General features: G+C 48.4%; 2 protein-coding genes and 1 long non-coding RNA gene across 7 annotated transcripts; all 3 read right to left on the bottom strand.

Moving 5' to 3' along the window:
- Positions 1–21,723: 21,723 nt before the first annotated feature.
- On the bottom strand, positions 21,724–79,646 carry LOC122891994. 2 transcript variants are annotated; one of them, XR_006381346.1, is made up of 6 exons: positions 79,536–79,646; positions 71,821–71,883; positions 68,073–68,198; positions 67,686–67,785; positions 22,774–22,847; positions 21,724–22,267 (listed from the first exon to the last, which is right to left on the bottom strand). It is a non-coding gene; the product is annotated as an uncharacterized LOC122891994 (long non-coding RNA). The 2 variants fall into 2 exon arrangements; XR_006381347.1 differs by lacking the exons at positions 21,724–22,267; positions 22,774–22,847 and adding an exon at positions 59,778–60,711.
- Positions 79,647–82,907: 3,261 nt separating this feature from the next.
- On the bottom strand, positions 82,908–156,763 carry PFKFB3 (6-phosphofructo-2-kinase/fructose-2,6-biphosphatase 3). 4 transcript variants are annotated; one of them, XM_044228437.1, is made up of 17 exons: positions 156,670–156,763; positions 101,109–101,234; positions 100,088–100,184; positions 99,668–99,734; positions 99,270–99,344; positions 98,867–98,923; positions 96,739–96,863; positions 95,875–96,082; positions 95,482–95,628; positions 95,185–95,289; positions 93,739–93,868; positions 93,014–93,076; positions 92,824–92,888; positions 90,865–91,038; positions 89,494–89,516; positions 87,070–87,122; positions 82,908–85,628 (listed from the first exon to the last, which is right to left on the bottom strand). In XM_044228437.1, the coding sequence occupies exons 1-16, from the start codon at positions 156,683–156,685 to the stop codon at positions 87,080–87,082; spliced, it is 1,521 nt and encodes a 506-aa protein (XP_044084372.1). In that variant the 5' UTR covers positions 156,686–156,763; the 3' UTR covers positions 82,908–85,628; positions 87,070–87,079. The 4 variants fall into 4 exon arrangements, with proteins under 4 accessions (XP_044084372.1, XP_044084369.1, XP_044084371.1 ...); XM_044228434.1 differs by lacking the exon at positions 156,670–156,763 and adding an exon at positions 107,518–107,942; XM_044228436.1 differs by lacking the exons at positions 87,070–87,122; positions 156,670–156,763 and adding an exon at positions 107,518–107,942.
- A 25,635-nt stretch (positions 156,764–182,398) lies between these two features.
- On the bottom strand, positions 182,399–208,567 carry RBM17 (RNA binding motif protein 17). Its single transcript, XM_044226630.1, has 12 exons — positions 208,454–208,567; positions 201,892–202,029; positions 197,830–197,946; positions 194,733–194,899; positions 192,894–192,991; positions 189,852–189,908; positions 188,334–188,475; positions 186,326–186,477; positions 185,183–185,256; positions 184,283–184,381; positions 183,133–183,205; positions 182,399–183,006 (listed from the first exon to the last, which is right to left on the bottom strand). Exons 2-12 carry the CDS (start codon positions 202,012–202,014, stop codon positions 182,903–182,905), a joined length of 1,206 nt encoding a protein of 401 aa, XP_044082565.1. The 5' UTR covers positions 202,015–202,029; positions 208,454–208,567; the 3' UTR covers positions 182,399–182,902.
- Positions 208,568–249,076: the final 40,509 nt, after the last annotated feature.

The following is a 249,076-nucleotide window of genomic DNA, read 5'->3' on the forward strand; positions in this document are numbered from 1 at the left end:
GCAAAACCACTGGTGACACAGCAATATCAGCTAATTCGACAGACCAGATCCCAAACTGACCTGGTACAGGACCAGAGCGAATGGATATAAGATTCTATCCATGATAAAGAAAAAGGGGGGAATGAAAGACTCCGCATATAGACACCCCCCCCAGCCATTGATTAACTAACTGCTTCTTGGCTTTTCTGTAATCGCTCGCCCTTCCCCTGTTAGACCCCTCCCCCAGTTAATTGTTTAACCACTCCCTTGCCTTTCTGTAACCACTTGGCTTTTAGGGGGTGATACTGGTCTCCTGTTTCAACAGGATACTTTATGCGCATAGTCACATAGGCAAGGGGGTCGCCTAGGTACGTGGGCCTAGTCACGTAGGCAGGATGTTTCTCTGCTGAGTAATAAGGTCCAACTCCCCCTCCTCACTCCCCCTCCCCACCTTTCTCTTCGCTCGCTGGGGTCCTTCGAAGCCAATCTACAAACACCGAGTATGCCTTACATTCAAACCAGCCAATAAGAACCTTGTAACTATGTTTCTGCTTCTGTACGTATGCTTTTGCTTCCCCAAACCCCATAAAAAGGCCCTGAACAAAGGGCTGGTGCGCGAGTCTTCCTAAGACTTGACCGCCCGCAGGTACCTGTGTCAACTCAATAAACCTCGTGCTGTTTGCATCTGATCAGTGGACTCGGCTTGGTTTTTGGGTCCGGGGGTCTCCTCCTGAGAAGGGGTCCATTCCGGGGTGCTTGGAGCCCCGGGGGATCTTTCATCCCTAATTCCTAAACTCAGATCTAGCCACCGTCTGTGCATCTCCTTATAGACATTAACACAATATACACCCATACCTGGTCATTTTAATATACACGATACCTTCTGGTTTTGTGGACTGCTTTTATTTGGTTTGCTTTTATATGGGAAACAATTCCCCATGACATATAATAACCTTCAAAAATGATTTGTGTAATGATTGCATGACAGTTCGTCCTTTATTTATCCATTCCTCTATTGGTGGACACGAATGTTATCTCGAAGGGTTTGTTATAATCACTCTAAGATGAACATTCTGCTCCTAGAATGTAAGCATTTTGAAGGGAGGGAGTTCGGATCACAGTACCCTCAGCCCCCAGAGTGACCAGCACATAGTAGAAGCTCAGTATGGATGGATGGATGGACAGACAGATGGACAGATGGATGGGCAGATTTAGATGGATGAATAGATATGGATGGATGATTGAAATGGTTGGATTTGCATGCGTCTCTGATAACTTCTCAAAACGTTTAGTTTGAGCACTAACAGATATTCTGGTTAAGTAGCCACGTAAAAAAATAGGGCATCAATTTATTTGAAAAGATCTACTGTCCCATATATTAAAAACCTATTCATTCTTCAACTGACATTTAAATGAGATTATTTATTTACCCGAAATTCAAATTTAACTTGGCATGCCATAGTTAGATTTGCGAATGATAAACCCAATTCTTGATGTACTACCTTCCTAGCACAGGCTGTCCAGAACACCCACACTGATCTCTGAAAACTTAGACCTCTTAAGGAGTCTGAACCCACTGGCCTGTGGCAACCCAACAGTGAATGCTATCAACAGCCATGATCTTTTTGATGGCTGACCTTCTTCAGGAGTCAAGACAAATGAGAAAAACAATAGCAAAGAGAACACCCCACAGTGGTGATGAACCCCGCCACAGCAGGATCTTTTCAAACACAAATGAAAGCACAGGAGTGTCTTCCCCGCAGGGCTTTCTCCTCTTTGCCCACCTCTCCTCTCCTGCCTCTGATGTGAGTCACTCCTGTGCCTCCCGACTGCTCCCGTCCTGGCCTGCAAGGAACTGCATGGTCTGCCCCCTGCCTAGATAGGCGTGTTCAACCCTGTGCCTCTCCCTCCCCTCACGCTGTGCACCACAGACTCCCTGGCCTCTTTCGTCCCTCCCATCTGCTGGGCTCCTTCCTGCTGCAAGGTCTTCACACACACGCTCCTGCTTCTGCCTGGAAAGCCCTCCCTTTCTCCCGTTATTTAGTTCAGCTTACTCATTCTACATCTACGCGCTCTACATCTCACTTCCTCCAGAAGCTGTCCCTCACTCCTTTTGCTGACAAGGTCACGTTCCTTTGGTCTAAGATGTTAAAAGCCCTGAATACTCTTCCTTTCCTGTATTTATGGTCGTTGACATTTTGATTTTGTTTTTGTTGAATATGTATACCCACAAGAATCCAATTTCTAGGAGGGCTTGAACAGCATGTCCCTTTTTGTAATCAGTCTGTTTCCAGGACCTAGCAGAGGTTCTGCCAAAATGAAAACAACTGGACACTCAAATATCTGTTGAGCAGGGAAGAGAAGCCGGCAAGTTTGCTACCATCTTCCCCCTTCCCATCGCAGAGAAGTAGCCACTCCTGACTTGAAAGATGACTCATTCCAGGTGGGCAAAGGAAGGAGATCAAAACCCAACTCCTTTTTTGACTAAACATCTACAGAACTATATATAATCCCCATGTTACACACATGACATATGACCACAAACAATTACAATGTGTGGTACAATGTGATATTTTCAGAGGCACACAGGGGTATAATTTAGGAAATGAAGGCAAATATGGAGGGAAAATTAAGATCTCTGTCCTATCATTCAAGCTAACTTTTCTTCCAGCTAAAAATTCCCAAATTTACAGGTCCAAGGGGATTTTTACTCCTCCACAGGCTTCCAGAGCACAATTTTATCCTTTTATATATCCCATTTATTCTTAGCTTATCCCCTACATGGGATCCTCTATCAGATCTGGGTCTCTTTCCTCCTCAGTCTAAAATTATTAGAGAGATGTTCAAACATATGCAAAAGTAAAAGACCAACAGTACTCATCATGCAGCTAAAACAAATATCAATATATGGCCACTTCTGTTTCATTTTATAACCCACCCACTTTATTATTTTGAAGCAATTATTTTATTTTATTTTATTTATATTTTTTATTATTTTACTTATTATTTTGAAGCAAATCCCAAATATCTAATTATTTCATCTATCAATATTTCAGTACATATCGATATTTCAGTATGTATTCAGTATGTATCGATATTTCGGTATGAAAGTTAAAGACTTCCACAAATGTCATAAATTTTTACCAATAACTGGATTGTTCAAATTAAGATCCAAATAAGAGCTACACATCAGTTCGATTGTTGTGTCTCTTAAATCCCTAATCTATAGGTTCATTCTCCCTATTCCCCTTGCATTTTATGTATTGAAGTAACAGGGTTACTTGCTCTATAGAGTTTCCCAAACCCTAGAGTTTATGAATTACATCCCCCATGGTGTCGTTCACCATGTTCCCCTGCCCTCTGCAGTTTCTTTCAGTAAACGGGCAGACCTAAAAGCAGAATAAATGCTTGATCTTTTCTCCTTTATCTGGCTAGTTTTCAGAATAATCACAGGTGACACACTTCTCCAGAAGAAACAAATGAATTGCTTGTTGTTTTGAAGATCACTATGAATTCATGGATTCATACCTACTTGTGTCTTTTAATCCCTTGTAGTCATAGTTTATGGAGCTCAGACGGTGCTGTCTTCGGCCAACGGCATCTTCTGTGCCCTCCCTTTTGATCTGACCCCAGTCTTCTCTAACGGTTTCCATGCTGATTTGCTAAGATGCTCTTGGCTCCTCTTCTACAGTTCCCGACCCAAATCTGGATCAGCTCTTTCTCCAAGGATGTTCGGTCACTTGTACACTGTAATTCACCTACAGTTTCAGTTTTCCCATTCAGTGATCAGAAAAATTCCTATTAAAGTGTTCAGAATAAAAACAGCTGAAAAGTTATTTTGAGCTAAGGCAACTGAATTCCTGAAATGTCTTGTCTAAACACTGAACCTCCTAAAAGAAGGCATAGACCTCCTGGCATAAACTTCCTCCTTGAGAACAACTGTAACCTTCCTTAGAGACAATTCAGCGCCATGCTCAGACACTGTCACAAAATTGTCTTATTTCCCTTCCACTTCCTATGGGACCATTTGTCCTTCCAAAGAGAAAGAAAACCATTTTATGTTTAAATGTTTAAACTGTTTTCCCATCCCCTTCACCTAATGAGATAGTATACAAGTCCCAAATTTGAGCTGCCCTTTGAGCCACCTGTCTTTATAAACTCCTATATGTACAAGTATGATTAAAGTCTGTCCTTTCTCTTGCTAAACTGTCAGTCTGAATTTAATTTGCAGGCCTCCAAACAAGCACCTAAGAGTGGAGAAGAAAAACTTTTCCTCTTCAGCACTATTTTGACTTTCCTCCTGTTCTAAGATGTACCTACTCAACAGGTGACTGGACAATGACCTCTCCACATCCCCTAAACACATCTCAAATTCAACTGTTCAGCTACGACCCCATCCCCTTTCCCTCACACCTACCCTTTATGAGGGCCTATTTCGGTACTTGGTTATCTGGGTTTGGAGTCAGAGCAGAGCAGGACTCTGTTAGAAACCTAGATTCCGCCCACACCCTCATGAAGCAGCCCTCTGCGGCCGTTCTGGCGGGACCGGACGTCTAACGGTACACCTGATGCTGGCCTTTGCAACATGCAGGAGGCTCTGCAACATGTCGAAGACTCCGGCCTGCCATGTCCCTCACTCTGTAGGAGGGACTTTGAGGAAGGCTGGCTGCCTGAGCAGGCCAGTGTAGAAGATGGACAGACCAGCTCTTACCGCATGAAGCTGTGTCTGATCTTACTTTGACCCCATGCTGGCAAAAGGAGGCGGAGGTCTAAACGCTGGGTCAGCTCTCCAGAGCCCCTCCGAAGCAGCTGGTGTAGAAAGGGGGAAACACTGGAAGGTACAGGGCTTTCCAGGTGGGCTTCCCACGGACGCCGTGGGAACGGAGGTGACCTGGGGGCGGGAAGGGGCTACAGGAAGAGGCCCGAAGCTACGGGCAACAGAGCAGAAGGACAGCAACAGCTCTGACTGGACAGACAAAGCAAAGGGGTGACCGAAGGCCAGGCGGAGGGGTTCCGGGAACAGACTGGACACAGTGCCAACCAGACCTCGGGGCACTGGGGCTGCAGTGAACGTAGACTTGTCCCAGTCTTGACTGAGTCTGGGACAAAGTAGGCTCACAAGGGGACATTCCCTCATGGCCAAGCCAAAGCCGCTGCCTCAGCACCTCCCCTCCCAGACCCGTGGTCCCTGCAGGAGCCAGCTCCTCTGACTCTAGTCCCCTCCTCTGGACCAGAGGGCTTCCTCACTTATCAGTCTCCTCCTGGACCCCTGCCCGCTTCCAGCAGCTCCTTGGCCCCCAGCCCCCTCCCCTGCAGGTCCTCCCCGCTACCGCCAGGCAAGCCCTCCATGTCTTCATTTTGCCCTGCCAAAACATAAAGTGCATGCCCCCCAAACATGTTTATATTTATGCACAAACCGAAAATGCCCCATTGAGCCAAAATTGAGGCATAAGAGAGAAATTAAAAGAGAATCGGAAACATAAACAGATACATGTGACGGGCCTTTCTTCCATTTGCCCCGATTCATGGTCTGACCGACCTCACTGCAAACTCCTGCCACGTTACTGAAGGAGTCTGGGGCTGGATACGCAGCTGATGGCTTGTTTAGACTGGACAGGATGCATGAACCCTGAAAGTGTGTCTTCAAGATCTAAAAAGAGACTGTGTTTTGAGCTGAAGGGGACAGGAAAGGGGCAAATTAAGGAATCTGCCCAAGTCCACGCCTTTGACAGCAGAGACAGCAGATAAATAAATCCAGTTCCCGGTCCCACTGCCACTAAATTCCGTCGGTTTAATACACTCTTTGCCCGCAGCCTGAACTACATCTTTCTGGCTGGACTTAAGCTTCTTACCTGGTCCTGGAACAAAACAAAACATACAAGTGGTGGACACATAGTCACCGAGCGCGGCTTAGGAAGGGGGTCTTCAAATCAAACACGGGTATTAGAAGTACAAAAGCAAAGAACAGAGGTACTTCTCCTCCTGACGGGAACCCTGCAGCCTGGCCGTGGACCCACAGAGCACAGCTGTTAAAAGGCAAAGATGGTTCTTGCAAGATCAAAACCAATGGAGGTGAGTTCATGTCCGACCCTAAAATAAATTCGTAGGCATCCTGTAAGACTTAGACTCGCTTTTCCTGTTTTCCCACTGAAGCAAATGAGTCTAAAAATAATAATAATAATAGCATTCCAAATGACCTAAGGTTAGGAAAATTGGCCTGCAACTGTTTTTGAATTGTCACCCCTGATTTCGTTCTCGACGGAGTACGGCTCATCAGAGAGGATATTGGCGTGGGGACTGACAGCTTCAACGTCAAAACAGGATGTGCCCCCACCAAGGCTCCTGCTTTGCCGCAATCTACCGGAATTAATTGGTCTTGGGGTTTTTTTTGGTGGTGGTGGTGACGGTGGTTTTCTTCTCTTTCTTTCTTTTTTACTTAAGAGCCTCAGATGGGCAGACATGGAAACAGCTTCTCATTTGCATAGAGCCTGGCCCCGCAAGGGTGAGCTGAGGACACGCCGAGTTGCCTTCTTGGCAAAGGCAGGAAGTCAGCTGCAATAAGCTACCACTTTTCAACCCTGGGTGGCTTTTCCTTTTCTCTTTCTCTGCCATTCATTTTGGAAGAAAACATACATTTAATTTCCAACAGAGCACAAGAACTTGGAAGGGGAGGGGAAAACGGTGGCCAAATGCTCCAGGCTGGCCCAGTAACTCCTGTCCCCACATTTTCCTTACTTAATTAAAGGTGCCACGCCAGCAAACTGAAAGGGGCTCGTGGTCCCCGGCCATGCCAGAGGATGGCTGCTGGTGACTCACATGGCAGTGTCCCGAGCGCCCCTGGCCACATGGTGGGGAGCTGATACCAAGGGGCACAGCACCCTCTCCAGCCACCTGGGCAAGCACAGACCTGAGCTTATCATTCCCCCCAAGAGAAGCCCCAGTTCAATGAACACGTCTGCACGAATGGGGGAGAGACTGTAGCAGAACAAGCCGACACGGAGCGCAACGGCTGCATCATTTCAAAGCAAACTGCTCCCTTCTTGCCCATTTCCCGATGCATTTCAATTCGCCCCGATGCTGTTCGCTTGATTTGCATCTCGTTCTCCGATAACTGCTTTCCGGTACTTGAGCTCCATCTAGGATGTGCCCATGGACACAAAGGAGCAACCTTGCTCTGACATCGTGGCCAAAATGCAGGCAGGCACATTCCAAAGGAAACTATATATGAGATACTGTTTTTCTATCCCACGTAAAGACACTGATTAGGCGAGCAGCGGAAACCAGCTCACACCACCCTCCCTGTCCTGGGCCTGACAAATGCCTTTGGGAGTTTGTAGCACTGCCTGGCTTCTAAGGTCCCTTCCAGAGACGGCAAGTTATGCGGACGGGAATGCTCAGCTATTCGGCACCGGGCAACCCGCAATCCTCCGGCCCTGTGGACAGATGCAGAGCCTCTGCATCCAGCCTCAAGGCCATCTCCAAGGACACGTGTTCTTAACATTCCTGGACTCTCAACCCCTGATCATACAAGGAAGTGTCTCCAGATTGAAAGGAAACTGTATTTCTGTGGGTAGCATCTGGTCACGATTCACGTCCCGTCTGTCAGGTAAAACAATGAATTCTGCCCCGACAGAAGCAGCATAATAAAGTGTGTATGTTGGTTTGTTACAAGGAACAAAAAAAAAACAGTAGGAAACTAAATGCGGTAATAAGGTACAGGTAATATTCACACTTGCACATAAATTTCACTTTCATGAGTGTTTCACCAGTTTTATAATGATCCTGAATTAGCTCGGTCCCCTGTCAGAGGGCAACAAACCTAATAAACTAATAAAGAATGCATTTCCAGACCTTTAGAGAACTCCAAATTATTATTATTTTTTAAAGATTTTATTTATTTATTTAAGACTGAGAGAGACAGAGCATAAGGCAGGGGAAGGTCAGAGGGAGAAGCAGACTCCCTGCTAAGCAGGGAGCCCCATGTGGGGCTGGATTCAAGGACCCTGCGATCATAATCTGAGCCAAAGGCAGATGCTTAAACGGCTGAGCCTCCCACGCTCCCCAGAGAACTCCCAATTATTGAACTGAATGTTTCTACAGGTTCCTGGCATTCTGGAGTCATGTGCTCACCAAGTCACAGTTCTAGAAATATCCTCATCCCACAAGTTGTCTTTTCAACTTGCATTAATATTTTCTTTCATACCAAATTACTAGAAATCCATATTTCTAACAAGAAAGGGGTGTTTTGTCACCTGAAAAGCTTTACAGGGCTTGCTAGTCCCCACACCCCTCACAGACTGTGTGATCCCACATATCAGTCGGACAGAGCATGTCCCATCTCACGAAGTGGGTAAAACTACACCTTTACTTGGGTAAATGGGAAGGGGAGGTGAACCATGAGAGACTATGGACTCTGAAAAACAATCTGAGGGGTTTGAAGTGGCGGGGGGGTGGGAGGTTGGGGTACCAGGTGGTGGGTATTATAGAGGGCACGGCTTGCATGGAGCACTGGGTGTGGTGCAAAAATAATGAATACTGTTTTTCTGAAAATAAATAAATTGGAAAAAAAACTACACCTTTACAAAATTAAAATAACTATGTATTAGGGACTGTTGGGGCTGGTTTGGAGATCAACACCGAAAGACTATGTCCTTTGAAGGGCCAAAAGAGTACATGCTAAGCTATGAAATAGAACAAATTTTAAATTCAGATATCTAGCAAAAAAAAAAAATAAATGACATTTAAGACCAGGATTTGCCTGACTTTCTTCTCCGTGGCTGTATCTGAGGAGGGCATGATATGAAAGGAGCACATATTTGAATTGATGGACTAAGTCATAACCTAGCAGGGCTCTTCCCTGTTGGCCAGGCAGATTGGCATTCCGCCAGTCTTTGCTGTTAAAATGATTCTCTCTTATCCAACTCATCTGATGACTTTAAAAAAAAAAAAAAAATATATATATATATATATATATATGTAGGTATATATTTGAGGAATGGGGAGCATAGTAGGGAGGGAAGAGGGGCAGAGGGAGAGAGAGAGAGAGAATCTCAGGCAGATCCTCCCTCACTGAGCACAGAGGCCAACACAGGCTCAATCACATGACCTCAAGATCCTGACCTGAACCGAAATTAAAAGTTAGATGCTTCACTGACTGAGCCACCCAGATGCTCCACCTGAGGACTTTTAATATCACACCTTTTTACTGGGCTTCTTAAGGAAGATTTTGGAGCGCAGGGTAAACAAGGATAGGCTGTGCGCAGCGTCCGGTATCCCAGACCATCAAACGATCTGCCGAGGCCTATGGGGGCAAATTCAGCTAGAAAAGCGGTGCAGGCGGTAGAGCTGAGAACCAGACACGTCCCAAACATTCTGCCTTTCAGCTCTTGAACCTTAAGCAAATTACCTCTTTTAATATTTTAAACTTCATTTCCTAACGTACCTCACGGGGTTCTTACGGGTACTGTGTGTGTATAACGTGTTTAGCAGAGTGCCTCAAATGCTTGATAGGTCGGTAGAAAGATATTCACATATTTTAGAGGAAAATGGGAGTTTTTTTCTCAGAAACTCTTCCCGGGACAAATGATCCAACTACCCCAAAAATAAAAGAAGTGGTCCTCGAGGTGTTAGACTGTGAAGTGTTACTACCTTCAGGCCCAACCCCAAATCTCTATTTCTTTTTAGGAATTCCACTCATACATTTCCGTCATGATTCTTGATCTTATCCTCCCCTGTCCACAATTCAGCTCTGTTTGGGGAAATAGCCCTCAAAGGAGGGAGCAGGAGGGCCTAAATGATAGTCTTCTCTGCCGGCCAACCTCCCGGCCGGATCACACATGCGCAGCTAACCCGACACAGTCACTATCTGGGAAGAAGGCATTATTTTCCTAATTCGTGGGGGCTGTGGTAGAGAGCAATTAGATCACTTTTGCACAGAGCTGTTGGTTCCTTAAAACGAAAAATATTTATTTGACAGAGAAAGAGCAAAAGCAGGGGGAGGAACAGAAAGAGAGGAAGAAGCAGACGCCACCCTGAGCTGAGAACCTGATGTGGGACTCCATCCCAGGCCCCCAGGATCATGACCTGAACTGCAGACAGATGCTTAACCATCTGAGCCGCCCAGGCACTCAGAGAAGAAGAGGAACCATTAGAGACTCTTTAACTATAAGAAACAAGCTGAGGGGGGCGCCTGGGTGGCTCAGCAGGTTAAAGCCTCTGCCTTCGGCTCGGGTCATGGTCCTAGGGTCCTGGGATCGAGCCCCACATCAGGCTCTCTGCTCAGTGGGGAGCCTGCTTCCCTCTCTCTCTCTGCCTACTTGTGATCTTTCTCTGCCAAATAAATAAATAAAATCTTTAAAAAAAAAAAAAAAGAAAGAAAAGAAACAAGCTGAGGGTTGCTGGAGGGAAGGTATGGGGTGGAGAGGTTTGGGGTAAGTGGGTGATGAGCCTTAAGGGGGGCGCTTGGGAACCAGCACTGGATAATTATACACAACTAATGAATCCCTAAGCTTTATCTCTGAAACTAATAGTCTATTATATGTTAATTAATTGATTTTAAACAAATTTTTAAAAAGAAAAGAATACAATCACTTTCTGGCCTTCTTATCAACGACCCCTCACAGCACTGTCCGCTGTACTGGTCCACCCTCTCTCCCCTCCCCCGCCCCCAACCCTCCCTTGCGCCTGTCGGTAAACCAAACTCACCGGGGTGCGCTTTCATGGGCATCAGCGATCCCCCCACACACCCCACCCCACGCCACCCCCCCAACCCCCGGGGGATGCTAAATGATCTGGGGCAAATCTGTTGATCTCCTGCCACTTTCCAAGGGTCCTACAGCGACGAATAAGACCACCAGGGGAGCGGGGGCAAAAGAAAGTAGGTGACTTGGTTAAGGTCACTTTCAACGCCCTGATTCTGAGATAAGGACGGATCCGGAATAAGCGGGCAATGGTCTCAGACAGGGTTCCTCCCCCAGAACTCTTAGGGGTTGGGTCTCCAGGCGCCGGCATCCCTGCTCACCGCCACTTCTCTCTCCTTCCTCCTCGGGGCTGCGGGGCCTTCTAGCTCCCCGGGGGCAGCTTCGAGCAAACTTCCCTTCCCAACCCTGACTTCGGATTCGGCCAAGCTCTGCTCGACCCGAGAGGGGCATCCGCGGGAACCTCTCCAACTTCTCGCCACTCGCACGGGGACAAACGCACGGGGCGGGAACCGGGGCAAGGAAAAGCAGAAAGACGGTCTTAGAGCTCGCTCTCAGCCTGGCATTTCTACCGCTGAATTTTAACCCAAACAGACTTCTGGTAGCAATTCCCTTTCCGTAGACCGACCTCGGAGCACGGCGTGCCCTTCCTGCCTGCTTTATCGTTAGCAAGCAAAGACCAGTACGAGCCTGCATGAGCCTGCATGAGCCGCCCCCGCTCAGAAGGCCCCTGCCCCGAGAGCGGGTGAGAGGGGCAGAGCGAGCGAGAGCACACACCGGCCGGGCCGCAGGGAGACCCCCCAACCCGGGGCTCCTCCCCGCCAGCGCCTGGGGCGCCCACAGCCCTGCCAGGCTGCCACGTGCGCTCCACGTGTGCACGGTGCGTTCGCCCTACCTGGGGCTGCGGTCACGTCCCCCGAGCCCTCTCCGCGGAGGCAGAGTCCCATCATGAGACAAGCACCCCGGCCCCGACCCACCTCCTGCTCGCTCCGGCCTCCGGGTGAATCCGCGCCGCGCGAAGACCAGCGTCTCGCCAGGCAACGAGCGCGCACGCATGTCCGCGGGGCAGCTCGTGCGCGAACGCAGGTGCACAGGCTTTGCTCTGCCCGCGGGCCCCGGGCATCCGTGCGCTGTTTAGGTCTTCGGCTCAGGATCTTGCCCTCTGGCTCTGAGCCACCGCCCTGCGCAAGCGGAAGGGATGGGGCCAGCATCAGGACAGCCTGCTTCCTCCCCGCTTCTGCACCCAGGAGGCCCCCAGGATGCGGTACCCCAGCATCGGACACCTCCCTCCAACACTGGCCTCCAGCCCCCCCCCCGCCCCCCGCTACCTCCAGAGACCTACACACCGCGGAGTGGACCCACCGCCCGCACCTGTCCGCCGCTCCCCCGCACTCCCAGTCTTCTTTCTCCTGCTCCGTTCTTTTAGACTTGGCGTCCTAGGACTTCTCGGCCCTCCAGCCTGCCCTGGAACCCCAAATACCAAAGCCTGGTCTGAATCCCTGAGTTACCCAGTCGGTCTGTCCTGCCCACACCTGCCGCCGCGTTCCTTCCAGACCCCGCGTCCAGGTCTCCATCACTCACACCTGCAGACGCTCCCTCTTCAGTGCGGACGCCGGCTCGGGTTATTTCTAGCCGCCAGCCCAATCCAGGTTTGTTCGTGGCAAACTCTCCCCAGCTGAAATGCCACTTTTTTTTTTTTTTTTTTTTAGATTTTATTTATTTATTTGACAGAGAGAGATCACAAGTAGGCAGAGAGGCAGGCAGAGAGAGAGGGAGAAGCAGGCTCCCTTGCCGAGCAGAGAGCCCAATGCGGGGCTTGATCCCAGGATCCTGAGATCATGACCTGGGCCGAAGGCAGAGGCCTAACCCACTGAGCCACCCAGGCGCCCCTGAAATGCCACTTTTTAGTGGCATTTGCTCCTAGGGAGTTCTTACATACTCAGAAAAATCATGAGTGTTCCCAAAGGAGGTCCTCACTGACAGTCTCTCCTGGGCCCACTGGAGAATGTCCAGGAAATACAAACTTGTAAACTCCAAAATAAGCCTCCGGTAAGAGGGGAAGAGGAGGAGGCATTCCCATTAAATCATGTGCACAGGAAAGGAGCTGACATTTTTATGACCATTATGATAGGACAGCGGCATTACATCTCACTTAAAGATGAGAATGCTCGCGGCCCGTGTTAATTCACTCTCTTGCCTGCTGAGATCAAAGCTTCGGTCGGACTAGCTGAAGGAAAGGCGAGGGGGGACCATCAAACACAAGTAGATTGGAACGGAAAAAGCCTTCTTTCTTTGAGGCAGATTGTGAAGATAGCTAGTCCACACCACTCTCCGCAGCCGCCATGCTTAGCCTCCTCTCTGTTCAGCCTCCTCAAGCAGAGAGGGGCTGCTCGGGCTGGCTTCGGAAGAAATGATACTCGGAGACCCCCTGGGCTCATGCTCCAACCCCTTCTCTCACTGGAGCAGCCAGTGGTCTCCATCTTGCGCTTGGGAGAGTCAGGGTGACTGGCAGGCACTACCAGGCTTCAAGGTCCGCCCTGGGACTTGATTTCCGGGCATATTTTTAATATCTAGACACTGGTAATTCTCATTCAAGTGCTCATGTCTCTGGTTTAAAGAGAAAAACAAGCGGGCTCCCTGGGTCTTAACGTCAACCTGTCAGACCTGGGCTCACAGCGCTAAGACTGCATTTTTCACTCCTTGGTCTGCACTCTTTGTTTACACAGTCTTCTCCGATGCTGCAGTTTGTCCCTTCTGTCACTTCCCAGTTCCTACCCTACTGAGCCCCTGGTCTGTTGCTGGCTGCAGTTGGATCCTTCAGGGACCTATGTGTCACAGTGTATCCAAAACGGAGCATTGGAACCCAACTCCCAACCTCCCTCCACTTCCAGTATGTTCTCTTCCAGGGTTTGCCGTGTCCGTAAGAGGTGTTTTTAGTCTCTCGTTGCTTGTGTAAGAAATACAAGCAATGGGGGGGATGACCACTGTCTCCGACCCCTCCCTTCCTGACATTCACCCCCATCTCCTTCACCACCGCCCCCAGGGGTCCGCACTAGCCCATCACAGTCCACCTCGGAAGTGAGCTGAGAATCCATCCCCTTCTCCCCTCCACCTGCCCAATCCTGCTCTCTTACCGGGGCTACAAAAGAGCCTGTGGGTTGTTCTCTCCATTTTGCTTCCCACCCCCATCTCCCCACACAGCAACTATAGCAAAGTTGTTTGTAGTGTGCTGAAATAGACGCAATATTTACCATTTTAACCATTTTTGAGTGTATAATTCAGTGCCATAAGCACATATGTGCAAACATCACCACCGTCCACCCCCAGCACTTTCTCGTCTTCTGCAGCAGTACCTATTACACTATTCCACACCTATTACACTGTACCTAGTAATCACGCCCATTCTCTCCACCCATCCACCACCCGGGCCGCGATAACCACCGCTCCAACTTCTGTCTGTGAATTTGACGCTTCCAGGTACTCAGAACCATGGCATCTGCAGGATTTGTCCCTTTGTATCTGGCTGACTTCTTTAGCGTAATGTTTCCAAGGTTGATCCGTGTGGGAGCAGGTGTCTGAATTTCCTTCCTTGTTAGGTCTGAACAGTACCCCACTGTGTGTGTGTGTGTGTGATGCCATGTTTTGTTGATCCTCCTTTTGTTTTCCACCTTTAGGCTATTCAGAATCATGGTGCCAAGAGCGTGCGTGGACAAACATCTGTTTTGAGCCCTACTGTCCGTTCTTCAGGGAGGAAGTCCCAGGAGTAGAACTGCGGGATCAAATAGTAATTCTACATTTAAGTTCTTGAAGAACCATAACAAAATTTAAAAAAAACACACATTAGATTATGTCTTTCCTCTCCTTGAAGTCCTTTGACAACTTCCTTTGCACCTGGGTCAGCAAGGAAACATGTCCCAGTTTTGCGTGATCTGCCCTGACCTTTCCCACCTTACCCATTTGCTCGGCCCCTTCTGTGACTTGTTCTAGCCTCCCTGGTCTTCGTCCTGTCACTCAGGGGCACAAAGCCCTTCTCTGCCGCCCACCCTCATGCAGACTGTCCCTGCGCCTGGAATCTCCTTTCCTCTGCTCTTCTGCTCTCCTGCGTTTGAAACATCACGTACTCGGGAAACTCCCAGAGCGAGTCCTAGACCTCCCCACCGTCTAGACCTGATGTTCCCGTGGAACCCCTGACCTAACCGCCTGCTGACTGGTGGAGGGACCCTGAGGTCAGGCGTCCTGACTCTCCCCTCCCCACTCCTATTCATGGCACCCGATCACGTGGTCGAATGAATGGAGACCCCGTTACATTATGGGGTTTTGTGGTTGTAGTCATTTTCCTTGCTGTTTTCTGGAAGCTACCAGGCCATCTGTTATGGACGGAATTTTGTGGCCCCACTGAAATTCACTTGTTGAAGCCCTCATCCTCCCTGGGATGGTATTTGGAGGAGGTGGTCCTTTGGGAGCTGCTTCAATCAAGAGGGCTGAGCCCTGGTCTGATGGGATTAGTGCCCTTAGACGAAGAGACAGCAGAGAGGGTGATCTCTCTCCCTCCCTCCCCCCGCCATCCCTCCTTGCCCCCCTCCCTGCGCTAAGGAAAGGCCATGTGAGGACACAGCCAGAAGCAGCCTTCTACCAAGGAGGAAGAGGGCTCTCACCAGAAACCCGACCATGCCGGCTCCGGATCTCAGACTTCCAGCCTCCCGAACTATGAGAAGGCACTGTCTGTTGCTGGAGCCTCCAGACTACAGCACCAGTCATGGCAACTGGGGCAGACGGAGGCCCCGTCCCCTCAGAGCCAGCCTGTGACAGGTGACCGCTGTGACTCCCGCTTGTTACTACGCCCGCTTCCCTTCCGCACTGCTGCCTTCCCATCTCATGATACCGTGAGCCTTTCTACCACCAACCTGAACTCCTTGGGGTACGAACCACATGGGACATACTTTGTTGATCTCACCTGTCCTTAACCCAACCCAGAGCCATCCCCTCGGCCGGCGAGCTTGTTCAAGTTGGCAGAAACCATTCGGGGGCTTACATATGCCTCCAGAACGTTTGTAGCTTATGAACGCTTCCTCTTTCCAGAAACAGTTTCAACTTGGTTTCTCAAGTGTTAGATAATTGTTAAACATTTAAACTGCTATCGAGCCATATTGCGATTAGAGGAAACCTATGATGCCTCAGGTACGCTAAAGAAGGAGGGATCTACACGAGTACGTTTCTCTCTGTGAGTGTTTTATCAGCATTCAGACTGTGCACGTAAGTTATTTAATGCCTCTACTTGTATGCATGTGAATGTTAATAATGGCAACGCTTTCTTGAGCACTTACATCTTATAAACCCCAGTGTTGGGCTCGGACACTATGCTAAGTGCTTTCCATATGCCTTATAATTTAATCTTCATATAATCCTGGAATGTGGGCATGTCTATGCCAGGTTTACGGAAAGGAGAACGGACTCTCGCAAAGTTGCTGAAGTCCCTAAGTCTATGCAGCTGAAGAATGGTAGTACCAGGATTGGAACTCGGCACGGTCTGATTCCAAATCCTACGCCCTCATATTTTCTGTGAGTTGCTCTCTCTTCACTGAAGTTCCAGCAAAGCTCTGTTCTTCCTTTGATGTATCCTCAGTGCAATGGAGAGCAACCATACCCTTGAGTCAGCCTTATTTCTCAAGCAAGGAAGGCCTTCCTGCGAACGGAAGTCACGGTGTAGGGAAATATCAAGTCACGGAACAGTTGAGACAGAGTTGGTCCTGCTGCAAGAAGAAACAACTCAAAATCCCAAAGACCGATGACAACCAACCATATATTTCCACCTGACAGTGCGCCCACTGCGGGTTAGTTAAAGCTCCGCTCCAAGTCTAGAACCAAAGCCAGGGGCAATCTCTGTCTGAAACGCTGCTTATCTTCAGATGGGAGGCAAGAGCGGACAGGGAAAACCCACAATGATGTTGTTGGCCAAAGACACTTGGCCAAGCCTCATCTCTTGGGGTCGGAATTATAATCCTTGCCCAGAAAGGAGCAGTTACTACTTTTGACAATATTGTAGGCTATCATAAAACTCTTTTTCACTGTGGAAGGAACAGATTATTTCAATCTGGCAAGAATATTTTTGTTCTTTATTCTACAAATCCACAGCACTGTGCTCTTTTTGCCAGAACTCTATGGTAATTACTTTTTTTCTTTTTAATTTAAAAAGGCAACATTTCATCTAAGAATTTAGAATCCAGAGCATACATATTTTAAATAAACACAACCACATGAGTATAATAAAACTAATTTTCCAAAATCCAAATACAGACCCTTTTATATACATGTGTGTATATCAGATTTTCTGAATAATAAGTCACTGGTTCAAAACTTGGAAATATTTTCACCACTAAATTTTGGTCTCGTGTCTTCACTATAACTCTCTAATTGAGTTTTGGAGTTTTGTCTTTTTTTTTTTTCCTCATGGTTCTGGAGGGTTGAAGTCCAGGATGAGGATACCAGTAGACTGTGTCTGGTGAGGGCCACTTTCTGGCTCAACTGGCAGAAGGATAGAGGGAGCTCTCTTGGGTCTCTTTTATGAGGGCGCTAATCCCGTTCATGAGGGTTCCACTTCCATGACCTCATCACCTCCCAAAGGCCCCGCCTCCTCCTAATACCATGATTCCGGGCATTAGCTTTCAACATATGAACCTCGGTGGGGGACACACATATTCGGCGCTAGCACTGTAGGAGATTCACATGTGAGTTGACAGGCGGAGTGAAGCAGATCACTCGTCCTCCCCAGTGCGGGTGGGTTTCATCCAGTCCGCGGCAAGCCTGGCTGCCTTCAGGCTGAGATGTGGATCTTCTCCTGCCTTCCGACTCAGTCAGATCGGAACGACAACATCGGCCCTTGGGGGTCCAGGGCAGCCTTGCCAGCTGCAGAGCTCAAGACTTCTCAGCCTCCGTAACTGACATGAGCCAATTCCTTATCACTTAGATAAATAATATTCTTCATGTCAATAGATAAATATAAATATATTCCCTTATAATTAGTAGGTATATTCCTTATAATTTATATTTATATATGTATGTATATATATACATATATATGTGTATATATAGTATATATATACATTTATTTATTTACTTACTTATCCTATTGGTTCTTCTCTAGAGAACCATGATTAATACAAATGGATCAGAAAATCTTCCTTCTATACAGACGGGAAAACTGGTTTAAGGAAATTGGACTTTTCTTGGGTCATACCACAGGCGAGTTTTCTGGATTCCAGACTCTAAATTCCCAGTTTGGACCAAGCCAGAAGGGGGGCAGAAGGACTAAAATTGGTCAGCACCCTCTTCCAACTCCAAGGCCAGGGTGGCGCAGACCAGTGTGTGCTCTGCTGCTCATGGTTGCTTCCATGAACCTGGCGCCAGGAAATCTCTCAGAGGCCTGCCTTGCCCACACCAAGCACAGGGGAGAGGCTCTGTCTTCTTCCAGTTAGGCTGCGGCGAGCTGGAGGCATTGAGCTTTCAGATGGTTTGGCTCCTAGTTGGGGATTTTCAAGGACAAGGTCACAGATTAGTCGGGTTGGCTCTTCTTGTGCCAGCCAAAATATTCTTAACTATAATTAAGACCAAAATGAAAAGTGCCAAATAAAATGTGCAATGGCCAAGCGTTCCATTCCTTAAAACTGATAACCAGTTTTCAGACCAAGGAATCAGACAAGGTCAACAGAATTAGTTTGTTCAGCTGAAGTGACCCGCACAACTCTTCTCCATGGAGGGTGTCTCATCTAGGCAGAGGCGTATGGTAAATCTCTCCATTCCCCTCAACACAGGGGCTGTACCTGAAGCTACCCTGCAGTTAAATAGGCTTAGCATGGCATACAAATGGCCATCAGGCACATGAAAAGGTGTCCAGCATCACGAGTCACCAGGAAAATGCAAATCAAAACCATTATGGTTGGTCGTTGAAGAATTTACATGTCCACATACACCTTGTAGACCATTTAAATTTGTTTCCGAAAGCATTGTATACAGCAAATGTATATGACTTATTTATGTAAATTTGTCATTAAAAACTATGTAATAAGATATAAGATATGACCTCACTGGTTAGGATGACTCTCGTCAAAAAGACGAGCGAGAACAAGAACTGGTGAGGATGCGGGGGGAGGGAACCTTACGCACAGTCGGTGGGAATGCAAACTGGCACAGTATAGAGGTTCCTCAAAAAACTTTAAGTGAAGCTATCTTATGATCCAGAAATCCCATGTCTGGGTATTCATGCAAAGGAAATGAAATCAGTATCTTGATGAGATATCTGAACTCACAGGTTCACTCAGCATTTTTCACAATAGTCAAGACATGGAAGCCACCAAAGTGTCCATGGACAGAAGAATGGGTGAAGAAAACATAACACACACACACACACACACACACACACACGCACACACACACAGAGAAATATTCTTCAACCATAAAGAAGGAGGATATCCTACCATTTGAACAACACAGATGAATCTGGAGGGCATCTGCTCATTGGAATAAGGCAGACACATGCAAATAAGCTAGACAAATACCGCATGATCTCACTTATACATGAAATCTAAAAATTCAAACTCACAGAAGCAGAAAGTAAGCATGCTGGTGGTTGCCAGGGGCTGAGGAAAGGGGCAAATGGGGGAGGGGTTGGTCAGAGGACATGAAGTTATGCAGAATAGAAAATTCTGGAGATCTAGCCTAGAGCATGGTGACAATAACGGACAATACCTTACTGGATACTGGAAACCTACTGAGAGAGTAGATCTTAACTGTTCTCACCAAAAAAAAACAAAAAACAAAGAAAAAAAGATTAAGATAACTATGTGAGGTGACAGACATATTAATGAGCTTGATTTTGGTAACAATAGATGCATATATCAAAACATCACATGATACACATTAAATATATAAATGTCCATTTGCCGATCATACCTCGATAAGCTGGGTAAGGCAAAACAAACACAGAGAACAAGCTTAGCGTGAGATCCCTGGCTTCAGGATTTACAATCTTGAATGAATAACTCACTGTCCTAGCCCTGGGAGTCCTTCTTGTAACGTCCAATTCATGGAGTCATTACCAAGATCAAATGAGATCCTATGTATCAGCATTTTCAACCTCGACCTTATAGACATTTAGTCCAGATAATCCTGTTTGTGGGGCTGTCCTGTGTCTACAGGATATTTAGCAGCAACCCTGGCCTCTAGCTATTGGAGTCACATTCTCACCAGCTGGGACAACCAAGAATGTCTCCAGACAATGCAAATGTTCCCTTGAGGGATGGAGGGAGGCCACGCCTGGTTGAGAACACCTGCTTGACATGAAGGTCTTTTGTAGAAACATAAAGCATTGCCCAGTGAGTGATTATTATTAATATGCAATGATTTTAAACTAGCCACTTTAAAATCCTGACTGGTTATATTACTGTGTACAGAAAAGCAGTGGCAGCAAAACTGGAAAAGCCACTGAGATTCCCTATTGAAATGTTCAATGGTTACTGTGTAGTAAGCTGAAGTCCTGGTTGTTTTCTATTTCTAATAAAGTTTGAGCATGGGGCAACTGTTGGAAGAGGAAGCCGTCTCATGGTCCCCGAGCATGTGAGCAGCAGGGGAGAGCCCGTGATCAAGCCCATGGAGCTCCCTTGCATCTTTGGCTGTGTAGCCCCCAGACTGTGTCCCCTTCAAGTATCATAGCTTCCTTTGCAAAGTCAGCATCTACCTTAGTCCATTAGGGCTGTTATACCAAAAATACCACAGACTGGGGGATTTAAACAAGAGATGCTTAATTCTCTCAGCTCTGGAGGCTGGATGTCCAAGATGAAGATGTTGGAAGATCCAGGGTCTGGTGAGAGCCCTTGTCCTGGTCTGTAGATGACATTCATCTCACTGTCCCCCAACATGGTGGAGAACAGAGAAAGCAAGCTCTCTGGTGTTGCTTAGTCTAGTGCCATTCCTGATGGCACTTATCCCATCAGGAGGGCTCTTCCCTTAAGGGGAATCCTCCTGCACTGTTAGTGGGAATGCAAACTGGTGTGGCCACTCTGGAAAACAGTATGGAGGGTCCTCAAAAAGTTAAAAATAGAGCTACATTATGATTCAGCAACTGCCCTACTAGGTATTTACCCAAAGGATCCAAGAATACTGATTTGAAGGGGCACATGCATCCTGGTGTTTATAGCAGCATTATCAACATAGCCAAATTATGGAAAGAACCCAAATGTCCATGGACTGAACATGGTTAAAGATGTGGTGTATATGTACAATGAACCATTACTCACCCATCAAAAAGAATGAAATCTTGCTATTTGCAGTGAAGTGGATAAAGCTAGAGAGTATTGTGCTAAGAAAAATTAATCAGTCAAGAAAGACAAATACCATATGATTTCACTCATATGTAGAATTTAAGAAACAAAACAGATGGACATAGGGATAGGGAAATAAACGAGAGAGGGGGAAACCATAAGAGACTCTTAACTATAGGGAACACACCACAGTTGCTGGAGGGGAGGGGAGTGGGGGATGGGCTAGATGAGAGATGGGTACAAGGAGGACACTTGCAATGAGCCCTAGGTGCTATAAGTAAGTGATGAAAAGTTTTACTCCTGAAATTAATATTATACTACATATAAATGAACTAGAATTTAAATAAAAACTTGAAAAGGGAACAAAAAAAATGTCCTCCCTCATGACCCCATCATCTCCCACAGCCCCCACCTCCAAATAGGATCACACTGGGGTTGGGTTTTCAACATATAAATTTGGGGGTAGGGAGACACAAACCTTCAGTCTGTGATAGCATCTGATATACTGCCTGACATATTAAATCATGAATTTACATTGCATGGTTCTCAACCTGGTTGGCATCCTGGAATTCACCTGGACATCTTAAAACATATACTGATCCATGGTCCTGACCCCCAAAGACTCTGGCATGGGGAATGGTCTGGACATTTGAAGTGCCACTGATGATTTTAATATGTGATCAAGGTGAGAATCACCAGCATAGAAAGAACATCACAGAGCTGGTGCCCTTTGCTCTACAGGTGAGGAGAATGCACGAAGGATTCCCATCCAGGCACCTGCTTTGCACTTGTCCAGTGTCCAAGCCATCTGTGGTACATTCCAACCAGTCTCATCCAACCATCTCCCAGGAGACGGTCTCCGGGGCACACTCTTCTCTTCTGCTCTAAAGTCTCCTGAATGCATTTCTGTGTCTTTGGCTAACTCTCAAGAGTCAGAGGCCACTCAGCCTCACATCAAATGTACTTTCTGGAGAAGTTCCAGAACCCTCACATAAAGATTACATAACAGAGAGGAAAGGGAAGCCGATGTGCGGGCAATGAGGGTGAGGGAGGAGGCAGCTCAGCTCAGAGGCTTGGACAAAGGTAGATGATCCAGTAACCCACCAGCGTCTCCATCCCCGTAAACAGCTGTACGTGTGAGTCTTCTGGAGAACAGAGCTGCAGAAGTTTCAATCAATTCAGCAGAAGGGGATTTTGTCTTGGAGAATTTTCTCGTAGCCTCCAGAGCACTCCAGTGATCAGCTTTCCCCTCCGCCTGTGTGCACAGCTCTAACTGTGCTGGGGGGAAAGAAGGATTAGGGAAAGGAAATAGATGGTTTCATCCCCCCCCACACCCTGTCCCCATTTGGTCCTGTTGTGATACAACGTATCAGGATGCACAGCAGGAGGAGGAAGCTGGCAGTGGGGCCCTTGGTCCTAGACCTGCACTTAGCCCGGCATTTTGGGCAGTCAGTACTTCCAGAGTATGCAGACCCAGCACCCAGGCTGGCTTGTGATTTTGAAGGTGCTGGTTTTGTTTGCTTTCCCGGAACGGAGCCCAGATAAAGGCAATTCGCCGTGGCAGTGCCCGTAAAGAAAAGTTGAAAGTGAAACTGAGATTTTGCCAGTTTCCTATATGCTACTTCAGAGACGAGGGGCAACATATTAATGCTCTTAATTTTTTGAAAGCTCTCGGCACATAGAAGTTTACATGCTTTGATAAAATGAATCAAGTTTTTTAAACTTCAGATGATTTCGTTATTATTTAACCTTGGATGGTGACCTGAACAGATACATTCACTTACACTTTTCACATAGGTAGATAGATGTAGGACCTGCTCCACATGCCTCTATCCGAATTAGCGCATTCCAGAAAAAGCTAGAGGTAAAACAGACGTAATTTAATAACACGATGTCAAAGTCATTTTTCAATTTACTTTGGGGAAGGATTTTTTCATCCCTTGGTTTCAGCCAAGTACAAGAAAAGCAGGCGTGTGTGAATGGGTCTGTAAAAGTTTTACCCAGCATGGAGATCTTTGTTTAACCCATTGGCAAGATAGCGATCAGACACCACATTCTTGGTGAAAAGCCTCTTTCACAGAGAGAGTGCATTCAAGAAGAAAATAAAACTTGAATTGCTATTTATAAAGCAGTGTTTGAAAGACAGATGGAAGGAGCAGGTTCCATGGGAAAGGAAAGAGGGAAAGAAAGGGAAACACTGACTTGCCAAAGTAAAGCTGGCCGTGGCTTCGAGTTCTTTCCAAAATGCTCGGAACCTCGGGAAGCAAACAGTCCTCTCCTGGGAGGAGACCCAGGGCAAAATGGCAGTTCGGTAACTGCGAATGCACTTCTCCAAGGCAGAGCCCCACTTGGAAAGCGTCAAAAGAGTTCACAAAAGGCTTTCTCTGCTCTAGCGAATCAACTGCGGAATCAGTAAGAGTACACGGAAACCCCTGGGGTCAAGGGGGGCTTCACATGGTCTCTGAACCTCTGGAGGTTTTGTGAATGAGCTCTAGGGGTCCATGAAAACCCCAAAATGTAGGTAACAGCTGAGTTGAGGCAGAGTGCAGAAGAAGAGGTCGAGGCCAGCCAGATGGGGCGTATTCAGAAGACATTTTCCTATTACAAGCATTGTTCTGAGTGTGCATTTATTCAGTTGGCCACAAGTAACTGTTTGAGACAGCTCATGTTTCTTGATGTTCTAAACTTCCTGAGCAGAACTTGTTCATGGGGCAGGGGCGGTGGTGGAGGGACAGAAATTAGTTCAGGGAAGGGATTACACAGATGTGTTTTTATTTCCATCTTGATGGACCACTGCTGAGTGTGTGCACCTCGGGGTTGGGCCGTATGAAGACACATTTCAAGAAGTCAACGGAAACCTAAATTTTTGCTACTGTTTTAACCCATCGATCTGATCAATGCCTTAGAAGCATTGTACTTACTATGTTCTAATGCTTTATAGTTCGCTTTAAAATGTTTATTTTTCCGATTGAGTTGGTGCGGTGTATTTTTGGTTATGGCAATACTCCCGGCTTTTCCTGGGCTGGTACTCCTCTTTCTGGGATGCCTGCCCCCAAGGTACCCCTTCTAGTCACTATGTTAAACTTACACCATGTTTTCTTCCCTTCTCTGGCAAATGTCAGAACTCTCCCTGGATTTTCCGGAAGGATTTATGATCCTGCAGGTCACAGGGTAACTGGAAAACTTATTTAACAGTTCTAAGAAGAGTGACCTTCCAGTGACCGAGGTTGCTGGTGTCACTCCCTAAAGTGACACTTTCTGTCTCAGTCTCTCTAACACACACACACACCCACACACTTCCATGACTGCTCTCTGCTAAATAGTCATGATGTATGAAAAAGCATGATACATACTATGTGACCTTAACTCCAGAACAATATGGCGGGCAACTAAGAAGGTCAAGGTCAAATGTAAAGTGTTTGTGATTACGGATGATTTCTGTGTTCTTGTGATTATGGATGATTTCTGTTTTCTTTGCTCTTTGTGTTTTACATTTTCAATAATGCACACATTATACACTTTTAAATGTTTTAAAACAATAAGTTCTATTTTTAAAATTAGATGCTAAAGCTTGTATGGATATGTACATGTGCATATTTGTAGAAAGAGGATTTGTTTGTTTGTTTGTTTGTTTGTTTTAAAGATTTTATTTATTTATTTGACAGAGAGAAATCACAAGTAGATGGAGAGGCAGGCAGAGAGAGAGAGAGAGGGAAGCAGGCTCCCTGCTGAGCAGATAGCCCGACATGGGACTCGATCCCAGGACCCTGAGATCATGACCTGAGCCGAAGGCAGCGGCTTAACCCACTGAGCCACCCAGGCGCCCGAAAGAGGATTTGTTTTGATAGACTCCAAGAAGCTGTAAACTCCCAAAATTAAGGGCAACTGTGCCTTCACAATGTTGCCCCCCCCTTTCTTTTTTGTGGCAAAATACATATAACATAAAATTTGCCATGTTGACCATTTTGAAGTGCATAATTGAGAGGCACTAAGTACACTCTGTGGGGCGGCCATCCCCACCACCCATCTCTAGAACTTTTTCATTTTCCTTCACGAAACTGTGCCCATTCAACCCTAAAGCCCCCGCGCCACCCTCAGCCCAGCCCCTACGCTACTTCCTGTCCTCACATGTGACTGGGTGTCTAATGGAAGTAGAATCCTGCATTTGTCCATCTGTGGGCTTGCTGGCCTCGGTAGGGTGTGCTCTAGGCTCAGCCATGCTGGACCAGCTGTCAGAGCTCCATGCTGAACAATATCCCATTGTACGAGTGGACCACATTGTGTTTATCCATTCTTCTGTGGACGGATACTTCAGTTGTTTTGGCCTTTTAGCTATTGTGAACAATGCTGCTATGAACTTGGGTGTGCAAACAATCCATTTGAATCTCAGCTTTTTTTAGGGTATACACCCAAAAGTGAGATTTGGGGGCAATTTTATGTTTAATTTTTTTGAGGAAACACCATACTCTTTTCCACAGCACCTTCGCCATTTTACTTTCTCACCAGCAAATGCACGAGGTTTCCAACTTGTCCACATCTTCTTCCCCCACCCACTTGTTGTTAGATGTAGGAACATATATGTATTGTATGTGTGTATACGTATATATGTGTATATGTGCATTTATGTATATATGTATGTATGTTTTTCACATATGTATGTCTATGTGTGTGTGCATGTACACACATATACACATACATACACATGCATGTACACACATATACACACGTGTATATATAATAGCCATCCAAATGTGTGTGAAGTGGCACCCGTGCCCTTTTAATTGCCTTGCCAAGTCATGGAGTTAGCAATCCTGGCCTCAGACCCTCACCTGTCCTAATGCTCAACTTGAAGCCAGTTTCTTTCTCTCTAGTTAAAGTTGTTTCCTCATTTCTAAAATAAGAAGACTAAATTATTTGTATTGCAAACACATATGTGTGCAAAACATTGGGCTGGGTCTTGCAGGGTGAGAGCTGGGGGAAAGGATGTAGGAGGAACAATCTGGAAGTCCCCTGCTTTCAAAGAGTTTGCCGTAGGCTGAGGACACCAGCCTGAGGTCGAGTGGGATGAGGAGGGGAGGAGGGAAGGAGGAAGCAAGTCCCCTCAGGGACTTGCGATCCAAATTCCAAACTGGAGCGTCATGGTGGCATTCTGAACACCAGTGCGGTGGATGTCAGGAAGCTTTGTCCAGACCAGGCCGAGAACAAACACCCTGCCCATCAGTGTGGAAAGACATCTACACTGGCCTGACTTCCCCTCTCCCACTCAGGACCCTGCATAATCCCTTCCTTTGGCCTCATGAGCTATGTACATATCGCAGTTGGATTTCCGTTCTAGAAGAGAATATAAAGAAACTGGCCTGCTGGTGTCCCAACAAGGCATCAGAAGAGCTTCAGATGGCTCCTGAAAGATGACTTTACTGCACCAGTCACTATCAATGGAAGCGTTAAGGAAGTTCATTTAACCCTTCAGAGGAGTCGAGATTGAGAGGTTGATAGTGCCTGATCATTAGGTGTAAGAGAGTAGATGTGAAGAAGTCATAATACCAAGTGATTTTGTCAATTTACCTTTCTCTATTATTTCAGAAGACGTCGCTATGAGAAAACTCTGATTCCAGAACAAATCATTTCAGTCATGGTGCCACCTGCACCTTCCGTCACTCATGGAATTAATTCCCCCTCCTTCCCTCCTTTCCTTTTTTTCCTTTCTTCTCATTAATGACTAAGCTTAGATGTATTCAAAAACATAACCTTGAAAAAAAAAAAAAAACATAACCTTGTATAGTCCTCACAGCAATAAAATATAAGTAATATTGTAATTATTTTTTACAGCTTGGGAAACTGAGTCTCAGAAACATTAAATAACTTGCCCAGAGTCACACTGCAGAGCCAAAATTAAAACCCAGGACTGAAAGACTCCAAGATCCATGATCAGTCCATTTTATCAGTTTGTTTCTGGTTTTTTAAAAAAAGAAATTCATTGTTGAGTAATCCTAGAATTTGCAGAGAACTGCAAAAGACCTCAAATAGCCAAAGCAATTTTAAGAAAGAGGAACAAAGCCAGAAGTATCACAACTCCAGATATCAAAATTCACTACAAAGCTAAATTAATCAAAACAAAATGGTACTGGCACAAAAACAGACACATAGATCAATGGAATAGTATAGATAGTCCAGAAACAAACCCATGCTTATATGATTAATTTTTTAAGTTTTTATTTCTTTGAAAGATATTTGCAAATAGTGTATCTTAAAAGGGGTTAATATCCAAACTGTGTAGAGAATTCATATAACTCAACACCCAAAATAAAAAGAATCCAATTAAAAATGGGCAGAAGACCTGAATAGACATTTTTCTGAAGAAAACATACAAATGGCCAATGGACACATGAAAAGAAGCTCAACATCACTGATCACCAGGAAATACAAATCAAAACCACAGTGAGCTACTACCTCACACCTGTCAGAATGACTTAAGTCAAAAACACAAGAAACAACAGGGCTGGCGAGGATGTTGAGAAAGGGAACCCTCTTGCACTGTTGGTGGGAATGCAAAATGGTGCAGCCCCTGTGGGAAAACAGTACAGAAGGTTTTTGAAAAGTTAAAAACGGAAAAACCTGATCCAATAATTCCACTACGGGGTATCTACTCAAAAAATACAGAAACTCTAATCTGAAAAAGTACGTGCACCCCTATGTTCACTACAGTATTATTCAGTCGCCAAGATGTGAGCGCACCTCAGTGTGCATGGATAGATGAACGGATAAGGAAGATGTGGCTTCCTGTACGCGGTGAGTCTTACTCAGCCCCAGGAGAGAATGAGCTCTGGTCATTTTCAATGACATGGATTCTCCTTGAGGGTATTATGCTAAGTGAAATAAGTCAGACAGGAAAGACAAATATGATTTCGCTTATACGTGGAGTCTAAACAACTAAAACAAACAAAAAACAAAACCAGATTCATATATACAGAGAATAAACTGGGTGTTGCCAGAGAGGAGAGGGATTGGGGGCTGGGCAAGATAAGTGAAGGGGATTAACAGGTACTCACTTCTAGTTACAAAATAATTAAGTCACAAAGATGAGAAGTACCGCATAGGGAATATGTCAGTAACATTGTAACAATGTTGCACGGTGACAGATGGAAACTATCCTTAGGTGATAAGCTGTGCATGATGTAGGCAATTGTCAAACCATTGTGTCAAACACCTGAGACTAATGTAACATCGCATCTCAACTGTACTTCAGTAACAAAAAGTTTTTTAAAAGTCGTTGTTTAAAAAAAAAAGTAAACTTAAAAAAAAAACAGTAAAGACTTTTGGGGGTTATTAAAAGTTAATTTTAGGGATGCCTGGGTGGCTCAGTCAGTTAAGCGTCTGCCTTCAGCTCAGGTCGTGATCCCAGAGTCCTGAGATCGAGTCCTGCATTGGGCTCCCTGCTCAGTGGGAAGCCTGCTTCTCCCTCGGCCTGCTGCTCACCCTGCTCTGACAAATAAATAAAATCTTTTTTTAAAAAAAGTTAATTTTAAAGCTAATGTTAAGGAAGAAAAAACTGGAAAAACATAAGATAAATTGAGAAGACAGCATGTTTTTATAGCCTTAAGCAAAACACAGACTAGAAGGAAATAGACTTGAACAAGATTAAATGTTAGTGTCTCTAAGACTCTTCTTGATGCCTTATTAAAATTGCTCACATGTGCTTAAAAACCATAATATAATTATCTGGGGGTGGGAGGAATTCAGGAACAAAATGGGAAGGAGAAAGGTGTAGACACGTCAGACGGTGCAAAACCTGATAGAGAAAGCAAAATTGAATTTCCGTGTGGATTTGAGCTTTCACTTAAGGGCAGGGTATGAGATTCTCCAACACTATTCAGTAGTTCAGTTCAAGTACAAAGGAAGTAGATCATTAAGTTCAACCGGGGTTGGAATTTTGCCAGGTGAGTGCAAAGAAGAGAAGATGGGTTCTCAATATATGCTTATTGACCTGCATGATTTTTTTCTTTCAGGGAAAAGAAAGCCAAATACATCGATGTAAATCCAGAAAGATTCTAGAATCCACCCAGGAGGAAGAAAATATTTCGCTTATCAGGGATCATCAGAACGAGTAATTCTTGTCAAATTTGTTGACCACTGAATCCCCAGCATCTAGAACATATAAGGGACTCAATAAATACTTGTTGAAAGGTTTCCTCTCGGCTCTCCTCTCGGGCTCTGTGCCAGGCACCATGCTAGGATGTGGGAACATGCAGGTCTCCAAGAGCAAAAGGCCACACGGGGTGCCTGGGTGGCTCAGTGGGTTAAAGCCTCTGCCTTCGGCTCAGGTCATGATCCCAGTGTCCTGGGATCAAGCCCCGCGTCAGGCTCTCTGCTCCGCAGGGAACCTGCTTTCTCCTCTCTCTGCCTGCCTCTCTGCCTACTTGTGATTTCTCTCTGTCAAATAAATAAATAAAATCTTAAAAAAAAAAAAATAAAAAAGAGCAAAAGGCCACACTATGGAGCAGGACCGTAGAAGCATGAGGATCAAGCACATGGATAAAGGCAGCCTTGGAAAATCTCCCTTGGCCTCCAAACCTTTGCCAAGCCTCCTGATGCTGGTGCACGACACATTCCCATTTCACCGCAAAGCTGGAGCTCCACGCCGTGGCCTGAGTCCACAGCCCCATGGATGGATCGCCGGCTGGGAATAATATTTTCCCCCTTTACACAAATTGTCAGTGGCCTCCCACACGCTTCCCTTCAGGCCCTTGATCTGTGAGGCTCCTGGGATTTTTCCACAGTGAAGTAAGTGACATCAATCACTACAAAGCCACAGCAGACAAATCATAGTGGTCGGGTGTAAACATGGAATGAGCATCTGTTTCAAGTCAAAACATCTCAGGGATTGTTGCAGGAATGTGGCCAGCCGCAGTATGCTGGCAGAAACAGAAGCACAGCTCTGGAGATGGGCAGGAGGCCTCACATCCTTCAGACTTTCCACCCACGTCTGAGCTCCCAAGAGATAAAGCTGTCAGCCACTTGGGTTGTCCTCAAACCTCAAGGCCACCGTTGTACCACTCCCCAAAAAAGAAAGCAGGTGACGTGCCTCAAAACTCCCCACTCTGCCAGTATGGTCTCCATCAAAGAGGAGTCATTCAGGGCGCTGCAAGACACACCCGCCCCCCAGGGCCAGTCTCCGGAAGGGGCAGGTGGCCCACTGAGAACACTGGGTGGGGTTCCCCAGTCACCCTCTGTCTTCCCCTTTGCAGGAGACCTGCACCCATCCCTTCCCCCAGAATGAGGAGCACATAGAAGTTCCAGAAGAACATGTTCCTGCCAACAGTAGCTATCTCCTGGGAAGTGCATTTAGGATAGAGAGACCCAGTGCAGTGAAAAGGGACTTTCATGCTTTTATTTTATATAGGTCTATTATTTGAATTGTTACCATGAGTACACATGGCTTCTATCATAATTAATTTTTAAAACATCCTTGGTCACGCTGGGAATAACTGAGATGCTTCCAAAGATTCTATACCTATCACACAAACGAAAGCCACTGGCTCCTGAGAACAAGCAGTCTGCTCAGTTTCCCCTCTCTGAAGCACCCCTTCCCTGATCTGCCCCCTCCTGCACAGCCCACCCCCAAACTTCTTCATGGTTTTTCAGCCATTCCTACCCTCTCCATCCTCCAAATTAGACACATTTTACTAAGCGCTCAGAAATGCATTTCATCTTGGGGTGCCGGGGTGGCTCAGTCGTTAATTGTCTGCCTTCGGCTCAGGTCATGATCCCAGGGTCCTGGGACTGAGTCCGCATTGGGCTCTCTGCTCAGCAGGAAGCCTGCTTCTCCCGCTCTCCCTCCCCCTGCAGCTCCCCCCGCTTGTGTCCCCTGTCTCACTGTCTCTCTCTTTCTGTCAAATAAATAAATAAAATCTTTTTAAAAATGCATTTCATCTTGTATCTGCTATCATCACTCTTTACGGAAGAAGGTAAGATAGAAAGCAACGTAAATGAGGTATCTAATTTGCTGAATCCTAGACCTCAGGGTTTTGAAGTACTTTATTTTCCTGCTACAATGTCACCATCCAGCTCTCTTTTACTCCACAGTCCTGAGAACACAGCACCAACGCTCCATACATGCATACTCTATTAATAAACATGATGACTTTCCAGACCCCCTACCATCTCCCTTGCCCTAGTCGGGTTGGACAATCTAGGAAGGATCTGGAAATGGACTTTTTCCTGAACCTTAAGCTTAAGATACCAGCTTTCCCAGATTCCGATATCTCCCACCCTACTTCTCTGGAGCCAAATACAGAAATCCCACTGGATACCAAAAGGTCTTGAAACAATCTGTTAACCTCCTCATCACAAAGGCTCCCTACCAAAACTCAGAGAGACGGGAAAGGGAGAGGACGCCTGCCACCCATGGACTTCCGTCACTCAACAGCCTCTCAAGGCTTTCCTGCCCATATTGCAGCCATTCTTCCCCCATTAGATTTTGTGCTCTTGAAAGTACCCTAAGCATATCCCTGATGAGGCACCAATGGCAGGTGGGGAGTCAAATCCCAAGGTTTTTTAAGGTGGTCTATGAGCCTGAGGAATCCAGGAATAACCTGAATTCAGAATTTGGGGTTTGTAGGCTAGTTGGAATTTTTCTGGGCAAATGAGCCATAATTTTAATTCAATTTCCAGACACGTCTGTGTGAAAGTTGAGTCCCCCAGGAAGCAGACGCTGAGGTAAGAGTTCAGAGTACCAAAAGCTGACTGGGGAGTAATACCTTTGAAAGAAAACTAGACAAGGAGAGTTGTCATGCTCTAATGCAAACCCGATAAAGTGTCTCCCCACCCAATGGGAGCTCCAGAGCAGAGGCTGCCTACACGTAGGAGGTAAAAGGCGGGGAGATATCTTGCTATGACCCTAGAATAAGACAAAGCTTGAATGAATTTTAAAATCGTAACAATTCCTGAACCCAGTATGTCTCGTGATGGGCAGGCTCTTGTGCCACTGCCTTTCTAAGTCATTGGTCAACACGTCCACCCTGAGGAAAACATGCCCTGGGTGACCACCACGTTGCTCAGTCATTGACTGAGGATTCACCAGGAGTGTGGCTTGGGAACCACCGAGGTGGATCCTGAAGGAGCTAACAGAGACTGCTGGTCAACCACAGTCCTCATAGTTGCGGGCGAATCCTTTCCGAAAGGGGGATTGAAAGGTCGAGAGATCTACCACAGGCTCCCTCTTGCTCCTCACACGTCCACTCCTTCCTACTCATTTCAGGATCAGCCCCCAAGGTTTCGGTGGGCCGCTCTTCCTAAGGGCAAATTTACCTCCAAAGAGGGAGGTTAAGTGGGAAGAAATAAAGTTCTCATCACTGCTGCTAATCTTCGCACGATGACCCGTTCCTCATTGCCTCGGCCTCCACCACCTACTCTCAATTCTTCTTGCTCTCAGCTACTACCTCTGAAAGCCTTGGGAACTTTCCTGGTGATGTGACACGAATCTTTATTCCCAAGGATTTAAGCCCCTGGTAACCGTACCTTTCCCTGGCAGTGTTGCTGCCCTTGTCCATTCAGTCACTAGGGGCACCCAAGTAGGTGACCTAAGGTGCACACAGCTCTTCCCTTCCCACACAGTATGACAACAACCCTTCCTCCTCCTGCTGATTAGGGTCAACCACCCCTGCCAAGATGGTGGCTCCTTTCCTTGCCTGCAGGTCTCTGGACACCGGGAGCCCACAGTGCCTGGTCAGTATCCGTGGACTCTAATTTAGTGGGACCCTTACTTATTTGCTGGTGAGAGAACACTCCTTTTACAGAGCTCAGAGTCGTGGGGACAGAAAACACAAAGTTTCTTAGTGGGTCACTGGGACTAATGATAAGTGGGGCCATTCTGGCTTCTATTCTGTCCTCAGCTACTTACCATGAAATTTTTCAAACTTCATACTTGCCTTGTCTCCAAATGTGTAGGATAGTCAACGTACGCGACTCTTCCTTCCTAAGTACTTTACATATATCTCCTATTGACACTGTCTTACATAATTACAAAACCATCATGTCATCCAAACAATTAAGAATTCTTCAGTATCTTGGGGCACCTGGGTGGCTCAGGGAGGGGAATGTTTGACTCTTGATACCAGCTCAGGTCCTGATCTCAGGGTCATGAGATTGAGGCCCAGGGCTGGCTCCCCACAGAGTGTGGAAGCTGCTTAAGATTCTCTTTCTCTCTCTGCCCCTACTCCCGCTCACACTCTCTGTCTCTCACAAAAACAAAACAAAACAAGTTCAGTATCTTGGAAGATGCAGCCCATATTCAAAACTCCCTCTCGTTCCCCAGATATTTGCCTCCTTCGTCGGGGAACCGGATATGGTTCTGGCAACCTGTGTCAAGCCCCGGATACTTGTCGTGTTTGAAGTAAATCAGTCAGGGTGATTTCGCCCCCTTTTACCACCGACTGGCCTAGAGACAGGCAGGCGAGCCAGGTCTAGCTACTGTGATGCAAGAGAAAGTCTCTTGGGAGCTTCTAGGTCAGCTTTTCCTCCTTAACATCAGAGGGGACAATGTAAGGGAAAGTTCCCTGCCCTGGGCCCTTCCCTTCCTGCTTGGGTTCTGCCGTGTGAGTACACAATGCTTTGAGCTGTGGCATCTGTCATTACCCGTGACAGGAGACATTACCAACACACAAAGAATGACAGCATCGAAGGAAGGGAGAGCCTGGTCCTTGATGGCTTCGTTGGGGCAGGAACTGACCTTGGAATCCCCCACCTCCAACCTAGGCGTCTTTTTATAGGACAGTAGCAAACCCATGTGAACCCTTTGCATCTGTTACCTGGAGTTTATCAACTCGTAACCTTTGATCAAGCAGCTCTGCTTCCAGGAATTTACCTGAGGGTCTGATGAAGCATTTCCTTAAGGATTCATCTATAATCATAAACGGCTTAGGTGTTGTTCTCAAGCAGTAAAGATAAGTTTAAAACAAACTCAAATATCCATTAACGGAATGTGGGTTAAATAAATTATGACATAATTGTACAGAGAAATACTAGTCAGCCATTAAATAAAATACTGTAAAGAGTATGTAATACCGCGGAAGGATGTTGATGATACAGTCTCCAAGGCAAGCCTAGCTTAATAGCTACCAAGAACCACATCATTCTCCTTCCCCTTCCTTCTATCCTTCACTCCAAGAGTCATCATTTGGCACCTATTGTATGCCGGGATTAGGCTCAGAACTGAGGATATTAAGATGAATGAACGACAATTCCTGCTCCTAACTAATTCACCATCTAGTAGCAGAGAAATTTACAAACAAATCTTTAAAATTCAGGATTTTCAATGCAAGAAGAAACTAGTGTACAAAGAATAGTAAAGGAAAAAAAAAAAGAGGGAGTGATTGATCATTTGGGGGCGACCGAATCAGAAAAATTTCACAGAAAGGTGAGGTGAGAACTGGGTCTGGAGTTGCAAGACTGGAAGAACCTTCCATGCAAGGAGTAGCAGAGACGCGAGAGGGCCAGAGGCACTGGGGAGTCACAAATTGTGGTGGGTCTGGCATATTTGCTACCTGGAGCAGGACATTTAAAACACCCCACCCCTACTCTATAAACCTATTCTTAGGGATAATCATGAAATTAAATGAATAATAATAAAGGCCAGGGTAGAAATACAGAGGATGACATTTTTCTTATATAGAAATTTCTGTCTATAATTATCCAGTTATAAAAACAATTGGTAAATTTTTTTTAAAGATTTTATTTATTTATTTGACAGACAGAGATCACAAATAGGCAGAGGCAGGCAGAGAGAGAAGGGGGAGCAGGCTCCCCGCCAAGCAGAGAGCCCAATGTGGGGCTCGATCCCAGGACCCTGAGGCCATGACCTGAGTCAAAGGCAGAGGCACAGCCCACTGAGCCACCCAGATGCCCCAAAATTGGTAAATTCTAATAAAATCAAAATATTGCACAAGATATGATGTGGACAAGGGGAGTTAGAGAGGAGAAGGGAGTTGGGGGGAATTGGAAGGGGAGGTGAACCATGAGAGACTATGGACTCTGAAAAACAATCTGAGGGTTTTGAAGGGGTGGAGGGTGGGAGGTCGGGGTACCAGGTGGTGGGTACTAGAGAGGGCACGGATTGCATGGAGCACTGGGTGTGATGCAAAAACAATGAATACTGTTATGCTGAAAATAAATAATTTTTTTTAAAAAAGATATGATGTGGGCAACTACTAGGTTATATCACTAACACTTAACCTCTTGATTCATTCTTTAGTTCTAAAAGAAATAATGAACAATTAAAATGAATGTTTTGTGTTAAGGATATTACCAAGTTCAGGAAAATATTTTACACCCAAGCTAAAATTAGCTCTCGCAAAGCAAAAATAATGTATCTACCAGCTCACACAGTTTTACTGATTTCAGTTTTAAACACTAATGAATAATTCCAGGTGGTCACAGACAACAGTGAAATAATGTGAGTTCTGTTTCTCTACCTTTCCAATCACTGGCTGTCCCTGTTTATTTGAACCTATTTAAATATAAGACTGTAGTGAGACAGTTGCCAGAGACTGCAACTGTGTCCAAAATGTGCCAAAATGGTGCTGGACTCTTCCAAACTTCTTCCTGAAACAAAGGTGGGTAGCCATGTCCATGTATGTTGGAGGCTGACTGTAAAACTGGGAGTTCTCTGCACTAATAGTCACGTGGAAAACAATATTTATGAACAAAGAAGTAATAAAAATCTGCTAACTTATACACTATGGAGTATTATGCCTCCATCAGAAAGGATGAATACCCAACTTTTGTAGCAACATGGACGGGACTGGAAGAGATTATGCTGAGTGAAATAAGTCAAGCAGAGAGAGTCAATTATCATATGGTTTCACTTATTTGTGGAGCATAACAAATAGCATGGAGGACAAGGGGCGTTAGAGAGGAGTAGGGAATTTGGGTAAATTGGAAGGGGAGGTGAACCATGAGAGACTATGGACTCTGAAAAACAATCTGAGGGGTTTGAAGTGGCGGGGGGGGGGTGGGAGGTTGGGGTACCAGGTGGTGGGTATTATAGAGGGCACGGCTTGCATGGAGCACTGGATGTGGTGAAAAAATAATGAATACTGTTTTTCTGAAAATAAATAAATTGGAAAAAAAAATCTGCTAACTTGAAATTTACATGACTAAAACCCAGCATGGCCATGGCAACCATTTAGAACTTATATCAACAAAAGACTTTTTTTTTTCTGGGAGGTATAGTCTATCCCTGACATTTTTAAAGAGTTTTAGGGAGATGTGTGTTGAGAAGGCTATATGTGAAGCCGGTAACATCCAAAACAAATAGTGATGCTGTCTCCTCAGTAGTTTCCTTTCTTTCTTTCTTTTTTTAGTGGCATGTATTTCTTTTTTATCTCTTTTCAGCATAACAGTATTCATTATTTTTTCACCACACCCAGTGCTCCATGCAATCCGTGCCCTCTATAATACCCACCACCTGGTACCCCAACCTCCCCCCCCCGCCACTTCAAACCCCTCAGACTGTTTTTCAGAGTCCATAGTCTCTCATGGTTCACCTCCCCTTCCAATTTACCCAAATTCCCTACTCCTCTCTAACGCCCCTTGTCCTCCATGCTATTGGTTATGCTCCACAAATAAGTGAAACCATATGATAATTGACTCTCTCTGCTTGACTTATTTCACTCAGCAGAATCTCTTCCAGTCCCGTCCATGTTGCTACAAAAGTTGGGTATTCATCCTTTCTGATGGAGGCATAATACTCCATAGTGTATATGGACCACATCTTCCTTATCCATTCAGCTGTTGAAGGGCATCTTGGTTCTTTCCACAGTTTGGCGACCATGGCCGTTGCTGCTATAAACATTGGGGTACAGATGGCCCTTCTTTTCACTACATCTGTATCTTTGGGGTAAATACCCAGGAGTGCAATTGCAGGATCATAGGGAAGCTCTATTTTTAATTTCTTGAGGAATCTCCACACTGTTCTCCAAAGAGGCTGCACCAACTTGCATTCCCACCAACAGTGTAAGAGGGTTCCCCTTTCTCCACATCCCCTCCAACACATGTTGTTTCCTCAGTAGTTTTCCACTGAAAAGCTATAGTAAAATTTACATCACCTGTTGGGCCTTCGCACCAGACGGTGGGCTCTCAGACTCCCAATCTGGATCATCCTATTTCTGCCATGACCAAGGAGGTGCAAGATGTAATGGCAGAAGGAAGGAAGGGAAAAAAGAAGTCAGGGAAAGAGGAAGCAGGGAGGGAATAGCCTGAATGTTAATATCTCCCCAAAATTCATCCACTGAACCCTGACACCCCAAGATGATGATGTTAGTAGATGGAGGACATTTGGCTTGATGGTATCATGAAGCAGAGCTTTCATAAATGGATTAGTGTTCTTAAACAGAGTCTTCAGAGAGTTCTCTTGCCCCATGTGAAGAGAGAGCAGGAAGATGGTGGCCTATGAACCAGAAAGCAGGTCTCACCAGACATCAAATCTGCTGGCACCTTGATTTTGGACTTCCTGATTTCCAGAAATGTGAGAAATAAATTTCTGTTATTTATAAGCCACCCAGTAAATGGCATTTTTGTTATAACAGATCAAATAATTTAGGGAAGGAGGGAGGGAGGGAAGGAAGGAAGGAAGGAAGGAAGGAAGGAAGGAAGAAAGGAAAGGAAAACTTCACTTCTGTAGCCATTCCAGGGGCTACAACTCACTACAATCACTTATTGCTCATGTTCTAGATTTCTATCTTTTAATCGAGAATAAATAAATCTCTTTTAGCATTTATTGACCTCATGAGCTTTTGTGTTAGACCCATCTATGTGATATTTACGCTTATAAAACTTTTTATATTAAAACTGGGTGATGGGCATTATGGAGGGCATGTGATATGAGGAGCACGGGGTGTTATATGCAACTGATGAATTATTGGACAGCACATCGGATACTAATGATGTGCTGTGTGTTGGCTAACTGAATTTAAATTAAAAATTAAATATCAATCAATCAATCATAAGTGCTTTCTTTAACAGCAAACCATCATTGTATGGTGGCATATTGCTATCTTGTACCATTTGCTCATATTTTTGTTTCCTCTACAAAGGAAACCAGTCTCTTCTTACGTCCCTTTTCCTCCTCCTTCTAGTTCTCTGTATTAAATTTCTTCTAGCTTCTGTAAACTAATCAATGTGTTGCCTACACAATATATGACATATTTGTTACCTTTGTAAGATTATAGTGCTCCATAAAATCCTTAAAGACATTAAGCTGGATTTTTTTAAGAGTTAATGAGTAAATAATTGTATGCTTTACAAGGCCTCTAGATGCTTGTTTTTTTCAGCATGTGCCAGAGCAGCCGTTAGAGGAACAATTTGAGTCTCTGCCCCGTCCCACTCTTGCTGGGGCACGTCACAATGCCACATCGCCAGCAGCTTCATTTTTATCGATATAAAGGGTACTGGGTAGATGGGATATCCAAAACTTCTTCCAATAGCTCAGCGTTTTTTCTGAATCCCACAGATAACTTCTTCCGTTCAGAAGTTCAGAAAGATCACTTTAAAACTAAGATCATTTTTCCCTTCTTTGCTTTGGTTTCCTACCCAAAAGGAAGGCGGGTATAGAAAAATCACAAATATGTTCACTTTGTATAATTAATAAAATCAGCACACTTCTCTGTCCCTGTCACTTCAGGAGGGAGCGGAGACAGCAAAGTGACACTCCCATCACTGAACAGGACTCAGGAGGCACCTGTCAGGTTGATCAGTCATTAATCATTTACCTGAGCGGCTAACACAGCAGGTGGCCCTCCTCCCAGCTTTCTGCATAGAGATAGTGTGAGCTCTCATTTCCCGGAATTTAATCATAACAGGAATGATTGGCAGTGTGTCTTCCCTTATCAGAATGGAGAGTTGATGATTAGCTAGAACCCCATTTCCGCTGTGGCTTGCCCCCATTAGGACAATTCCCACACAAGAACTTCGAGCAGGGCTGCTATTTAAGGCAGACTTGTTGCCCAACTAAGCCAAGCTGTCACTCAGTTACATCAACAAGTGCCTTTCAACAAGTGTGGGGGAGAGCTTTCTTCACTCTATTTATCATGTTAACAATCTGAAAACCCAGATTAGTGCAATTCTGTTTAAACAAGGACTCTTCACTTTAAGAAATGATGTGCTTCCCTAGTGTAATTAGAACAAGTTCATTTCCAAAGAAACTCTGGATCAACACTCATTATTTTTTAAAGGTGTATCTCAAACAATCAGAGGCTATGCATGACAATTACCTACAGTCAGAGCAAAGGAAAATAATCTTTATCAACTCCCTTAAACATCCAGGAACTGTTAGATGTCTTACATATGTGCTTGGAATAAGTCTTAGTCCTGCGATCAAGATATGCATGACTTATCACATGACTTTATTTCCTTAAATCAAAGTCAGTTCCAAGTCACTGAGAGAGTACAAAGTCCAACTGTGGAGGCTTCTTTCCATTCAACACCTTCTCCAAGGTTAGAAAGACACACACACAGCAAAACGTTCATCTCCTGTTCATACTCACATGGCCCACCGGAGTTGGGTAGCCTGTGGTATTCATGCCAACCTTGGGCAGAGGAATCTGCAACAAGATGGTAACTTCAGTTGCTAGGGTTCAGCCTGGGGGACCACATGGCCATTCCCTTCAGTGGGCTTCCCACCTTTCCAGATGTTGCCAGACAGAGAAGAGCAGAAGCCCCCTCTTCATGGGACCCACAGATTCCTGTTCATTTCCAAATCTTGAAATTACCCTTCTCTCAAAGTCAACAGCTTCTGTTTACTACCTATGGCTTAATGCCCTCAAGAAGCCCAGGCTTCCAGAACTCAAATCCAGGAAGAAATCAAATCCCATTGTACACAACTCCTGACTTCCATTCTGCATCACAAAGACTAGCACTGCTGAAACAGTTAATAAGAAAACAGCCTGGGGCTCAGTGGGTTAAGCATCCAACTCTTGATTTTGGCTCAGGTCAGGATCTCAGGGTTGCTGGATCAAGCCTGTGATGGGCTCCACAGTGAGTGGGGAATCTGCTTAAGATTCTCGGTCAGCTTGTGCTCTCTCCACCAAAACCTTTTTTAAAAAACAAATAAATAAAATGGCTTAACAGTGGGAAAAAAAAAAAGGAGCAAGAGATTCTCTGTCAGGACAGCAGATAACCTGACCTTCTCAGAAGGGAAGACTAACGTGACTCACACTCTTGAGTTATTTTTGCCGGATCTAAACCCCTTTGAACATTCAGATACTGGACCAAATGGAGCCAGAGGACTGAGGATGCCGGCTTTGAGCGGGTCTCAGTCACCTTAAGATGACTTGCCCCAGCTCCATGCTTTGCCCCCCTTGTGTAAGCCCCTTTATGACACCCACCAACAGGCAGATCCAGATGCAGATCCAGATCCAGTTTTCAAAAGTGCCACAATCAAAACATTTTCATGATGGGAATGCAAAATGGTACAGCCACTGTGGAAGAGTGTGTGGAGGTCCCTCAAATAATTGAAATGGAACTACCTTTGGATCCAGTAGTCCCACTTCTGGATACATATCCAAAAGAACAGAAAGCAGGATCTCAAAGATATTTGCACACCCATGTTCATTACAGTATTATTTATAACAGCCAAGATAAAAAAGCAGCCTAAATGTCTATCAAAGAATGAACAAATAAAGGAAATGCGGCATGAGATCTATCCACACGACGGAATATTATTCAGCCTTAAAAAAGGGAAATCCTGTCACATGCAAGAATGTGAAAAAACCTTGAAGATGTTATGCTGAGTGAAATCAGCCAGTCACAAGAAAACACATGCTGCATGATCCTAGTTATTTAGGTAGGTAGAGTAGTCAAATTCACAGAGACAGAAGGGAGGATGGTGGTTTCAGGGGCTGTGGAGAGGGGAGCAGGTGAGCTGTTGCTATTCAGTGGAGATAATATTTCAGCGTCAGAAGATGAAAAAGTCCTAGAGATATGTTTTACTACAACATGCATATAGTTAGTATTACTGTACACTTAAAATTGTTGGGGGGGCGCCTGGGTGGCTCAGTGGGTTAAGCCGCTGCCTTCAGCTCAGGTCATAATTTGGGTCCTGGGATCGAGTCCCACATCGGGCTCTCTGCTCAGCAGGGAGCCTGCTTCCCTCTATCTCCCTCTCTGCCTGCCTCTCCATCTGCTTGTGATCTCTCTCTGTCAAATAAATAAATAAAATCTTTTAAAAAAATAAAAAAAAATTGTTAGGGGGGTAAATTGTGTTGTACATTTTTTACTACCATTCATTTTAAAACATATTTTCAGGCTTTAGCCTTGCTCAGGAATCAAAGTTTTTAGGAAAAAAGGTGCTGTCTCTGCCAAGCCTCTGTAAAGGTTGGTAGGGGAAACAAGGTTGGGGAGAAAGAGTTCTAAGCCAAGGAAACATACAGAGCCTATAAGACGGGAATTTCTTGGGAAGACAAGATTGGGTGATTCCTGTTTGAGGAGCACAAGTAGTGATATCAGAGAAGAGAGGTAAAGTACTATTCTTTATCTGCCCTAACGGAGGGAATAATTGCCTGTGAATGATCAGTGCCAGGAAGGGACTCGAGTCCATGTCCAACAGCCCTTGACCCACTGCACGTGATTCAGCTACACCATCTCCACAAATGCACATTAGCCGCCTGACATGACCCCACGCATTCCAGGGACTCTCTCTCTGTCCCAACCATGGAAACACCACCCTCTGTGGTCAGCCGACTCACACCTGACCATACATCCTAGTCAGGGAGAAAGGGGTAGAACGTAGACACACAAGTATAAATCCTATCTGTCTCTGAATAAAGATGAAAGCAAGAGTGGGTTCTTTATAGCACAACACAGTCATCGCTGAAAGCACATACCATTCCTGAAAAATATAGGCAGAAGGCATCCCTATGGGTTATCAACTGATGTGTTTCCCTGGTGGGTGAGCTGATCTGTCTCCCCTAGTGTGGGCGCAAGGCCTTCAAAGAAAGCACTGGGGAAAACAGAATTTAAAAGTCATGTATCAAGCAAGGAGTCAACAGCTATAATTTGGGTTCCTTTGCTTTATCAGGGAAGGAAATGAAATGAGCATGTGTCAGCATGGGTTTGGGGCAATACAGTAAATACAGACACGGAAGACACACATCTTCAAGGAGCTCAGAGTCCGGCAGAGAAGATAAGACCTTTCACACATCCGAACCATGGCTGGTACCCCGTAATAAGTTCTTGAAATGACCAGCATCATTCACAGCCACAGAATGCCAGGTTCTTTCAGACACCAGCAGATTTGGGAGGCCTTTCGGGTGTATTCATTTGCACAACAGAGATCCATCTGGAAGACCCTTAATCTTTCAGGACCATTCACAGCTAGCCGGCGGCCGAGCAGCTTTCTGGGCCTGAGAATGCCTCTGAGGATGAAGGGCGACCCGAGCAACGAATAAATGGACATGGTTCCTCTGTTCTCCTGCCTCCTCTCTCAGTCCAGCTTCCGTGGGCATCACCCAAGGACATGTTGTAATGGTTACCCTGGGAGGCGCAGATCTCATGGAGCTGAAACGTGGCTCTGGGTTTGGCTCGACTTACACCTACAAGTCCCCAGGCTGGGTCACAGCATGGGCCTCATCTTTTCTTTTGGCTTTTACTCAGATTGATTTGCAAGACGAGCAGACTGCCAGCCAAGAAGTCTCTTTCTTTTCCTCTTCTTTTTGTAGGGACAAGTTCCTTCACTAAATGGAATATAGTGACTTACGGTACCAGCCCAACTATTAAGAGCCACTTTCGTTTAAAAATGCAATTTGTATTTTTTCATCTGCATTCTTGACAGATGAACAAACTGATGCCCTTAGGAAGTTGTCAGCAGAGGGAGGAAAGCCTGGTCTTTGGAGACACCTCTGACTCAGCTGTTAAACAAAAATGAAGGTATGGCTATTAGAACCAGAATGCCTACATATATGAAAGAGGCCCCACCTGTGATAGAGTGAGAAGGAAAGCTTTCCCAACTCAAAAGTATTCTCCACCTCACATACCCATCATCAAGAGAACGCCCACCCACACAACAAGCCTCCTGCTCAATGCAAATGACCTGAAACCAGTCCCCGCACTCGGAAACAGCTCTGCTTGTATTCTGTCCTTCATGACCCCTCACGGTGGCATCTTGCCAGAGCTCCTACAGCAGAAAATGTTTTTCTTCCTCCAAACAGTATCACCACACCACACCCAACTGTGTTGCATCCATAAAATGTCTGCAAAGACTAGGAAGGACACCTCACTGACAACCTAGTCCTGATTCTGAACTTCATTTTGTCATCTGAGCCCTACAGGTGCCCTGTTCCTGTTCTTGATGCCCACACATGCAGTCTTTTTACCCTTTACCTACTGTCTCCTTGGAAGTCAGACATCATCCCTGTGTCCTACCTTGGGAACAAGTGGTATATTCCATTTTCTCCCAGAAATCGGCACAAATAATTTCTCCTGTATTCTTCCTCCATGCATGTCAACCACTGCAAATGCATAGCAGGCAGGGGGATGCTGGGCCATCATCTAGCACTCAGCCTAACTTTCACTCTCAGATTATGCTCTAGTGGAACACAAAAGGATGTCCTCAGACACCCCCCTTCCAAAAACTCCCAATTTGCCCAAGGAAGCCTGGTCAGTGATAGGAGACCCAAATTTCATCTCGAGATTGTGTTGTTATCTTCCTTACATCTTTATCAGGTACAGGTGAGGTCCAGTCCAATCATCCCTCTGCCTTAGGTCCCTATGAACTGGTATGGGGGTCCCTTTTATGATGTGAATGGCTACCGGGGAGTTTCTGACAATACCTGCAGACATTAGTCTATAGCAGGTAATCTCAGTCCCCAAACTAAGCTATACTGAAAAAGGCTAATTTCTTGTTTCCAGTCCAACATGTAAAGAGGTTAGAAGTCATCACTACCATCCAAAAAGGCTGAGCAAACTAGCAATCAGCAAGTCTTGTTAGAGTCAGAAAATTGAGGTTACAAGACAAACAGCTGTCCCCAAAACTTGAGAGACAGAGAGGCAAATAGAAAAAGAAACCACAGCTCACCCAGAGCAGAAGCCCAAAAGCAGAAGTCTAGAGCTGGAGCCAATATTTGCAGGAACACATTTAGCTATAATTGACTATTGCTAGAGGTTCAGGGTAGATGAGCTTAAGAATCAGAAACTCTAATGGGACCCAATCTTAGGGGTTTCCTCATGCTTTTATGAATTTTACCTCCAAGAATCCTGCCAAATTCTCACTGTGAAGATTTGAGAAAAAAAAAATCCCCTATTGCTTCTAACAGGAGGAAGGGAAAACATTCTATTCTCATTAACAAGGCCTGCCCTCAAGGGGAATTATTTACCAGAGTCTCACCAACTGGGACTTTACCAAAGCCAAGGAGGGAAAGAAAATTCCAGCTCAGACTCAGGGAAAGAACGAGACCTCATCAAAGGACTACACAATGTTTATTATCCCTCACATATTGCCACCACATCAGTAAAGCTCCTGTATAATAACAGCTGATTACAGAAGAAATTGAAGGAAAGAAAAAAGAAAGAAAGAAAGAAAGGGAGAGAAAGGGAAAAGGAGAAGAAGGAAAAGAAAAAGCAAACTTCTTAAAGCAAACCTTTAAGAAGTCTTTAGGAAAATCCAAGACAGCAGGGGACACAAAAACAGGAACATTAGAGGAAATTTTAGCCTCTGACACCACAGCTAAAGAGTAAACACAGCCTAACTTCTAGACAACTAGACCTAAAACTCACATCAAAGGCCTACCCACCTCAGTTTCTTTCACCTGATGCATCATATCTGACTTCCAACAAAAAATTACAAGGAAGCTAAAAGGCAAAAAGTACAATCTGAAGAGACAAAGCAAGAATCATAACCAGACTCAGATATGTCAGAAATCTTGGGATTATGAGACTGCGATTTTAAAAGAACTATGATTCATATGTTAAGTGCCCTAATGGAAAATGTAGATAATATGCAAGAACCCATGAGTAATGTAAGCAGAGAGATGGAAATATCTAAAAAAGAATCAAAAGAAAATGCTTGAAATTGAAACCACTGTAAGAGAAATGAAGAATGCCTTTGATGCATTCATCAGTAGACTGGACATGGCCAAAGAAGAACCAGTAAGCTTGAAGAGTGTCAATAGTAACTTTCAAAATGAAAAGGCAAAGGAAAAAATAATTTAAAAGGCAGAGCATAATATCTAAGTACTGTGGAAAATTATAAACTATGTAACATACACATAGTGAGACTATCAGAAAGAAAAGAAAGAGAGTAAGGGAACAGAACAATATTTGAGGTAATAATGGGTGAGAATTTCCTTAAAATGACATATCTCAAACCACATATGCTCAGAGAAACTCAGAGAACACCAACCAGAATATTTCTAAAAACCTATATCTAGGTATATCATGTTCAAACTGAAGAAAATCAAAGAAAAAGAAGAAATCTTGAAAGAAGCTGGGGGAGAGGGAACACTTTACCTATAGACAAACTAGAATAAGAATTACATCAGACTTCTCTTCAAAAACCATGCCAGCAAGATGAAAGTGGAATGAAATATGTAAAGTGTTGGAAGAAAAGCAATCAACCTAGAATTCTGTATCTAATAAAATTATCATTCAAAAGTAAGAAAAGAATAAAGATGTTTAGAGAAAAACAAATAATGAGGAAATTTGTTATTAGTAGAACTGTCTCATAAGAAATAATTTTTAAAAATCTTCAGAGAGAAGAAAAATGATATAGGTTAAAAATAAATAAAACCTCAAATGTGCAAAAGAAAGGAAGAGCACTAGAGAAGTAATAAGTGAAGTTAAAATTAAATCTTCTTAACTGATCTAATAGATAACAGTTTGTTCAAAATAATGGTAGCAACAATGAATCTGGTGATTAAGCTTAAAGATAAGTGAAATGAATGACAACAACATTATAAAGGACAGGCGGGAAGAATTGGGAGTATCCTGTTATAAGCTTATTTGCACAACAGTGAAGCAGCACTGTTGTTTGAAATTGGACTTGAATTAGTTGTAAATGTAGATTGCATACTCTAGGACAACCACTAAAAGAAGTTAAAAAAAAAGTATAACTGACATACTAAGAGAGGAGAAAAAATAAAATCATACAAAGTGTTCAATTAAAACCAGAGACAGCATTCAAAAAGATAAGTGCATCCTTGTGTTCCTTGCACCGTTATTTACAGTAGCCAAGATGTAAAAGCAACCTAAGTATCCATCAACAGATTCATGTATAAATAAAATGTGGTGCATGTGACGGAATATTACTCAGCCATAAAAAAGAGTGAGATCTTGCTATTTGTGACAACATAGATGGACCTAAAGGGTATTATGCTAAGCGAAGTAAGTCAGACAGAGAAAGAGAAATACCATTTGATTTCAATCATAAGTACAATCTAAAAGACAAACAAACAAAACAAAACAGAAACAGACTATTAATACAGAGAACAAATTGGCAACTGGCAAAGGAGAGAAGCAGAACATGGGTGAAACAGGTGAAAGGGATTAAGAAGTACAAACTTCCAGTTATAAAAGATGTAACTGGGGAATATAAAGTACAATATAGGGAATTCAGTCAATAATATTGTAGCAACATTGTATGGTGATAGATGGTAACTAGACGTGTGGTCTTTTCATAATATATATAAATGTTGAATCACTATTTTGTATACCTGAACTAACATAATATTGCATCTCAATTATACTTCAATTCAAAAAAATAAAACAGAGATGGCAGAAGAAGGGTAGGCATGGGAAAAAGGAAACAAAGAACTAAGGGCAAAGAAGCAATGAATAGAAAACAGTAACAAACATGGTAAAGACTAAACCAACTCTCACAATAATCACAATAATCACTTTAAATGTGAATGGTCTAAATGTTTCAATTAAAAGACAGAGACTATCAGGGTGAATAAAAGAACCAAAACCCACCCAATTATAAGAAACCCACTTGAAATATAGCAGCACAGACAGATTAAAAGTAAACAGAGAAGAAATTGGAACCCTTATGTACTTCTGGTAGAAATGCAAACTAGGGGTGCCTGGGTGCTCAGTCACATGTTGGACTCTTGATGTCAGCTCAGGTCACGATCTCAGGGTCGTGGGATCGAGCCCCATGTTGGGCTCTGTGTCAGTGGGGAGTCTGCTAGAAATTCTCTCTCTCCCACTCTTCTGCCCTGTCCCTTTGCCCTCTACCTCTGCTCCTCCCCACCTGCTCTCTCTCTCTCTCAAATAAATAAATATTAAAAGAAAAAGAAAAGCAAACTAATCCAGCTGCTGTAGGCAGTTCCTAAAAACTTAGGTATAAAATTACTGTATGACCCAGCAAGTCCACTTCAAGGTTTATACCCAAAAGAATTGAAAACAGAGACCCAAACAGATACTCGCATATCCATGTTCATAGAAGCATTATTCACAAGAGCCAAAATATAGAAACAACCCAGAGGTTTACTAATGGATAAACGGATAAACAGAATGTGGTATATGCATACAATGAAATATATTTCCGCCTTAAAATGGAATGGAATTCTGATATGTTACAATATGGATAAAATTTGAAAATGTTATAAATTTTAAACAGTCAGAGACAAAAGAAGAAACATTGAACAATTCCACTTATATGAGGTACTCAGAATAGGTAAATTCATATAGACAGAAAGTAGAAGAGAGGCCACCAGCTGCTGGGGGAGATTTATTGTTAAATGGTTAAATCTTTTGTTTCCAAGTTCTGAAAATGAATATCCATGATAGTTACACAATATTGTGAAAGTACTTAATGCCATTGAATTGCATAGAAATGGTTAAAATGGTAAAATTTGTGTTATATAGATTTTTTTCACCACAGGAAAAAAATTAAGAAAAGAGAGAAACACATTTCATGCTATCACTTATCAAAAGAACACTGGAGTAGCTATATTAATTTCAGACTTGAGAGCAAGAAAAATCATCAGAGATAAAGAGGAGCATTATGTAATGATAACTGGTCTTAATATGTATATGCCTAATATGAAGCATCAAAATACATAAAATCTGATGGAAACACAAAGTGAAACAGAAACACCCATCATTACAGGAGGGGTGCAACACCCCTCCATCCGAAACAGTCAGTCCACAGGCAGAAAGTCAGTAAAGACAGGGTGAACGGAACAGTGATGTCAGTCAACTGGATGTAACTAACATCTGTGGTCTGCTTCACCCGACAGCAGCAGGTACACAGCCTTCTCAAGGTCTCATGGAACCTACACCAGGAGACCACATTCTGGGTCAAGAAACTGTATCTTTAAAAAAGTGCTCTCAGACCACAGTGGAATCAAACTAAAGATCAACAGCAGAAAGACAGTTGGAAAAAAACCACAGAATAATTGGGGATTAAACAACACACTGTTAAATAATGCATGAGTCAAAGAAGAAGACTAAGGAAACATTTTTAAATGTTTTGAAGAAAATGAAAATACAACCCACCAAAATCTGGAGGAACAGAGCAGTGCTTAGAGGGAAATGTTTATCATGGAATGCATACATTAAACACACACACACACACACACACACATGAATTAGTGAAGACTACATCTGAAACTAATGATGTCAGTAAGTTGGCTAATTGAATTTAAATAATATCTAAAAATATATATGAAATCAGTGATCTAAGCTTCTACCTTAGGCAAATAAAAAGGTAGAGCAAATTAAATCCAAAGTAAGCAGAAAAAAATAAATAAGAAAAATTAGAGCAGAAATCAATGAAATTGGAAACAGGAAAACAATAGATAAAATCGAACCACAAGGTAGTTCTTTTTTTTTTTAATTTATTTATTTTCAGAAAAACATTATTCATTATTTTTTCACCACACCCAGTGCTCCATGCAAGCCGTGCCCTCTATAATACCCACCACCTGGTACCCCAACCTCCCACCCCACCCCCCGCCACTTCAAACCCCTTAGATTGTTTGAAACATCAATAAAACTGGGAAACCTGGGGTGCCTGGGTGGTTCAGTGGGTTAAGCCTCTGCCTTTGGTTTGGGTCATGATCTCAGGGTCCTGGGATCAAGCCCTGCCTTGGGCTCTCTGCTCGGCAGGGAGCCGGCTTCCCTCTCTCTCTCTGCCTGCTGCTCTGCTTACTTGTGATCTCTCTCTGTGTCAAATAAATTTTAAAACATCTTTAAATTAAAAATAATAATAATAATAATAAATTTTAAAAACCTGGGAAACCCCTAGTCATGCTAACCAAGAATAAAAGAGATAAGACACGAATCACTAATATAAGAAATGAAAGTACAGACATCATCACCAAAGGTCCCACGGACATTAAAAAGATAATAAAGGAATATTATGGATTACTCTATACCCACAAATGTGATAATTTTGATGACATGGACTCATTCCTTCAAAGACAGAGTCTACCACAACTCCCACAAGAAGAAGCAATCAGAGTAGGCTTCTATTTATTAAAGAGACTGACTCCGTAATTAATAATCTTCCCAGATGGAAAGCACCAGGCCTGGATAGTTCCGCTGGTGAATTTTACTAAACTTTAAAGGAGCAAATCATATTCATTTTCTACCATCTGTTCCAGAAAACAGGAGAGGGAACACTTCCTAACGACTCTATGAACATTCCCCGCACACCAAAACCAAAGATACCAAAAGGAAACGACAGACGGTTCTCTCTCATGAACACAGATGCAAAAATGCTCAACAGAAAATTAGCAAATGTGACTCCAACAATGTATGAACAAAGAACTATACATCACAGCCAACAGAATTGGTGCCAGAGAGGCAAAGCTGTGGTTCAACATTCAAAAATCAATTAATATATCCCATCTCATCCATAGGCTAAGGATAGAGTTTTGTGATATATATTATAGCTTTTATGATTAATTATATAGACATAATAAGGGATCCTCACTACAGAGGGAAAAAAACCCAACTTATTCTGTCTTGTAGAGGTAAGGAAGGCTTCATAAAGGAAGTGACACTGGTAGTAGGTCTTGAGAGATGAGTAGAATCTCTCCAGGGAAGGGTGGTTGAGGGAGAGGCACCTGAGCAGGAAGGTGACTCGTCAGATGTGGCTGGTGTGTGCTGTGCACAGTGCAGAAAAGCTCCGGGGTCCCCTGCCTCTCGTATCTGGCTACTCCACCCGCCTGCAAATCCCAGATTCCTCCAAGAGGTACATCTTAACACCCCTTCTTACACACACTGCATCCTGCCAGGGTCAAGCACGATGAGAAAGTAATCTTTATAAACCCAACACTGCCTCTCACACAAGGACCTTGACATGTCAAAGCTAATTGACTCTAGCTCCATTTATGCAATGGTAAATATCACTGGTCTTTATTTGTCCAATGGCTGGAAATTTTCCTCACCTCCTCCTGCCCCTGGAGCTAGTTAATGGTTAGTTTCTAATTGTCGCCTCATGTTGTCTGGCGGGAGATTCTGTATGACTCATGGCTTTACTGAGTATGACATTCCAGGAGGTCACTGGAGAGACACTCCCCCTGAACGTGACCCCAAGCACACAGGCTGTGACCCCAAGCAGACAACAGGAGATAGCCTCTCCTCTCTAAGTGTTCAGACAGCCGTGAAATTTATGAAAAAGAAAAGGAAAAAAAGGAACCAAGACACTTGCCACTTACAGTACAATGGAAAGGGAGAAATAAAATCTGTTCAGCCCACTTTCATAAGACCAGATGCCATTTCTCAAGGCTGATAGGAACCCTGAACAGCTCCACAGAAAAGAATATTCCCATCCTTCCAAATGTCTAAAATATGCATATGCATGTTAGATATCTGACTATGAATGAAAACATTCATAACTATGCATGTTAGATATCTGACTATTAATGTTTGTAACACTAGACATTACAAGGTTAAGAGCTGTCACTTCAAAGACACAAGATATTGTAAATGTTCATGTATACGTAATTTTTTTTTTAGATTTTATTGAGAGAGAGCACAACAAGCAGAGGCGAGGGGCAGAGGGAGAAGGAGAAGCAGGCTCCTCACTGAGCAGGGAGCCCGATGTGGGGCTCGATCCCAGCACCCTTGGATCATGACCTGAGCTGAAGGCAGATGCTTAATGAACTGAGCCACCCAGGTCCCAACATAAACATAATTTAAATTTATCTAAATATCACATATATGATGGTGCATCTTCATTCAAACGTTAAAGTATTTCAGAATAAAAGTAATTAGAAGTTATGGCTAATGCATTATTATGATCTTACTTAGATCCATGATCTGCTTAGGGATAGTTAGTAACAACAGCTGAAAATGATCAAGCACTTACAGATTAACAGACTGCTCAGAGGTTCATGCGCATCTTTACGACACCCTGACAACAGCAGTCCTGGAATTCTCCCATTTTGCAGATGAGGAACAGAGGTCTGCACTAAATCAGCCAGGAGAGGACAGTCAGGCCCCAAATTCTAGTCTGGATCTAAATCTTTGATTTGAAGCACCCCCCTACGGTCTCCTTGAAATGGCCGCTTCGTTTCTATCCCGTCACTAAGCATTTAATGAGCATGCGTAGAGAACACTACACCAAGCACATAAAAAATGTATATACGACGCAATCTGCCCTCAGCAAAACGGTTAAGTCTAGTAGGCAGTATCAATTTTACCTTTCAAATCACTAGGCAGAAAGCAGCTTTATTCGCAAGAGAAAAAAAATAAGAAATAAATTTCCTTCAGTGGATAAATGGTTAAATAAACCCTGGTACACCCACATCGTGAAATATTACTCAGCACTAAAAAGGAATGAATTATTCACACATGCAACATTGTGGAGGATCAAAGGAACTGTGCCAAGTGAAAAAAGTCAGCCAAAAGGTTAAACACTGTAGGATTCCATTGATGCAACGTTCTTGAAATGACACAATTACAGAGAAGGAGAGCAGGTTAGTAGTTGCCTGGGGTTAGGGATGGGAGGTGGGTGTAGCTCAAGGAAGATTTATGTTGATGGCTCCATGTTGATGGACTCTGGTGAGTTACAGGAATCTACACATGTGATAATATTGCATAGAACTATTCACACACACACAAACACACACACACTCACTCACGAATGCACATAAAACATGGGCAATCTGGATAAGCTATGGGGACAGATGGCGATACCCTGGTGATGACATCGTATTGCAGTCATGGAGGACGTTGCCATCGGGGAAGCTGGGTGAAGAGCAAAAGGACCTCCCTGTGCCTTTTGTCTTGCAACTCCCTTGAACCTACAAGGATTTCATAGTTTTTAAAAGAAATTTAACTGTTATGCAAATAATTCTCCTTTTTTGAAGACCATTGAACTCCACCAGGGGCTGCTACACCTCTGTCGTTGCCCACAGGCCATTGCCCTGAAAAGCCAAAAGTTTTGTTGGTCCTTGGCAGAACTCAAATTCATGTTATTAGAGTCAAGAGTTAAGTAAAGTCAGCTGTTAACATGCAACTAACCTACCAGGAGTTAAATGACAATTCCATATATAGAGATGTTTGGTTTTTGCTGAAGCATAATCTTTTTGTTAAAGGGATCCACAAACACGCATTTGGTACTTTGATACATTTTTTAAAGGATGATCTAAAACACATTATAACTCATCCACACAAATAAATAGCAACTCTTTCCATTCCCACCTCACGCTTCTTTTTGAAGAATTATCCTGTTTGTTATCTATGTATAAAATAAGCTACCCATGAACCTGATTCAGAGGCCAAAAATCCCAAAATTAAGGTAACATTTGGCTAACTACTCTAAGCAACTGAAGTCTTCTTTTGGGTGGACAGAAGTGTCGGTCCTTTTCACCAAAATCTTCTACTTCCCAAACCGACTGTTTATGCACCCAATATTGTCAAATACAAAATGCCAGGAATTGTAAGGAACATCCTGATTTCAGAGATATCCAAGCATGAAGGAGGTGCATCTTAACATCAGTGGAACACCGAGGCGCCTGGGTCCTTCAGTCGGCTAAGTATTCAACCCTTGATTTTGGCTCAAGTCATGATCTCAGGGTCTTGAGACTGAAGCCCCCCATCAGGCTCCACATTGGGTATGAAGTCTGTCTAAGACTCTCTCTCGGGGCACCTGGATCACTCAGCTGGTTAAGCATTTGCCGTCGACGGGTCAAGATCCCAGGATCCTGGGATAGAACCCTGGAGCTCTCTGCTCAGTGAGGAGCCTGCTTCTCCCTCTCCCTCTTCCTCCCCTGGTCTGTCAAATAAATCAATAAAATCTTAAAAAAAAAAAATTCTCTCTCCCACTACCCCCACTTCATGCTTACACATTTGTTCATAAATAAATAAACAAATACAAGAATCAGTGGACCGCTGTAATGTTCCATCCAAACACCTCCAAAATTCTGCCCAGATACCTCCAGAGGTGACCTCTATGTTTATTTGAAGACCAGGATCCTTCCTGACACCATAAAGAAAATGTTTCTATTTATGGTGATGTAATCCCTCCACTTAAAGGACAAGGTCCAAACAAAGGTTTCCTTTTTGCGTGATAAGAACCTGTCCGGGGAAGGCCGGAGTGTGTGGTTATTTGCATTAATGAGATGAGCTCATGTGAAAATTCCCAGAGGGACCAGGGCCTGGGGTCCGCCGTGTGCGAGCAGAGACCAGCTGACCGGAGGCCCGTGACTCATCGATCACTGGCTCCATCACAAGGCAAGGAGGCATTCCCTGGGATAGATAATCAGCTACTTCCTGCCTGTGGGGGACCCCAGCAAGGCTCAGCTGAGTCACACAGCGATGACTAGGGTGACTGGGCTGAGTCACAAGTCAGCTATGCAGAGAAGTCTTCCCCAGTAAGCAGTCTGGTGTTTGCACCGGAGATGGGGGCCACGTCCAGGAAGCAAATGGGCCCTGCCACCAGGACAACAGAAAGGGGGAGGGTGTGACGTGACCACCAGCCGCTGGAACCAAGTCCCCACGGCCCAGCTGGAGGATTCGTGGGACCAGGCAAGAAGCCACAGACGTTAGCCTCCAAGAGAAATCAGAGTCCCCTAATCACAAGAGAGATCTCAAGACCTCCGCCGTCATCCAGTCCAGGAACACGTACACCTGGTTGAAAAATTTTAAAAAATCCTTGCTCCGCTAACCAACCACGGATATTTAGCGTTTTAACCATGAAGGAAGGCATCAGACCCATCAGCGGTGTCTGTGCCTGCGACCAATAAAAACCCTATGTTCACGTCACTTTCTGGTTGTTGCCAATATCTTCAAATATCCTTGGCCCTTCCCCTCTCCTTAGAGCTCACGGTTGTGTTAGACTTGCACATATCTTGCCTTTTAATCTGCTATTCAAGCAGCACCTGTGTTACTCTTCACAAATGTTTGGTATTTTGAAACTGCTTTCAATAAACACGCTTAGTCATTTGGTGTCATATTTTTTACATGGAGGCATTATTCTGAGAAAGGGTCCGGAGTCAACCTTCCTTCACCAAAAGGGTCGGTGGCAGGAAAAAGCATAAAGATGTCGTATTAGCCAGCTAGGGTTGCCGGAGCAAAGCAGAACAGGCTGGTGATTGCAACAGAAATTGGTCTCGTGCTTCCAAAGGTTGCAAGCCCAGATCAAGGGGTCGGCAGAATGGGTTCCCTCTGAGGCCTCTCTCCTTGGCTTGTGGGCAACGGGTTTTCCTTTTGTCAGTTCACATCGTCCTCCTTCTCAGTGGGTCCCTGTGTCCAAATCTTCTGTCTCTCCGGCCACCAGTCACGTTGAATGAGAGCGCTCCCTACCAACAAACCGCATTTTAACCTCATCACCTCTGCAGAGACCCTGTCTCCGAGTAAGGCCACATTGGAGGGTACTGGGGGTTGGGACTCTAACATATGGTTTTTTTGGGGGGACATAATCCAACCCACAACAGACACATCCTTTCGTTCAATCTCCCTGCTCTCTTCATGGGGGGTCTCGGGCCCCGGGAGTGGAGCCACCGAGAAAATCGCTGGCAGAGCAAGGCTGCCGAATGCCTGGCTCAGGACTGAGCGCTGCGGAAACTGCAAAGCGCTGCTCGGATGTGGGCCAACGGGAGCCTCCCTCCTGCAACGCTCTCAGAAGCCTGAGACGCCCGATCAGAATGCAAAACCTTTCCCCTACCAGACAGCCAGTACTCCGACCCCAGACGAGGAGCGGGCACCACGCGTGAGACGGTTTCTTTACTTTCGGCCTCGTCTGTGATTGTAGCAGTGGTTCAGACCACCTGTAGCACAGCATACAGGGTGGCGAGCAACGGCACGCAGGCAGTCGCCTTACGGTCCCCAAGAAAATGCCTGCGACCCTGACGGCACTTACCATGCAGATGATGTTTGAACTTCATAGGAAATTGAGAATGTTTTCTCGCTCTTTCTGTTCTGTCGGGGACCCTCTCTGATCAGTCTCCACCTCGGGCCTACTGACGCGACCTGAAATCCTGCCTCCCCTGTCTGGTCCTGTTCCCAAGAAAGCTGAAATGGGGCGCCTGGGTGGCACAGTTGTTAGCGTCTGCCTTCGGCCTAGGTCATGATCCTGGGGTCCGGGATTGAGGAAACCTGCTTCTTCCTCGCCCACTCTCCCCGCTTGTGTTCCCTCTCTCGCTGTGTCTCTCCCTCTGTCAAATGAATAAATAAAATCTTTAAAGAAAAAAGAAGACAGAGAGAGCTGAAAGGGACTCTTTCCACGCAGCTGAGGGCTTGCACAAACCCAGGATGAGGAACGAGTCCGATGGAAACCAGTCAAAGCAGAGAGCTTCTGGGATCCAGGAAGACCTAGTTCAGTGCATGGGCCAGAATCCATACACCTGAGTGTCAACTCAGGGTCTAATTAAGAAACCAGCACCCCCGTGTCTTACTGGGGCAACCAGAAGGATCACCTTTAGGCAGCCTGAAGTCACGGCAGGGAACTGGGGAGACACTTGCCTACGTGTCCTAAAGTGACGTCTGGGACACTTGTCAGCTCTGGAGCAGTGCCCCCATCAGCCCTTTATCAGAGTGTACCAGCCTGGGGACAGCCCCTGCATGGCGTGAACTTGGGGCAGTCTGCACTTCACCATGTACTCAACGCATTCACAACGGTTGTGAAGCCCGGGACTGCGGCATCCGCGTCTTCCCTGCTCGATCAGAAGCACTAGGAGGGGGGTGCCTGGGTGGCTCAGTGGGTTAAAGCCTCTGGCTTCAGCTCAGGTCATGATCTCAGGGTCCTGGGATCGAGTCCCACATCGGGCTTTCTGCTCAGTAGGGAGCCTGCTTCCCCCTCTCTCTCTACCTGCCTCTCTGCCTACTTGTGCTCTTTTAAAAAAAAAAAAAGAAGAAGAAGAAGAAGAAGAAGCACTAGGAGGACAGGGGCCACTGCGTGCCTTTCCCAGCAGCGCACCTCAGTGCTAAGCACAGATTCCCACACAGGGCCAACCCCGATCAATATTTGCTCAGCAAATACATGAATGGCTCCCCGACTCCACACCCACCTCTCTGAAAGCCTGTGCCCTTTTGGAGCACTTTCTCCCTTTCAAGTTTACCCAAGTTCATTTAAATTTAGCTTTAAAAATATGCCCAGAGAACGGGAGCCAAAAAGCCCACCACAACCTGCTTTACAGACCCACCTCTCGGACATGGTGCTGTGGCTTTCAGGTCCCCAAAGCCCTTTAATGCTTTCTACCAAGCAGGCACACTGCCCCGTTTGTTCTACACAGTGACTTCCTGTTAGAGACCCATGGCTAAGGGCTGACCATCTCACACAAGGTCACACAGCGAGAGCGTAATCAGGGCATGATAGGAAATCTATTTGGTGTTTGTCCCCTGCTTCTGGGGCAGAGTTCCGAAAACCCTAGGGATTTTCCGAGTAACGGGAGTGTTGTTTGTTATTCATAAGGCATTCCTTCTGAGCACACCCAAATTTTTGCTCACGAGGTGACCCGGGTGGGGATTTCAGGACCCTGGACCCCTCAGGAGGGCAGTGGGGCCTGCAGGTGGGCTCTCCGAACATTCTAGAACGAGGAGATGAGCTTCCTGGCTGGGGAGTGTGGAGAGGTGCTGGGAGGGGGGCCCAGCAGAGAGATCACGGGAGCTGCACTCCTGTCTGGGTGGGTGTTCCTGCGTCTCCTCCTTTATAACAAACCCGTAAGGGCAAGTCAGCTGCCCCCGGAGCTCTGGAGCCGTTTGAGCAAATCCTCAGACCTCAAGGGGCCGACTTTCCCGGCGTTCACAGAAACAACCTAACCCTTGCGATGGGTCTCAGGAGGCGGGGGGACAGTCCTGTGGGACTGAGCCCGTCCCCTGAGAGGTCTGCGCTAACCCCAGCAGACAGTGCCAGCATTTCACTGAATCAGGAGACACCCAGGGGGTGAGAGAGAACAGGTTGTTACTGGGGAAAGCCCACGTCTCGGCTCGGAAGTGTTCTGTTTAATCAGTGCGGAGCTTCCCAGCCCACCTCTGAGCACCGGACCACGAGGTTCATCCCGCCACCCCAAGCCAAGTCTACACTTTGACTCGCTGCCACTCGGCTCCCAGGCTCCCAGCAGGCTCCCTTGAGAGCCCGTCAGTGACTAGGGGACTTCCCGGACTGTCCCGCAGGCACCAGGAAGTCAACTAAAGAGGACACTTTTTTTTAGTTCTCAGCCCTGTCTTATCTGAGTGTGGCACACAGCACTGACGCCTAGAACCCTCCGTACCAGACACACAGCAATCACGACCAGTCCCTCTGTTCCCTCTGATGATGACCAAACAGCGGGCAATGTCTCCCCACCTCCTGAAAATACCAAGGTCCCTCCCCTGACCCTGGGAGGTCCTCATTACGATGCCTGCAGTTAAAAAAAAAAAAAAAAAAAAGTGAATGTATAAAGAACAGATTTTTCATCCGCACAGCCTCCTCGGATAGATCTTAGCAAATTGCATTACACGGGTGTTTCCAGGAGAATCTGTTTAAATTCTACACACATTTTCTCTTGGCACTTGAAACCAGGTTCCAGACAGCGGAAGTGGCTGAATACTAATCACTTGTAGCCGAGGACATTTAAAGACCCATCTTTCACTTTTTTTTCACAACTTGAATCATCTGTTCCTCATGCTTCTTGCCCAACCCGCTTTTCAGAAAAGTTCGTAAACCAGCAAAATCCATACTTGGGATGAGATCAATGAAATTAACAAGCTTGCTCTCCTTCCTTCATTGATTTGACAAACATTTATTGGGTATTTCCTATCCCCAGGCAGAGGACTGAACGCTGTGGGGGAGGGAGTGATGAATGAACACCGGCTCGGGGCCTACCCCCAGGGGCCAGAGTCTAGTAAGAGAACAGGCAGGAAGGAAAGAATCACACCAATGAGTGTAAGACAGCGACTCTGGGGGCCGGAGGGCAGAGAGGCTAGGCCTGTGGTCTAAGGAGTGCATTTCACAGGGATTCAAGCTGAGCGAGTTCCAGACTGGGAAGACTGCCCTCCCCACTTGACACTAGGTGTGTCAGAAGCTAACTGGGCAGGAGGGATGGGGGACACTTACTAGGCAGATGCCCCCCAGCAAGTGCAAGGTCCTTCCAAGGGAAGGGCGCATAACCAGGTCAAGGGAACTTCAGAAAGTCTGTATGACTGCAGGAGTAAATGGTCTAAAATGAGGCCGGGGGAGTGGACAAGGGCCGGGCCACCAGGCAGGCGGCGAGCTGTGCTAAGCACGTTTGTCCCAAAGCCCAAAGAGCAACGGGACTCCCTGAAGGACTCTGGCCACACGGGGCTGACACAATCAAAGCATTACCCGAAAACATGACTTTCACAGTAGCATAATGGGTAAAATCATTCCTATTGTACTTGTCATCCGAAATAGCAAAACGATACGGATTATTATCTCCTCTAGAGATGACAGTAATGACACGTTGCAACTTGGAGGGTCACAACACTCTTGTCGCCTGTTCCCAAGCCTCTGGACATCAGTTTTTAAAGAGTAGATTGAAAATTTGCCCATTTTCACACTGGGTGACCCTCTCAGCTTATGTACTCGATACGCCCACTGACTTCTGAAGTGTGGGTATACGGGACTCAGCCGGGGGTCAGAAATGCAAGCCGCTTGATGTCTACTGCTACGAACCATGAGGCCTTGCTCCCTGTTCTCTCTGCACGCTGGCCTATTTCTCCTCCCTTTCTCGGCTCTCAGTCACCCCAACTTCTTAACTGCTGCGTTCCTCTCTCAGGCAAGTCTAAGTCATCCTAGACCACTGAAATGTAAACAGTGGGAAAAAGACTCAGGGCTCCAAAGAACAACAGGAAGTGTGAAATGTTTCATACACTCAAGGAGTTAAAATACAAGACTAAAAATTACAGCAGAGAAGTGGAAATTATTTCTTTTAAAAAGAGACAGTGGGGGAGGGGGTGCCTTGATGGCTCAGTGGGTGAAAGACTCTGCCCTCAGCTTGGGTCATGATCTCAGGGTCCTGGCATCGAGCCCCCATCGGGCTTTCTGCTCAGCAGGGAACCTGCTTCCCCACCTCTCTCTGCTGCCTCTCTGCCTACTTGTGATCTCTCTCTCTGTCAAATAAATAAGTAAAATCTTAAAAAATAAAATAAAAAATAAAAATAAAAGGCATCTACAAAAAAATTATTGGTAGAAAAATTACACGCTTTCCCTCTGAGATCAGGAATGAGCCGAGAATGCCCACTATTACCACTTGTATTCAATGCTGTACCAGAGGGCTGAACGGCAAGATAAATCAAGATAAATGGGGAAAGGATTGAATTGGAAAGAAAAAATAAAACTGTCATCATTCTCTAACTACATAATTGGTTTATGTAAAAAAGTAAAAAAAAAATTACAGATGAATTATTAAGAGCCAGTATGTGAATTTAACAAGGATAATTTCTTAAAAAGCAATTATTTCTACATTACATACATAATTAGAATCATACATAATTAGAAAATGAAATCTTTAATATACCTTTAATCTCTTTATGTTTGATCTTTGTGAATGTGTTACCCAGTCCAAAAAAAGATTAAACAGTCTTTAGTTGTGGAAAAAGAAAATTTCTAACAATAGCATCAAACACACACACATACACACACCCTAATCTGTAGGATAACAGCAGCCACTTGAGTTTAAAACTCTCCACACCACCTCCCCCAGACGGCCCAAGATCACCAAGGAGTGAAAATAAACCACACACGCCTTCGGCATTACCAGAATCAGAAAGAACTTCAAGTTATGCAGAGAAATGTGCACTTAAGCACAACAAAGCTGTCTTGGGAGCTTTGCGGGGGTTCAAGACCTTGGGAGTAAAGAGTGGGGAGAGGAGTCTTAGGAAATTCTTGAAAAAGAAGTCCTGTACGTGTTGCCGTCACACTGAGCTCTGTGCTCAGGACACTGCACTTGGTTTAAAGCTCTGTTGTCACTCTCCTGAAATTCTTCACAATTTCGTCTTCGAACCAATGCCATCACGCATGGGAACTCAGGGAGGCTCAAAGCGAGTGCAAAGAAAGTGTGTAATGCCCGCAATCAGGTAGGTGAGAAGAGAGCCCCAGAAGACCGCTGTGTTTGACCCTGAACTTGTTTTGACTGCACACAGAAGGCAGTGTGTCTGTGCTAGGAAAGGCTAACGACCAAGCATCATCTTCCTTCTCTCCGTTCACTGACCACATACACTGAAAATTATGCCACGAAGGGAGGGGGAGAGATAGACAACCCAGAGTGCCTTTTCTTCTCAGTCCTTCGTCATGCCTCAGTAACCCAAAGGTAGCAAGTGTTGTTAGAATGTGAGCATATCTAGAAGTGAAACAGAAACACTGGGGTTAGTTTTGTACGACCATCCCAACTTCTTCCTATGAAAAAGTACATATGCACATCCAAACTAGGAAATAGTCACCATATGATTTTGGGGGGTTCCACTCCGAAGTCAAAGGCACTTATATTTGCATTTAAAATTGCCATTGTGATATAAAGAGGAAGAGTAGAATTCATGCTAACGTTCAAATTTAATTTTTTCTTTACTTAAACGAGATTAAATAGCAGATAAAAAATACCATGGCAAATCAGGAGATGGCAAAAGAAGAGAGCGTGCTTCATATGTAGTGTCCTTCATGACATTTTTGCCCTTTTTGACCAAAGCGTTGGGCATCTTCATTTTGCATATGGTTCCCAAACGATGGAGAAAGCGTGTTGCTATTGCCCTTGGGCATTCTCACAATGGAAAAAGGGAAACACAAACATGGAATGAGGAAGACAGAGCCTACTTTGCATGTGTGAGACACAGGCACTCACACAGACCTTGTGAAAAGAGCCCCTTGCTCGGTTCAGGGCTCTATGGAGCTGAAATTCTGGATAAGTTTTGAACAAAGGACCCCACATTTCATCTTGCACTGGACTCCCCGAATTATGTAGACAATCCTGCATGATGGCAAGGTAATGGGTCCAGTTGGAATTGGAGACATCAATGTAAACTTTTGTGTCTAACAATTCTATACATGCAGATATGTTATAATCAGTGTATAGTTTTATTTACACACACATACACACATGCACACACATTTATCATAGGCCTGGCCATTGAAAAAGCAAGGAATTATCCTCCATCCAGATCCGGGAACAAGGGTTTATTGGAAACATGGCTTGTTCCAACGCTGAGACGGCTAAAGCACAGAGGAGCATGGACTCTTAGGTCAGAAAGTAAGGAATTACTCAAAAAAAGAGAGGGAAACATGTCAAAGACAAAGGAACCAGCTCAACTACCCCAAGTTTGGGACAATTTGAGTATCAGGAAAGAAAGAGAAAAAGAGAGAGAGAGAGAGGGGAAGGAAGGAAAGAAGGAAGGAAGAAAGAGAGGGAGGGCGGGGACCGGAGGGGAGGATGGAAGGAAGACAGTAATGGATTATAATTCATGGACTATAATAGGAATCTGTGAGTCCATAAAATAAAAAGCAGAGAAGTAAATGAAGAAATAAATGAGGGGGAAAGGAGGGCTCTTCCTGACAGTCAGATATGAGACGCAGGTAGGTATCATGTGCCCTCAGATGGAATATCCTGAGAGAGACACGCACCAGAAAAGCATCAGTATCATTATAAGAAAACATTAAAAACCAAAATAAGAGAAAGAATACACCATATTCATGGATTGAAAAAACCCAGTACTGTAAATATGTCAACTTTCCCCAAGTTCTCTATAGAGTCAATGCAATCTAAAATAAACATCCCAGCAACATATTTATGACAACTGAGAAACTTATTCTAGAATCAGATGGAAATCAGATGGGCCAAGACTAGCCAAGACAATCTTAAATAAGAACCAAGTGAGAGGATTTACTCTATCCAAAAACAAATCTTATTTTAAAGCCACATTGATTAAGGTGATATTGTGCAAGTTTAGATAAATAAATCAATGGAATATAATAGAGAATCTAGAAATGGACCCTCTGGATTTATAAGAACATGGCCCTGGAGAGCAATCTGGAAAAGACAATCTTCTAATTAAGTGATACTAAGTCAATTAGAAGTGGAGGTCATGAGGCAAGACTCCTACGGGTCACAAAAATCAATTCCAGGAGGACTGAAGGTCAATGTGAAAGGCAAATGATAAAACTTCTAGAAGATTACTGTCCCAGCTACCAAGCTCTGTCTCTCAGCTCCAGACCCCCTCTTCTGTGCTTGGTGATTCAGGGGCTGGGACTCTACATTTCTCCTTTGCCAGTTGGTTTCCTGCTAGATTCTGCATGAGGAGCTGCAAGAGGAAGACGGGGAGATGGGAGATACCGAGGAGAGGCTTCCTCCTTCCGGCTCCACGTGCTGTTCGGCACGGGTCCCTCCAGCTGTAGCCATCACGCCCACCGCAGCTGGCTCCAGCCTCCAGCTCAGCCCATCCCACTGCTCCCTCGAGGGAGCTCGGAGAAGCAGCTGGACAGCACCTGAGCCTGCCTCCCTTCTCTGACTTCAAGGTTCCACTAACACCCACTCTTCCCTTTGTTCCCTGGCCTTAGGGGCATGACCTGTTTTCGGAAGCGGTTATCTCCATGTTGCTAAAAGCTTCCTTTTTTGTCTTCAGGCTGTGAGATCCGTGGAACCATTTCTCCTTATCAAATTATCTCTGTTGGACACGGTGTCTTTTCTGTTTCTTAACTCTGCCACGACTGATACAATAACAGGCAAGAAGATTCTCATGACCTCGGGGTAAGGAGAGATTTCCTGTGCAGGACACGAAAAGTGCTAACTATAAAGGAAAAGCTAGGTGAGTTAAATTACTTTGAAAATATCAAAAGACAGCGCTAAAAGGATTAAAAGGCAATTGGACCTCAATAAAGCTGATAAAAAGGGCCAAGACTTCAAAATGTACTTCACAAAAGGTAAGAGACAAATGTCCAAAAAATGCGTAAAAAGGCATTCAACCTAATTTGTCACGAAAGGAATGCAAATTAAAATCAAGAGGAGCTATCACCACAAACGATCAGAAAAACTGGAATTAGAAAGACAGGCTGCAGCGTCACAAACATACCAGTGCACGGTGGGTGCAAGGGTCAGTTAGTACAACAGTTAGGAAAGCTGTATAGCATTACCTACCAAAATTCACCGCATGCCCATCGCCAAGCAATTTCACTCCTATTTGCGAATCAGACTGAAATGCAGGCTCTTTTCACTGAAAGTCATGTGCGAGAACGTTCACAGAAGTATTTTTAGTAATTGCCAAAAACCGGAAAACCACTCATGTCCCAAAACAGTAGATGGAAAAATAAACGAAGTTATATTCATGTAATAAAATACACACGGGAAAGAGAACTCACTTATGTACGCCACCTACTCTCAAATTATATAGAAAACAAAAAAAATAATATATTCTATGTATGCAACCAAATGTATGAATATGTATGAATGAAGGTATGTATGAATCTTAAAAATTTAAAGTTGTATGCAAAGTATGTATGAATCCTAACAATTTAATGTTGAGGGGGAAAAACAAAATCACTACAGAAAACATACAATATGATTTATGTTTAACAAAATCAGCAGGACCAAACCATCGCGTTTAAGGACACATGCTTATATGGTAAAACTACTTTTTTTTTTTTTTTTTTTTAAGTAGAGGTCGTTATCAGGATGGTGACTTCTAGAAGATACGGAGTGGGTGGCACGGAAGGAGGGGAACACAGGTGCTGGCAATGTTCTCTTTTTCACCTCCATGTATACAACTTTGCTTTTCAATAAACCATAGAGTCATACTGTATTTGGGAGAGCACCGTTTTGTGTGTGTTGTATTTCACAATAAAGAGGATGGAAATGTTGTAGCCCACACTTCTGAGGATCACTTAAGGATTACATGAGATTAGGTGGGCGCACAGAGAGCTTTGCAAAGTATCTGACAGGTGATGAACATTCAGGACATGGTTGTGACCCAGTGCAGTACGACTGAGAGACAGAAGTAACTCGAACCCAGAGCTAGGAGAAAGCAAACCCTCATGAGAAGCTGTCAGAGGACCAGAAATGGTTTCCAATAGATGATAAAGGCTGTGGGTAAAAGAGGGAGGTGAGTTTTAAGTATGTTTGCAACGGATAAATGCCAAAGACTAGGAATCATTCCTACCATGTTGCCTGGCTCACGAGAGTCTCCCAATAACTATTAGAAATACGGACAGGCAGATGGAATGATGGATGGACGGATGGACGGGTTGGTGGCTGGAAGGAAGGAAGGATGGACAGATGGGTAGATGAGCAGGAGGCTGAGTGGACGCACAGGTGTGTGGGAAAGTCGGTGGGTGTGTGGATGAGCGCATCCGTGAGGCGATCGGTGGGGGTGGGGGGGGTGCATGGAGGGACCGGACGACGGGTGGGAAAACGAGACAAGAGTTGGTCTGACGCAAACCTTGCCGCTCCAGGGTGAAGAGACTTTCTCCGCGCAGTCCTCTTTGCCCAGAGCTTAGCACAAGACCATAGCAAGCTTTTCTTTCGGGCTTTGTGATTACAGGGATGCGGGTGACCACTTCCGCAGACCTTCTCATGGTTCTTCTTGGTTGTTTACTGGCCAGAGGAAGGGCTGATATCAACCTGGACCTCTAATACCTACCATTACGGGGAAGAGAGCTGGTTTTACCTACAAATTAAGTGTCTGGCAGGGCTACCAATTCAGGCAGAAGGCAGAATATTAGAGTGGTTTTTCCACCCAGACAGACCCCCCATGGGGAGGAAAGGCTCAACTAATGAACAGCCAATGGACAGGGACGCAAGCATGAAGAGGAGGCACCAAGCTAAAAACATGTTTTGCTAAGACAGCCTCAAATGACAAGCAGGCATCCGGAATGGAGACCACCAAAGCCACAATTTCCAGTCCAGTATCATATGTAATTGCAGACTTCAAAGTTTTGTTCATTGCAGGGAAACATCCCTACATGCACCAAGCAATCACTATGTGCCTTTCACTAAGACTGTCTGGTTCTCAGAACTGCAGACGCCCACGGACTTCAGAGGCACATGCTATTGTGACAAGACACAGGTCTTGTACATTGCTTCATTTTTTTCCTATTATAAAGCATAACATTCTTTTTTTTTTTAAACATTTTATTTATTTGATAGACAGAGATCACAAGTAGGCATAGAGGCAGGTAGAGAGAGAGGAGGAAGCAGGCTCCCCGCTGAGCAGAGAGCCTGATGTGGGGCTCGATCCCAGCACGGTGGGATCATGACCTGAGCCGAAGGCAGAGGCTTAACCCACTGAGCCACCCAGGCGCCCCTAAAGCATAACATTCTTTTTTTTTTTTTTTAAGATTTTATTTATTTATTTGACAGAGAGAAATCACAAGTAGACAGAAAGGCAGGCAGAGAGAGAGAGGGAAGCAGGCTCCCCGATGAGCAGAGAGCCAGATGCGGGACTCGATCCCAGGACCCCGAGATCACGACCTGAGCCGAAGGCAGCAGCTTAACCCACTGAGCCATCCAGGCGCCCCAAGCATAACATTCTTGTTCGTAAATCTGAACATCTCCTCCTGCCTCTCTACCCGCCCTTCCCAGTCCCTCATGTTGGATCTATTTCCTTCCAGACTTTTTTCTTTACATGTACACAGACACATTTTTTTTATTTAAAAAAATGATGTCAAAATATACACGTATAGTATAATAAACAATCTAGTTGGTCTTTATCCCCAGTTCCTAGAACAGAACTCTAAACCGGTAGAATTTCCTGAGCAACTGGAGTGCCTCATTTTGCATAAGGTGCCCATTTTGATCACACTTGAGTTTATGCAAATGAGGTGACACAGGTAGCGCCCCTGGATATCTTCGGGATGGGGCTGGTCCCCAGTGATTAGAGGACTAGAACTTTCAGCTCCACCCACCAACCTTGGGGAAGGGGAGAGGAGGTGGAGCTCTATTAAAAACTCTCGCGTGAGATCAGATGAGCTTCCGGGTCCGTGAGCTCGTGGAGGTGCCGGGAGGGTGATGCCCCCGGAGAGGGCACTGGGGACTCTTGTCCCTTCATACGTCCCTTGTCCTACACATTTCCTCCATTTTCCTGCTCCTGAGCTGTACCCTTTATAATAAACTGGTAAATATTGGTGAAAGGGTCTTCCTGAGCTCTGTGAGCCATTCTAGCAAGTTCTTGAACTTGAGGAGGGGGTCCTGGGAGCCCCAGTCTGCAGCCAGTCAGCCAGAAGGACAGCTCACATCCTGGGACTGCTGGGGGGGGGGATCCTGTGGGACTGAGCCCTTTCACTTTCGTAACTGGACACTCCCTCCAGAAGTGAACTGAATCACCGGATACCCATCTGGTTGGTGCCTACGATACATTCCTTCTCACTTTTTCGCAGTGTTTACTCTAAATAACGTCCAGTGGAAGGACTGCACACTTCATTCTCTTCAATCGTTTAAGAGTAAAGCAGACACTAACGAGACCCTCCAATCCCGTCACCGTTTCAGTGTGTGTCGGTCCCCGGGCTTGTGTGCGCTTCTCTTTAACTATAAAGCATCCGCAGCTCCTTTCTGGGTCCTGCCCTTGACCTTCTGGAGCCATTTGGCCTGTTAACACTGAGAACTAGGAGGGGCTGTAAGACTCTAAAAGCCCAGCCCCTTCCCTCTAGTCCTACAAGGGATACTCCGGATACTCCAGAGCTCCCCCACAGGGATCAGGTGAGTGCTGGATTTAGTCTGAAGTCACTCCCTCATTTGATTTCTTTCCCTTTCCCATTCCTGCCTCCCTTAGCCTATGTTCCGTAATAAATCCTAACCAACCCAATGCAGGGTATATTCCGGGAAGAGGACCCCTGACACACAATAATCCACAGCTCACAACAAGCCATCATCTACCAAATTAATCTCCTGTTGACGGACTTTCATGTTATTTCTGAATTTCGCTACCCCAGACCACGCTGCACCCACATCGGCGCACGGCTCCTCCGATGGCATCGTCCGCGGCCGCCCACCTGCCTCCTCTTACCGGTTGCTTTGGTGGACAAGTCAGCTGTCCCGCCTCCTACCGTCATAGTTTAAAAATAAGAAGGTAAACACCCCGGCAAGCAACCCACTACCTTATTAGCAACCCCAAAGATACATGACTCAGTGCGCCTGTTTATTTTTCCCGGAGTTAAGTTAGGATCAAAGAGCTCAGCCCACGCTGCTTCCCGAAACGCCCTACTCCCAGATTCCCGAGTAATCAATGGTTATTATTGCACAGCCTCGCTGCAGGCCGGTGTAGATGTATTTTCAGATCAGTGACTCGGAAAGAGTCCTTTGTCTGAGAAAGTACCGGGTCTCACGTCTCAGTGTCTCACCTTTTTCCAGCTCCGTGGACGGTCCCAAATACAAGCGACGAGGTCAGGAGTGTGGAGAGACTGCCTTGATTGATGCTACTGGGAGATCCTGTAGGACTTCCTGGAAGGAAAGCACTCCAAGTGGGTGAATATTCCTTTTTGAACCAAACGGCTAGGACGTATGGAAACCTGTTTGAAACTCTCGTTTAGGAAACCTTTAAAAATGAGCTAAACTATCTTACTCTCCAGGGAATCCCCAGAGTCGGGACTTCCTCCACGTCCTTCTCTCTTGGCACAGAACCCAAGGCATCGGTGATGTCATCCGTTCCCTTTTCTCTCCTCGTGGGTGAATTGGATCTGACAGTGTCTGAAAGTCCCCTTCATCCCGGCCTAGGGATTTCCACTCACCGAACAGTTGCAGACGAAATTTCAGGATGCCAAGTCTCCATCAGCTTCAACGGGCCTGAGCGTGGGCGCGGCTCCCTGGGGCGGCCTCCAGGCTGACTAAGGAAGTCAGTCCACTTACAACACAGCCTGCGAGCGAAAGAAGAGGTGTGTGGATCGCACCTCCCAGCTGCCTCCCGGCTTAGCCTCCTCGTGGAAAAGGAGAGAACACAGCCCACGTACTCCCAACACCCAAACCTGGCACCAGCTGGGTACAGTACACAGCCACCTCCCCTGAGTGTTAGCGCTCACATCCTAGCAAAGACACTATCTTATTTTTTTTTTTCCATCAGGGATGACCAACTTAAAACAGGCTGAGTCACCTTCACCTCCCAGTCTCCTACTGACCCACCTCTTCCTGTCCTGGGGGGGAAAAATATCCTCAATTAGTCCCAGGCAATTCCTTCCTCTGGTTGGGCTGGATGCTGGGCCAAACCATCCAAGAAGGGGAGAATGAAATCTTCAGAAAATCCTCTCGGGCCCGATGCTCAGAGCAAAAGACAAAGTAAGTGCGGAGGGCACAGACCCTAAAATCTCAGTGGTGGAAGGGAACCCCCGCCATCAGACTGTGCAGGCATGGGGTGCGGAATATAAGTTTTCAGAGTTTGAGTAGTTTACCCAAAGCCGACCATTAAGCGGCAAATCAGAGGTTGCTGCCTACTTTCTCTCCTAGCTCCTGGCCTGCAGCTCTGTCGGCTACAGTACATTGTTAATGTTATTAGAAACACCAGGAACACAAGAAAGGGCTAGAATACATTGTTAATGTTATTAGAAATACCAGGAACACAAGCAAGAAGGTAGCTGACTGGCAAGGCCCCTCTGACCACCTGCCAACACTTTCTTTTTATTATGATTACTATTACTGGTATTATCATCATCATCATTATTATTATTATTAAATGCTGGTGTCCCTTTTTTTTTTTTTCACACTTAGCTAAGCTGAAGGTCCTGAAGGGGAAGCACCAGCACGTCCTTTTCCACGGCTTCAGCATCACGCCGGCCCAAGCTGCCCTTCTGGGCAAGAACCTAGGGTGCTGCCAGCCAGAGAGATGTCGTTCAAAATGGGGTCTTCACCCCCATGAAATCCACACATCCAGCTAGCTCTGGCCTCCAGCAAAGCCTCCCCACTGTTTGTCCGACCTCGCAGAGCTCTGCACACTAACCAAAGCAACACCAAAAAATTAGTCTTTATTTCTCTCAAGTTTGCACTATCGTAAGGAGAGACACCTGTTGAAAGAAAAACATAGATCCTGCATTTTTGCATTGAAATTCATTGATTTTTTTAAAAAAAGAGGTTGATTAAATTTTATTTCATTTAATGGGGGTCAGAAATGCAAATAGATGGAAATCCTCTCCCATGACGCTGTTAATGGGACTCAAGAAAACTAATGGCAAAAATGCCAGGTTAAGAGAAAACAACCATGTCTGATTGGTCTGCACAAAAAACACACTTGCTTTTTGCACAACTAATTCTGATCTGAGAACGTGCCAACTGGCCACAGAACCAGGAAACCCTGTCTCTGAGGCTCATCTCTGTCCCAGGTGAACGTGGGCTCTCTCAGCCAGGTGTCATCGGAGAACCAGAGAGGGGCAGACACAGTGTAAGACCAGTGTGGTCCCCAGGCTGCTGGCGTGAGTGTCACCTCCCGCTGTCTACGCACGGCCCACCAGCCACGGGCTGGAGCCATGAGCCAGGGTCCCTGCAGGAATTTCATTCTGCTACTCCTGCATGGGAAGGAGCACACTGTGGATGATCAGCTTGAGTTTATCATTAGAAGGGGATAAAGAGGAAAGTACATGCATTACGAGACCAACTATTTTTGGTCCCAAGTGAGACTTGCTACTTTTCACGAAAAGCTGCCCTGAGATTTTGCTCCTTCCCTGGTCTTGGCGGAGCACCGGCGGCTCTCCCTGCCCTCCCGTACCAGCCCCCCCCCCCCCACCAGGCTACAGCCCCAGCTTTGCTTTCTCTTCTCTACACCAGCGACCCAGGTAGAAGAATGGAGGAACAAAGCCCGGGAGTGCCCTTGCTGAGCTAACAACTCACGTCACCAAACACACCCCACCGCTGCCTATTTGGTGACGACGTCCTGTCTCCCTCCCCTGGAGCAAATCTGTCTGCATCAGGGGACCACATCCTGCGCCCCACGGATAGCACATCCAACACACCTGTGTGCAACCTCCCCAGGTAGCCCCCTCACCTCAAGCCAATTACCCAATTCGTTTAATTTTATGAAAACACTTTAGATTTCTAGAAGGTAACTTGTTTTTTATCTTACAATAAGCAGCCAAGCTCCAAGAGGAGATACATAGGTAGAAAATCTAAGATTTTTAAGAATTTGTTTTATTTATTTGAGAGAGCAGGCAATAGAGAGAGAGCATGAGCAGGGGGAGGGGCAGAAGGAGAGGGAGAAGCAGACTCCCCACTGAGCAGGGAGCCCGATTCAGGACTCAGTCCCAGGACTCCAAGATCATCAGCTGAGCCGAAAGCAGACTGAGCCACCCAGGCACCCCAAGACTTTACTATTCTTAATTGTATATGTAATGGAAGTAATCGTTCTCCTTGTAAGAGATCCAAATATAGAAGTTTCTAGAGTAAAACACAAAGGTCCTGCTTTATCATCTCCACCCACTTTATCTCCAAAACTAACTTACCTGAATTAACAGTTTGATGCATATCGTTCTATATGTATAAGGTTTTTTTCTATGTATTAGAATATAATATATATTAATAGCATATATAGGACATAAATGACACCATACAATACAATAATATGTATTAGAGATCTTTTCGAATCTGAACATGTATGTTTATCTCATTATTTTTAATTGTTGCTGCTTTCCATTTTGTGACCATATCATAGTTCTGCAGTCAACTCCATACTGATGGCCACTTAGTTGTTTCAGGTATTCTTACGGTCATATGCACATGATTTTACGTATATGTATATTGTCTATATCATTCCTTAATGTAAGGCATTTCAATCATTTCTAAATTTTCCATATTATAAATAACTTATAAATAAATCTTTGACTGCATTTATGTCTAGACATAAATCTAGACAGATTCCTAGGAACTGAATCACTGAATTGGAAGGACAAACTTTTTAAAATCAAAGTTTTACATGCTTACTTATCCAATTACCAATCAGAAAGCAGACACTACTGTTAATCACAAACAATACCAAAAAAGTCACCAAGGAAACTTTTATAGAGCATATCCTGGGTATCTGTTACCAATTATACCATGCGTTTTGGCACAAGTTTTCTGAACTATATCATTCTTTCTCAGATAAATACTTTCATTCATTCATACTCATTCCTTCTCAGATATAACAAAGCCCAATGTAGGAATCCCAAGAGCCAAAAGTATGTTCACAAATACCCCCGAATAAGAGCTGAGGCCAAACAGCATTATTTCTATATTTGCCAGTCAGCGGGGACAGCAGCTTCCTGTGGCCGATTACGCAAAGGATAGAGACTAAAGAGTTCAGGCATTGGAGTTACACATGAATTTGAATCTGCCCCTACAACTGGAAGCTTCTTCTCTCATGACACCTCTCTCATTCATCAACTTCCGTCCCGTTCTTACAACATCCTCCGTCCTGCCCATATCCTGGCTCTCCTAAATTTAACTCATCCTGCCTTTGCCCCCAGATGAACCTTCCCATACGGCACTTTGCATGCCTCCCTTTACAGGGCCTCCCAGTACCTAAGAGAACTCCACTTCCTAGGGCAATGTGGAAGACACCATCACGATCACCCGCCCCAGCACCTGGAAGAGAGGAAAAGGAAAAGAAAACTGAATAAACTCACAAACGCATATTTGTGAAAAAGCTGTTGGGAGCTTGGGATTCAAAGTAGTCTACCAACTAGACTGTAGAGGGGGCAAACGTCTCCTCCCTGTGAACGCAGAGGGAGGAGATGGGGACGGGTGGGTGGTTGGCTGGGTCTGCCGTGGACTGATGGAAAGCGATGAAAAATCCCTGTGTAGAGTCACTGAGAGGAGATATTTAATTTGGTGGTTTCATCCAAGGTTTCTTCACATCAGTTTAGATGCGTGCACTCTGAGAGTTGGAAAAGATAGTTTGGTTTAGCTCAATGGTTCTCAACCTTGGCTGCGTGTTAGAATCACCTAGGAAACTTGAAAGAACCACCATGGGGAGGCGGGGGAAAGGGGGCATCCAGACCAATTACAACCAAACCTCTGTGGGTAAGGCCCAGACCTCAGCCCTTGGTAAAGTTCACATGGTGATGCTGGTGTACTGCCAAAATTAAGCAGCACAGGCTTAGTCAACTGCTCATATGATCCCCTGTGGTTTAGGTCAGGCTCTAATGTGTTCGACTATTTTATCTCCTTCACGCTACTGAGGGCTCAGGTGATGTACAGATCATCTTTGTATCTCTCCCATTCAACATAGTGCCTTACCTAAAGCCAGCAGGAAAAGGCAATAATAAAAATTAGAGCAGAGATAAATGAAATAGAGATTTCAAACAAACAAGCAACAGAAGAGATCAATGAAACCAGGCACTCATTCTTTGAAAAAAGCAATAGAATTCTGTCAGCCAGACTCATTAAAAAAAAAAAAAAAAAGGACCCAAATAAATAAAATCAGAAACAAAGGAGAAATTAGTACCAACACCACAGCAATACAAAGGATTATAATTCTATATTATATATAAATTAGTATACACATTTATTAAATTATATGCCAAGGAATTAGACAACCTAGAAGAAATGGATAAATTCCTACAAACATATAACCTTCCAAAACCGAATCAGAATGAAATTGAAAAATCTGAAGTAACAAGTGTTGGCAAGGATGTGGAGGAAAAGAAACCTTCATGCACTGTTGGTGGGAAGGCACATTGGTGCAGCCACTGTGGTTCCTCAAAAAATTAAAAATAGAATTATCCTATGATCCCATAATTCTGCTACTGGCTATTTACCCAAGGAAAATGAAAACACTAGATCGAAAAGATAGGCACTTCTGTGTTTATGGCAGTGTTATTTACAACAGCCAAGATGTGGAAACAGCCCAAGTGCCCATCAGTAGCTGAAGGGATGAAAAACACACGGTATATATGCCCAAGAGAATATGACTCCGCCATAAAAAAGAATGAACTCTTGCCTTTGCAACAACATGGATGGAGCTAGAGAGTATATACTGCTAAGTGGAGTCACTCAGAGAAAGACAAACACCGTATGATTTCCTTCGCAAAAAAAACGCATAAAGAAAGATGAAGACACAAACGAAAAAGACTGGAGGACAAACTGGGGGCTGCCAGAAGGGAGGTGGGTGGGGGGATGGGTGAAACAGATGAAGGGGATTAACGGCGAGCACTTGACGAGCACCGAGGAATGTGCAGAATTGTTGAATCTTTATACTGTACACCTGAAACTAAGATAACAATGGGTGAATGATACTCAAATTTTTAAAAACTGTTAAAGCAGTAAATAAATAAATAAATACAGAGCTTTACATGTAGTAGGGATTCAATAAAAGTTCTTTTTTTTTTTTTAAGATTTTATTTATTTATTTGACAGAGAGAAATCACAAGTAGGCAGAGAGGCAGGCAGAGAGAGAGAGAGGAGGAAGCAGGCTCCCTGCTGAGCAGAGAGCCCGATGCGGGGCTAGATCCCAGGACCCTGAGATCATGACCTGAGCCGAAGGCAGCGGCTTAACCCACTGAGCCACCCAGGCGCCCCTCAATAAAAGTTCTTGAGGTGACTGATTAAACACACTCCCAAGAGTCATGGTCTCGGAATTCAACACCAGGAACAAAAATCCATTTTTTAAAAAATATTACAAATATAACACCTCAAATAAAAGGAAGAAAATGGCATTTCCAAGCCAAAAAAATTCATACCTTACACCCCTGGCCCAGGAAAATGGAAGTGGCTACATTTCCAGGGAAATCACATGAACAGAAATGAAAGAAAAGGTCCATTCTCTCATCTCACAAGACTGTTCCCACAGGGCTTCTCCTCTTTCTGCAAACTCCCTGACATTTCTCTAACCAAGTCGGAGCCAGCAAAACAACAAGGACATTAGCTTTATGGCCACCTGGTAACCGTGGTTACCTGGTATGACAGTCTGCACCTTCTAGGGCAAATTATTCAACCTCTCGAATGATTCAACCTTTGGGCCAAACCTTTTTCATGTAGGTTTTTAAAAGATAAACTAAGGTCTATTATAATTTTGGGGAGAGTTTGAACAAAACTCCACTCAAATAGAACAGTGTCCGATCTAGAAAACAGACCGGAACTCCAAGTTGCTGTGAAAAATGACTTTTACAAGCAGAAGGGAGTGGGAACAAGAAGGTTAAACTAGGCAAAAAACCATGTTGTTTATTGCTAGGTCACTTTCCTCAGAAGATGGCAGGGGTCCATCAGGCAGATGACTGACTAAGTTAAGATCCCATTTCTGGGAGAGTCCCAACTGTTTCTAAGTTAAGTCTTGGTTTGGTGACATGGGCTTAGCACAAGTGACTCCATTTGGAGTCTTCTGTCTTGTTTTTAACAATATAAAATGGAGAAAAGAACATAGAACTAGTTCATAGAGCGGTGGAGAAGATTGAGGGCAATGTTCTAAGATTATACATCTAGCTCATAGCAGACATTCAAAGAGGACTTCTGTTTGTTCTTTGGGACCATTTATTTTCTATATTTTCTGGTAAGAAAATCAAGATCTTGCTTCTAGTGATTCCCAGAACTATCTGGGCACCCAGATCGACCATGGAAGAGATATAAGATATGAGATATGAGATACCCCTAGAAAGGTTCAATTAGGAAAGGTTTCGAAGAGAAAACATCACAGCAGCGGAATGGGGACAGAGCACTGGACTGGCCAGGAAGAGAGATGGCTTTTTCTCCGAATGGAGAGCTGAACTCTTGAACCGACTCAATGTGTTTTCCTTTGTTTTGCCTTCGCCTGGACTAGCCCAGAGCAGTGGGCGGATGGATGTCATTGCCTATTTCCTCCCCGTTGTTTTTATAGACCTACATTTTGAGAGGGCTAATTGTTGGAGTCCTATTCCTTCTTCCCCACAAAGAAGAGAGCTTTGTTCAGCAATTAAATCAGGCTGTCTAAGATGGAAAGCCTTCCATTTTAGAGCACGGTTTGGCCCCCAAAGTCAAAGAAACGTTGCCTCTTTTTTAAGGAGCGGACCATGGTTTCTCCCTCCGAGACCGAACTGGACGTTTCTGCCCCTCAGAAACACTGGTCCCTCCATGACCTTATATGGGGAGTAAGACCCGCTGCCAGCCCCGCGGGGCACGACGATGGCTATTCAGACTTCTTGTTTCAACTTCCAGCGAATGAACACAAGCAGGTTGCCTCTGGTTTATCCATATAACAGCCTCGGACCTCTCTGTTCCCTTGTTTGGGACTTCTCGAATTTCAGATTCATAGCAAGGTAACCTCACCAGCCACTGGGCTCCCATCTCACGAGGTCTTTTTGACACCCAGCTTTGCAGAACAGACGTATTTTTCTCCAGCCTTCTAGAGCCCCTGAGAAAGGCTCATTGCTGTTCTTTTAAGTGATTGTCTGCTCCGAGATTAAAGGGTTTTGTTCTGTGGTTTTAATCCGAGCGTAAACCCCTTCAGTCCTTTCTTTGGGAAATACTGGCCAAGCTCCGTGGTGCAAGTCCTGTGGCAAATCCACCCTTTCAGCTGGAGACTCGGGAGCTTGGGTCTGGCAGGGTGGACAGCCAGCCCCACGAAGCACCCAAGGAGAATGCCAGGGCTGACGGCGGGAGGCAGGAGGCTGCAGGATCTCGAGGAGAATCTTCGAGAAGAACCAGAGGAGTCAGCCTTCAGGAGGGGAAGGAAACTGTCTTCTCAGCAGCAGCAGCAGCTGAGAGCTCTTCCCTGAAAGCCCCACGGAGCTCTGACCCCTCCCGTGGCACTGTTTTCTCTCTCTTTCTGGGGAGGTGACTCTCACTGAAAAAAAGACCTAGATCGGGGGTGGGGGGGGGCAAGCTGGTTTGGTCCCAGCTGCTACCATGCCGGAAACGACCACCGCCCTGCGGACCTCCGTTTCTACATCTGTTAAGTGGTGGAGTTGACCGAGAGGCCCAGGAGCCCTCAGGGAATCTAAGCTTCTAAGACGAGAAAAGCTCATATTACAACATGTTTACCCTTCTCTCTGATAAGAACTAATTCTTTCTCCTGCATCTCCTATAGAAGTTCCTCCTTGCACGTAGCACAGTGTTGGACCGTAACAGGAACTCCATGAATTCTGACAGAGTTAATGAATGAATGAATGAATGAACAGACGAATGAACCCGATTTAACCCTGCTCTTGGCGCTTCCGATTAGTGCCACCCTGGGGAGCCGGGGCCCCAGACAGTAGTGTAGCCTGCCTTTGTCCTTAACTGCCCTTTGCAGCTTCTCATTCCTAATCCCTTGTGAGCTGTGGATTTAAAAGACTAAGAATTACTTGTCCACATATAATCTGCTTGTCATTCTTGTGTAAGAAAGCCCAGATTCTTGACTGGGGCTAGCGTGCATTTTGGGTCCAACTGACCCAGACTGCCCGTTGAGGGCAGCTTTTCCCGGGGAGTGTGTCTTTCTGAAACTGAGTAGCAAGCAGGTTGCTCCAAGGAGACCATAGTGTCTCTAGAAATTCCCTTCCCCTTTGACCAAACCCGTCCTCCGGGGGCCTCTGGTGGGCCTGATACCCTGGAGAACAGAGTTTGGTGGTCATTAAATGTGCTTCGTCTCCCTGTGTCTGGTGCTTTGTTAGTCCCAGTAAGGGATCTAGTGTCACGTCACACTCTGTGTGTGGTCTCTGAGGCCCAGAGAGGCCCAAACAGCTGAGCTGAGGTCACACTGTCCCCTGATGAGCAGAGGAAAGAAAGAGCCAGCACTTTAACTCCCAGGCCCTGCAGTTATAAAATGACGAATAACAATGTATGTCACAGCTTGTCCCCCACTCCGTGTGAAGAGATGCAAAGTGAATTAGAAAGAGAGAATAAGGCAGGAGACAAGAACAGACACTTCTCCAATGAAGGCATGCAAACGGCTAACAGACACATAAAAAATGTTCATCATCACTAGCCCTCAGGGAGATTCAAATCAAAACCACACTGAGATATCACCTTACACCAGTTAGAATGGCCAAAATTAACAAGACAGGAAACAACGTGTGTTGGAGAGGATGTGGAGAAAGGGGAACCTTCTCACACTGGGAATGCAAGTTGGTGCAGCCTCTTTAGAAAACAGTGTGGAGATTCCTCAAGAAATTAAAAAGTAGTTTAAATTATAAAAACCATACTGAGAATCTCTGAAAATGCAGTGAGCTCTCACTATGGAAAATGATGGACAGTATTTGTTAGAAATTTCAAGTTTTCAAATAAAAATTAGAACTGTAGAAAACACATCTATCATTTCAAGACTGATGGTTTTTCAATGCTTTACGGATTTTCTGACGGGATCAGAGGGCTATTAATCAATGTGATTTTTTAATAATACATTTTGAAACGTGTCAACATTTATATCTCCATAACTCAGTAAACCAATATTTCCCAAATGACCTATATTGAATGTTACATAATCATGAGTGGATGAAAAATCAATTCAAAGAGCAAGGTCAATCAAATGAATTTTAACGTAACAAGGTATGAAAAGTTCACTGGTCCATATCCGATCTAATGCCCCAAGAAAACTTTAAAAAACTACCATGTGTCCACTTTGGGTATAGGATCAAAGAAGAATACTCATGCTTTTCTGAAAAGGGTATTGATATACTCTGCCATTTCCATCTATATATCTGTGTGAGGCTAGAGCGTCATTATATCCTTCAACACAAGCAATAAAAGTGTCACAACAGATGCAGCACCAAACCAGATACGAGGATTTTCCTTCAAGGATTGTTATGAAAACTATAAATGCCATTTTTCTCACCATATATGTTCTATTTTGAAACTCAGTTGTTTTGCAGAATACATTATTTATCACCTGTAATGAGTTTATTTTAAAATAAATTATTAAATACATGTACTTTTTAAAAATTTCATGGTTTTCCTTTCAAATATACTATATATGGGTAGAAGTGACCCATACAAACAAGGGCTCTTTAGGAGTGTGAAGGAGTCTGAGATCAGAAAGTTGGGGATTGGCTACTCTAACTTATAGTACTTTGCTAGTCCTCAATTCTGAACATTCCAGTTGTAGCCGAGCTCAACCTTCAATAGAGAGCCAGGGCAGAAAAGAAATCCCTGGGGGCTCACAGTGCCACGTTAATCATTAAAGGAGGCTTCCCTCTGCTGGGTGCCCTGGAGGTGTTTCTACCCTGGGGCAATGCACTGTAGGAACTGTTTTGGGGATGGGGTAAAGGGTTTGCCTTCTGTTCTCGAAGCAGAGAAACAGGCTGCAATTGCGAAGGTCAGCAAACTTCTCAGGCTGTTTTACAAAGACCGAATATAGAAGTTGAGGATCCGGAACCCTCTTCCCCTAAAACTATCTCAGCAGGTGTACCCCTGGGAAAGTCCTCATGGACACCCAGGAACAGAGTATCCCCAAAGATGCTCGTCTATAGGCCTTGTTTGGAAGAGGTGGGACAGGGAAAAGGCAGAACCTGGGACACTGAACCTCCCGTCTTCAAGGCTCTGCAAGCATCCTGAATCACAGCCCTTTGAAGAAAATGGGCCCTTCATTTGGATGCCGACAGACCTTTCCACAGCCCCAGGACACAAAAGCCTGCTTGCTGATTAACATGAGACTCAGTCCCAGACCTGTGGTTGGTGATTCATCTGGCAGGGCCTGGTCAGCTGTGTGGTTCTTAGGCTGCGTGACCTGGCATTCTGACGGACCCAGGTTTACCCCGGGTTGTGCCTGGGCAAAACCAAGAGGGACCATAGAGTTCTCCTGGCCTTAGTTCCACATCCGTAAAGTGGGAATAACAATATCTACTTTGCATCGGAAGTATTAGATTGAAAGCTACCACTCTAGAGTTTACTCTGTGCTGGGATCAGTCAAGGTCCGTCTTCATTTATACGATTTGATCCTCACAAAAAGCCGGAAAAGTAATTATGGCATTTCTTCACTTCTAAGGAGAAATTTTGTCTACATTTAACACATCCAAAAATTGAATTTTGTCTTGTGTTGGGTGTGCATATGGTTTGTTCTACTTCGCATTTAAAGTTTAAAAAATCTACGGTGAATCTTATAATAAAAAATGCAGCATGAACTTCTCTACTTTATGAGTGGGAAACAAGTTAAATTACCTGTCCAAGGCCACACACATCTGGAACGCGGTGGGACGGAGATGGCCCCAAGGCCATCTGTCTCCAAAGCCTGGGGTTGCCTGGTCAGTTCATCCCACCGGGGGACCTGCCTCCCCTCGCCTCACGCAGCCAGGACTTGGAAATGAACTGAGTCGCAGCCAGGCCCTAAGTGTCCCCTCTGCCTCGTTACTCACCAAAGGTAGTCACCAGATTATCCAGGTGAGGTATCCTTTGTTCAGTTTATCCAACGGGTGGGAGGTAGAGTCGCTCCGGTGCCTGCAGCTTAGTTAAGGCCTCAAAGAACTGAAAAGGGACCGCTCCCCCGCACCCCCCACCCGCCCACAGCATCGAGGAGCCCCTGGTAATGCAATGTCGTGAAGCATGTTGTATATGGGGACGCCTCTCCACTGAGCCCACCCCCCCCACCACCGTTAGTTTCTTTCTTACAGTCCCCCCCACCCAGCCCACCCCAATCTGCACTTCCCCCTGTGCGCTGAATCTTACGGGGCTGATGATCCCTGCACACGACAGACAGGAGGCTTCCGCGATCGGCATGCGAGCCATGGAAGATCGCCAGACTTCTGTCCGGAGTGTGCAAGCAACCCTCTTTAGTCCTAAGTAGCAGAAGTCCCACACTTTGGTGTGCTTCTGTTGTCTTGACGGGGGTTCTCTTTTAGTATATGGTCTTAGGAGTACGTCAGAACCTACAGGTTGAAGCCAGTGCCTTTATAAAGATTACCTGAACCATCGGTGCCTTGTGAAGACCTGCTCACCTGCCAAGAAAATCTTGATCTAAAGCCACTCACGCTGTGTGGGAAAATGAGAGCTTGAGAGGAAGTTAGTAAGACAACCTTCAGAACCCGCCCCGCCAGTCTTCGGTTGCTCCATGTTTAGCTTAAAAGAGGACAGCAAGGGGCACCTGGGTGGCTCCGTGGGTTAAGCCACTGCCTTCGGCTCGGGTCATGATCTCAGGGTCCTGGGGTCGAGCCCCGCCTCGGGCTCTCTGCGGAGCCGGGAGCCTGCTTCCCTCTCCCTCTCTCTCTCTGCCTGTCTGTCTGCCTGCTTGTGATCTCTGTCTGTCAAATAAATAAATAAAATCTTAAAAAAAAAAAAGACGGCAGCGGTGTGTGGTAGAGGGGAAGTAAAAGCCTCTGGGAATCTAGAAGAGTCTCTGTGTTTTTCGTATGGCTCTGGACGTGTTTCCAATCCGTCTGCTAGGATAACTGCAGGGGTGGGGGTCAGATCTGTGGCAAAGTTTCTCAGCATGTTGCTTTCGTTTTCCTCACAATGGTTGTTAATGACTTGGAAGGTAAAGTATTTATGTTGTGGAAACTCATTACTTCCTTTGTGGTTTCTTCTACTGCTTTTAAGTTTGATTTTCGTCCACCCAATATTTTCTTCTCCTTTTCAACAGTCTGATATTTGTTAACACTTCGGTCAAATGGATGGCGCAATGCTACAGTCTAATTAACTGCCTCTTTTCAAACAGTGGGCTATTTTTCCCAGTTCTGCTTAGTAAATAATTCCAAATTAAAATATTCCCAACAATGCTGGTGAGAAAAACGTTCAATGAGTCATGAGCAAAGTGTGCCTCGCGTGTCAGACCGGCTGGCGGCTCCCGGCGGCAGGTCCCCACCACTCAGCCCCAGCAAGAGAGAGTCCCACAGCTCTGTTTACTCAGATGCAAACCCCTCCTAAGGCCCCACTTGCCCGCTCCCCAGCCCTCCTGGCCTCCCACCTTCGACGGCACAGTGCCACCTGCTGCTTCTTGGAAGTGCCGGGAAAATTCTTGGAACTCCTGCCCAGATAGGTTTTGGATATTACCTGGGGATTTCCAAAATCCGGGCCAGGACTCCCCTGTACTCCTGCTGGGCTGCTGCCGACCTCCCTAAAGACCCTGACCACCTGAGCACCTGCTGAGCGCCACAGGGAGCGTGACGGAAGGGACAGCCCACGCTTCCCAGCCCCACGGGCGTAACGCTGAGCGGACCCCTCACCTGCTCCCCTGCTAACTGACGTTACTGTGGGGAGACCACATTCACCCCCAGTTAAAGCCACACACTTTAGAGTCCCAGCTACCTGGATTTGAATCACCAAAATCTGCTTGTCAAGGCAAAGGCAAAGTTACTGTCATTGAGTCTAAAATTCTGCGTCCGTAAAACGGGCAACAGGCTCACCCCGTGGGGCACCCCGAGGAGGACCCCAAAGACGGTTAACTAAATCTTTACTACCGCGGCGGTGAGTGATGGCCTAATGGCTTCATGTGCTACCGGGGAATTCCTAGTGTGGTCTTCCCGGTACAAAGAGCCACAGCGAGTCTGGCTCCTATTTCGGACCTCGGGAATGGATCCGTTTCCTCTGGCGTTCACCTTCCTGCAGCTTTCTGCCCCTTTCTCCGCCCCCCGCCCCACCTACCCATTCACCACTTCGCCCATATTTATGCAGTCATTATAGCCCTGGCCCAAGGTCGCACACAGACATACCACGGACGTGCCCAAAAGGTCATGGCACTGACCTTTTGTCAGTATCACGTGTGGGTCAGGCCCGGCCCACAGTGGACGTTCGCGCTCCGGGCACCAGGCGAGGCCCGTCACCCCGACGCTCTGCCCCGCCGTGCCGGGGACAGATCGCCTCGGACGTCACTTCAACACGGAGGTGCCGGGCTGCTGCCTCCTCGTCTCCTCACAGCAGGGCCAGGAAAGTGGGAGGGAGGCAGGAAGACTAATTTGGGAGCCAGGCCTATTTCTGGAGCGTAACCGTGGGGGCCACGGAAGGAGCGTCACACCCCGTGAGGGCACCGTGGGTCACCCAGCCGCCGCCTGAAGGACACGCTCGGGGCTGCCTTCGGCCGCACGCGGCCCCCAGCCCTGCCCCAAGAGGAGGGTCCTCGTCTGTGCAGAGGACGGCGCGGACGTCCAACAGCCGGCCTCAGGCACGCCACGGTGGCCCGAGCAGCTCGCCCCCCGCCATAGAAACTGGAAAGGGGCAACAAGGGGGTTGGTGGGGGGAGGTCAGGGACATGAAAGGAGCCCAGACGCGAACCCACTGGCTTCCTGGAATTCTGCCCGGGACGGTCCCCAGCGGCCAGGCTCGTGTGGGGGAGCGCGCGTCTGCGCAAGGGGCTGTGCGGCCGGGGGCTACGAACGCGGGGCGTTGCGTGTGCTGGAGGCACATCCCTATCGCCGTGGATCAGCGTCGGCAGCGGGTGCCCACACGTCCGCTCTGAAGGACGATGACGTTGGGCGCCTGGGTGGCTCAGTGGGTCAAGTGACCGCCTTCGGCTCAGGTCGTGATCCTGGAGTCCCGGGATCGAGTCCCACATCGGGCTCCCTGCTCAGCGGGGAGGCTGTTTCTCCCTCTGACCCTCTCCCCTCTCATGCTCTCTCTGAAATAAATAAATAAAATCTTAAAAAAATAAATTTAAAAAATAAATTAAAAAATAAAGGACGATGACAAGAGCCCGGCGGAGGCCACTCGGTGTACGGACCACAGGGGTTGACTGAAGACTCTTCTCTGCCCTCCCCCGCCGGCTCCCCCCAAGAAAAGGATCAGCGGCACCTCATCAGTGAATTTCAACCAGGTGTTTTATTGTTCTGGCAACTGCAAAATATACAAATTTCTGAAAAGCGTCCCCCGTTTGAAAGCTGGCACAGCCTCACCCCAGGTCATTAATTCCGACAGTGGACAGAACACAGAGGAGTCGTGAGTCACACGTAAAAGGCCCCCAAACCAACCCATGCACAACGAGACCCGATCTATACAGCTTTCTCTGTTCAGGCTCCCTTATACATATTAAATAAATAAATAGCACATCTGCTATCAAAATAATAAAAAAATAAATTTCAAGTATTACAAACGAAAACATCATTGGTGTGGTTGTTTCTCTTCTCCCCATGGAGGACGAGCTTCACCCGCGGTCTCAGGACAGAATAAGGACAGGGAGGTGAGCCCACCCCAAAACAATGATGCCAAGTTAACAAAATTGGTCCCAGATATTTTTCGGGGGGGTAGGGGGTGAGAGGCGATAGTCAGAGCAGCCAGAGCCCCCCATGACCACAGATCAAACACGCCCTCTGTCCAGCGCCTCGAGTCAGAGAGCGGCTTTCCGCCGGGAAGCACTGCGCTCTCTCTGGGGTCTCTCTCCTCATCTGGGCGGACGTCCTCTGGCCCCATCGGGCCTGCACGAACGAATGTTCGGGATGCTCGCTTCCGTAGCTAAGGACCTCGGCAGTGGAGGCTGGGGAGGGCACCCGCACACAGCCCCAGGGGACTGGTGGGAAGGGTCAAAACTCAGAGTCGGCTCTGGTGGCCAGTGTGACAGGGAGGCCAGAAAGAGGGACTCTAGAAAGCTGTGCGCCGCAGGCCCTTCTTTCTGTCTAAAAAAACGACCCACCTACCAGCACACGCTTGGGCGCACACTCTTGCCATCTACCGAGACTCAAGGTGGCAAGAAAGGGACAATAACCCATCTTCGGTCACACAGGAACACAGACGTCAGACATCATCTCGGGCAAAGTGCCCGACTGGGGAAGAAGGGGGAGATCTGAAAGTTTCGGTGTGAAATCTGTGAACTTGATTGCACGGGATCAGCAGCACGTCCCAGTGCCCCACTGAACCGCAAGCAGAGAAACATGCGCTGTCTGACCCCCGCTCTGGATGTCGCAGCCCCCCCACCCCCAACCGACCTGACCCCCAGTACCTCTCTCGTCAGCTCAAAGGGGAAAGACTGTCAAGCTTGAAAGCAGAGGGTGGGCCAGGGAAGTGACCTTTGGCACCAGCTTTTGGAGATTCTTCAAAGGGTCATTTGGACAAATTCTACCACAGAGTCTCAACATCGTTTCTTCTGGGGCCTCTGGACGCCCTGACATCCCCAGTCCACGGGGACAGCAAGGAGACACCAGGAGGCAGAAGCTACAGGTATTCAAGACCACAGGTCCCACAGCCTGCTCTGAACCGCCCCCAAAAAGGCCACAGGAGCCATGAAGGCAAGCGAGGACGCGCCCTTCTTCGGAAACCCAAGCAGTCCAGCCCCGGGCCGGGTGTATAGCAGACGCTCCACGAAGACAGGCAGGAGGAGCTCAGGCCTGCCCGGAGCCCAGAGAGTCTCTTGGAGGAAGCAGCTGCAGGTGTGTGTGGGGGTGTCCCGGCTGGGCCACCAGACCTACCCGGGAAGCACAGGGTGACAGCGAACATCCTGACGGAAGGAGACCAGACCCTTCCTCATCTCTGCTCTGCCTCCGGGTCAGTCGGGCATGGATCCGAACCACCTGCTGCCCGGCTGGTTGACTGGGGTGCCTCTGAGCTCCCCGTCTCATGCACACGCCCTTCCCCACGTGCTTTCCGAGCTCCGACACCCAAGGGCACGAACCCCAAACATGGAAGTTCCGGAAGAAAAGGTGGAACTTTCCTGTCCGCCTCCTGCCAGCTAAAAAAGTGCCCAAGCAAGCAGGTCCCGGAGAGCCGTCTCGCCCGTGCCTCGGGTGCAGGCAGGAGCGCCGAGACGGCAGAGCGGCCTGGGCAGGCGAGGCCCTGAGGCTCTCCCGGTGCCATCGTTCCTGTTGCTGACGCAGCCAGACTGTCCTTGAGCATCTCCAGAAGCAGAATGCGGACCCAGGAGGGAAGGTGTGGCCCGCGGCAGGGTGACCGGCCCATCGGACACACGGGTCCGGCCCAGAGCCTTCTGTCTCTGCCTCCGGCCCAGCCCGGGCGCGGCCTGAATCCTCCCTCCACGAGGCAGCGAGGGTCCGGGCCACGATGCACAGAAGAGCCTTGTGAACGTTCTCACCATCCCTTTCTTCTTCAGCAACTGGGATCGAGGCCCCCCTTTTAATTTTAGGATTCTGGAGCCGAGCGTCTTCTCCCCGCGCTGGGAACATACCAGGTCAGGATCACAGAAACGAAACGAAACCAAACAGCATGAAGGCCGACCTCCTTGGGGCCTTCTCCCAGTTCCTCTTCCGTGGCTCAACGTCCTTCCCCGGCCAGGTGGCGGGTCCGCGGGACCAGGGATGGCGTGCGATGAGGGCAGCCACGGCGCAGACCCCACGCACGCACGCGGGAGAGGCCTCGTGGGGTCTCGGCGGCCCCGCCACGGTCGGGGGCCCAGTTCTCTCCGACCAGCAGGCCCCTCTTCCGTACCACCCACCCCACTCCAGAAGTCCTTGGGATCCCGGCCGCGGGCAGACGGCAAAAGCACTACGTAAGCTGCGGGAATGGAACTGGATGGAGCCGCCGGGTCGGCCTCAGTGTGTCCTCGCGTCGATGCCGCTCTGGGCGCCTTTCACGTTCTGTTTCCAGGAGAAGAGAGGGCGAGGAAGAGGGATCATTACTTCTTGTCCACGAGGCTTCGAAAGCCAAAGACTAAAGCCATGCAGCTGAGATGACCCCCTCCGTCACACACAGAGCACAACCCGGAAGAGCACTGTCGCCAGACAGGTGGAAGAAAGCCCAGGTGGGCTCCAGGACCACAGTGAAGTCACGCCCAGCATCACCCGGAGAAGGGCCCAGGCGAGGGCCCCTGGGGCAGAGGCCTGACATCTGCCTCTAGGAGGCGGGGAAGAAGAGGCAGCCCTCGTGGGTGGGAGCCCCGGGCAACAGCCACCGAGCGCCAGGAGCCCTCCTGCTCACTGAGAGCCTTGAAACCGCCTGCCCCCAGGGAACTCCAGCCGCTCTGCAGCCAGGCAGGAGATGCGCCGGGAGCCCTCCAGTGAGGCAGGAGGCTCTTCCCCCAAGGAGATCGTGCACTCCGGCCCTTGGACGCCAGATTCTATCTAGGAGCATGGGCTCGGCAGCCAGATCATGGGTGCCGCTGGCTGCCGGGAGGGCACGGGGAGGACCCACCCAAGCAAGCCAGGCATTGCCACCGAGCTCTCTTCCTGTTCTAACAAAAGCAATCCTTGCTGGAAGTCCCACCTCTACAAAGCTGACCAGGATCAAATCCCCTTAAGAAGAGTTTTCGGCCAGCTGGGGACAGATGGCGGCCACCACTGCATGGCCCAACCTTCACCCACCCCGCCAAGAAAGGGAACACGGGTTTTTCAAAGTGTTCTCTCCCATCCTATCTCTGCTGAGACCGTCTGCGGGGGGGAGGGGGGTGGAGTGAAGGGGAGAGCGGAACCCAGGCACACGGGGTGCAGGGGCCTGGCAGCCCCCTCCGCCCCGGGCTCCCGGGCAGAACCAAGGGCCTGCGGTGGGGACGCCTGGAGAAGAGCGAGGGCTCAGCCCAGGCCTCCTCCGCCTCCTGTCGCGGGTTCAGGAGGTGGTGTCTGTTGGGTGGGGGTCTCCCTAGGAGGACCTCTAAGCCTTGCAGCCTGCCACTGATGGGAGGGAGCTCCAGGAGCTGCCCAGGCCCCCGCGGCAGCTGGCTCCCCCCGGCCCTCAGACCTCTCAGGCCCACGGCTCCGAGCGCCCGCGAATGAGGACAGATGCAACAAGGACACTGGGGCGTGCAGGCACGGGGCACGTCACATCACTCACGCATGGTGCCCTGGCTCAGGCCATATGGAGGGAAATGAGGGAGAAAGAGAGAGAGAGAGAGAGAGAGAGAGAGGGAGGACCTTGAGACAATGGTGCTGCTTTGAAACAACACGAGTTCTCGGGCATGGGGTGCATGAGTCACAGACTTGACAATGGCCAGGCCTCACACAGACAGACGCCCCGACAGGCTGAGATGCCATGACCCAGGGAGAGGTGGAGGGGACAGAGAGGGGCATGCACCGAGCCATTTACCTTGCCAAGGTTAGTAAGGAGAAAACTTTGAGAAAATGTGACAAACAGTTCGTCTTTCAAGCATAGTGAGGGGAAGGGAAGCACATGTCGGGAAAGAACAGAACAAAACATCTTTAGTAGCAACTCCTTTGTCGCGTGTGCACTTGCAAGTTAAAAATCAAGGTCGCGTGAGGTCCTGCCGCCCGAGGGGGAGGACGGCAGGTGCGGCACCTGACCAGGCTGGCGGGCCGGTTTCACCAGGAAACTACGGCGGCCGGTGTCCTCGGGCCACCTCCCGGGGGCTCCCAGGGGTTGTCCCCAGCCCCCCGTCTCTCGCTGCTCCTGCTGCTCGTAAGAAACCCCCTGGCCTGTGCAGAAGGAGCGGGGGCGGGAGGGGGGGTGTCCAAATGCAGAAGGAGCACAAACGCAGTGCCTCGGGCATCCCAGCGGAGCCCGGGGCACCGTCTCTGCCGCGGTAACGGCTGGTGTCCGGCCGGGCACGGACAGGGCACTGCCGGCCACCCTGCTAAGCGCCACATCCGTATTCTCATGTCCGAAACACCACATACCGTTCCTGCATCCACGTTACAGATGAGGAAGTAGAAGTGCCAGAGCTGCCCAGAATTCCAAAGATGGAGGGTGGTAAAACTAAGACCCAGACCAGGCTCGGCTGGACTTGAGCACTGAGAAGTGTTTACCTGCCACCTCGGACGTGGGCTCACGCTCCCAGGCAGGGCCGGACATGGGGACCCCAGAGTGGAATGCAAGTGGACGGGTGCAGAGGACATGCTTTTGCTGAACTGGAGGGATTCCAGCCGAAGGCACTATGAGACGGGCAAGTTTCACCTTAGGAGGTGGGGGGATGCGTCCGAGGGGCACCCGGCAGCAGGAAGGTTTCTTCCCTGGTCACACCAGGCCACGGCTCAAAAGGAGCAAGACATGCACGGGATGCAGAAGCAGAAGGCTCCAGATCCGAAGGCCAGTTTCAGCAGAACGCCTGCTCTAGAAGACCTCGGTTACAGTGCCTGGCTGCCGGGAGGTACCAGACAGGGGACAGATCATCTTTAAGACAGAACTCCCCCCAGTAAGGAAACACCCTAGCTGCAGAGGGCTGCTGCAGGGGAGAGCCTTCTAAACTGAAAAGGACATCCAAGCAGCTCTGAGCAGTGCCCCAGGGGCCTCAAACGTCAGGTGCCCGGGCCAGGGGTAGGTGAACAGAACCTGAGTGTTCCCATAAGCCAGCAGGGAGAAGGCGGTCAGCCTTCGGGAGAGGGAGACGACCCATTCATGTCCCAGCTCTGCTACCGACCAGCTGGACGGCCTTGTTCATCTGGTAAAAAGGGATGAAACTACCCTATGGACCTCCTGGAGTTATTTTAAGGCCCAAAGACATGGAACACAGGCAAGCAGGCCCGCTTTCCATGAGCCATAAAGGATCGCAAAACAGATTTCGCCGCCGTTGGGGTGACCTAATCTAAGCACGATGTTAAACACCTATTGTCCAAGAACGAGCCACACTTCCAAGCTTGCAGGCCGAGCTCCTCAGCCAGTTCCATTCCTGCTCCCACGACTCCGGTGACCCAACCAGCAAAAGGGAGGATGGGCAGGAGTGGGACCTGAAGGGCTGGGAAGGGGACAGATCATGGCGCCTGTTAATGGAACTCCAAGACAGAAGGCCTCGGCTCCTTCTGTGGCGGGGACCACTGCAGCAGTGGAGACTCTGAATTCTCTAGCAGCTGCTTGGTCCAGTGGACACCTAGCCGGTTCCGGGAGAATTCCGGCGAAGGACAGGGGAAACCAATGGGTCTGAGTTGAGTGGTGCACCCACTTCCAGCCATGACCCTTCAGGCTAAGCAGATGCTGGTACAGCACAACCAGGCAATGGTTCCCAAACCGACCTCCAGAGTGCCAGGGTCCTGGGGCGCCCAGAGGAGCGGGTCTCTGCTCGGACAGAAGGGAGAGCCTACGGGGTTGCAGGCGCACCACAGTCCCCCCCACCAGAGTCTGTCCTCTGTTTTGCAGACGAGGCTCTGGGTTACTTTTCCTTTCAACATGAAAGGCCTCTCCTAGGGCAGGTACAAGACTTAAAAGACGACGCATCAGGCATAAGATCTAGCCCGGTGCCCAAATCAGAAAAAAGCAGATTTCTGTCAAGCCGGGACCACTGCAAGCACCAACAGTAACCAGGAGCCCGAGGGACACACAGGAATCTGGCTGTGGCCGATGGCGGCAGCAGGACGCCCTGGAGAGAGCTGGGCCCGGCGGCTTCTTGCCTCTCTTTCTAAAAACTCATGAATCCCCCTCCGCCTCCCCCAAGGCCATTTTTCTCTGTCACAGAGGGCAAACACTGCCATAGTCCTGCACATTTTATCAGGCAGGAGGCCAAACTGGCAAGCAAGGACAAAGAGGTGTGAGTAGCAAAATTATCCAGAGAAAAATACTTACAAACAGGCCTTCCCTAGCAAAGGCTGCAGAGAGAAAAAGTGGAGAGAGAGAGAGAGAGGTCAGTAGAGGGACAGCGTAGAGGCCCCGAGTCATCTGAAACCAGGACGTTCTCTGCTGGGTTGAACCCGTGCGGACCCTCCTGCTGGGCCCCGCGCGACGGCTGCCAGACTCCGAGGATTCTGAATCTCGAAGGACTGTCCTGTCAAAGTCGGGGGAGTCCCCTGTGACCCTGCAGCACGGCCCCAGGTGCCACCCAACACCGGCCTGGGCCAGTCCCCCCCAAGTACGTGTGGCAGCGGCCTCCTGACTTCCAATCGTGACCCCACAATTCACACCAAAACCGAACGTCACCCAGAAACCACTTCAGTTCTCAGTTTTCATAAAAAGACCTGGTAACGTCTTACAGGCGGGCGCAGAGACGGACACCAGCGTGCGAGAGGATCAGCACGGAGGACCCCGTCTGAACCGCCTTCTGCAGTACGTGCTCTTTTCCCCATTCCACAGATGGGAAAACTGAGGCCTGAAGAGGTTCGGTGGCCTGCCTGAGGCGGCCCGGCACTCCCCACCCCGCCGCGCGGCGCCGAGGGCAGACACCACGAGGTTTCAAGGAGCCTCAGCCTGCGACTCTTTGGCGGCGACCTCGAGGCGGCCCTCAAATCCACGCCGGGGGCACTGCCAGGTCTCCCGTATTGGCAGAGTCCTGGCTGCCACAGAACAAGACTGCTCTTCTGAAAACCAATCTTAATGCCCAAGAGCCAACCTCTGTCAGCTTTGCCTTTTCCCAGCAAAGCCAACAAGTGAAAGCTGGCTGGGTTTTTGCTTTCGGGTGTCTTTACGACCTGGTACCCCGTGACACCCGTGTTGTGTGAGAAGGTGGCCCTCCCCGGGCCACCCCGCGCGTGTGGCCGCCCAGGCTCTACCCCGGCTCTGGAGAAGAACGTGCTTCTCTACAACGGAGCCCAAGAGGGGGCATGTAAGGAAGCTCCTCGACTATCGGCCTAGGACTGAAAAGGCGTCCTCGGGCCACGTGTGGGCCGTGACCCAGAGCTGAAGGACACTCCCGAACTAGGCCTGCGCCTTCCATTCTGAGGAAAAAAGGATTCAGAAATGTGTGCGGGACACAGACACTTGGCCATTTCTTCTACTGTGCCCAGCTCTGCCCCGTGAAGAACGGCTCCTCAGAAAGGAGGCACGCGTGCGCAGCCGTGGTCGGCGAGGAAGGACCCCAGGGTGCCACGCACCTTGTGGGCGGCGGGTGTCCGCGTGTTGTCCCCCTCCCCCACCCGCAGGCCTGGTCTGAGGCCGCCACGGCCCAGGGGGGCTCTCCTCCCGCCCCACCCTGGCTGTGAGAAAGGGAAGGGGTCAACGCACTTGTCCGGGCAGCTGGGAGGGCACCTCCGGGGGCAGGCAGCTGGGCAGGGCAGCGGAGGTAGAAGCCACATGCTCCTCAAAGCTGTTGATGCGAGGCTTTTTGGTGGGCTCAGGGCTGGCTAGTGGGGTGACACTATTGCGTCTCATGAGCGGGTTAGGTCCCTTCTTTGCGTCCTAAGCGAGACAAAGACAAAAGAGAGAAGGCGACAGTTACAAGGGGTGGGGAGGTAAATGAGCCAAAAACCAGAAAACCAAAAAAACCAACCAAACAAACAAAAACCCCCCAAACCGAACAAAACACGTTTCTCTGCTTCTGGATTTTACGGATTCCACACTGACCATGGTCCCTCGCTCTGGGACCACAGGGTCGCGATTTGGTCCTGTGGCTCCCAAATGGCAAGAAGGAGGGAGGGTGTGCTGAGCCCCTTTCGGCCAAAACATTCCGAGATGCCCCCCTCGGAGCACGTGACATTCACAAGGCCGGCGCAGGCCGGACAGCTCAGCGCAGTCACTCGGGCCGATAACGAGACCTGAGCAAAGAACTTGCTGCCAGCCTTCAAGAGAGCGGAGAAGGGGAAGCGGAGGCCTGAGTGTGAGGCTCGGGTCCCCATGGAGGGGACAAAAGGAGGGGGTGTGGGGGGAGGGTCGGAGCTGGTCTCCCCCTGCTGACTGCGAGCCAAGGTGCACGTGGCAGACGGGGTGCTCTCCTGCTCCCCATTACTACACCCTGGCTGAGGACAAGAAATGCAAGCTTCAACCCCCACCAGGAGACCGAAGAGGCAGAAAATCAGAGGTGGGCAGAAACAGCAAAGCCAGAGCCAAACGCCAGCCTTCAGATCAAGTGACAATGCAACGGGAATGAGGACTTTTGTCCCAAGGCCCCGAGACTCTGCAGCCTGCAGAGGGGCCTGAGCGGAGGCCCGTCTCCCTCACGACACAGCTCCGTTCCGCACCATGAAGGGCTCGGGAAGCACCAGAGCCCAGCTGCGGACCAGCGCCGCCGGCTGAGTCCGGCTGGGAGGCTGCTTCTCCCCCCACCGCCCAGGTTCAGAAGTGGGGGCCGTCACAGGGCCGTGGCTGGCCACCCATCCTCCTTCCCCTTCAGGCCACCAGCCAGGCAATGGCTGCTGGAAGGTGGGATTTTCATGCCAAAATATTCTGGCCGAGCTCCTTGGGAACAGGGAGGTGGGCATCCTGCACGGACAGGAACATCACACTCCGTGGCAGAGAAAGGGTCACCCGGCGAAGTGTCGTGGTGTGACAGTCGGTGGAAAGCAAATCCAATGTTCCTTCCCAACCGCGCCCGGGCGGCCGTCTGTTCTGCCCGTGGGGGACCCTAACCTGGCTGCCTCCCTGAGAAATCAGATGCCACCAGGCCTGGGGTCTCCTGATGAAACCTTCTCCCCACTGTCCTTTGAGTCCCTATTTCCCACACCACAGCGCCTGTCCAACCCCACCCCCTTGCCACGACTTCCGTCTTCTTGCTCACTCTGCAGCTAAGCACACAGGTACGCAGGTGACTGAGCGATCTGCTAACCCCGTTCGCACCAGTCACTGGAGGACGCGGCGCCTCAGCCACCCCGAAGGAAAAGACGCCGGCTGGGCTACAGTTACGCTCACAAGAGCGGACCGTGTCTTCCGCCTTAATACCCACTTCCTGGGTCACGTCGAAAGTGGGGGTGGAAAGCGTGAAAAGAAAGGAAAAGAAGAAACCCAGAAGCCACGTGTAAGGACAGGGCGGGACACACACGGCCGAAAAGGGAAGGCAGGGGAGGACGTCCCCAAGACCAGCGGATTCCAAACAAACCACTCCAGCGAGAACCCAGGGCTGAAGGGGACCCGGGTGCGTGGTTACAGGCCACACCACGTGGGGGCCTCCCCAGGGCTCGCAGCCGCTAGCCCTCTCACAGAGACTCCCCCAGCACGGAGGAGGACCGTGGGCCGGTGGGGTGCGCTCACCTCTGACCTCTCCCGGTGCGTGCTCACCGACTCCACGTTCAGGTAGATGGACTCCACACGGCAGCCTGCGGGGGTGGGCACAGGGGTTGGCTTCCAGGGCAAGAGGCCAAGCCCCTTCCAGCCCTGGAGCCACCAAGAGCCACCATCCCAGGGGAGCAGGGTGAGGCACGGGCCACGTCACTACACTCACCGTAAGCGACAGGCGTCAGCTTGAGGACGGTGTGAAGGGGGCACTTCAGATAAGGCATCTCTTCTGAAAAGAAGAGAAAAGGCCCCACGATGAGGGATGAGCCTTGAGGACAGACACTCGCCGGTCCCCAGGGACAGCGTCTGCCACGGATGGCATCAGCACCCTTGGGGTCCCAGCGAAGCACAAGCATCTCCACCCCACACAAGGCCCCCTCCTGCTCCAGGCAGGCACCTGCCCAAAGAACGTGATCAAAACCAACCCCAAGCTCACCCTCTCACAATGCATTAGAGAGTAAAAAAAAAAGTCATTCCCCAGTTTAAGTGCATGGGGATTTGGGTGAAGCTTGGGTAGACACAGGCTTCAATTTTCAGTCTCTGAGTTTTCTGGGCACTTTGTTCTTTAGAAGTGGACCCAGCCCCCAGCCCAAAGCCTCCGGGATGTGAGCAGCTGTCCTGGGACGCTGTTTCACAAAGCGCTTGGGCCCATCAGACTGTGCACCGAACGGGGCTCTGAAGGCTCTCCCGAGGGCTGGCCAGGAAGCCCTGCGCCGGGACGTCTCCCCTCACACTCAGCAGCACAGCAGATGACCGTGTGGTCTGGGTGGGGAAGGTCTGGGTCTGCAGCACCCCACACTCCAAGGCCAGTTTCCCTCTTCCCTTCTGGGGAGCCCGACAGGCTCCTAATCCCAGCCCCCACCCAGAGGAGGCCTGGAAGGACGGCGGCACCTGCACTCTTGTCCAGGAAGTAGGCCAAGAGGCAACGCAGGACGGCCTGATGGCAGATGACCAGCACGTTCTCCTGGCGTTCCAGCTCCATGATCACCGGCTCCAGGCGCTGGACCAGGTCCTGGTAGGACTGCAAGACAGAGGGACAAGGACGTTGACTTGGAGCAGAGGCACATGCGGGAAGGGTAGGAGCTCGGCCACTTCAGTCACATCTCTCCTGTCGTCGGAAACCAGAGGACACGGAATCAACTGAGCACCGGTCACCAGCCAGTGGTATTTCCATGGTGCCTCCCTTGTGGACACCGGGGGACCCGCTGGCTTCTCAGGAAAGGGGATCGTTCCCCCTGTAGGGGAGGATGTAGAGCAGCAGTCCTCTGAGAGGAATGTAAACCATCCTCTCTCCTGGCTGCTTCCCGATCCTCCACAGGGGGAGGGAGGGAATGACCTCCTGACATGTGCCTACAACGTGTGGGGACGCCAAAGACCTCGTGTTGTACGACCCCATTTCTATGAACTGCGCAGAACAGACATCTCCCCGGAGACGCAGAGTAGATCTATGGTTGCCGGGGTCTGGGGGCAAGGAGTCACAGGCTGCGGGTTCTTTTGAAATGACAGAATGTTCTAGAACTAGTGATAATGGTTCCACAGTACTGGGAATATACCAAAAGCCACTGAATCATCTACTTTAAAATGGCAAAGTTTATGTTATGGGAACTTCTTCTCAATAAAAAGAAACTGAAAAACAAACGGTAGGCCTGTAGCTTTGAAAAAAGACCACCAAGGTTCTCACTCAGCCACCCCCTCCGTGGCCCACTCGCTTTCTCTTACTCATCAGGTTCCAGGAATGGGGCCAGGGCCACAGAGGAGGTCAGCACCCTGAGCACGCGGGAACGGAGACATGACCAAGACTGAGACAGGCTGCAGACAGCAAGGACCCACTAGGTGTCACCCAGCGGCCTGGAGCAGAGCCTGAGGGCACCCCACATTCTAGAGGCTCCGTCCAGTGCTCACGCTGCTGGACAGGGCCACACGTGGCATCCATTCAATGAGTGCACGTGACCTGAGCTGACACGGCTGCCGCCTTCTCGTCTGTACCCAAGGGGGTTCCCTTGTGCGGAGCGAATGATCGCCCAACTGTTGTCGTCTCCTGCTCTATGAGAGTCTCATCAGAGAAACACCTCTGGCCCTTGCTCCCGGGAGAACACGAGTGCGCTGCTCCCGCAGCTATGTGCAAGGATGACAATCGGCGGGGACGGCGCCAGGAACACGCACGGAGGGGGCACGGCGGGGGCACGGTGGGGGCCGGATGCAGGAGCCCCTCCACCCCACCTCTCAGAGCTCGCGGCCGCTGTGCCCGGTCACCGGAGGCGCGGGGGGGGTGGGGGGGTGGCCACCTGGGCCCCGCACCCGCCCTGCCCTGGGCCAGTGGGGAGCAGGTGCACGTACCTCCCCCGTGGGGTAGCGGTAGTAGTACTTGTCCTGTTCCCGCAGGGCATACTCCTCGGGGTAGGTGTCCTTGATCTCCTCGTAGGTCATCTCCTCACAGACGCCCTGGGGGGACACGCAGAGGTCACGGCGAGGCGACCCCCGCTCCGCACAGCAGTACGTGCGCGTCTGCCGGGCCCTGACTCCAGGCGCCCGGCGGGAGGAGAGCGCCCCGCCCCCCCGCCCGTGCCCCCCGCCGGTGCCCCCAGCACCTGCGCCCCCCGCCCCACCCCACGGCCGAGGGGTCCCGGCGCTCACAGCGTCGATCTCGTTGAGCGCCTTCCACTGCTCGTAGGGCAGGCGCAGCGCCTCGGCCGTCTGGATGGTGCTCTTCAGCTGGCTGGTCCACACCCTGAGGTCCTTCAGGTTCTGCTCCTCCACGAACTTGCTGAGGGCGTTCGCGAACTGAGAGGGCGCGGGACAGGGGGACCCGGGCTGGACTCAGGCTCCTGCCCCGCCCCCCCGGACCAGTCCCACTCCACAACAGGGACACGGCTCTGCTGCCATCAGAACAGCGGGGACGAGCCCGGGAGCCCCCGACGAGCAGCCCCGCACCCACCCCGCAGGCTCACCCTCCCCGAGGACCCGGGAGGCCCCGCCCCGTGACACCCGCCGGTCCCTCCGCAGCGCGCCCTGCCCCCGCTGCCCTACCTTCCTGCCCCTGCTGGACAGGCCCGAGTCCCCTCCGATCTTCCCCTGGAGGTTGTGCTCGCTCTCGCCGTGCCGACACAGGTAGATGGCGCGGGGCTGCACGTGGATGTTCATCAGGTAGTACACGATGCGGCTCTGGATGTGGTCCTGGACCCTGTTCACCAGGAACCGCCGGCCCACGTCGATCACCTTGATCAGGGACAGGTCCCTGCAGGGGAAGGCACGGCGCTGACCCGCGGTCCCCGGACGGCGCAGCCCCGCCCCGCCGGCCCGGGCAGGAAGCCCGTCGCGGAGACGCAGCCCCGGAGACCCCCCACGCCCGGCTGTGAGGTCGGTGAGGGCCCACGCGGCATCTGCCGTCTCGGACACAGAACCGGCCCGCACGCGCGGTCGCGAGGCCCCTGCCTCCCAGAAGAGGAGGCCAGCCAAGCGACAGAACAGAACAGAAAGGACACAGCAAAGGGACAGGAGCAAGACTGGGCTCGACATACACCTTCCACACCTGGACACAGTGAGCGCCTGAAACACTGACCCCCACACGCAATCGAGAATTTCTGTATTATTTTCAAAAACATTTCATTTATTTACTAGAGAGAGAGAGAGAATGAGCAGGGGGTAGGGGGCAGAGAGAGAGGGGGAAGCAGACTCCCTTCTAAGCGGGAAACCCGCTGTGGGACTGGATCCTACGACCCCAGGCTGAGTTAAGCAAATGCTTAACCGACTGAGCCACCCAGACACCCAAGGATTTTTTTTAAAAAAGGTTTTAAAAGAGCTGATGAAAGTATCCAGGAGCAAGCACTTTGTGGGGATGACAAGAAAACACTCAAGCAGGGGACTCAGAAACGGTCACGTCTTAGGAGTTACCTATCATATTTGTCCGGGTCGAGGGGCTGATAGCTGGCTTCATAGCAACTGATTCGCTTCATGAAGTCGTCCATAGCTTCCGCTGAGTTGCAATCTTTGTAATCCGGGCTGGAGATTTTAACCTCCTGTAACACCACAAAGAGGCAGCTGATGAATCATGCTGTGAAGGTTTTCTGCTTAGACGAAGCAGGATTTGAGGCTTGCAAACCGGGAAAGTACAGAGCAGCTCAGAATAATGATGACCGTACCCGGCATTTAAGAGGAAAAAAAGAAATAACACCAGGGGTTGAGTCAGAGCCCAATGATTACACTGGGAAGCACCCACGGGAGACAGAGGATCGCTCCCCAGAAGGATGGAGACAGGAAATCCACAAGGGTTCTAATGAACACATCTGAATGGGGCACACTTCGGGATCGACCCAGTAGCCAGGGGCACCACAGGCTTGTAACTGGTCCCCAGTTAGGCTTCTCCACCTGGACCACACACCCCGTCCTTTCAAAGGCTTGCTCTCCTGGGAAGGAAGTGAAGCAAAAATGACGCTCAGACCCACCATCTCCGATAAGTGACAGGTCTGAGCAACGGGACAGATGGGAGGGAAACTCAGAATTTGTTAACGCAGGTGTTCTTTTCCCCTACAACGTCTAGCACTGCCACGAGAGAGGCTGGCACTCTTCAAAAACCCAAGTTCAATGGGGCACTAGTGCTTCACGGTGCAGAGTCTCAGTCTGGGAATATGAAACATTCTGCCCATCAGGGGCTGGTGGGGAGGGGAGGGTGGGGTGACCGCGGCGACAGAGATGTGAGCATGCCGAATGCCCACAGGCTGGCACACTTACACGGGCCAGACGGCCAGTTTGGTCTTCTGGATATTTTACCACAGTGAAAAACGATCTAAATTCCCCAATCCCTTTCCCCCTAGCACGGCCACCGCAGAGAGTGCCTTGGAAGGGCCTAAGCCCTGCTCCAGGGCTGAAGCAGAGCCCCGGGTTTCTGAAATGGGGCAAATGACAGGTGTCTCAGTGGGGCACGAGGTACGCAGCGAGCTCACCGCGGAGCACGTGGGGACACTCGCTGCGGAAAACCTACTTGTGTACCTGCCCGCGGCCTCGCTACCAAGCAGAATAGCAGAACCAAACCCAAGAAACGCAGCAACACCCTCTGTTCAGATCACAGCAGCGTCTGTCCTACGTCCCCGTAATTTTGCACCTCCTCCTTTGGACACGCTGAACTAATCCCGACAGACTGTCCCCAGTCTGAAGAGCCCTTCCTGAAACATAAACTCATTTCCTAGAAACGCTCCTAAGTATTCCCACCGCCTTGGAGAAGAGTTCCGGGGCCAGAAGCCAGTGACTCTCCAGCCACTCTGCATACAGCCAACCGGACCATCCCCTGCACAAGCATCAGCCCTGCTTTTCATTAGAAACACGCCAGATTCTCCTGTATTTAAGCTGGAGAGAAAACTGTCTCCTTGGGAAGGTGACCTGTGGTCAAGTCCTCGTGCTAACTGTTTCCATTTAGGATGTATTGCTCTCAAGCGGCAGAATTTAAGAATTGATCAAATTAAGCTGCCAATTACCCTCAGCTGATCTGGGCAAACCTCCCCCTCGGCACCGGGAGAGAAGGGAATGTCACAGATACAGAAGCGGGAAGACTTACTGCCTCCACTCTTCCCACAGCTGGTGGCTCTGCCTTTGAAGTGGGCCGCGTCCTACGGAGTTTTACTTGGTCATTCTTACTAAGGACCGTAACAGCTGCAGAGTCCAGCCCACTGCCTCCTTCCCCATCTGGAGGGGTAAGCTGCCCTTGGTCCTAAGCAGCCCTGCACCCCCCCAGGCTGCCAAGCTACTGCCACCCACAGAAACTGTGCCCAGTCCCCTGCTCCATCTCTTACGTCCCACAAAGACTGCTTTCTGGCAACAGTCTGCAGGGAGCCCAGATAAAACCAATCCAGATCAGAGAACAGGCTTCTAAGTTAAATACCACTTCCTGCCTCCCAGGACCCCACCTCCCACACGAAACCAACGAGCTGCGAGAGCCCTCTGCTCTCAGCATCTGGTTACTGCTCTGGGCCCTGGTCCCCACCTTCCTCTCACTGCTGCCCTAGACTGGGGTCCTCCGTGCTCTTACCATGATGTTGGAGGCTACAACCATAGGGTCGTCGCACACAGACTCGATGAAAAACACCTGGAAGGAAGCAAAGCGAGAAGTTAGGAAACAACAAATGTGAGTAACACGAAGGGCAGACTTTGGTGTCACTCGGATGTCACCACATCCGAGGAGGAAGGACCCCACTTATCAACACCCAGACACATAAAAGGAACCACTTGCTCAACCCCGAGTCCGACACCCTCCCCGTTTCCCAGAGGAACCCCTCAGAGCCCCGCCAGTGAGACCGAACCTGCAGGCAGCAGAGCAAGGGCAGTGGGAGGTAAAGAACCAGGGGCCCCGAACACAGGAATCAGCCCGTCCCCGAGGTGCGTGTTCTCCCTGCTCCTACGTACCCCGGAGCAAGACAAGGAGTCTGGCTCACCTTGAAATCATTTTCTTTGGCAAAATGAAGGATCATGTGTCTCCTCTCTCTGGTAGTATTGGTGGCATCGAAAACCTGATGGGGAGGAACAAGGGCAGTGAAGAAAGCCCAGGTGTCAGGCAAATAGTATTTAACAAACCACAAGCAAACGAACACCAGCAACACCAGCAACGCACAGGGGAGGGGAGGAGTCTGCACCCAGTTCACTACCTTCCTGGGTCCCTGTGCAACTCCAGCCACCCGCTTCTCAAACTCTCGTGCTGAGGGCCCCTGGCCCTGTTGGAGGGGTCCCTGCAGTGGCTCTGGGCACTGCTCTGGCCCGTGTCTACACCTCCCTCCCTCCAGGGCCCCATCCGGCTACGGCGCACGAGACAGAGCTGGCCATTCCCCGGACTCACCGCAATCTGGCCCCCCTCCTTGGTCAGGTAACTTTTGACGTCCCTCAAGGCAGCGAGCGCGCACTGCCTGCAGCACAGAGGGAGAGAGAGAGCGCCTGCCTCAGACCAGCCCGGCCCGCGGGGCAGGCCCAAGCGGCCCCCCATCATCGTAAGGAACGGAGCGACCGGCCACTCTGTCGCTGAGCTGCCAGCCCCGGCCCCACAGCCCCGCTCTCTGGGCCACACGCCACTGATCTCTGTCCGCCGCCTGCTGAACCGGACCCCCGGGAGCAGAGCAAGCCGGAGGCCCACAGAGGCCGAGGCCCATCCCAACTGGCTCCCGGACCTCCTCCCCCGCCCGCGTCCCCTCTCTCTCGCTGAGCCTGCCCTCGGGGAGCAGCGCAGACCCACGTCCCGGCCCCCGCGGCCGCCGGGCCTTACTTGCGCACTTTCATGGCTTCCTCGTTGTCGGGACGGAAGAAGCTGTAGGAGCTGTACTGCTTCACGGCCTCCCGGCGGTACTCGCCAACGTTGAACACTGCAGAGGCGGACACAAGGACCCTCCGCTGAGCCCCGGGGACGAGGGAGCCACACACACCATCGGGAGCTCTCTCGAAAACAGGGACCCGCGCCGACACACCAACGCCAACCTGAGCATGACGGCACTAGGACAGGGACACCAGACAGCAGACCCCAACTGGCAGGGCCGAGAGTTGGGGAGGCAGCCCAGCCTCCCCAGGCCCAGGGCTGCTCAGCGTGGCCCGCCTTCCCAGAGCTGGTCTCCCACCGCCCTGGGGCGGTCCAGCTTCACGAGACCGTGCAAAGGGGCGACAGGGCAAGGATTTCTGCGCCCGGTCCCCAGCAGAGCATGGGGTCTCACGCTGCCTGCAGGGTCTTGGTCGGCTAGTCTCCTGCTGACCCAGCACCCATGCCCGGCAGAAGCACAGAGCACCGGCGGGCACTCACTGAGGACACATGGCACTGGGCACCGTGGGGGACAGCAGATGCCCGAATGAGTTCGGCCGACCCCATGCCCCTTGCCATGTTGTTGGAAAGACCAGTCAAGAAAAGGTAACCAACAGCCTAGAGCACAAGGCATAGAGCCCATGACAGTCACGGAAGACTGTCACAACGAAGTGCTATTGGAACTTGAGAGGCACGGGTCCCCACAAACTCTGTGGCCAGAGAAGGCTTCCTGAAGGAGGGGAGAGCCGAGCTGCGCAGCTGGCAGGGCAGGGGGGGACGAGAGAGCAGGGGAGGGGGGGACATCCCAACACAAAGTCAGGGAACGGAGACAGCGTGGCAAGTGACACAGCCAGAAAGGGACTCTCACAACCACCGGGGACAGGCCAGCCCCACAGCGGCCCTGCAAGGTCCCAGCAGCCACTTTTTCCCGGTGTCAGGGATTGGTGAGCAAGACGGCAGAAATCAACGTGACCACGGCCCGGGCCCGTGGCCTCACCTTTCGTGGGCACGCCGATCCAGTTGAGGTAGCGAGTCAGCTTCTTGGAGATGTAGGTCTTCCCGCGGGCTGGGAGGCCCACCATGACGATCACGGTGGGGGAGTTGGTCAGCTTCGGCCCACAGGCTGTGGAAAGCACAGAAGGGGGTGAGCTGCGGAGCGGCGCACGCAGATGAACAGAATCCTGCGCCCCACAGCGAACTGGCAAATTCTGCAGAAATTGTGATTTCATTCCCGCCTCAAAGCCCCGGGTGTTTGACAGTCTAGCAGGGCTGAGACCGTCCCCTGTTGACTACAGGACCCTCCCCCCCCCAAGTTACATGTCTCCATCTTACTTTCAGGTCATGGGTGGCAAGGGCTATCCCAACCCCAGATACCAGCCCGATCCCTGAGGGCCCTAAACCCAGCCAGGAACCCCGTTATGAACCCCACAGCAGAAAGCACTTTGTGGGGGAGCATAAGGAAGGGACCCCCCCCCACCAATGTTGGTGGAGGCATTTCAATATGAGATAAAACACCAGGGAGAGAGATTTCCCCTGGGTTTTAAGAAAGGAACCCAAAGAACCCTGTTCTGGACATTAAGGTGCAGTATTTCCTTGGGGGTGTCTTCCCTTCAGACTCTAAGGGGCCTCCAGCATCCTGATGACAGAGTGCCAGCGACCACCTGCTGGGAGCAAGAGACTGGCCACCTGCACACCCCCACCCGGCCCAGCAACCCTGCCCGGGCTTGCCGGCTGCCACAGTGAGGCTAGCTCTTTCGGTCAGCTACGTGCCACTGCTTCCCGGACACTGGCTACATGGACGCAGGCAAAGCTCCTGAGACGAAACCACAAATCTAGGCAGAAGTCAGGTTGAGACAGGGGCCTTGTCTCTTTCTAAGCAGGCAAGTGCCAGATGGCGAAGGAAGGAGAGCCACCAGGCCACCGACAGGCACAGGCTTGAAGGAGGGCACCCCCCCCCCCAATCTGGACGCCCCAGCACGGTCCCATGCTCAGCCTGTGACCACACTGAGATCACAAGTGCCAACAGGCACCGTGTCATTCTAGGAGCTGCTCCCTGGACCCGTGGGTTGTGGGCAAGGAGGAAGGAAACAAAGCACGGAGGAGGCTGCTGCTTTCATGGGCTGGACCATCGGCGACCTTCTCCATGCAGAGTGACGAGGAAGAAAGGCCATCAGAAGCCAGGAGACGTTCAGGAGCCACAAAAACCCTTGACTGGGATTCCCCAGCTCCCAGGGGCTGGCGACAAACAAGCGCGTAGAAAACAGGCCAGGATGAGCACACAAATGAAGCAAGGGAGCGCCAGTGGGCTTTCTGGAGTCCAAGGAGCAGGAAGAGAAAGGTGATGGCCTTCCCGAAAACCAGGAGGGACACAAGACAGACCCTGCTGTTTGCGCGGTGACAGCTGCAGGTGACTCACGAGAAAACAACATTCCATCGACTAATCCTTCGCCCAAGCCCACTTATCCGATGTCTCCACCATGCCACTGCTCCCAAGAGTATCCGGACAGGCGGGGACCGGCGGACACACTCTCTCCCTCCCTTCCTCTCTCCACCCCCCACCCCAGCTGTGCACGTGCACGGGATACTCGTGATGGACTCATGCCAAGTAAGTGGAGACAGAGGCGGACCGATTTATCAAATAGTGGATTAGTTCTACCATCAAGTCATCAGAGGCACAAATCCCTGGCAGTCCATCCTTTAGGAGGAAAAAAGCCATATGGACACGGCGGAGTAAAAATCTTAAGCCAAGGATTCAAGTTAAATCTCAAACCCAAATAAGTCATCACTCTTTTACTCAGCAAAGCAGAAGCCATTCCCCCTATTCCTTTGGCTTCTCGTACAAGATTCAGCAAAACTGCGAGAGGGGCCGCAGCCATCCCTCCCTCCTGGCACTCCAGGGTCTCAGAGCAAGGAAACCTTTTGACTAAACCTGTGAGTCTTACTCTCCTTCCCTCTCCGCTCTTTTTTTAAACCCACAGGTGATCTCAAATGCCTTCATGCTATCATCACCTGCCCCTGCCTCAGTTCCCCCCAGGCCCTCGGTTTCTTCTTCTCTGCAGACCTTTATTAACCCACGGAAGAAGAATGCCTCCGTCTACCTCTCCGCCCACACTCCCTGCCGCTCTGCTCTCTCCTCCTCTCCCCCAACAGCATTAGCACGGAGTTTCCCCAAAAGTTCCTATGTGTTTCATTTCATCTTATACCCATGTGTAACATTGTAACTTCTTTTCGACCCCCCCCCAGCGTTTTTATACTCTGATGTATTCGGATGTCCACATAAGCATGTTTAAGGGGATACACATATGTTCACTGTATCAAAGGGTAAAAGACGGCTGGGTTCACACACTGTGAACCCCCTGACTGTGGTTTATGGGGGGGAGGGGGATGGAGCCTGGGCTAAAAGCCTCCTCCAGGGTTAAGGCTGACACCTGAACAAGAGCTCGCAGAAAGCCCCCAAGTTCTGGGAGCTCACGCTCTACTCCTGTCACTGCATTCACTCATTCACCCAACGGACACACACGCCGGGTGCCCCGCGAGCTCCAAGCATTATGTGGCCCCAGTCCCTGTGTGGACGAGCACCTGGTCCGGGGTGGGGAAGAGACGGAGTACGAGCACATAAATGCAGAGTCACTTTGGAGGGAGGAGCACTGGCGCTGGGGCTGGACGTGGCCGGGGTGGGGGGGGGGAGGGAGTCTGGACTGGGCAGCCAGAGTCTGCGTCCCTGAGGAGCACCGGCGCTGAGGGCTGACCGTCCACGGCCAGTCACACACACTGGCCAGTAGATACAGCAAAGCAAATGACAACCAGGGGGCCAGCTGCCGAGGGCAGTGAGCGAGCACCAGCCTATGGGGTGACCTGCGGGGTCAGTCCTAAAAATGGTCAGCTACATGGGCCAGGAGAAACCCCCTGACCCTGCACAGAGGCTGCATCTGAGGGCTCTGGTTCTGGCCCTGCTCCCCAGATTAAGTGACTCACCTCTCGGAAAGCGTGTAACGCACGGACACCAACAGGCACTCAACAGCTGTCCTCACCCACCACACCAACACCCACAACCCATGCTCAGAAAAGAAACCATTGTAAGACACTTCGCTGTTGCTCCCCTACCTCCTTCCACCCAAAGGCACTCCAGCAAAATGCCAACCGCCAAAGATGCCAAGTCACTGGTGCTCTTTTCTGCAAGCAGGTAATCGGGCTTCGGTGCAAGGCTCCAGGAAAACGAATGGAAGGGGTGTTTCGGACGGCGGGCAAGCTGTGGGTGCGGACGGGGCCAATTTCCAGGCAGTCCCACTGGGAGTCCCCCCCACCCTGTGTCTACAGGAAGGTTTGCAGGAGCAAAGCGAACACTGTTCGCGAACACCTGCTGTGAGCCCGCCACCTCAGAAGGGCTCGCTGGGAGGGTTTCATGCGCTTGGCCCTGGGGTAAGAGAAGGCAGGCCCAGAAAGCTCTTCTGTCCCACTGCTGGATACCGAACCATCCATTACTTGGCATGCAGGCTGTCACTCGTGCCTAACTAAGCCTCGGCCACCAAAAGGCCCTCCTAATCTGACACAGCCTCTGCCAGCAACGGGGAGGCACTGGGCATTTTCGTGAATCATCGGACAACCTGGGGGGCAAGCTGTAGAGTGGCCCCAGCCCTGCCTCGGACCTTGGCCAAGCTCCTAGGGCTCTCCGTGTCTTAGTCTCCTTGCCCATGAAATGGAGGGATGCCTCATAAAGGTTCTTGGGAGGAGGACACGGTGAACTACAAGGTCCTAAACGCACTGCTCGCCCTTGCCCGCCTGTCGCTTCCTTCCTTGTCCGTTGCTTCCTGGTCCGTCAGTCCCGGCACGGCTTGCAGTGGAAGGAAACTGCAGCCTCGGTCAGAGGATTTATCACCACACGGGTGTAGCAACAAGACACCCAACGGATGTGCTTTAGACACAGAAACATCGTCGAACGAGCCCATCTGGAACGTTCTGTTGTCTGACTGTTCTCTGTACACGAACAGTAATGTTCACCATGCCGTCTTTCTACTGAGGAGTTTGCCTCAGACCCTCAATTAGGACACCCCTTAGAAAGATGGTAACAGGTTTGGAAGAAAACCCACCCAAGTTTTCAAATACCATTAAAGAAGGGGAGGAAGGTGATGGGGAGGGAAGGGAAGCAGGAAAGATGCTCCAAAAGGAAATACCCTCTTTTCCCCATTCTGCTGAGAGACAAATGTGATTTTTATCAACCCAGAAAAACACCACGATGATACGATATGAAATAAGGTCATATAATAAATACCGAGGCTTCAGAGATTTTATAAGGAAGACTGGGTCTGAGACTACACCCCAGAACCACACACAGGGATTCCAGGAGTGGGCGGGGACAAGAGACTTAATCCACGAGCTTTAGCCCCCACACCCCTCTCCCCACCCCAGGCACAAACCAGGCTCTAATGGTTCTCACAGGGATTTTAGGCAAATCTCTCATCTGCGTGTGAGACGTGCAGACTGGTAGCATCTAATGGACGTGTCTCTGGACTCCGGAGGAAGCCAAGTATAGCTGCACACTTGTCTCCCCAATTCTCACAACTGAGAGAACCCTAGCCAATCTCGGAACTTCACATCCCCCCAAACCTCGGGGGACGACTGAATGTGTTCACATGTGTACACGCTTACCTACAAACACATGTGTACATAGAGAACCCACCTATATTTGTCTGGCCAATTACAGTTTACAAAGGGCTCCAGAAATACTGGTTTTATTCAAACGTTCAAAAGGGTGGGGTTGTTTCTGCGTCTCGCCATGGCCACCTCTCCCTCCCGATTTAGGGCGCTGTATTCCCCACTATCCATCAGGGAATCCTGTGGTCAGCCCCAGCATAGAAAGCTAGTTGAGAGTTTATCTGAAAGGGCTGGGTGCCAGAAACAGACCTGCGAAGCCCCCGCCCTTGGCTACCTCGCAAAGAACCCAGTTCTTAAGGCTTCTGTGGCCCAGGTCTGGCAGAGGGATAAGCTGGTGGAGAAGCAGCCCCCCGTGTCAGGAGCACCATGCCAGGTCCCCATCACCAGGATGACCTAGAAGCACCCCAGAGCCAGCTCTCCCCGCCTCCTGTCTGGGGCGGGGTGGGGGGTGTTGGTGATTCAGACCTGGGCAAAACCTGAGGTGGCAAGCTGTCACCATGGTCTGAGTGACCATCCCCTGGGAAATGTGGCAGCAGTAGAGGCCAGCAGGTGGCCTGGCACTCAGGAGCCCTCACTGCCTAGAAGCACTCTGAGGATCTGCCCACAAGATCCCATGTTTCCCTTTCAGGAAACCTGACCCTGTCTGAAGCACAACACCAGACTGACCCTATGCACCCTCCACAGCAGGTGTTGCCTTGGAATCCCTGGGACCGCCCTTCTAATAGGTGCCTCTCTCTCCGCAGCTTAGGGACAGAGCCCACGGTAAATGGTAAACCTTTCCAAAGCATGCACCACGATGACAGGGCAGGAAGGGGAACCGCCAGCAAATTCCAAGCACAGCACGGTGGATTGTGTGCGTGTGCGCTCGCGCGCGTGCAAAATGCTGCCGAATGTGCGGTCTCTGATCCAGGAATCCTCCCAAACCCAGGAGCACAGGCTTGGTTCCCAGCAGCCCTCTTCTCGCCCCCAGAGCAGGAACTGGACGGGGAAGCCGGGAGAGGGACGGAGGGAAAGGAGAAAGAAAATACACTGAAGAAAAAGGAGAAAGCGAGGAGACAGAGAGGGAGCAGACAGAAATAGAAAGAGAAGCGGGGAATAAAGATACGCAGAAGAGAGAAACAGGAGATGGAAATACGGAGAAGGGACAGACCGATGGAAAGCGAGAGAGAGAGGTGACGAGGAGGGACGGAGGGAGGAAGGCGGAGTGCAGCGGAGGTAGCGAAAGCAGGGAAAGGGTGGGGGTAAAGACCCCCCGCGTCCTTCGGCAAGAGTCGGCCAGGCTGGGGGACCGCTCCGCGGGGGGGGGGGGGCGTCCCTGGCCAAGCGTCCCCGCAGCAAACGCTCCCCGCCTGGTTCTGTGCGCCGGCCCCCCGCGCTCCAGAGCGGAGGCTCGGAGTTTCCGAGGGCCCCCGCGCTCCCGGCGCAGGCCGAGCGGTGCACGGCCGAGCGGCGGGCCCGGCCACAGCGCCCCCGACGCCAGCCGGGGGAGGCGCAGCGCCCGCGCCCCAGCCCGCGCCGTCCCCGCCCCGCGGCCGCAGCGACGGGACCCGCCCGCCCGCGGGGAGGAGCGGGAAGCGCCCGGCCCCGGCCCGCGGGGACAGCGGAGGAGGGCGGCGCCCGGCCCGGCACGAGCGCGCCGGAGGAGCGCAGTCGGCACTACAGCGCCCCGCCAGCGCCCGCCACACAATGGCCGGGCTCTCCACGCGGCGCGCCGCTCCCCTGCAGCCCGGCCCCCCGCGCGAATCTGCACTCACATCTGGGCAGCGAGGGGCGGTGGTCGACCGGGATCCAGATCTTCTGCACTCGGCTCTGAGTCAGCTCCAAGGGCATCTTCACAGCCTAGACTCGGCGGCCCTCCGCCCCCCGCGAACAGTTCAGACTTGGGGAGGAGAGCAGCCTGTCGACCCCCGAAACAAAGGGGAAGGGGGGATGCGTGCGCGGGAGCGCGGCGCGGAAGCTCTCCCGTGCGCTTTTTGGAAACGTGCTTTGTGCTAAATCACGAACGCCCGCCCGGGGCGTGGGGCTCCACGGGCGCGGCGACAAGGCAGGGTAAGGTTAGGGTTGTGCCCGCAGCTGCCGCACGGCTGGGCGCGTCTACTCGGGAAGCCACCGGGATGCTCGGAGCGCCGTGACAGCCGCGGTCCCCGGGTGCCGGCTCGAGCGAAGCCCTCCCCGCCGGCTCGCCGCCTCTCCAGCTCTGCTAGGCGGCAGCGCGCCGCGCCCGGGCTTTTAAGAGTCGCAACCGGCAGCTGCGCGTCAGCCTCGGGGCGGGGACGCATTCTTCGGGATCCAGCCCTCTTCCATGTCGGGGTGGGCCGGCCAGAGCCGGCCTGCTGCCGCCCCCTGCAGCTCAGCCGCAGCAGCGCGCCCTGCTGCCGCCATCCGGGTGAGGACACCCTCAACTCAGCTCTGGCTAAAAAGTCCCACTGGCTGAGCTTTGTCCTCCGTCCCCTGAAGATGACTGGCCCAGCTTCCCAGAATAATGACCTCAGCGGCGCTGGGAAACAAGAAGCGGAGCCGTCCAGTGTGGTGCGTGGACCCCCGTAGCCAAATCACCTTGGATGCTGGTTAAAATGCATCCTGCTGACTCGGCCTTTCTGGGAGTGAGACCCCCCAAAACTCCACATTCTTAACACGCGATCCGCGTTAGGCACCGTCAAGTTGAAGACCCGGGCTTAGAGCTACAGGTTGGACAGAGGTTGGGGGATTCGGGATGGGGGGGGTCTCTGCTACCTTAGAGAGGAAGCCAGAACGGGGATGACAAGAGCGCCTGTGTGACATAGGTCTCTGGGTCATCCCTTGCCGAAGCTGCTCCCTGATAATACCTGAGTCTCACCCACCACGACTCCTGCCACCCGCCGACTCCTGCCACCCGCCGGGGAGGGGGCTTCCCTGGTCCTTCTTCCTCCCCGCACCCACTTTCCTAAGTCCCTTGGAACATTGAGTTGTGCGGAACATTGCTCCCCCAACACCCAGCCCTGAGACCTGGAACCTGGTCTTCTCCCTGCCTCCCCCGCCCCCGCCTCGATGCTGAGAGACCCAAGGGGCTGGGCACTAGACAGGGACAGGAAAGCCCCGGAGGCCAGACTGAAATGGATCGAGTCGTCTTGGTCTTTGTGACCACCATTTACAATATTTTCAATATACCCTAATCCCTCTGAGCAGAAGAGTAGGGAAAACTAGAGCCTCTTCTGACCTGCAATTCATTACCTGCCTGTAAGCCTTGGGAAGACTACTGGGAGGTGGCACCTTAACTGGGCAGACCCCTAAAATTCACGACATTTATCCAGCACAGATCACATCTCTTCCTCGCCATTTTTTGGGGGTGGGGGGGTGTATGTGTTTCCTTCCTCCACGGTCCTCGGAGTCCTGCATCAGCTAGGGACACGGGCCAGTCGCGTGCTCAGGCAAGTGCCCACCCTGTGAGGATCCGGGGGGCTTTTAGCGGGGACTGCCGCCGGCATGGTGGTCTTCCATGCATGTGGTGGCTTCTGCACGCCGCGCATCAGCACAGAAGCGGGGCCCTGCCTTGCAGAGGTGCATACCTCCCCCTGAGATTGTGCTGTGATTGGAAGGAAGAAGGCGGCGCTCCCTGAAACCCACACGGCCGCAGAACAGTCTGCGCAGAGCCTGCCACACGTCTCTCACGTCCCGCATGGCTCCGCCGGCCTCGCCTGCTCCCTGGCGGCCGGCGCAGCTGCTCCCGCCCCGCCCCTCCGGGGCCTCCCTCCCGGGTCCTCCCTCCCTTCCTCCCTTCCTCCCTTCCCTGCACCCCAGCCCGCCCAGGGGCCAGGAGTGCCTAGCGTCGCCGACCCGGAGGGTGTCCCGGACCCCCACTCCGGGCACCCCCGCCCAGCCAGGGCCTTCCCCACCCCCTCTCCGCACCCCCAGCCGGCCCAGGGGCCACAACCGCCCCAAGGAAGCCCGCAGTGTGGGTACCCCCGACCCCACCCCTAACCCCCGCGTCCCCGCGGCGCTGGGGCACGCACCCCTCCCACCCCCCCCACCCCCCCCACGGCCCTCCCCGGAGTCCCGCTCTCCCTGACAGCTTTGCTGACTGTCTGGTTTCGGCGCTCGGGCAGCTGTTCAGAAACCCGAGTGCATTGCACTGGACTTGTTTTTCTGCAGCGGGAGCAAATGCCGGAGATGACACCCTATAACGCCCCAGGGAGAGGCCCACTCCGCTCCGGAAACAAGAGTGGGCTGCTCCAAAGAGAAAAACGGCAGCAAGCCAGCAGCGGAGCCCTGGGGAAAGTTGCTGGTGAGGGTTCCTGGGGTTTGGGAGGAGGCCCCCTGGGGCCACACCCCTCCATGCTTGCACACTCACCTCCCCCCAGAAGAATCGGTATGCCTGCTACTACCCCATCGGATTTTTTGCACACACAGGCAGGGCATGGGGACGAGGTGGCACACTTCCAAGCTCCAAGCTTGCCAACAGCTGTGGGGTCCTTGCTAGCGGAGGCAAACCTTTAATGGCCTGACCCAGATAATGTGTCTGGCAGGGTCCAGTTCTGAGGGCACCAGGCAGTGGAAGTCCCTGGGTAAGCACTGGCACACGCCACCGGACCCCTCTCTGGCCCTGCCTGTGTGTCAACAGTGCCTGGCACTCGTGTGTCCATGGCTACAGAGCAAAGACGAAATTCTTCCTCCTCACCACCTGCACTTGATAGGGGAACAGGGGAACAGAAGTTCACTTAAACTGCCCCCCCCCCGATTCTGATGTCTAAGTGCAGACAATGTGAGACAAGGTGGCGTTCCAGGAGGACTTCACTCTTGAAAATAAAGCAAGGGGACAGCTAGAATGGGTGTGGCATTTGCAGCCCTCAAGTACATTAGGATAGTGTCCCGGTGAGGAGAAAATTGCCTCGTTGCAAAACTGTTTATAAACAACCCACTGCAACCCAACTCCAAGAATGTACTAGTTCAGAGTTTACGGATTTGGACATCCTCCTAACTCGTTCCCCTGCTCTGCTAATGGCTCCATCCTCTACCATCTCCCTGTCACCCACCCGGTGATTAAACATGCAGACCTTCATAAAGGCTGCAGAGGACATAGAATTTTCTGTAATACATCAATATTTCACAGACAGGACAGCTCCAAGTCCTGGGGGAGATTCCACGGTCGGGGCACAACAGGGCTACATGGAACCTTCCAGTGAGTCAGCCCTTTGTTTTTTTGGTTTTTTTTAAAGATTTTATTTATTTATTTGACAGAGACAGATCACAAGCAGGCAGAGAGGCAGGCAGAGAGAGAGAGGGAAGCAGGCTCCCTGCTGAGCAGAGAGCCCGATGCGGGACTCGATCCCAGGACCCTGAGATCATGACCTGAGCCGAAGGCAGCGGCTTAACCCACTGAGCCACCCAGGCGCCCGAGTCAGCCCTTTGTGTTGAGGAAGGGGAAGTTTAGAGATGAGAGGGGGTTAAAGAACTAGGTCAAAGGGCAAGACTGCCGTTATTAACTCTGTTCCCGGACCTGACCCAGACCTCAGACAGTTCCCCGGGGGGACTCGTGACGGGCGCAGTTTCAGCCCAGGGTGCTGAGCGGAGTCTGGTGAAGGGAACACTGCAGACCTTGTCACCCAGAACAGCTGAGCCATTGGACGGGAAGGAACAAAGAGCTTCTTGCACAATAATGTCTGGTGCAGGTGCGTATGGAGAATTCTCTAGCGCGGTGGAGACTCAGAAAATGATGGTGGAAATGATTGCTGGCCAACGTCATCTCCCCTTCACCCCTGCTCCCCAGTGGGGCTAGACAACAGCAAAAAGCAAACCCCACTTCCAAGATCTTGGGCCAGCGAGCCAGACTGCAAACCAGGCCACACCGACCTGCTCCCCCGCGAGAGAATGCGAGCACAAGGCGCGACAGGCTGGGGGCCGTCAGAAGTGGTTAATTAGACACGAAGTGTCGTCATTTGCTCCTTTAACAATCCCATGTCTGAGAGAGTGAGTGAGACACCAAACAAAAGACTGAAATAAACCCTGACCTCACCACCCATCCAGAAACAAGAGACAGGGTGGCTTTTTGTTTTTTGTTTTTTTTTTTTTTAATGTTTGTCAGTCGTACATGAATGGGAACACGGACACAGATGTCCACACGATGCCACCTCGGTGGGTCGAAAAACCAACTCAATACCTGCACAGGGAGGTTTAGGGCAGCTCCGTTCATAATCACCAAAAAGTGGAAGCGGCCAAGCTGTGCTCTGGGAGGTGAATGGATGAATAAACGGGGGTCCATCCAGACAACGGGATTATCACTCAGCACCACAAAGAAATGAGCCGTCAAGCCATGAAAGGACATGGAGACCTGTGTGTGTGTTGTGGAGTGAAAGAAGCCAGTCCGAAAAGGCTCCCCACTTAGGATTCCGAATCTGTGACATCCCGGACCAGGCACAGCTATGGAGAGAGTAAAATGACCAGTGGTCTCCAAGGGTCGGGGGAAGAAATGGTTAAGAGGAGAAACGCAGGGTTGTGCAGGCTGTGAAACCACTCTGGGGGCTCCCGTAACGCTGGATACGCGTCATTTATCCAAACCCCTAGAACGCCTAACGCCAGGAGTGAGCCCCGAGGTAAACTGGGGACTTCAGGAGATGGTGACACATCTGCGCACGTCACCCTTAGTCAGGATGCTCCACGCTGGTGAGTGGTGTGGACAATGTGGGCGGCTGCACACGCGGGGGGGACAGGGACATACGACAGCTCTACACGTTCCTCTCAACTTTGCTGCGGACCTAAAACGGCTCCAAAAAAATAGAGGCTATTTTAAAAATTGCTATGTTTCGGGACACCTGGGTGGCTCAGTAGGTTAAGCGACGGCCTTCGGCTCAGGTCATGATCCTGGAGTCCCGGGATCGAGTCCCACATCGGGCTCCTGCTCGGCAGGGAGTCTGCTTCTCCCTCTGACCCCCGCACTTCGCATGCTCGTCCTCGCTCTCACGCTCTCTCTCTCTCAAATAAATAAATAAAATATATTTTTTTTAATGGGTATGTTCCTGCCAGTGCCATACACTTGTCTCCAAACAAGGGGGCGCACATGTCTCGTGATGGGGCTGGGACAACATTCCTCCGTGGCCACAGCCGGGCTCCATGTGAACAGAGGCAACGTGGGCACCCCAAGTCCCACGGAACCCTACAGCAAGTTCCCATCTCCCTCCGCCCAGGCTATGTTTCTCCACTTTCCTTTCTCCAGACCTTTCCTTTCCTTGGGGCATGCCCCTGAGCTTGAGACCAGGCTCTTAAAACTGCCCGTTGGTGTTTCTTCTCCAGTCTCAAGCCCCGCTGCTGCTCTGAGTATCTTAACACTCCTCGTCCACCTCCTCATCCAATACCAAGACGTAAATTATTTGTGTTCTCAAAGGAGTATTTTGTGGCTTCAAAATATTTGTGCTTTCTAAAAACCAGATATCCTCCAGTCTAGTTCATGGGATCAAACCCATGTTAATTTCCTGGTTTTGATATTTGATAGTCCCGTAACGTTTCACCAGTAGAGGAAGCTGGGTGAAAGGTTCCCGGGACGCTGTGAACTATGTTGTAACTTCTTGTATTTCAAAATAAAAAGTGTTAAAACAAAATATTCAAAACCAGTGAGAGTTCAGTTTCCTCAAATTCTGCAAGAAACAACAACAAAGAAGACACAGATTGTGCGATGTGGGGGAGACACTGAGGGAGAAGGGAACTGGCTGAGGCGCATCAAGAACTCTGTGGGGATCTGCACATGTTCCTACCATCTCTGCTTCTTGAGAATGACACACACACACAGATTTTGCATGAATCCTGTACCTGCAGAAAAAGGGAATCAAGCTCAAATTGTGTTTTTTTTTTCTTTTTTTAAATATGTTTTTTATTTTTTATAAACATATATTTTTATCCCCAGGGGTACAGGTCTGTGAATCACCAGATTTACACACTTCACAGCACTCACCAAAGCACATACCCTCCCCAATCAACAGTCACTTCTAATCAATGTCATCTAATGTTTCCATTGACGTACAAAGTCAAGCTGCCCTGGGTCAGTCTTGGGTCAGGAATAAAGCAAGGGACCAATATTCCTTGCCCAAATGGGACTGCCCTTTCCACCTGCCCTCAAGCTCCTTACCTATCCTTCCTGCAGGTTGGGGTGTGCGGAAGTCAAGGGTGTAGTCAATTTTGAGTGAGAACCCATTCTTGGAATAAAATGTATCTGGCATAAAGACTTAAAACAAGTACATGGTTGGAAAATGGAAAACTCAACATGAGTAGAAAACAAATGATACTTCACATTTTCTTACATCTGCAGTCATCATCAGTGTAGCACAGTGAGAAAATTTGGGAACACTTAGCAGTCAGTATTCACAATCAGAGGAATGGATGATATGGCATTATAAATAATGATACTAAGGATTTATTATGTTTAGGATTAAGTGCTACTAGAAACTTCAGAGATAAATTGTGTTTTAATGTAGGGGGAAATGATTCTACTTCTGGGCTTTGCATAGATCTTTGGGAGAATGCTCAGTGGGTTTGTAGCTTGTCCCCGTTGTGCATGCCTAAAATAAGAGAAAGACAGTCATGCAGAGTTCAGTTGAGGGCTCCAAAGGTCCTTGCTGATCCTGTCTTTCCCTGCGGGGAAAGGAGCACAAGGAGAAGCCCACTGCCCCGCTTCCGGGGTCTGGCGTTTATTAGATACTCACAGCAGTGACTGTGTGTCAGCTGCTTCAAGGAGCAAACTGCGCCGGCGTCTCCATGACCCTGGGTCCCACTGCGGGAGGGAAGTGGGTGGGCACACAGCGGTCATCACCGTACTGGGTGCCCAGCCCGACACTGAGTATTACAAAGAAAAAGCTCCCACGCCAAGAGTTCGTAACTTAAGAACGGTGGGGTCAATGTCCATGCTTGAGAATAAAAATGGAACAAAGAGAGAGGTGGTAGGTAAATGCAGGCTGTGGGGAGGTCCCTTGGGGACGGGAGGAAAGGTCCGCACATAATGGGGGCAGGTCAGGCAATTTCATATTCATCTCATGGTTCTTTAGTTTTTCTCCAACTCCGAGAGGACACACGGAACAAAGTCAGCATCTCTCATTTCTTCCTACATTCAACAAGTAATCACCCAGAGCCACTGCACCAGGGAGGATGAGGGCAAGTAAGATCTGGTCCTTGCCAGAATTACGAATTCGCTCTGGAAGGTCATAGTGTCCCCCCTGCATGTGTGCACACACACGCGCACACACGCACACACACACACACACTCACTCCTCCCTCTGTTCCTTATAGTTAACCAAACTGAGGCTCAGAAATACTCAATTCCTTGCCTGTGATCACATAGCTAATGAGCCAAGGATTAAAAAAAAAAAAGATCTTCAACGAGCCCCGCAGTCTTTCAAGCCTCTCGCGTTTCAAGGGGATTGAAACCTTCCAAGTGGGATGTGCAATTTCCTTCCCAATAACAATGCCAACGACAAAATCTGGAATCCAAGTGGTTTTGACAACGGTCCCAAAATCACTTAGCATTTGGCTGTGATATGGAAGAATCATCTTCAGAAACTACTGTGGGGATTCAGACCTAAAAACTGTCATAAGACCCTACAGTGGAAGGTGCTACTTGACATATGAAAACAAAGCCAGCACGGCAGAGATTCACACATCTTTTTGTTCCAGCACACCTGGACAGCCTCCACCTTACATGTAAGAAAGGCTCGTGGTCACTACCACAGGAGAGCAAATACCCCAGTGTTCCCCAATGTTTATAGACACCACGTCCACAAGAGCTGAAATATGGGAAGAGCCCACAGTCCATCGACAGATGATGGATAAAGATATGGTAAATATATACAACCGAATATTAGTCAGACATCAACAACAAAAAAAAGAAATCTTGCTATTTGTAATGACTTGGAGAGAACCAGAGGGTGTTATGTTAAGTGAAATAAATCAGTCAGGGGAAGACATTTAGCATATGATTTCACTCATTCGTGGAATTTAATAAACAAAACAGAGGTTCATAGGGGAAGGGAGGGAAAAATAAAATGAGAGGAAAACAGAGAGGGAGATAAACCATAAGAGACTCTTAACTCTAGGAAATAAATAAGGTTCCTGGAAGTTAGGTGGGATGGGGTCACTGGGTGATGGACACTGAGGGCCCGTGATAGAATGAGCACTGATGAGTCACTAAACTCTACCTCTGAAACTAATAATATAGGTTAATTAATTTAATTACAATTTTTAAAAAGAAAGAACGGTTTTGTGAAAGGAAACTACATCAACATTAAAAAAGAAAAAAGAAGTGAAGGAAGCCTTGGGCTTCTTGGGTACCTCCCAAAGGTCTTAGCATGTCCTAATTTATTAGTAAAAGGGAAGAAGGAAAGAAGAAATACTCCTACACCTCCAACATCACTCAAATCATTAGATAAATCTCAAATTTCTACTGTCACTAATACATTTTTACAGAATGGCAGCTTCGCTCAGGTTGTCAACAGCCTGACATCTCTGTGCCATCCCGTGGGAGCTACGATGGTAGCTGAAGATTTTCTAGTAGTCAGAAGAAACAGGTGAAACTAGCACCAGGAATATATTTTTAGTTAATGTCTTTTACATTAAGTTAAGTTCGTCTACATTCCGTGTGTTAGCCATCTTCACGCTCCCTTCCAGACATCTGGAGGAAGAGCCTTCCGAAGAGGGAAATAGGAACAAAGGGTCCGGAGGGGGATCCTGATTGGGGATACAGCCAGGGTGGGTGGCACAGGGAGGTAGAAGGCGCCCCGTCAAGTAGCACCTTCTAGATCCATCCGGAAGGCTGGTTCCTCTTCTGAGAAAGCTGGGAAGCCTCCGGAGGGCAATACGAAGACTGAGCAATACAACGGATGACCCGTTAGGACAGGGAGGCCATAATCATGAACACTTTCATGCTCGCTGGTATAGCCATCCCGAGTGTCTGGAACAGAGGCACACCCATGGTAGGCTCTCAGGGTTGACCGAAGGAGAACTTGTTTCAAGACTGGCCTCTGGTTGCTGTGTTAAGAACAGGTTATAACATGCAGGCAATGATCTTGGGACCCTGAAATAATCATAAGGTCCAGAACCTCTGATTTGGATTTATAAGAAGGAGGGAGTGAATGACAGCTCAAGAAACAGGCCCCTGCATGGAGATGTGTTTCCAACAACTTGGCTCTCAATTCCTCCTCCACACCTCCCCCAAATAATGTCCTTCCTTGTGAAACTGAAAGAGGAGGGCGAACCAGAAAAGCTTTAGTCTGCAAAATTTCTCTTGAAGGCTTGAAAACAAGAGGGAGAGTGGGGGAGAGAGAAAGCTGGATGTTGGAACCCGTAGCTGAGCTATATGAAGGAGGAAGGGGCCCTCACATCACGAGAAAAGTTGTCAGCTGCAGTGAGAATAAATTAATGGACAATTCATTGAGAAACCAACGTATCAGGCTGCCTTAGCTCTTCGAGAATAGCCAATGCAGTAACCCTCTTTCTCCTGTCTGCGTGCCACCGTGCAGAGCAGCCTTCTAATTACCGCTCACCCTCTCTCTCAGAGACAGCCACCACTTCCCTCCCCTCACAGAATTACCATTTGTCTTCTCCCACAGGGAACTCCTGGGTGAGCCACCTTTCCAACCCACAGCTGGCACCCTGCATGGACACGGCATTCTCTTACCAGTTTGGTTTGCAACTCAGCCTCCCAAAACCTATCTGTGGATCCACTGCGAAAACCCAATTCTAACCCTTTTTTTTTTTTAAGATTTTTTTTTGTTTATTCATTTGACAAAGAGAGAGAGAGATCACAAATAGGCAGAGAGGCAGGCAGAGGGAGAGAGGGGGAAGCAGGCTCCCCGCTGAGCAGAGAGCCTGATGCGGGGCTCGATCCCAGCACCCTGAGATCATGACCTGAGCCGAAAGCAGAGGTTTAACCCACTGAGCCACCCAGGCACCCCTAAAATCCAGTTCTAAAGAGAAAAATCTGAGGACCAGACCCACACAGAGCCAGCCACCGGGAGGGCATGGCTGAGGGACCAGCCACGTTTCTCTCTACTGGCGCCATCTTGCTTCTCTTCATTGTCGGCATGGAGATATGCCCGGGAACGCACGAGGCTCTGTTTTTGCCACAGTAGTTTCCCAATGACAACATTTTATAGCCAACAGATACAAAACAAAGAGAGATTGAAGAAAACATCCAGAAATGTGTTAAGATCCAGATTAACTGAGGTAATACCTCTGGGTAGAGACAAGCCATGGCTACTACTGACCCCAGATGTCTCCTGTGTAAGGGTCTTCTGTGACCCTCACGACACTCTCTCCCCAGTCACAGGTGAAAAGGAAACAGGAGAAAACTCAGCTCGCTAAGAAAAAGACTATGTGGCTTTCCAGAAGGTGGAAGATTTTCGGAGCGCATCGCTGGATACCTTGGACATAGGTGGGTTCGAGGAGGATAAGCTGGACAGCCCCTGACATTATTGTTCTTGGCAGTTCAGGCTCTTTCTCCATCAGGAAGAAAACTATTACTCATATATCAGTCATCCATCATCATGGATCAGAGCTGCCAAGGATGGTGCATGACCCGCTGGACGGTGATTAAGCCGGCGAAAGGTGCAAACAGCCCGACAGGCAGCCACTGTCCCACAGCAAGCTCACAACAACACAGCCTGTCGCCAGACACCCGTGTGCCAGCTTCAGGGGGATGGTGGCACCAGCACTGCCCTGATAGGGAAGGCTGGACACTGAATGGGCACTCGGCCACTGTCCCACAGCAAGCTCACAACAACACAGCCTGTCGCCAGACACCCGTGTGCCAGCTTCAGGGGGATGGTGGCACCAGCACTGCCCTGATAGGGAAGGCTGGACACTGAATGGGCACTCGGCCACCTGCCACCAGTGTCTGGGACAATATTACCTGCTGCCTGGCCCTCTTCTCCCATCCGTCCCCCAAAGCCGGGAACCTCTTTGGGTAAAGAGACAGTGGGCGTAGCAGCAGCATTCACAACAGCCAAAAGCCCAAGTGTCCACCAAGAGATGAATGGATAAACAAAACCTGGTCCATCCAGACAACGGAACACTCTTCAGCCTCGAAAAGGCAGGAAGTACCAAAGCACGCTGGAACATGGAAGAATCCCGACAGCCTCGTGACGGACCGGCGCTGTGTCCTCCCAAAACCCCTATGTTGAACTCCAACCCCTAGCACCTCAGAATGCCTCTGTATTTGGAGACACTATCTTCAAAGGAACCATTAAGGTAAATGGGGTGAGGATGGGCCCCCACCCAGCTTGACGAATTTCTCTGCGAGAAGAGGAAGTGTGGACACACACAGACTCAGGCACGTGTGCACACAGAGGAAAGACCATACGGGGACACAGCCAGGAGGTCACCTATAGGCCAAGGAGAGGTCTCAGGAAAAACCAAACCTCATCTTGGACTTCCAGCCTCCAGAACCGTGAGAAAATAAATTTCTGTTGTTCAAGCCCCATGATTGTTTGTTACAGCAGCAAGAGCAGACAAAGACGATTCTGCTAAGGGAAAGGAAGAACCAGACACAAAAAGTCATGGGTCATAGGATTCCGCTGACATAAAATCTCTAGGATTGGTAAAACCATAGAGAGAGAAGGCAGATTTGGGACAGCCAAGGCCTGGGGTAAGGGGTGAAGGGGGACTGCCGGCTTCTTGGGGATGGGGCTTCCTTTTGGAGTGATGACAACATTCTGAAGCCAGACAGGGGTGAGGGTTGCTCAACGCTGTGGATGTGTAAATGCTACCCAGTTGTGCACTTTCACATGGTTGGCTTTATAGCGTGAAATCAGAGAGGGAGACAAGCCCTACGAGACTCTTAATCCTAGGAACCAATTGAGGGTTGCAGGAGGGGAGGCGGGTGTGGGATGGGGTAACTGGGTGACGGGCACCGGACGGGATGAGCACTGGGTGTTGCATGCAACTGATGCGTCACTGACCTCTGCCTGTGAAACTGGTAACACAGTATATGTTAATTAACTGAATTTACATAAAATGAAGATAAACTTTAAATGGTTTTATATTATGTGACTTTAATTCAATAAAAAGGGGGAAAATAACGGTAGTAGATGAGAGACAGAAAGCTATCTGAGAAATGAAGCTATGAAGCCTGTTAAAGTCATAACAGGGTAGTTAACTAGACCAAGGAGAAGAGGATGCTAGGAAGGGTAAGGACAACCAAATCCGAGAGACCGGAGAGAGTTGGAGAAGCCATGGTCGGCCCAGAGCTCCTCACCAGAGGCCCAGGGCAGCAAGAGCATGAGCGGTGGTGGGCGAGGACCACCATGTCAGAAAATGGAGGGTTTCCCCGGCTCCTCCTCCTTGTCCATTCCTTCCCATGCCGTGAGATCGATCACATGCGTGGGAGGTTTCGTTACTTCCTGTGTTAGGGCTCCTGAAGGAAGGAAAGAAAGAGAGAGAAGGGAGTGATGGAGGGGGTAAGGAACAGGAACGGTTTAAGTGGAGTGGGAAGCCCAGAAGGGGGCGCTCGTGAGCACACACCGCGCAGGCCACGGACTCCACATTCCCGGGCAGGCAGAGGTGGGCTTTACTATCCCCAGAGGACTAAGGAAGCGTTCTCTCCCTGCCCAGCAACAGCCCAGCCAATGAGAGGCCGCTATACTTCAAACTCCCCGTCCCCCGCCCCCACCCCCACCCCGGGATTTGGCTTTTTTGACAAAACCATCCCTTCCAACTCCCCTCTCTTCTCCATGAAAGAATGTTCCCTTGCCTTGTTCTCCAGGTCTGCCTGTGATGTACCACAGTGTGCATGTCCCAAACCGCTGTTCCCAAATAAACTCATTGTGCTGGTAAACGAACTGATTTTCTTTTTTAAGATTTTATTTATTTGTTTAAGAAAGAGAGAGCGCAAACACATACGCAGGGGAGAGGTGGAGAGAGACGGAGAATCTCAAGCAGACTCCACCCTGAGCACAGAGCCCACTGCGGGGCTCCATCTCACGACCCTAAGATCATGACCTAAGCCCAAACCGAGAGTCTGTTGCTTAACCAACGGAGCCACCCCGGTGCCCCTGGTTATTTTTATGTTTAAAGTTGAAACTATGTATGCATGAGAAGAGATGTTCTAGTAATTGGCTCACATGGTTCTGGAGGCCGAGAAGTCCCATGACATGTCACCTGCACGCTGGAGCACCAGGAAAGCCAGTGTAATTCAGTCTGAGTCCCAAACCCTAAGAACCAGGCACACCGCTGTGCAAAGCCAGGAAGAGATGGGTGTCTTCACTCAAGCAGACAGAGCACACTCACCCCTCCTCCACCTTCCTGATCCATTCAGGACCTCAATGGATAGAGTGATGCCCCAGTGCAGTGGGGAGAGTCGTCTGCTTTACGCCGCCCCTCAGATCAAATGTAATCTCTTCCAGGAACATCATCACGGCCATACGTGGAAAAAACATCTTACCAGCGATCTGGGCAGTCAAGCTGACATAAAATTATCTGTCAGGCACCCCAACTTCCTTCACAGGACAGCCCCAGTTTCTAGCTGCCCAGGTAAATGATATTTTTCAGGCCTGCAGGCTAGACATGGCTGAATGGCTAAGGCAGGGAGAGCAAAGCAGGGTCAGGCTCCAAAGTGCTCCCCCGGCCGTCACTTGGGTGACAGCTCACCCGGTGTCTTCTGCTGCTGGAACAGCCTCTGCATGAGCAGCAGCAACGGGGCCGGGCTTCCCAGCGGCAAACCAACCCACCTTGCTACATCCAAACCCCCCATGTCCCTCAGGCGATTTCCCCCCTGAATCTAGAAACCCCTCTCTGACAGTCCTGGGAAGCCTCGGCTCAAACTTGTGGCTTCAGGCAGCTTGATCCCTTTTTAGACAGTGCTACTGGCCAGACTTCCTTACACCGAGCCAAATGCCTCTTCCCGGAAGTCTCCCCCACGGGTTCTCATTCCGTGCTGGGGACACAACAAGCCTGTGCCCACTGCAGCAAGAGAGGCTTGGCCTCCAACATTTGTGAACAGCTGTCATGTTCCCACAAAAACATACAATCTCCAGGCTAAGCAGCTCACTCCCAGGCTTGAAAACAGTGTAAATATGGTCTTCACACAGCACACACAGCAAAGCCGACTAAAAGCGTGAATGTGTCTCGTGATGTTAAAAGCATCGGTTCCAGGGAGAAGTTAATGGAGTGATGCCATTAGAGCTATGACAAATACCAAAATGAGCCAGGCCCTCCAGATTCCCAGGGCAAAAAGCAATTCTCGGGAACCTATGGATGATCTAGGTTTTGATTCTCAGCTACTGCAAACCAGATCTGTCTGGTCTCCAAAGCTTAGCCAGTGGGAGTAGGGGAAGGGGAGGAAGGGGCCTCAGCTGGGAGCAAGGAGCTTGGACCCCGCTGCCCACCCCCCTATGCCAGGCCACAGGGCTTCTGGACCTCAGTTCCCTCCTCCACAAATGAGCTGTCGAGATGGCCTCTCATCTCTTCCACTCTCCAAGGATCCTAACTGTTCTCGACGACGCAGAAATAGAAACTTGATAATAGGTACACCTGAGTGGCTCAGTCGGTTAAGTCGCTGCCCTCGGCCCAGGTCATGATCCCAGGGTCCAGAGATAGAGTCTCACATCAGGCTCCTTGCTCAGTGGGGAGCCTGCTTCTCTCTCTGCCTCCGCCTGCCGCTCTGCCTGCGTGTGCATGTGCTCTCTCTCTCTCTCTCTGACAAATAAATAAATAAAATCTTTAAAAGAAAAAAAAAAAAGAAAGAAACTTGATAATAATTACCAGACTCTAAGCAGCTCAAAATGGGGACAGCTGTTCATCCTGGGGACACCAGAGCCTCAGTGTTGGGCACGTGGGAGGTGTTCAGTATAGGTCCGTGAGCTCAAGGGTGGTTCCGTTACAGCGACCCTGGGGGGCTCCCATCGGGGAATGGAAATGGCCTCTGTAACTGCTCCAGGGAACGTGCTTATGAGGATTGGATCAGATAGGGATGCAAACGCTCTCCCGAAGACTGTGAACTACTCCACAAATGCAGGAAGATGAGAAGTTTGAACTGCCCGGGCCCACCCCCAGGGGATGACTGAGAGGCTGAAAGCACTTCCTCTGAGCCTGACTGCCCTGGGATCCGGCCTCCATCCCCGGGTGTCCTCCGCACCCCCACCACATGCCCCCAGCACAGGCACAAAATGAGGGGAGGAGCCCAGGTCCCAACAGCGGAGGTCCGCACCGCCGGACTCCGGAGAGAACAGGCACTGGCCAGCAGACCGCCTTCTGCTGAGTCGGCCACGTGCGTCTCGGGGGCGCGGAGGGGAGCCCGAAGTGGGGAAAGCGGGGAACGGGCGCTGTGTTGCAAGGCCTGCTTGCGTGGTGTGGTGCCTGCAACGCCGGGATTGCCACATTCGAACGGGCATCCTTGCCTGCCCTTCTCTGTGCCCCGGACACTTCCTTCTCTCAGTGGAAAGCGCTCTAAAAACAGAGCTAAATCAAGACCAAAAACAATTTTTTAAGTAGCCCCCACACACAGCGGATCCCACCAAAGGCTTATCCGCCTGGAATTTACTTTGTGTGTGATAGAAGTAGTGTATAATCTTTCTTTTGTTAATTTGGATAATGCATTGAACCAAAATGTATTTCTCAATTTTTTATTTAAATTCAATTTAATTAATACATACTGCAGGATTAGTTTCAGAGGGAGAATTCAGTGATTCGTCAGTTGCACAGAACAGCCCATGCTCATCCCATCCCGTGCCCTCCTTCCTGCCCATCACCCAGTTACCCCATCGCCCCACCCACCTCCCCCCCAGCAACTGTCAGTTGGTTTGCTAGGATTAAGAGTCTCTTATGGGGGAGCCTGTGTGGCTCAGGAGGTTAAGCCTCTGCCTTTTGGCTCAGGTCATGGTCTCAGGGTCCTGGGATCAAGCCCTACGTCGGGCTCTCTGCTCGGTGGGGAGCCTGCTTCCCCCTCTGTCTCTGCCTGCTGCTCTGCCTGTGATCTGTCAAATAAATAGATAAAATCTTTAAAAAAAAAAAAAAAAGAGACAGTCTCTTATTGTCTCCCTGTTTTCCTCTCATCTTTCCTTCCCTTCCCCTATGTTCCTGTTTTGTTTCTTAAATTCCACATGAGTGGAATCGTATGACAATGGTCTTTCTCCGACTTACTTCATTTAGTGTTAATACCCACTAGTTCCAACCATGTCACTGCAAATGGCAAGATTTCAGGTTTTTGATGGCTGAGTGATATTCCATTGTAAATATATACCATATCTGTATCTATTCATCTGTCGATGGACATCTCAGCTCTTTCCAGTTTGGCTATTGTGGACATTGCTGCTATAGACATTGGGGTTCATGTGCCCTTTTGAATCACTATGTTTTTATCTTTTGGGTAAATACCCAGTAGTGCAATTACTGGGTCATAGGGTAACTCTAGTTTTGACTTTTTGAGGAACCTCCATGTGTTTTCCAGAGCGGCTGCACCAGCTTGCGTTCCCACCAACAGTGTAGGAGGGTTCCCCTTTCTCCGCATCCTCTCCAACACCTGTAGTTTCCTAACTTAATTTTGGCCATTATGACTGGTGTGAGGTGGTATCTCATTGTGGTTTTGATTTGAATCTCCCTGATGCCGAATGACATTGAACATTTTTTCATGTGTCTGTTGGCCATTTGTAGGTCCTCTTTGGAGAAATGTCTGCTCATGTCCTCTGCTCATTTCTTGACTGGATTTTTTGGGTTTTGGACGTTGAATCTGATAAGTTCTTCACAGACTTTGGATACTAGTCCTTTAACTGATAAGACATTTTCAAATATCTTCTCCCATTCCACAGGTTGCCATTTAGTTTCGCCGACTGTTTCCTCTGCTATGCAGAAGATTTTTTTCTTGATAATGTCCCAATAGTTCATTTTTGTTTCCCTTGCCTCAAGAGACGTGTCTAGCAAGAAGTTGCTGTGGCCGAGGTCACAGAGGTTGCTGCCTGTGTTCTCCTCTAGGACTTTGATGGCTTCCTGTCTCACATTTAGGTCTTTCATCCATTTTGAATTTATTTTTGTGCGTGGTCTAAGAGACTATGACCAGTGCTTTATGGTATACAATAAATGACATCTCTCTGCTTTAGGCTACTGTTGGTCAGGTCTTCTGTTAGCTTTAGCCAAAAGCATTCTTAACTAATTAATATGTCGAGAATATTATCAAAATTTTACTAATACAAACTTCATAATCACATTGTTAACAATGTAATTGAGAAGAGTTCTACTTAAAATCATTTCCCTATTCTATATTACAAAAAAACAGCACCCAAAACTTTTGCTTTTGGCCACTTCGCCACCAGTAGCCACCAGCAGCCTCACTGGAAAATTTGGCCAAGGCTCCTGCTCTTGCAGGAGAGTCAGCAAGACTACAGCACCGGGAACAGGTGAGGTTTAAACCCCTCAGAGTCGCTCAGCTGGGACTTAGACAAAGTACCGGTCCAGCCACAGCAGATGGAGACACACAAGATTAGAAGGGACACCTTGGAAGTAGTGTATAATCTTTCTTTTAGGACACCTATAGAAGTAGTGTATTCTACTTCCTCCAACGCCCTCCTCACCCCGTCAATGGACAGTTTTTAGGGTCTGTGCTCTCCACCCTTAGTAAACTTGAATTCAGAAAAGAATTTGCCCCCATTCCGTTTAGATCCTATGATTGCTAAATGGTGTGGAGCATATACCCCCCCTCACAAGGCTTGACTTCCAACTTTCAACCAGGCCATGCCCAGAAGGAGGAAGCTGAAGGAACAGCATGTCAGGCCCCCACCAAGGCCCCGCACGAGGTGGGTGCTGGGCACTGGCCACCAGGTGGGCATGGGAGTGGCCTCTCCTGGTTTACGTCTGCTTCAAGGGACTGGTCTCTCCTGAAGGGATCACAGTCTGCCTTCTGAAGGGGTTCTCCCTTCAAGGAGTCGCTCAGTGATGCCCTAGATCACCCCCCAAGAGTGGGAAGACACCCCCAAAGAAGGCAGAGGCAGGAGGCTGGACTGGCAAAGATGTGCGTGGAAAGCCGCCCTCACTCCCAATGAGACAGCTCAGGAGATGGAGAGGCACAGCCCTGCCTACAAGGGTGTCCTTGGTGTGCGTAAGTCAAGTTGAAAGCACCAGCATAGACGAGGACCCTATCCGATGACACTGCTAACTGAGTCTTCAGAAACTCCTCACCGGGGAATAAGAAACAGGAGACAGAAGCTGGCACACACGGACTGCACAGGACACAGAGGGCGGCATTGTCAACGTGACCGAATTGTTTGAAAACTCTAATGTACCATATATAAAGTGCACTCCAAATCGCAAAACATGGTGATTACACATAAAAGTAATGCTAGTGGATGTCAGTTTTCTTAAATGTATTGGGTGTTTCTACACATCAGAAATGCTACATCCAGGTGGCTGAATTAGATGCAATTCTCAGTCTTGTTTTGCATATGTGCCTTCCCATATATTTTATAATAACTCTAATATGGTAATATTATAGCAAGTACTTTACAGCCTAAGAGCAATCATCATTAAAACAGCTACCACCTCCTGAGCACTGATGCTGGCCAGACCCTGTGCTCAAATTTTGCAAATATTTTCCCAACAACTCATTGGTAAGTAAGTGTCGGTATTTTTCAGCTAAGGAAATGCAGGCTGAGGCAGGTAAAAGTGTTAAACCAGGTCACATAAGGGATTCCAGTCCACATGAGATCTGTGCCCTACTGGCCTCCAGAAACGCAACTTTTTTTTTAGGAATGCATATATACATCCGGTGAAAAGGGGCAAGAAAAGAGGAAGGTCCGCAAGGAAATCTCAGGCAGGAGAGGCCGCCGGGAGCCCCCACGTCATTCCAGAGGAGGGAGCTGCCTGGGAGTCTATCCCCTCAACTAACCAAGGAAGCAGTTAACAAGTATAAATGAGGGTTTCTTCTTCTGATCCCCCCTTTTTTGGTGAGGGGACAGTGGTGTAAGAGAACTCAAGAGCTCCGCATTAGAAGTTGAGGTTAAGGCATGGAAAGGAGAAATTCCTGGGTCAGTCAGAGACAGCCAGGGTCTGCCAGGGACAGAGCAAGGCTGTGCCGAGCCACAGGTCATTTTGACTCGGCTCTAAGTGTTACATGGGTTGACATATGATACTGAAAGCTTTCTTCCACAAGGTCCCATCACTGAGAGATCCCTGTGTGTTGCCTCTGAGATGCTGCGTGCCCTCCTCAGAGAACACTTGGGTCCACTCAGCCCTTTCCATGTGAAACAGAAAACTGAGCTGCTCAGTCCCGCATCACGTCGTGACCTCTGGGACCCCCAAGACGTTGTACAATTTGGATGTCTCTGTCTAAAATGATAAGCCTCACAAGCAGGAGATGATAATAAGTTATCTGTGGTTCAAAATTAGGCATCACACATGTATTACGCAGTAAAGAGGGGCCAGAGGCTCCCCGCAGCGTGCGCCCCTGGAAATGGAGCCAAGGTCAGAACTCGATGGCTCTGGACGTTACGGCAACTGTGGAAAGTGGAAGAGCTTAGCTCCCTGCAGAAACAGCCCATCCTGGGCTGCCTTCTAAGTGGATTATGCAATAAACCAGCCGCCGTTCCTATAATCCTCTCAAAGCAATGAGGGGGTCAAATGAGGATGTACAGAAGCAGCTGGACGGCCTTGTGGGCAGATAGGAGAAGTGACACAGCGTCACCAGGAAGCCCTCTGGGGCCCAGTCTGGTCACCTAAATATTTCTCCCACTGTAGTCTGCATGTAGAGCCAGAACGTGGCCTCCCGCTATTTAAATCAGCTCTTTTCTGTCTTGGATTTCAATTAATGGAAATGCCCGCCTGATACGTTGCATAATGGAGGGACGGGGCAGAGGGCGAACACGCAACGTCAATGAGTCTGAACCACAATCTAGGTCGTGGTTTTCAACATCTGTGATGTGTAGGAATCATCCGGAGAACTCTCTAAAAAATACACCGTCTGTGAAGCCCCCGCTAGGCCAATCAGATCAGAACTGCTGGGTGAGGTTCAGGCTGTGCCATTTCTCTAAAGCGACTCAGCCGAGCCTGGCGGCTGCGGAGCAAAGCCTCCGGTCTTCACGGCACCGAGCCACAATGCCAGCAGGCGCATGCGCGGAGACTCAGGCCGATGCTGCACGAAGAGGGAGCCCTATAACCGCACCTGACTGCTAAGATTTTATACCTTGTTGAGGAAGCAAGGGAAGGATGCACGGGGAGCAATCAGCAAACAAAATCACAGCGGAGGCTGGAGGTGTTTGCAGAGATTCCTGAGCAAAGAAAAAAAAAAATCAAGTAGAACAAGTGAACCCTCTGGATTTGGTGTTCCTGCTGCATCTGCAATTTTTTTCCCTCTGTGGCTTGTGACCAGCCATTCAGCAGCGCTGAAAACCCTTTTCTTGTTTGTTTTGCTTATGGGAAGGAAGAACTGCCTCCTTCTCAAAGAAGCTGGATAAAACCTTAGGATATTCAAGTACTAGGTAGTTTCCAGAGAAAATGACTTCCTGCTCGCTATCACAGGAGAAAAAAGTCCCCTGGGAGGTCACTTACGGCACCCAGTGCTTCACGCAGCACACAGGGAGACAGGCTGGAAGTCCCCGATGATGAGTAGGGCAGGTGCAGCACGTAGGAACCAGGTCGGGGGGGACGGGGCTTGGCGCATACGCATGTGCGTGTGCAGGTGCACGTACGCGCTCCGGCCTCTGCTGCTGGAAACCCAGCAGGGCTCGGCCACGGCCCCTTCCTAAGCCTGAAGTTCATAGAATGGGTGCATGGGGACAGACAGCCACCCTGGCTGACCCCGCTGCGAAGGAAGCAGGGCCCCTGGGGCATTGGTAAATGCGGTACATCGCCTGGCACAGTCTGGGCCCTCTGCCCTCCTGGCCCCGGACCCAGATGGAATGACAAACTTCACCCACATTTGGACCCAGTCCCCCTGAGAAAGTGAGAGCACAAGGCTCTCCCTCCTCCACTGGCCCACAACCAAAGCTCCCTAGTCCCAGCCCGTTGTGGCAGAAGACAAGCAGAGGTGCCAAGGGGGTCTGGGGTGCCAGGCAGGGGACCTATGGCACTGCCATTTCCAGCCCACCAGACGGGAGCTTGCTGCTCCGCCAGTCTAGCTGTACCTTAGAGCGAGCTGGGTGTAGAGAGCTGGCCTGTGGAGATTCTGGGGAAAGGGCCGGGTCTGTGACTCAAGGAGGCCCTGTTCCTCCCAGAAAGCGGCATTGGGATTCAAAGCTGCCTCACTTGAGCACTGCACCCTCCCATCAGCTCCTTTCCCTTCCCACTCCCCTCCTCTTGTCCATGTTACTCTCTTAGTCTCATCTTACTCTGCCACCCCTCACCATCCCCACCCCATTCCTGCATCATAAACTTCTACTAACTCCATTTTATTGAACTCTGTGATGTGTAGAGGGGGAAATCTGATAAGAGGAATTCATACTAAAATGTGAATGGCTACATTTCGGTCATCAGGTAGCTTCTGAATTTCTCTGTCCACTGGGAGGAAAACCAAAGAGTCAGTCCACCGTGTTAGAGGTTACAGCAGAGCTAGGAAATCTGTCCCATGGGAAGGCGTCACGGAACAATGGACTGCTGAAGCAGGTGCACTCAGGCTGAGGGCCAGACGCCCGGAGTTGCCTCCCAGTGCAGGAAAGGCAGCCCGGCAGCCCCCCGGAACATGCAGTCGGGGGCTCCTGCCTGCCTCCTGGAGCCCCAACCAGACAGACGCCACAGCTCCTTGGCAACTGTCATTCCCAGTCTCGTCCCAACCCACGTGAGCTGTTTCATACTTAGATTTCACACAAAGCTCTGTTTGCAGGTATGGTTCTGGGCTACAACCGATTTGCAAGCCAAAGTCGGATCCAAGCCATCGATTTTGCGGAAAGCGGATCCAGACAGGCGTTATTCGCTTGAGGCCCACACAAGTTAGGAGGAACAAGGACTAGGGCCCAGGCTTCTTGTCACCCAAGTCATGTTTTAAATAAACATATTACCGAAGTGTAACAGACCTACAAACATGCACAGTTCCATGAATGCTCAAAGCAAACACACTTGAGTAAGCAGTGCTCAGCTCAAGCCTCAGCCCCCAAGCCCTTTGCCAGGGCACTCCCCCACCTCGCCCAGTAACCAGTGTCTTGACTTAGACCAACACTGACTGGTCTGTATGGTCTGACTCTGCATCAGCGGAATAGGGCGGTATGTACTCTATCGCGACTGGCTTTATTCACTCAGCTTTTGCCCACAAGCTGTTTCCTCTTACTGCTAAGGGTCCTCACCCCATGGTCCTGTATGTTCCATCGTACAAATACACCACGTGCATTCATCCACACTGACGGGACACTGAGCGGTTCCCCGTCGGGGCTCTCGCAGGCGACACTGCTGTGCACATTCTCGTCCACGTCTCAGAGCGCACAAGAGGCATTTTTGTAGGGTCTACGCCAATGGAGCTGCCAGGTCAGCGGACTTGCTGGGTCACAGCCGGTCCCTCCATTCCGTGACTACTGCCAAGTGGTTTTCCAAAATGATTACACCGCTTTTCCCTCCACGGGAGAGTTCCCTTTCCTCTACTCTGGTACGGAGGAGCAGAAAAGAGGTGGACAGTAGCATCTCACTGCAGTTTCAATTTGCAAGTCCTTGCTGATTCCAGAGGTGGAGTGGCTTTTCATTATTTATTGGCCATTTGGGTTCTTTTTTTATGAATAACCATAAAATGTGTAAGTGTTTCCGTGTTCAGCTATTTTCGGTTTGCTTGCTTTGTGTTTTTCCTTTCTCTACGGTGACTCTGGTGGGTCTATACATACAGGGACATACTCAGGGCCATGGAGCCAGACTCCCTGGGTCAGGTTCTGGCTGCAATGGTGACCGCCTGTCATTCTGGGCTCCTCTGGTCCTCTCCAGGCCCCCACCGTACTGGCTGTAAGATCCGATGCGGGCAACAGGACCTTCTCCCTTCTGTGTGAGTGAGCGAACGCATGCAAACACCTAGAACGACCTTGGCACATCGGGAGTGCTCATTACGCTGAGATTTTTACAGTTACCCCTGGCAGTTTGTCTCTGAAACTGCCCAACACTGCCCGCAGCAAGTGCACCCAGCAAGGCTGGGGTGAAACTTCACTATTGACAGTCGGTAACGTATCACCACCTGAATAGCAACTTCATACTTCTCCCTACTAAAAAGAGTTATTTCTCTCGAGCATGGAAACCAAAGGAGAGGTAAATCTGGTATTTGTTAGAGATGCTGGGACCAACCCATCCCAACCGAAAAGAAACGAGGCCAGAAGTGGTCCATGAGCACACATGAGGACCCCGGTTCAGGCATCACCCGCAAAGGCTGCTGAAGAGGGATGCTGAGTCTGTGCAGCCGGGGAGCCCGCTCGCCACCCGAGCAAGTGCCAAGTACTCGCTCCGCCCCTGCCTTTCCTCTCACCTCAGCAGCTGCCCACAGCCCACGGGGCCATGCGTTCCGGCTCCCCCAGGCCTGCCCCAGTTTTAGCCCCTGCTCGGCGGTCGGGTGTCAGCAAGCCTGGCTCCAGAGACAAAACTGCCCCTAACGCCTGCGCCGGGGGCCTGGGCTTCCTTGGCACCCCCAGTCCGGGACTGCAGGCCCAGCAGCAGCAGGAGGAGGTCAGGCTGGCGTGTGGAAACTCGCTTCCAGAACACACGGCCAGAAGGGCACGGGCCACGGCCAGACCGGTGCTGTGGGCACGGTGGCTCTCCGGAGGGCCCCTACACTGGACTGCAAAAGCAGGTTATGTGGCCGGACAGGAAGAGGTCAGGGAAGTCTCAGGTTCTTCGGGGAAACAGACCTGGGTCGGCGAAACGATGAGCACAGCAGGTCTGTGCTTGGAGACCAGGTCTAGCATGAAACCGGAGTGAGTCACAGCTCTAATTCCCTTATTTTACACAGAAGGAAACTGAGGCTCCCCAAGGCTTGCAGACCAAGTACGAGCTTTAGAATGAGGCCCACCTGATCAGCACCGATCCCTCCTTTACTACGACTTGCTGGTTCACGACTTTCTACGGCTAATTCGTCTCCGAGTCCTACCTTCCCTGTACGGCTGACCGGCATCCCCACGCTGCTTCGGTCTCCGCTCCCACTAAACCCCAACAGCCCCAGCCGGACCACGGGTCACCATCCCCATCTCCTTGCCCCCAGCCGCTCCCGCTCCACTGCAGCGAGCCCCCCCCCCCCGCCCCCGGCCGACACACTCCGGTTCTGTCCCGCTGCTCGGAAACATCGCGGTCTCCCGACTTCCTCTAGGACCGCCCCCAACCCCCGGGCTGCGTCCTGGCTTCTCCGCGGAGGGCTGTCCAGCAATGTCCTCCAGCAATGTCGCTGCACTCGGGTCACCGGACCTGCTGCTTCCCCCAAACAGCCCGCCCTCCCGACACTTGCGCTTCCCCGGGCATCCCCCGAAACCCTCGGAGTCCTCTCGGAGTCCTCCCGGTCCCCCTCTTCAGGTCCGGACGCCGGCGTCTCCCCCGCAGCACCCCCGCCTGCGACCGGTCAGCGCCCGGCACGGGGCAGCCGGCGTCTGCGGCGCGTCCCACCCGCACGCGAAGCTCTTCGGAGCTGCGGGATCCGTCGCCGTCGGGCCCAGAGCAAAGCGCCAGCCCGGGGAACACGGGAGGGAAAATCGACGCAGGCGGGACCCACAAAAGCCGCCAGCACGGACGGCCTCCTCGGCCAGCTCGCCCTCCGGCGGGGGACGTCGTGCCCGGCGCTGGGTCCGGGAGGGTGACAGAGGAGGCCCTCGTCTCTCGGGGGCTGCTGGCCGACGCGGCAGGGGCACAGGCGAGGACAGGGGGGCAGGACTCCTGTTACGAGAGCGCCGAGAACGATGCCCCATCCCGCCGCAAGGCACGGCGGAAGGCTTCGTGGAGGAAGGGGTGTGACGTGAGTTCTGGGGTGGACAGGTCGGGGGCTGCGGCGTCAGGGGCCAGAGAGAAGAGGCCGCCCCCGGTAGGAGGCAGAGGTGGGGTGTGAGGGGCTACGGGGAGGACCTGAAGCACTGGCGTGGGGGACGCCTCATGGATTCCGATCTGAGCCTCCGCGAGGCTTCCCGCGGGGTGAAGGCCCAGGAGTCAGCAGGGGCCCGTCTCCGGGGAGCGACAGGCGGGTGTGCCCGGCGCGCAGCTGAAGCCTCGCTCTGCGCCTTCCGCGCCATCAAGCCGGCGGGCCGTGGGCAAACCTGTAAGTGGCTCCAGTCCCTGGTGCTTCCCAGGGGGACCCTGAAGAATCCATCTGTGCCTCAGGAGAACCACCCCTGAAGAAGTGACCTGCTACCCTGCCAGGTGTCCCTGGGTCTTCAGGTCCCATTTAAGGCACTGGGAATCATGCCTCTTGTTCCCAACCAGGAAGGAGCCCAGCCCCACTGACCCGGTCCCGTTAGGGACCTGAGAAATGAGTGCTGGGACTGCAAGGTGACTGCGCAGGGACAGGATGCGCCAACCGGGTATCTGCTGTTTACGGGGAGACCGTCCCGCCGTCTGGATGGTTCAGACACAGAGGCGGACATCCTCTGTGGGGATGTCCCGCACAGACACTGTCGGATTGGCACACCCGAGCCAATCCCCTTTGTGACAGGACGCATCACATGGCCCCTGGCCCCTACACTGTAAGCTTGAGATAAGGAGTTAGAAATTCTGCTTTTGAAGGGATTTTTCTTCTCACCGCAGCCCAGAGCGCCGTAAGATTTACACTGAGTGAGTGTGCCCTGCGGAAGTAAAGCCCTTGTGCAAATCAGTCAGCTCTCTGGCATCATAAGGTGTCCTCGGGAGGCCAGGGAGCTTTTTCAGGCCAGAAAGGGACAAGGGGAAAAGCTGGATGCTCTGCATGGCAGGATGTGGGTGTGAGGGTGGGGGAGTGGTTTCTACACCGGCTACACCGACTGGCGCTTTCTCAAGACAGCACTCCACGCCTGAGCCCCACAAGCCCACACCCAGAAGGCCACTGATCCTGGGGCCCGCTCCTGAGGAAATCTTCTCTAGAGAAAGCAGGCCAAACCCAAATCCAGACTCTGGCTCAAAACAGACTGGAAGAACCACCCTTGCTGCCCATGTTTGCCCCCCATGGGGGGAAAGGGGACAGGGAGCTTCTGGTTCTTGTAATTGAAGACAGTTGATAATTACAGTAAGTATAAATGGTCTAAACACTAATCAAAAGACACAGTCATGGTGGATAAAAAGAAAAAGCAAGCCCAACTCTAAGAGATCCACTTGAAACAAGAAATAGATACGTCAAAGTAAAACACACCAGGCAAACACTAACCAGTGGAAAATGGAGTCGCTCGATCAAGAGCTAAGTCAGTTTCAAAACCAAGAACATTTGTGGGGTTCAAGAGGGACATTTCATAATGATTAAACCAGCTGATCTGGCAAAGAGACACAGCAATTAACAGGCATGTCGTTAGGATTATCTGTTAAGTTTCAAATGTATTAATTACTATCGTTTCTATTTGGGTCAAATTGGGGAAAGCTGCCTGATGTCCGTACTGATCTGCCGGCTGGTAGCAACCTCCCCCTCCATATCTTGCTGGATCATTCGCCCTTTGGACACACCGCTGTCAGGTAACATTCTCTGTCACCCCCTCTATGAGCCACAGGATCCTGCACCCACCATGGCACTCAGCAGTCTGGTGAACGCACCTTTGTGTCTCAGTCTCCCTCCTTGAAGCCATGGGCTGTTTTTTTCACCTCTGAATCCCGGACACATGGGACCAGACACATCATATTGCTCGAAGAATGAATGAATGAGAAGTTCAGTCCTCAAAAACTCTGAACTCTTAGGGCCTCCAAGGACAGCAGTGTTTATCTGACTCGAACAGAGAGAACACTGAACACTCAGCCAGCAGAACGTGCCCTGCCACACGGCTAACAAGACCCGCGATCCTAGATATGCGATTTAAGTATTTGGGGCCTCGGTTTCCTTATCTGCAAGGTGATGAAAGAGAAGAGTGGCCTCATGAAGTGTTCCTTGAGAGCCACGGGGTGGAAATGTATTTGGCAACTGTTCGTTCACATCAGAAGCAGGAGGCGCGATGTCCCTGTGTCAGCAACACCCCGGAGGAGGGCAAGGAACGCTAAGGAAAGCACGGCTGTCTGCCAGGTACAGAACAGCGGGAGGGGACAGGGACCTTGTCACAAGTGCACCTGCCCACCCATCTCCTTCTCCACACTCCCCAGGCACCAGCTTGTCCCGGCTGCACCCAGCACCTTCCCTCTCTGAGAAGTGGGCCACGGACACCATCTGGACCAAGGAGCAAATTAACATCACAAGGCATGTGACAGCGACACATCCCTCATGGGAACAGATGCCGGCGAGCTGATCCACCATGCGTCTGTGCGGGACGTCCTTGCAGCGGCGAGAGTAAGGGCTGAGCGTGCCAGGAAAGAAAGCGCCAGAGCATCTGTCCCTTCCCGCCCCGCAGCTTTGGGTTTCCCTCTACGTCTGAGACACCGGGTGCAATGCTGCGGCAAGAAGAGGAAAACAGCATCTCACCCCTTCTGAGTCAGTTCCAAATGCAGAACCTGGGGCTCCAGCCCAGACCTACTGACTACAAATGTGCATTGTAATAACACCGCCAAGGAGCCTGGCACATTCAAGTTAGGGAAGCACCGCTCTTCCCCTGCTGGGTCATTTCTCTGAGGAACAGCACCCAGACTTTGACCACACACTGTTTCCTCCCCAAAAGGCATTTCTTTAAGTTGTCCATTATAAACATGGGCTCCTGTGCTATTATACCATTCTGATCATGAAACTTAAGCAAAAATTAGAAATTAAAAAGGATGCACTAAAATAAACAGGAAGGGAAGTTGTCATATTTTCTTCCTGTACCCAAAGTAATCTTTTGGGGGCCAAGGAAGGACATGAGGTATGTCCTGCCTGTCCCAACTCCTGGATTAATGGAAAACGTATTGGTCATCTGCTCTTTCCAGAAAGTTCTTATTGCACAGTACCCCCCCCACATGCCCCACTTTTATTCCTAATTTTTCCATTCCCATCATCAATAGCCCCAGGAATTTCTGTGGCTGGGTGTTTCCAGGCCCATTTAAATGTGTATCTTCTGCATCTCATTCTTTGGAGGACCGAGAAAGAAAATATAAACAAGGGAGATAGAGGGGAGTGGGAGGGAGTCCGACAGGTGCATTTCTTTTTTTTGACCTTAAAGGATTTAGTATTCCTTCTCAATTTTAGGTCACCAAACAAAGCAAGAAGCCACTCAAAATACGGTGAACTCAAGAGCTACAGAGGTTTTCAAATTTCTTCTCCCTGTGCCACCACCTCCTGTCTTAGGATAAGCATCTATTTTTGGAGCTCTGGTGGCCGGTAAACATGATCCTCCTGCTTGAAACCAAAACCACTCATTAGAGATCCAGAGGTGGGCCCCCAGGGCACATTCCCCCAACCCCAGGGCTTCTGAACCACCATGAGCAGCAGTCCAGGAAAGTCATTGCAAAAAAAGATTCCCAGAATGTTACTAATTTAAGGTTCCTAGAAATAGGGAATAGGGAAAGCCTTTTCAGGGAGTAATACTACATCCTTCTAATAACACATACTACCAATCAGTATTTCACCTTTTCAGTATCTTGACCCAGACCCTCCAAGAAGCTGGGGACGGTTTGCGAAAATGCACATCCATGAAATAACTATAGAAACACGAAGCTGGGAACCCGCCAGCGGCCAGTTCTTCCTCATCCTTCTGAGCCTTGTGGCCAATTTTGTGGGCGAGAGCTCCGGGACTGGGATATCACCCCACAACACAACATAGATGGTGTGGAATTTTTCACAAGTATTTTTAAAGCCTCTGCATACCTGTAAGCCTTTGTCTAGACCACAGCAAACAATCCCCTTCCTCCCCGTCCCTTAGGCATCTCCCTTAGGCACCAGTCTGCAAAGGCAATTTCACCCCCCAAGGCAGCCTAAGGAACAGAAACAAAGGCCCAAGATCAACATCAAAAACCCCTGGGGAAAGATGGGTCTGCTGGGTCCCTGCGCAGGCCCCCGTCTCCTACCCCTTCTTATCAACTCCAGTGGCTCCAGCCCACTTTGGAGCCGCCTTATTCCTCCTTGCACTAAAATGAAGATCCAGCTCTGTGTGTCACGACGGGACCCCATTACAAATCCCACAATTAAGAGAACCAGAAAGAATGGGAAAGTTTCTCCTTCCCCAGTGCATCAGCCGCCCAACTAGCTACCTCATGGCAAGAGAATACAAGGATGGGGACTCTGTTAGAGAACTCTGGGGACAGAAAGGAGAGGTATGTGGCTAAGGACCATTTGCGGGGGGGGGGGGTGCTGTCTTGGGTGGCTGGACCATCAGCAAGTTCCCTGTACACGAGTCAGGGCCCTGCACATCGCCCAGTTTTCCGCAGGGCAGGCCTGGAGGACAGGTTAGCACTTGGGGCAGGGGAGCTGCTGTGCTGACCACCTGTCCTTGAGTCTGGCAGCCCACTTAAGCTCACAAGGAAGTGGAGGTCAGAGCAACCGCGGTGCTGTCTTTGCCGGCCCGGGCTCCTTCAAGTCAGGAACGAAAGCCACCACCTAGGAGCACCCAGCATGCGACACGCACGTTTGGAGTGCTTGGGGCCCAATCCTCACAACCACCCTGCCATCAACAGGCGAGGAGACGGAGGCACAGAGAGGGGAAGGAAGTTCTCTAAGGTCACACAGCTTCCACGCAGCAGAACTGGCATCTAAGGCCAGGAAGTAGGACAGCAGAGCCCGGGAGCGACTTCTCGCCTCACTCACTCTCTCTCAGCTGCAGCAAGAGCCTGGGGGGTCCATCTCTGCCCCTTACCCGTTAATACAAAGACCAGGGTGGGTGACCACGGGCGAAAGACAAGTCTTCCGGCACACTCCCCACCCGAGCTGCCCTTGAGGAGGAGGATGCTGGGGTGGGGACACCGAAAGGCCAAGAAAAGAACAATGTGTCTGGACTTTTGCTCCTAGCCTCTCCCTAAGTTGTTTATGCCTTAAAACCTACCGTTAGGGTACCACCCCTTGAGTTCCAGATCTCTAAAATCAGTTCAAATGGGCACTGAGCTACTTTGGCTTTAAGAGTCCTCCGTAATGAAGGATCTGAGGGAGAAGGAAGTGGGAGAGGTCTTGCAGACAGACAGGAACATTTCACCTTCTCTACAGCACTGCTTAGATCTTAATCTGAGATCTAAGAACTACTTAGCTGGGCTGGACTGACTACCTGGATGATCTCCAAGGCCTTGATACCCTGGAGGAGACACGTATGACCCAGGAAGCTTAGAAGGAATCACCTGAGACTTACTGAAAGGAAGGTATGTGGACCTTCAGAGACAGCTTCTAGATCTCTGAAAATTCCATCCAGGCCAGAGAGGAGACCAACTCTGGATGCTGCCTCCAGGGCTCAGTTTTGTTTTGTTTTCTGGCTGGATTTTTCTGGCTGAAATTGCAACCAGGTCTGCTGGAGAGCCAAGAAAAACCAGATATTGCCTCTTTACACCAATTCCATACTCCCACCTTCCCCCCAGGGATGCTATTATGGGTTTTGTTTTTGATAATTTAATACATGTAGTAGAGGCAAAAGTAGATTCCTAAAGAGCTCCTGTCTTTTCAGAAAGTGTGAAGCTATTACTTCATAATACGAATCCAAAACTTCAGAGAGGGTTACCCCCTCATGCATCTGCCCTCCGGGCTTGGAGTCTGCAATGTCAGACAGTGAGAGCCACAGAGCGAGTCACAGCAGCCCAGATGCTTCCCTCCTGACCTTTCTGTACACCGGATCCGTGCTGCCTCAAGGGCTGACATGAGCCCAAGTCAGTCACCCCCCACTCCTCAGTCCTTACTGCGTTGGTCCCCCTTTTCGTCTGGTCAAGGCACAGGCCTGGACAAGAGGAAGGAGCATCAGATTTGGAAAGTGGACGGGCGAAGAAGCAGGACGAATGTTGGAGGACAGCAGGACACTGTGATCGCATTTGCTACACTGCACGGCAAGATTACTGCTTTACCAAGGTGGAGAGCACTTGTAGACACAATGGGTCAGACGCGCCCTGCTGGAAAATTTGGGTTGCTGGTGAGACAGGTGGCCTCCTCCCTCTCAGATGGCGCTGGCATAGTCCTGTGGCCCAGGATGACCTCCCTCTTCATCCCAGGTGAAGAATCTGTGATATGGCTAAACACGGCCCAATGACCTCTAGTGTCAGGGGTTCCATCCACGAAGAAACCCTTTGGCACTAATCCCGAAGTGACCCGTTCTATTAAAACAAACGCATCGTGAAAGGCTTTGGAGTCTGGCACATCAAACTCCAATCTGAACTGCCCCATTTTCTGACTGATAAATGTATACGCCCAGTTGTACCTGGTTCCTAGTTGTACCTGGTTCCAAGGTCATTCCCGCCCCCTCTCTGTAACCGACCTGCAATTCCCCTCCCGTGAACGCTCTGCTCTGTCCCCTAGGACAGCACTGTGGCAGGGGACCACATAGGACCACACGAGTCTCGCAAACACTAGCCGACGGCCTCAAAAGGTCCTGGGACCTCTCGGAGCAGGGCGAACCACCCCGTTCTTGGAGCACTGCCCCCAGAGCCTGCTTCCTGCCCCTCCCCCAGCTGGGCAAGTGAACTCCACGCCCGCCCAGGGAACTCAGAGGCGACCACCGTCCCGGTCCTGCCCCGATTCATTCCAGGCCGCGGGGGGGGGGGGGGGCGGGGTGGAGGTGGGAGGGGGTGTTCTCGGCTCGTGGTGAGGAGTCTGGGCCCCACACCAGGGACAACTGGCCCTCAGAAGGTGGCTGCGGTTTCAGGGGACCCCTGTGGCCCACGGCGCCCGTGCCGGCTGTTTACTGATGTGACCGACACAGAACATCCCGTCCAGGGTGCCGAGGGAGCAGCGGCGCCGGGCACTTACGACTGTTTACTCCCCACAGAGGAAAACAGCGCACGCTCTGTTGCAATGTCCCCTGTTCGCCTAAGGCTCCCCCGCGTGTCCTTCCCCCTGCGCCGCGCGAGCCTCCGCCCCGCCCCGCCGGGACTCCGCGAGCCACCTGCCGACCTATTTCCGCGGGCGCACGGACCTGATGGGGGGGGGACCCCGCGGAGGGAACGAAAACAGGCCACTGGGCGGAGATGCTCGGAGCCTCCACGAGGAGCGCAGCTGCGCGGGGTGCACGCCGCGCCCACGTGCCGGACCCGGCGGCGCGGGGCAGGCTGGGGCGGCGCCACGTGAACGCGGCGTGCGGGGCGCGGGGGCGGGGCGGGGCGCGCGCTGACCGGCATGTGCGCCGCGCCTGCAGCCAATCCGGCCCTAAGGCCCCGCCCCTAAGGCCCCGCCCCGGCCCTCCGGCCCCGCCCCGCGCCCAGCGTCCCGGGCTGACCCGTCTCCCCGCCCGCCGGCCGGCTCTGCTGACCTCAGCCCGGCAACAGCGGGAGCGAGGGAGCGGCGGCCCGGCCGGCTCTGCGGCGCCCCCGGCCTGCGAGGCGGCTCCTGCCCCACAGCACTGCCCCGACAGGAAAATTGGAATTGGCGCGGACGGGGGCACCGTCCAGGAAGCCCTGCCCTCCACCTGCCATCGTCCTTAGCGCTCTGTCCCCACAGTGTCTGGGTCCCTATATGGAAGGGATCCAGAATATGCCACCCCAAAATACACCTCTCTGGCATAAGGGTTATTTTGCGCTGGTTATTTCTGAGAAACTGCACACAAGCAGGAGCTCTGCAAAGTATTAAGATACCCTTGTGTAGGGGGAATTACACGCAAAGGGGGTCTATGCCAGGAAAAGAATTATGCCCACACATCACCTCACTTACATGCGCGGCTGGGCAAACTGTTTACCGTACATTTCACCTTCTGACCCGCCTGTGAATATTCTTTCTTGCCTTTGTAACCCTTGTCCCTTTCCTTAGCTCAGAATGGCCCATGAGGCCCAAATGTCTGGCAGTTCGAGTCTTGTATCTTTGTGGGACACGTGAATGTATGCACATCACAGACATAACGAAAAAGTGGCTTTTTCCTTCCTGGTTATTTTTTATGGGGGCAGGAGAGTCCCAGCCAAGAATGTAAAAGGATAAAGAGAAACGTATGTTTTTCTTCCCTACAATATGTAGGTCCAAGGTGTTGACATTCAACCTATGTAGGTTTCTTTTGCCTTAAAATATCCCTATTTGTTACTTTAAAAGTAATATACATTCCTTGTGAAATGACTGGGAAATATGGGGGGAAAAAACATAACATATTCCCAGTTGTGTTTCCTTCAGGCTCTCCGACCTGTGCAGATTATTTTTAGAGCCTCGGGAAATCTGGCATTAGCCTTCACCTCTGCACTGAATTTATATGATCTACTCAATGTCATCACTTATGGGAAAATAGACATCAATCATGAGGATTTTTATTTTCATGATAAGGCCAGGAATAAAGGAGATTCAAGATGAGTGGGAACGGAGTACTAGATTCACACTTTGTGAGCCGTTCCAAAGGATCCTCACAGGTACGCGTGTTAATTGTGAAGGGGAAAAGCTCTCTTTAGGAGATGCCCTAACAAATGGCCAAAGTTATTCAACTTCACTGTTAAAGGGACGAGCCAACGCCTGGTCTGTTGATGGAATGCCAGTAAGAAGGACACACAGCATCTATGCAGTTTTCTTGCCAAACGTGGAATCTGAGAAGGAAACCACCAGGCAATTCCAAATTGAGGGCTTCCTGCAAAAGAAGTGGCCAGGGTCTTCACACAAGTGTCAGTATCATTAAAATAACACAAACGAAAGCTGCAGAATTCTTCTAGATAAAAAAGAGACTTCTGGATAAATGTGTGACCTTTGATTGGATCCAAGATGCAAAAAGAAAAAAAAATAATCTATGAAAGACACTACTGAGACCACTCAAATACAGACCGGCAACTAGGTAACAGTCCTATGTCCCAGCAAGGTACCAGCTAGGATGGTAACTGTATGGTGATCATTTAAGAGAATGCTCTTGTTCTCGGGAAGAACATGCTGGAGCATTGAGGGACGAAATGTCGTGATGTCTGCAGCTCATTCCCCGATGGTGCGACATCAACAGAATCAACGGAGGAGCTAAGAGCGTCAGATCAACAACAGCCCAACAACAGCCGGTGAATCCAGGTCCCCGAGGCCGATCACTAGGGTCATTCCTGCAATGCTGCTGAAGGCTGGACATTCTTTAAAGTAGGAGGAGACAGAAATGAAAACCTCCCCAGGCCAGCGCCCCTCCTTGTCCTCGCACACATTTAGTTTCCTAACACACAAGCAGTGCTCAGTGGGCCAAGACTGCATTTCTGCATCATGAAGCAAACACAAGTCAAGCAACCCAAGTGGTATATTTGTGTAGCTACACAAAGAAAATACATGCGAAATTAAAGGGACAAGTCTGTGGTGAGTGAGTCCCTAAACCCCAGGTGTTGTAGCCGATGTTCGGTGTTGAGAAATATTTCCCATCTGCTTACAAGGCACGTCTCCGGAGCAGGATAGCTCTTCCCTCTCTCGGAGGCTCGTGTAGACAGACAGACAGACACACACACACACACACACAGCAAGTACCTGAGACCATCACTTGGTTCAGCATCGGGGCCATGTCAGTGACAGACTTTGAGAAGGAGCGCAGATTCTGCAACTTCTGTTTCAAATCAAAGAACACCATGGTCATTGGTTATCAGGAGGCTCAGTGGGTCAAAGAGGTCTCCTGAAATCGAGGCCTCCCTTTGGCCAGTTCGGCTGCGATGCTTTTCTGGCTGTTGGTTAAGCATTGTGGTGAGAGGCCTGTCTTGGCCTGTCTTGTCCACTCATTCAACAGACGTCGGCAGGGGTGTGCTCGCACCTTCTAGGGGAGACGCTGATCTTTGGTGCCTTGCCTGGTTCAGGGCCACACCCTCTCAGAGGTTCCGTTTCCTTTTTAATGTCTACCTGACCAGCCAAGAGGATCCTGACGGAGGATGTTCCCAACTAGAGTAACGCAGGACACAAGTGGAGCAAGGTGGAGAAAGCAGCATGGAACCAGAAGTGGTCTCCCTTCGAAAAATCAGCGTGTAGCTTGCGAGCAGGGGTAAGGAGGAAGGAAGCGTGCTCGGGAGAGCGAAATGAAATGAGACACCCCAAAGTAAGTCATGGGAAGGAGTTTACATGTTGAACTACGCCTAGAAACCTAAAGGCTAGAAGTTCCATGAACCACTCTAGGGAGGTTGCACGCCTTCTATTTTTTTTTTTTAATTTAATTTACTTATTTGATAGCAGGAGAAAGAGAAAGAGAGAGCAAGCAGGGGGAGCAGCAGGCAAAGGGAGAAGCAGGCTCCGCAGTGAGCAGGGAGCCCGATGCGGGACTTGATCCCAGGACCCCGGGATCATGACCTGAGCCGAAGGCAGACGCTTCACCAACGGAGCCACCCAGGCGCTCCACACCTTCTGTTCTTTCCTCAGCAGGTCAAGTTCCCCTAACCACACCTTTCAGATGATCGTTGTAAGGAAACAGTGTAAGATTCTAATGCACTTTGAAATTTCGATCAAGAATAGAGATTTAAACAACCACAAGTCAGAGAATGGCATTGTTTGAGGACTCTTATGTGCACGGAGCATTAACGTTCCCATAAATGAATCACCTGAACATACAGTTCTCTCTCAATCATCCCCCAGGCACGAGGCTGGGCAGCAGGAACACGGCCTGGGGAGTTTACTGTCAAGTTGGGGAGACGGAATGAATACAAATTACAGCACAAGAACCCTGAGTCCCTCCGGCTTGAAGACTTCAAGGCAGACTGTGGTTTGAGTGGGGCCTTAAAGATACGGCACAAACATACCCAAGGAGGGAGCTGACGAGGAGAGCACAGCTGGGAGGGTGAGGGGTGCGCAAGGAAAACCCTGCAGTAAGACAGCTGACGTCAAAAACTGGGAGACAGTGTTTTCAGGGGCAAAGACATGGTCAGCAAGATGTGAGCAGAAAAAATCTCGAGAGGGTAGACTTTTCCTGAGGAAAACAGTACCTTTCCTCTAGTTCACATAGATAATACAGTCCCTGGTTTACAGAGGGGAAAATCATCCAGAGGAAGGCTGATTTAAGAACTAACCCTACCACCCCGCTTCAACCCAACAATTCCAAAGTGGACGCTTGGACCGACCAAAAGTCAGGTACACACAGAGTGTTCGTGGTGGCTCTGAACGTCACGACCCAAACCAGAAGCGACCCAAAGGTCCATCAACCATAGAAGGGGGATGATGAGCACGGAGTCATGGACGAAGTGTTGAGTCGCGTATTGTACATCTGAAAACAGGAGCACACTGTATGTTAATGCAGTGTAACTAATCCCAGTGTGGATTTAAAAATTTTAAATAAAAAAAATTTAAAAATTAAAGAAAAATAATGAAAGGGATAAGATGTCAACTATTCGCACAAAAGAATACTGCACAATAGAATACTACTAATAAACGTAGAATACTACATTTCTAGACCTAACAACATGGAAAAAAAATCCAGAAGGGATGTTGAGGGAAGCTACAGTGAAAAGATACATGAATGTACAATTCCACGTATGTGGATTTCGAGAATGAGCAGAACTTACTCCTAACGAGAGAAGTCGGCCTAGTGGTTTCTGCTGAGAAGCCAGGGCACCAGGAAGCCCTCTGGGGGTACTGGAAATGTTCTGTAGCTTGGTCAGATGCTGGCTTACATGGATGTACACATATGTATAAAACCATCTGGAATTTGTACACTTACTACACATATGGTACGCCTACGCTTTAAAGAGATGTAAAATATAAGCCAGAAACAAGAGAAAGAGTGACAGAGGTCTCTCTGTGATCTACTAAGGACAAAAAATCGACTGCCCCAGAGCATGGCGGAGATGTGGCAGGTTATGGAAGGAGACTGGCTCGCCACGATTTGTTCACGTTGGAGAAGAAGGAAGAAGGTCAAGGATGGATGCACGAGGCAGAGGTCGAGGGAGCCTGGAACGCAGGTCCCAGCCCCAGCCCCAGCCCCTCCGCCCGCCATCTGTCCGCCGTGACAAAAGTCTGTAAAATCTCTGTCTTTCTGCTTCCCCAGAAAATGCAGACAAAGCCTTTTGCTTCTCGAAGGCTGAGAAACAAGCTGCCGTGGAGGACGATGAATTCCTTTTGTTTGTTTTCTGGAACAGCTTTATTGAGCTATAAATCACCCCTTTAAAACTACGCGATCCACTGTTTTTTATATACTCGCAGACTCGTGTAAACATCCCAATTTTAGAACCTTTCCATTACCCCAAAAGAGCCCTTTAGCTGTCACACCTCCACAGCCCTCCTCCTCAACCTGTAGGCAACCACAAATTTACTTTCCTATTTCTACAGATTTGCTTTTTTTGGACATTAAATATAAATGAAATCACACAATCTTCTGTGAATAGCTTTTTCACTGAGCAAGTATTTCAAGACTCATCTGCTTTATAGATACAGGATTCCTTTTTACTGCTGAACGGTATTTCACTGTATGGATGTACCACATTTTATTTATCGATCAGTGGATGGACATGGGGTTGTGTCTACTTTGGGGGTATTGAGTCACGTTGCTCTGAAAAATCCACGTGTATCTTTTTGTGTGGACGTGTTTTCGTTTCTCGTGGGTAGACATCTAGGAGCCGAAGTGCCTCGTCTGTACCCTCAGAAGCGATGGGAAAGCGGAGAGGAGAGAGGGATGGGATGGGGGGGAGGAGGGCTCTCAGCTGGGCGTGCAGGGAAGGCCTCTGTGAGGAGGAGAGAATCAGCCAGTGCTTTGCAGGAAAAGCTCTGAGGGAGGAATATTCCAGGCAGAGTGAACATGGCCCCAGGCCATGACCTGGCACCTTGAAGCACGGAAGGATGGGGCAAAAGCAACCAGGGGATGGGATCAGGCAATGAGGCTGGAGAGGTGACCCGGCATCTCTCATTCCGTTTTAACTTCTCCTTTTGACATCATTTCAACCTTACAGAAAAAGTCCCATGCACGAGGCATTTCCCGTGTATCCCAGACTTCCCAATTCACCCCAACATTTTCCACATCTGCTTTTTCATTCTCTCTGTATGTTAGTACATTTTTTAAATCTATTTTTTAAAAGATTTTATTTATTTATTTGACAGACAGAGATCACAAGTAGGCAGAGAGGCAGGCAGAGAGAGAGGAGGAAGCAGGCCCCCTGCCAAGCAGAGAGCCCGATGTGCGGCTCGATCCCAGGACCCTGGGATCATGACCTGAGCCGAAGGCAGAGGTTTTAACCCACTGAGCCACCCAGGTGCCCCTTAAATCTATATTTTATACATAGAAGATAGTACATAAGTTAACTTTTTTAAAAATTCACACCTATTATTTTTTTCTGAACCATAAAGATAAAATGTGCCCCATTTCTTAACCCTTCAGTGCGTATCACCTAAAAGCAAAGATGCTTTCCTCCGTGCATAACCACAATAGAACCATCAAAGGCAGGAAATGAACTTGAATACAACACAGAGGCCAGATGCATTTGGCCAACTGCCACGCTAATGGCCAGGCCCCAGTCCAGCCTCTACAGTCCATGTCCATCTGTCTGTCTGTCTCTACCTACCTAACTATCCAATCTGGGTCTCTACCTCCAAGGACCTAATATTTAAAAGTACCTACTACTTGAAATGGACTCTCTAAATAATTTAATTTCTCTGTTAAAACTTAAATGTCACTGGTAATAATAGAAATGCGCAACTAAAATTGAAGACTCCAATATTCTACTGTGGCGAAGCAGGTTTCCCATACTCTGCTCACCGTGTGTCCACTTCGCTCCGAAGGCGCCCACTACTGGGCGCACAGAGGGCACTCGAGTTGTCCTACAACTCGTTCACGAACCATAAAAACACAGCTTTGGGAACCGCTGATCTCCTAAACCAGTGGGAGGAACCATTCTTCTTCATTCTTTCTTGATCTCTGGGCCCCAAGCGCAGAGACCAGGGTCCATCATAACCCCGTCCATCTCGAGCACGCATCCTTGACCCCCGAGCGGCCCGCTTCTGCACCGCTTGGTGAAGGGATGTAAGAGACAAGCAGAAACCCATCAGCCAGTGGACGTCCGAGCTTCTCACTCTACCTTCCATCGAGATACACGTTCCCCCATCCCTGTTCCTGCCTCCCTCCAAACACAAGTAACCATTATCCTGGATTTTAGAAACGAAATACTGGTTTTGTTAGGTGCATACTGCTTAAAAGCGTATTGTTCAGTTTTAGGCATTTTAACTTTATTTAGAAAGTATTTTACTGCATCTAATGTTTTGCAATTTTTTTTAAACGGTCGTGACAGCATCGAATACCACTGTCTGTCCCCGTGGGGCTCCTCCAGACGGCGGCGCCACCGACAGGGCCCGGCGTGACTGCGGCGACCGCGCATCTCCTCCTCTGCTGCGCGTGCGCCGGTTGCTGAGCGCCGCTCTCCGCGCTGGAACACGGCCTGTGCAGGGGATCCTCTCCGTGACGTGCCCAGGAGGGACACACCTGGTCACAGGGGATGTGAATCCCACCTTTACAAGAACATTCCAAACGGTTTCCTGGACACGTGTAGAACGGACGCGCCCATCACGATGTATCAGAAACGCTTCGGACCCACATTCTCTGCAACACCTTACCCCGGCAGACCTCTTCACTTCTGCCAACCAAGTCGGGTGAAACGGGGTCTCCCGCTCTGGTCCCCACGTGTGCTGTCTCGGGCCCTGAACAGATTCAGTGTCTTTATCTCCTTATGTTCCACAGCACCTCATTTTTTTTTTTTTTAAAGATTTCATTTACTCCACAGAGATCACAAGCAGGCGGACAGGCAGGCAGAGAAGGGAAGAGAAACAGGCTCCCTGCTGAGCAGAGAGCCCAACTCGGGGCTCGATCCCAGGACCCCGAGATCACGACCTGAGCGGAAGGCAGAGGCTTTAACCCACTGAGCCACCCAGGTGGCCCCAAGCACCTTTTTTTTTTTAAGATTTTATTATTTATTTGAGAGAGAGAGATCACAAGCAGGCAGAGAGGCAGGCAGAGAGAGAGAGGGGGAAGCAGGCTCCCTGCTGAGCAGAGAGCCCGATGCGGGACTCGATCCCAGGACCCTGGGATCATGACCTGAGCCGAAGGCAGTGGCCCAACCCACTGAGCCACCCAGGCGCCCAAGCACCTGATTTTTAAAAGTCGTTTGGCTCTTCCTAACCAATGGGCAGAAGACATGACCAGACATTTCCCCAGAGAAGACAACCCAATGGCCAACAGACAGGTGAAAAAGTGCTCAGCATCACTCGGCATCAGGGAAACACAAATCAAACCACAGTGAGATCCCACCTCACCACAGTCAGAAAGGCTAAAATTAACCAGTCAGGAAAGGACAGGTGCTGGCAAGGATGCAGAGAAAGGGGAACCTCCTACACTGTTGGTGGGAACGCAAGCTGGTGCAGCCGCTCTGGAAAACAGTGTGGAGGTTCCTCAGAAAGTTGAAAATAGAGCTACTGTATGACCCAGCAATTGCTGGGAATTTACTACTACTGGGTATTTACGCTAAAGATACAAATGTAGTGATCCGAAGGGGCACGTCCACCCGACTGTTCACAGCAGCAATGTCCACAATAGCCAAACGATAAAAGAACCCAGATGCCCATCAACAGATGAAAGGATAAAGAAGATGTGGGACAGGGGCGCCTGGGTGGCTCAGTGGGTTAAGCCTCTGCCTTCGGCTCAGGTCGTGATCTCAGGGTCCTGGGATCGAGCCCCACATTGGGCTCTCTGCTCGGGGGTGGAGGGGAGGCTGCTTCGCCCTCTCTCTCTGCCTACTTGTGATCTCTGTCAAATAAATGAATAAAATCTTAAAAAAAATATGTGGCGCATATATATATATATGCAGTGGCATACATATATATATATATATATATGCACACAATGAACTATGAAACAATGAAATCAAACAATGAAATCTTGCCATTGGTAACGACATGGAGGGAACGAGAGGGTATTATGCTGAGTGAAATAAGTCAGTCAGAGAGAGAAGTATCATATGATCTCCCTGATATTTAAGAAAAAAGACAGAGGATCACAGGGGAAGGGAGGGAAAAATGAAAGAAGACAAAACCAGAGAGGGAGACAAACCCTAAGAGACTCTAAATCTTGGGAAACAAACTGAGGGCTGCTGGAGGGGAGAGGGGAGGCAGATGGGGTCCCTGGGCAACGGACAACGAGGAGGGCACGAGAGGGAATGAGCACCGGGTGTTATAGAAGACGGACGACTCTCGCCTCTGCCTCTGAAGCCAATCATACATCATATGCTTATTAATTGAATTCAAAAAATATGGAAAAAAAAAGGTTTAAAAAAACCTTAGTTCCTTCTAACAGAAGGCAGAAAAAGGAACACAGCCACAGAGAAAAAAGGACCATCTCACCGCCCAGGACAGTTGGTTCTTCTGTCGCGTGGATTATGGTTTTTTTGACAGGCCATTGACAACTTATCAGTAGGTGCTCGAAAATGAATTTTTTTGAAGTTTGATAAGGTTAAGAAATGTCCTATAAAACAAGTGTGACAACATGACCTTTTGCTTCATTCAAATGACTTCAAATAAAAAGTGCAGCTTCCATTCGGGATTTGCACAAAACGTGGTTCCAGCCTGAGGTCGTGCCCTGCTTCTGTTCTCCATTCACCGTCCACAAACGTGATTCATGGTAAAGTGGGCGCCAACAGACTCACTTTTTTATTATAAAAGCATGACTTTCAGCTTGTAGGTTCTTCCCACAGAACCCGGCCCAAGCGCAGACTCAGAACCCTTTCCCACGAGGACGAGGCGGCAAATGGATGACAAAATTCCCGTTTGATTCTCTTACAGGTCTGTTGGCAGAACTGCTTTGAGACGGATCCCCACAGTCTCCAGGATGCGTCCCACCGCAACATGTATTGGGTTCTTTCCTTTTGTTGTTCAAACGTTAATGAGGTTTGTTTTTTTTTAAGATTATTTATTTATTTATTTGACAGAGAGAGATCACAAGTAGGCAGAGAGGCAGAGAGAGAGAGAGGAGGAAGCAGGCTCCCTGCTGAGCAGAGGGCCCGATGCGGGACTCGATCCCAGGACCCCGAGATCATGACCTGAGCCGAAGGCAGCAGCTTAACCCACTGAGCCACCCAGGCGCCCCATTTTTTTTTTTAAAAAGACGTTAATGAGGTTTTAAAACCAGTTTCTCTGAATGAGGCCGCGAGCCTGGGGCCCCGGTGTTGGCCGAGGGCAGGTGGGGTGACCAACCGCCCCGGGAGCGAGGAGGCCACGGCTTTTTGCTATTTTCCAAGCCAGACAGGGGAAATCGGGGGCAAACCAGGCTGAGTCGGTCCCCTGGGCCAAGAGACTAAGGGGGGCCGCTGAGGGCTGGGCTGAGTTTGTTCAGGAAGCCTTTCTGGAGTGGAGTTTTCCCCTGCCCTCCAATGAGCCCTTCACAGGCTAAGGAAACCGAAGAAGGGACAGAAATTAACCGGCAGTTGGGTACCACAGACACAGAAAGCCCGGCCACATGAAAACCCACCCCTGCTTCTCTCCCGGCTTGGACCGTATCCGTGCGCAGCGTCCTTGGGTAAAACACATCCAAATGGGAAGAATCCCTCATGCGTGGCAAGAATACTCGGCCCTGATTCGGAAAGCCAGCTTGTTCCTAAACAAAGTATCTGTCCGGCAGTTGGCCCTGACACGGTAGATCTTTCTAGAATGCTCCTTGCTGAGTCCCAAGCCTCTGGAACCACGGATAGAAAGTAAACCGCTGCCTGGGGAGATCCGCTACTCTTGTAGGCTAGTCAACGTTCACTCCACGGAGCCCTGCCGGCCCCCACCCCTGCTGGCCACACAGCCGTTAGGATACCAACCGGTGTCCTCAGCACCCCTCCAGGTCACCTAGAGCAGCCGCAAGAGTCCTCCGTGACTCACTTTTTCTCTTCCCCCACACCCAACCCCTCCCAAACCCTGCAGTCTGTGCCTCCCTGCACCTCCCCTTACAACCACCTGTCCCTCCCCACCCTGGCCTCGCCAAACAGACCCCCAGCTGGCCTCCCTGATCCACCCTCATCACCCTGCACATCAGGCTCAGGAAGGCAGCCACATGCTGCATATTTGGCTTACAGTATATAATTAATTCATGCCACCTCTCTGCTTAAACGCTCCAAGGGCTTCCTGCCCCACCCCAAGTTAGAGGCCAAGGCCTTAGAGGAGCCCTGATTTACAAGATCTGCCCTGCCACCCTTCTGAATGGTGTCCTACACACTTGGCTCCAGCCCCACTGGCTCCCAACACTCAGCCCACTGTGGCCACAGGACCTTTGCACCTACACTTGCCCCTGCTAGAACACTCTCCTAACATATTCCACAGTCCACTCCACACTCCCTTCGGCCTCTACCCAAATATGCCCCCATAGTGACCATCCTAGTTAACAGCCGCTTGCCCCCATCTCCCTCCTCCTCTTTCCTGCTTCACTTCTCTCCATGGCACTCAGGCCCACTAGGCACACTCTAGTTACTCACTTCTCTATTTACTGTCTGTTTCTCCCATTAGAATGTAAGTCCCACGGAGGCAGGCAGCTTTGCCTATAGTGGTCACTGCTGTACCCTCGGCTCCTCACCCACACCTGGCCCACCAGGCGCTGAACAGATGTTTGCTGAATGACTGAAGGGCACAGGGAAGTGACTGAGGTAACACCACCGACTAGGAGAGGCACCAGCAGGCAGGGACAGCTGGCTGGCATCCAGCTGTGTTTTCTGCCTTTTCTACTAAGCATCCTCAGCTGCCGAGTCTATAACCCTCCCTTTCCTTGTGTTCCCCCAAATGGTTATTTTGTGAATGTCCCCAGGGAAATGTGGCCCTTGCAGATGGCTGGCTGTGCGGGGGGCCTCCTTCCCTTCATCCAGATTCTCTGCTTCCTCCCAAGGCCTCCTGGTTCAAAAAGCCCCCAGGAGAGGCCAGATGCCCCCACGGCATACCTACCAGAAGCCTTGAAGCATGACCACTCGGATCTCACCGAAGATCCTAAATCACACTCAGAGTCCTAGCTGCAAGGGAGTCTGGGAAATGCGGCTTACCACTTCCCAGGCTCCGCTGGAGAGCAATCACGCGAGAACGGTCCTTTCAAGGCACGTCACTCCCCACTAGTGGCCTTGAAATCAATTTACTGGAAGCAGACCACAGTCCTTTTTAATGAAATGGAACAGATGACAAAATATCACAGTGTACTATATATTCTGGGATAAGTACTGTTTCATGAAAATGTCTGTCCATGCATCAACCCAAACTGTTACATCAGAATTTCTGGTGCATCAGACTTTTTAAAAAACTCCCTGGTTAATCCAAATGTGTGTCCAGGAATGAGAGCCACGGGGTCTGGTCCTTTCCATTGGAAAACGAAGTTTCTGTACCCATGACCCCCGAAGGGGATCCCTGCTGCCTCCTGAAGCCAGCTTGGCCAAGAAGCTTGGGACGCTCCGTGTCTGTGTGACCAGTGATTAGAGGGCACTGAATCAGATTTGGAGGGAATCTTAGTTCACACCTTCTTTTTCCTGATGGGTAAACTGAGGCCATATGCTCACAAGTGGCTTGAGATAACCAGCCAGTACCTGACACAGTGGGCCTGTCACTACCTGGTCTCCGAGCTCCCGGGCCAGTGTTTTCTCCCCAATGCCATGGTGTTTTCATACACATCACCCCAGGTCCCCTTCCTTGGGGAGGAGTCAGTTGCAGTCACATCAGGAACAGAGCTCCGAAATACCCAGGGAGCCCTAACCTTATCCAGTCAGCCGCTGGGCCCCAGGGGAGAAGAACGCACCCCAGGACCCAGCCTGGGGACACAGACACCCAGGGTGCAGAGCGGGAGCCCAGGACATCAAGGACGGCACCAGCCCAGCCCCTCCTAGAGACGTTTTTTTCAGGATCTGCTCTCTGCACGGCCACTGGGGAACTCGAGAGAAAAGGAGAGATCCAAGGGCTTACAGTCCAAAAATGCTGACCCCAGGTAGCAAAATCACAAGAAATGCAATGGATTTCCTTCCTGCTGCCCATGGTTGAGTCACAGGAATTTCGAAGGGGCCGTATCCCTTGTGACGGTGGTACTGGGGTTTTGCTTCCGTTCCCTCATCATCCCTGAAACTCAGTACCCAGCAGGCACCTGTCAGCTCAGCAAACAGCTGTGGCCTGTCACCTGGCTGGCCCCTCTCAGCTCCAGGACACCAGTCGGGGTTATAGGATCAGCATGAGTGACAGCAGTGTCCTGGGGCCACCCGAGGAGAGGCAGAAGGCTGGGGTTTTCCTGGGCAGGACCCACCTGCATTGATCTCTCAAGGATCCCGATGAGTCAGTCCCGTTCGTCTGTCTCTCTGCTCACAGCCAATGTGGAAGGAGTAGCTGGTTCCTAATGGCGGACTTATTGGACTCTATGATTGCTGCCTGGCCGCGGTCACACTCCACATTCCCTCCTGTCTGATCCCATCATGGGCCGTGCTGGAAAGCACAATGCAGGGGCTGCCTCCCAGCCCTGTTCACCACACAGCTTGAGGAGGGAACCAGACCAGCCACATAACCCCTGTGACCCACGTGTCCTTCATCTGTACAGTGGACACAAGGCACGTGCATCAGAGGGCAGCTGGGAGGTAGGTGCACACACGGGAGGCACTCAGGGCATAGAGGGAGCTCGGTCATGTCAGTTTGGCTTCTGACCATCAGGCAGGACCTCCACCCACTATTTCCCTGGCCCCTCCAAAGGGTGGGGGGTGGGGGCGGTGTGTGGCGCTAGGATTCTCGGTACCCTACTCTCTGAAGGCCGTGCTACAGACTTGTCAACCAGAAAGGGCCCTCAAGACCCCAGCCTCCGAACAGAGCCACGCACGAATCACAGGAGAAGGGTGTCGAGGGAGAACTCCCCCGGCCTTCCCCGCACAGCTCGGCCTGGCTTTCCCCGCCAGCGGTGGTCTTCCTGCCCACCTGCCTCTCGTTCTCACGGCAGCACGTTTCCTCCTCTGACTCAAACCAACCTCAAGGCCGACTTCTCCAAGCCACGTGGCGGAGGACTGAACCCTGTTCCCCACCATGGCCACCATCACCCTGGAACCGTCCGAGAAGAGAAGTAAGTGTTCACATTTCATCCCCACCTGCCTGGAGGGGGACGGTCACTGCTGCCCCGTCTGTCACGTCTGTTCATCCAGTGACACTCGGGGCCTTCTGCCTGCCTGACTGTAGCACGGTGGCGTGTTACACCACCGTGGAGGTCTCCCTGCAGGGAGGGAACTGCCAGGTCTTACCCAACCAGCACCTCCCGTGTGCCTGGTGTGTACAAGCACTCAGTCTAGAGAATGAACGAAGGAAGGAACGAAGGAAGGAACGAGTGAACGGTGCGGCATGCAATCTCTGAACTCTGCATTCTCCGACTCAGGAGACACCAGGCACATTCCTCACACACTCAAGACACAGGACCAACACCTAAGACCCTGGGCTGCTTATCTGTTTGTCTCACCGTATCCACCCTCCACAAAAGGTGAGTCTGCCCAGTTCTGCATCCCAGTGGGCGGACAGCGCAATCAAATTCATCGGCCAATGCCCTGAGGTCAGAGGGAGGGAGCGGCAGAGGGGCTGATTAGCCCAGTTTGTTTTCTGGAGGAATCCTTAAGGGAAGGTCATCTCCGATCAGGCCACAGATCAAGCCAAAGACTCCTCAGCCCTTTAGGCTGGGGTGGTAATGCCCAGGGTCCTGTACTCTCTTCTTTGGCTTTCCTAGACCCCACCCAAACCTCTGTAATAATGCTTTCAATTTTTCTCAGCTTGCCCCATACGCAAGCATGCCCCGTGCTTCTCACCAGGCCTCTGACCTCTTGATCCCAAGGTCTTACCTTGTCAGGGCACAGAAACACCTCATGGGAAGGGAATGAGCGGTCCAGTAGCGTTCTAGAGGTTAGCTAGAAGGAAGTCCTTCTCTGGCTAGCTTCTGTTCGCCTTGGGGCAGGGAGGGACCGAGAGCAGGCAAGTCTTTTCCTATTTTTTAAATTACTTTCTTTGAATAGAAAGCCCAAAAAGACACGAAAGAGTATCTGCACTCACTCAAGTCTCCCCCACCTGGACAGTTTCAGGGACAGAGCGCGGAGCCCCCCTCGCAGGCCGACCTTTCCCCCTCCAGCAGCTCCAGATGACGTCCCATCACCGCACTGCACAGACCGTCTCCCCACAGTCCCCACCCGTGCTTCCTTCGAGATAGAACAGCACAACTCAGTTAAGTGCGAAGTCCCTCCTTGGACTCCAAGCCCTCCAGGGTCCCTGCCCTGGCTGACCGCTGAAGCTTCCAGAACACCCAGCCAGGACTGTTTCTCACAGCCTGGGACCTTCAGGAATTGGCATCCACAGAATGGAGGAACGGTGTTTTTCCTCCGACAATGTTCTCTTCAGATTAAAAAAAGAAAAAAGCCTAACCTCTAGCAGTTTGCAAACTGGTCCTGTATGATGGATCAGCGCCATCATCCAGTGCAATCTGCACGCATAAAACGTCATTCGGCAGCCCAGGTATTTCTTCCCTCTGCGACGTGGAAGCCCCGCTCCTCTTCGCCCCCCACCAAGTGCTGGGACAAGCCTCCTGGGAGTTTGCAAGCAGAGACCACAAGGAAGCAAGTGCGAAGAAGGGGTGAACTTGGCACACCTGCGACTGTTGCCACGGCCGCTAAATGCCATCAGGTGAGAGCTGAGAGAACCTCCCGGCCAGGGCACCATGTTATACGGGGAATCGGGGAGACCCCGAGGACAGCAACCACGGACGTCATCAGCTGACCGAGGACCCCAAGGAGCTCTTCGGCCCTGCTCTCAGAAGCAGTCACCTCACCTCTCACCATCCCCCAAAGAACAAGGAGTGCCAACCATCCCCCTTCCCAACCAGGAGCTCCTAGTGGCATCTTAGCAACCTCTGTTTACAGGACAAAGGCCAAGAGGGCAACACGGGCAACCACAGCATTAACCTACTAATCTGAGTTAGGAGGGAGGGAAGAGAGGGCAAGAGGGCAAGGATGGAGGCAAGAGGGAGAGGACCACACAGCTCAGCCCCAGGCACCGCCGCGGGAGGGGAGGCCTGCTCTCACTTCGCGTCAGGCCGTGGTACGCAGGTGGGGGTGCAGAAGCCTTGGGTTCTGAGGGACAGTGGGACAACGGAGCCCAAGCCTCTCCCGGCCTCAAAACAGGAAGGAGTCGGCGCAAAGTAACAGCGAGTCTTCCTCTCCACCCCGGGGCCAGCCTTCCAGCCGAGCCCTACGCGGGCTTGGGAGCATCCGGGCCTCCATCACCTGCCCGCAAGAGGAGGCCAAATAAAGACAACGGGGGCCCCTTTCGGGGCGGGGGTGGGTCATAGGAGCATCCGGGGCTTGCTGACAGGCCCTGTGTGCCCACCACGCCCCCCTGCAGAGGGGACAGTCTCTAAAGGCCTGCAGGTGGGCCGGGGGCGGGCGGCGCACCACGCAGGGGGCCCCGGAGGGAAGGTCTGGCTGGAGGGCACCTTCCGTGGCCAGGCCCACCTCCTCCCTTCGGCTGCTCTTCTGTGCCCTGTCCCACCGGTCCCCGTGCAGCGTCCCTACTCCTGTCCGTTAGAGCTGAGGCTCCGGGGCGGCCCGAGGGCTGCCGCCCAACAGTCGGAGGGCAGAGAAAGGCGGCGGCAGGACTCGCACACAGACCTGCCTTCCCCACCGCGCGCCCGCGGCCGACCCTCCCCCGGACTCAGCCTGCAACCGGAGAGCGCGACCCGGACCCCACGCGGCGACGCGGCCGCCCCCGAGGGCCCCCAGGCCGCGGGTCCGCGCGCGAACCCGCTCCCGCCGCTCCGCGAACTTGAACGCCGCGCGCCCCGGGGCTGCTTCCCAGTCGCGCCGCTCGCTCCGGCGCGGGCACGTGCGGCGGCGGCAGGGGCGGCGCGGAGGGGCGGCGGGCGCGGCGAGCCCGAGGACAGGGCGGACCCGGGGGCGCGGGGGGCGGCGCGGGGGCGCGGGGGACCCCGCGGCGCGCGGGCCGGTGGGCTCGCGGGGACGGCGCCTACCTTTCCTGAAGGGCATCGCGGAGGGGGGCGCCCCGTGGGGCCGGCCCGGGACTCCGAGGCCGGGCGACGTCCGAGTGGCAGCCCCGCGGCTCGGGGGCGCCCTGGCCGGGCGAGGGCGGGGGGGAACGGGACATATTTGGGCAAAGCGGGGCGCGTCACAGCCGGAGGGAGGAACCGCGGCGCGGCGGGCGGCGCAGCCTCCGGGGCGGGCCCGGCGGAAGCCGCTTAACCCCTGCGCTCCCGGCGCGCCCGGGGCCGCCCACCAGCCCCTCAGGAGCAGGGGCGGCGTCGGGCCCGCCGGTCGGCTCCTGCGGGCGGTTGGGGACGCCCTCCCAGGAGGGGTCTGGGGACTGTGCCCCGCGCTTATCCCTCGCGCTCAGGGGGACGGCTCAAGGGACTGCGCTGGCTGGAACTGAAATGAAACGAGGGGCGCAAGGAGTCACCCCTACCAGTGCGTCTCTGGGAGGCTCCCTGGCCACCCTCCTTCTAAACCCTCAGGCCTTCCCACTTCTGGGCTCCTGCCGCCTTTATTACTAACCCCCCCCCACACACACACACCCCACCAAACCAGCAATTACCACCTCTGTCGAACATTCTACTTTTCTCCTTTGGTCCCTGCTGTTTCCGGGGAACCTGGAGCAGCACCTCACACGTAGATCGTTAAATATGTCAAAAATAATAAAAAAAATACCTAGAGCGATGGAGGAAGGGGACCGTTCCGCGCATCACCACACATTCTCCCTCTGTAAAGGCCAGCGCCTGGGAAATGCTTCGTTATTTGATGGGATCGGATACCTCACAGGCTGAGTTAATGCCTGTGGAAAGTGCTATTTTATACTGCAACTTGAAGAAATGATGGTACGAACAATCTCCTGATCTAGTACTTAAGACGCTCGTGCAAATAGCAATTTCCCCATTAGGTAGTGAAAAAATCCATCCAGGTGAACTGAAAACCCAGTGGGTTGTCTATACTTAATCATTTCTTAGAATCAGTTTCCAGGCCTGCTCTCTTTTATGGGTAGTAGTCCAGACTCCTGCCCCACATTCGGGGGAAGCCACTGTCTGGGGAGAGGGAAGTAATTGTTAGTTCAGACAAGGTATTGTCAGTTGGCTTGGGACACGGCCCCGGTGGAGCCTTCTGGAAAGACACTGTTGCACAGGGTTGGCTGGAGTCTGGGATCAGGAGCTCTCAGACCTCACCTCCTGTGCCACAGGCCTCATGAGTGTGGGTGTCAGTCTGTGCAAGAGGAAAAGGAAGTGAGAGATGGGGGGGTGCCAGATTCAGTGCACTGAGAGACTGTCAAGTCCCTCTGCTCGTTTCCCTGCCGCCACTACAACACTCGGTGAACTTGCACTTGACTCCTTGGACTCACGTGCAAGGAAAGCCGATTTTATCTCAGGCCAGATAAAGGGGGCAAGACTTCTCGTCTCAGTGAAGCCAGAGGACACGCACTTTGAGGTGGGTGGGCCTTTCTTCCTTGTACTTGGCACCTTTCCTTCATTGCCTTGTGGACTCACGTGCCTGATTGTGATACAGTAAGATAAGTACATTTGGTCTTTGTCCCCAGTTCCTGGCACGCGGCTCCCAAGACCCTTGGAATCTGCGCAGGAATGAGGAGTGTTTGCTCGTGAAATGACTGCTGGGGCAGGGCATGTAGGCAGCTTCGGGTGAGGCCTGGTGGCCAGAAAGACTGCATCGTGCCGGGAGGGTTGGAACTTTCCATACCACCTCCAGGTGGTCTACCTCCAGGGAGGGCAGAGGGGCTGGAAATGGAGTTGGATCGCCAGTGGTCAGTCATGCCAACGTAATAAAAACTCATAAAAACCCTGAAATGACAGGGTTCAAAGAGCTTCCGGGTCGGTGAGCACGAGGAGATGCCGGGAGGGAGGTGGGAGGTCCACACACCTCTGCCCTCCTTACCTTGTCCTTGGCGTCTCTTCTGTTCCATGAGTTGTATCCTTTATAATAAACTGATAATAACAAATAAGGCACTTTTCTGAGCTCTGGGAGCCGTTCTAGCAAATCCTCAGACCCGAAGGAGGGAAAGTTGTGGGGACCCCTGACTTCGTAGTCAAGTCGGACAGAGGAGTGGGTACCCGGGCACGCAGTCACGGCATCGGCATCTGAAGTCTTGTGGGACCGAGCCCTTCCCCACCCTGTGGGGTCTGCTGACACCAGGGAGTCACGTCAGAACTGAACCGAATGGCAGGACCGAGACAATGCCTGTTGGTGGGGGAACCGCACACAGGTGGTATCAGAAGCCTTGTGAGGAAAAGCGGTTCGGGCCCACGGAGCCTGATCTCGCCACTTGGAGTGTCGCCCTGTGGACGAACAAAGGCATGGGACTCGCCGCTGTCTTGCTTCTGTCGTGCAGGAGAGCGGCCCTCTCCGGTGCTGTGGATAATCCCGGGACACTTGCTCTTTCGCTCCCAAGCAGAGCACGCCAGCGGGGTTGCCGTTGACGTTTCACAACTGGGGGAGTGTTTCTGCTTGTCCTCGGCACCAGGGAGGGAACGGCCTCGGCAAGTTCACACAAGAGAGAAACGAGCGGCGTGAAAAATCGGATTTGCTCAAGAACGAGCTCATGGCAGCCAGGCCCCAGGACGGGCTGGGAAAATGGGCTGGGGTAGAGGGATGCGGCCTTCGGTGTTGGACACGGAGGCAAGAGATGAAATGATTTAAAATGGGGGAATATATTCCAGGTGCTGTCAACGATGCGGTATGAGCATGGGGTGCCGTCATTCTGTCACTACTCTCCGAACTTGAACTTCCAACTGTGTCAGTCTAATGACTGTTGACTTAACCCCGGTCTTCCGAGGAGCTCTCCACACAGCAGAGTGTGGTCCGAGGCTCTTGCCTAGTGGCTGGAAGTGCGGGGGAAACTGCGAGGGCTGCCGTTCCTCCAGGCCCCAGTTACTGTCCCTGTAGGACGGTCGCCATCAATAGCATCGTCTGGTCACTGAGGTCCTGTGGACCGGGGCGTGCTCCAGCGTGGGGGCCCGGAGAGCAGGCTGGAGGGCGGGGATTGTGACAGGAGGCTGGGCCGCCGGGGCAGTTTCTGATTTACTAAGTCCAGGGCGCGGTGCAAGAATGTGCACGGGAGCAAGCTTCTCGGTTGATCAGGATGTCCCCAGTCCTCCCAGGGCCACCCTGCACTAACAGACCCAGAGAGGGGCACGGGACTGGGCTGTGGGGTGAGGGCCCCCTGAGCACTGGATCGCAATTGGGGATCCTTTCACCTGGGGCGCGAGCCACCCCCTCCTCTGGCATCGATGACCCGCCGGGTGCCACCCCCCACCCCAGGCTCCTGAGGCAGGAAGGGCCAGGCCCAGAGCCTCTGGTGGTCTCACTGCAGGAAGCAAAGGGCCCTCTTCCCGGATCACGTTCCCAGTTCCTAGGCCAAACTGAAGGCTTTCATGCCCCCTCCAAAGGGAGGGTGACACTCAAAAAGAAAAGATCTCACACTTTCTACCCTGGAAATCCCTCCCTCCTTCGGCCCTCCCTTGGTAGGCATTTCCATTTTCAAGCCTTTCCTCTCTAGTTATAGAATGTGAGGTTTTGTCTGCAATGAAGGAATTCAGGCCATAGGAAGAGGGGCCAGGGAACAGTGGGAAGCAGTATGTGAAGGAGGAAGGAAGAGGCGTGCCTGGGGACAGGGACCACCAGGGCGCATACAGTACTTGAGAGCCCTGGCCCCTCTACCAGGTTCCCCAGTGTGGAGAGTCCAGTGGGGGCTGTCCCCACCTCCGGGCATCCCCCGCCCCCTACTCTATGCCCCTTGGCATGTATGCTCCCTGAAGCTTAAAGCTCCTGCTGCCTTAAGCCTTCCTGCTCCTGGGGTTCTGCCAACAGGTGACCCACAGCCAGCCAGCCCTAGGATGGGTGCGTACAAAGAGCAGGGGTGGGGAGAAGGGATGGGCTAAGAATCCCTGCACGGCTTCCTAGGCTCTGGGACATGCCCTCTTCGAGTCTCACTGTCTTATCTGTCAAATGGGTATAATGCAATCTTCATGGACTGCTGTCAGGGTTCAGTGAAACTGCACTGGCGTGGGGCGTAAGTGCTCAATGACAGGTAGCTGCCGCCGCTGCTGCTAGGATTAGTAGAGCTGGAAGCAGGGCCCTGGGGTAGTGAGAGGGAAGGGTCCCAGAAGAGGAGAGAAGCAACGGGGAGCATCTGGGAGACGCAGTGTGGAGCCCGTGGGCCGGCCCAGGAATGCTGGGGCTGAGCTTCCACGGGGTCGCGTGGGACAAAGGAAATCCTGCTGCCCGGGGATGAGCTCTTCACCTGCCCGTTACCGAGCCGTGAGTGTGTGTGCGTGCACGAGTGCAGGTGCACACGGGTCTCACGGTGTAACTATGAACGAATCAGTGACCCACAGTGTTGGGAAAACCATAAACATTACAAGCAGTTACACGGACACATCTAACTCGCAGCTGTTGGTTTCTAAATACCAGTCTCCGACTGAAAGAACCAAGAGACCTTGGAGGCCTGGAACAGCGAAGTACAAGATGAGCCCAGAACACATTGTGGTGCCAGAAACCAAGGAATTATTTCGCTGAGGTACCCACAGAGGACGAGGACGTGTGCAAAAGCCACAGAAGCGGAGCTGAAAGGGCGCGTCAGAGCCAGTCCGAGCAAGGAAAGAAACTGTGGTGGAAACGGATCGTGCCCCGTAGAATAAAGTGAGAATCTGTGAGTCTATACTGACATAAAGAAAACACTCACTAAATACCTAGGGAAGGAGGGAAAGCTCTTCCTCACAAATTCTAAAATTTATGGAAATGATTAGAATCCTAGATGTAGAAGGAATCATGGAGCGAGAAATGTCACCCTTGGGCAAGGGGCACAGACCTCATCGTCTCCGGGAGCAGCAGGACCCAGAGCGGGCGCTGAAATTAGCGAGCAGTAGTGTGGTGAGGGGCAGGAGATGCACGCCCTCATAGTATCTCCTACAAGGTAATCACGGATGACCAAGTGAAGATGGTGACTTCACGGCAGAGGAATCTGGAAGCCACCTGGAGCACATCATCAACATTGAGGTCTCTGGTGATGGACCCAATCGGCCTCAGGTGCCTCCGGATATAACGTACTGGGGAGGACACATCACACATGTAGTGTTCTTGCCCCAAACGCATCACCTGAACTGGATCTTGAGGAAACATGACACACTGAAGATATAGGACATTACAAAAATAACTGGCAAATAGTTCTTCAACAAGGTCAAAATCGTGGAAGACAAGGAGACTGAGGAAGTGTTCTTGCTGAAAGGCAGCTGAACACGCATGAAGGCTAAATGGAAGAGCTGACCTGGATGGCGCCCGCCCCCACGGGAACGTTAGCAGGACAGAGGGTGACACAGGAATAGTATTGTGCCAATATTAATCTCCGGATTCAGGTGACTGTACTCCGCTGTTGTAACATCTGGGGAATTGGGGGATGGGGAGATTCTTTGTCCTCTTTGCAATATTTTTGTGTTTTGAAATTCAAAATAAAAAGTTAAAAAAAAAAACCTTAAAAAAGTAATTATAGAGGCTGCAAAACTCACTAAATGAGAGAACTCCCAAACTGATTTGGCTGTGTAATCAGCTACTAATTACCATTAAAGATGGGAACGGCCTAATTTCCAACAGCACGAGGAGAATTACCGCTATGTAGTGACTTAAAATACCACTTACTGACTCTCGATTCTGTAGGTCGGAAGTCTCGCAGCGAGACTGGGGTCTCCGTTCAGGGTCTCACGAGGCTGGAATCATGGTCACAGGCAGAGCGCCCATCCGGAGGCTGGAGGAAAACCCTGCTTCCAAGCTTACTCCCTTGAGCAGAATTCAGCTCCCGTGGCTGCAGGAATAAAGTCCTTTTCTCCTGCTGTCAGCCAGGGCCACTCTCGGTTCCCAGGGGCTGCCTGCCTTCTTGCCACGTGGTCCCTTCCCTTCCGCAAGTCAGCCATCCGAGCAGGCCCATCGCTTCTCACGCTTCGACCTCTGACCCCTTCTTCTGGGATCCTGGGGGGAAACTCCCTGCCTTAAAGGGCTCAGGCCTGTGCAGATCATCGCCCTCCCTTAAGCTCAGCTGAGCGGGGATCTTCATTTTATCTGCAAATTCTCTGCCCGGCAGTACCTGGATTAGTGTTAGACTGAATAACGGAAGCTTTGTGTGTGCCCGGCCAGGAGTCCCGGGGACCGTGTGGGATCCTGCCCACCACAGAGTAACTCTTTAAACCGAATAAATGGGTACAAACTGACAACAGGCTTATGGGGGGTGGGGGGCTTGGCCTAATGCCCTGAGGACATGGGTCTCCCGTGCCCACCAAATCAGTCTGACCTGGCTCAGAGAGAGTCGCCTTCCCCAATAATCCTCCTGTTTAAACGGACTGTTACGCAGCCACCCAAAAAATAAAATCTTGCCATTTGCAGAGACGTGGATGGACCTAAAGGGTGTTATGCTGAGCAAAATAAGTCAATCAGAGAATGACAATTATACGATCTTACTCACATGTAGAATTTAAGAAATAAAACAGAGAATCATAGGTGAAGGGAGGAGAAAAAAGATGAAATCGGAGCAAGAGACAAACTATAAGAGAGACTTACTGTAAGAAACAAACTGAGGGTTGCTGGAGGGGGGTGGGTGGGGGAAGGGGTCACTGGGTGACCGGCAAGGAGGAGGGCACGGGATGGAACGAGCACCGGGTGTTATCGAAGACTGATGAATCACGGCTTCTACCTCTGAAACCAATACACCATACATTAATTAACTGAATTTAAGTTTTTAAAAAATGCTTTAAGGCACGCCACCAAAATCCTCCTGTTTAAAACCGATTCCTATGTTCAGCCCTGACTATGCTAGAAGGTAATTAATCATCTTCTTTCCAGTTGGTTTCAGAAATCAGGATCTCATCTCTAGGGCACAGATTCTGTTCCAGTCCCTGATGTCCCCAGTGGCAGGGACGTACCATTGGATTTATTGCTCACCTGTCCTTGTGGCTCCGCAGGGCCCAGGACATCGCAGCTGCGGCGCTGGGAATGTGTGCCTGGAGGCTGAGCAGCTCCCTGGCACTTGGGGACAAGCTACCCCTTTCTGCAGAGGAGTCAGGGAAGGGAGGCTCCAAACTCGGTGGGGGGCTTAACCCAGGCCCTCGAAGCCCGCTGAGCCCCGGACTGGGGTGGCATTGAGGAGGGAGCCACTGAAAACCTCAGAGGCCTATATGACTCCAGAATGTCACCAGGCTGCCCTCAGGAAGTTCATTCTCATGCCAGGACAGGAGTAGGCTTTTTGTTGTTGTTTCTTCCTCGCTCTAACAAACGTCTGATTCCCGTGGAGGTGTGTATTCGCCCCGTGTCACGGCCCAAGGCGGCCTCGGCTCAGGAGCTGGCCTGGCCTGGGTGCCCGGCCAGACAAGGACAGACCCGAGGCCTCCCTGCGCTCCCTCCTGACCGAGGCGGCTGTTCTGCTGCGCCCCATCCTTGCCCCAGGGAGCTGGCTTCTCTCGGGTCGTTGTCCCGCAGGCGGGAAGTCACTATCCTCAGAGGGCCAGCCTAGCTGTGAACCGAGGGCCACCAGACCTCAGCAGCCTTAGTCTTAATAACTATTTATGGCCAAGGAGCCTAGCTGCCTCTTTCCCAGAAATCAGGGTCAACTGCTCTGGCCAAGGGGTGGCTTCCCACCCCCATCAGGGTCCCAGAATACGCTACTGCCTTCTGAGGGGACATGAAGAACCGCTGTGATTTAAATGAGTCACAGAATCGCTTCCAGAGAAAAAGGGCAAGTCTTCCCTGTGGGCTTTCACATAACCTGTGATAAAGACAATTTGGAGGTGAACGGAACAGTGGACGAGCCAGGCTGGAGGGCAGCTGGGGGATCTCCTTCTGCCCATTTCTGCCTTCCTCGGCCTCTATTTCACCATCTGTAAGATGCAGAGAACATTAGTTGTCGGCTGGATGTAAGGACCCAATGGCCACTTAAAAGAGAGCACAGGCTCTGTCACGTCGGAGGAGCACAGACATTTACTCTACATGAGGCTGGCTTTTATCTGTACGGAAGACTGCATGGAGTTATTTCTATTTTTTTTTTTTTAAAGATTTTATTTATCCACTTGACAGAGAGAGATCACAAGTAGGCAGAGAGGCAGACAGAGAGAGAGGGGGAAGCAGGCTCTCCGCTGAGCAGAGAGCCCGATGCGGGGCTTGATCCCAGGACCCTGGGATCACGACCTGAGCTGAAAGCAGAGGCTTTAACCCACTGAGCCACCCAGGCTCCCCGAGTTATTTCTATTTTTAACACTTGTTTTATCCAAATTCAAAAGTTGGGGTTTTCTTTAAGCTTTTAGGCTTAACTTAAAATGGCATTATTCTACTTATAACCGTATCATGTAAAATACAGTAAAATTTAACAGTCCCTGTTAAGGGGAACCTTGACAACAGGCCCCACGTAGGAACGTTATTTAGACAAGTGCCTCGTGGAGTACAGCTGCACTCATGAACTACTTTATACTTCTGCACACGTGCGTCTGCTCACAGGCCCTCCCAACCAACCAACTAAATGTGGTGAATCGTAAGTTCTTTCAGATGTTCCCACAGTGCTTACAATCGTCATAAAATTGCACTGCACCTTTTAGGTCAAATCACAAGTCCACACCAATCACTCATATATCTGTATTAAAGCGGGATTACAGAGTCAGTCCGCTGGAGAGTCACATTGGCCACAGTCCCTTAAAATTCCAAGTTCTTAAAATGCCCAATAGATACCAGTCATCCAAACTTAACCCCAATATCGAAAGTATGAGTTTAACTGGCTTCATATTCCTTCGCTTAAATAGAAACTTCTCCACAGTTGAAAGAGAGGGGGTCTACACAAAAGCAATTATAACATTTTCAGCAAGTTGGGGCCTGCCCCAAGGCACTGCGGTTACTTCCCAACCCAAAAGACCCCAATTAGGACAACAAAAGATATACTACATAATTAGGGGTTTCCAGACCTTCTGAATCATGGGTTATTTTTACAAAAAAAAAAAAAAAAATATATATATATATATATATATATATATATTTAAAATGAAAAAGAAAGCTAAATCATGGATCTGCTGCTGGGAGTTTCTAGAAAGGCTGTGAGTGCTCACTGGGGCAGTACATACACTAGATGGGATCTGAGAAGAGCTTTTAAGCTCCTACAAGGCCCTTGCTGCTCTAAGATGGCTTCAAGAATTAGCCGGGGAATGAATTTGTAGATGGTGTCATGTTCCGGGGGCATCTGTGGTTGTGTCCGGGGCCTCACCGGGCCGCCGTGCAGATGGAAGGACAGTTGAAGGACGAGAGGGAAGGATGACATGTGGGGGGTCATGAACAGGCAAGAGCCGAAATCCCAGTCCCGGGGGTAAGGGTTCTCCTGGTGTGAAAGGACAGACGTCGAACTCCAAGGGGCTCAGGCCGGACGGCGGTTAGCGGGAAGAATGCTGCTAACAAGAGGCAGAACCCCCAAACCACAGGGGCCGTGACGGCCTGCACGGGGAGCAGCGGACCCAGGGCCCCTGGTACAGGCCAGAAGCGTGCCGGTCTCTCGCCTCTTCTTTGCACGGGTCACCCCGTTAGCTCACGGCCGCGGTGGCCGCGGTACTGGGGCCCCCACCCGCCCTGCCGTCGCGGCTCCCGCTGGAAGGGGTCCCCAGGGGAGGAGCGGCTCTCCGGGAAGCAGGCGGACCAAGCCCGTGCGGAAGAGCCGCTCAGCCCCCGGGCCTCCCCGAGGCAGAACTCCGGCCGGTTTCGGCAGAAGGGCCAGCAAGCCGGGGAACTGGGTCCTGGCGCCGACTGCGGCCGCCGGCTGGCTCGGGACTTCCCTTCCCTACGACGCCTCGTGGTCCTGGCACGACGGGCCAGCGCGCGCGGCCCCGGGGCGGACGGGCCGGTCGGGAGGGCGGGCGCGTCCCGCAGGGCCTCGGAGCCCGCGGGAGGCCGGATCGCGCGGCGGACTTCCCAAGGGAAACGGGGTTGAGACGGAAGGACGCCGGCCCCTGACCGGGGGACGGTCCCTGGCCACGCGCGAGACCAGGCAGAGGGAGACGGGCGGGCAGCAGAGGCCACGCGGCAGTGCCCCGTCCCCACGCGGGGCCGCCGGAGCGACACGTGGCGGGCCCACCGCGGCGCCCCAGGCCGTGCCCCATCCTTCGCTTTCTTGCCCCCGAACCCGACTTTTGGGACGTACGATTCGACCCCAGAGCCGAGCAGCTTCCCACCCCGTCGCCGGACGTCTTCCTGCGCGACGTGAGCCCCCGAGCCCGTCGGGTCCAGCAGCCGATCGGCGACGCCCACGCGGGGATGGACGGAGTTTGGAGGACGGCGCGCCTCAAAGCGCTGAACTGGGCCACCGTCCCCGAACCTCCCGCCCCAGCGACGGTCCCGGTCCGTGCGCAGCCCGTGGGTCACAAAGCGACCGTCGCTGAGTACGAGCTGGCATTGCGGCGCGGCTCGGCGAGCACATCTCGTCCCCCGGGGTCGCCGGCCTCGCCCAGCGCCTGGCACAGACGCCCACAGACGTGTTACAAGGACCAAGAGGCAGCGCCTCCTCCGCTCGGTGTAAACGTGAAAAATAACGCCGGAGCCTCTCCACGTTCTCAGGGAGGGACGCTTCCGCCCACCCGTAACGAAACTCGCGCGGCCGCGACGGCCCCCAACAAACGGCTTCTTTCTCCGGCAGAGCAGCCAGAGGTCAGCGGAGCAGGCGAGCGCACGGAGTCGTGGCGCTGTGTGCGGCCCCGCGGCCAGCGCGGCCTCGCAGAGGTCGGGGCACAGGCACGCCGGCCTGGATGGGGAGACACGTAGCACAATCCCATCCTTCCCCTTTACCAGGAGAGCCAAAGCTTTCCCTCAAAGACCCCAGATCTTATAAAATCTGTAAAAAGATTTTTATTTATTTGAGAGAAAGAGCTGGGTGGTGGGGGGCGGGTGTAGAGGGAGAAGCAGGCTCCCCGTTGAGCAGGGAGCCTGATGTGGGGCACGAACCCCAGGACCCCCAGACCATGACCTGAGCTGAAGGCAGACGTGCCACCCAGGCGCCTGACCCCAGATGTCTCTACATTCCTCTCATCAAACAGAATCCTAACTTGGGCGCTGGAAAGCAGAGGGTGTGTGTGAAGAGAAAGGGGAAGGGATGCCTGTTCCACGGAGCTCCTGTAGGGACAGGGGATCTGAAGGCCTGTCAGTCCTGTTCACAGAATGGCCCAGGGACGGCTGGGAGCAGTGCTCTCTGTGGGATTAAAGCTCTTTATACCCCGGTTCTTACAACTTAGACCAAATGTTCTAGACCAGCACCAACCTTGGACTACGGATTTAAAAACATTTTACTAAAATGACCTGTTTCAGAGCCCCAAGAGTCACCTGAAGTTCAGTGTCCCAGCTCTATGTCCCGATGTGGGCTGCTCAGTGGCCCCTCTCGGGCGGCTGGAGGGAGCACTGGAGACAGCAGAGGAGCCAGGGATCAAACTCCGAGGGTTTTGCAATGGTTTGTTTTAATATGGCTCTAGAAGTCAGAAAAAAAAAAACCTTTCCTCTAAGCTCTGAATGTGTTTTGGGGCTAATTTCACCTTCATCCGTTTACTAGCTTTATTGATTACATATTTTAGAGACTTTTTGAGCCGTCTGATACACTTTATCATAGCGCCTAATGGAAGGGTAAGCGTTCAAGAAACACCGCATCAACTGGCATAAAATATATGATTTCTCTGAATATCTTTTCAACCTGCTAAAGTCAACAACCGAAGCACAATTTGGCTGAAATCCTTCCTCTACGCCGATCAGCAGGGAGATGGCATCTTTTAACACTGAAGAAAGCAAGCTGGAGCCCTATTCCCTCCTCACCTACTATTTCCAAATCGCTTGCCTCATAAAGAAGTCAGCATCTCGCTCCAGCCTCCTCCTCCCCTTTACGCCCCAGGAAGAGGAAACATTTCAGCACAGACAGGCTTGCGGGGGCCACGAAAGAGTGCGGTGGGTCCACTGGTATCCCTCAGGGGGCGATGTCTCCGGTCTTTGCAAACTACTTCTGGGTCTGCCCCAAAGGTCCGTCGTTAGCAGGAAGGGACCTGCTACTCAGAATGTGCGGTTGTGTGGGTGGCTGGTGTGTGTGTGGGGGGGTGGGGACCATAAAAGGACCGGTCGGAGAAAGGCTTATTTGTATCAGAAAACACGCATCCGTCTAATCGCTTGGAGGCCAAGCGTGGCCTTCGTTCCTACATCGTTACTGTTATGAAAATAATACAGGCGGCGAGACATCACCAAGTGTGCAAATTACACACCAACCTTGCTGTTGAGGGGTGGGCACTCATGAGTTTCCCCAGCCACCGGCTATCACGAAGTCTACAGAGAGTCTGAGAAAATGAGCCGTTTTCACTTCCTCAAGAAAAAGGAGGGATTCTCCGGCGGGGCCCAGCCTCCTCCCTGCCGCGGCATCCAGAAGGCATCACTCCGAGACGAGGATGTACGACGGGGACGCACACGGGTGAGCTCGGGCGAAGGAGCGGACCCCTGCAGGTGTCCTCGCCTTTCGACCCCTCCCACGCACTTGACCCAACCCCCAAGTTCTTGCCACGCGCCGGGACATGACTGTGACCTTCCTACTGGGACGTCTCCTCCGCAGGGCCCGCTGACCTAGTTCAAGCTGGGGGTCGGCGCTGACACCTGTGTGTGCTACTGAGGCCAAGAGACGCCGGAAACGTGAAGAGAGACTGGAGACCGCCACCCCCTTTTTTGCGGGGAGGCTCCCCTCAGCTGGAGCACTTGGAACAGGCGGGCGCAGAAGCGAGGTGACTCAGAGACCGCGCGTCAAAGCGAAGACGATGACTCACCGGACCAGGGGAGACGTGTGGTGGCGGGCGGTGTGAAGTGTCCTCCTCCGTTCCTGTCCCTGCAGACTTCCTACGGGGCCAAAGTGTTTTTTTAGCAAAGGCAGTATCTCTCCCCTTTGTTTTCTCTGAGAAGGTCCAGACTCGGACTGTTGCAGAAACCGCAACTGTGGCCACACCTTTGGGTGCTCGTGAGCCCGCACAGGACGGGCTCGGAAGCAGAGCAGCATGGAGTGCTGCGGTGGCCCGCGGTGGCCCGGCCGCAGGAAGGTAAGGGGGACTCGTTTCTCCAGACCGGGGGAGTCGTGGGCAGGATAAGGGAGGCTGGGACTGTTTCATAGTCAGGCTCGCACAAGGGTAGACATGAAGCATCACGACTCCCCTTGAGTTTCTAGAGTAACACGGTAGTTCTGGATTTCATTAAAAAGAAAAAAAAGTCACTTGAGGAGTTCTTCAACCATCTCTGAGTCCTACAAACATACATCAGCTTTTGAGAGAAAACACTATCCTGACATTTAGAGAATTGCTTAATAAACACAGAAACTTCTGGAGATGCATTTAAGAATCCACTTACTCCACATGATGTGGGGAAGAGGGACAAGGCCGCTCCAACCGTGGGAGACTCCTGGCTGCCCACCTAATCTCCATCCACTCTCTCTTCCTCAGAAACGGAACTTCCAAGTTTGAGTGGGACCCTAAGCTGTCCGAAAAAAGGCTACGTCCCCAGCCTCATCCACAAAGTTCTGCCCAATGTGATAGAAGCAGAAATACTGAATTGTGGTGTGAAGGACGGTTGGCACATGCCATGTGAACCCTTCTTCTCCCCTGTTCTCCCTCTTGAAGGTGGAAGGCAGATGTGATGGATGGAACTTAAGGAGCCTTCACACACCATGAAGTGCAAGGCACATGCTGACGAGAGAGGAGCCATCAGACAGGCCGCCCCTGAGGACCTGGTATCTTCACCTGGCCACCCCCTGGATGCGTTATCTTTTCTGTAATGCGAACTTTTCTGTAAGCAACAAAAGCCTTCTCTTATTGAAGTTACTGTGTGGGTTGACTAGTGTCTCCCCCCCCCCCCACACATCCACACAATTTATGTCCTTTCAGACACCTCAGAATGTGCTCGTTTGGAAGCAGTGCTTTGCAGATATAAGGAGTCACGATGGAGCCACGCTGGAGCAGGGGGAGGCCTGAAGCCGACATGACTGGTGTCCTTAGAAGAGAGACATGGAGACAGAATGCCACATGATGACTATTGGAATTAAGTCTCTAAGTCAGGAAATGCCAAGGACGGGCAGCAGCTGCCAGAAGCCAGGAAGAGGCAGGGAAGGGTCTTCCCATAGCACCTCCCGAGAGAGTACATCCCCCCTGGTGCCTTGATTTCAGCATTGTAGCCTCCAGAACTGTGAAAGGAAACAATTCTGTCAGAGGCCACCGGTTGTGGTTATTTGCTCTGGGCAGCCCCAGGAAACAGACGGAGCTGCTCTTCCCCTTTGTCATCTTTGTCACGGGAGGCCTAACTGTGCAGAACGCGCCGCTTTCCCATTTGGCTCTGACGTCATTGTCCACGGAGGAACTGGAAATGTTGCTGGCGAACGGCGGATGGCTCCCACTGATGTAGAGGAGACTGAGGTGGTTTTATCACCGACTGCACTCTGATTCTGCCCAGAACCTGCCTCTCGGCACTGCCCACTGAGTCTCAGCCGTGTTCTCTGTGACTTTTCCTCACAACTGGATTTAACAAAAAAAAAAAAAAAAAGAATGCCAGACGAGGCAGGAGGCAGAGCAGAACGGACGGATCAACAAGGTCACTCAGAGCTCACCTCCTGAGACAGGGCTTCCCCTTCACTCTCGTTCCATCCTCCCCCTGGGACCCTCTCCCCTCTCCCCCCACCCCGACCCATCCGTTCTGTGCCAGCCGCCCCAGGAACAAACCTCAGAGTGCTCCCCGGGGAGTGTATTTTAGACCCGAGGAGGCCTTCTTCACTCCCCAAATTCCGGCGGGTAACCGCCCGGCTCGGAGCAGAAGCAAGGGAGCAGACGGTCGCCGTGTCAAGCTAACTAGGCAGGAGGCCCTCGCCCCTTCCTTCTCGACGTGATGTAAAGGGCAGGCGTCAGCCTGAAGGACACACAGCCTCCGCGGACAGCCGTGTCCGTCGGCGTCTCCTGCCGCAGCAACAGTGAAAGGGCAAGAACGGACGCGTCAAGCTTGTCCTTTGCCAGCACTGTATGTGGCTCCACACCTCCCTCAAATTTCAATTACATCAACGCCTGGAGGATTATCTTGTTAAAGCGAGAAGGTAGCAGGTAGGAGACTCGAGGGCCCAACAGAAACCACCACCAAGAAGTGTCGACATGGCGACGTGCGGCAGGCCTAGGAAGTGACCGGTCGGGACTGGGGAAGAGGACGCCAGGAAAATACAAACCCACAGATTCACTGATCTGCCTGACCTGGGGAAAAATACTAAATGGCAGATACACACCAATGGAGAAATTAGAAAAATCTTACAATAGGTACATACATAAACAATTTTTTCAAACTGGGCGATTATTATTAACTCTAAAAAACCCAAAGGTTATATAAAAAAATAACCATTAATATACTACCTGGATCGTGCGTGAGTCCTATTTATGTCCTAATAAGTTTGTCGTGACTGCTTTAACTCCGAATTTTGATGTAAACAGTTCACAAGAGTGGGAGGGAGAAATGACACAGGAGCCGGGATGAGAACGCTCAATCCTCCTCTCCCAGAAAATCACTGGGAACAGGTCTACAAATAATAAGTCAAGAAATAGCTTATGAGCCAACGAGTTCAAAATAGAAATAAATGCCATTAAAAAGTCAGTTACAAGAGTTGAATGTGTTTGCCTTTGGGCAACAAGGCTGGTGAGGAAGACGGCTGTTCTAATTCGCTACGAGGCTCTGAGCACTTCGTGGATTTTATAATTATGTGCATGTATTATTTTGAAAAATTACAATAAAAACCGAAAGTAGGAACAGCAGCCCTGAACTTACTTTTCAACCGGAATTTTGATAAGAATTCTGCAAAATTCAGGTCGGAATGACTCAATACAGCTGGCCCCGCACGAAGTACCCATATCTGTACTCGCCTACAAAGGTTCGCTGACTTGCCATCTGTTTACTTCCAAATGACACAGCGAGCCTGATTTTGTTTCTCAGTTCTTGACTACAGCCCGAAGAACAGTATTGCAAGTAACTGGAATGTGTATCTTTGCTAGTTTAAGACTGTCTGCTAAATTATCAGACTCTGATTCCATTTGTTCCTTCTGTTTTTTGAAGATAATTCAGTAATAAAAATTCCCTTAGCAACTCCATTCTTGTGGACCCATTCCCTCCTCTCACGTCCGCTCCGGTTGCAGCAAGCCACGGACCCACGCACAAGCCCGTCCACAGGCTACGGTGCCCTAGCTTATGAGACACTTGAAAATATCAGGTGTTCTCTGCTTAGTGCGACACAGCAGAAGAAGATAATAGAAGAGATTTAATAAGAGATATTTTTAATATCATTTGATAGTACAGAGGAGGGGGAAAAGGCGGTTGTTAAAGAGAAGGATCCAGCTGTTCCCAAATTTGGAAGTCACTGTTGTCCTGAAACATTTAAAAATAGTCTGCAAGCGATGTACCTTCACAAGGGACGATAAGGCAGTAACACCATCTTTCTTCGCTATCATAGTTGTAAACCCCAAGACATTCTCCATGTAAGCTAGTTTCCTAACTTTCCCTTTCTCACACTTTTTACAGAAGTTTTGGGTCACCTTTAAAAAGCAGAATCTATTCTGTGAATGTCTAGCCAATGACTGAAAAAGGAAACTTACTAAATCGCATTTCACAGAACGAGGTCCACGTCTTTATATTTAGCAAATAATATCTGTATCTTAATAACTAAATACTAGGGGGAATTCTTCTAGAAGGAAACTGCTAGCTTTCCCAGTGTTGATATATGTGCATTTATATAAAATGTGATTATTAAATTCACTGTCCCTCAAGAGACGTGAAAATCTTTATCATGTACTGTTTCTAAAAATAAAACAACACACGCAGCTTCCCAATTCTGCTACCTCTAAACCCGTAAGGTTCTGGTCTTGGACTTAACCACTTCATTTTACTGCCTCAATGAGAGGTCAGCGAATAAGAGAAAAGACAGAAAGACCAATTCAGGAACAAACTGACTAATAAAAGCTCCAGAAGAGATACAATGAAGGAAGATGTAAGGATGGAAGCAGAGGAAGTTATCAAATATCACATATGACATGAAAAATTTCCAGGACAGGAATTCAAACATGAATTTCCAGATTGAACGAGTCCATCCCAAATGCCTAACAAATGAAGAGATATAAACCAAGACATGTAATCACAAAACCTTCCTGAGAGAAGAGAAACATATCTAAAGGATGATACTCATTTTCTCAACAGCACTAAAGAAAGAGGATAGGATAGCAATACCTTCACATTTTTTAGGGAAAATGGGTTTTAACCAAGAATTCTGATTTAGTCAAATTATCAAGTATGATGACAAAATTTATTTTCAGATGCAAAAGCCTCAAAAAAAAAAAACCATTACTTCCCAAGGCTCATTTCTCAGGAAACTACTAAGCCCCACCAAAAATAGGGAGGAAATTCAGAAAATGAAAATAGAGAATCCAGCATAGATATCCAACGTGGGGGAGTCAAAGAGAATTTTAACAATTCCATGAGTTCCTGGGAAAAACAGGGTTAGCCTTTCTACTCCCTCTACTCCTCCTTTCAAGTTAGTCATAGAGTAGCATTAAAAAATAGAACCAGAAATAAGTATTTGTATTGTTGCCACATTTTGTATGTTACTCTTAGCTAAGCCATGGTCCATTTTCATCATTGTACGTCTTTTCCTGGAATTACTTGAATCACGTTTTTCCTGGAAGTGAGTCAGAGTACTGCGTTTCCCCCCGGAGACGTCCTTCTGAGAGCCTCCATCTTCTGGCTCCCACAGGGACCAACTTCTCCAGGCCGTCTTTCACCATCATCTCGGGGATTGCTTTCCCCTCTCTGTGCCAGCTCAATGTCCCTTTTCTGGATTTACTCCGTGAGATGCAGTGGCCCGGAAAGCGAATGGAAATTACGAAGGGGGAGACCGAGTTCAGACTATTCTTAGACATGAGCTTAGGAAGAGCAAGGCGAAGAATGGGAGCAGTGGGAGGGGGAGAGAGTGGAAAGTAGCCTCATGAGGATGCATTTAGGAATAAGGAGCCAGAGACCAGAAGCGACCAGCTAATACATTTAAAGGTAGCTCTCTCAGGAGGGGTACAGAACAGAGGGCTGTTGTTTTCCATCGTAAGGCTTGTGGTGCCAATATGCCTTGCGTGAGTAGTAGTTTATCAGGTGCAGGATAATTCTTGGAAGAATACAGGGAAAGCGTCCATTCTCTAGGCCAATCAACTTGCTGATGTTTCTACCTGCTGGAATGTGAGGTGCAGGTGTGGTGGTTTGAGTAGGCACGGGGTCTGTCGGGGAGAGCTCCCCAGCTGTGTGCTTCCAGAGCTGAGACATGACTAGAACAAAGTCTCTTCTCTTTGGGCAAAACCCAAACAGCTAAGGCATTACTTTGGCAGATCGGAAGAGTGCAAGATCAGAACAGGGAGAGTGGCAGGAGAATGAGGTTCCTAAAATCAAGGCGCTCCCCTGGGTCAGTATGAAAGAAAAGAAATAAAATCAACATGTCTCAATTACAGATGGGGTTGGGCTAGAAGGGAAAAGGAAGAATTGAAGATGATGTCTAGGCTTCTGACTTAGGCAATCTTTTTTCCAAATTAGAGCGCTTAGCAGGAGGTTTGAAAGGGGAAAAGTGAGTGAAGTTTGAACACGTTTCAGATGGGAGGGAGACATTTAATAGGCAGTTGGATACAGATCAGAAGTTTTGTAATGACTGGCTGAGATAAAGATGTGTGTTAGTCACAGCAGAAACTAAAGGCTGGGAGAGGAGATAAAATCACCTAGGGAGAGAGGGTGAGCGATAAAGGCAAACACTAACAGGAAGAGTGGTCACAGGCCTCACGAAGGGAGTGGTTACATGTCAAATGCCATAAAAGGTCAGGAAGGAGAACTGAACAGACCCCCTTTAGAAGTGGCTCACAGTAATCATTCACAGAGCAATCGAGAAGGTCTGGTGGCAGCAGAGGTCTGATTTGTAGTCAATTACAAACCCCATTCCTTAAAGCTGAACCGAGAGGGGGTGGGGGATCCAAAGTCAGCAGGTGGCCACAGAGGGCACGTGATTCTTTGAGAAGCCCAACTGTGAAAGAAGAGGCTGGGCACTGGGGAGGAGGAAAGTGAGCTAAACAATAAAGGGTTTAATTTCTTCTCCCTACAGAAGGGATTCTCAGATTTAAGAACGTTTATATGTTTCAGAAGAGAAGCCAGTCTGGGGAGAACCTGAAAAGATGCGAGAGTCTTACTGTACAGTCTTATCACACAATCCAGCAATCACACGCTTAGAGATTTACCCAATTAATGTCCACACTGTGTCCACAAAGAACCTGCACACAAACATTTAACGCACCCGATTCGCAACCGCTGAAGCCAGGAAATGACCAAGATATCCCGCAATAAGGGAAGGAATAAACGTCCAGACGATGGCATATTGGCCACTGATGAAAGCCAAGCTACCAAGGCACAAAAATATATGCATGAATAGATGAATCTCAAATGCACAATGTTTAAGGAAGGAAAGTGTGAAAAAGCCACATACATACGTATGACTCCAATTAGAGGACAATCTGGAAAAGGCAAAACTACAGAGACAATAAGGAGAGTAGTCGCCAGGCAAGGGAGAGGGGAGAGATCCAAACAGGTGCAGCACAGGGATGTTTTCTAGGACAGTGAAACCATTCTGTGTGATACGGTATTGGTGAACCCAGAACATTAAGCTGTTGTCAAAACCTTCAGAGCCCAAAAAAGTAAACCTTAATGTATATATAAAAATTTAAACAACTCATTTAGGAGATTGGGGGATCCCAGGGTGAAATGCAGAATGTGACAGGTAAATCCAAATGTGTTACAAACATCAAAAGCCACCTTACTAAATTAGGTCGGGGTGGGGAATGAAGTGTTGACCTAAGTAACCAGAAATGAGTGAAGTCTGTACAACTAAACATGATAAACTGTACATAAGCACTGTATTTTAGCTGATACAGTTGTTTCCCAGAGGATATGGATTAAACATTCTGGAAGTGGCATTGAAGCAATCAAGTTGATGGATGGCAGAAGGTGGGAGTCCAGGGGACAAGGGATCAGAGTTGGAGAATATATAAATAGATGGTCACACAGACACTGGTTATTCTATACACGTCTGTTTCTCCTCATGCTATCAGCTGAGAGGGCCTGGAAGCAATGACACCCCAACAACAGTGAGCACACCCAACACCCAGATCTTGGTTCCTAACACCATTCCCCGGTAAAAGGAACAACTGCTCCTTGGAGAAATGGCTGATTTTAGGACTCTGGCAGGAAATCAGCAAGCTGAACCTGAAGCACCTGGTAGTGCCAGAAAGTAAGGAAATGCTATAAGCAAACACCCTACCATGATGGGATGTTGAAAGCCAAAGGGATATAAGTGCCAACCAAAAAAGACTCCAACAGCCAAAGATGGAACAATTTAGGTCAAAAAATGAATACTGGTTTATAATCCAAAGTATATCATCAATAAACTCCTACTGACAGAAGACTGAATAAATAAACAAATGGAGGAAAAGGGGACAAATCTTCCATGCAAAATTCCAAGTATTTATGAGTCACTCTACCCTGAGAAGGTGGAACCCACCTCCCTTTCCTCAAATGTGGGCTGTGCACAGAGCCTTCCTTCCAGAGTACAGTACAGTACGGGAGTGAGAAGAGCAACTTCAGAGTGGGGAAACCTGACACACACTAATTCAGTCCAGTGACTGAGATAAACATCAATAGTGACAGGTCATGTTCATAGTACATACCCTTGACAAGAGATGAAAATGGCATTACAGCTCTGTGGTCTTCTTCCCCCACCTACTCCCCAAATTACCCAAGTCTAACCATGTGAAAACCGTCAGATAAATGCCAACTGATGCCTGTTTACAAAATACTTGACCGGCAGTCAACTGTCACAGTCATCAAAAACAAGGAAAGTCTAAGAAACTGTCACAACCAGGAGGAGCCAAAGAAGACAGGGCTAAATGGAAAGTAGTATCTGAATGGGATCCTAAAACAGAAAAAGGATTTTAGGTAAAAACTTTAAAAAATCTGAACAAATTATATATTAATAATTTATAATAATATATTCTCTATAGAATAACCCATCAATATTGCTAATTGTGACAAATGTACCATGTCAGATATGACTGTATATGGGAGTGCACAAGGGAACTCCGTACTGCTGTCCCAGTAATTCTGTACGTCTAAAATAAAAAGTTGAAGAAAACTGGGAGAGCATAAGTGATCCAGCTGGGATCAGAGGATTCCTAGCTCAAGGTCAGAAGGCCACAATGCACCATCACTTCTGTCCTTCCCCTGCAGTTCTGTCTGGGAAAGCTGTCCTCTTGCCTTTCCAGAGGGCAATCATGCCTCATCCTTCAAGATCTATGGCTCAAGTCACCTCTTCTTTAACTGTAGTGTCAGACTCTGCCCCTCCTAAGAGATCTGCTCAGTCATCTGTGATCTGTAGCCTCACGGCCAGCAAATTTACTGTCACTTTATTGTTTACCAGATACGTGCTAGTTGCTGGGACCAGAGAGGACAATGTCATTAACCTCAAAGTACTCAAGTCGAATAACGTATCTTATCTCAGCACTCAGCACCGTTCACCTTGCACTGTTTTGTCTTTGTGGGCCTGTCTCTGAAATGAACTATGAACTCTCTGAAAGCAAGGTGAGCCACTGTATTCATTTCTTCATCCCCAGTGCTAAAATCTGTATCTGTACCCAGTAACTGACAAAAGAAATTCTTGTTGAAACAAAATGAAGAACTAAATTCTCTTTCAGTTTAGGTGGGGACTGCTTCTAGGAAGAGCAAACTGAGAAAAGTCTACAAGGTTTTCTACTAATACATGATTTTTAATTATTTGCAGATTAAAAATCTGCAAAAAAAAATTCTCATTTTCAAAAATATCACACACATTTTGGGAACAGATTACATCAGCAAGACAGGAACGCACCTTCAGGCAATATAGAAAACAGCTGTACAGAGACCCTGAAAAGTGACACCTCATGGAGGTGACCAAGCCTCTCCTCTGCACCCTCCCTGGCACATTGGCTGATCCGCTGGACTAACTGGCTGCCACGGCTCCACTGGGCAAATAAAGGCATTTCTGAAACTACCGAAATGTACCGTCCATTCCCACTTAGAGCTCACAGGCCAGAGAACCGTCGCCTGGCTGCCCCTGGCTCCAGGTAAGAACTTAACTTTTCCAGCCTTTAAAAGAGGCCTAAGAAGTTTGGGGATAGGTACTGGGATATGGAGTGCTAACAGTCAACGTCTTCGGCTCCCCCCAAATACTCACTGTTCTCCCCACATGAACACAAAAAGGCATTCACCCCTGACCCAGAGACAACGCCAAGTCGCTTCCAGTGACTGAAAAATCCAGCCCAAATCTTGGGACTGAAAGGCAGTTTTTTCCATCAGATCCAAATGTGGCCTGACTTGGTCTACACCTGCAGCTACAAAGCCAGGGGACTTGCCCTGGACAGAGGACCTGACATACAAAGCAGGACAGAACGTGGGTGGCTGCCTGTCCCTCACCTGAGCAAACCTGACCACGAGCTCACCTAGAGGGTCTCACTGGAGCACTGTCTTACAGCAGCCGGTCTGGGGCGTGGGGGTGTGTCCAGCCCTCTCCCTTACATTGCCATGAAGGCTGTTGCCTCGAGCAATCAGAAACATCCTTTCTAGTGGGACAGTAGCATTTTTGCAGGACAATTTAGTTCCGCTTCCGCAGCGCTGCACTCTCCAGTCCCAACTCCGGCGAAGGCTGCTGCTGGGGCCGCTGGTGGAGCTTCAGGGACAGGAGGTTTCCCTGCACCAGCCGGGCTCTACCTCGGAACTCAGTGGACTGAGACGCAGGCCGGGAGCACAGGAGCCTTCCACGAGGCCGGGTTTCTTCTTCACTCTCGCTTTGGAACAAGACTCTCGGGAGGCCGGCTTCCTCGTTCTTTTGCAGGACTTGGCAGCTTGCATTTACGCCACACTTCTGGGATACTGCTTTCCTCGGATGATTGACTTAATCTTCCTAACAATCCTAAGTAGGTATGATTGTCATTTCCATTTCCGGTGAGACACCTGGTCACACAGCAGGAAGCAGAACCGGGGTTTGATCCCACGCAGCCTGGCACCAGCATCACAGCTGCCTAAGAAGTGACCAACCCGTGCTCATGCTCTGGGGTTTCCCTCCCATTTTCCCTCACACCAGGCCGTCCGCAGCACAGTAACAGCTTGCCCAAGTATTGACCACCAACTAACCTAGCCTAGGGAATCCTCCCTAGTCCTGTCCTAGCTCCCCAGCATTTAAGGTCAGATGCGACTCCAGATAGCAACTGGTTTATCAGTCAGTTGTTCTGAGGGGCCGCTGAGAACACACTCTGCCTTAGGAAGAAAAGGAATTGACAAAACAAAAGCAAAAACCACCTAGATAGGAAACTAGCATGACTGGCCCCAGTCACGCTTAGAGGTTTAAATAGAGCAAGAACACTGCCAAACCACACCTCGAAACTGCTCCGGACCCTGCCCTGCCACACAAGTGGCCCCACACAGCACAGGCTACTCCAACACGACAAGCTTTCTGCCACAGCTGCCCCCAAGGCCACACAATGCTGGGCCTGCCCCCGCCAGGGCGAGGACGGTGCCCCAGCTGCAAGACAGGCTGGGAAAGCAAGTTTCTGGTCGTGACCTTAGGGAGGGAGGTGGATGCAGGCGACTCCCTGAACACAGGAAGGGCTCGCTGATCACAGGTGGACCAGGAGTGACAAAGGTCTATTATGCTGCACGTAATTATAACACAGCTTCACTGATTTTTAAAATTTATATGGAAATTTTGACCTTGCAGCTAGTATTGGAATTAACTTCAAAGTTCTCAAGCACCATCTTGCAGGTGACTTAGAAATATCAGAAATTCACTGCTAGTAACACACTAAGTGACTAATGTGGTCATGGAAAATTTCAGAAGAAATAATCAGAGGTTGCGGGGACAGACACTAAGTTGGGCTCATGCTAACAACTGAAGCAGTGTAAGAAGGCACCTGCGTTCCTCCCAGTCCATCATGGAAACACTGGCAAAAGCCCCCTGGCTGCAAATAAACAATGATGTTACTGTAAAGCAGAACGATTATATAGGCATTAGAGACGCTGTGAACTGAACACTTGAAGAACATGAAGCTGTCGTCATAAACACAGATGGTCTCAACAGTTTGACAACTTCACGACGGAGCGAAAGCGATGCACATTCAGTAGACGCTGTACTTGGAATTTTGACTGTGAACGTGGATCTTGTCCCAGGCTAGCGACACGTGGTCACATCGGATTTCCGGTAGCTGGGCGGTGAGGGACCTCTCCCAGGAAGCCAGCGATCAGGAGAGCAGAAGGCCGAGCCCGCCGTGCCATTCTGCACTCAGGGGGCCATCCCCGGAATGTGACGCGAGACACAAAGCACCTGATCATCACACAGGCTTCATGTGAGAGGACTCTGCCCACCCGGAGGCTGCCGGGAATGTTGGGGCACGTTCAAGGTGGGCCAGGCCAGGCCAGGCCATTGGGCAGGTTAGGTAAATGGATGTACAGCTTGTAGTGGGTTTGCTGGTGCAAACCCGAGTAAGCCGAGGAAGGTCTGTACTTGGCATAAGCACGGTTAGGTACTTGTGAGCCCCCAGCAGCCTCCACACTCAGGATTTGGTCCGGACGGTCAGGTCCACAGCAAGACCTGCTCGAGTCTCAGGGCTGCGGTTGGTTTTATTCCTGCAAAATACTCAAGTATGTAATTCTTGTACCTTATATTCTTCATCCCAAACTCATTTAATAGAATATGTGCACCTTTATCAGAAAAACCAAGTCTTAATTCAGTTTTACTCAGTAAAATAATAGCACAAAAGAGAAAATGTTATTTTTTTATTTATGTTAAATAAAAACATGAGCAAATCCTTTTTTAAAAAGGGTCAGAATATTCCTTATGTCTCCAAACCATGGATGCAAAGAATTGTTGAGTGCTTTTCCCTCCGCAGGGTCACAACACACTTCCATGTGGTAATCACCTAGAGACAACACAGACTCTCCAACCGCTGCTCCGGGAAAGTCGCGCGCAGTATGTGGGCAAGCAAGGGACAGAACACAGGCACAACGTATTCTGGATACACGTCCCGTGCTGGCACCGAACCTCAGTACCAAGTATAGTCATCCGGTTCTGTTTTGTTTTGTTTTTGGTGGTTCTGCTGCATTTTTAAGCCATATATACCACCACACTTTAAAGGTACAATTTTTCACAATTCCAGAATTCTATCAACTGGCAGTATAGGTTAAGTAGCCTGTGTGGCAACATTTTATAAATTCAAAATTACATATGAGAACTAACGTCATTGCGAATTTTGCCAGTAGAAATGTGACCCTCAAGGAGCCACCATTTCCAAAATACAACTGGACACACGTTTACAACGTACCTGTGAATTCTAGAATCAACACGTCATTTCCGACATCCACTGAGACTACAGGAGAGTCTCTGAAAACAAGTGCTAGATCCATGGTTTTTACACCCATCTACCCCTACACCCACCACATACCCCACAGTCTAACCTCACCAAAGAGGATTTATCCCAACAGTCACGGCAGGTTTGCAATTCTTCAACCTTAGCTCACGTCACAAAGAGTTTTCTATGACTGGAGTCAATGAGAACTTCTCTGTTAGAGAAAGCAAACATTTTCACCTTTGGCAGACTGCCAAGATGATGCTTTATTATAGAATTTATGAAGCTACAGTTTAATAACTTGCAGGTTTTATTAAAATGAATCAAAAAAATGAAAGAAAAGCAAAGGATGACAATACAACCCCATATCCCAAAACTTTCTAGATTTTTTAGTGCAAGAAATGCTGTATCACTGAAGCATTTAAGAGTTCTCATGAAATCCTAGCAAAAAATGTAGTCACCTCAGAAGTGGTAATAAAAAAAGAGAAAACAACCAGAGAGGCACACAGACTGTTGTTTGTTTTTTTTTTTTAAAGGATTTTTATACTATATTTAAAAAACCACAAAATAAAAAAGGGTTCAATCAACATGTATCTTATAAGTCCTTCCAGAGTCTCTGTATCCAGCAGCCACCCCGGCCGGCCGACGCCTTTTCCTTCTCTGCTCAGCCTGCAGCTCATTTAAGGGTCACTGGAGATGACTCGTGCTCTAGTTCTTAAAATCAGACTTGCTCCGCCAAATCCAAGACCCTGAACTTATCCAAATTGTAGAAACATGCTTTTACCACCCGTCCACCAAAATACCTCCCATTCAGATCAACAACAGCTAAAAGACAAACAGAGAGAGCGTCAGTTAATACAGGCATCCTGTAAGGCATCGCGAGAGCGTGTTCTACGGCTCAAGATCACAAATTGCATTCTTTTATTCTTGACATTTAGCGCTGCCACTTACCTTTAATTGCTGATTCAACCCTCTCAAATTCTAAAAATATTCGTACTGCTTCATCATCAGGGGCACCAGGAATCTGGGAAAGAAATGACAGTGTAACAGGTGAAGTTACCAACGGACATGTAGCTGAACGTGCTTCCTTCCTTAGCTGGTCCTTGTCCGGGAAGTAATGCAATTACCATCACACAAGACAAGTCAAACACCAAGGATTTGTAAGTACGATTTGTTCTTCATCAAAAGCTCCATTACCGTCTGTTGCTTTTCTGGGTATCTGTCTATGAGAGGCACTGTCTTAGGTGCAAGCAATGCAGAGCTAAGTAAGCGGGGCGCTCTCTGACCCTGAAGCGGTCCTACACCAGCAACACCTCAACAGATTATGCAGTCATCGGACAGAATGTGAAACAAGAGAGCAGCCGGAGCAGGATCCGAAACTTAATGAAAAGATCTGTGTTCAAAGTGCCTCCCACATTCACTCAAACTCCCCTGTTGGGCTCTCCAAGAAGCCCCCCCCCCCACCTCCCATTCATTCCCAGCACACCCAACCATGCCACTCGGGAGCCCTCCTTAGGCTCCCAAAAGCTGTGACCCCTCCGGATACCTCTTCCTCCTATCCAAATCCCACCCATGTGTTTCAAGCTCAGCCCACATCTGATTGCTCTATTTTTTGTGACCAAGCCCTATCCTCGACTCCTGTATTTATAGTGACTACTACAGAGTCTAGCAACCGCACATACCCTATTTTTACATGAGCCTGTTTCGCTGTTTCTTCAACTGAACACAGCACTGAGAGCACAGCCCACGTTTCCTGCCCAAATGCATGTGGGAGGCACTAAATATACACTTGCCCAATGAAAGCAACCCAAGGCAGGTCCAACTAACTGAACTATTGGGCACATGGCAGTCCTGAATCACCAAACTAAACCTCAATCATAAAATGAAACATTTTATTTCTTCACCAAAAAAATTTGAAGTCCTTCTTGTCCTTATGTTTAAAATTGTTATAACCCTATAAGAGAAGGGTAACTAAGGAACATCTGTCACCTTCGGGTCCTAACAACACACTCACAGCACACCTTGTCTCTGCTTGCTGAAAATGTGTGGTAATCTGTCAGTTACAACTTGGGTTACAAACATCAAAAGAAAACCCTCTTACTTCAAATATCACACATTTTCCAACTTTGCCATATTTTTCACATTCTTCCTTGGTTTCCGCTTCCAAGTCTTCATCTACCTCTCCTGCACCAACCATGTTCTATGAACAAAAATGAGTTAGTTCAAGTATAATTTACAAATACATAAATGAGATGAGTAACTTTTTTTCACGATGGCAAATGTTCTCAATCCCAAACGACATGATGAAAATTTTCATACTTGCAGTATGCAAAAATTGGTATTGCTTAACAAAATAAAAATATGTATTTACATTTTTTAACATGCTGAATTAAAGCAAATTATGACGTCATGGCACGTAACAGTACAGATGGACACTCTTACTCCATTTACTCATCTAACTGAAAAAAAATTTTCTAAGCTTATGTGCTACTTTCAGTATAAGTTGAAAAAGAGTGTCCTACACGGACAGCTGCCCAAGTTAAACATGGCTTACCCACGGCTCGAGGCAAAAGTTAGTGTGTTTCAGGTGTGCATAACGAGCGTAAGTGCATGAATACATTTATGTTGTAAAATAACAAGTGAAATAAGTAAATCTTTTGAGAAACACAACATAAAGACACACACATACATTAGGCTTCAAAGAGTCATAGGAGCATAGCTAAGCTGAACTTTTAACAATTTCAAATATTTTAAAGCAATTACTCACTGTGGTCTTAAATATTATATTTAGCAAAAAAAACCAACATTAGTGAAAAAGGAATCTAAAACATCAATCTTAATTAATGGAGTCTAACCAGAAGGATCATTTGCAAAACAAATCATTTTCAGTTTTCTTGAACTGTCACCGTATCAGTAGGGCGGAAAGCATGCACAGACAGCCCAGGGTGGACAGACACGCAAAAATCAGGGTGGGAAAACTGGTTTCAATTCTGCTTCTTACCCTTAGGAGGACCACTTTGGTAGGACACTTAAGTATTTCAGTTAATGGATTTGAATCTGACTTCTTGGATGCATCTGCAGCAAAACATTTAAGACGTGGGCGTGTTAGAACATCGAGTCCAAGTTACGATGACTAATTTAATTTCAAGAGTACTTCCCACTATTTATGTCCTCAGAGTCATCTATAAGCTTTTATGCAATCAGTCTCTGAGCAAAAATGTATCTTATGTGTGAAGAAAATATCTGCTCCGCTTTGGTACAGGTTTCTGCCATATTTCTACAAGTTTTTAGCATCTCTAGTCTGTGATTTTTGCTTCATTCACCTCCTCAGTTCACGTAGCTGACAGCACAGACCACAAACCTTCTGGATCAGAGCAGTGGCACATGCAGTGTGGCCACAGGTCACTAGTGCGATCTAACAAGCAGTGGACTGGCCAGCCACTGGCTGACTCACCGCGCATACCCTCCACCTCCCAAATCAGGGCGACTGCTGACTTCTTCCTCAGACTGCGTGTGGACAGGGCTGCCGGTACAGTTTTCTTCTTTCTTTAGGAAAGGGAGCTAAACTAACATTGCCAAAATAAACTCAATTCTGCTCAAAATGTGAAGTTCTGTTTGTCTCGTTTCAATATGCCCTTAGCACAGAACAGAATAATCAAATGAAAATAAGACACCAAGTGCTACTTGGTGAAGGCATCATGTAGCAACAGACTGTGCAATAACATTACATCTCCCAGAGTGATGGATCTGTAAAAAATGAGAAATCACACTTAAAATGAAAGGGCAGGGGAAAAAAGTAAAGAACCCTAACAGGACGGACGAGCTGTATGTGGCTCTTTCATGACCTAAAAACTAACTAGGACTTCACCAGTTTAACAAGGTCTTTGCCTAGTACAAATCAGCATGAAATCACTTCTCTGAGTGCTGTTTATTTTCTGCCAGTCTCTCATCTTTTCGCCCCTGAACCTTCCTATCTCTAGGTCTGTTTTAAACAACAGATGAGCGAGCCTCTGGAGGGTCTGTGTCCACAACACAGAACTGGAATGCACCATAATCCCAAATTCTTGTGGACTCCAGAGAGGGCCCGCCCCGCCCCGCCCCGCCCCTGCTCCCACCCAGAAGGCGGGCTGTGGAGGAGACCCACCTTTCTCTGTGGCGTCACCCACAATGATCTTGCCTCCTCGCTTGCTTGTCTTCTCCACTGACAGTGCCGTGCTCAGTCCCTGCTCGTGCTTCCCGAGACCCTGGCCTTCCCGGAAGCCGTACTTCTGCATGATTTTATGTGCTACTGTGCCACTGGAAGGGAGAGAGAAGGAGCTCTTGGACTTGAAGTCACCAGCTACAGCATAAACCAGTTTCACATCACAGCAATCGCCTTCTAAAAAGACAGCGTAAATCCCACATGGGCTTCAATGTGGTCACATAGAATTACCAACAGGTCATTCGCTAGGAGCTGTAGGGATGTTCAGGATGAAAAAAATGGAAAAAAAATTGCTGAAATCCTGGATATCCCAAGACCGTCTTGGAGCTAAGGGAAATGCCCATTTCCTACGAGGTTCTCTCGCACCCTGTGAGAAAACACTGCACGTCCCGCATGCCCCCGAGTCAGCCCTGCTCTACAGTTTCTGACCATGGTTTACTTACAAGTGTGCTTTCACATTATGTAGAGCACCACATTTTTCTAAATAGTACAACAGAGTTTCCAATGACAGCTCCAGAAGAACTCTTAGAGATCATCCATTTAACAGATGGAAAAATATACTGAGGCCCAGATTAGCTGACCAGCTTAAGGCTGATTAGGAGCAAAGCAAGACACCTAACTTAGAAATTCTTTCAGAGGTGCTAACGGTCAAGCAAAACTGGAACCTACAACTCGATTCCCAGGCTACAGCTCTTTCTTTAGTACGCAGCATCCAAACTGCACTTGGAGGTGCTTCATGGGTTTCTATGGGGGGCCCCCGTGACCACTGCTATTTAAGGCTTGAATCATAAAACGCTGCTTCAAGTAACAGCATCACCTCATTGTTTCCCTTGCAAATTCCACATGAACAAGCCAACCTTGAGCAGAGAAGCCTGAGGAAGGCTGAGCTACGCCACCCTCTACCTTCCTGGGGTATATGATGAACACTTAATCACTGTTCAAAAGGAATTCAGCAGAACAAGAACCAGCTTCATATCTGTCCCCCATTCAACACACATCCTAGGGCCAGAGTGGAAATGTTCTCCATCTACGCTGCTCACAGAGGAGACTACTGTGACCGAGGAACCGCATTTATCTTCAAGTAATTTAATAACCACCAGTTACCCACAAAAAGCAGCATAGGTCAAGGAGACGGATCCCAACAAGACCAAATACTGAAAACTCTCTTGCAGGGCGTGAGGCCCAGCCGTTTACTCCCACGGGCTGCCACTCTCTCCGGGGCTCTCCGAATCAAAGCACAGGCACTCAGGGTCACTGCTGCAGTCACAGCAGCCCTGTCAGAGGCAGAGTGGAGGCCTTAGTGTCATGTCGCCTCACTGACTGCTCATAGCATGAGACACACAGAGGCAACACTGTAAAACATTCTTTAAACCAAAACACAGGCCAAGTCCGGTGGGGGTCAAAAAACCCCCAAAACAAAAAAAACAAATCCTCAAGCCCCACCAGAAAGTCAACCTTAAAACTGAATTTCATATGCCGGCAAACAAATTTTAATTCTAGTCAGAATGACTAAGTGTTTTAAACCCAAACTGCAGAATCACGATCTTAAAGCAAATGGCTCATTTCATTCGCCCTTTGGATGTAGCATATGTCAGCTCTAATTCGTAAGAGCTACTTTGTTCGCAAATGTTATAAAAATCAATGCAAGTAATTATCACAGAAACTGCTCCGACCTATAGACTCTAACACTGGATCGAAGTCATTCAAAACCTACATCAGAAGGCTTACTGCTGGATCCAAACCTACCAGCGTCAGGCCGGACACCCTCCACAGCACTCGAGTGCTGATTCTTAAGAAGGACGCTCTGTGACTGAATACACCAGTGTCTCCCCATAAGCTCGGGGTGCCCTCATTCCCCAACAAAAGCTGGTCTACCGGCAAGGCCGGCAACAGTCCACACCGCGTCCCGTCCTTCTCACGCTACTGAGATGAGCGCACTCAGAACCATTACCCCATGTTGGCAAGGAAGGAGTTGCCAGGTCCAGTCGGAGATCTAGGTCTGTCTTGTTCCTCATATACGGGAGGAGGGATAGCAGCTTTGGAAGACTGGGAGCGAGGTCTTGAATCCTCTTCGTAAGGGAAATCTCGGGGTACTAATGAATAAAAATAAATCAGGTTTACCAAAATACTACAAACGAATTCGGAACTAAATTTAAGTACATCAGTTACTTACGAGGAGTTAAGAAAACAAGAAATCCATCTCACAGCCACTACATGACATTTTTAAAAACCAGAGGCAGAACACTGTCTTCCTGATTCCTGCTTTGCTCCCCCTGCTTTCATCTCCTCAAAAACAAGTTTTCAGCGTCCTTCTGAAATGTTCCTCACCCTTAAAGTGCTCTAAACTGACACTGTGTGCCTAACACTGCCAGATGCTCTCTGTTCCAGGCGGACCCAACTACTCTCTCCTGCTGCTCGCAGCGCTTTGGGCTCCGGTCTTAAGATTCTCCTCTTACGACCTCGTTAGCCTAGTAAACGAGGGTCTTTGTGATGAGGGGCCGTAACACCAGAGCACTGAACAGGGAGGCTTGGGTTCCACTCCCACAGACTAGGATTCTATTGGGCTTATGGTTTGTCAGGTGTTTTCACATAAAAGGTATTTAACAGTATCTTTTGAATTATTTTCTTTAAAAAGAGAACATAAATTGGGCAACAGGTATTAAAAAGCACTAGGACTAGGCGCCTGCGTGGCTCAGTGGGTTAAAGCCTCTGCCTTCGGCTCAGGTCATGATCTCAAGGTCCTGGGATGGAGCCCCGCATCCGGCTCTCTGCTCAGCGGGGAGCCCACTCCCCCTCCCCCCTCTCTGCCTGCCTCCCTGCCTACTTGTGCTCTCTGTCAAATAAATAAATAAAATCTTAAAAAAAAAAAAGCACTAGGATGACTGTATTTTCTTGGGATCGTTTAGGTGTGGTCCAATCCAGAGGATACAAAAATGATCTAGATGCTGTATCAAAGTTCAATTCCAACCCAAATATTCTAGAATCGATCACCGGCAGAAGAAACAGCAGGTGAGCATGTTTTGGCAATCTAAGTAAATACATACGACACGTGTAAGGAAACGAACTACAAAAAAAATCTGATTGAGGAAGGCACTGCCACCTTGTGGAAGGTCATGAATTTAGCAGCCTCCAAACCCCAAGAGTATGAAAACCGTAAACTGAGCTACATTTGTTCTAAGCGAACTCCAACTATGAAATGTTAGAGAAAATAAAATAAATTACTAAAAAGCAAAGCATTTCACTGCATAAAACACAAGGCTCAGCCTGGTGTGAAAACTTCTAAAGCACAGGAGTGAAGGGCGGTCGCCCCCTTGGCCTCCCCAAAGCTGCTCCTTGGTGGGGCCAGAGGATGGGTTTTCAGGCCATTACCCTTTACATGCAGAAGAGCTGGCTGCTTCCAGCTAAGACCTCCCCTGACCAGGCCCCAGATGTGGGTCAGAATAACAAAGGACAAGAAACAGATACGTACACTCTTTGTCCTTCTCGACCAGAGAAGTGGGTGGCGCAATGGCAGCTCCGCCCATACCTGCAAGACACGAATGAAGCCAGGGTTAGAGGCGGAGACCCTCGGGTGCCTCACAGCCCGGGCCGTAGCACACCCCTTCTGGGGGGCGGGGGAGTGGACACCAGCCACCTCGCCCCTCCCGCTAACATTTACGACTTCACCTCTGAGTCTGGGATTAAAAACACAGAAAATGGGCAAAACAGAGGCAGACAAAATTATCTTTTTCACAGCAGGCATTCAAGAGCCCCGGAATGCAGTTAATGAGTCAACGCCCGGTGAAAGGACGCAGCCCAGAGAACGAGCAGTTCCTTAGGAACCAGTAACACAACCCTCCTGAGAGTCCGCTGCCTGTGAGGTGTTTTCGTAGGTGTTATCTCCTGTAGGTTTAAGAGACCTTACTCCCTCCGAGGAATAACGGGCAAAGACAGAATAAAACCCAGTTGCCCGTGGCACCAACGCTCTCGCGCACGACCCAGCCCACGAGCCGGCCCGCTTCCTTCCAGGGCGTCAACCAGCAGAACACCTGTTTGGAAAGGTGGGTGCTTCTGGCTCCTGGGCTGTTGCCATTCCTGCTCCTGTTTCCTGGACAATGACGACACAGCCACCAAAACAGACCCCACTTGCCACCCAGCAACTGGAGAACACGCATGGAGGACACAGAATTTTTCATTCAATACAAACCCTAACATGCATATTACAACTTAGTAGCCCGTGAAACGATCAAAACAATAAAATGTCAATTTAAAAAACTGATTACACGGGGCACCTGGGTGGCTCAGTGGGTTAAAGCCTCTGCCTTCGGCTCAGGTCACAATTCCTTCCTCTCTCTCTGCCTGCCTCTCAGCCTACTTGTGATCTCTGTCTGTCAAATACATAAATAAAATCTTAAAAAAAAAAAAAAAGAACTGATTACAAACCATGTGGCGCCAGCATTACATAAGGTTTCACAAAAGCAGCTCCTCTAAAGCCGCATACGTGCGTCACGGAGAACGCGGCCGGACTAGACAACGCACTTATGAAAAAAACAGGAACCTGAATAAAACATGTTCTTTCTGAAATACCTCGTATCACTTCTTTCTCACCTTGTCACTAAGACCCAGGTGATGGTTGACTGCCGCTGAAAAAAATCAGCTCTCAGTTTAGTATAAAAAATGCAGGTGATTACTGGAAATCTGCCATGAATCTGGTTAAAACGTGAACATCGCTCTGTTAACAGCAGCATGCAGAACAGCTATAATGCCATTATTTTCCTAATACTAGACTGTATGGCTCCTGTTAACATTAAGAAAACAATGTCCTTAATATAGAAAACACAGCTCCTTATCCAAAGAGCAGCCAATCTGTACGCTGGCAAGGTTAAGACAAACATTCAACCTATACACTGGCTTCTAAAACAAGTCAATTAACATTTGTTAGTTGGTAAGATAATGGATATGGAATGTTTAACACAATGCCTGACATACAGTTAACTCTCCTCTCCATTAGAAAGACAACATAGCACCTGACCGACCGTGCTCAGCATGTTTTTTTTAAATTGAGCTGTGACTGCCATATGGCCTGTTTCAGGTGTACAACATAATGACTTACTGTCTGTGTACACACTGCGACCACAGTAAGTGTAAGTAATGCTGATCATACATGGTCACAAATGTTTTTTTTAATAATGAGGGCTTTTAAGATCTACTCTCTTAACAACTCTGAAACACGCAATATAGTTTTATTAACAACAACCATGTTGTACATGTACATCCTCATGATTTATTTTATAACTGGAAGCTTGTACCTGTCCATCGCCTTTGCCCATTTTGCCTACCTCCCACCTCCATCTCTAGCAATTGCCCATCTGTTCTCTCTGTATCTCTGAACTTGGTTTTTTGTGGTTGCATATAGTAAGCCTCCTATAAATATATTAAATTCATATATGCACTGAAAGATTAAGAATTCTAAATTACTACAGACTGTTCCTTTCCAACTCAATCAGTATCTTGAAGTTTACATTAAACCCTGAAGCAGCGTTGGCTGCACCCTGCAGAAGGCCAGGCTTGCCAAACTGCTAGTCATGTGAGCACGTTCATGTACACGGACATATGCCGCAACTTTATGGTAACATGACTCTTAGGTCCCATGTTGAAGATGACCACGTGGGTTTTCAGGCACACGAAGACCTCGGATAAGCTGAACAGTGGGCCTGTATTTAAACAGCAGTAATTCCCTCTGTGCCCTGGATTCCTCACCTTCAAAACGGGGATAATCACAGCTCCAACTTGGAGCTCTGTGATGAAGCAGGTCATCTATGAAGGTGCTTATTCGACCAGTACCTGGTATCCCATAGATAAGCAGATGACTTACATTCCTCACTTAAATAAATCTCAACCTGCCCACCAAACTGGTCAGTTAAACCAAGGAAATCCCAGCAATCAAAACACAATGAAGCTAATGTTAGAAGCGATCCATTCTCTCAAGAATGAGCACTACTTAGCTATCTAGAGATCACGCAGAACTCAGCTCTAACACAAGGACAATTCTGCCTGTGAAGTTTTAGAGATGGAAGGGGCCGTATGAAGTGCCTGGCTCAAATTCTTGTCGCCCTGCTCTCCACAGACCCTGAAAGAAACCAATGTCCAGGGAAGTTAAAGGATTTCCTTAGATTCATGCATGTTAGTGGCAAAAACTGAGGAAACAAGTGCCTCGACTCTCTGTTCATGCTGAACAGATACACGGCTGGCGACAGAGAAGAGGCCTGTGTGATGCTGCTGGGGGTAAGGAAACTGGTACGTACTTAAGGTATCCCTGAGATCTCCAAGCAACACACGTGAGAAAGTGATCTCAAAGCAAAGTGAAAATAGGATGTAGGTTAAAACTGTTAAGCAAACACGGACTGCTGGGATTCCAGAGAGAAAATTACCCAAATCGATGTCAACTGAACTATTTACCAAGTTGGACAAGAAAAGCAAACAGCAGAATGTCACCATGTTTGAAATGTGACATTTATGTTTCACGCCTTACTTCTTTTCCGCCTCTCTCGCTCATAATCTTCATCTTCATCAGAATCTGGATCTGGTCGCCTCGAAAACCCACTAGCTTCATGTCTGTCCTTACGCCTCCTGCGGTAACAAAGGCACCAAATATTCATTATAGAGGAACCAATTTAGAGATGTGAACCCAAGGATGTCACCTTGACTTGCTCTTGGTTAGAAAATATCAAGCCTTCTCTTTCCCACTGAACTATTAATTTGGGGGGCTGGGAAGGAGGCACATGTGCACATAACTGGCTGAAGACTAAATTTAGTAGAAGTGAGCAAAGTGAGAAAAATCCAAAATATTAAACTGAACAAATTTAACGGACACATGGATATAAGTAGCAAGAGAAAAGTTTCCTTGATTTTTACCTCTTTGGATTTAAAGCATATCAACAAAGGTAATACAATTAACATTCAATATTTACAAAATAAGAACTACAAATAAAGCCTTTTTACCCATACCTTTAAAAAATATAAATAAAAGATGTATATACGCTTTTCAAAATTCCATCTCGCTCAAAATTAGTTAAACTTAAGAAACATTTAAAAAAAAAAAAACACTTAAGAAACATTTTAAGTGTTTTATTTTATCTTCTAAAGTAAGCTCTACTGCCCAACGTGGGGCTTGAACTCATGACCCTGAGACCAAGAATCGCATGCTCTACTAACTCAGCCAGCCAGGTGCCCATAATGTTTCAAGTATTTAAATAGTTATGATTCTAGTAGAACAGGAAAAATGCCCAATTATTCAACTACAGATTTCTAAGTTTCTTTTTTAACAATTCACCTAGAATGTTTCCTTCCAAGTTTTCTGCATCTGGACGTGAAGTCTGCTCTAGCGTTTGTTTTCACGCTGGAATGTAAGGGCAGGCGCACTTGGGAGCTACTGGTTTGGCTCCAGACCACCACAGTAAGGCCGATATTGTAACAAAGGGAATCTGAGTTTTTGGTTTCCCAGTGCATAGAAAAGTTATGTTTCCACTATCCTGTAGTCTGTTAAGTGTGTAATAGCACTAAGCCTTAAAAAAAAACAAGTATATACCTTAATTAAAAATATCGCTAAAAAAGGCCGACCACCCTCTGAGCTTTCAGCAAGTCATAATCACGGATCATCTCACCATAACCAATCTGACAGTGGAAAGTCTGAAATACTGTGAGAATTACCACGTAACAGAGACACGAGGAGAGCAAATGCTCTTAGAAGAACGGCCCTGGGGGACTCCTGGGTGGCTGAGTCAGGCGAGCATCCGGCCCCGCTCTCAGCGTCAGGAGACGGAGCCCACTGTCAGGCTCCACGCTCGGCACAGACTGCTTGAGCGTCCTCTCCCTCTGCCCCTCCTCCCACTTCCACACGCACTCTCCCTCTCATATATGTCATCTATAAAGAAGAGAGAGAGAGAAAATGGTGCTGATGGATTGGCTCCATACAGAGCTGCCATTCTAAAGATCGATTTACTGGTGGGGGAGGGGGAGTGGGGGAACCTCAAGCAGGCTCTGTGCTGAGCGTGCAGCCGGAGGCAGGGCGCCAGCTCAGGACCCCGAGATCAGGACCTGAACCAAGAGCAAGAGTCGGATGTTCAACCAAATGAGCTACCCAGGTGCCCCACCACAAACTTTTAATTTGTAAAAAATACTGCATCTGCAAAAGCACAATAAAATGAGGTATGCTTGTACAAAATCTTAAAAACAGACTGATTCCTTCCGATGACTGCTTAAAACAACCAGGAAAACTAACTTCAGCCTTACAGACAGCACAAAGGTTCACTCATTAATATCACAATGATATTTCAATGTAAAATATCCTCGAATCCAAACAGAGCCTTACTTTTCTCTCTCTTCTATTTCTTTTTGTCTTTCCAGCTCCCGCTGTCTCTGTCGTTCCTCTCTTTGGCGTTTCACTACTTTCTCATAATCATTAGGAAACATGGGATCATATTCATCAGCTAAAGGAATCAGAACTTCTCCTGCAGAAAATCCACTGGGAACAGGATCCTGAGGAAGGTAAAAACGCCAGACCATGTATCATCCTCATGTTTGAGAATTTTATTCACAGTCAAAGAATAGAGCAGGGGCTCTGCAGACCACCCATCTGCCTCCTTTGTTTTACAGACAAGGAAACAGAAGCCCAAAGAGGGTTAGTGACCTGACACGGCCACACATGAGGTAGCTATGTAGCAGCTGAACCAAGAGTTCCCCGCTCAGTTTAGTATTAATTCCATAAATACCTTAGGGCATCTTGCTGCAATTCATAAACAAGCTGCCACCATCTAAAATTTCAAGCAATACATTTGACTCTTTATAATAAACAATGAATATTTTCATTTTAATATGTCTCTATGAAAACTTAAATAAATAATCCATGAATAACAATCATTCTTGTGGTGATTTTAGATTCTAATTTTAGAATCTGCTTACATGGAAACATGATATATCCAGAATTCGCAATAAAAGGCAGAAAGGCTTTCTGAAACCCTTTGGAATACACATCCCTTTCCACATGTGCAGCATTTCAGGAACTGAGTCTGGCACAGCTGGATAGAATTCCCTTCATCATTCATTCTCTTAGGGTCCACTAAGATCATTTTGCATTTTTCTGTATATTTAGAAACTGAGGCTACTCTTTGAGAGTAAAAAGGTAGCCTTAAAGAAATCAGAAAAACAAAAGGCAGACAGAGCACAGCTGACCTGAAAACGGGGACCTAAACTTCCACACTTTCATGTTAGTTTTCTTAGCATTAACTCCTCCTCAGTTATTTGTGAGAATGAGATGCTTTAACTGGTCTCCACAGGTACCCCACGCAAGCACAGGCTGGAACTAAGGTCTCTAAGGGCTCACCCTGCACCGCCTTCAAGAAGGACACTGCCCACACTCACAAAGGCAGGACAGTTGTTCATAAAATGTAGTTTGTATTTGAACATAAATACAAAGAGCTTATGTCCACCACCAATGGATCTAAATCCCATCATTCCTGCATTACACGGTTCCATCTGATGTTTTGTAAATGTGTAAAACACACATTTCAATGCTTCCTTAGAACTAAAAATCAGGAACCATGATGTCCTATGAGTATATGAGAAAAACAGCTGTAATCAGCTTCAGGCCTGAACAGTGGAAAGTTTACCCAAATCTATTTAAGTAAAGGTTCCCAAAGTGTAGTTACGAATTTGCATTCATATAAAAGACATTTTAAAAAACACAGAGGCACATGAACAAGATTTCCTTTCAGTTATTATTCAGACAAGACAGAAACTAACAATTAACTACTCAATTTGTATAATACTATCATCACAGAGTTTCAGACAGAACTAATTGTCAATATCAAGGTTAATTCTTTGTCATTTCAAAATCTGAAAGTAAACAACTTTTACTGTATAAAACCTGCTGAGTGGAACAATGAGACATCATCTTAAAATGCTATCAAGAGTAAAGTGATCTGTCCAATTTTTTTTTTTTAAAGATTTTATTTATTTATTTGACAGACAGAGATCACAAGTAGGCAGAGAAGCAGGCATAGAGAGAGGAGGAAGCAAGGTCCCCACTGAGCGGAGAGCCTGACGCAGGGCTCGATCCCAGGACCCTGGGATCATGACCTGAGCTGAGGGCAGAGGCTTTAACCCACTGAGCCACCCAGGCGCCCCGTAATCTGTCCAATTTTTAAAAATTTAAACGTTAACACCCTAACGCTGGAGAAACTAAAACACTCGTATGCTGTGGGGCTATCACAGGATCAAGACACAGTAACAGAAGACAGTGAACCAGTTTCTGATGAGATGCAGTCAGGGAAAATTAGGTAGATAATCTGTGGGGGAAAGTGCTGACTGATGAAGAATCCCCAGAAACATCTCCACTGAGGGACCCCTTTCCTCCTCGACAGATGATCAGCCTGCAGGACCAACACCCGTTCTTCTGGCCCAGAAGGCTCAGGATCAAGGCAAATGAGGGGAGCAGATTGCAACCCAGAACAGTCTGGACTAAAACTAAATACAGAAAGGAGGGGTCATGCAGTTGGGACTGTGTCTCAGATCCATTTGGGTTCTTTCCAATGGGTGTGGGGGTGCGGGGTGGGACAAGGGTCTTGCTAGAAAGAGCAATAATAGCATATTCTGATTATTAACCTTTTGGTCATTTTTCATCAAGCCATTTGTGTGCACGGTCACATCACACTCCTGCAGTCACACTGCTTGACTGCCACCTGCGGAAGGATGGAAGTTCCCTGATGGTGGGCATGATTTTAACCACAATCTACGCTGAATTCACTTACCCCTCATTCTGTGTCATCTGAACTATGTTCTCTGTTTTCTTTGTCCAGATCCTCCCCATCCTCACTAACCTGTTTACAGAGCTGACAATGTCTGTTTCTTTGTTTTCAAGATGATGTAAAATCGCTGAAGGTAATCAAGGTTCGGTTGACAGAATTTCAACCTTTTCTCTATTTTCATCCATGATAAGACGATAAGCACTAACATTCCTTTTTGATAGTAGAAATTAGAAACAACCCATATATATCCAGCTTTAAGTGACCTAAATAAATTATAGTATACCCACCTGAGGAAGTACACTGAATCCATTAAAATGATCATACAGTCCTGTACTTTTTAACACAGACGGTCACCATAAATAGAGTGGGAAAAGCAAGTCAGAGAACAAAGTAGACAGAGGAGGCAGAGAATGGAACGCTATTCCAAAACATAAAGTTTTTAACTTCTAGAGGGTAGGAGTGAAGTCCTACTGTTTTCCTTTCTGCATCTCTCCAGTTTCTGATTTTGCTATGATGCACTATTTTGCATTCAATACTAATTTTAAAAATTCAGTTGAAAAGGACACTCGCTGGCCTACAAAGACCCACTGAGGGGGACCGTGCTCTGAGGACACGCAGGTGAAACAGAAGAGCCCATGGGCGGGGGGCGGGGCTGGGGCTCACCTTCAGGCCAGCTGCGACGTGCGGCGGGGTGTCCACGATCTGCCGGTCGTCTGAAGAGCCGCCTCGCTTTAGGTCGATTACTGGGGCAAGTACTGTACTCTGTTTCGTTCTCTGGCTCTAAAATCATGGAAAAACAAAAGGACACTAAAACTCATACTGTTTATAATAAAGCTTCGTGGTCTCTGTAACAAGCCTTCTCCAGATATGAGAAAAGCAATCTTAAAGCAACAGCCTTTTAATTCAGTTATTACCATTACCACATACCAATTACTGTAGCCTTTTTTTAACAACACAAATTTCCTCTATTTTTATAAAAGGTTTACAGTAAGTTTCGTTTGTTTAAATTTGCATATATATAATATACGAGAAAAGCTCCAACACTGATTTTCCCTCTGAGCACAGGAGGGCAAGTCTGTAGCGGCACAACACTCGGAGTGGTGGAAGTCTTTCACCAGGAACAGGCGTGCCTGTACACCCTCAGCAAAAGATACTTGCGGATTAGGAGTTTTCCCCTCCCAGTCGAATCTAAACTCCTACCTCTTTTATTATGAACCCACAGAAAAAACTTTTAAAAAAGAGAACAATCCTCCTTCATGTCCCAGCAGCCACTGTTGCCACGTTTCCCCATTTTCTTCACGGGACACGGTATCTTGCACTACACCATCTGAAAGGACGCTGGAGACTCACAACACTTTCCTTTAACCTCCCCAAACTACAGACTTTCTTTTATGTAAGCACAGTACTACCACCACACCTAGTAAAATCAATAATCCCCTGTACCACTTCCCATCCAATTTACACTCAGGTTTTCTAAACTGTCCCCTAAAATGACACTTAAATAGCTGATTTTATTTTGAACCAAAATCACACCAAAGTTCCACAATTCATTTGAGTGTTAGAGCTCTCAATTTAGAAAAGATTCCTTTCCCAGCGCAGAGCCTCTGTCTCCTGTTTTTCCCAACACCTGTAAAATGCCACATGTTCTAGACCAGTCTGATAACTTCCTGGCGGTCTAGTTTCACTTACTCCTCTACGCCCTGTAATTTCGGAGAACAGCGCCTCCCAGGTATGGTGCTGGGCTCCGTCTGGCCCCAGCGCTGCAGCCCGTGGGGTCGGGGTGTCCGGCAGCAGCGCGAACCTCAGATGGGCGGGGCAGTGACCACCTGGTCTTGTGCTTATGAAGCTTTGACCCCCCTGTGCAATTTAAAGGGTTATAGGTTTTCACTGTTATTACTACAAAAGGCTCAAACTAAACCAGCATCCCTCTTGAATTTACCAGTGCTTATAATGTTAAGGAAACAAGCTTAATCCAATCATTAAACAGAAAATCCACCAAAGAAATACCACAGTTGAGAGGACAAGGAGGGAGATGATCAAACCACGTACTCTTCTACGATCCCACAGATGAGAGCACAGCTCCATCTTCCGGGTTTATGTAAAATTTTCTCCACCAAACACCTTTACAGGTTTGGTTAAGCCAACCTAGTACTGAGTAATTTATTAGTCAATTAAAGCTATGAGAATCAATGCAACGTACCTTAACTTCCCTTCAAGAAGAACAAAATACCAACTTCACACAGCAATCTCAAAAAGATATAAGAAAGTCAGCAGAAATTATTTCACAGGCCGGTTTTTATTCTGACCTATCTTTTAAAAACCCATCTGAAAGCGCAGGAGACAACCTCGTAGCTGACCTCACTCTACTGGAGAAGGGAAAACCTGGCAGGCGCAAATTAAACTGAGGCAGATGCTACAGAGGATGTCCGAGTCTAGACTCCTGCTTCTCAGCATCTCACACTTTTGCATGTGAGTGAAGTAATTGCACAGAAAAAGCAGTACATGATGAATAAATTTCATTAAATTTTTTAGTACATTTTTTGAAAGGATCTATTTTCTGAACCGTATTTTATATAAGCTAGTTTTTAACCTACAGGGTGTAAACATGCTCTGACTGGAGAAAGAAGTGATCCTGAAGTTACACTGGGCAGGAGAAAACAAACTGGTTAGATTTTTAAAATTTGGCTACAAGTGACCTCTGAAGCTGACAATATTTACACTGGTAGTTAAAGAATTAGCCTGGTTTTTAATCTGTGTATAGTTTTTCTTCTCTTCTGCTTTGTTATTCCCCACTGACCTAAGACTGTTCACTAGGTACTGAATTTACGTCCTTAAGCTCGACACTGCTCCTTACGGCCAGCGCCATCTCATTAAAGGGCCTATCAGGCCTTGAAGAATGACACATGACATGGTATGAACCCTTATTCCTAGATCTCGTGTGCAGAGTAAAAATTACATGAAATTCAGAAAGATTTTAAAAACTTACCAATTTGGGACGCCTGGGTGGCGCAGTTGGTTGAACGACTGCCTCCGGCTCAGGGCGTGATCCTGGAGTCCCAGGATCGAGTCCCACATCAGGCTCCCAGCTCCATGGGGAGTCTGCTTCGCTCTCTGACCTTCTCCTCGCTCATTCTCTCTCTCACTGTCTCTCTCTCTCAAATAAATAAAATAAAATCTTTAAAAAAAAAAACTTACCAATTTAAAAAACTAAAGGGAAAAATAAGACTTCCTTTGCTAATCTTCCCTTCACATAGGGTGAAAGTTTAAAACAACAAAATCCTGTCTCTTTAAAAATACTGGCATAAAAAAAGTCTATCTCGTCATGATGAAGATGAAAAAGACAAAAACCCTCATCACGAGAGCTGACAAACTAAAATTTTCAGACACTGTTGCTTTACCAGTGGGTATCCTGACCCTAAAAACCTCCCATAGCGCTGAGCACTCACAAGAGCACGTCAATACGAGCACCGACTGAGGAGGTGGTAAAGGAAAAGAAAATTCCAGAACTTTAAGAAAATGTTTATGATGTAAAATTCCAAACACAAAATGTAAAGAGAACAGATTCACGAATCCTTAAATCTCTCTGACCCAGCGACACCAGCTACTGCGTTCTGGGTGCCTCCTCACCTTCCCTGCCCAACAGTGGATTAATTTAAAGCAAATCCCCTAAATTCAAACTTTTTTTTTTTTAAAGATTTTATTTCTTTACTTGAGAGAGAGACAATGAGAGGGGAGAGGGTCAGTGGAAGAAGCAGACTGCCTGCTGAGCAGGGAGCCAGAGGCCGGACTCAATCCTCCTGAGACAAAGGCAGTTGCTAAACCAACTGAGCCACCCAGAAGCCCCAAATTCAAACATTTTATCAGTAAATATTTCAATAGATCTCTAAGGCAGGTTTTCTTAAGTTCTTGTTTCATTATTGGTTTCCCCTCAAGAAACTTTTTAATACATTCTTCCCTGCCCATAAAACTTCACCACAGATCTACTATGTATCTGTTCACGTACCTGATGTGTGTCTGTGCTCCACACATAGAGAGAGCAGGTTTCACCCCATTAGGACAATATTCACCCCCTTCAGGGGGGATATAGCCTCCACTGGGTTATATGCTCTAAAACATAAGGGCCTTAAAAACCAAGCAAATCAGATACCATTCTCGTTCCTACAAGTTTAATACTCCGTGGATAACTGTGTTCAGAATGTCTTACATGTCATTCAGTTTCAAAGCTGTCACCAGTGCCCAGCACGTATACAACAGGAACCAATTCCTCCCCGAATACATAGGGACCATGCAGACCAGCCTGAGCCGTCACTAACGCAAACAGAGTATCAGTTCCTGCGCAGCCTCACTCCTCCGCGGGCCGCCTGCACGCCACCTACTGCCAACAGCAGACTCCTAGAACCCGACCCGGGAACACAGTGAACGAAGCAACACTTCCCCACATTTTCGGCCAACCTCAGACATACTGAATGAAGCCTGAAAACCAGTGTCATTGCTGGAAACAGTCCTGCTTTTTCCTTCCTTCCGATTCCCTGAAACAGTTCTAGTCCCAGGACTGGAGAAGCACAATCACCTTCACTCTGTACTTCTCCGCGCTCAGGGCCTCTCCCCGTAGACACGTTTGCCCTCCGCATTGGAAACACAGGCAGAGGAGAAACCGAAGTACCCGTGCTCCCGAGGAGGAACGTGCTTTGTAGATCTCTGCTCCCACGCGTGGGGGCATCTTACCTTGGCCTGCGTCAGGGCTGCCTTCTTGACCTGAAGCTGAGACTGCAGAAGCTTGAAGTTTTTGGACCAGCCCTCCGTTTTTGAATCACTGGTCTCCACTCCTAGGTCATCGTACAGGGACATCTTTCCAAGTTAATGCTGAAAGGCAAGGGGGAGGAGGCTTAAAGAATGCAAAATACAGGAAGGATTTCACATCTTTCCATGTTAAAATAAGTCAGTATCATGGAATTTTAAAGGTGAAGGGTACTGGGAGAGAACACCTCGTCCAGGAAGCTTCAGCAACAGAAGCCAAGAATGATGCTGCCAATCACCGCCCCTTCTAATGCCCGATCCGCGTGTTGTTTACAAATAAAATTGCAGGATCAAGTAATTCAGGAGTGAAATCATGCAATAGATCTCTAAGGCAGATCTATGCTGCACTATTGCATATAATGATTATTAATAATTTCATATTGTCAATTATATGTATCCAATTTTTAAAAGTTCTTTTTTGTCTCAACAAAAAGTAGAAAATTTACAATAGCGCATTACCAGGTTGACTTAGCACTATTAGCTATGTTTTATAAAGAAGAAATCTAAACATATGCCTAGAAATTGAAAGAAAAACAGAAATGACATGATGTGATATCACGGATGCTGTATTTTCATAAATCCTGAATGATTACTGAGGAGAGCAGAGAGCAGATCATGAACACCCTGACTTCCTCATATTCCACCAAGCTGAAGTTTATAATCTCTGAGAACACTGATTACTAAGATAATCAATAATCTGCAGTAAGTGATCAATACATAATATCCTTGCTGATCAGAGGAACGCAAGACAACAGAAAAAGCCAGAGTTCCCACTCAGGAAGCCTTATCAAGCCGGGCCGGAGTAAATGCAGCATTGCGGGAGAAACCTACTAGATTCCACCAGTAAAGCCGAGCCTCCTACAGAACTGGGACTCTGCGAGATGAATCTGCCCAAGGTCATGGGGGGAAGACCCATTTCAAGCCTAGTCATGGGAACAGCACAACCTAAATCCCTACTGCCACCTCTTTAAAAAACTCAATGTTCTGGGTGAAACCACAACAGAGACCACTTCCCAAAATTTTTTAAAAAAAAAAGTAATAATCAATCTCTTTCTCACAGATGGAAAGAGAAAAAAAATTTCACGGAAATCCCGAAATTGCACCATTTTCAGCATAGGTACTTTCTGATTTATGGACACATTCCAAAAACTCTTGTCAGTTCCCAGGTCCAGACAGCATTTTGCCATAGAAACCGTGTTAACAAATCCTGTTTCGCCTGTGTCTGTGTCTCAGAAAGAGAGGGTAATATAAACAAGAAGGAAAATATTGAATCTTCCCCGGTTGTGTCTGACTCAGGGCAAAACCTTCTCTCTCTTACTACTTCTCAGTCCTCTAAGGCTGGTACTCTAAGACCCTGCCACCGCAACACCCTGGCCAACCCTGGTCACTCTGTGTGGGGAGGCTACCAACATTACCCCCTGCCACCGCCCAGAAGAGCTGGTCGGGTCTGAGCAGAGCAGCTCTTGACCTGGAAGTCAGGGCCCAGGTAACTGTTGCTGCTTTTCGGTTTCTTCTATTCCTTAATATTCCAACCCTCAGATTACCTACAAGCTCTCAGGTTTGGTTTCTAAATGAAAGGCCCCCAAGGCAGTACAGAAACAGGGGGAATAAAGGAGAGCCCAGGGTACTGGTGGCCGACTGCTCTAATGAATCACCTACAAACCGAGGCGAGCTTGCATGTTCTCCTCAGTAGGCTTCTGTGACAACTCACCCGCTCGGCTGATGGCACGAACAAAGAATTTCCTAGACAGCGTCTCTAACAGGGAAATAAATGCCCACTGCCTGCGGTGCCAGACAAAGTGAGCGTTTTACTCAGGAACTTGGCAGCCCATTGTCACGTTAAGCTGGAGTCACTGAGGCAATAAAGAAACAGCAAGGAAAGCCCCTGGCGGCCACTTCAGAACCCGTTCTAATCCACACTCTGGGAAACCCCACGAGCACCCGGATCCAGCCCGCTGAGTCCGCTGCTCTCTCCCCAGACTACGACCACGTCTGACCCAGACAGAGCTGAAAAGGCAGGAAGGCCAACTGCACAGGTAATGCTCTATTTGCAAACCCCTTCCAAGCCATCTTTCCAGAAACTTCTGGCCAACACGAGTGCCCAGAAGAGCAACGCACCGGAGAACTTCGGAGGCTTTCATGCACCTTCTGCAGAGCCCACACGGTATTCAAAACGAATTGTTCTGATCTAAATACATATCCTTACACTTTAAATTTCATCTGAAGAACTCGGAGCAACAGCAAAGAGAAACAATGCTGAATGTCCAGCTTGTTCCTGTGGTTCTCAAACTACTTCAAGAACGACACGCACTTTTCATCCAACCTAGTCTACCTGTCTGGGCTCTCTTCATTCAACTAGTCACTAAACCAAAGCCTAGTTAACCTGTGGGTTCATTTGTTTTCTCTTTCTTTATACTCATAAAGGTGAGGGAAGACAAACACATCCTAGGAAACAAATATAAACAACGAAGCTTTCAGGGAAATTACAAACAGATAAATTACCAAACTTTGTTTGCAACCCAAACTCTACTTCTCCCTGTACTTCTTCATAAAAAACTTCAGAACCTCATCAAAATCGGTATTTACAAATATGTTTGTGCCAACGGAAATGGGTTAACCAAATACCCACTGAACTATGAAGGGAAAAGATTAGCTTATCCATTTTTGCATCTCCGACTTCTGGCACAGGAAATAAACAAACGTTTGCTGAGATACTAGTAATTAAGTCAAGTCTGCGCAGCCACGTGAATCAGCAGTGAAACGACACAAGGCCCGAGGTCCCACTAGAAGGCAGAGACGGGCAAAAGGTCTGGAGACAGACGGTTCTAGTGGCTGTACAGTGTGTACGTACCTACTGCCGCAGTCCCGCGCACTTAAAATGGTTCAAATCCCAAGTGGTGTGTGACATACACGTACCACACACAAACAAAAGACGAGGTAAACAGGAGGGAGAAGCAGCAGCGGGGGAGAGGGCATGAGGTGACAGGCTGCTGACTGACACCAGCACATCTCCCTACCAGGAAGTGCAAAGTTTCAAGGAATTATTTCCCCACATTTAGGGGCAGAAGAAAGTCAAACAGTACAGAGGATCTGTTCCTCCAGCAGAGTTCTTCCACCCAAGAATCCAGTGTTTCGCCAAGATTTCACAGCTGAATTAATGAGGTCCCACGGGCCCCACTTCCAGTGACTACACTTCCAAATCGAAAGCAGTCTGCTGACAACTCCGTCTGATCTGCCTCCCTCCCCAAGCTTCGAAAATCACTATGCAGCAGAATCTTATGTTCATCTAAACCTCCATTTCTGTTCTCAAAACTTTCAAAAACACACTTCAAATATTAGAAACTGATGTCATCTCCCAGCATCTGCTGCTTTTCTGTGAACACAGAGCTTATAGATCAGATCTGTTAATCACAGAAAAAGGGGAAGAGCTTTCTTCGCTTTTCTCGCTGGAACAGAACTTCGAATCCACAGAACTGGATTAATCACAGCAACGACACACGCGTTATCCATCCACACACGTACGGGCTGCTTTTCATTACTGGGATGCTACAGCACCGGTGAATTTGCCAAGAGTCAAAATCTACTTCCTGATGCCCACCCCCTCCCCATCCCATTCAAGTGATTTCTCCAGCCCTGGGGTGGGCAGCACCCTGCATCCCATTCCCACTAATTCCGGACTATTCTTTTACATAATGTGATTTCCTTAAAAGGTTGCACATTTTGATTTCAGCTGTTTGAAGCACTTCTAATATAGCACAGTTGATTCATTCACTCTTCCCACTGCAGTCAGGGAAATCAAACAAGCCCTGAGGAGACCGCCTGCACATGAACTTAACCTAATGACTGCTGAGACGTTAGAGGGCAGAACACATTTACTTCATGAACTCTAGTGACAGGTAATAAAAACCAGTGTTAACATTTGGATACACCACAAGCCAGGGACAAATACAAACACGGACCCGGACCCGAGACTTTTAGAACTTTAAAATACCCGTTACTTTTGTATGGTAACACCAGGCTTTGATCAACACATCTTTCTTGATGCACTGTTTTTTGTTTTTGTTTTTTTTTCCTTAAGAAGAACACAGTAAACACGGTTCTGCCAGAAGAACGATGACTGGATAAAATTCCACCTAAGCTGGCAAAGTATTTAAACGTGCAACTAGCAGAAAAACCATGGAACGAGTCCTCTCAGAAGCAGCCCACCTAGCTCATCTCACGTGCTCTCTGAAGCCTTCGGTGACTGCCACCCCCACATCAACTCCTCCTCCTCAGCGTGTTTCCCCTGAACACACTCGGAGCAACTCCCATAGGTTACGCTGCCTGCTGGGTGACAGGTCTGTCTCTTCCCCTGTTTCAAGCCCCTTAAAAGGGCTGTTTTTGTCTTCATCTTTGTATCTCCAGCGGAACACCAGGCTTTGAACACTGTAAGCACTTTGTAAATATTTTCTAAATGCTATCAAGTGCACCTACTTAATTTACATTATCAAACAATAAGATCTTCAGAATGGCCTTTTAAGGACACAACTTATTTTAAGTGGTATTCGACACACGTGTGCTACATTTTAAGTTGCACACCGTCATAATGGTAGAAAAACCGCCACGACCATACAACGGAGTCGAAGTCGGAGTTCTGAGCACCTAAAGCAGCTGCATGGTAAGAGACCTTTTTAAAAAACCATTAAATAGATACTCATGTAACATACAGCAAAAATGAAGCCTAAAGAACATGGGAAAGTATGTACAGACAGAAAGGAAAAGCAAGGGGACTACGGGGGCGGTGCATGTTGATGTTCACCAAAAAAAAAAAAAAAAAATAGGTAATAAGCAATGAAAGAAATCTGCCCAGTTGTAAAACCTACAACAGCTTTTTAAAGAATAAAAACATTTTTCCCCTGTATGTCCACCTCTGACACCCTGGTTACATTCCTTCTTAGGCTGGAGAGTCTGGCAACAAAGTCCAAGAGAGTCGCCTGGAATGTGGGTGTGTAACAATCTCTCCTCCACCATCCGCTGCTGTCAGCCTTGGGGGATTACTACCCTGGATGTTCCCTGAAGATAACTGAAAACAAACGGGTAAAAAAGAAATCCATTCTGCACATTCACGGTTGGGAACAAACCGACAACCCCCCCCTTCCTGTTTTCCATAAAGGCGATCTTGAGTTACCCCAGAACTCGGCCCTCGCACCGCTCTCCGCTGGGAACAGTCCATCACACCTGTCACACTCCTGTCTCACAACCTGCCCGCTCCAAGCTGTACCGCAGGCCGCACGTCTCTTAAGAAAACTCTACAACGCACCTTCTGTTTAAGTTCCTCATGCACTACCCCCCGTTCCCCAAGTATCTCTGATACGGTGAAAATGGCGGTGACCTGTATCCCCTAAATGTGCGGAAACCGAGGTGCATCCTTTAAAAACTGCACCTGTCGCCAGGAGACACAGTGCTCACCGGCCCTTCTCCAGGACACGCGACTTTCCACCCGGAGGCCTGGCTCCAGCAATAAGGGCCTTCAGCGTCTGCCCTCGACGGCCTTCTCTCGAGCCCACCCGACTGGCCGCTCCTCGAAAGCACCCTACCTGCAGTTTCCAGAATGCGCTACGGTGCTCCTCCCCGGCTACCTTTCCGCTTCTGTCCTCCGCGGCGAGCCTGTCCCCGCTCGTGCGCACCTCACCAAACACGTCCCAGACCCCGCGGTAAGCATCACCCGCTCGGGGAAGCCTCGGATCAAGCCGGGCACGGGTTCTTATTCTACACCTGCTTCCCGAGAATCCAAACCCCGGAGAGTAGGAACCCAGTCTTCCTCATCCCGCGTCCGCCGCTCAGCGCACAGGGTCCGGGCCAGGGCAGATGCCCCGGGGCCATGCCTGCGGCCGGAGCGTCGGGGCTACGACACCGCCTTCACAAGGTCAGGGGCCGAGGCCGCCGGAGCTCCGCCTCCCGTCGCCCGTCCAGGGGAACCCGCGTCTCCGACAGACGGCTGCGTCCGGAGCCCCCCGTCCCGCCGCTTCCCTGCTCTCCGCTCCCCGGGCGCTGGGGGCGGGCACAAGCGTGCTGGGCCACAGGTGACACAAGCCCGGCGCCCAGGGTCGAGGCCCCGGGGCAACCTTCTCAAAAGAGGACCGACGGAGAGGGGAAAGGAAGAAAGCAGCAAGGCAGCGTGCTCGGGTCGGAGCGAGGAAACACCCGGACGGGAAAGGGAAGATCAGGAGGACCGGGAGAGCTCCAGGGCCCGGTGACCCGAGCCACATAAAGGGAAGCGGCGGCGGCGAGCGCGAGGGGCAACACGGCGGGTCGCCCGCCGCCGGGGCCGCGGGTCCGCCGTCCGGAGGCCAAGGGCTCGGCGGCTGCGGGGGGTTCGGCCGGGACCTCTCGGCCCCCTCACTGCGCGGCCTAAAGCCGCGGCCTCGCGTCCAGCGCCGCCCGGGGAGGCGCTCCCGCCCCGGCTTCCCGCCAGGCCGCCCGTCCGGACGCCGCCGGGGGAGCCACTTACCCGGCCCGCCCGGCCGACTCTCCCCATGGGCCGCGGCGGCGCACCGGGGCCGAGGCGCCGCGGACAGGGCGGGCTGGGCGCACTCGGCGTAAGCCCGCGACCGCAAGACCCGAACCGGCGCCAACCCCTACGCCGAGTCCGCAGGGCGCGCGGCGGCGCGGGGTCACGGAGCGCGTGCGGCAGGGAGAGAGGCACGCCTGCGCCTGCGCCGCGGGCCGCTCCGGCGCGCGCCCCCTGCCGGCGGGAGGACCGCAGTGCACCTCCCCTCCGCCGGCTTCCTTCTCTCCCGCCGAAAGGGGGCGCAGCGGTCCCAGTTTGTGAAATTTCAGCCTGGGGAGAGCCGGGCAGGGACTGACCCCCGATGGTGAAGAGGAGAAACGGTCCACAGGCTGCACCCAGCATCCCGGGGAGTCCTCTGCTTTCTGATAGGAGAGGGCCCAGAACCCCTCCAGCGTCCGTGCGCGTTCACCCAGAGCCGTGCATGTCTAAGCACAGAGCGGAGAGTAGGTCACCGGGGGCGGCAGGTGCGGGACACCTGCTGCCAGTCGCCCGCGGATGGGGGCTCGGGGTGCGCGGGAGAGCGTGCGTGGGATGAAGCCCCACGACTTAAAAACGATGCAACAAAAAGCGGGAGCAAACGGGAAATGGGATTTCGTGTAAATATGACTTTTCACCTCCATAAGGAGGCGTAAAAATATTTCGAGCTAAGAAATCAAATAACAGGGCTCAAAATACACATCTTCCTACAAAGGATCATATAAGAAGAGAAGTACAATCAGCTAAAGTCTGGGGATTAGGGAAAGGGAGAAAAGAAAGAAATACGAGAAGGAGTTGGTTAACTGACACTAAAGAAACGGACGACTGAGGACATCAGGTAACATCGTCCTTATGATCACAGACCCCAGGACGAGAACCAAACCTTTCCCGTGATCAAACACAGACACACGACCGCAGTCAAGCGAGGGCCAGGAGCACACAAACATAAAGAAGTCAGGGATCACAAATTTACTGATTTCAGGGCAAAAAGCATTGCTCAAAAGATTTTTTTTATAATCATGAGATTTGCAATTCACAAAGAGGAAAAAATAGGAGCATCTATGCACCAAATATAATTACTTCATTATTCATAGCAAACACTGTAGGAGATATAAAAAAGAATATATAGTTAGAAATAATTGATGGTCTTTGCCAGACTAAGGCCACAGGAGGTAAAAGAGGATAAACAAGACATAAAAATATAGTCTATCATATTAATCATATATATAAATTTAATATTAGATAGGTTATTAATATAGTAATATAGTTAATATTCAGTATATAGATAATATATTAATATATGTTGATAATATATTAATATTAAATTAATAATATATTAGTGATATATTACTAATAAAATAGTAATAGTATATAGTAATAGTAATATAATTAGTAATACATTACTAATATATTATAAATTTATTATGGTGGATCTAATATATTAAACTCTGTATCCTGAAACAGAAATTACATCTTTTCAAGTGTCCTTGGAAGAAGCATTCATGGTTGGCTATATTTTAGGCCACAGGCAAAATCTTAATATATCCCAATATGTAGAGCCATATGGTTAATATTATATAATCCCAATTCAATAAAACTAGGAATTAATGTTAAAACAGAAAATAAAATATCGTACTCCCTGGAAATTTTTAAAGGCTTCCATAACATTTGTATCAAAGCGAAAAACAAGAACAAAATAGAAAATACGTGCGAGAGTCTGAAAGTGAAAATGACAAATCCAAACCCATGGGATTTAGCCACATATTCCTAAGATCATGATTTTAAGTGATCATATTAATTAAAGAGTTAGAATAAACAAAAGGAATCAAGCACCCATGCAAGAAGGTAGAAATACAACAAAATATAGCTTAGAAAAGGAGAAGGATGTAATGAATAAAAATAAAAGCCTAAAATGATGGTGTGTAAAACAGAAAAATATAGAATTATATTTGTTTGAAAGCAAATAGGTAAGCTGTTGGTTAAACAAAATAACAAGAAGAAAGTACAAATATACCAAGTATGGAATCAAGGCAAATAGCTCCAGACACAGAGGAAAGGAAAGTTATATTAAAAGACTTTGTTGAGTTTTATTAAATATGTCAGAAAATCTGGACCAAGGAGTTAATTTGGAGGACAGTATAATTTCTTAAAATTTCTTATAATTTCTTTAGACAAGTTATGAAATTTAAATAGACCAACTATCACAGGAGAAATCAGAAAGAAGACCAAAGTCCTACTGTCCAAAACAGCAAGTCCACAGGGGAACCCTTAGGGCCATCGAATCCTGATGTGCTGTTCCAGGGCATAGAAAATGAAGGGAGGCTTGCTTCAGATTTCTTGTATGAGCCAGCACAGTAGTGATACCTATTAAATATATCTCAAAGAAAGCCATGTCATTCTCACTTAAGATTGTCAAGTCAAAATCCTAAATAAGGGTGCCTGGGTGGCTCAGTGGGTTAAGCCGCTGCCTTCGGCTCAGGTCATGATCTCAGGATCCTGGGATCGAGTCCCGCATCAGGCTCTCTGCTCAGCAGGGAGCCTGCTTCCTCCTCTCTCTCTCTCTCTGCCTGCCTCTCTGCCTGCTTGTGATCTCTCTCTGTCAAATAAATCAATAAAAATCTTTTAAAAAAACTTTAAAAAATCCTAAATAAAATATAGTATGGCATTAGCATCCTCAATAGTATGAGGAGAGATCCTTAGTCCTAGAGTAAGTTCATTCCCAGAGATGTGGCGATCAGCCCCAGCGAGAAGGGAAACATTCTGGCAGTAAGACAAACATGCTGAGGGCTGGAGTGCTCACTCCGTTGTTTTGAAGGAACCAGTCCTGGTTTGGGAGGGTTCATTTCCAGGGTTGGCTTGGAGACCCAAGTTTGTGGGGGTCAGCTTCATCTTACAATTTTTTTTTAAAAATTGACAGGAAAAGAGTCAACTGTGGCATCCGAAGATTTGTCCAAAGACATTGCTGCTTCTAGGAGCCTATGGTCAACCAGGTAGCATTTCAGCCTAGCAGAAGGAAAAGCAGGTAGGAAACATGGACCAGACATATTGAAGATGGCTAGAGGCAGGTAACATAACTAGGAAGAGATGCTCAGGGCACGGACAAGGATGTGTGCAACTCTACGGAACACACCCTTCCCAGAGGCAGGAGGATGTGCAAGGACTAGGAGACAGTCACACTGAATTCTCAGTGGTAGGAACTTTGGTCTAGACACACAGGCAATGACTCGGCCCTGCAGATTAGGATCTCATTGGAGAGAGACAAGGTAGATGTGGGGCTCTCTGCACCCCCAGTCTGGGGAAGGGGGTGGGTAGACCAGATTGTAGGAGACAGCCCTCTTCCCTGGGAGGGTGGGACATCAGAGACCTGGTGAACAGATGAAATAGATGTGAACAGGTTTCTTTGTCCAGGGCCTGGGTGAATTTTGAGAAGAAAACCCAAGCTGGGCCCGTGATGGTCTGTGTACCTGTCAGGGCAGCCCACCCGCCGGCCAGCCAGCTGTTCTCTCCAGGCTCCTTCCTCTTACTCTCTCCTTTTCTTATTTGCCGGTCTGTTATTTATTTGAATGCAACTACAGGACCATGAAGCTAGCATATGAATAAGCAAGCCCGTGTGATGTCTTAGTCTGTCCTCCTGCCAGAAGAGGAACGGAGCCCTCCAGGATCTCTTTCATAAGGACATCAAGCCTGTTCACGGGGGCTCGCCCTCTCACGACCTCCTCAGGTCCCAGGGGGCCCGCCTCCTAATGCGTCACTGAGAAGAGGATTCAACATGTGAATCTCGGGAGGACACATGCATTCCATCTATAGCACCTGGTATTTTCCAGGCTATGTTAGAAGGAGCAAACCCTGTAGAAATCATTTGGATATCACTGAAATCCCATTGAGTGCCCGGAGTGAAAACTCAGCCAGACCGTGAGCCCAGAATGAGAGGGACCTGCCGCTGGAAATGAGGGAGCATATCTTCCCATCCCACATCCTACAAAACCAGCACCAACAAGGAACCCAAGAGAGGCAGATTTCTACAAGGAAATCGACTGTTAACCGACTATGGTTAACCAACTCTTCCGGTTGTTTGACGAGTACTAAATCCGTGATCCGGAATCCGGCTCGCTATTTGCTTCCACAGCTGGCATTCTACTTACTCCCCTTCCCCTCAATCCTCATGTGACATGGTGGAGAATTACATTTATCAGGGAATCCCCATAAAGATGGTTTGAGAAAGAAGCCGTGAGAGTGTCTTAGCCCAAGCTGCTGTAACAAAATATCACAGACGTTGATTTTTGGGTCACAATTCCAGAGCTGCAAGTCTGAGTTCAAAGTGCTGGCAGATCTGGTTGCTGGCGAAAGGGCTCGCTTGGTGGTGGGTAGGCGGCCGCCACCTCGCTGTATGACCGAGAGAGAGCTCTGATCCCTTTCTCTTCATACAAGCATACTGCTCCCATCGTGGGTGCCCCTGCCTCCTGACCTCATCTAAACCTGACTGCCTCCCAAAGACCCTACTTCCTAATCGCAACACACTGGCAGATAAGGCTCCAACCCCTGCATCTGGGGACACACCAACATAGTCTCTAACATGGTGAGCAAAGAACCACACTTCTCAGGGGCTCAGAAAACTTCTGGAAGCTGCCTTTTCCGGGAGTGAGGGAGAAGGAGGAAGCCGGGGCTGGCTCAGCCGCTGTCTGTGTCCTCGAGTGCGGTGTGGGGCGGGTGTGGGGGCTGAAGTCCCCAGTAGGGAGACAGAGCCAAGAGTAACCCGGTGGCGAGAGAGGACAAGACTGTAGCCTGTTCTCTCACAGGAACCACAGAGGGCATGCGGAGCGGCGTCCGTCCTAGAGTCTGAGAAACAGAATCGCCGTGTAGAATACGGCAGCCATATGCCCTTCAAAGAAAGATACACTAATGATCTACTTTTTTTTTTTTCCAGGTTGAAGTTTCTAGAGGCAGGTCCTCTACCCTTCTGTTACCTCACATGTAAACCAGGCAGGGGAAGCGGCGGGACTGGCTTTTAGTTGGGTAACACTTGGACAGTTCTGTGAGGTTGTATACAGTAGGCCCTGAACAGCGTAGGGGGGAGGGGCGCCAACCCCACCCTCACCCCGTACAAGTCGGAAATCCACATGTCACTTCGGACTCCCAGAAAACTTCACTTCACATAGCCTCCTAGTGACTGGAAGCCTTACGGGTCACATAACCAGTCGATTAACACTCACCTTGCATGTTGTATGTATAGAGACTGTGTTCGTTCTTGCAGTAAAGCAAGCTAGAGAAAGCAAAACATTATTAAGAAAATCATAAAAGGGACGCCTGGCTGGCTCAGTCAGCAGAGCAAGTGACGGGTAATCTCGGGGCCGGGAGTTCGAGCCCCGTGTCGCGTGCAGAGATCACTTTTATTTTTTTTTTTAATTTTTTTTTAAAGATTTTATTTATTTGACAGAGAGAGATCAGAAGTAGATGGAGAGGCAGGCAGAGAGAGAGGAGGAAGCAGGCTCCCTGCTGAGCAGAGAGCCCGATGCGGGGCTCGATCCCAGGACCCTGAGATCATGACCTGAGCCGAAGGCAGCGGCTTAACCCACTGAGCCACCCAGGCGCCCCCAGAGATCACTTTTAATGAATAAATAAATAAAATCACAAGGAATAGAAAATACATTTACAGTACTGTGCTGTATTTATCGGGAAAAAAAAATCCACGTGTAAGTGAACCCACGCAGTTCAAACCTGTGTTGTTCAAGGTCAGGGGCGTTATCCCTTTTCCAGATGACCCTTCATGAGGTGAAATGGCTTTGTCACGGGCACAGTTGGCCAGCGGCACAGCCGGCCGCCCCTTGTTGGAGACTGTTCTCTCTCAGCGGCTCCAAGAGGAAAAGGAGTCTTGGGCTAAGCTCAGGCCGACGTAAAATGTAGTTCCTAGACAAGGAGAGTGGAAGTCATTGATGACATAGGATGTTCATTGAACATTTCAGAAAGAAAATGACCCTACAGAGGGCCTCTGATGGTCTCTGGCTCTCTACCAAGCTCTGAGCAGGGGAAGGGCCCTGAAAACAAACACAGAGTCTGGGCTGGTCTCTCCACCCCGAACGAGGCATGCGATGGTGCACAGGAACCCTGAGTTCAGGACCCTCCGAGTGGATCTGTGTCTCCCGAGCCTCCCTAATTGGCCAGACATGCCTGGCTTCCTTCTGGCCAGAGTTCTGTGCATTTCCCAATCATGACAACACACATTTACAGACAGCTTTTTGGCTTATAGACCACAGACGTGATCACCTCCGTTGTTGAGGAGGTCAAAGAAACCTTCTTTCCCTCATGGCCGAGTGTATTAGAAACTTCATTCTTTCTTCCACTCCTGTCAAAAGTAACTGATATGACCTTCATTTTACAAATGGAGAATCTGCGTCTTCATGGGATCGAGGCGTATAGCCAGGGCCATGCAACAAGCAGGCAGATAAATAAATCGTGGAGACTCAGAAGAGGGACAAGATAAAAGGCTTGTCTTGGGGTGGAAGATGGGAGCAGGGAGGATAGTCCGAGACGGGGAGCAGCGTTCAGCAGGCCGGCGGGCAGGAGGGCAGAAAGCGAATGGGAGAGTTCATCAGAAACTAGAGATCAGCAGGGTAGATGTTCTAGAAACACGGGAGACGAGGGAGATGCTTGGGCTGGCCATGCAGCACACAGGACATTAGAGATGGGGGAGGCCAGGAGGTGAGGAAACAAGGGCCGGGGTGCACTGGAAGGAAACAGTTGGTAAACTGACAGTTTGATCAAAATTATAATTTGACCAAAAATAATAACTCCCAGGGGCACCTGAGTGGTAGGGTCAGTTAAGTGCCCCACTCTTGGTTTCTGCTCAGATCATGATCTGAGGGTCGTGAGGCCGACTGACCCCTACACAGGGCTCCACAGTCAGCACGGAATCGGCTTGAGGAGTCTCTCTGCCTGCCCCTCCCCCGACTCGAGCGCAGGTGCACGCTCTCTCTTCCCCTCTCTCAAAAAAATTAAAATTAATTAAAATTAAAATTAATTAAAATTAATTAAAATTAAAATAATAACAGGGAGTGGATGTGTAGTGATATCTTTGGCCTAGCACAGAGGATGACTTCTGTGGACGTTTATATATCTCTAAGCAGTTTTGTCCATTTTGTAGAAACTTTTTTTCCCCGCCTTTTTCCTCAAGTCATTCTCTACAGCTATTTCTGCTCCGCAAAGTTTGTAACAGTGACAATCTAGAAACAAAGTACGTAGTCAATAATAAAGACTCAGTAAAATTCAAATATGTTGGGTGACAATTGATAAGGAAGGATCCCATTTTTGTTTTAAAAATAAGTAAATTTATACCGAGAAAGCACCTAAGGGTTATTTGCCACTCCGAGTTTCTCCAGATAGATGGGATCACAGTAGCTCTTTATTTATATTTTTCGCTTGTTTGTATGTTTTCCCAGTAAAAGATTTTACAGGTTTGTAGAATTATCAGAATTAAAAAACAAATTTTTAAAAAGATTTTAATTTATTTGGGAGAGGGAGAGAGCAAGTGCCGGGGGAGGAGCAGAGGCAGAGGGACAAGCAGACTCTGTGCTGAGTGTGGAGCCCAACGCAGGGCTCGATCTCAGGACCCTGAGATCATGATCTGAACTGAAACCAAGAGTTAGACACTTACGCAACTGAGCCACCCAGGCACCGTTTAAAAAGCAATATTAAATTTATTTTCTACCAACTGATGTTCTGTTTGTTCAACTAGATTTTTCGTAAGGTTTTAATTGTGTTGATTAGTTGAAAACTCACTCTTTTAATAAGAAATTTACTTTTTTAAAAAACATAACAATTTTGGTGCACATTTTATAACTTTCATGTGGGTATTTTTTAGATGCTGAGTTTCCATATGCATTCACCTAAAACAGTCAATAAAACTATGAATTGTCAGGGGGCCTGGGTGGCTCAGTCAGTTACTTTTTCCACTCTCGATTGTGACTCAGGTCATGATCTCAGGGTGGTGGGATCAAGCCCCACTTCGAGCTCTGTGCTCAGCATGGAGTCTGCTTATCCCTCTCCTCCTCACTTTCCCCAACCCCTTCACTATCTCCAAAATAAATAAATAAAATCTTCAAACAACAACAACAAGAATGAACTGTCTATCACTTTCCAACACTGAGGTTCCCATTCTTCAAGCAGCCAGATCAAGAGCTTGATCTGTGAGCCAGTGACTCGGTGGGGGTCTGTTATCTTCTCCATCGTGTTGTTTGGTGCCATCCCCAGAGTGCGTGGGCAGAAGCAAGCCTTGCTCCAGGACTTTGATCATGAGTACAGCTTTGAGTGACAACCTTAATGTGGTCCTCAGTGTGTGATCGGGTCATCAAAACCAGATCAATGACTTACGTGGCAGGATCGGGAAATGAGTTTATCTATGATCAGAGGGTTTCGAGGGATTAGTAACCCTTTTAAGTTATGCTCTTCCTTTGTGGAGAAAAGCACTGCAGAGAAGAGTGATGATGGCCCAGCATGGAGGTATAAATCCATAGAACCACAGAGAGCCAGTGCTCACCTATGCTGGAAATTTTAACGTAAATCGTCTCTTTTTGATCTTGAAATACCCCAGGAGACAGGTGTTGCTATGAACCTCTCCAAGAGGCCAAGTCATGTGCTGAAGTTACAGTTAGTAACTGGCTGGACTGTGGTGAGAGCCCAGGTCTGTAGGACTCTGTTGAAGGTTAGCACACTTTTTATTGGATTAAGCTGCCTCCTGACCAGAAGGCAATTTAACGAAGAGCAGGACAGATATGCCTCCTGTGCTCTATAGTTTATGTTACTCTACAGTTTCATCTCCACATTCCATTGGAACGCTCCCGTTCTTCCCGCTCTGGCAGGGATAAGGGATGCCATTTATCCAGCACTTCCTATGTAGCTGGCTCTGAGCAGAGTGATTTGCATATATTATCTTAATTTATTTACCATAAGAGCCCTGGAAGGTAGCTATCATCAACCCCATTTATGGAGCTGAAGAAATGGTGGCCAAGAGAAATTATTTGCCCCAGGTTCTAAATATAGGAACCCAGAGCTCCCTGACTCCCAAACCTGTTCTCTTCAACGCTATGCCTTACACCACTCATCAAAGACACACAGAGACCAAGCTCACTACAACATACTGTGTCTCTATAGCAAAAAAAGGCTTTTAAGTCTGAGGTCATGTCTTATTTCTAACACTGAAGGAAGACTTACAATTCTTGGATGCCTCCTTAGATTTTATTGAGTTCCATCTTGGAATTTCTGAGCCCAGTTTCTTAGAAATTCATCCAAGGTCAGTATTGTGGTTCAGAAACAAGGAACTTTCTCTAACACTGAATATCAAAGCCAAGGCTGAACAAGCCCTCCAGTTTTAAAAGGGAAAGGCACAGTTGCTGCTGCTCTTTTATCTTCTCAGATGCCTACCTAAAGCCTCCGGTGGGTCAGAAATAGAACCTCAAATTCCATCTTTATGAAGAACTCATTTCTGACTCTGGACTCTGGGGAAGGGTTGCTAAACACAGGCAAGGAAAACAGCTCCTGGCAGCCCACTACCCCAGATCCCAAAAGAACACAGCTCTCCAGAGTAAGCGGCTTACACCTACGAACAACACCAATATTCCTTTTTCGAACCGGTTGAAATGAAACACAGGAGCAGCAGAGGAAGTGGGGTGGCCGGGGAGAAGCACTTTTGCAAGAAGCTGTCTGTAACTGAAGAAGGAGGGAGGGAAGAAACCACAACTGTGAGTACCCTTACAGCTGCTGACGGAGAGAAATACAGGTTAAAAGAAAAGAACAGACGCCAACACACACTCCCCGTGCCTAAGAAGTTCTGCTACTTCGGACCACGACCCCAGGATATTCCCTACCCAAGCCTCCTGCAAAGGTCTTGTTTAAAAAGGACTTGACTCACTGAAATTTTGACAAAAAATGGAAAATGTTTCCAACACAGATCCATACCAAGTCAAACCAAGAAAAAAGGGAAGAAAATAAAATAATCCGAGAAAAATATTGCACCGTCATGAATAAGTCCTGGGAATTAGTCCTGGGACCAAACATATTGCCATGAATTTTTAAAATGTAATGAAGCTTTGGCCTCTGTAAATAGAAACTCAAAGCAGAGATACCAGGAAAATAGGATGCGGGAACAAGAGGTAAAACCTAGGCTGCTTGTGCTCAGGAAATTAGTGCAAGGGTTTCAGTGGAAATGGGACATCTGATAACACAGCCAGCTGAAAACACGGCAAGGCTGAGAAAAGCCAGCAAACCTAAACGGACTTGAGCAGAGCTGTAACTTCAGAGTGCTGTCTGGGTGAATGGCCTCGCTGGCCATGAGGCGGCCAGTGTTTGAGAAGTTCAAGGAAGTAAGGACAATGGGGTGGTGTCTAAGTCCATTGAGCTACTAGCCCAAAATGCCACTGGCTGCGCGGCTTATAAAGAATAGGAATTGCTTTCTCACAGTTCTGATCTTGGTAAATCCAAGATCAAGGTGCTGGAAGGATCAGGGTCTGATGAGAACCCACTTCCTGGTTCATTGACGGCCATCTTCTCGCTGGGTCCTCACATGACAGAAGGGGCAGGGGGGCTCTCTGGGGTCTTCTTTATACAGACCCTAACCCCATGCATGAGTGCTCCCTCATGACCCAGTCACCTCCCAAGGCTCCACCTCTTAATATCATCCCCTTTGGGGTGAGGATTCCAACATATGAATTTGGGGGTATGGCAGATAAACATCCGGACCATAACAAATGGCTATTCTTAGGTTCCACTGATTTTTTACAAAGAACAAATAAAAGCCTGTGGGCATTTAATAGGGAACTGAAAGTCAGAGAAATTCCCTAGTAACTTACAAAGGGGCTCTCCTGAGTCAGTAAAAGGGAGGAGAACACTGAAAACTCTGCCCGGCTAGCATCTCCCCTTGTTTTAAGACAATACAAACACCTTTTCTCCACAGCACAGGATCATTTCCCTATGTCTCCCCACCCCATCCCCCAGCCATTACTCTCTACCTAGGATTGAGAAGCAGCATAATCCTGCCCGGGCTTTTCCCCCTAGGGATGTCATATTCCAGGAACCCTCTCCATGAGTCTTCAGGTCAGCCTTGCATGGCTGCCTGTCCCTCCACCCTGCTCCTTATTGTGACCATTGTGCCTCCTCATGCCAAACCCTTTCCCCTTGCCTTCTGGTGAGTAAGGGCTGGCATCTGGCTTCTATTACAGAGCCCCCCATTGCTATGAAAAAGCCCAGCTGGGCAGCCAGCAAACTGATTACTCAGTTTGTAAACATTGGAGGAAGTGAAGGATGATTGACCCGGTGGCTGAGGGAGGTCATCCTCATAAAAATTCATCATCCCTTGCCCAATTTCCAGACATGAGCCAGTTATCACACCCAGGACCCATCAACAGATGGGGAGGCTCATTCCCCAGGAAAAAGGCAACCCCTCTGCAAGTACACATAATAATAATTCCCCAGTCCTTTACCCAAGGGACCTGTGGCCCTTTACTTAGGCAACTGCACTAGGGAAAGAGACATACCAAAAAAAATTGAGGATTCTTGTTGACATGGGCACCTGGAGACCTGAAGAGTTACCATGCCCCCTTGTGCAAGTTGGGGTATAAGAGAACAGATAATAAATGGAGTCCTGACCGAAGTCCGCCTTCATGGACCCACCTGGCGACCCATTTTCCCAGTTGAATGTGCAGTTGAAATTGATGTACTTGGGAATTGACATAGTCCCCACCTCGGTTCCTTGGCCTATACATGAGGGCTATTATTGTGGGAACGGTGGAAAAAAAGTTGGTGAAGCTCTCTCCTCCTGGATCAAGGTAGAAAACACCACCATGGCCCAGGGAACAGGAAGGACAGCAAAGATAAATGTCCGGCTTAAGGATCTAAAGCAGGAGTTGGTAAACATTTCAGGTTTTGCAGGCTGTTCGGTCTCTATCTAGCACAGCACTTGTCTTTGCTATAACAGCAAAAAGCAGCTATGGAAAATATGTCAGTGAAATAACATTTCCGAGTTTGAATAGAACTTTACTTACAGACACTGAAATGTGAGTTTCATATAATTTCCATGTGTCATAAAATATTCTTTTGATTTTTTGATTTTTCCCCAGCCATTTAAAAATGTAAAAAGCATCTTTAGCTCACTGGCTATATGAAACGGGAGGTAGGTCAGATCTGGCCCTCAGGCCATAAGTGGTGGACCCCTGATGTAAATGATGCAGGGTAGGTGTGCACATCCTACTTCTTTTAAATTCACTAGTCTGACCTTGGAAAACACCATGCAGATCCTGAGACATGATAGGAGACTTCCGTTAAGTCAACCACATAGAAGCCCCAGTTGCAGCTGCTATAATAAATACGGTATTTTTGCCAGAGCAGATTAAGGTGGCCTCAGGGGCATAGCAAGTGGCCAATGAGTTGTTTCCAATTCAAACAGGACTAGTTATGAGAGACAACGATCCACATTTACCGTTTTGCCCCAGGGCCCTGTTAACTCTCCTGCTACCTGTTATAATTCATGAAGAGACAAGTGGCTGAGACATTCTGCAGAACCTCCCGTGCCTGTGACGGTGATAGTGATGGTGATGGTCACTTAGCCAACATATTTTGCTGATCAGGCCAGATAAGCAAGAAATGGCAGGCCTGCGGGAAGACCTCGTAAGACAGGAGAGCCACAGAGAGCGGGACATAAACCCTAAAAATATTCTGGAGCATTCTATAGATTCGGACAAATGAATAAGGACACGTAGCTACCACTATAGTACCATACAGAGCAGTTTCACTGTCCTAGGGGTCTTCTGTGCTCTGCCCATTTCATCCTGTTCCCTACCCCAACCCCGGGAAACCACTGATGTTTCTACTGTCTCCATAGTTTTGCCTTTTCCAGAATGTCATATAGCTGGAATCATACAGTATGAGCCTTCTCAGATTGGTCTCTTTCATTTAGTAATATGCCTTTAAAGGTTCTTCCACATCTTTTCATGGCTTGTTAGCTCATTTCTTTTTAGTACTGAATAATATTCATTATCTGGATGGACCACCTACTGGCGGACATTTTGGTTGCTTCTAAGTTTTGGTGATTATAAGTCAAGCTGCTACAAAATATTTTTTGTGCGGGTTTTTGTGTGCACATAAACACTTCTGTGTCAATACCAACAAGTGTGATTGCTGGTTTGTATGTAAAGTAAATATACTTTTGTAAGTGTGAGTCTTGGCAGGTTATGCCTTTCAAGGAAGTGGGCATATAATTTGTGGACATTGAGTTGTTCTTAGTATTCCTTTATCATCCTCATACTGTTCATGTTGGTACAGATGTCCCCTTTCATTTCTGATATTGAATTTTTTGTCTGCTCTCTTTTTTTTCTTAGCCCGGCTAGAAGCTTATTGATTTTATTGATCTTTTCAAAGAATCAGCTTTTGTGTTCACTGATTTCCTGTTTCAAACTTCATTGGCATCTGCTCTAATTCTTACCATTTTTCCCCCTTCTGCTTATGTTAGCCTTAAGTTGCTCTCCTTTATTGACATCCCTAAGGCTGAAACTTACACGGCTGATTTTAGATCTTTCTTCTTTTCTAATATATTCACTCAGTATTGTAAACTTCTCTCAAATCACTGTGTTCTTTGCAGTTTACATAACTTTGATAGGTTATGTTTCCATTTTTACTTGGTTCAGAATATTTTTGAAATTTCCCCTTTCAACTCTGTGCTATTTAGAAGTGTGTGGCTTAATCTCCACATATTTTGGGGGAATTTCCAGTTATTTTTCTGTTACTGATGGCTAGCTTAATTCCATTATGGTGTAAGATCAGCGTTCTATGATTTCCATTCTTTTTTAATTTGTAAAGATGTGTTTTATGGCCTATAACAGGATCTATCTTGGTAAATACTTCATGTGAGCTTGAGAAAAATGTGTATTCTGCTCTCGTTGAATGACGTGGTCTACACATCCACTACACCCAACCGACCGAAGGGGTCGTTAAGTTCAGCCAGGTCCTTGCTGGTTTCCAGCCTGCGGAACCTGTCCACTTCTGAGAGACGGATGTTGAAGTCTGTAACTGTGAGAGCGGTTTCATCTATAAACCTCACGGTTCTATGAGATTTGGCTCACATAGTTCTATTTTTTTTTTAATTTATTATTTATCTGACAGACAGAGATCACATGTAGGCGGAGAGGCAGGCAGAGAGAGAGAGGAGGAAGCAGGCTCCCAGCCAACCAGAGAGCCCGATGTGGGGCTCAGTCCCAGGACCCTGGGATCATGACCCGAGCCGAAGGCAGAGGCTTTAACCCCCTGTGGCTCACATCGTTTTGATGCTACTGTTGGGGCATGCACAGTAAGAATTGTTACATCTTCTTGGAGAACTGACCTCTTCATCATTCCTTCTTTGTCCTGATAACTTTATTGGCTTTGGAGTCCACTCCCTCTGAAGTTAATTCAGCTACTCCTGCTTTCCTTCAGTTAATGTTGGCATGGTGCACTCTTCTCCACCCATGTACTGCTCGTCTGTACGTGTCCTTGCATTTAAAGTGGGCTTCTTATAGACAATATAGAGTTGGAAGCCTTTTGATCTAGTGTTTAAAACTTCAAAGACAGAGGTGGTGGAAATATTTAGGAAGTGAGAGAAGAGAGCTGAGTACTCTACTTTTCAGTGCTCCGGTGGGCAAGCTGTGAGTCTTTGAATTGCCTCTGACGCTATTAAAATGGTCCCTACTGCTATTGCTATTTTAAGACAACGTGCACACATTCCAACTACGCGGGATTTCATCATCATGAGTAGTAACTTACTTGCACTGTGTATATGATTCAGCTCTGGGCTGAATACAGGGAGGGGACTTGCAAGTGGGTATGAGGTACACAAAGGGGACATGGCATGGAGGAACCCCAGGTGCAGCTCACGGTTACAGGTGCGTCTATCATGACACACACGCAATCCACTGAAATACACCCCAGACAGACTTCCAGAAATGGGAACCAGCTGAACTTTCACTTACTTTTCTGTCAGAAGAATAGCTACATACAGGTCCGTCAAAGGGAAGTTCTAAGGATAGCTTTAGTCTAATTTAGGGAACTGGTGAGTGCTGGGGTCTTTGTACCCATTATTTGGGACTTTCCTTAACATGGGTAAAGACCTACCAGTGTGTCGGGACACCACCGTTTCAGATCATGACCTAGATGCCCTTATGACCTCTTCTACTTCTAAGGACCAACTTCTCATTCCGTTTTAAGGGACAGATAACGAGAGAAGCATCTAAAAGAGAGACATTTGGAACCTAGGAGGAGAAAGGCAAGGCCAACCAGTGGCCAAGTTACCTGGAGATGGTTCCTACAGTATCATCTGTAACCATCCTCGCCCACAAAGGAAGCACGCAGGTCGGGCAGATGAAGGACCCTCTCCTCCGATAAGCAAGTCTTGTTCTGTGGGCTCCCTTTAGGAAATCCTGGAGACAATCTTCCTCCTGTTAGCACATTCTTTCAACAGGCAACCAAAAATGTATCAGACTTAATTTTTTTAAATTACATTCAAGGGAGCTCTGCTCACTTCTACACACATTATCCTCACTAGACATGTATTGCCAGATTCTCCCAAAGATTTATGGCAACCATGGTCGGTTTGACCTCTATGCGGGCTTGAAGTCCCTTGTTAATATTCATTTCCAAAGGTAATTTATTTCCAAGCTCTAGGGATTCGTGTACCAGCCATACACATACTATTTAGTATCTTATATAAACATGTCTTTTGCAATAAAGATTTCAAGAAATTATCTCTTATCATATTTTATATATTTAACTACAAACCCAATGACAGATTATTATTTTCAGTGGTTTATTTATGATCCTACTTGAATGTCAGATGTATATCAAGTTCTTTTTCTAATCTAATAACTCCAATAATGATTTCCCCACAGTATACTCTCACGTTTTAAAACACACATTTTTAAGCCAGAGGATTGCTTCCTAACAGCAAGCATGAAAATCATGATGTGGTTAGAAAATCAGGTGTGGTTAGAAAAGTGATAAAAAAAAAATGGTGACGTTGGCCTTGGGGAAAATGAAAACCCTTTTCTTCTGTTTCCCCAACATCCTACCTTCTGCTACATTTCAAGGTAAGGTGACAGCTCTGACTCAACAGTGCCAACTGTCTCTTCCCCATAATGTGAAAAGACCACAAGCATTAAAGAGGATGTCTTTATCAAAATATCTATAATTGTGACCTTCAGAGAAACAGAAAAAGAAGTACTAGTGAATTTTTGTGTTTGTTTTTTTTCGTGGGTATCCTTCCTCCCTTCCTTTTTCTTTTATATCTAAGACTTCTTCCTGTAGTAAAAACATAGATTCTATTACAAAGAAAACTTGAAAAACAGAATTTAATTCAGTCCATCCACAGGTTTCTCTCTTCTGCGATGGTTGGTCTTTCCTGCTCTAAGAAGAGGCATTTTGTTTGCTGGACCTGAATATCATCTTAGAGGGAAAAAAAAAAAAAGCAAATCTGAAATGTGCTTTTTAAAGCTGATTTGGGTCATCCTCCCAGGAAAGGCCGTACAGTGACTCCTGCACACCTCTGGGCTTTCTTGCTTGAGAGAAGGGGATGAGATTGAACTGTCGTTACTGAGTCATGCAACTGTAGGGCTGAAATTAACTGTAGGTTCCATCACCATATTCAAGGCTTAACTCTTTTCTATTGTACTCACAACGTTGGGACTTCACGGTGCTAATTAATTTACTCTTTCTTCCCTCTGAATTCTGAACCTGTTGGGAAATAAAAGGAGTATGACTTTGGGACCTAGGATAAGAAACAGATATTTGGCCTTCATCCCTGTTCCTGGCATAGAGTTCCTAAAACCCTTGGACTCTCCTAAGTGATGAGAGTGATCTGTATATTTTGTTACGGTAATGAGGTGATTTTTGGAAAACCCCTACTGACGGAGACTGGGAACTGGGGAACCGACCATCCATTGGAGGGTTGGAACGTTCAGTCCCGCCCCTCCCCTTCCCCGCGACCTCTGAAGACTGGAGGGGGCTGCAGGTTGAATTCAATCACCAATGACCAATGATTTAGTAACTATGCTTATGTAATGAAACTTTCATTAAAGCCCGGAAGGACCAGGTCAAGAGAGCTCCCAGGCTGTGAACAGGTGGAGAATCAGGAACAGTGGCACGTTCCGAGAGCATTCCCCGTAGCTGGCTCTGTGCATCTCTTCCATCTGCCTGTTTCTAAATGTATATCCTTTTAAAACAAATCAGTGATCCATAGTAAAATATTTCTCTGGGTTCTGTGAGCCACTCTAGCAAATTAAACAAACCCAAGAAAGGGGTCTTTGGAACCTGTGATCGATAGCCATTAAGTATAGGTAACAGCCTAGACTTGCAATTAGCATCCTGAATTGGAGGTGGTTGCTAGAACCTCCAGTCCGTAGCCGGTTGGTCAGAAGAACAGGGAGAAGCCTGGGCCTGCAGCTAGTGTCTAAGGGAGGGGGCATTCTTGTAGGACTGAGCACTTAGCCTGCGGGATCCGACACTCTCTCTGGATAGGCAGTATCAGAATTGAGTTGTAGGACGCCCATCAGGTGTCTGAGAATTGCATGTTGATGGGGAGAACCACCTGTCCCCACCCCCTCTACACTGGAATTAATGATCAGAACACGTATAAGAAGGATTACAGGGATCAAAATATTAGCTTTACAGAGGCAAAGCTAGGTGGCAGTGGGGGCTAGACCCAGGAGTAGGCCTTGTGATATACATGGGGAGGATCGGGTGTGTAAAATGGACACTTGCCCAGCCCTCTGAGGGAGAGGCCTGCCTTGTACCGTGGAAGGCAACCCTGGACAGGTTACCTGTTGCGCACAGAAATACAGAACATAAATGCCTACTAGACTCTTCTTGACTTTTCGCCAATCGGGGAATTACGCCCCTCTCTTGGGGAAGACAGTGATGTGGGAAGGAAAGATAGCAATTTCTACCCAATACTTCTGATAGCCAGAAAGTCAGTCTCCAGAACCTGTCCATCCTAGACAGTAGTGACTTCTAGAAAAATTCTTATGTGCAACTAAAATCCATATTGTTGAAGCTTCTGCTCTACAGCTCCCATTCCATTCGGGGGCTTTTTAGAGTAAGACTAATTCCTCTTCCACGTAACAGCCCTTAAAAAGCTTTGAGACAGATGTTTAGACGGTATCACAGCTCCTCTTCTCTCAGTTAAGCATCTGGAGGTGTTCAAATGAAAAAACCTTTGATCGGCTCACTCACCATCTAAGTCTGTATATTAGATAACTTTATGGTAGCGAGGTTTAAAAAATCACATTCATTGACAATGGATGAAAATAGACCAAATGGAAAAATAGCTAAATATGTAAAGAAAACTTATTAAAAATAATAAACTATTACAATGAATGATGAGATAATAAAAATCTCTCATCAAAATCTAGGAATTGGCCAGGTATGCCCACTCTTATCACTGTGGTTAAGTGCTGTTTTGGAAAGCACTGACTCGGCAGTAAGATGGGAAAATGAAATAAAGGGTATGAATCTTGGAAATAAGGCACAATAGTTTTAATCTACTCACGACATCATTATATTGCTAGCAAAACGGCCATGACTGCTTAAAGATCTGTGATACTGTTTTGAAATTTTCTTTATTAGCTCTTGCTGGAAGCCAGGAAATGTTATTGCATTAAGAGATGTTAGGTGCTATCTAATAATCGCTTCCTCTCGAAAATACGAAAAGCTAAGGCAAAAACACAACAATGAAGACAAGAAAAATTTGGCTCACTGCATTTTCAGTACTATTAACTGTTCATTGCAAAGCTGTTTGGGCTGTACTTTCTCTTTTTTTTTTCAAACTTCTGCTCAATTTGGATTTTAGCTCTATTACACTATTAAACAGACCTGTGGCTCATCTTACAATCACCGTGGTTTTACCTTTCTATCATGCACTTTTGAAATCCTAGCTTTTGAGAATCCCATGTCAGTTATTTAATTTCCTCTCTCATTGGCACCATTATTTGCAGTGATACCATCAGAAGCTAGATGTTAGAGCTTTCCAACTTTCTCAGTCCATCTTTCCTCTCCAAGTCTTGTGCTGCCTAAACCTATCTGTCTTTTTATGAACTTCTGCAACGTTCCTTCCTAAAGGTAAACGGGTTTCCTTTTATGGGTTTTTTCCTTTCCAAATTCTAAGAAAATAAATAGAAATATGGCTATCCTCCCCACCCTAAATTCCTGCTACTTTTATGATTACCCACTTTTTTCCTTCTCTATTAGAATACTATAGAGCTAAGATTCTCTAAGTGTAGTTCCGAGGCCAGTGCAAATTCTCCAGTCCAAGGTCTTCAGGTTCCTCTAGTCCACACCTAGGGAGCTAGAAGTTCTAGAGATGGGGCCCATCAGTCTGTGTCGTAACAAGCCCTCCACGTGATTCTGATGCTTTCTAAAGTTTGCAAATTGCTGACATAAAAAACAATACTTATGTCATTTATCTCCTTGAACATTTTTTTAAAGATTTTATTTATTTATTTGATAGAGAAAGAGATCACAAGCAGGCAGAGAGGCAGGGAGAGAGTGACGGGGAAGCAGATTCCCTGCTGAGCACAGTGCCTGATGCAGGGCTCGATCCCAGGATCCTGGGACCATGACCTGAGCTGAAGGTAGAGGCTTAACCCATTGCGCCACCCAGGTGCCCCGAACATATTTTTGAGTTGTGAAAACTCTAAAAGATATTCCCTTATCAGAATGTGTCTAACCTCTGTGTTCTGCAACTTATGTTAGGGAATATGGTTTTAAGTCTTCTTTTGAGTATTTCTGGGCTGCTTCGGTTTTCAGAGTGATAAATGTTCATGCAGATCTCTATCCTCTTGACATGCTATGGTAGTCCTTCTCATCTCCCCAGAAGCCTGCTCCTTTGAATCACACATGCTCTTTCAATGTTATTTTCTAATCTAAGTACCTATCAGTTGATCTTCGGCAGCTGCTTCTGCATTCTCCACCGAGCGAACCAGCCATGATAGATTTCCAAATGGTCCTGCAGTGCCCAGTGTTCTGTGACAGCATCTTGGGCCCTTGGCCCACCAGGGTGGGGAAGGGGTACTAGGGAAAGAATTAGCGGGAGCTTTGGGGTCCCCCACCCCCACTTCAACCAGAGTGCCTCTGCTTTGGTCACTTTTAACAAATTTGTTTTAAAAAGAAAGAAAAGTTTTCATGTTTTCAAAAAATATTTGATAGTGACTGGGTTAAGTAAGTAGAATACATGCCTACCTAGAAATGCGTAGGTAGAGTCCAGAGATGGGGCAGATACCAAATGTGTGAAGCAACACGTGTCTAGTCATTACCGTCATCATTAATCAGAGGTAACCTCATCACCGTTCTTGCCCTATAGCCACACACGGAGAACTGCAGAGCAAAATGGCTCTTATCAGACTCATTCTTGGTCCTCTAATCCCACTCCATCAGCCCAAGGAGTTAATTATTCCGATAAACATTTATTCCAAAATGTATTTACATCAATAAGCATTTGCTGAACAGTGACCACTGCTCTCAAGTTAATCCCATTCCCTGCAACTTGAGAAAAGGGGCTCCAGACTTGGCTTTTCTTTCCATGCACATGATGCACCCTGTGTCCATTCTCTTCTTCGAACTTCCCGGTGCAACAGTGTCAGAGCCTGGAAGCAGGCTACATGTCTGAATGCCTCTTTTACATTTCATACTGTTGGGCTGGAGTGAGGAAGAAGTGTGCATAGACGAACAGGGGAACAAGTAATACAAAACAGGAAACAAATCATCACAGTGGGTTTTTGATGTATGTATAAATATATTATTTTGCAGAAGTTTGAATTCTCCTCTATGTTTTTTCATGCTTATTCAGTTAGTTTTAAGTTTTCTTTGCTCAAAATAATTGACTGCAAGAAATGTAGTCTTAGAGAAGTATGCTTTAAGACAGAAAGAAGCCAAATTGAGATTGTAAAATTGTGATAAAAATTCACCAAACAGAGACTCAAGAGTTGTTGATGACACCACATATCCTAATTATTTCATTCTTTTCATCCATATTCTTCCTTTTATATTTCTGGGGTATCCTTATTCTGGTTATCCTTATTCTCTTTTGCATGCTTACTCAGCCCAGATTCACGGTCTTTAAGAACTGTGCCCCTCAACACACACACACACACACACACTCACACACACGCACACGAATGGGTTCCTACAACCATAACCATATTATGTGGCCATGGCCATTTGGGCACAGTTGTTTGGACTAGGAATGGACCTCTGCCTTAAGGAAATTCAATTCATTGGTTGTGTATGGCCAGTCAGATGTTCTCTTGAGGATGTGAATTGATGGATAAGAAGACTGAGGGCTCAGAGGGCCTATGTGGCTCAGATGGTGAAGCGTCTGCCTTCGGCACACGTCATGATCTCCAGGTCCTGGGATCGAGCCCCATGTCAGGTTCCCAACTCAGTGGGGAGTCTGCTTCTTCCTCTCCCTCTGCCTCTCCTCCTGCTTGTGTTCTTTCTGTATCTCTGTCTACAGAGATTAAAAAAAAGAAGAAGAAGAAGAAGAAGGCTGAGTGCTCATGGGTAGTCCTCTAATGCTGGCCCATTAGACTGACAGTCCATACTTTCCTACAAAGCCACCAATGAATTCTTGAGACCTAGTTCAGCTTTCCTTGGATTCTGTGATATACCCCATATTCTTCCATAAATACCCACTGTCTGTTCTCTCTCTCTCCTCTTTCTGCTTACTTCCAGTGGCTTTCTGTTAAATGCAACTAATTATTCCTTGAGACACTATCTTTGACGAAGTTTATTTATTAGCTCCTACTGTTACTCTGAGACATGAAACAATATGCTTGCTCTACTCCTAAACTCTCTTATTTTAGATTTATTTATTTTAGAGAGAGAGGGAGAAAGAGAGAGCATGCATGAGCAGGGGAGGGGCAGTGGGAGAGGAAGAAGGAAAGAGAATTCACAAGCAGTCCCCCCACTGGACATGGAGCCCCACACAGGGCTTGATCCCAGGACCCGGAGCTCATGACCTGAGCAGAAACCAGGAGTCAGCCACTTAACTGATTGAACCACCAGGTGCGCACCGCCGCTCCTCCCAGCCCCGACGACCCCCAGTCCCCGCCAACTCACAAACTTGTAATCTCAAATCTTAGTAACCATGTAAACCACACTTCTCAATACAGGCTACAGTTGAAAATGACTTGGAAATTCCATAAAACCTATTAGCCCACATCCCACACTGATTGAGTCTGAAAGTCCAGGTGCAGGCCCTTGATGTTAAAAATAACATTAGGGTTCCCGCAGAAAATTCTAAGAACCAGCCAAGACTGCAGACCACTGGAATATGCCAATAGCCACCCATTCGGATAATGGAGCTAGTGAAGTTCACACTCACCATGAACTTGATCTGCCAGTGATGTCTACTCTAAGAAAATCAGATATAGAAACATTACTTAAAAAAAAAAAACAACAGATAAATCAACAAGTAATTCTTCTCTTTAAAAGGAAATTTATTTCTCTTTCCAATATGGTATTTTTTTTTTACTGTTTTCTTAACTGTTTCTTATTGATTAAAAACATGTTTCAACTTATTCAGCAACCATTAAGAAAGTGAAAGCCACAGACTGGGAAAAATATTTGCAATATATATATCTGATGAAGAATTATATAAAGGATGCAGAATATGCAAAGAATCCCCAGTAATCATTTTCTTAAAAAAGACACAACACCCAACTTTTAAAAATGGGCAAGAGACTTCAATTAGACACCAGACAAAAGAGGATATCCAAATAGCCAATAAATACATGAAAATATCCTCAACACTCTTGTCTCATTAGGAAAATGCAAGTGAAAGCCACAATGATAGGTGAAGGACTAAAATGGTATATGAAAGAGTGAAGTAATTCGAATGTGTGTTATTCTCAACAATTACCATATGCAAATTAAACCAGCAGAATATCTAAAATTTAAAAAGACAGGGGCACCTGGGACACTCAGTCAGTTGAATGCTCAACTCTTGGTTTCAGCTCAGGTTGTGACCTCAGGGTGGTGAAATCAACCTGAGTTCGTCCGGCTCTGCACTCAGCGGGGAATCTGCTGGAAGGTCCTCTCCCTCTGACCCTCCCCGTATCCTAACTGATGTGCTCTCTCCCTCTCTAAAGGAAATACATGAAACCTTGAACATAAATAAATAAATAAAATGGGAAAAGACAGGCAGTAATGCGTGTTGGTGAGCACATGAGCAACAATTAGAATCTACACGTCTGTTGCAAGAACGAGTATAAAACAGTTGCTTTGGAAAAGTGGAAGTTTCATACAAAGGTAGCATACACCTGCCCCTGACTTAATGATTCCACTTGCATGCATATACCCAAGATAACTATGTGTGTGTCCTCAAAAAGCTGTTCTTAGGGGCTTTATTCAAAGGTTTGGCAGTTTCATATAGTCAACATGCATCAACCTTTCATTCCTGCATATCCCTGGGAGAACCGAGCGTATGTGTTTACAAAAAAAAAAAAAAGTGTACAACAATGTTCATAGTAGATTTACTCATAATAACCAAAAGCTGGAAATAACCCAAATGTTCATCAGTAGAAGAATGAAGAACATTTTAATGTACTTATACGAGGGACTGCTACACAGTAATACAAAGAGAGAAAAACCTAGTGACATATGGGATGACATGAATGAATCTTAAAAACATTATGCTGGGTGAAAAGAAGCCAGTCTCCCTCCCTGCCACATATACATACATACATACATACACACATACACACACACACACCCCTTACCAGTTACATGAAGGGAAAGAACAAGCAAAACCAGTGTATCGTTAAAGAACTAAGAGAAGCGGTTATCTCCAAAAGAAAGGAGATGCTGATTGGGAAGAAACAGAAAGACACTTCCTAGGGGAATGGAAATGTTCTCTAACTTGATTGGGATGGTGGTTACAAGGGTGTGTTTGTGGGCTGAAATTCATCAGGCTGCACATTTAAGACTTAAGTATTTTAGCATTACATACACTAAAATTATACTCCAGTAAAAATGTATTTAATAAATATTACCAGGCTTCTGTTATGTGCCTTGACCTGTATGAGGCATTTAGAATTCAAAGATGAATGAGACAGAAAGGAAACTTCTGCCTAGAAGGGATGTTGGAGTTTTAGGTAATGTATTGATAATAACCTTCTTTCTCTCTCTCCTGGGTCCACAATTAAAAGAAGAAAGGAAGGAAGGAAGGAAGGAAGGAAGGAAAGAATGAAGGAAGGAGGGAAGGAGAAAAAAAAGAAGCACAAGGACTTATGGATATTAGAATATCAGCATTATTACCACATAAGGATTGGAGAAAATAGCTCTGGATTTATCATCCAAATCTAGACATGATCTGGCAGTCCTTGGACTCCCAAGAGTCCATCCAAGGAAAAGTTTGGATCTACAGATCAGACTTCCCAAGATGGCCAGCTTCATAGCCTGACATTTATAACAATATGGATGGACCTTGAGGTCATTATGCTAAGGAAAGTAAGTCAGAAAGAGAAAGACAAATACTGAATGATCTCACTTATATGTAGAACCTCAGAAAACTGAACTCATAGAAGAGAGCAGAGCAGTGGTAACCAGGGGCTTGGGGGTAGGGGATGTGGGGAGTTTTTGGTCAAAGAGCACAAATTTCTAGTCCTAAGATGAGTAAGCTTTGGGGATCCAATGAACACTATGGTGATTATAGTTAATAATTCTGTTTTACAAACCTGAAAGCTGCTACGTGAGTAGATCTTAAGTGTTCTCACCACAAAAAAAAAAAAAACCTCCTGGTAATTACGTGACATGATGAAGGTATTCTAACCCTGTGGTGGGAACCATTTTGTAATACATAAGCGTATCAAATTAACACACTGTATGCCTTTAACTTACACAGCGTGTATGTCAATTATATCTCAATAAAGCTGGGGGTGGGAAAAAAAAAGATTCTTGGCTTCTCAAGATTGTTGCAAAGTAGACCCACTTTCCAAGATTGCTGGCTCAGGGAATGGTAATAGAACAAGAGTAAATCTTTAGTTCTTTTGAATTTTTAGGAGATTAGCTCCACCCAATTGAGAAACAGAGGCCAGTGGATGTCAATCAGGAAGGTCGGTCCTCCTCCATAGGAGTAAGTCAGAAGTGGGAAGAGAGGCTGACTGCATGTTTCAGCAGAAGACCCTCCAAGTGAAAACATGAGGCCAGAGAAATGCAGGGTGCCCCCAAGATCCCCCAAACAGGGAGACATACATAGACACAAGCAATTGCAAAATGTTTTGTAGATGACACCAAGTTTACAATGGGTACACAAGAGAATGGTCTACTCTACTGGGAGTGAAAGTCATAAAAACCTCAAAAAGGAGAAAGGTGAGCTGACCTTGAAAGACAAGGAGTGGAGGGACTTTTCAGACAGAGTTTTCCCAGAACCCAAGAAAAACCGTGAAGATATGAAGTGGTCTGACACACTTAAAGATCTTTGGGGACTAGGTAGTTGGTGTAGCTACTTGGTAAGAAGAGTATGCTGAGAAAAGGCTCCATTACAGATGCCCTTGGATGCTATGCTAAGGATCTGGGGATTTATTTCCATGTAATAGAGATGATCACATGTAATAGAGATGATCATATAATGATATTCCTGTTTCGGGTGGTTGCCTACATGCTGAAAGGTAATTCTGAAGGTCAGGGTGAGAGTCAAGGAGAGGGACACTGAGGATCTGCCATTTTTTTTTTAATTTTTTTTTAAAGATTTTATTTATTTATTTGAGAGAGAGAGACAGTGAGAGAGAGAGCATGAGCGAGGAGAAGGTCAGAGAGCGAAGCAGACTCCCCATCGAGCTGGGAGCCTGATGTGGGACTCGATCCCGGGACTCCAGGATCACGCCCTGAGCCGAAGGCAGTCGTCCAACCAACTGAGCCACCCAGGCGTCCCAAGGATCTGCCATTTTTGAAGGAGATGGAGACACCAGGAGAATGACCGAGGGGAAAGAGAGAGTTCGGTTTGGGAAATGTTGCATCTAAGAGATTTATGGGACCTGGACAAATCTCTCAAGGCAGCCCAATGTACCACTCTGTAGCTAAAGGGGAACACTGGGGCTGAATGTATAGATTCGTAAGTGATCGAAATGATTAAAGTTGTGGCTAGACAGGATGAAAATAGAAGAAAGCACCCCCTTCTTGGCAGAGGATTCTATATTTCTATGTACCCTCTTTCTCACCAGTTGTGTTGTCTCCTGTGGGAGGAGTTTACTGTCCCATCCCACTCGTGTCATGCTGGACCGTGTGACTTGCTTTGGCCAGTGGAATGGGATGCCCACTGCACTGAGAAAGCTCTAAGAATTATTCCATGTTTCTGTAAGCTCTCTTGCTTGATTCCTTGCATCACAAGGCTGGCACACGCCCAACAGGGGCTGGTTTTATCTTGTTTTTAAAAAAAAAAAATATTTTAGGATATATTCTTTTTTTATTTTTTTTAAAGACTTTATTTATTTATTTGAGAGAAATCAAAGGTAGGCAGAGAGAGAGAGAGAGGGAGAGAAGCAGGCTCCCTGCCGAGCAGAGAGCCCGATGTGGGACTTGATCCCAGGACCCTGAGATCATGACCTGAGCCGAAGGCAGCGGCTTAACCCACTTAGCCACCCAGGCGCCCAGGATATATTCTTTTTTTAAAAGATTTTATTTATTTATTTGACAGATAGAGATCACAAGCAGGCAGAGAGGCAGGCAGAGAGAAGGGGGAAGCAGGCTCCCTGCTGAGTAGAGAGCCCGATGCGGGGCTCAATCCCAGGGGACCCTGGGATCATGACCTGAGCCGAAGGCAGAGGCTTTAACCCACTGAGCCACCCAGGCACCCCTATTTTAGAATATATTCTCTTGGGACGCCTGGGTGGCGCAGTTGGTTGGACGACTGCCTCCGGCTCAGGGCGTGATCCTGGAGTCCCGGGATCGAGTCCCACATCAGGCTCCCAGCTCCATGGGGAGTCTGCTTCGCTCTCTGACCTTCTCCTCGCTCATTCTCTCTCTCACTGTCTCTCTCTCTCAAATAAATAAAATTAAAAAAAAAAAAGAATATATTCTCTTTTTTTTTTTTCAGTTAATACCCATAGGTTTGTTTTATTTATTATTTATTTATTCCATTGATTAACATGTAGAGTTCAGTAATTCATCTGTCTTATGCAATACCCAGGGCTCATTACGTCATGTGCCCTCCTTACTGTCCATCACCCAGTCACCCCATTCTCCTCACCCCTCTCCCCTCCAGGGGGACTGATATTCTGACTGAGATCTGCGAATGAAGAAGACCAAGACTGAGGAGAGTTTTAGTCTACTCACTGTCTGGAGGAGAGCCATGGCCATAACAGAAAGGTAGAAGACCCTCAGCTGACAGGCAGGATGGGGGGAATTAAACTTTTTTTTGCTGTGAGCCATTGAAGCTTTGGGTTAAACCTTGTGACAGCGAAACTAATACCCATTCTCACCTCTCACACCTTCTCAAATCTACTAGAATGTAAATTCCACAAAAGCACAATGTGATTTTGCTCACTATTGTTTCCCTGGGTCCCAAAATGGTGACTGGCCCCCATAGCAGCTGCTCAATAAAACCTTGAATGAGCCACCTCCTCTAACACCCCTCAGTTTCCCCTTTTCTCAGGTGACAACCTTATTTCTTTCATTTCACTGAGAAAATTAAGCAATCAGAAGGCTCATCTCACCTCTCACCACCACATGTATCAGCAGACCTACCTCTGACCCATTATTCACTATCTTCCACCTGTTATGTAGAAGCACTGTCTATGCAGGCATCTCAGGCTGGGCCTTTTGTCCACACATCAAATCCTTTGGTCTTTCTTTTATTCAAAAACTTTGTGCCTGTAATTCCTCTCTGTCTCTCTCTTGCCAGCATTTCTTCAGCATGCTACTATAGCATAATAAGCCCCTCTCAGAAAACAAGCAAAGTAATTTCTAAAAAGTCACTAATTAAGTGTAAACAATGAATCATGGAATACTACATCAAAAACAAAAAATGGGCAGAAGGTATGAACAGACACTTCTCCAATGAAGACACACAAATGGCTACCAAACACATGAAAAAATGTTCATCATCACTAGCCATCAGGGAGTTTCAAATTAAAACCACATTGAGATATCACCTTACACCAGTTAGAATGGCCAAAATTAGCAAGACAGGAATCAACATGTGTTGGAGAGGATGTGGAGAAAGGGGAACCCTCTTCCACTGTTAGTGGGAATGCAAGTTGGTGCAGCCTCTTTGGAGAACAGTGTGGAGATTCCTCAAGAAATTAAAAATAGAGCTTCCCTATAACCCTGCAGTTGCACTCCTGGGTATTTACCCCAAAGACACAGATGTCGTGAAAAGAAGGGCCATCTGTACCCCAATGTTTATAGCAGCAATGGCCACAGTTGCCAAACTGTGGAAAGAACCAAGATGCTCTTCAACGGACGAATGGATAAGGAAGATGTGGTCCATATACACTATGGAGTATTATGCCTCCATTAGAAAGGATGAATACCCAACTTTTGTAGCAACATGGACGGGACTGGAAGAGATTATGCTGAGTGAAATAAGTCAAGCAGAGAGAGTCAATTATCATATGGTTTCACTTATTTGTGGAGCATAACAAATAGCATGGAGGACAAGGGGAGATGGAGAGGAGAAGAGAGTTGAGGGAAATTGGAAGAGGAGGTGAACCATGAGAGATTATGGACTCTGAAAAACAATCTGAGGGTTTTGAAGGGGCAGGGGGGTGGGAGGTTGAGGGAACCAGGTGGTGGGTATTAGAGAGGGCACGGATTGCATGGAGCACTGGGTGTGGTGCAAAAACAATGAATACTGTTATGCTGAAAAAAAAAACTAATGAAGTACTGCATGGTGATTAACATAATACAAATAAATAAATAAATAAGTCACTAATTGCCAGGGACCAGAGGGAAGGAAGGAACAAATAGGCAGAACACAGGGATTTTTAGGGCAGTGACACTGCTCTGTATGATATTCCAATGGTATATACATATCATTATACATCTGTCCAAATCCCCAGAATTTATAACCCTAACAGTGATCCTTAGTATCAACTATGGACTCTGGGTGATGATGATGTGTTCATGTAAGTTCATCCGTTGTAACAAACGCACCACACTATCGGAGGAGGCTCATAGCAGAAGAGGCTGTGTGGGGACCGGGGGGCAAGCGGTAACTGGGAACTCTTCCTATCTACCGCTCAAGCTTTCTGTTAATCTAAAACTAAGACATAAAGTCCATAAAAAATTAACTCACTAGCCTCCACTGCTACCATGTCAGGCCAAGCCACTGTCTGTCCCACTTGGACAACTGTAATAACCTGATCACTTTTCTCTTCTGCTCTCGGCTTTCTCAGAGCGTCCATCAATTCAGAAAATTATCCCAAACTCCTGACCAGGTCTATAAATCCTTAAATGATCCAGCCCCTCCCTACTTTTCCAACCTGCATCTCTTTCCTCTGTCCTCTGGCTTGTTCACTCACACCAGCCAGATGGTTGATCCTAGGACATTGAGCTCATTCTGCCATGGGGTCCTGTTCTTCCAAATAGCTTCCTGGCTGTTCCTTCACTTTACCTAGGACTCTGTCCAAGTGTCACCTCCTCAAATGGGCTTTTCTTGACTCCTCTGCCCCCTTCTTGGCGTGCTTTACTTACCTGGGTTAGTGTCCTTTGTAACAACTATCACCATGAATCATTACACTACCTATTCATTTGTTTGTTCGTTTATTGTCTACCTGCCCCACCAGAACTTAAGTATCACAGTAATGGCAAATTTTGTCTGTTTTGTCCCTGCTCTAATGCCAGTGCAATGTGGCAGGCACATATTAGGTACCTCATAAATAGTAGTGGAAACAGAGCACCAAAAATGAGCTCAGCAGAAGACGAAGAATTCCCTTCTTTGGATAAAAAAGACAGATAAATCACCAATCTGGGGAAATAACAGGAGAGATGTGTTTTTTTTTCCAGAAAAAGAGAAGTGAGGAAATTAGGATTTAGTCCTTGTCGTCAGCCTAGATGAAACCAACCTAGTCTCAGCAGATCTCAATCGCCTCATGTATCAGCAAAGCAACGGAATGTTTCACGACGGTTTGGGAGGAAAAGAAAGGAGGTAACTCAAACAAAAAGTTTTGAGCTTTTCAGAAAAAATGAATTTCATCAGATTGAGGTATCGTTAATACCCCCAGGAGATGACGGATAGAGGAGAGTTTTGGATTTCATGAATTTAACAAATTGCTAATGTCACTTTGTGTTCTTCCTTTGTTCTATTTTAATCCTCCAGGTTGATATAAAATAAAAAATTTGTCTATTATGAAATAATCCTCTTACCCCATGACCTAGAATGTTCCTGTTTTGGGTTTTGCTTATTGTTTTTATTTACTTGTGTTTCATTTCTTTTCCTTTTCTCAAACTCCGGAACTAGAATTCCGGAGCTAGAAAAAATTGTAGGGAAGTTGTGAGTTTTCACAGTAAGGGAAAAATTTCTCAGAACTTAAGTAAGGAAAATATTGTGCTCCTCCATTCTTACCCTCCCTGGTCCAGCTCAGTTTCTGGAGACCCATTGGCTATTAAGGAGAAGCAGGTCTAGAGTCAAAGAGAACACACTCTGCTCCTAAAAAAAAGGAACGTACATCAGCTGGCTAATTGCATCCAGCTCCCACCTAAACTGAAGGTGTGAGTGTAATCAAACCCTTTGAAACCTACAGCATAACTGGGGATTCCGATATACCACAATTGAATGATTTCTCCTCAAATCCAGTTCCATAGAGTAAATGAAATGAAAGTAATGAAAACCAGTTAAAGCTGATATTCTATAGATCTTGTCCTCTAAGACCAGAGCTCTCAAAGGGCTCTCCATGTCGTCATTCATTCCACAGGTACTTATAGAGTACCTATTAGGTGCAAGGTAGTGCATGAGGCCCTGGGAAGAAAAAGGTGACTTAGCAGCACTTCCTGCCTTAGAAGCACATACAGTCTGGTTGGAATGATCAGATATGTCCCCAGAGACCTGTAATGTGTTATAAATTTGAAAATGCCCGGAGAGTGATGGAATAGTGGCACTGTTTAAGATGCAGATAGACCTAACTATCTAGACCTGACACCAACCCTAATTAATTGTGCAAGTGTGGGTGTTCCATAACCACAATGAGACTCAACGTCTTCATTTGTAAAATGGAAATTGTGATAGTGCGCTGACCTTAACCAGTCGCTGTGAGAAGGCAATGAGATAATACATATGAGATAATACACATAAATGCTTAGCCTGAGGCTCACCATGTACTGGATGCTTAATCGAGGCTAGTGATTATGATTCTCATTGAGATGGCGAGGAGAGACAGTACTTCCAGGACAGAGGAATAAGGTGAGATTTCCATCAGAAGGTAGCATTTGAGCTGGGTATTAAAGAATCCAATTTGAACCAAGGAAGGAGGATATTGTGGGATTAGTGAGCCATTGATGACTTTTACTTTATTGTTTGTCTGGAAGCAAAGCCAGCAGGAAGGAAAACAGTGAGAATTCCTATGGAAGAGCTAGGCTAGGGCAAATGAGGGAGAATCTTGAATGCCATGTTGATAAACTTGGGCTTAATTTCAAAAACATTATGGATTCCTAAGACTCTAGGTTTTGGGTAACAGAAGGGAAAAATGACTGCTTCAAGAAAATCAACTTGGAAACAATGGAGAAGAACGAGGGAAGAGCCAACACATCCCCTCCAAGTAAATCCCCACAGCCCCCTGAGCTCTGTTGGAGCCCCAGGACCTGCTCGGGTAGCCATTAGTAAATGATCAGTGTTGGCGTGAAGGAAAAGATGTGTGCTTATGCACCCCTGAACTAGAGTACAACGGAAGAGATGACATCCATCTAGCAAACACATCCTGTTCTCAAATAGAAAAGGGCAAAAGGAATCTAAATTTTTGGCCATCTTTGTGAGATCCGACAGGACTGGTCATCAATAAGCAGCAAATGGTAGCAAGGTCAACTGTCAACTATGAGAGAGGGAGGGCTCAGTTTCTGATGCGTTCAAACCAACCATTCTCTCCCAGTATCTTATAGGCAGGGCAATTCACAATCGCCAAATGGCTCCTGGGAAACTAGACATGAGAAGAGGGGAGTTATCCGACTCACAGTGGATTTAGATTTTCCATGGTACCCCTGTGCCCCGCCTAGTAAAATCTGGTGGAAATTACAAACTGTAGAAATTCAACTCTGTATTACAATAACAGGATGCACCTGTAGATTTCATAGAATTAGCAGCGGCATTCTCTCAACACCAGTTTGAGAGAAATAAGGCTGTTTGCATAGAACCAACTGGGGCAAAATCTGAAATAGTATGACACTCCTCCCAACAATGAAACATATCACTCACAGCAGACTCGACTAGGCATCCGCCCCCACGTAACAAACAGGTACTGAAGGCCGCCACCCCCCAGCTTCTCTTGTATTGGTTGCTTTGCTACTTGGGGGATTGCCAATTTAACAGACGTGTTTGCAGGTGCCTGGGGGCTTTTCTAGAGGCTCCCAATCCCCATAATTACATTATGGGCTCTTTGAGAGTAGGAACCTGCGATTTCTTTGTCTTTGCATCTTTCAGATCCTGGACTGAGTGCCTTGTTCCTGGGTCCCCGATCTGTATTCCTTGACTTATAATGAAGGGTGCACCCAAGAGCATGTGTCCTGTGTGAGAAAAAGGAAACGCTAGCACCTGTAATGGAGATTTCAGACCTATAGCTAGGAGAGAAAGGAGAGAAAGGCTCGGGACACCATAGGCTTGGGAAAACAGCCTCTTACTGAACTGAACAAGAAACGTGAGCTACGTAAACAGTAGGCTTTCTGCAGCACCTTCCGTCATTGGGCTGCAGCCCAGTCATTGGGCTGCCAAGAGTCCTCCTCTCTCTGGATTCTGCCTCTGCTGCCACAGCTCGGGGAGGAGTGTGAGATGACAGAGCATGTGGTGCCGCTGGGGAAGGCAGGCAGGCCTGCACGCGCAAAGAATCCCTGCAGAACCCAGCAGTCATTTCTCTTGTCAAGAGCTCGTTTCCTTCTCTGAGTGGGTTGTGAGCATCCTCAGATCAGGTCTGAATTTCTCAGCCTGCCCAGATCCTAGCACCACGCTTTCACCATAGGTGCGCGGCCAACATTTGTCGAGGGGTGATTTAACAGAGGCAAAGTTATTTTATCCCAAGTTCTGCCTTATCCCTTCCTGAGACTTGCCTGGTGGAGACAGGAGCCCACAAAGAAATGGTGAACAGGACGGCAGCAGGAAAGGAGAGGGAGAAACTGTGGGATCCTGAGCTCACTGGCCTTCTCTCTTGCCCCTATCTCACAGAGAAAGCTGGGCTCAGCATGTTAACACACCCTCAAAGTGAAGTCAGCTCCAAAAGGCATGAGCAAGAAATGAGATTTTTTTACTCAAGCTTTTTGTGGAAATATTGGGGAAAGGGGGTAACATTGCAAAGCAAACTGCAAACTATTATTTGCCAATGATCTTAAAAATCTCTTTAAGTTGGGGCACCAATGATCTTAAAAATCTCTTTAAGTTGGGGCATTTTAAGTTGGTGGGTATTATAGAGGGCACAGATTGCATGGAGCACTGGGTGTGGTGAAAAAAATAATGAATACTGTTTTTCTGAAAATAAATAAATCAATTTAATTTAAAAAATAACAACAAAACAAAACAAAACAAACAAACAAAAAAATTTGGTTTACTCTGCCTTCGGCTCAGGTCATGATCCCAGGGTCCTGGGATCAAGCCCAGCATCGGGCTCTCTGTTCAGCAAGGAGCCTGCTTTCCTTCCTCTCTCTGCCTGCCTCTCTGCCTACTTGTGATCTGTCAAATAAATAAATAAACTCTTTAAAAAAAACTCTTTAAGTTCTTTATCATTTCCCCAAAGTCCCCTTTAATTTTTCACTCTCTGAACCCCTTCTCTACCAGCCTCTGTCTTGTCTATCACTTTTTTTCTATAAAGCAATTTTTCTCACCCTTGGCATCTCTAATGTGCAAACTCAGGCTCATCCTATTGACTCTGCCTTTGAGAACTGGTGACACCATCGTGGACAAATAGGAATCAGCTGTGTTACCTCATCACCTATAGGACCCACCATCCCTCCCTGTGATCACTGCTTTCTTATCTCTTTCTTCCTTATCCCACCTTTCTCCTCATTTTTTGTTTCTGCTTCCAATCATTCAAGATCCATCTCTTTTACCTTTCTTTCAAAGGAGAATATGTGCCACTTGGGACTAGGGGCATTGTTGAAAGGGCCGTCAAAATGACAAGCCATGATGGTAAATGAGGGGAAAGTGAAAGAAGGTGATAGATTTCTCACGTCTTTTCTCTTCCCCTGCTCCTCCTTCACCCCCTTCTCCCTTATCCCCTAGAAATCATTTCTGCTGCAAGCTAGCTACACATTAGTGGGGTGATGGAAGAGATGGGGGAACCAAGGTTTAGGATAGTCTGGATGATAAATGTCAAAAATAGAGTTCCTCCTTTAGGGACCACCCAGCAGAGTGGGAGCAAGAGAGCAACCAAAAGTGAACAACTAACTCTCATCCATTAATGGCACCGCCTTTCCGCCCCTCACCTAACCTCAGGCTCAGGCACCTGGATTTAGCCCCCTGTTGCCTCCTCCCATCTGCCCTTGCTGGCCTCTTTGTTCCGTGTTCACTAGCATCTTCCCCAGGGAACTTTCAAGGAAGGGAAAAGATGAGACTCAAATCAGTGAATTCTACCTCTACCAAAGCCCACAACTTCCACTCTTTACTTCTTGCCCCTGGATGCCAGGTAAAAAACTGCATGTTTCCTTTGCAAGTTGTCCGGACATCATTCTTCCTTGCCATTCCAACTTGTGTCACTTGTTTCAGGTCCTCATTCTTTCATGCCTGGGGACTATTGTAGCATCTCTATACTCTCAAGATCTCCTGGTGGCTGTCCCCAGCTCAGGCATCATGTGGATTTTGTCCCACCCCTTCTTTGACATCTTCAGTGGTTCAAGTCCAGATATCTTATGATGTCCATCATGGTCCACCCCAGTTTGAATCCAGGTGACATTTCTACCCATAGCTTCCACCACCTGTCCACCTGGCTCTTCTTCTGCCCGAATGCAGACTGTGCCTTGTTATCTCAGAATGTCCTACCAAGGCTGCACTGACCCCTCAAGGACAATTCTTAGGCCTTCCTTGATCATATCAACCCACTAAATTTTCCCTTCCTGACTTTCTGCTGTTCTTATCATGACCATTTGTATTTGTCATTTTTTACCATAAGAAAATTATTTTTCAAGCCTAAAATAAGGCAGATCGGTCAGCCATTTGTTGTCTGATGTAAGGAAGAGTTTCTTCTGGGAAGTACCACGCTTTTCTGGTAACAGGGTTGAGCAATTTCCTGATTAACTGAGACTCAACTTGCAGAGTTGACCACCCGTCCTGTGAGGAACTCAGTTACCTTTAACCAAATGTTCCTTTCTTGAGCCTAATCTATCAATGCCATCTAGCTACTTTTTCTTCCAAAAACAAAGCAAAACCACCTACTAGAAAAGAAATCTTTGAATTGGACTCATTGGAAATTACCTCCTTGCAGCAGGCTTGAAACAAAACTTGGACATATGCTCACAAAGAATTTGCCTGCAGTTGCGTTGTTAGGCTAGTTATATTTTTATGCATAATTGTCTTCACAAAGAGCAGTATAACAGCATATAAACAGTGGATTATGGGACAGCATGGCAGGTGCTATGACTGAGTAGATACAATTAGAAAAGACCTCTTGGGGGCAGTGATTCTCGTATGTCTTTCCATCTCAACTGTAAATTCATTAACCACAGCAGCTTTGGTATACAGAGGGTCACTGTGAGATGATGGATAATTCACGACAAAATGGTTCTGCCACCTTCTCCTCTCCCTAGATCTCCTGTGTCTGCACTGTGCACTGTGACATTAACTAGAAAGCTCAAGGCCAGGAAACAAGGCCTGAAAGGTCACTCAGTACAAACTGTAAAAGTCAGCTGTTTGTTTTATATTAGTCTGTCTTAGTACCAAGAGTTGGTCCTCTTATTTTGTCAGAAAAATTGTGAGGCCTTTGTGATCTGGTATTATTTTGAGACTTTTCATTAATATGATTTCAATATTTTATAAAGACCATCAGTTACTTTAAAGTTATTTTTTTGTGCTGCTTTATTAGTGGTCCTAGGAATTCCTTAGCTGCTGGACCTTCAACCACTTCTTGTTTCAAATGTCAAGATATGTTTATGTGAAATTTTAATATTAGGAAGAAACTTCAAATTACAACATGTCACACAATGGAATCATTGAGTTAGATTTATTGTTTAAAGCAAAAAGGCAGAGTCTCCATATTTGGGAAGGATACGGTAAAAATGCTTTTGCTTAGAAGCTAAGAAAATGCTTTGGGGGCGGCTTCTAAACCAAATAACTGTAACTTTTATAAGGATTGTTGGCTTAGTTAGGTCCTTGTGACGAAGGCCACATTTGACAGTCCTTACACGCTGTCACTGGTATGTAGGGGAAAGAGAAGAGCCTAGAAATTGCACGTGGCTCCAAAAAAAATTGTCAGCTAATTTGCCTTCAGAAGCTCACTTCTCCTTTTTCAAGAAATCTCAGGTTGCATTTTTTTTCATATTCACTTAGAAATGTTAAGTCTTGCTGCTTGTTCATGCCAGTCCCAGTTGAGAACCATTTAAAATTCTTCTAGTCACAGAGGTGAGTCTGCAGGGCTGTGGGACATACATGTTGGGTATTCGCTAAACTGAGTAATGTCGTAAGCACAGGATGAAATGAAAACCCAAGTTACGTGACAGACCAGAGACCAGTGAACTGACAATCACAACACGACAGTGTGTTGGAGACCTCCAACAGCTCACCAAAATCATTCTTCCTTTCTTCTCGGGTAAATGAGTAGAATACATTCCCAAGCCTCCCACAGCCAAATCACTATTTCCATTTTAACAATTTGTTACCGAGGCATCTGGGCTGAGTGGCCAACTCTTGGTTTTGACTTGGGTCATGATCTCATGGGTCCTGCAATGGAGCTTTGTGCCAGGTTCCTGACTCAGTGTGGAGTCTGCTGGAGATTCTCTCTCTCCCTCTTTCCCTCCCCTAACTCATCCCCATACATGCTTTCCCTAAAAATAAGAAATACATCTTAAAAAAGTAATTTGTATACTGTTTTTATAATAAAAATGAAAAATAAAAGATATTTAATCTATTTTACTAATACCTTATCACTTTGTTACTAATAAAATAAAATAGATTTAGCTCTTCTAATTATTATGAGGGGGAGTTGAGGGAGGTTCTATTATAAAACAAAAAATATCATGCTTCAAATTTTGATTATTTTATAAAGAAATTAAATTAATTTGTGAGATTAACTTCTGTTGTCTACTCTAATCCAAACGTACATTATGAGTCCCGGTTAGTATTTCTTTGAACCTCAAACAATTTTTAAATAAATATCATTAAATTTAATTTTACTTTAACTTCATAAAGGAAAAAGAAGCTGACATAAAATTGAAGGTATTAGTGAACTTTAGGTAATTGTCACTTTCCCTCAAGAAATATTAATTGCTAAGACTTTCTAGAGTTTAATAAATCATGAAGCACATGAAAAATCTTGGAGGTGATCATAGTTTTACTTGCTTCTTCATTACCTATGTGCTCATTCTCTGAACGTGTCTGGATTTCACATTGTGGCCTTATTTTCCTTTTCGTACTTTAGTCTTGCTGGTAGCCACTAGCCAGCCTTTTCCCCTTCCTTTTTTGAACAATTCAGTCCTAAATCTTTCAGGGAGAGCAAAGCAAGGGAGACTAATGTGGTTTCCGGTGGAAGGTGGCACAGTTGCCCAGAACAGTAGTGAGGTCGCAGCCCAAAGGTAGTGAGGAAGGGGTCTCCATGGGGAGATTGAAATGAGGAGTCAGGGTCTAAGCAGAATGGAGTGGGGGTCCCCACAGGGAGCGGTCCAGTGGGGGAAGTTAGAACCTGATCAGGGTGAGAGGGGCCCAAAAGGACAGGCCAACTGGCAAGGGCTATCTGAGCCCAAGTGAGATGGGAAGGAGGTTCACACGTGGGGTTGGTGGCGGAACTCAAGCAAGTGGAGAAGGTCATCCCCAAAAGGAAGGGCCCAGCATAGTGGCGCCGCACCCAAGCAGGGCCAGGAGCACATCTGTGAGGTGTGGAGGGCTAGCCTGGTAAGGGCTGTCAGAGCCTGATCAAGACGAGCTCATTCCCTCTGAGTTTGGGAGTTGACTCAGAGTAGGAAATCAGAGCCTGAGCAGGGAAAGGAGGGAATCCATGTGGGGCAAGGAATCGTGGCAGGAGTAAGAGGCTGATAACATACAGGGGGCTTTATCAAAAAGTGTAGAGACTACAGATAATGGAGACCAAATTTCCCACTGTCAGGGAAGGGAGTTAAAAAGATAGGAAAGGAAAAAAACTAGAATTCAACCCTGTGCTATTAGATGGAAAGTGGGATGTTGGGATGTATCAGTGTGAACACATTCATGATTTTCAATATGCGTAGATGGGTGTAGAAAACATATAGATGGAAAGGTGAGGGTAAATGTGTGTGTGTGTGCATATGCGTGTGTACATTCATGTACTGTACATGCATATATTCCCTAGCTTTGTCCACTGGGAGAGCCTGGGATTAGTTCTTCCCCGATAGCAATGAAGCACATAGTGGCTTCTAAAGTCTGTTTTCCTCTAAAGGAACCAGGGTCTTTGGATAAATGGCTGATTCCAGGGCTGGAAAAGAGAAAGTAAAAGATGAGCCCAGAAAATCTTTTTATGCCCCCAAAGCAAGAAGTACTCAAGAGGAATGATGAGGCACATCAAAAGGACAGAGAAGCCAGCTTGAATGGGCCCCCAACTGACAAATGGGGAGAATCTGAGCACTGAAATGAACAATAACAGATTATAACCTACTGCATAAAATAAAAGAGCATGGGTCCACATAGATATAAATAAATGAGTCAATAACGGATATTAAATCCTATCACAGAATATTTAATACAAAGAGGAAGACAGTGTCTCTAAAGCAGAGGTACCTAGAAGATACCATTTTATTTAACCAACTGACCAGAGTAAACGTCATCAGTAACGGGATAAAAGGGTGTGAGGTAAGAACACAGCCCCACTTCCACATTATTCCTGCCAAAGACGCAAAACCAAATCGAATCACCAGGAAACAGTCTATAAATCCAAACTGAGGGAGAATCTACAAAGTGACTTATCTGTTATCTTCCAATGGATCAGGTCATGAAAACCAAGAAAAGACCAAGGACCTACTAGAGGCACGCGACAGTGAGATGCAAGAAATGGTTCTGAACTGGATCCTTTTGCTGGGAGGATGTCCCCGAGACAACTAGAGAAACCTGGGTCCAAGGACAGGTGGCAGTAATGCAGCAACCCTGTTGCCGAACCGATGGTTGTAGTGATGCTGGGGAATTTCTTTGTTGGTCAGAAATACTCACTGAAGTATTCGGGGCCAAGGAATGTTGCACCAGCAACAATACTGACATAGTTTATTGGGAGGAGGTATTTGTATTGTACTTACAATTTTTCTGTAAGTTTGTTTCAAAATTATGCAGTGATAACTATGTCTAGTAAAATTCCATTAAATTGGAAATTTTGATCAGTGGGGCAGACTCTGGAGAACACAGGATTTGCTGCCCTCCCCTGCGTGTGGTTGAACATGCTTCTAGCAGTGAGGATAAGCCCACTCTGGAATCTTAAAAAAATAATCTCGTCACACTTTGCTAAGTATCCCAGAAAGAGAGCAGGTGACTGTTTTTCTCTGCAAACTCTGGCACTCAGCTAGGAAAAGACCCACAGTTCATTTGCAGAATTCCAAGGCTGTCCTCAGAGCTACTTGCTTTTCTGAGAGAATGTCAGAGGTGGAGATAATACATATTGGTACCGTGAACTACTTTGGTTTGCTCAGATAGTCCTCCCTTTGCTTGCTTTTGAATACTTAAAAAACTGTCTTTTATGATAACTAGATGATTGTTAATGGACATCAATTTCTGGACAGCAGAACACAGTCAACCATTTCATGAAAAGCGGAAGGTAACTCTGATAATTCAACAAGGAAGAAAGATTTAATTTTGGGGGGGAAAAAGTCCAAAGTTTAAAACCAAAGCCCACGTTTTAAAGACTTCATTTATTTATTAGAGAGAGAGAGAGAGAAAGAGAGAAAGCAGGGGCAGGGGGAGAAGGAGAAGCAGACTACCTACTGAGTAGGGAGCCCCGATGTGGGATTCCAGCCTAGGACCCTGGGACCATGACCTGAGCTGAACGCGGATACTTAACCGACTGATCCACCCGGGTTCCCCAAAAGCCAACTTCTGGTAGGACCCTTTAAGAGAAAGACAAATCTGGAGGCAAAATACCTTGTAAAATGACACCTCACATTCAAAAACCTGGACACCATTGTGAAATGATTATAGCCACTACTTAATACAGATGTCGAGAGACAATTCATGCATTCCGAGTATGGGTCAGTCTGTTTCCTTTTCAATTCCCTCAATATTGAAGACCCCGCCAT

Source organism: Neovison vison, chromosome 12 (genome assembly GCF_020171115.1).
Source record: "Neovison vison isolate M4711 chromosome 12, ASM_NN_V1, whole genome shotgun sequence".
NCBI classification, from domain to species: domain Eukaryota; kingdom Metazoa; phylum Chordata; class Mammalia; order Carnivora; family Mustelidae; genus Neogale; species Neogale vison.

What these genes read in the sequence shown, in the direction of transcription:
- RBM17 (XM_044226630.1), bottom strand. Translation starts at nt 202,014, where the DNA reads ATGTCCCTGTACGATGACCTAGGAGTGGAGACCAGTGATTCAAAAACG. An exon ending in GAAATAGAAGAGAGAGAAAA is followed by an intron (nt 192,992 to 194,732) that starts GTAAGGCTCTGT and finishes TTGTTACCGCAG; the next exon opens with GAGGCGTAAGGACAGACATG. An exon ending in TCCTTCCTTGCCAACATGGG is followed by an intron (nt 186,478 to 188,333) that starts GTAATGGTTCTG and finishes TCTCCCTTCCAG; the next exon opens with TGGCACAGTAGCACATAAAA.
- PFKFB3 (XM_044228434.1), bottom strand. Translation starts at nt 107,593, where the DNA reads ATGCCCTTGGAGCTGACTCAGAGCCGAGTGCAGAAGATCTGGATCCCG. An exon ending in GATCGGCGTGCCCACGAAAG is followed by an intron (nt 100,185 to 101,108) that starts GTGAGGCCACGG and finishes CCGCCTCTGCAG; the next exon opens with TGTTCAACGTTGGCGAGTAC. An exon ending in TTGCTAGGGAAGGCCTGTTT is followed by an intron (nt 87,123 to 89,493) that starts GTAAGTATTTTT and finishes TATGCTTGAAAG; the next exon opens with ACGAACTGTTTGTCACATTT.